The 236,333-nt window shown below is 39.8% G+C and overlaps 2 protein-coding genes across 20 annotated transcripts; one reads left to right on the plus strand and one right to left on the minus strand.

The window, feature by feature from the left end:
- Window positions 1-24,882: 24,882 nt before the first annotated feature.
- On the minus strand, window positions 24,883-228,275 carry LMO7 (LIM domain 7). Of its 19 annotated transcripts, none has more exons than XM_032864224.1 (35): window positions 228,169-228,270; window positions 227,945-228,015; window positions 152,764-152,834; window positions 137,827-137,896; window positions 118,410-118,516; window positions 84,042-84,072; window positions 83,128-83,241; window positions 79,171-79,369; window positions 75,556-75,808; window positions 74,938-75,222; window positions 74,348-74,626; window positions 73,864-74,067; window positions 72,269-72,988; window positions 71,258-71,287; window positions 63,993-64,110; window positions 61,761-61,903; window positions 60,040-60,472; window positions 58,069-58,377; window positions 48,460-48,574; window positions 47,254-47,415; window positions 46,282-46,388; window positions 45,318-45,378; window positions 43,565-43,621; window positions 43,372-43,413; window positions 41,600-41,625; window positions 41,213-41,317; window positions 40,511-40,603; window positions 39,807-40,144; window positions 38,932-38,997; window positions 36,664-36,716; window positions 34,226-34,439; window positions 30,193-30,474; window positions 28,244-28,352; window positions 27,029-27,131; window positions 24,883-25,659 (listed from the first exon to the last, which is right to left on the minus strand). In XM_032864224.1, exons 2-35 carry the CDS (start codon window positions 228,002-228,004, stop codon window positions 25,637-25,639), a joined length of 5,382 nt encoding a protein of 1,793 aa, XP_032720115.1. In that variant the 5' UTR covers window positions 228,005-228,015; window positions 228,169-228,270; the 3' UTR covers window positions 24,883-25,636. The 19 variants fall into 19 exon arrangements, with proteins under 19 accessions (XP_032720115.1, XP_032720112.1, XP_032720120.1 ...); XM_032864221.1 differs by having other exon boundaries at window positions 46,282-46,469; XM_032864229.1 differs by lacking the exon at window positions 74,938-75,222 and having other exon boundaries at window positions 46,282-46,469; window positions 228,169-228,275.
- LOC116871505 (RNA-binding protein FUS-like) lies at window positions 144,076-145,819 on the plus strand. The gene has a single exon (XM_032864241.1). It carries the CDS (start codon window positions 144,136-144,138, stop codon window positions 145,660-145,662), a length of 1,527 nt encoding a protein of 508 aa, XP_032720132.1. The 5' UTR covers window positions 144,076-144,135; the 3' UTR covers window positions 145,663-145,819.
- Window positions 228,276-236,333: the final 8,058 nt, after the last annotated feature.

The following is a 236,333-nucleotide window of genomic DNA, read 5'->3' on the forward strand; positions in this document are numbered from 1 at the left end:
AGAGGGATAGCAAGTGCAAAGGTCCTGGGGTCAGTAATAAGTCAGCATGTTGGAGAAACAAGAAGCCCAGTGTAACTAGATCAGAGAAGGAAACACTCTGGCTCCCTCTCCACTCTGGTGAAGAATTGACTGGAGAGTATCAAGGTAGAAACAGGGAGTCTGGGCAGGGGCTTAGACTACACGATATTTGCAGAAATGTTAAGTGTCTAGATTCAGTACATATTTTGAATGTAGAGCTGATAGGAATTGTTGATTAAATGGATATGGGTGTGAGGAGAAAAATAAATCAACAATGATTCTTGGTGTTTTCCACTGAGAAACCATATGTTAACCCTGGGAGGATCTAAAAATATAGCCTTACCATCCTCAAGGAAACAGTCTATTGGGCTACTTGCCTTTCTTCTGCACATGCCCCACCCTCAACATTTCCTCCCTCTCCAAATTCTTCCCAACTCTCCATTTAAATCATTGTGTCTTCCATCTTCACTTAACTATGAGCTGCATGGAAGTAGGGATTCTTATTTACCTTTTTTTGCCCCAGTCCACTTAGTGCAGTGATTTTGTGGAGAATAGGATTTATTTAAAAAATTTTGTGTTGATTTTCTTGAAAAAGATTTGAAACCTACAAACTCTCAGAAGCTGCCCCAATTCCTTGAAATCACATCACAGAGTGGCTTTAAGGTTTTCTTTTTTGGAAAGTCAATATGTGCATTTGTTTGCATGTGCTGATTTTGTTTTTCTTTTGGTGAGTTTCAGGGATATGCCAGGAATCAAAGATTGTAACAGAGGAAATCCTTTTATTCCTGCCATTTATTTCACAAAAGAATTGGAACTTCTTTTAACAAAGTACATTCACATATTAGGCAGATTTTAGGCAACTAAATGCTAAGCAAGCCAACCAAAGCCAACCCAATATCTTACACATGTTGGATATTAATTAACACAGCTAATTAAAGCAATTTAAAATCTCTCCTTCCTGATTCCATTAGCACTGGATTTTTCAACTAATAAAGAACCTTTCTTAAGTATTATGAATTGTTATGGAAATCACAAATTGCAGAGGCATTTATAAAGGAGAAATAATTTATTCATTAATTACTAAAATTCACTGACCATAAATTTGTCACTGAAATAAAACTGTGGCACTTATGCCCAGATGCACTCATAAATAACGAAATAATTAAACTCACAGCCTCAGAACAAAAGCCTCGCAATGGGCACAATGAAGTCCAAATAAGTATCTCACAGGACAAAAATAGAACATGTAATAAAAATTATGCTAATCTGCATGTGACCCCTTCAGAGCTCTCGTGCCAGCAGTTTCCAGAAATTGTACTTTGTTTGTCATAACTTATTTCCTGTTCCCTGTCCCTTAAGGGTGACAAAATATTTGGTGCATCCCAAGGCAGATATTGTCCCCGTCGACACCATACTGGTTGTGACGATGAGGACTGTGGTCTTTGAGCGCTCAAAACACATCCTCTCCTAACTCCTATCAGCATGGTCATAAGCCTCCTCCATGGGGCACAGAGGGGAAAGAAAGAGGGAGAGAGGAGAACCAGCATTTACCAAGGACCTATTATTCAGTAACTGGCTCCTAACACCTGCTTTAAATATATTTACTTAGTCCCCACAAGAATTTTTTCTCCATTTTCAAACAACAAAGTTGACACTGAGGATTTAATTCCTTTGTTCGAGGTCACTCAAGACAAGGTACTTTGATTCCAACTCTTTCTGACTCTAAAACCCATATTTTGGCACTTGAATTTGGCCTAAAGGTAGTATCTCACGTCTCTCATTTGTACTCATCCTCTGAAGCATCTCTTCCCAGACAGTCCTAGTAAGGTCTGAAGCTCTGTGTTGGGTCCACTCCGGACAGACCAGCCTGCTCAGAAGGCAGGAGCTCCCCCTTGGCATCAAGCTATGTTCCTCAGCAACTTCTTATCTTCTGAGAGAAAATCGATGTATTAGGAGCGACTCAGAGACCTCTGACATATCAGAAGCACATTAACTGTAGGGTATGATGCACGCACACCATGTTCTTTCAAATTGGGTGAAAAGATGGGGAAAGTGGCAGTCAGAATCAGAGAAGGAGCCCTTGGATGACGACTTAGATATAAGAAGAGTGAGTAAGCACCAAAACTATGAGCAATTTCTGCCTCTTTCTGCCCCACTTTATGAAAATAACTGGGCGTGGGTCCACAGAACTTCAAGTTCCTATATGTGCCCTCCCAGTTACTAGCTAAGTTATCTTTTTTTTTTTAACCTCACAGAGCTTCTGTCTCTTTATTTGCAAACTACTGTCAATAAAGTTAACTTCCAATACTTGTTAGAAGCTCCTATGAAAGTGTGTGTATCTGAAAAGAGGTCAACAGGGCAAATCTAGCCCATATATATGTTTCATTTGAACAACAGAGCAGAATTTTTTTAATGTGAACTTGAACTTAAGAAGGTAATTCATGTCCCAGGTGACCACGGTCCCCACCACTTCCGAAGGTCTTGTAACAACCAGCTCCACAAACTGACACAGTCTACCTGTCCGAGGCATTTGTTTGTATCTGATGTGTTTATATGTCTTCTGAGAACTGTAAGAAATTATAAAAATACTATAAATAGCATGTATTTCTTTAAGGACAAAAATCCTAACTTAATGTCGTGTCTTATGTCATGATAGTTTACAACAGAATGCCAAAAAGATATGGAGCTCTAAACAGAAGTTTCTGGAAATGGAATCATATGGGTGGTGTCGTGATAGAAGTTATGAGGAGAGTTCATCCTCGCAAACCTGATCAAACTGCAAAACCCTGATTTCCAGGGCCCACGACACTAACCAGCCTTCCCTGTGCTTTCCAGAAAACACTCAGACTGTTTTTAAAGAAAGAATCTTAATGTTTGGCTTGGATTGGAAACTTGTATTTGTATGCTGCAACCATGGTTCAGGTCATGGACGTTTTACAAGGAAACCAAATAAGTAAATCAATAGTACAGAAACAGTTTACCTCAGGGCCCATCTGCTACCCTGTGGTTCACTATAGTACTTAATATTGCCATGATTAGAGTTTCTCTCTTGTGAGTTCAAGGAATAAACAGTATTCTGAATGTATAAAAAATTATTATGTATTCATCTAAACAACTTCCAAAGAATCGTCTACACTGCACTGAGTACTGGGTGTGCATGGCACCGGAGGCGGGTGGGTGCCCGGGGCCAAGGCTCGGTCAGACGTGCAGCCAAAATTACAGACCAGGCTAGCTACGGGACAAGGAAAACAGGAAGAATAGCTCTTTCCGTCCTACTATTTCCAACTTTCTTTTGCAGCTGTGTGCCTTTATTTCTATCTACTAGCAAAAGAATAAAATGTAAGTAAGAAAATTGTATGTTCTAGACTTCTTACCATTAATTTACATAAGCGGAAAAAACTTACGAGTTTACATCAGCTCTACATCTTTATCCATAATTGGACAGTTTTCTCCAGTGGTTTAAATAATACCTTTCAACCAAAGCTTTCAGACTGTTGCTTATTAACTTTATTCCTCTTGGTCCTCTGTGAGCTGGGTTAATAACAGGGGCAACAGAATCTTCATGTTGTACATAAAAAGGGAGACTAAGTGATTAACCCCAGGTCCCAGTCCGGTACCAGCCACTGGACACTCTCCCCCGGTTCTCTTGTTGTAGTCCCGCATCGCCCTGTTGAATCACATACTAGAATCACTAAGGACTGCAGTCAGCAAGGTGGGCTTTCCAGATGCAGGCGGTGGTCAGCACAGACACAAGCAGGAGAGAACGCGCTTGAGCCAAGAAACTTCTGACAGTGTGCCTCAGGAAAAGCTTCATAAATCATCCACTATTCTTCTTTCCACTCTGTGAAATAGTGATGCCAGATATGCGGGCCAGGAATCACCCAGAAATTTGAAGAGTTAGTATAAAGAGGGTGGAAGAATCCATATTTTCAAAGCGCACATCCTCAAACATTGTCTGCAGCTTGCGCGTATTTTCTCACGCATAAAGCAGCTACTATTTTTAGGCATAAAAGGGAGCTCCTCAGAGACCTCTGACATAGCAGAAGCACATTAGCTATAGGGTAAGATGCACGCACACCACGTTCTTCCATGTTGTATGAAAATATGGGGAAGGTGGCAGTCAGAATCAGAGAAGGAGCCCTTGGATGACGACTTAGATATAAGAAGAGTGAGTAAGCACCAAAACTATTTTTTTAAAGATTTTTTTAAATTTATTTGACAGAAAGAGAGATCAGAAGTAAGCAGAGAGGCAGGCAGAGAGAGAGAGAGGCAAGCAGGTTCCCTGCGGAGCAGAGATACCGATGTGGGGCTTGATCCCAGGACCCTGAGAACATGACCTGAGCAGAAGGCAGAGACTTATCCCACTGAGCCACCCAGGTGCCCCAGCACCAAAACTATTTTTAATCATATATAGCTTATATGTACTGTTCTGGGTTATAAAATACCAATGTGTATGTGTGTGTGTATACACATACATATATGTATATGTTATTATACATATTATATATTATACATAAATATGTTATTATACATGATTTGAAATACTGTTAAATTAATCGTGGCCTTGTAAATATGCATCACCCCAACTGCTTTTATAAAAGTACAAATACTATTACACAGAGTGTATTGGGAAGAAATGAAGTTGTAAGCAACTGAACAGTCGGGATACACTATCCTAAACAATATGCTCAAGCTTATGTCACAAAATACAATTAGAGACAAGGAACTCAGTTTATTTTTGAGTAATGAATTCCCTGAAGCAAAATTTCATCCTTTCTACAGTTTATTATTTCCTTTTATGCCTTCCCATGCCCACTCTTTAAAAACTTTTATTGGGGCACCTGGGTGGCTCAGTGGGTTAAGAATCTGCCTTCGGCTCAGGTCATGGTCTTGGGATCCTGGGATCGAGCCCCGTATCGGGCTCTCTGCTTGGCGGGGGGCCTGCTTCTCCCTTTCTCTCTGCCTGCTGCTCTGCCTACTTGTGATCTCTCTGTCAAATAAATAAATAAAGTCTTTTAAAAAAATAATAAAAATAAAAAGTTTTGTTTCTTGGGGTGCCTGGTGGCTCAGTCAGTTGAGCATCAGACCCTTGATTTCAGCTCAGGTCACCATCTCAGGGTCATGAAACCAAGCCCTGCATCAGGCTCTGTGCTGGGAGCAGAGCCTGCTTCAGATGTTCTCTCTCCCTCTGCCTCTGGCCCTCTCCCACTTCTCTCTCACTCTTAAAAAAAAAAAAAAAAAAAAGTTTTCTTTCCTGAGAAACATCTGTTAAATAATTTATTAGTTGGTCTTTTCATAATAGACATATGCTTTTTTAATTAGAATTTTAAATTTTTTAATTAACAATCTCTTTTCCCCATTATTTATTTTAGAGAAAACTGATTGGGAATGGCAGCTTTGATCTGATTTTTTAATTTTTTGAGTTTATTTTTGCAGTGATCACAGAATCCCCAACACTGGTTTTCTGCTTTAGAGCTTCTGATAAACACAATGGATATCTAATCGTCTTATTTGTCTCTGTCAGTTTCTGACAACTGGGAACATTCTGCATCACTTGGTTTAGAAATAGTACTACAACCAGTGACACAGTCCTTTGTTTCAGAACTGGCTCCAACCCAGGTAAGTATTATTGATTCTTCTGCAGAAAGAGTTCTATTTCCCAGAGTTTATTGAGGTAATCCCCAAGCAAACTCATGGGCATAATTCTGATTTCAGTAGAGACTTCCCCCTGGCCAATCTATTGAGTCAAAGACTGCTGTCTTACAATAGAAAGACTGAGAAAAGGGCTGCTGTCATTAAGGGAATTGTGCTGGTCTTTTTCTGTTGTTGGAAGGTCTATGAGAGCTAAGAGTTTGGAAGAGAATAAATCATAAATCTCTTAACCTCAAAGGAAAAAAAAAAAAAACAAAACTGAGGCTGATTGTGGGATTAAGCAAAAGTTGGCCACCATGAACTTGGCAGAGATGCAGAGTTGACACTACTGGGATGGTTTACATGCATCATCATTTTTATTATAACATTACCATTTTACACATAATGAAACAAAGGCTTAAAATATCACATTCTTCTTGAGCTTAATTAGGAAGTCATTTCATATGCACACACACACACACACATTCACACAAGGATGGCATAAACCTTTCTGAATGTTCTATCCACTTCTCCCTTTGCTCACATAATTGACCTTTGCAATCAGGGAAACCATCCTGGATCTCTACCAGGAAAGAAAGAAATCTCAAGAAAAGTAAAGCACAATAATGGAATGTTCCCTCAACTATGTTATTCCTCAAACTGATTATCAAAATCACCTGGGGAATTTTTATTTTTTGAAGACAGCTTCTCCTCCCCCAGAGCTAAAAAAAAACATCCAGCAGGCCGTGGGCAGGGTCTAGCATTTGTATGTTTTTAACCATGGGATATCTCCAATAATCAGCCAGGTTTGGGTACCACCTACTTGCCCCTCTATTCTTGGAATACCACATATAATTTTATCACCCCCATATTTCCCTCAGCACCCACCAGAATTGCCAATGCAGCAACGAATCCATCTTCTGTGCCACCTGAAGTCCAGCCAAGAGCTGATTTTACCACCTTTTCCTTCTTTGCTAGCAGAGAAACAGGAGAGCACATGCTTGGACCAACCATATCCAATATTTAACTGATACTCTCTGCAAAATAATTAGATGATTATTATCTGATTATCAGTATCTAAGCAAGTCCAATGGTTCAATATTTTCAATATTAACACCAGTACTAGTCAATGAATAAGGGACTTGGGGACATTTTGAGAGCTGGCCCTCCTATTCTGTAGCAGCTACAACAGATTCAAAGAAGCTGATGGAAGGGTCAGGGAGAGACCACCAGCCTTTGCTTTTCCGCCTCTTGACTGCACTCCCAGTGCTAAGAGCTGTCCCCACAGTGACCATTGCAGCAGCAAGAGGACGAGGGGAAGGCTTGGGAAAATCATAAAAGCCTAGTGAACCTCAAATGGAGCCTTACTTTTATTTGACATTGAGCTGAGTCATTTAAGTTCAAAGTAATATTGGTGGTGGTGGTGGTGGTGGTTTTTTTGTTTTAGCGATTAGTGTCCAAAATAATAGCTTTTGTTCAGAATCAGCTGGGGTACCTACTCTTTTTAGAGATATGCACTCTTGGGGTGCCTGGGTGGCTCAGTGGGTTAGTCTCTGCATTCGGCTCAGGTCATGGTCCCGGGGTCCTGGGATCAAACCCTGCATTGGGCTCTCTGCTCAGCAGGAAACATGCTTCCCTTCCTCTCTCACTGCCTGCCTCTCGGTCTACTTGTGATCTCGGTCAAATAAATAGATAGATAGATAGATAGATAGATAGATAGATAGATAGATAGATATGCACTCTACCAAGATTTCTGCAGCTTCCAGAGCTACTTAGCCACTTCACAGAGTTTCTGCAAGAACTCTCGTCTCAGACATTTCATGACTTTAGTAGAATTATTCAAGATGTTGGGGTTTATAGGAAGACTCAGCATGTGGAGCAAGAAGACTTGCACCAGCTCCGCCACTCTACTTTTCCCATTATTGCCGTCATTATTCATGTCCTCTCTCCCACACCCCAGCTCTGAAACCTCGAGACCAAGCAGTACCAACATCCGGACATAAGGTAGAGTTCTGGAGTCAGACTTGTGCCCAATCAAATTCCACTCTAAGGCAGCACTACACCTCTGGACAAGACTACTGACCATTACATCTACCATCACATACATGGAAATCATAATGGTATCTACCTCACGCCGTTCCCCAGAGAATGACACCAGAGAATGTTGTAAAGCACAAAATACAGAACTGGGAACATTATAGGTGCTTATGAATGCCACCCAGGGGGCAAACTGACGTCCACTGAGCTACTGAAATGATGCTTCAGATCTGATCCCTCCTCATAAATAAGGACCAGAAATGGAATCCAGGTCAGTGAGAATGTATTATTATTAATACTCCATTAAATACTTGGAGAAATCAAATATCAGTGATTTCAAGGAACTTGCAGTCCAGTTAGGAACATATTATAAACACATGAAACAGGAGACCTGAGAAACAATACACACAGTAACAAAATTCATAAAATAAAAAATAAAATCCAAGCAAAGCCTCATTCTAAGTTGAGAAGTAATATTTAAGGAAGGCATTGTAGAGGAGACAAAGGAGAAGTAACAAGTGAGGGGTAAGGGAGAAGGATGTTTTAAAGGCTAGATAGTGTTAGGAAACATACATTGATTTACATGGTTGGGAATCATGCAAATTAGCAGGTACATGCAAAACCCTAGCTAAGGTGAGATGGGGGAGGGGAGGGTGGAGATGAGGAAGGGCCAGAAAGAAGCTTTTGTGATGAATCCTAGGGGTACTTGCAGCTTACATTCCCCTCTCCTTTGTGCACCATGTGGACACCCAACAGCAGAGGAGCTGGAGAAGGAGGGCCTCTGAGCAGCAGCAGCCTGCGTGGGAATGTAGGGGGTGGGCCTTGGAGCTGTGGGGGGGGCTGAATGGAGACAGAACAGGTGGATCCAATAATGTTCCAGAAATACTGTCATGATCTTTTACATACTAGCAATTTCTATGGTTTTCTGAAATCGCAATCATTCTTACAGAAAGGGAAGTGTTTCCATGGTGTCATCGGGCCTCGGGGTGACCACAGTGATGGAGTGGGCCATGTGCACACTCAGGAGCCTGTGAGAAGAGAGAACTATGGGAATAAAAACAGGGTCTGGCTTGGGGCAATCAGAGCTACATTGAATCCTAGCTTTGCCAGCTGCCAGCTGAGTGACCTTGGGCAAGTTCCCTAACCTCATTGAGCTTCAGGGTCCTTCTGGGAAAAGGACAGTTTGTTGTGCAGATCAAAGGCAACATGTACAGCAGGTGTCTTGCATACAGTAAGCACTCAATAAATGCTAGACACTATTGTGACCTACAATGTAGGCAACTCAACCCAAACAACCCTGAGTATAACCCAGAATTGAGAGTCCTCAAAGACCCTCTCAGAAAGCCCATATTTTATTAAAACTTGCTTAATTTATTTATATTTCTATTATTTGTATTAAAACTTTGCATGGTTTACGCTTGTGGCAGATACAAAGCCCCTCAGGGGTTGTGTTTGCCTGCCCCCTGGTGGTAACACACGCCCACTTCAGGCATGAGAGAAATAACCTAATTTTCTTGATGAGAAACCAGAGGCCCTGGGAGGTAAAACGACTTCCCCAAGGTCACGGTGTTTTAAAAGGCAGAATTAGAGTCCAAACTTTATCACTCCTCTTCATGTTTTGTTCTAACCAGATGGAGAGAGCTGAGGGAAGTTTAAACAGGACACTTAATGGATACAAAGTACGGATATCCATTTACTTCTCCTCTCTTAAGCAATAAAACCATTTTCCTTTGGGAATGAAGGTGGTTTAAATTGCTAGGCCCTCCACCACCTGGCTAACCTTCCATGGCACCAGATACTAATGGTTGTGGCAAAACAAAAGGAAGTCTCTAGATGCTTGTGACTAGACAGGCCTGGACTCCCCCACAGGTGGAAAAGGCCAAATCAAACCACGTTAAGAAAATCCTGATTTAGGAGTCACGAAGAACATTTTCTACCAGGAAAGTGGGCAAGGTGAGATAGAAGGGATAAAAGCCCTCTCACCCGGGGTCGTGGTGGGCTGGGGATGGAACCCTGGGTTTGTGGCTAGATAAACTGGTTGGAATCCCAGTTATGTCTCTCACTTGCTGTGATCTTAAACTAATCTTCAGAGACTCCATTTTGTCATCTTTAAAAGCCAAGTTTGAGAACAAATACTTAGGAAGACCAAAAAAAAATTCTTTTTGAGTCCCAAATATCAAAATTTTCAAAAGTCAAAGTATTTTGTGCATAGCAGAGTTTTATATAAATGCAACTTGTGCCCATTGCACAAGGAACTGGGGATAATGTCTACAGCGTTTTAAAGATGGCTTCCAAGTCATGATGGTTCTGCTGTGAACAAGGCTCTTAACGTCTCTGAGCCCCACTGGATTCATCTGAAAATATAAATATGCACTTCACTGGTTAATAATGAGAGTTTGTAGAGTGATGTCTAGATGTTCAAATGGTAGTTGAATTTAAGATGAAAAGAGCCAACCCTCGATTTTCTTCTTGTTATTGTCCACACTGAAACTGTCAAAGGCACCGGGCAGGAACCAGAGAAGAAACTCAGGTCAGTCCATCTAACAATTTGGTTAGAAGTTTGGTTGGCACCCAAGATTATGACTCTGTGGATTTCTGGAAGGATAAATTGCTCTTCAGTAAACCCGACTCCATTAACATGACAGAATGATTAGGCTCTATTTAGGAAAGTATCTGTCTTTTGAAATTTAGGAAAGGGAGTTTGCTGATTTTTAGGGTTACCGGACTGTCTTCTATGAAACCAGACTTGGGAGCATTCCCAGCATGCTGGAAGTAGAAGGGGGACAAATAGGTGGGCTTCTGGAACACCCCCCCCCATCTCTGGTTCAACCTGAGCAGCCACGTTTTACATGATTTTATTTGTAGCGAAAAGTTTCTGCTGTAAGACACTTGTTAACAATATGATGGGAATAGAGCTTGGCCCTACTGAGGCCTGGTGGTAAGTCCCACCCTGATTAGTTGGGCCTTCTGACATGTTACAGAAGTGGCACCATGAATGCCGAAAACTTGTCTCTCAGTGAGGACTGATAATAAGGCAAGAGGCTGAGTAGGAGTCACAGGGAGAGATCTTTCAAGAAGCTGACATGACAGGTCGCATACTTCCTTTGTGCCAAGCACTGACTCATGGCAAGGATTAATTCAGTTAATGCTCATAATAACTGCATGATGTATATGCTTTCGTGATCCCCATTTTACAGAGGAAACAGACATGGAATGGGTAAAGTACATGAAAGTGAGTGGTGGAATCCAAGGAAAAGCCCCATTTTGGCACCAAAATCTGCCCTATCAGCCTCTATGCTGTGTCGCGTGTCCGTACAAATGGGCTGTGTGAAGAACCATAACAACGAGGAAAACGATCAGCTCCAGTGTTGTGAGGAGTGTGGCACTGGTGGACATGAGATCATAGGCCATGACAGGTGAGAACCTCTAGTCAAAACACGCTTCTCTAAATCTCCTCCCGAGGAAGCCCTAACTGGGCAGAGGCTACAGCGATGTCCCTCACATGGGCCGCTACAAGGGAAAAATTCTTCTAGATTATTCTGACCTAAAAATTCACATGTAATCGCTATACTTTATAAATGGGATTTATATTTTAAAACTATTTCAATATTAAAATGGTTAACTAATCAGTGAAATTACCTCAGCACCACCATACCCAGTAAAATGACCTTTCCGTGTTTATCCCACAGTCTCATGTCCTCTTGGGGAAGCATAACTGTACAAGTTGGGAAACCTGTCCGCCACGCCTGTTGGGTACATTTTGGAACTCGGTTCTATTATTCTCCGAAACAAATCCCACACTCCTGGACCATCTACTTTCCCTATACTGACCTAACAGTGGGGCAGGGGTATCGTCTCATTGTGGAAGAGGGAGAGTTATCATGAAGTTAATAAAGTGTTAAGATTCAGGCCCCTTACTCATACAGTAATGTGTTGTCGTAGTCCTAAGATTCTGTAAAGGAAAATATTTTAAATCAGCTCAGACCTCTCTTTCCAATCCTGTTTCACCTCTGTTACTGGCCCTCCTCTTGTCAGGTCAGAAGACAGTGGAGTGGCCCCGGACATTTTGAGGATCTGCCTGAAGAGCATTTGATTCCAGGATGTGATCTGTGTAAGTGAGATACAGACACATGTATGTTGTTCACGATCCCGGCCCAGGAAGGACTCCGGGAGACGCCTGTTCTCCTCCGTGCTGACCCGCCCTGCAACGTCATGATGGGACAATGAGCACAAAACCAAATGACATATGGATGTGGTTCCACAACAGCCAGCTTTAGAGATGTTTGGTTGTGGGTTAAAAAAGCAAGGACAGAAATGAAGAACACCAAAAGCAACTCCATGGAAAATTGTTCCAAATCTCAGAGCTCATATTTGAAAGAAATCTTTGAAATTTCCCAATTTCAGGAACCCTGGAAATTCATAGAGCAGAAACAAAAAGAAGTGTGAAGCTGAAAGAAATGTATAAACGGTCAATACTATTTTGCTCAGCCAGGCTAAAAGAAAGACTAAATTATCTTTCCACTGTTGCTATAAAAATGTATTACACCATCAAAGTTGAATGAGGAAGTAATTGAAGAGTATATAGCCAAAACTTTAGGAAAAAATTATTTTCTAGGTGTGTCAGGCAGTTAATGAGTAAAATGCCCTGACTAGAATTTTATGCTTGTACAACTTGTTGGCTTTTTCAGTTTTGTAATTTCTTGGGGTACTCTTTTGTAAATATTTACTCTTGTATTTATTTTTGTATTCTATTTTTTATTTGGATTCTCTTTTAAGGAGGGTGATTAATTTTCATAAGCTTCGGGTCCCATCAATTTGTATCTGCCCCTCCTGCCTCCACACCTCACCCCCCCAATTTCCTCAGACCATGTGTATGGTCTGGTAAGGTCCCCCTTGCTAGTTATTAGCTGGCTGTATCCTTTTTTTTTTTTTTTTTTTTTTTTTTGCTGTATCCTTGCATGGTGGAAAAGACAAGGGATCTAACACCTCTATTATAAGAACATTAATCCCCTCCCATGACTTAATCACCTCCCCAAAATCCCATCTCCAACTACCATCACAATAGGCATTAGGATTTAACACATAAATGGGGAGGGGGTGACAACATTCAGACTTTAGCAATTTCAGGGGTCTGCTCAGACATCACCATTCTCAAGAATCCTTTCTTGGTCACTCTGTCTCAAATAGAATATCCTTCCTTTCCAATTACTACCCCTTTATACCACTTTGCTTCTGCACTTACCACCTGCCATAGTTGCGTGTCTCCCACCACAATATAAGCTCTGTAAGAGGGGTGACATAGCCTGTTTTGTTCACTGCTTTATCTGCACTATTGAGGTCGGTGAATGGCTCACAGTGGGCAGTCAAAAAATTATTTGTGGTTTGGGGGCACCTGGGTGGCTCAGTCAGTTAAGCCTCTGCCTTGGGCTCAGGTCATGATCTCAGGGTCCAGGGATCGAGCCCTGCATCAGGCTCTCTGCTCTGAAGAGAGTCTGAGGGAGTCTGCTTCACCCTCTCTCTCTGTTTGCCTCTCTACCTACTTGTGATCTGTGTGTGTATGTGTCAAATAAATAAAGTCTTTTTTAAAAAAGTATTTGTGGTTTGAATGAATAAAAAGTGGGAGAGAGAGAGAGATGGCCAAATCCATCAAAGAGGTAATATAATGAGAACTCGTTGGGTTCAATTAACACCGTGAACATGCATTTCAAAGAAGGAGCAGGAACAGTCCCCATATTCTTTTGGTCCCTATGCCTTTGCCCACTTGAGTCAGTTGCATTTTTCATTTTAACGGGCGGTAATTCCCCCAATCTACTCTTACCTTTCTTGGAGGATTCCCAGATAAAACAATCTAAAGTGAATCAAAATTGTATTTTGAAAAACTGACAGTTTTAAAAGTCAAGACCCAAGTGTCCTGGTAAATATCTGCCCGCCCCACAAAGAGAGTCAGCAAGAAATGTCTGCAGCTAAATCCCCACGGCAAAGTGTGGTCGGCTCCTTAGCGCAGGAAGCATAAGGATTCCTGAACACGGCAGCCTCTCAAAGCCGGGGCGTGCTCTGGGAGGGGCAAAGTCTCTCCAGGCCACCACTTAGAGCCCTTAGAGCGCGGAAGCCTTCCCTAATCCATTCCTGCACAGAAAAAAAAGGCCAAAGCTGGAGAGAGAAGTAAGGCCTTAGCTTCTCCAGCACTCAACAAGTCCATAGGAGACAATGATCATTTAAATTTCCTGTTATTCCTTTAGCCAGTCTCCTGTAGGATTCAGCTCTGGGCTGTGCTCAGACTACTAATACTGGACTGATTGGAGATTCAGAAGCTGGCTAGAAAGTTACAAATCTGGAAGGGGAAAGAAAAGAAAAGAAAACAAAAAACAAAACCCACACTCTGGGTTTTCCCATCTTGTGCCAATACTGCCACCTAGTGTTATAAATACAGAAAAGGAATTCTGCGCAGTAAAAATCCTCACAAGGAAGTCCAAAATTAGGAACACAGCTGCACTCTATGCTCTTTATCAATTTTCTAAGATTGTGTCAATCCGTTTTCATCTCAAAAGCCGATGGAAAGGTTTTAGAAAATAGCTTCTTTATTCTTTCTTCCAAAACTCCGCCATCACTATTCAGCCCAGAGTTACACATGGATTGTTTCTGTTTGCCAGCCACTTCTCTAAGAGCTTTACAGGAGTTGACTTGGTTCTTGGTCCCAGGAAGCTCATGAGATATAGGCTATTAGTAATCCCCCTAGTGGTTTTTTGTTTGTTTGTTTGTTTTTGTTTTTTCACACACACAAAAAAAATGATGAGAAGAGTGCATCACGGAGAGGAAGTCAGTCGGTCAAGGTCATACATCTAGTAGACCCCCCACCACAGATCCTGAGACTTTCGATATTCACTGTTGTCTAACCCTTGCACTGTCCTGACCTATACGTGGTGCTAATTGCCATTAAGGTGGTACAAAATAATTAGAAAACTTGGATCCAACCCTCAAGGAGTTGCAGGACAAAACAATACAGCTCTTTATGGAAAGAGCAAAACTCCGGGCAAGACCTTTTGCTGTATCTGCTCACCCATGGCTTTTCCCATGGAGATGAAGGTCTCTGGAAGTTCAAGTTCTTACCCCCAACTGTGTTATAACCAAACAATAGAGTGAGTCCCACTGCTAATGCTCCAATTCTCCAGCAGGTGTAAATCCTCTTCCCCTAGGGTAATAAAAACACATTAAAAGGATGTAAGATGGGAAAATGCACACAGGAAAAGACAGACCTCAATTCCAGTTCTGGTCTGAGACACCTTAATTCAATTTGCTCCTTTGGGTTTCAGTTGCCAGGACTGTAAACGTTTTTAAGTCCACCTTTGAAAATCATGCGGCCACCACAGTTTAGGAGAAAAAAAAATTTAAAGAAACAGATGCCCCCAATATTAGCATTTATGTGTAAATCATATGCAAGTATTAGAATAGGTTTTGTAGATTAAAATATGCTAAAAATGAAGGTAATGAGATTGATATAAAAAGCAGTTATTTTAAACCATTTACTGGTAATCAATTTTCTTCCCTCAAAATTTTTATTTTTTTAGATGTTTTTGTGAACACAAGGATGAATGACTAATCCCTAATTTTATAAAATACCTTGGTTTGTTGATTAAAGAAAAGATTAGAAGAAAAAATTGGAAGATTTGGATGTGAGCTAGCATATGGGCATTCTCAGTCTGCATGGGTGTTACAAATAGGCACGTGGAGAGTTTGTTCTTGGTTGCTCCTAAATCCTGACACTCATTGCTCAGTTCTACCATTTAGGCAGAAGTTTTGTTAAAAATGAGCTGGTAGGGGCACCTGTGTGGCTCAGTGGGTTAAAGCCTCTGCCTTTGGCTCAGGTCATGATCCCAGGGTCCTGGGATCGAGCCCCTGCATTGGGCTCTTTGCTCAGCAGGGAGCCTGCTTCCCCCTCTCTCTCTCTCTGCCTCTCTGCCTACTTGTGATCTCTGTCTGTCAAATAAATAAATAAATAAAATGAGCTGGTAAAAAATGAGCTGGAAAAAAAAAAGCTGGTAAACTGGAATTAAAATAAAAGCTTTTAAAAATGAGTTGATAAATTTTATCCCATTATAATCACTCATTAAATCTTGTTTGGGTATACTTAAATTACTTCAAACTCTAAAGTGTGTAATTTGAAAATATTTTTAAGCATATTAGTTTCCAGTGAGAACTGTTATGCATGAAATATTTACTTTTTTTTTTTTTTGGCAACAAAACCCTATAACAACAGGAACTGTCTAAACATGAATTTTCAAGGTATTCTATGGCCTATGCTTTTCCCAAAGGAGTTATTTTTTATTTATTTTTAAATTAGCACCTTTATTGTACAATAAGATTATGTTTTTGTACTTTAAATACCTGCTAGGAAAACCACAGATAGCCAAAGTAAAGGCACAGGTCAACAAATCTGGACCACTTTTCTTGCAAAGGAAAAAATGTATAACATCTTCAAGTTCAACTACTGCCAAATGGAGTAAAGAAAACAAGAACATCGAATGTTATTGCCATGAAGGATAGCAAAAATAAAAAATTTAAAAAAAAAACCACAAGATTTTCATGGTCATTCTCTATCTTATTACAAAGTGTTATTCTACTCTAGTAAAGATCTTGTTTTTAAAGAGTGGAAAAGCAGTTGCCAGGGTCTGGGCAGTGGGGGAAATAGGGTGAGCTTCCTAAAAGAGTATTAACTGTCAGTTACAAGATGAATTAGGTCTGAGGATCTAATGTATAAAATGGTGACCACAGTCGATAGCACAGTATGGTATAACTGAAACCTGCTGAGAGGAGAACTTAAATGTTTTTACCCAAAAAAAACGGAACAAATACGACAGTCTCCCCCTTATCCTCAGGGAATACTTTCCAAGACCTCCAGTGGATGCCTGAAACCATGGATACTATCGAATCCAACATATATGTTTTTTCCTAGCACACATACCTAAGATAATGCTTCATTTATGAATTAGGCACAGTAAGAGATTAACAGTGACTAATAACAAAATAGAATTATAATAATGTACTGTAATAAAAGCTATTTGAATGTGGTCTCTCAATTATCCTACCCTTTTTCTTGCATTGATGGGAGGGGATAAAATGCCTAGGTAATGAGATGAAGAGGTGAGCGATGGGGGCACCTTGAGGGAGCATTAGGCCACCATCATTTTCTGACCATACATCACAAGTTGAAAGGAGGATCATCTGCTTCCAGATCCTGGGGCGTGGAAGGGGCTGTTATCCGAAACCTCAGAATGCAAAAACCAGGATAAGGGAGCACCACGCCATGCGGGGTGATGGACAGAAAATCAACTGGGGGCCTCCTTTCACAATATATATGTGTATCAAATCGCCTAAAGGATCTTTATAAGATTAACATTTGTGAATTTCTGGCTACAATTTCAAGCTAAAACTTGGGGGGAAATAATGTAAAAATAGCTAAACAATAATAATAGAAAACTCTCTGTACCTATGTCCTATAATCTCCTTATTCCAAAATAGTTTCATCAATGTGTAAACATGCACAGTTTTACCATAAATAATTTGTAATACAAAAATAATTTACTGCTGCTTAGATCCGCTGGGGTATTTCCCTTTTGATGGCTCATAAAGAAATAGTTCTTCTTGTAGTCCATCACCGAGACAGACTTGAACATGAGACAGACTTGAACACGAGACAGACTTGAACAAATACCACACACTGAGCTATGGCGCAGATACTTTGCAAACTGTAGCAAACCTACAATGAATTGTTTGTTTTCATGCTTGTGTCTTCTTGACTTCAGCAATGTTTCCTCTGCCTCTCCACTTGTTGCCAAAGGAACACACGGGTGTGTCGGTTTCTATACTCTTGCCAGCCTTGCTGCTATTTAACCTCTGCAGGAAGAACAGGATTTGTCTCTCCACTGTCTGCAAAACACACCTGTAAACATGTACCAATGTGGTATGTTTATGTGGTATGTAAAGGACAGATTAAATCTTGACTTTAAACATCACTGACAAATTCGTAGAGGTTCTTCTTCATGCTCCGTTTTTTTCAGATCTTGTAAGGTGATGCCACGAGTAAATTGTAGTACATCAGGACATGCCAACTGGGGGCACCATCGTCAACCCCTGCACAGTGTGGAATTCCCAGTCAGCCCTCGGATACTCCATGATTTTTGTGCTATACGGGACTAACACACATCAAGACAGGCATGGATGTGCCAATCCTCTCTGAACTATTAGAGAAGCTTGAAATTTTTCTTTTGAAGTGTAAAACGTAAATGAATGTGATATATTCTTCCTACAACACAGTGGATCATCTTGCTTGCAGCTCACTGTGGAGACCACTCCCACAAGAAATGCTTCGAGATCTAGAAAAGCAGGCAATGTCCAAGTCACTGGAACCACCACCACCCCACTGAAAATTAAATCTACTGAGACTACAAATGCCACTTTATTAATCTTTTAGTGATGGGCACACATGTATAAATACAATTTGAGAAAAATATTTTGTCAGAATCATCCTAGTATACTCCCTTTAAAGAGTCACGAGGGGAGGATATTAACTCCTATGTGTAGCGGGTAAGTAGCAAAGTGGCTGGGAATGCTGAATGATGTCCCATCCTAATCTCTGGAACCTGTGATTGAGGACCAAGAGCGTAGAGATGACCTTCTGCTAAAAGAGCAGACAGGCTGATCAAGGGAGTGACATATTTGAAGAGAAGGGATGGATGCTCAAGCAGAATCCTGGATAGGTTGTACTGCATGGACCTCCATGCCATTGATCAGATGGGGAAGGGGACACCACAGGAGAGGCCACCATGTAGGGTTAACCAACTGGAAAGACCAGAGAGGACAAGAGGGCTGCAGTGAACTTTGGTCTAGAAACCAGGGGGAACAAAGTGATTCCACGGGCCCACGCCAGGGCCATGACTCTGCCCCTAGGTAAATAAGGCCAAAGATCAGATGCCATCCATGGAGAAGAAGAGGGGATACAGAAAATCCTGATTTGACTGGATTTACACCTGAAAAAGCTGCAGAGAAGAAATAGACTAGATTTTTCTGCCTTAGGATAGACTGGGGCTGTAAGTAAATATTAATTTCAATGACAAAATCTTGATTTTCATAGCTAAACTTCATCCTATGAAAACACTGCGTTTGCTCTCATGTCTCTAATAAACCTGGCAGGTAGTGAGTACTCTGTAAACACTTGTTAAGGTGAACTCAGGTAGTGGGAGAGGTTCTTTCCTGTCTTCTCTCCTGTCTGCTCCCATCTGGTCTCCTCCGCAGCTAGGAGCTAAATACCCCAGATGAGAACTTATACATAATCAGAATGGAGGCATCGTGGCCATCTAAAACCTCATTTTATATATATATATATATATATATATATATATATATATATATATATATGGTCTGAACTTGAAACTGCCACAAACTTGGCATTTTATGACTAAGGAATCATAGGGAGCTTGTCTCATTTGGAGGCAAGAAATGGATTTAAGGGCACAGACTTCCTCTGGCCATCTTTGACTGATGTTTTCCTGCTACCATAGAACAGGTCAGAAAGCTGAATGAGCTTTTGACAAATGTAAGAGGAATGCTCTATTTAGCCTGAAGTGGCAACAGGCATATCGATACCTCCCACGCAGTTCTGTGACACTGAAGTCATTACAGATCTAATAAGGCATTTTAGCTGGAAATAAACAAACAAACAAACAAAAACACACACACACAAAAACCCTAGCAACAAGTACCACACAAAATACATAAGCTAAAAACCTGAATTAACCTAGAAATTACTACTGCATCATTTTCCTGGTTTCTGCCAGGTCTCTCCTATGGAATGGTAAATAAATCCTATTTTTTTTCTCTAATCTAATTTTAATAGCAGGATGCTTTAATAATCTTCCACAGGATTGTGTTATGAAATGGGTGTTGAAAATACTTACTGTCCAGGAAGAGCTTTGAGGATCTTGAATAGAGAAAACTCTAAGGAGCTTCACACACAGTTGTCAAACAGAATCTTGAGGAGAGTTATAGAGTCAACTGAATGTGTTAAACAATATCATGGGATTATAGCATATAAAATCCATAATCTTAAAAAGCTTAAAATTTAATCATAAAAGATGAGTATTTAACCCATGATTTTCTTTCATGAATTTTTATCTAAGAAACCTGAAAAAGGGACTATTTTTGCACACTCCTATATAAACAAAGTATTCACAAATTATCCATTTTCCCAGTTTTTCACCTCATCACCACCATGAGCTGATCTTTTATATTTGCTTGAACAGTTTAAGTTTTCTATCAACTACTCCCTCAAATGGTCCTTGTTGAATATGATGAAAGGAAATACTCTCATCCCTTCCCCTGTCTCTTCTGTATTGTTAAGAAACACATTGACAAGGTTTTAATTATGAACTCAAGACAGGGTCTTGCACAATGCAAATACTCAATCTTCTAGAGAATTCATAAAAGCTAACTGTGGTACATGTTGTGGTTGGCTCCCCGACTTTACTCAATAATATGCCAATCGGCAATCGCATGATTTAGAAGTTGGGCCCTACTTAAGGGGGTCCTGATTACCAGAAGATGGGATTACCCTTGTTTCAGATACAGGCAAGTAACCTAAGTCCAGCCAAGGAGAGAGAGGTTTTTCTAAAGGCTTCTGGAAAAGTTCCCCTACGCACTTAAGAGCAATGAGGAGTCAGTCTCTCTTCCAGTGCATATGAACAAGGAAGCATGAATCCTGTCAACCATCTTGCAATCATGATAGTAACTACCCTTAGGATGAGGCCACCCTCATGGATGGCAAAACAGCCTCAGATGAATGGCCACGAATGGGTCTTTGACGACATTATTAAACTGCTGAATGAATCCACCTTCCTGACGTCCTCTCAGGTGAGGAACTAAACTTTAATTTGATCATGCAAATGAACAATGGACACCATTTTTTAAATCTAAATTCAGCTACCTTTAGAGACTTCTGTTCACATGTCAGCTTTACAGTGTGTCTAAAACAGAACTCATCCCAAGCTACAGCATCTGTCTCTAACCTACACAACGTTGAGGTCCCAGAGCTATTCTTTCACTACCATTTAGGTCTTGTCCCATTTCAGTCATAATCTCTCACCTTATTCCTTCTTGCCGTCTCTCCACCCTAGGCCAGACCCACAGAGCTTCATGCACACACTACCACACACAGACCATCAAGGGATCTTCCCATTCCTCTGCAAAAAGGGCCAAACGATGTGTATGGTTTTGATGGGAATGCAAACTTAAGGAAGCAAACTCCGGGAGTTGGACCTCCACTCAAATGGTATTTTGTTCCTTCTACATGATTTGCCAAGATTGTATCTGGTCTTGAAGATGCTGTTCAAATATCAACTCAGCTGGGAAGTTGCTTCTACTCCCTTAGCGTAAAGGCCTTATGGATTCTCACACACTGTAGTGCCCTGGCCTCTCACACCAGGTACTAGAATTTTTTTTTTTTAAGATTTAATTTATTTATTTGACAGAGATCACAAGCAGGCAGAGAGGCAGTCAGGGGAGGGGGAGGGGGAGGGAAGAGCAGGCTTCCCGCTGAGCAGAGAGCCTAATGCCGGGCTCGATCCCAGGACCCTGAGATCATGATCTGAGCTGAAGGCAGAGGCTTTAACCCACTGAGCCACCAAGGCACCCCCAGGGACTAGAATATCTAGAGTATGTGCTCCTCTTCTCCACTGGAGAATAAGGATTGCTTTGTATTCCTCAAATATACCCCCAGCATCTATGTGTTTTAGGACAAGAATCTCAAATCTGGTTTTTTTCCTGTCCCATACTTATGGATTTTAAAGACAAATTAGGGTTTTTTAAGGCCATTTTTACTGATATGACCTGGGACCTGTACTAACATCCATTTAATTCCTCTTCCCAGATTGCAGGGATGGATGTTAAAGAAGAATCCCAGCCTTGCCACATCCTAAGAGGTCCCTCAATTCTAACAGGCAGTGCTGACTAGTCCATGTGTGGTTTTTGGAATACAGATCGTATTTTTTTTTTTTTTTTTGGTGGTGTTCACCCTGTGATATAAATGAACATTAGGTAAAAAGCCATGAGTACATTCCTGAATAGAATAAACTTTCATGTTACTTTCTTTCTGCATCCAGCACTGCACCATTCCAGGCTTCTCAGGAATGCGTCCTTGGACATCTTCTCTAGTCAGAACCCAGGGCAGGTCCTCCCGATTCCTAGCTGAAGTTTTCTCTATCGACTGGCGGCCCTGTATTTGTCTCTCTGGCCTGACCCCCTGAACTCCAGACTCGCATAGCCAGCTGCTTCCTCGACACGGTCATTAATCATCTATAGACTGTTCAGCCTGACCACGTTTGAAGACCAAACTTCTGACCTCCCTGCCCCCACACAGCAAATGAGTCCCACCCACAACCTTATCCATTTCAGAAAATGAAGATTCTAATGTTCAGCTCCTCAAGACAACCCTTTAGACTCTACTCTTCCCTTTCTCTCACGAGTCCTCCAATCCGTCATCAAATTTGTCAGCTTCCCCTTCAAGACATATAAGCACACTATCCAATCTGCCCATTCCTCCTTACCTCCCCTGCCCCTACCCTGCTGAAGAAAACATCTTCTGCCTGCACAAATTCAATAGAGTCCTGACTTGTCTCCCTGCTTTTACCTTTGCCCTTCTGCTATCTGTTATTCACACAGTGGTCTGTAGTCCTTGTAAAATGTAATTCATTTCCCTCCTCTGCTCAACCCTCCAATGTCTCCCGATCTCATTCAAAATAGGAGCCAAAATCCCAGAATCGTCTGCTGACCTGGGCCCTCCCTCCCCACATCTCCTCCCATCCCCTCTCTCATTCCATTCCAACCCCATGGTTGGTTCTTGAACACACCAAATATGCTACCCTAAGACTTTTGCAGTTGTGGGTGTCTATGTCTGCAATGCTTTCCCTCAACGATCTGTAAGGTTTGCTCCCTCATCCCCTCAGGCTTCGGCTCAGAGGTCAAACAGGCAGCCTCTGACAATGCTTATAAAAGAGCATGGCCAGATTCCCATGGCCAGCATGCGAGGGTCCTCCTCATACCACCACCTATTCTTCATGATCCATATTGGAGGTTACCTTTTTGCAACTTTTTTTTGTCTTTCTCTCTCCCAACTAGAAATCTAAGCGCCATTAAAAGCAAGACTGAATTTACGTGTTGCTCTGTCTACCGTGCTGAAAATTGCCTGGGACATAAAGTATGAATAAAAAATGTTGGATGACAGCATCTTTCCTTGTTCTTAGATGAAGTGACACTCATGGAGTATACAGAGGTCCTGTAGAACCAGCGTCTTAGAAGAAAACCTCTGAAAAATGTCCTAATAATTTGCACTAAGAAAACTGTTATCACTGAGCAAGATAATGTGAGAAACGTGAGAAGAAAAAGGCCTAAAATCAACAGAACAGATTAAAAGTCAAGAGACTTAGATGAGAAGGACGAAAAGAAAGGATGTCGGATCAGAAAGCTAAAATCAACCATGTATGAACTAAAGCTTGCACTAGAGGCCTGAACAAGCAGAATTAACAGAACTGAAATTGAAGCAGGGGTTTATTTATTAATTTTCACAGCTACTACACATTGAGGGCTACTGAATGTCAGGGAGAAAACGAGGCAACAGAAATTGATTTTGGGGGGCACCTGGGTGGCTCAGTGGATAAAAGCCTCTGCCTTCAGCTCAGGTCATGATCCCAGGATCGAGCCCTGCATCGGGCTCTCAGCTCAGTGGAGAGTCTGCTTCCTTCTCTCTCTCTCTGCCTGCCTCTCTGCCTACTTGTGATCTCTGTCAAATAAATAAATAAAATCTTTACAAAAAAAAAAAAAAAGAAAAAGAAATTGATTTTGGCAAGCACACATGGAAATGGACAAGCCCATGTACTGCTTGTGGGATCTAAGCTGGTGGCATCTTTCTGGAAGCCACTTCAGCAATATGTATCATCACAGCTTTAAAAATGCATATTTTAACCTGAGCTTATAATCTGAGGCAATAATCTCATATCTATGACAATATAAAGAAATATGATGAGTCCATCACAGGATTTCAATTAGAAATATATTTATATGGATATAGCTAATCATATTATATATATTAAAATGTTCATTAGAAACAAATGAAATATACCCAGAATTATCAACTGAACATTAAAAGCACCAAACAATGGAGCACTATGCAACCATTAATAAATAGAAACAATTTTAAGAACACAGAAAAATTCACAATCCAATGCCAAGAATGCAGGGTAAATATATACAGAATGAGTTCAAATAGAGCGCTTGTCTTTGGAGTTTGGGAATTGGGTGTTATATTTATGTTTTGGGGCATTTGATCAATTTTCTTCAACAAGCACAATCTTTTTTTTTTTTTTTTTTTTAAGATTTTCTTTTTAAATAATCTCTACACCCAGCATGGGGCTTAAAGCTTAAAGCTATAACCCTAATCAGGAGTCATATGTTCCTATCTTCTGAGCCAGCCAGATGCCCCAATAAGCACATTCTTTACTTCAGATTATTAAAGTAATAAGTACTACAAAACAAAAGTAAACTAAATTTTTAATATTTTCCCATACTAGAGCTTATTTCTAACTGATTCCAAATACAGTTCTCATACCCTAGAATTACCCATCCTACTCTGACTGTAACAAAGGATTCATGCGAGTTGATACTTTTGCTCAAAACACGCTCAAGTTTTATATTCTTGTCTCACCATTCCAGATTTCTAAAACAAAGTACATTTGGGTTTTTTTTTCCCCCTCTATAGATTTTCTAAACTCATTGCTATTTTCATCACTGGGGAAGCAGAAGAATAAAAAATTTATCAAAAAGATCCAACAATTCACTATTCATTCTCCTCTTACCATAGAAGGGTATGGCATTCAGAAACAACCTTCCATCAGAAATAAAGTTCTTAGTGAAAGTTTTCCAGTAAAAACAATATGAAGATTATGGTGGTAATTTCATAGGTAATCACACATTTCCAACTTGTCATATTGTATGGTTTAAATATATGAATTTAGTTATATGTCACTTTTTATCTCAGTAAAGATGCTAAATAAAAAATATCAATAAAAGTTTAATACTGAAATGGGATTAAAAGGTCTGGGAGGTAGACAAACACATACACACACAGAAGAAAAAAAGAGAACCAGTCCTTAATGGTTCAGCAAGTTTATTTACAAATGCACTGGAACAGAAAGGCTTACTAGTTCCTGGAGAAAATTTCTGGTATACAAACCATGATGATTCTGTATTAATGAAAAGAAGCAGCTTTCTATTGGGCATTGCTTAGTGATCATTCTGGTGAAGAAAATAGAGATCCCCTCACCAAGCAAATAAAATGTCACATATGCTAAAAAAATTTTTTTTCAAAAGCACAGTATTACATAGATGAAAAGAAGGACACAGAAAGCAAATTTATGGGTAGATTTTAGTGAAATTTCTATACGGTTCCATTTTAATTTAGTATACATTAAAATAAACAGAGCAAATGCAATTATATATTTATATTAACTATTTCAAATAATGTTTCAGAACTTAAAAAAAAAACAATAAAATAACCCTCTTCGAAACACCACTAGAAAGTCAAACCTGATCATCAGCATCAAAAATATTTCATTCTTATTTTTCCCTTGTGCTTTTAAGATGTTGAATTCAAAAAGTAAATACTGTACTTTCCGTCCCCCCAACACACAGAATCACCTTCTTATAAATAAACAACAAAAATACAGGTGCTACCAAGACTATAATGCTCTGATGTAATCTAAAGAGGCAAAAAATTAAAAAAAAAAAAAAGTGTTATCCTTTTTTAAAAAAAGAGCAAAAAAGACATACAACACATATTTATAGATCTACATCAGCAGCAAACACCTCTTCTTCTATCTGCAACAGTGCTTTCGTATGGAGGCTTACATCACATGGCGGTTGGCCGTCCAGCTGATCAGGCAAGGAGAAAAAAAGAAAAATACTTAGGATAGAGAAATAGTTGGATATCGCCACCCGGGGTATAGCAGTCATCACTCAGAGAATGGCCCCGTGAGGTAGAAAGAGTGACCTTGTACTCACTTGGGATAAAGCTAGGCAAACAAATCACAGCCTCGGTTCTAAAATCCTTTCTTTGCAAAAATTAAGTTAAAATAAACTGCTGACATAGAAATAAGTTACACTCAACTCTCTATTATTTGTACTGGAGGAGAGCAAAGGCATGGGCAATTTCCCCCTGATTATTCCAAAAATCAATTCTATTTGGCCTGGGAATTTGATTCAAAAGAGAAAAGCGCACACACATACACACACTCCCACCGTTGGATGCCCAGCCTTGTCGCTCTCCAACCTCAGTGGTTGCATCCAGAAAAGAACTGGATGCCAGGGAGAGAAGGTTCCCATCCCGCTGACAGATAAAAGAGAGTTGACTGGGCTGAAACCGTTTTCAAAGCACTCTTCACATAAAGGGCCATATAAATACCTCAGAGTTCAAAAGCAAATGGTTTGCTGATACCACTTGTAACACCCTTTCACAATAAGGAAGAAACACATGTTACCACCATCAAGCTTCAAAGTATCAACAGCAGTAATGGTTGTCTTTACGTGGCTAAAACGATATGCAACACATTGGAGCTATCCTAGGTTTTATAACACACAAACGAAAACATGCTTAGACACAAATAAGCATGTCAAGTTTTTGAAAACTTGAGCATGTTTTGAGCAAAAGTGACACCGAAACACCATATAATCAGAATTTGTGTTCTCCTTTTAAAAATATTAATCATACTAACACAGGCTTATAGAGTAGCAAAGCACAAGCTGTTCCCCACTCCCTCTGTCAGACCACGGTGTTTCAAGTTGGTCATGTTCTAAATCACAGAAGCAAAGCCCACTGTGAAGCGACAGAAATCTGCTGATAATGAGGGACTGATTCCTAGCCACGAACCAGAGTACAGTCTACACAGAAGGGTCATTTTAAACTGTCTGTTTAAGTTTATTGATAGCCTCACATCATTAGAAATTTTTCCACACACACAGCAGATAGCAGAGGAGGCCGTCCTGACTCAGGCAGGTATCCCTCTCCAACCCCTCGGCCCCTCAAGCCTCCCGAGAGTGGCTGGAGTCTGGAGCCTTGACCCACTCACCATACCCACTTTGAAAGGGTGGGGGGGGGGGGTGCGGCGACACATGAAGCTTCCTAAAGCCTGGAATTCTAAGGTAGGGAGCCGGAGGGGGACACGGCTGCAGGCTCAGGGAAATGCATAGGAACCCGTGGCCTCCTTAAAAGACAAGAAATTTTCTCCCTGATTTGCTCTCTTACATTTGAATCTGAGATAGCAGTCGTTGCAGTAGAGCTGGTGGTTTCTGATTCGGACTTCAGCTCCTGAAGAGGAGCCTCCGAGGTCACGCGAACAGGCCACACACTGAGGGACAAGAAAGAAGCACCACAGTCAGTCAGTTCGAGAACTCCGGCAGCACTCCCAGCAGGGGGGAGAAATTGAGCAGAATGCAGCTTCTAAGCTCTTAGATATGTTTCAGCAAAGAAAAAAGAAAAAAAAAAAAAGAAAAGCCCCAAAGATAATTAGTAGATTAAAATCAAGCCTGCCAGAGAAGACATTAAAGAATTCATAAGTCTAATTTTAAGAGCCAAAATGATCATTCTAAATATACCGAAAGAGTAAAATTGATCTGCTGATTGGCTTGAAAGAATTGAGTCTTCATTTCTTGCGGCAGAATGTGAGAGGATAAGGCGTCACAGGGAAGAACTAGAGAATGAATGAGGATTGGGGTTCTGGCACTGTCCGCTGAGGTGGCAATGCCCGGTGGCCCGTTGCCCCCGCCAGGCGAGTGTTTGCACACGGCACCTGCACTTCCAGGCTGTGTATTTTGGTTGCACATGCTCAAACGCTGGTTATTTGGACTGGATCTGTTCTGCCCAGGAGCTGCTCAAGGCAGCGATACGCAAGCTTAAACAAGCTGTGCTCTGCGGGACTCCAGAGATAAGAACCAGGGTCTCTTTCTAGCCCAGTGCAAGTTCTAGAATCACATAGAGAGGTGTCTCTAAAGACAAAAGAAAGTAATTACAGGCTTAGTTCTTTTGTGCAAATCCCATAAGGTGTAAGCAGGCTTTGCAATCGTAAAAATGTTTGACGATGCCCTTCGTTACATACTCTCCCTATCAAAGCTACGGTTCCAGACACTCCCAATTGCATGTCCCCATGCCGTTAATAATGCTGGTAAATTATATTTCAAGCAGGCCTATGACAGCATGTTAAAGAAAAGATTTATAAGCTGTAAATTTTACTCACAGAATTTTAACAGACTGAAGACCAGGAGTGCATAGTGTTTCTGGATTTAATTTTTGTGACTAGGTTCAAGATTTGAGAACAGGCAATTTGCGATTCAAAGTGCAGCACAGACTGACAAAATGTAGCACCGAGTTTGTTAGTGAGACATTCACGCCCAGCGCGTCAAGAAGCCATGCGCTCTCCAAGCAAAGCTTTGCGGACCTGCAGGCTATTCATCTTGGTCTCACCTTAAAACAATGCAAATGATAACAAAGACCCAGGGACTCGATGATCATGGCAGCTCCTTTGCCCAGAATGTTATTACAGTAGGAGCACACGCGCTTCCCACTGACTGACCTAGACGCAGAACGAGAATGGAAGGGAGGCTTTCATCGGCGCGAGTCAAGGTTACTTAAAATCACACTCTGGCATTGACATTAATTAATAATTATTTAGGAAAGTATAGATCTGTGGGAGGAAAACTGTCACCAACCAATCAAAGCATGCTATGTTGTACCTCGAAAGAGCTCCGTGGTGGCTCAGAAACCCTTGACACCTACTCGTGTAAATTAACAATTTCAGTGTAATTAGTCCATTCCCTAACTCCTGACGTTATTCTCCTGAGATCACATCTGTATTCAGCATGAGTCTTTCCCTCCTCTAACCCAGCCAGTTCGCCAGCCAAAGCCCGGCCGCACTCCTGTCACACCCGTCAGGACGCTAGGAGAGCAGCCCCAGCTCCACCCAAAAGGCACTACATGCTTCTTCTACCATCCTAACCTTATTTTCTCATCCTCCTCCTCATTCACAGGCTCTTCTAGTGACACAGCAGGAACAGTGCTTTCCTGGGGGTGTCTCTGGCTTCCCGGACTGCCTCTGGGAGAAGATGACAAGTGGATGACAGCTATCATGGACACAAGTATGGAGGGTGTCTACTCTCCTTTGGATGCAAGTCTCTCCTGCAAGTCTTCCCAGGTGGGAAGGTAAAGGTCACTTAGTACCACTGCATCTCACAGTACTGGCACAGGTTAGTGACAGTGAAAGTACAGAACTGCCAAGTGCCTCACACAAGAGGGCAACCTCCAAGACAGAGACCTTCCCAGGGCAGAAAAGCCAACAGCCTGTGTCCCATCTGTCCTCCTATGGTGGAGCTCAGTAAGCAAATGCACACTCTCTCCTTGGCCTCCCTCCTACTTGGGAGCCTTCATCTCTGCCCAACATTTACCACACATTTGCGCCCCTTCTTAGTTCAAATCCCATGATACACATTTTAGAGATCCTGGTACAAGCAACATTATTTTAGATGGATATGTTTTCCTAACAAAATCCCTTGACAGCTAAAAAAAAATTCCAGTACTTATCACTGTGTTTTTACTTTTCAGTATTTCACTTGCAAAATCCCATAAGCCAATAGCACTCCCTTCGGACGAGAGCAGAAACACTGATGAATATGGCTTCACGAAGCACTGATGGTCTGTAGAGAAGCTACCCAAACTTCAAACTCCAACACATGTTGATATCTGGGCTTTACTCCACATCAAAAGACAAGTTGAGTCAAGACCTAGAGCTATATCTCTTCCCCAGTTCCTGCAGCATATAACCTATAGAATTCAGCAGACGTAGTCTGAGCAGAATGTTGGCAAACTAGATAAGAAGCCAGCAACAGTTTTGAAAATCAGAAACAAAACAAACAAACAAAAAGAGCAGTATCTAACTACTTAACATTTCTCTACCCAGCTTGTTAAAAGTTCCACAGACAATGGAGCTTGATTATAATGCTTTCCTTTTCAACTCAGTTCCTATAAAACGAGTTTATACTACAGCCACAATAAAAATCAAACATTTTACAATGCTGCTTTTATTCATAAATTGCAAATGCATTCACAAGCTACTGTGTATTTTTAAGCTTCCACACTGAGAATTATACGAGTATGTCTGCACTGACCACAAGCAAAAGCAAACGAGACAGTGGCAACAAGGTACATGTTTTAAAGGTCTCCATGACTTCAGGAGACACCTATAAATGCTCTTGGGGTAGCATGGAAAACCATTATGAAGGCTTTAATCGATTTTGGTAAAGGAGCACTGAATTTCATAGATTCCAAAAGGCTTGTTTTTGGTTTTCACTAGAAAATTTGGACAAGACTTTGGGGGAAATTTTAATGAAAAAAAATCTCCCTGAGACTAAGGTGCTCACCTGTTGCGTAGCTGGGAGCTCGGCTGCGATGCTGAAGGAGAATGGCTGCGTGGTGTAGGGGAAGGTGCAGTAGTGGTCTTCACAGACCCCGCTGAAGGAGGGGGGATGCTGGAGGATGGATTGCGCATGTAGGCCCGGTTTGAGGTGGACACCAGCTGAGGCGGGGGGCGACTGAAGTCTTGAACAGAGGAAGAAGCACGGACTCCTGAAGACTGATTGAGCCAAGGAGATGGTTTCCAAGAATTGGATCTTGGGGAATCCAGGTTATCTAGAGATTCACCTCTGAAACATGGAAAGAGTTAATTAAGATTATATAATACATTGAGCTAGAATCCATATATCACTATAGTCCCTAAAACATCCATTTTATGTTTTGTTAAGTAGGTATTAATCTAACAGTTACATATAAAATTACCTTCAATAACTAAAAAGTTTCTTTTCATCAGAATCACGATGTTTCAATTAATCTTCATTTATGTTTATTTTTTTCACTTGGTGCTTAAAAAAAAAAACACCAAACTGGAAAAGACAATACTAAAAAAAATATACTATAAAAAATACTAAATACTGGGGCGCCTGGGTGGCTCAGTGGGTTAAGCCTCTGCCTTTGGCTTAGGTCATGGTCTCAGGGTCCTGGGATCGAGCCCCACATCGGGCTCTCTGCTCAGCTGGAAGCCTGCTTCCTCCTCTCTCTCTGCCTGCCTCTCCGCCTACTTGCAGTCTCTGTCTTTTAAATAAATAAAAAATATTTAAAAAATTAAAAAAAAATCTTAAAAAAATACTAGATACTAAAAAATACTAAAAAAAAAACTTTTTTAAATAAATTGCTATAAAGACATACATCCCTTCTTTAAATCTTCAACAGATCAGACACATCAATCTTAATTTTTAAAACCCAACCAAAAAAAAAAACAAAAAAAACCCCACCACTGTAGACACTTACATATGTCAGGTATTAGACTAAACATGGTCACAAAATTTTTGACTCATTTAATCTTCACTACAGGCAGGTTTTTTTTGGGCGGGGGGCCTATCTCACAGAAGTTAACTTGCCCATACGAGAAAGAGTTAGTTAGTGGTAGAACTGGCTTTCAAACCAGTGTCTCCCTGATTTCAGAATAATCCAGACCATTCCTACAGTGCAGTCCTCACTCACCCCAAACCCTGAATTTAATCAACTGTCTAATGTACATCTCATAGAAGCATTCATCAACCTCTCCCCTTGAACTGAATATGCATTTAAAATAGAACTGGGGCACCTGGGTGGCTCAGTTAAGTGGATGACTCTGGATTTCTGCTTAGGTTATGATCTCAGGGTACTGGGATAGAGCCCCGCATCAGGCTCCACACTCAGTGCAGAGTCTGCTTGGGATTCTCTCTCCCTCTCCCTCTATTCTCTCTCCCTGCTTTCTTTCACCGTCTTTCTCTCTCTCTCTCTCTCTCTCTCAAATAAACAAATGAAAAAGATACCCAAAAATCATCAAAAAATAAAATAGAGTTTAGCTCAAAAACTGATTTAAATATAACTTTCAGAAAGTTCTATTTAATTGGGGACAATTTCAGATTTAAATATAACTTTCAGAAAATCTCTCTAAGTCACGTACTTACATCAATTCTGATCTACAGAGATTGACTCCAAATTATAAATGGTTTATTTCTAACAGGTCAATTTTGTTATTACATTTAAAACTTGATCTTTTATCCCAAGTTTGAAATATGTATTTTTTTCTTTTAAAATTACAGAAATACTAACTACCTTATCTTGATGAGAAAGACCCAAACAATATAGAAGGGTATCTGAGGGAAGAATAAAATTTCCCTCCACCCTCACTTATCACAATTTACCTGCCCTAGTTCCCGGAGGTGACCACGGTTAACTTCTGGACTTTTTCTGTTTACACAGAGATTTTCATAGAGAGACCAACTGACATGAGTAGAGCCATGTCTATATACATCTGTAATGTGTTCATGAGTTTAACACTCTTAAACAAATGGGATTACTCTACAATGCATACTCTGCATAACTCTCTTTCTTCCAGGTATGATGTTATCCTAGAGCTACCTTCATGTCAGTTCATGCGATGGATGGTAGGGAATCGTCCTCCTGGCATCCCTGCCACTGTGCGGTCCCCTCCCACTGATTCTCTCTTGGCCATGTGACATGTTAGGCCAATGGGACATTAGCAAACATGATACAGATGGAGGTTTGATAAACACTTGTCCATTAGGGCTTATTCTCCTGCAAGGTTTCCTCTTTGGATCCAGGTGCCAAGTCATGAGGCAGCCCAAGCAGCTGTGTGGAGAGGCCATGAGGAAGCAGAAGCTCCCAACCAACAGCCCCCGATGAGCTCTCAGGGCAGCATCAGCATCAGGGGTTCAGCAATTTATGGCTCACCATCAGGAGATGTATAAATCGTGAGCTAAGGGCATTTTTAATTTTCAAACGGTCATAAAAACAACAACAACAACAACAACAACAACAACAAAGAATATGTGATAGAGACTGACGTGGCCTATGAAGCCAAAATTATTTACTATCTGGTCCTTCATACCAAAAAAAAATTTGTCAACCCAGTTCAAAAGGACTATAACTGTCCAAGGGACCCACCAACATCATCCAAAGAGCTGTCCAGTCAATTTTGATACAAATTGTGATAAGGCAGAATACAAATACAACGATAAAAGAAAGAGGCATTGCCGTATCGTCTGCCACCTCAAAACTTAGTGGGTTGATCCATGTGCCACTATTTAGCAAGTGCTAAGTACTCTTATTAATAGATACTCTGCTTCTTTTCTTTTTTGCTATTGCCAATAATATTTAAGCACATATCCTTTGACATATCTCTGCATACTTATCCAAATCCATTCAGAATTTAAAGTGTCAGGAACTAAACTGCTCACAGGGTATGGACATAAAATCTTTTGCTTAGTAAATACCGAAAAACTTTCCACTCAACTGGGGACAAGAACTCCTGTTTCCTTATACCACTGTCAATACTGGATTGAGTTAGTCAATCATTTAAATCTACAAATCTCATAACGAGACATGGGATTGTTGTTTTAGGAGAAGTGCTGATTTTTTTTTTTTAAGATTTTATTTATTTATTTGACAGAGAGAGAGATTACAAGTAGGCAGAGAGAGGAGGAAGCAGGCTCTCCGTGGAGCAGAGAGCCTGATTCGGGGCTCAATCCCAGGACCCTGGGATCATGACCTGAGCCAAAGGCAGAGGCTTGAACCCACTGAGCCACCCAGGCGCCCCAGAAGTGCTGATCTTTTAAATGTTTACTGACTTAGTTTCTTTTTCTGTAAACTCTTCTGCTCATATCGCCTATCTATGTTTCTATAAAGTCATCACACTTTATTTACTGCTTTACAAAAGTTACTTGTACACTAGCCCTTTTGAACATGTTATAGATTTTCCTCAGTTTGTCACTTCTGAAAATACTAAATAAAAGTAGCTTCAGTATTCATTTACCCAAGCTACATCTTTTAGAATATTCGTCTTCTCATCTCTAATTAATTTATATCTATATATTTTTCTTGAAGTTACAAAAATTGGGTTTCGTACTTTATGAACACTATTATCTTGATTCCAATCAAACCATTATCTCATTATAAATAAAAAGAGGCTTAATTTAATTTTTCAAGGAAGGACATTCAAGTGCTTGAACCATACATCAGAGTTCCACATTCCACTCTGAAACCTATGGCCATGTGGTTTTGTCCAAGTGCATTCCAGACCTGAGCCATCATTTCTCCATATGGAAAAAGAGCATCACTACCCCTGCCTCCAAACATTGTCCCCAGAGCAAGTCAGATGACGGAGACAAGTAACAGGCATATCGTGGGGCACTTGATACGCACTGGATAACATATGCTTGATGGCATTCACTGTACTTTCCCCTCTCCACTCAACCTCAGATAAGACAAGAAATTATGACATCTCTCCTGTCCAGGGTAACCAGTGTGTATAGAAATTAAACATCTGCTTCAGAGCACAGAAGAGGAAATAAGTCCTAAAACGTCCCGCACCTTCTCATAATCCCAGGTAGACAAATGGGCTCTTTATTTACGCTGGAACTGCGCTGTCGGATCCAGCTGCTGTCATTGAGAAGAGATGTTCTCTTCCTCATTTCTTGAAGAATTTGTTGTCTCTCCAACTCTGCTTCCGATGGGACTTGTTCCTTCTTGGAACTCCTCTGTGATGAGCTAGTGCTCCCAATTTGGTCTACATATTTATTGCCTCCTAAATTAAAAACACATCAGAAGCTGTAGAATTAGCACATTATTAAAGGGGGGGAGGGAATGTGGTTAAATCTCCAAATACAATGTAGCAAAAGATGTGACATTGTACACATATGCTAACATCAGTTCTCAATGAGACTGCTGCATGGGAACATAAAAGTAAAGTCTGCTATTCCTGGAAATGCCAGTACCACACCCAGAGGCACACCACAGAGCATGCTCCGGAAGACTTAAGGAGGCTGCCCAAAAAGGAAACAATCAGCACTGACTTCAGCGCTATCAAGTTACAAAGTGCTCGTCTAGATATCGTTTCTCTTCCACTTGTCCCTTCCTTCCGAAATTAAATCAATCAGACACACACTCATCAAAAACTTGCTGTGACAATGTGTTCAAAAACTGACACACCCCTTGGAGAGAGCAAGACACCTATGCCTGCATCTCCTGCCAACTCACTCGAGTCTTCATGGTGTAAGTTCTAGAATAAGTAATGACCAAATTGTAGGAATGAGATCACACTCAATCACTGAAATAGCTTTTGTGAAACTGAAAAATATCCAAGTAACCCACATGTTAACCAAGGACTATTATCAAGCTTGTTTGTCCTTTCAGAACCTGACGAAGCTATAATTCGGATGTTGAATACATGCATGACAATTCAGTTAGGTTTTGTCCTGAAGGCTTTGTCTCATTGGATTTGCGATTAATTTCTGATTTGGGTAAGACTTCCATAATGTTGAAGTCTCTTCCCCTTCGATTTGGATTAGAGAATTCCACCTAAGGATTTGTTTCCTTTCACTCTCCAGATTTACCACTATTGCTCGTTTTTCAAAATTCACGGTGCATCTCTGCCTTAGTTCATCTTCCAGCAAGCAGTGAACAAGGCCAATGTTTTCTCACGCTCACCTATATTTACCTGAGTGGGTGCCCACAGCTTATCAATTTGGTCATATTTTAAATGAAATATTTTCTACTTTAAAAGTGACTTATTGCCATAACCAAGTTTTTCAATAACATATTTCTTAAGTTCACTGCCTTCTATTCAAGAGCTTAGGGTTAGTAGAGGGAAGAAAACACATACAGAGGATTATAGAACTTGAAAGTTTGCTTTTAATGGTGGCTAGAGGCAAATTCACAGGAAAAGAAACCCAGAAATTCAAACAAGAGAGACCAGAGCAACCAGATCCGAAAGCATCTCCATTGCCAACTGCAAAAGAGAAAGTTCTGGTTTTACCTAAGGGTCCCTAAAAGGAAAAAGAGCAGAAGAGCTGGAAATTTAAACTAGGACCAGATAATGGAAGCTCCTAAGAGTTAAAGAGGAGTGATCATAGAACCTACTAGAAACTAAATTCTACAAGCTTTAACTGGAGGTTACACACTAGCTGCCACCTGACCATTTAGGCCTGCAGATGTGTGTTTTGGCTCACAGAGGGCTTTAAATTTTATTTATCCTTGTCAGCACTTAAAAGATAACACGAAAATCCACATTGTTTTTAACTTCTTTTTGACCCCAGAAACACTGGACTTGCATTCTCCATATGGCAGGGGCAAGCTTGCATTCTCCCATGTGGCTCTCTGCTCCGTGGGCACGTCTACCCAATTCACCCCAATCCTCACCTGGACCTTCATTCATTTATATAACTGACCAGCAAGCACCCTGCTTTGCCCAAAACCTCATATGCAAACCCTACTTAAAATGATGCTTTTTGCTTTGTGGTTTTTTCCTCCTTAGTTACATAATTTCAGCTACATGCATTCCTAAAAATACACTTTATACTAACAATATCAGGTTCCAAACCATTTTTGCCAGGTTAGTGAAATCATTATCATTTTGGACTTTTGGACACCTTGACACTTAAATGTATAATTTCAAGTTTATAAGCAATTTTTAAGTCCCGTGGTATTCTGCAGAAAACTTTTCTATCCCATTTCCTTGGCTGCAAGATAAGATCTATACAAAAGTACCAATAACACTGAAAAATTGCCAAATGTTTCATTAGCTATTTAAAACCATTTTACTCTCCCAATACTCCCTCCATTATAAAGTAAAGCCAAAATAAGCATAAGATAGCTTTGTTTTTATACACAAATGTTAAAAAGACCTGGTATTTTAATTATATAATCTTAATGAATCTGAACTATATTGACTTTAAAAATACTGATCATAACCTGCGATAGCATAAGCAAACAACTATGCTGAAGAATTTGGAAAAAAAATTCACATTTACCATTTTTATTTGTAGGGTAATCATCCAGCTCAGTTGTGGATCTGGATTTGTTCCTACAATACAAAACACAACATATTATAGACATCTCCTTAAAAACATCTTTTTTTAACGATTTTATGTATTTATTTATTTGACAAGAGAGAGACACAGTGAGAGAGGGAACACAAGCAGGGAGTGTGGGAGAGGGAGAAGCAGGCTTCCCACCGAGCAGGGAGCCTGATGCGGGCTCCATCCCAGGATCCTGGGATCATGACCTGAGCCGAAGGCAGTCGCTTAATGACTGAGCCACCGGGTGCCCCAAGAACATATTTTTTACATGTATGATGTAAGAACACCAAAGAAATTACTTTAAAAAGCAGTTGATTTATTTCTTATATCTGTGGAAAGCTACATTTACCTTCTTAATAAGGAATTTTTCATGTTGTACAAGGTAGATGTCTCTAAATAAGAGAAGAGCATGGGAAGAACATGTGAAGACCCTCTCCAGTTTGTAGGATGATTAAGCCTATGATTTTTAACCAATTTGTATACTTTGATTCCCTTCCAGATCTCAATCACATAGGCTGTACCAAGGATCTGTCATCAGATCACCTAATATCATACTATCTCTTCCTTCATGGTGCCCAAAGCCCGAGAACTCAACTTTTTGGACACTTCTTCCTAAACAGCCACTGACCAAACACTACCCTGGCTATGCCAAGAGGCATGGGCAACCTCTAGAGATGCCGGGTTTTGTAATGACAACATTGAAGTTTCTGAATCAGTCTAGGCAGGTCTCATCCTCACTCTACTAAGCACCATAACTTCAAACAATAGTGGTGATAATGAATAATGTACATTATCATATCTATACATTACACACCTACATGCATACAACACATATGTACATACATACAACATATAGTAAGTATAATCCATAATAAGGTAATCACAATTGGTGGCAACTTTCATGAATGATTTCACTTGTATTAACACAGAAAATGATTTTTATTACAAAATGTCCAGCCATACCCCTTAACACCTTGAAGGCCTGTTCTACCACAACTGCCTAGCAGCATTCTATATTTTCCAGGATTTGTTACATTTTCCACTGCAGTGTAATTATTTTCTCCAGGTTATAAGCTAACATAAACAAAGACTATTTAAATATATATATAAATGCATATTTTTAACAAGGCAGATACACAGTTTTAATGATCCACAGCTACTCAGAAATCTTCAATATAAATAAGAGCATCCATCACTAAAATTTTTTTTAGCTTAATGTCAGCCCATTACTATCTATGTATTAATTTTCCCTACTAGGAGTCCCACTCAGTCAGCCTGATTGCCCATAGAGACGAGTCTTTCCATATCTCTAAGGTAAACTTCCTGGGGAAGAAATGTCAGCTCTGAAAACACAAATTAATGGTCATACACTGGGTATTTATAGACAGAGTCTGTTCCGAAGTCCTTAGTGATTTCAAAACAGCAAAGTATTTTAAAAATTACTTTAAAACATTAAATTTACGTCTCAGGAAATTTTAAGATATAGCTAACATGTACTGGAATTGACCAGTACTTCTCAACAGACTAAGAGAAGGCCACAATTCTCATTTCAGATGTCCACATGTAACTTCATTTGGGGCAAGCTGATGCCGTTGCTTACAACCTCTTTAAAATAAAAATTAAGGCAGTTGCACAAAATGAACACAATTATACCCTCTGTCCATTCCCCTTGCATTGTGGCTCCTCCCATAAAGAGGTAAAATTTTTCTCTGTTCTGTGAACTTGGGCTGGCCTGTGATTTTACTCTAGGTAACAGAATGTGACAGAAGCATGGTGGGCCAGTTCAGAATGTAGACTGCAAGGCGCCTTGCTTCCTCTCTTTAGTTCTGTCTTCTCTGCTCAGCCCCCATGTACATGAGACTGCCCTGGCTTGCTGGATCTTGAAAGCACGTGGCCTAATTGTTCTCACTGTTCCAGCTTACAGCCAACTCCCAAAGCAGAGCTGCCTAGTAAACTAGTAGGAGATGTGTGAGGGGCCCGATCAACTAGAAGAACTGCCAGTTAGAATCAGCCCAAAATACCCACAAAATCATGTGAAATCACTAAGTTGAGTGGTAGCTAGTTACACAGCAAAAGCTAGTCCATACAAAGGTCAACCAGCAAGATCTCTTTATATCCCACACAAGATCAAGAGCCGAAATAGTTCTAAAATACATCTAGGCGAGCCCTCAAATGTTCATCTATTATTCCAATGAAATTACAACAAAATGTCCCACATACCTGTCACTAGGAAGCAACCCTGAAGATTTTTCCTCTCTCTTTGGTATGTCATAGGAATCAACAGGTCTAAAAGAAAGAAAGAAGAGTTTATGGTCAACATATTGGCCTTTAACACTCTTCCTGAGTTAGAGAAATTGACATCAGAACAAGGTTATTCTAGTCTCTTCATGAGATGGTCTCTGGGTTGAAAACTAAATATACAAAAGCATTTTGATCAATCACTGCAGAAAGAAGACCCACTGATAGCAACAGACATTTGCAATTCAGTCATCCTACAAACGTAGAGGGAGTGCCTGCCGCTGTTCTAGGGCTGGGCTACAGAAGCAAACAAAACAAAGAGTATTAAATGTCATTCTTACATTTCAGGGTTCCAGACAAATATGGAACATAAAACATGGTAAGGCATGTGGGAGACGGTGTGGGGAAAGGGCACATGTTTTAGACGAGGTATCCTGGAAAGTCTGAGAAGGTGACATATGAACAGAGACTCAAAGAAGATGAGAAGATGAGGAAAGAGGTGAGGGAAGGCCTCTGCAAGGACAGGGACTAAAAACTGCCAGCGTTCAGGGGCAGAATGCATTGGACATTTTCAAGCAGGAAAAAGGAGACCCGTGTGGCTGGAACAGACGGAGGGAGGGGAAGAGCGGTGGGAAGCCAAGTAGACCACGGGGTCCAGATCCAGCTCGTGTGCGCCTCCGAGGTCACCGCGAGGACCCGGGCGGTACTCTAACGTGACAGAAAGCCGTCTGAACAGCTGTAAGGGGACAGGACCTGCTCTACAATGTAACGCTTGTGTAGCAAATGGATGGTAGAGACCAACCAGGAAGCGGAGCCAACGTGAACACATCGCAGTGTGCTCCGGCGGCAGCACAAACCTTCTGTACTGGTATATCTTGACTGAAGTCTCCCTCTCTCTCTCTGCCGGGCGGGTCTGCTCCTGGGCCGCTTCCTGTCGCCGCTTCTGCTCCTGCTCTTGCTGACACTGTTGTTCCCTCAGTTTCCTCTCTTCCTCAAGAGCCAGGCGCTCCTGCAGCTTCTTCCTTTGGTCCTCCTCTGCGTCGTCCTTGGGCGGCTCTCTCGTCTCCTCTTCCCCTGCTCGGGTTCCTTCCTGGTCGGACGACTTGGACCCCTCACCCCAGGAGGCTTCCCAGGCGGCCGCGGCGGGCTCCCGCGTGGGCAGAGAAATGCTGTTTGAGCTCAGGACCATCCGTTCCTGTGTGACCAGGGGGAAAGAGAAGCCCGTCCGAATCTGTGCATCCTCACAGTTTCATTTACCCGTGTTCTGTTTGAGTGTTGGCTGGGGTTTCCTTTAATCGCTACCAAAGCCACACGTGGGGGAAATACAAGTGCGAAGGAGAAAGACGCACTTAGGGGTCATTAATAGAACCATTTGATGATACAGTAGAGAAACTAAGAGAAAGGCTGAAACATCAGAGCAAAATTCCGACAAATCAGAGCTCGTTGTGTTTTTCAAAGAGCTTATGTAAGTAAATATGTGGCAAAAGCAGGTGAAACAGAGGATCTTCCATTCCCCAGATAATTTCACTGAGACAGAGAACACAGCATGTTCCAACACTACCTCATTCAAGTACTTGTAATTCTCTCTCTCAGCTTCCTGCTTAGCCCTTTGCCACTCTTCCCTGAGTTTCTCCTGCTCACGTTGATATTTTTCCTATAAGGAGAGATGGCATATTAGTTAATTAGTTAATTAACAGATTAATGATGTTACACGGAATCTTTTTCACCAGCATTTTTGCTAGCTCTACCCTTCACCTCAATCTTTAAAGATGGTGATATTATTTTCACCAATTGGACTTTCATCCCTAAAGTACGAAATAGCTTATATCGAATTAAATGGTGGTCTCGGGAAAGGGGAGACACTCATAATTGAACCTGTAGCCACTCTTTACCACAGTTGTATTTGAGTGAAGCCTCTGGCTAACTGCTAGGGGGACTGAATTTCCCTGCAGTGGAGTGAGCACACACACACAGCTTAGGGGGTGCAAGGCCTTACGATCCACACAGCTGTCACACATAAGAAAGTCCAGAAAACCATAGTGCCACATTCTAAAAAATACACCGGGTAAATAATTATTTTAAAAGGAGGACTCGGAAAGCTTCAAAATAGAAATGTAACGAATGCAAAATGTGCCGCCTCGCAAAAGATTTGTTAATTATGAGGTTATTAGCTTCTGATTTTTTAGTTTGCTTCCTGGTGCCGGTTGACACTGAGCAGGGAAAGCCAGCGGAACTCCTGCGGGCCCACACCACTCTGCTCTACCTGCAGCACGCGCTCCTGCTCTTTCTGCCACCTCTCCTGCCGCTTCCGCTCCTCCTCCTGATCCCACGCCCAGCGGCTCGGGGCACTGAGGGTCGGAACCGGGAGCTAGCCAGTTATAAGAGAAGACGTGCAAACAAAGGAAGAACATGTTACTTCATTCAGTCATCTACCGAAGCACTTCCGCTTTCATGAATGATTCATCCCACCCTTTGCCGAAGCGGTACCGGAGGAGGTTTGGCTTTCTGTTTCAAAGTGGGTCTTTTCAACCTGGAAAGACCACCCCTTGATAAATTGTTATGCAACCAAAAAGCAGCGAGGCTAGTATGTGCTAATTCAGTCCCGCCAAAGTCACCTTACTTGTTCTAAAAACAAATGAGTGCTACTTACATCAGGAACCACAGAATCCGAGCTTCCTGTGTTGCAGCATGTTGGAAAGGAAGAAAAAAAATACATAAGTCTTTTCATTTCTATGAAGTAATTTTTTACAGAGTCATATTAGCTGTTTCTATGCCAGGATACTAAGTGAGATCAGTGATTTTTTTTTTTTTTTCTTAAACTGCAGTAGAATCTCAGTTTTTCTCTTCAATTCCATCTGTTTGTTACTCATCTTCCAAAGTCAAAGTCATTTAAAACAAAGAGAGAGAAAGTATGGGTGCCAAAGATATCCCTTAGCCCTTGGTACTAGAGCTAGATGGCTGGTGTCTTCTGAAGAGGTTTCAGGGTTCTTTTATGAATACACCAGGTAGTATGTCACAGCTGAGCCCAACAGGGAGAGAAAAAAGATTTTCAAATGGTATATTACCTGCCAAATCCAAATTTTTACTTGCCACTACTTAAGGCTAACGTGCCAGCTCCGTATCAGATTTTCCAGGTCTCCCTGCTAATAAGCTACTTTTCTTAAATAAGATACCACAAAAACATGTTCAGGAAATCCTTCCCCTTCCTCTCCTATTACTTGCAGCACAAATATTCAAACTTCGTGTGTACACCTACGGGCCTAATATTCTTCTCTTTATTCTTAGGGGGTACTATAGGAATGTGTGTATGTAGTACAAAAAACAAAAGCAGAAACAAAACAAACAAAAAAACAACAAAACCAAAAACCAACTAAGCAAATTTCACGAAAGATGCTATCATACAGTATTTTTAATTTTCCTGAAACCTCAGCTGTCAAATAAATTGTTCACTTACACATTTTTTTTTTTTTTAAAGAAAACTGCTTTGAGACTTAGGAAAATATTCTTCCCTAAAATAGCCTGTTGAAGAGAAGTAAGTGAAAATTAGACTAGAGAAAGAAAGGAATTATCTTCTGTTAGCCAGTTTGAGCTAGGAGTATCATAGTGTTTCAACTAAATTACCGTAGAAAAATAGGAATTTAACAAAAATATCAAAAACACTATGGATACTGACACAAATAGACCTCATACATACACAGCTGGTGAGCTACTCCTATTTATGGTCAAAAAGAAACCTTAATTCCCCAAAGAAATACTTCTCGGTTTGTTTTTGTTTTTTTTTTTTTTTAAATCTATGAGTCCAGTAAATAGAAGGCAAGCGTGTAAAGGTTTTTGATCATCTTAAAAGTAAGAAACAATAACATTTAGACGCCTACAGCACACTCCTCTCTGTGCCATTGCATCTCAAATGTTGGATATTACTTTTAAGTTCTGACAGCACAGCACAGCTCAGACTGCATTCATGAGACAGGGCATCGACAGCCGTGAGAGGGGGAAGGAATGCCACATGCACAGCACAGAAGGCAGCACAGCACAGAAGGCAGCGCAGCCCAACTACACCAACACGGGGAGGCTCAAAACGCACGTGTTCAGAAGCACAACCAAAATTTACATTTAATTTACTTCAGGGTCAACAGGGCAGTCCTATGAACACTGCAAAGCCATCATTTCAATAGCAAGAAACAACTCTGCTCTTTTTAAAGAGCATTTTCCCCAGAAGTTAGAGTTTTCAGAAGTTCAACAATCAGGTGTTGGTGTAATCTAATATTACGCAATTGGTAGGAAGCAGTAAGGCGTAAGTGAGGTTCCTCATTTCTTACTGTCACCCAGTGGAAAGAAGCGTGTTTAACAGCATCTCAATCTTTTTTTAATTAGAAAAAAAAAAGTCCAGAGGTATACAAAAGACACGCAAAGACCCATTACCACAGAGGTAGACCCATGAACTGTAAGAAAAGCATGATGACCCTAGGAAAAGAATGGAAATGGGTTATGTTGCTTGGTCACAATGGCAGCCAAATTGAAAAGGCTTAGTGCCCAGCACCAAAGACTATAAGGACAGAGTGGAGAATGGGAACAATTCCATGAAAGTACATGAATTGTTATCTTGGTAGTTTACCTTGTTCAAAAAATTGTGATCGCCTTTTTAAGTTTTTCAAAGAAATAGGTTCAGATGCTAGTTGAAAAATACAAAAAAAAAAAAAAATCAATACCATGTCATTCATTTTAATCTCTCACCACTGGAAAACTAAATGGTATCTGACACACCTTTCTAGTCCACAGCATTAGTTGAAAAATGACAAAACTGATAGCCATAGAAGATATGGATTATTTCAATGTACAAAGACACATATTTTTAGTAGTCTATACTACATCTAAATTAGTAATGGAACTAATTATGTTATTAATAAATTCTAGCAGATAGCATCATAGTTTCATAGAAGCCAAAAAAAAATCTTCCATGCTAGATCACACAGCTTTAGGGAAATGGAAACTAAAATGTTTTGCTTAGGTTTATCAACCCAAAATCTAGAATTCCAAGGAGAATTGTTTGTAACTAAGAGTTTCTGCATTACTAAGTAAAAAATGAACTGAGAAATAGTGGGGAGTTAGACAAGAAAATAAATTAATTCCCAGGGAAAGATAAAATAAGAACAAATGTCCAAATTAAAATATTCTTCTATCTAAAGAAGTTTGCCTTAGTTTAACATCTTATAGCCACTAACTTTAAGCAAATGGAGCTCAGTCCAATTAAGAAAAAAAGAAAAGAAACATTCTGACTTCTACAGATCTGTTGCAAGGTTATGACAAACGATTCATATATTTCAGTTTATTCATAAGTTGTAAATGCAATTATTACTTGATACTGGTTGGTGCTTACTTGTGTAAAGCAAACCCTCCAATGACTAGCGTGCATACATAGTCACTAATGATGAGTCCGGTGTCTTAGCAGTTTGCTTTGCCTGAGTCACAGGCAGAATGGGACCTGGGTGTCTTGGATTTAACATGGGGAATCCAAAATAAATCATGTTTGCTTAAAAACTCTTTTGATAAAGAATGCACTATCTGTTAAGACGCAGTCACTTCTACCTATCAGAAATTAAATACCAAAATAAATCATCAATAAAGGGGAATTTAGAAACTTGGTTTGGCTGTGACCTAACATATTATGAACTGGTAAAGGCAGATGCAAAGCCATAAAACTGACCCAGACGGATGGGAGTCCAGTTTCCTGGTAGGAGGAGTCTGGTCTTCTTTGAGTCTCTTTCCCTGACTTTGTGAACCAGATCTTTCTTATTTATTTTGTATGCCTAAGGAGTAGTAGATAGTACGAGGCAACAATGATTTGTGGACAGACAGAAGGAGGAAGAGAGTGATAACTCCATGATACAAGATCTCCCCAGATATCACACCTGCTTTTTCATTACAAATGGATCCTTTGCCTAACAATGATTATTGCCATTCCTCTACTTGATATTAGCTGCCTGCAAACTTGTCCGTTTCACAATAAAAGGGGAAAGGAAACCTCATTCATTGTTTCAGATTTAACTAAGATTCCCTTTGCCAACATACCACAGCAAGAAGGCTAACGGCCTCAGGAAAACCAGTCTTTCTTATTTGACTTGGACACACCGGCCCTCAGAGCTCCTGGACAGGCTGCCAAAGCTTTGTCTTCAGTTCCTGAACTATTCAAACCCTGGAACTGAGCGCCCTTCCACCTGGCTGCAACAGGATCTCTGTGCTAACCTTTTAGTTTCAGCTTGCAGTGGGATCGGTTTTTCTTGGACTCACTTGTTATTAATTTTTATAATAGAAGAACTTGAATGCTGTGACTTCTATATTATAAACATAGTTAAAATGGTGATATTTACCTTTTGATTCAAAAGTAGTAGTTTCATCACGAATTCCATTCATTTCCTTGGATTCAGTACTCTGGAAGGATAAAAGGCCAGTTAACAATATTCTGTCCAGTTGGACTTTGGGTTCGAATAATGCATTTCCCATTAGTGAAAATATTTTAATAAGATGAGTTTTACAGGCTATTAGTGTATTTCTTACAGATTTTTACATTAAGTTCAATCAGTCCTTATTTTTCCAAGAAACACTATGTGCCAAATAATTAGTTCACTTAGCTTATATTTATGAGTAAGCAACACAAGCATAGAGAATTCTTCAGCATTTAAGCTTTCCCTACACAATATAGCAGTATCTCCTTATTAGATAAAAGAATATCTTAGGATAATAACATCTATATCTAGGGAGTCAAGACAAATATTTATTTGAAATTTAACTATTGCTTTGATACTTGGAAAAATTTCTACATTGTAATTATTTTTAATCAGTTAATGTAGTTAAGTATCTCTTAACCACACATTGAAGTCTACCCATCAAAGTCATCTACACAAGATCTAAAAATGTTTCATGTTTTAAAATAAGTATAGTAATTGTGTGTAATTTACCCACAAAGACTAAAGAAAGCATAGAAAAGTTACAGTACATAATTTTATATTACATGTAAAATTACAGTATATTACATTACCACTTCACATCCACAAAGATCTGAGAAATGGGTATAATGTTGAAGATTGGTAGGAAATACCTACAGAACACTACTACGGGATCTTTTGATTTTACAACGATATAACTATTACTTATCTATGAGGGCTGCCTTAGGATTATCAAAATCACATTTTACTCTCATTACTATAAATTACCTTATTCAACTACATGTTTTTGAAGTAGCATCAAAATTGTTCATATTCTTTCCCCCACACACACACACTTCCTACAGACACTTTGCTCTACACAAATACTCCTACTTCTCAAAATACTTACAGAATGCTGGAGGCTTTCTGAGAAATCAGTTGTTATTGACAGACTTGAAGATTTGTCTGAGTTGTAAATTCCAGAAGTTGTATCAATCCACTTTGTTTCAGGTGAACCTATAATTTTGGTAGCCATACTGGTGAGATTGAGAGTTTTATGCCGTGTAAATGGCAGGGAAGGTTGGTCTTTGCCCCAGTCTGATTGGCATATGATGATCAAGAAATGAGTACACATAAATGGTGACGTGGAAAGAACAAAGTTAGTGAATGCACATACACAAAATACACATACAGAAGACACACAAACAAATCAGGTAGTGTGTGAAAGAAGTAAAGAGTGCAGAGGTTTTGACCAACAGATCACCTTCTGAAAACACAAGGGTTAGATCATATTAATAAGGAAAAGACTAGCAAGTTTACTGACTCTTTCTGTAAACCAAAACTGAATATCGCATTTTGAGATCATAATTTGGGAGGTGGCAGGGAGTTTAATGCCCTTCCCCATCGAACCTCAACAACGAAGAAACACAGTAATAGAATTATACTGACAGTTCCTTGAGCATGAACAGCAGGAATATGACCTACCCTGTTCTCTCTAACGCCAGTTAGTTACGGTGCTGTCGAGAAAGTAAAGTCATAGTGTGATTCTTAATCCTCAGAACTGTTATGAGACTCCCAAATGCAGATGCAATTACAATAGCTTTCAGCTACTATCTGCATTCCGAGTCAGTATAGCATATCAATCAATCAATCAATCAATTATGTAGAATCCAGTAAACTTGCTAGAGAAAAGTTTGCAGACAGAATAGTCAAGGAGGGATTGTTCCAGATTTGTTTGGGCATAACCACAGAACATCTTGAAGCCAAAAAATAAAAAGTAAATAAAAAATGAGAAAAAAGTTATTGAAGCCAGCTGTTATAACCACTTGCCAAAGACCAGTTCCCCATTGAGAAAGACAGACAGTGGTAAAACCCAACTCACCAGACTTTCCATGGCGCCTGATATCCATTACTAGCTTTCCAGTTTCTTTAGCATTAGCCATGGTTGTCTCCCACTCTTTTGTGTCCTTATATGAAAACTTGGTGTTGTTAATAGCAATAATTTCATCATCTACCTGTAGCTGGGAAAATTCTGCTGGGCTACCTATAGAAAGCAAAATAAATTAAACAACCAATAACAACAAATTCCAAACAAAAAAATCTACATTCAGTTAGTCATTGCTTACTTAGAGAAAAAAATGACTTCTTAATCTCAACTAACCATTCTTAGATTTTTCAGGTAGAGCAGTCAGGAATTTTTTTTTAAGTTACCAAATATTTGAGTATCTACAACATACAAAGCACCAAATGCATTTTTTATGCAAGAGCATGTATCTTCATTAACATATAAAAGAATAAGCTCATCTGTTCCATAAAATTTCTTTATTACCTTCATAAGAACAAAGAAAATTTTAAATTATTTTTAAATTCAAAATGTAAAATATATTGTACTTTAATTGAGCTTCCAAATCCAAATGAACTCTGGAATAGACAAAAAAAAAAGCAAGGCCATTTAAAACTACTTACAATTACCACTTCCCGTTATCTAATTAAACAGTCTTTTTGAATTTTCAAAAAAAATAACCAGAGTTAGCATGCAATTTTATATAGCTAAAATATGTAAATGAGGAGCTCCTCTTAACTACAGTAGCTTAATTATAGGCTCTGTGGTAATATTTTACTCAGAGTTCCTGGGAGGGACTTGGTAGAACCCTGGATGGGGGAGGGGCTGCTTTTGTACAAATCCCAAAGCATCCTGAGGGCTCCACGAGCAACAGATACATTAGGATGCTCAGAAAACACCAAATTATTACACAGCACATACATAGCCACCCCAAACACAGCCAATCATGGACAGTTCTTTTGGAATTTCCAGTCAATTGTTGATTGGAAGCATTTCCAAATATTAAGTCTAAAATTTTGACAAATGAATTCTGTAAAGGTCAAAAGATAAGATTCTACAAAACTAAAATTAATGAGGCAAGCAGAAGAAATGCTATTAGTCTCTGGGAAGAGGCTACACTTACTACTGCCTTTTTCGCATGTGCTGTCTCCTCCTGTATCACATAAACTAATTTCTGGAGGGTTTTTTGAACAGCATAGGATAACAAGGGGAAGAAAGTTGAGTAGAACTAAATCTATGAATTACCTGCTTCAACTGATGCAACGAAGATCCCAGACAATGCCCATTTGACTGTAAACCCAAAGTCAAGACCGCTCCCGGGCATCTGGTTTATGCTGATTCTCATATCACTGAACTGATCCTGAAAACAAACACGAAACGGTGGGATCATGTGTCCCTGGCACCCACGTGGAGGAAAGTCTATCCATGAAAGAACGGAGGTTATATGCAAGGTACACTTGAGTTATTTCATGATAAACCAGAAGCAGCAATCTTTTTAACCTGGGTTTGGTAAAACCTTCATTTATACAGATCTCAATGAGTTTATTACTTTTCTGCTAAAACAAGGGAAATCTTCACATCAACAGATGTTTTTCTTCACATTAATATTTTTAATCAGCTGGGCATGAATAAAGCTTGGGCATTTGCCCCGTCTACAATTGGGTTTAATTTATAGACCATTTGTTATTACCCAGGAAAGGAGTGAGAAGGCATGCTGTGCATACTGTTTAGTGGTACAAACTTGCTATTAATAAATAAGCCCTAGAGATCTAAAGCACGGTGCAGTGAATATACACAGCACGGTATTCTAATCCAACTTGCTAACAGACCATAACTTAATTATTCCGACCACTAAAGAGAAAGGATGATTACGTAAGGTGATCAAGGTGCTAATTATCACTACAATGGCAATCCTATTACAATATAAAAATGTGTCAAATTAACATACGGTACACCTTAAATTTACACAATGTCAAATATCATTTATTTCAACATGATAGCATTTTTGGAAATGCAAAAAAAAAAAATTTAAATGCTTTTCTAAATGCCACCATACTTAATAAAAAGGCAACTCCGACATTTAACATATTTAGCTGAACAATGTCAATGGGTTCATTGACACACGACTCAGCTACGCGTAGAGCTCAGCTAAGACAGGGACCACCCCTTATTGGGAACCTGAAGTTTTGGCAAAGCACTGTTTGCCCTGTTGCCTCAGGAAGATCAAGGGGTGAGGACAGAGCCGCCACACGAGCTATACAATGAGAGCTACGTCATCTCTGGGGAACCAGGGTAGGTCAGATGCCAGGAGGGCCCCAACGGAGACATCCTAAGCAACAAGTCACAACTTCCTCCAAGTGACATCAGCCAACAAGCCCAAGAAACAACAGTCCCTTGGACAACAGACAGACCTCTGTTTCCACCTCCGTCACTACACCACACAGCAACAAATGCTCAGTTTCACAGAAGGGCAGCCATTTTCCAAAACAAATGTTTTAAGCTGTAAAATACACGACGTCTGTGAAAATTTCAATTGCCTTTCATAATGTATGTGTTTTGTTTTGGGTAAACAAACAGACATGAATTTTACTCGAAATTCCCAGCCTAGTTTCAGTCTTTGATTTAGAATAATTAAGAACTGAGACTTACTGTTTTGAAAGCAGAAGTTCTTCCTAAAGCCATTTATTTTCCAGAAAAAAAAAAAAGACCTATAAATTCTCCAGGTCAGTGTGGCAGTTAAAACTGAACCTAGGGCTAACTGGGCAATTCATAAAGCTTTATGCTGACGTTTTTCCACCTCTAAAACAAGTTTAAAATCCAAGTGACTCTATTCTACGAAAAACTGATATTACATAAGAATTAGAAACAAGGGGGGGCGCCTGGGTGGCTCAGTGAGTTAAAGCCTCTGCCTTCAGCTCGGAATCGAGCCCCGCATCGGGCTCTCTGCTCAGCAGGGAGCCTGCTTCCTCCTCTCTCTCTCTCTGCCTGCCTTTCAGCCTACTTGTGATCTCTGTCTGTCAAATAAATAAATAAAATCTTAAAAAAAAAAAATTAGAAACAAGGCAAGGAAGGCACCGAACCAAGAACTTACTATATTCTGTGGACACAGAAGTACTAAAACAATATGTGCGTATTCATCTGGTCAACATACACTTACTGTGCATCTATTTTGTATAAGACAACAGGGCTTAATACTTGGGAAATAAAGATGGATTAGGCATGGTCTTTGTTCTCAAAAAATAATCACTGACTCTTCCAGAGTTGAGTATGGAACTATTTTAAGAAAAATCTGTAGCTAATAATATAGAAAAGTTTTCATCGGAAAGCTTGTAAAGCAGTTTAATACAGAAACCCTGATGTAGGTAGCGAAAACACGTTAATAATCAGCCTGATGAACACCAATCTTCAGACTAAAACTCTGCTATGAATAGAAAAAATTAGTGGTTAACTCCTCTCCTTAACCGAAACTACCACACACTTAAATTAGACATGACTCAATGAAAATAAGTGGTCATCTTCGCTACACTTACCCTCCACAAAAAAAAAAAAATTAAAAAAAAAAAAAAAAGCCAAGTAAAGCACAGAATCTACTGCTATATGAGGACAGAGGACAAATGATGGGTTAGATATGCAAGATACTAATTGATGTTTTTTAACTTGAAGAATAAAAGATAGGATGGAGTTTTAATAAATAGTCTCAAACTACATAAAGAATACTTTGTGGGAGACAGCAAGTAAACATTATCCTTTTCTACCAAATATAGGATAAAAGAGAATGAGCTTAAGCCATAGATGAAAGAGTCTCACAATTTTATTAGACCAAAAGAATTGTCTCACAAAAGGATATTCTTTTTTTTTTTAAGATTTTTTATTTATTTATTTGACAGACAGAGATATTAAGTAGGCAGAGAGGCAGGTAGAGAGAGAGGAGGAAGCAGGCTCCCCACTGAGAAGAGAGCCTGATGAGGGGCTTGATCCCAGGACCCCGGGACCATGACCTGAGCCGAAGGCAGGGGCTTTAACCCACTGAACCACCCAGGCGCCCCACAAAAGGATATTCTTGCCTTGCAAATGAACCTCCACTTGACCATACCAAATAAGAGAAGAGATAACCAGGGTGCCTATGTGGCTCAGTGGGTTAAGCATCTGCCTTCGGCTCAGGTCATGATCTCAGGGTCCCGGGATCGAGCCCCGCATCGGGCTCCCTGCTCAGTGGGGAGTCTGCTTCTCCTCTCTGCCTGCTTCTCTGCCTACTTGTGATCTCTGTCTGTCAAATAAATAAATAAAATCTTAAAAAAAAAAAAAAAAGCACAGATAAGCAACTCTCTGAAACAGTTAACAGGGGGTTACACTGTGATGTCCAGCCACAGCCTCAGTGTGGCTACAGCCTGGCAGACTGTAGGTATGGGGGTCTTTAGAACTGTAGACAGGCCAAGGAGAAATTATAGGAGCAATTATAGGTCCATTTCTATCAATAACCAGGGGACCTCAGGCATGTTGCAGAGTCTGCCAGGGTCTTCTCTCTCATAATGACTTTGCAAGCTTTCTGTTTTGCAAAACCCTGTCTTCAAATGAAAGTTTTATGTAGACCACCTTCCTCCCAAACCAATACATAAAAGGGATTAGAGTGAATAGCTATAATTTCAATTACAAACTATAATTTCAATGGCGTGGCCTGCCCATGGTGGCAGGCCCTCAGGCATCTCTCTGGAATCCTAGGTCCTTGAATTAGATCAGCCCATAGACTCTGCAAGGGAACATATCTATAATTATAGTCAAGCACAAACTGTTCAACAGTGATTTCAGTTAGGATTTCTACTTCTTAATTTATCTCTCCAAGATACATGTCATGTGAGTATTCTACAAAAGATCCATGCCTCAGAAGACAATGATGGAGGAATTTCTGCTTAAACTGGATAGAACCAGGCATTTAAGTTCTTGGGGGAAAGCTAGATTCTTGATGACTGATAAAGCGGTTCCAGTTGCCTACGCCAGAAAAGATAATGTATGGTTATCAACATATCAACATTTAAAAATAATTTCCCTCAAATTAGATCCAATTTATGCAGAAGTATACACCAAAAGATGAGCCTTTTAGACAAAAACGAGATGATCTATTTAGAGTAGCAATGACAAGATTTAATTTTAGAACATCTGATGACTTAAGACTTTCCTATCACCAAAGATGAGAATTGATGAAAAACAGAGTCAGTCTTACACACTGAGAGGTCAGAAAGCTATTTTCTCCAAACTTTTCCATTTAGATAAATGTTGTTGACTTAAGGGAAGCCTACTGAAGTTGATAAAATTAAACAAAACATTAAACACAGACTTGGGCTCTACAGTCATAAATAACAGGAACTAGATCAACTTCGATTTTTGTACACATGATTCTTTTGCATCATTTCTTCAGGATGCAAGTGGGACATGAACAGAAGGGAATGACCCCCAAATCATGGTGCTGTTCTGGCCCTGGAGCCACTCTCCTTCACAAAATCCATGTCTGAACCTACTTCCTCCACTTCTCCATTCCTAGAGGCAGGCCGTATTTCCAGTCTCATCACTTAGCCCATTCCAAGTTGATCTCTTTCCTAACAAATCCATCTTCAGTCCTCCTCCCACGAGGCACTACCCCAACTATTATTACTTTCAGAAACCGTCATCTACATCACCCATTATCCTACTTTCTCTTGTCTTTTTCTCCATCTATCTGGCTACCTCTCAGGTTCATGAATGTGCTTCTCCTATTCTCATTTTTTTTTTTTTTTTTTGGTAGTTCCTGAGCCAGTCTCCCATCTTTTTGACTACAAGCTTTCCTGAATAACCTTCCCTATTGTATCTTCAGTTACTGGCTCAGCCCAATGTATCAAAAATTAAATTTAGGATCTTCCTCCCAAACCTACTCTTTTTCACCTCTTGTTTCTCAAGTATTAGATAGTTACATCATTACCTGACCAGATGCCCAATTTAGCAACACCGGGACTGCCTCTTCCTTCTTTTCCTACCCCATGCCTGCTGCATCCATGTATTTAATAAAGTGCTCTTGAGTCCTCCAACCATAAATCTATTCTGAGTTACCCCATCCTTTCACTGGTCTTCAGGTTACCATATTAGTTTAGAGGGGAGACCATGGCCCAAACTACTGTGGCCACCTCCCAATTGGTGCTCCTGCCCCCGCCCTTCTTTCCCTCCATCTTCTATACAGCTGCCAGAAGTGTAGTCACAGAACATGCCAATTATCATTACTGTACCCTGTTTTAACATTGCTGGTAGCTCCTTACTACCTATTGGGTAGATTTCCAACTCTGCATTTCAGAAATTCCACATTTCTGATTTGGTGCTGGTAAGTTTCAATAACTATGTAGCTTTCCTCAAAAACAATCTTAAGAATGATTTTATCTTCATGAAACAGAGGATATTTTGGTCCCTTTTGGCTCTAAGATTCTAGAGGTACAGCAAAATTAAGTCAACATTTGGAGACTTAACTACACATAGGCAGTTCTCAAATTGGAATTTGTCACATTTCCAAAAAAATAAGGTCAGAGAAATTACAGTTGTGGCCTAAGCACTTAACCAGCCCAGGGCAAGTTATGTAACTTTCAAATCTCAAGTATTTCATTTGAAAATGTGGGTATAATACTACCTACTGTGAAAGGTTACTGGGAGGATTAAGTGAAACACTTAAGAAGTGCCAAGGTACGCCCCGGCCACCACATAATTACTTTCTGTTCCGCGTGGAAACAATGCTACACATGACATATACGCTGGTTAAGCAGTTTCCAGGTCAACTCAAGAAAGTCCTATTTAACACTCACGTACCTAACTCTGCAGCCCTGAGAACACAGCATTCAAGACACACGCTCAGATCCAGGTACTGTGCTAACAGTCATGGGGACAGGCTTGCTTCCTGTCCTCCCGGAGAGGGGAATCTAGACAAGTTGGTTGGGGGAGGGGCGGGCTGTGACACAGTTAGCCCTGGGTGCTACTCAAAAGGGGCACCAGACCAGGGCAGGCTTGGTGATTGAGAAGTTGACATGTAAAAAGCTTCCTTCCTTCCATTTCTCTCATCTAGCTTCTGGGAAGCACTTTAAAAAAAAATCTGGGGCAGAGGTTCTGCAATGGGGATTTGAATGAAGTTTGAGAGAAGAGGGCTCTGACAAGACAGAAAAGGAAACAAAACCCTGTCGATGAGACCAATCAGGGGACTAATCATCAAAGCCACATCTATGAGGCAGATAGAGGAGGATGAAGAGCTCAGGGGTCACACTCTTCCCTTGCCTTGGGGTCACCTTCACGACTGCCCTGGCAGCCTGGATCAGAAAAAGAGGGAGGAAAAGAAGCAGTATCACAAGAGAAGTAGGGGAGAAAAGGGAATGGGAAGGACTGAAACCCCACCTGGGCAATGGAGATGGGAAAAATTTCTGTGGGCAGATTTTAAATGAGGTTGTATTAAGTTCCTTCCTTCATCAAGCCTTCCCTTCTTAATGGCATGAACCACCTTATGACCACAATTCTGTAAGAGGCTCCTAACCAGTTTCTGCCCCTCAGACTTTGTTTCCTTAAAATAATTCTACGAAACAGCAAAGCGCTTAAGTCGTAAAATACGCCTTACTCGTAACACTCCCACATTAATGAGCCTATGAGGACCTAAATTACCTGCCAGAAAAGTTCATACTTCAGTTTGGTGATCAAGGCCTTGAATACAATTCAAGTCAGTGAACAAAAGCGCCAACTATGTGTAAAGGCTATGGAGGGTACAAAGAATACCAGTGAAGGAGAAACAATCAACATTTGGAACAAGGAATCCAGCAAATGAAACTTTCACCAAGGGTGAAAAGTTCAATTCCAATGAGGAGAAGAAGAGGTCTTGATTCACGAAGAAAATGACCCTCCTGGGCTTTGAGAGAGCAGGACAACTTCACAAGACAAACATGGGTGAAATGAGCATTTTCCAATCTGGGAACATAAGAACAAGTCTCTGTGATGTGTTAAGAACGTGGACAAGGTGTTTAAGAAAAAGCAAGCAGTGACATGTTGCTCGATCACCTACTTTGAATTCTTTTTTCCATGACATAGTGAGGTACAGGCGACCTTGAGTCACAGTGCCTGGTTAAAAATCCTGACCACCACTCAGGACCCTGTATGGTCTTGGACAAGTGACATGACTGCTCATGTTTCAATTTCCACAACAGCAAAACAGGGACACAAGGGTCCCTGAGGACTAAGAAACGGCCTGAGAAGCCTGGTTGGCCCATGGCCGGAGCTTAGTAGGCAGTGGTTACAGCGCTCCAAAGGGACCTCGGTACCAGTGCGGAGGGGCCAGAGTGCTCCCCTGAGGGCTGTAAACTTACTGAACAGACCACAGAGTGCCACCAGAGGCCATGGAGCCCAGAAATGACCAAATGCAGCCTGACTTCATGCAAGTCAACCTAACACGGGCTTGCAGGGATCGCACAGACAGGTGACAATTTATAAAGTGTTCTCACTGCTGGGAAAGGACCCTGAGAATGAGGCTGGTGGAAGCAGGGACAGAAAAGAAGACTGCCGTGGGAGATTCTGGAGGAGGAAATGAAAGGATATTACTGGCAAAAGGATGAGATAAGAAGTAGAAGAAAGACCCTAAGAATACTTATCAAGCTCCCAAACATCTAGATGTTTGCCCACATACTACTTTTTATTCTTCTATTCTCTGAACACATAAATGATAGAGTGTGGCCAAACACTTGGAAGAGCGTTACAAACACGCTTGACTTATATGTGACGGGCTGTCTGTACACTTGCAGCCCTGTTCCCGAGGCAGTAAGCTCCTTCTCAGTGATAAGAGCAGGTGATGCTACCTGAGCAGCAGCGCTGTCCACAGGGGAGGAGGGGACACGCCAAGCCACAAAGAGTTGGGCAAGTCACCATGTGAGCTGTACGTATGTGCAAGAATTCCAACCGCTGGACTCGGCAAAGCCTAATTTTGCTTGGTAGGATGCCATGCCAGGTTTGGAGACAAAGGAGCATAAATCCATTAATGATGAAACCTGAAACCACGCCACGTTAATTCAGGTTCTCCCGAACTCCAGCAACCTGGAACACACCCAGCACCACACTTGCTTCTTCTTCTTAATCCGCGGATGTGGGTGTCAGCGCCAGCCTGAGGGTGTCCTACCACCGAATGCACAACAGGCTGTAAGGCTGTTTTGTTGGGTTTGCTATTTGAAAACATGAAGGCAAACACACAAGTCCATAAAAACAAAAGACACCTTGCTTCTGCTTTTATTACTCACTCACTGGTCGCTTATGCTCTCCAACTATACCATAGGCTACCGTTCTCATCCACTGAAATTCAGGGTGCTAATTACAGATTTCCAATTCTTTAAAAACGAAGCAAAAAAAATTACGCCTAATGATTCTAGCAAGCTGAAGAGATCACTTTTGGATAAATGTTTGTAAATATGCATGGGAACAACGAAGAAATATACCTCCATGTTAACAAAGGTCAACTCTAAAAGATGGGATTACCCGTCCTTTCTGTCATGCACCCTTTCCTGCATTCCCAAATTTTCTCAAGCACGAAGTACTTCACAATCAGAAATAAATTCTTAAGCTTGTAACGCTTTTCTGTAGCAAATATGCCATATCAACTTAGTGACATAGTTCTTTCATGAATATAATTTAGGCCAAGTTATATACTTGGTACTATGCCTTGGAAGACACACACACCTTGATGGTAAGGCAGCAGAGAATGCCCTACTAAGCCAGAGAACCAAAGGAGCTCCTCCATGCTACAGGGTTCATACAGCTACCAAACTGCTTAACAAAGGTGCTTGGGGGTTTGTGGTGGGGAAGGGGCTTTGGTTTTTGGTTTTTTTTTTAAGAAAAGCTTTCCGTTCTCTAGACAAGCAATGACTTTTAGCTTACATATAAAACATACTACATTCATTACCTAGCAATTCTCCTAAAAGTGATCTATGGTGATTTTAAGTAGGAAAAACTACAAACGCCTCCACCCCATCCCCATCATTCTTCTTCTGATAGTACATTTTGTTTAGACTCCAAACATTAAGGAATATAACTGTCATACTGTAACGAGGCCTCAATATTCCCATTAAGATACAAGAAAAGCCACAAAATTGTAGACTTTGTAAATCAGTATTAAAAGTCACGGAAAGGTTGTGGTGCCTGGGTGGCTCAGTCGGTTAAGCATTTAACTTCTTGGTTTCAGCTCAGGTCATGATCTCACGGGTCATGGGATCCAATCCTGTACAGGACTCCCTGCTTGGGTCGGGGTGGGGAGGGGGTGGTAGCTTACTTGAAAGATTCTCTCTCTCCCCTCCCCTTTGCCCCTCCCCCCACATGCTTGCTCATAGGCTCAAGCTCTCTCTCTCTCAAATAAACAAATAAAAGTCATGAGAAGGTTAATATGATGGGAAAGAAAGGTCACGTCCCTAGAGGCCAGCACCTAGCATGTGTACCCTTTTCCCCTTGTGGTCAGTTAAGCTCACTTACCTGTTAGACCTGAATCTGTAACCTCCCAAGTGATCCCAACACCTGAACCAGGGACCACTGACCACGAGGGCTGTAAGATAACAGTTGCTGAACTGAGGAATAGAGAGGAAAAAAACCAGCCAAACCCTGAAGAGATTGGTCCAAAAAGCCTCAATACACACACAACACAAGGGTAATCTGGACCTACAAACGGAGAGGTGGAAGAGGCCTACTTCTTCTAAGATATGCTAAAAACCAACGGCCACATCATTTTGGACACCATCAACCCAGATAATAATGCCCAGAGGTTAGAAGCACCATTTCCAGGTTTCAATACTGAAGTTTCTGAGCTTGGGGGACAAGCAGCCTTCCCAAACTCACCTGCAATCTTGAGTCCTCCATCTGTGGTGAGCTTCCCCCTTCTCCAAACTCAGACGTTAAATCGGGGCCAGATGTGGAAGACAGTGTGGCTCTGGAAGTGTCAGCCTGGTCCTGGGAAAGGGATGAGAAGGAGGGTATAGGGGACGGCAGCCCCGTCACACCTTCTCCCACCTCAGCTCTCTCTCTCTTGCTGGACTTGCTGGAAACGAGCTGGCTTAGGTCAGGTCTCTGCAGAGAGGTGCTGACCAGACTGTTCTGAGTTCTCTTAGCATCTTCTACATTTCCGTTATACTTCCAAGAGTCATCCATCTAAAAAGGAAAACACCGTTTCAAGGTTGGTATCATTAGATTTCTGTTTAAAAAACATGTATATTAAATACTTTAAAACTATGAAAGTAACATATCTCCCACAGCATCTATGACTAAAAGCTTGGAGCACATTTGTTCCTGCTCACAGATAGGCACATATGTAGTGAGAAGGGGATTAGTTTTTTACAAAGTGATGATATTATGAACATACTGCTGAAACTTGCTTTGCTCATTTAAATCACCCTGATAGGTCAATAGACAGATCTCTAGACTAGCCTTTTAATTGCTGAATGCTCCATGGTATGTATGTCTACAATTTATTCATTTGATATGCATTCAGTGTTATTTCAAGTGTTCTGTAACCACCAAAAACACTACAAGTACCCACATACTTTTATAATTGCAATATTTATTTTTATAGATTCCCAAACGTAAACTCACTGGACCAAAGGATATTTCAGATGTAATACATGTACTATTTTAAAAAGTAATATATAACTTTTATATATATTTATCTTCTCGAAAAAAAAACTGTAGCAATGCACTCCCAAAGGAATGTAGAAGAATGGCTATTTCTCTGCATCCTTGTCAACACTAGACATTTTCAGTATTTTGAGTGTTTGTCAATCTGATGTGTAAAAAGCTATACACCTCATTCTTGCTCTCATGACGCTGAACATGATTCAGTGTGTGCTATGTTATCAAACTTTTGAACTCTCTCTTCCTTAAATTGGCTACTCATTTCTATATCCATTATTCTACTCCTTATCTTTTTTCCTACCAATCTGTAGGGACATGTGAAATCCGAGTGATATTAAACTTACATCCAGAATTTATTTTACTATATTTTTCTGAGTCTGTAAGTTGTCTTTTGACTGTTTAACTAATGAGCCATATATATTTGATTATTTTTTATGCTGCCAAATATATCTCTATTTTATTTACTATAACAATTATGACTTCTCTGGCTAGTTTAGGGAGGTTTTCCTTACCTTGAATATTTTTCAAGTTTTTTCTTAGATTTTAGGATACTTTACTGGCAGGGGTAAAAATAAATCTGAACATTGACCTTAACACTCTCCTGCAATGCCCTCACCGTCAACTACATAATACTGCTTCATTCTCAGGGCAAATGTTTCCATTTTCTCTATTCTTAAAAATCCCAATATAAATAGAACCATGAGATACATTTTAATAACCACTTTCAAGCATATCAAGTTCTAATAAAGCAGGTAATCAGAGAAAAATAGAAAGTTGTACCTAAGGCACCTGAAAATATTTAGGTTAACCATGCGAAATTGCTGTTTTGTAGGTCAAAAAGAACTACTAGCATCTTCATATGGTTTAGCCTAATACCTTACAAAAGCTTTATTTGAGAAAACACAACACTGAAACATGCTCTGCCTTAGAAAGCAGCTTATTCGTTCTTTAAAATACATCAGGCCTTACTTTCATTAAATGTCAAATTTAACCAGTTCCACAGACTTGTTCTACTTTAAGCATTAAACATCTATTGAATCTAGATCAGCTGACACAAAATGGCCCTATACATAAGTTATGCATATTTTCTATATCAAGTAGAGGTAAATCAAACTTCTACACAAGTTCCCCAACATTTTGCTCTTGAGAACAGACTAAATAACCTAGGAACATATTTTTTACCGTGTAGGATCTCGGGAGTGATGAGATTCCCCTTGCCTGAGAGCCAAAAGGTCTCGGTGTGACCACAGATGTTAACCTGGCTGTATCAGTTTTCTGGTAACTTCTGGGGAGAGAGGCTGAAACTCGAGTCGACTCTCTTTGTGTCGTCAGTGAAGGCTGAGAGGACAAAGAGTCTGGGAGTTGTTCTTCAATGGGGCTTTTAGAAGGAAGGTGAACATCAGCGGCCGCAGCATCTTCTCTTTTTGCAAAAGTCGTGGAATCTTGTTTAGGAATTTCTGTAGAATATGCTGTTCCCTTCTCTTCTACTCTCTCACTCTGGTAATTTGCTTCTGACATGGTCAGTGTAGGGGAAAACATCTCTTCATGCAATATGTCATCAGAAGAATGCAACCTCCTCCTCAAGGTAACTGTGGACGTTTGATTTTGGGATTCCCTTAGCAAGAAGAAGCACACCACAACACCAAGTTACACATGTGACACACCGAGGTGGAGAGACAGAGGTCACTTGGGCAGTAACATATAACGGACTAAGAATAAAAAGGCTACTGACGTCACACAATAACCAACATGGTATTAACAGAATAGGAGTATAAGTACAGGTAATTTTTTCTTAGTGCCACACTAAAAGATTGTAGGAACTAGATTCTTTTATTTTTTTTTCTTAAACTGGCTCTCAAATACCTTGGCGGGATTTTTTAATTGTAAAGAGATGTTAATGAGAAAATGAGGATATTTGAATAAGGGAACATTCACAAAGTTTTACCTACAAGTTTATCTATCTTCCCAAATTAGCATACTATAAGTATAACTGATTGTCCGACAACCAGTTTGAACCTTCAAAAGATGTGGATTCCTTTATAGGGCTGGGAGCATTTTTTCCTGTATATGATTTTAAATAATTTAGTAAAACAAAAGACCACAGAAGACTTAGACTTCAGTTAAGATCAAGTTAGTAGATGATTTCATACAGCTTGATAGGACTTGCATGGACAATTATTACAAATTAAAGACACTACTCATATTTATAGAGAAGCCCGTGACACATCCAACCTCACAGCTACCTTTCACCAGGAAATACCTCCTAAGTAAATGAAACTGTGCTTACCATTTTCTTCTAAGGCACAAAGCAGCTTTGTTTAACTTCACCTGACAGCACATTTCCTCTTTGACATTATCCTTAAAGCATATTTGCCTTCCCCCTGACCTATAAATATTCCAAGGTTTCTCATAGTAACTGCTCTACAGGAAAGTTTACATTGGACCTTTATCCTGTTATGTCGGAATGCCAAAAATAAACCCCTTACGTTTGTGTTTATATCATCTTCCTTTAAAACAGAATTTTAATCACACCACTAAAACATGAAAAGGAACTTGATATTTTACACAATTTAAATGAGTGGGAGCTGGTTTTACGTGGCCATTCCATTCCTAAATTCATCTTAAAAGGAGAAAACGTAGTTTATTTTCTGCACCAAAGATGGCCAACACCACCCAATACTGCACTTGAATATACAACGTAAAAATCAAGAATGCACACCTATATCAAGCACCCATTTTTTTTTTGTTAATCCAAGTCACTATTTATTACAGCAATACTTCGCTTTCTCATTGCACAGCAAATCCTGTTTGCTTATGGTTTAATACTGGTATCCTACCCTTACATAAAATATGGATTTCTAACACTAGGAACTCCCACCATGAGATGTCCTCAGCTTTATTACCTGTCCTGTAGCATTTCCTTAAACGTCTTAGAGCTTCTCTCAGACTTCTCGAGTGCCTGCTTTTCGATTTCTTCCCTCTCTTCCTTTTTCTTCTGCAGATCTGAAGTGTAGCTTTTTCGACGATCTTTCCATTTTGCAAGGTCCTAGCAGAAGAAAATCACATCAACGCAGGCACACCTGAATTTCCACACACCCTCTCTGGCAGTGAGAGTGCGCCAGGGTGTCCCATTACATCGCTGAAACCGTTCACTCCAACTTGATGCCACAGTGGCCTAATTCTGCTTTTTATAGCTGGCATTTCTGTACCAACCTTCATCTCATGTGTCTGTCGAAAAAACTTGACCTAATAAGATAGACCCCATTACTGTTCTCCTGCCTCCCTGCCCATTTCACAATGCATGCTAAATGCCTGTGATTGGGTGTCCGGCCAGGAAGATCAGGAAGTGTTTCAACTTCATTTTTACCTTACTCCAATAACCTGGCTGCTGTGTGAAATGTCATATTTCACTAGTACAGGTGGAACAGAGATAGGATTGTAATGGTGAAGCGTAAACGCACACTCTATCTTTCATTTAACATACGCCGCACTGGATCCCTACTTTGAGGCAGAGGACCACAAACACGCAGACGCGTACAATGTGGGTTCCCTCAAGGAACTCTTGGTCTGGAAAGGAAAGGGACTTGTAAATAAAGGTTCAACAATGAGTGTGATGGGACAGCACAGGATCGTGGGGGTCTAAAGGAGAAACAGTGGACAACTCTACCTCTGGCAGGGGAGGGCAGAGTTTGAAAAAGGATTTCCTGGGGAGGTCAGGCTTGAGGATAAGATTTTAAAGCAGGTATACTCCACCTAACAACAGGGCAATAAGGAAGATCCCATAGGAAAAGTGGAGCTGTTTCCCATATTCCCAGGAAAAGTCTAACCTAGCTGGGTGACCCCAGGACAAGCAACCTGATTTTGCTTTTAAATGAGCCCTAGCAGCCTAAGCTGGTTGTGACACTCAAGGGTTTAAGACATTTTGGATGGTGCAGACTTTTCTAGGTCTCCAAAATGGAGAAATGCCATGCTAAGAACTGCTAGTGAGATTCCAATGCAAAGAGAGGCACATCCAGGATCTCAGACTAAACTAGTCCTGTTTCATACCCTTAAGGGTTGACAGAGCCATTCCTGCTTAAGAACATCCTGAAGCCAGTAAGAACCACTTCTTTTTGTTCCAAAAGGAACAAAAGCAGTGTGTGTTTAGTCCTACAGGATAATCAGCATGTATTTTCAACTGCATTAACAGATAACGCCTCAATATTTATTTTCACACCCAAACTGTCCCCATGTATCTGGGCAAAGTGACATTGAATTACTGTTTCTTGATCATTAACTCAAGTTCCCAACTAAAAGAGACACCGAAATTGAGAAATGCAGCCAAGGCAGGAGATTCTTCATTTCATAGACTTTAATCTCTCTGAAAATGAAGATTTACCATCCTTGGCCCTTTTGTTCATCCTAACACTCTACTCTTCCCATAAAGTTATCCTCAAACTCCTTCGGGTTTGCTCTGTATAATTTATCTATTGTGTTTCTAGACACTCCTTTGGTTTGTAACAATTAATTACCCCTTTCAAAAAAGGTCAAGCTTTTTCCCTGCAGGGACAAAGCTAAATATGAAGTCTGTGTCCATATAAACATCTGGATATAAATCAGCCCTATGAAAACATCTCATTTTGATTCATATCAGACAATTACTTTTCCAGCCAAAATATTACGCCTAGTTATATTTATTTCTCCCCAAATCTGTATTAACTCTAAGAACCCCCTTCATCTCTCCCTGCTAATGCCCAGACTGTTCTGGAACCCCTGCTCCTCTAAACTTTGAATTAAGTCTTTTCCCTTCATAAGCTTCAGTAACAGTCATACCCCCAAATTCAACCGACCACAGCACAGGAACAGATTAACCGCACTGTAAGGAAGCAGATTCACATTTTTGAGAACTCAGAAAATATGAGAAAATAAATATCCTACTATATTTTACACAGTGGCCTTTAAAATAGGCAACAGTGATAGGCCAGAAAGGGATACAAGCCTTTTCAAAGGAAGCTGATCGCGTTTTCTGTAGAACTGCATTCTGTAGGAAGGAAAATCATCTCAAGTATACTGATCTTCTTGTAAAAGAAGCAAGGAGGAGTCCAACAAGAAGACTCTCCCCCAGCCTTCCCTTCTCCCAGTAAAAAAGTACTCACATCTTGCCACTTCTGATCCTGTTCTTTTAATTGTGATTTTATTTTCTGCATCTCCTCGTAACGCAGCTGACGCAAGTTCTGAACATCCTCCGCGCTGACATCACTCATGGACTTACTCCTACGACAAAAATACCCATGGTAACCAAGGGTCACATGACCGGATTTAGGGTTAAACTGGAAGGCTGGGCTTTTGTTTGGAAATTCCATCTAAATTTCTGCTGTACTACCTAGACGTTTTCGTGATATTATCACAGAAATAGCACTACAGAGATAAATGGTGTTTTTCCAAAACGCAGAAACAAGAGCCTAGCACTCAAGTGTGAATTCTTTCACAAAATGGCTAAATGAGCCCTCCATGAGTCTGAAGGAAATAATTCAATGTTCATATTTGGAGTGGTCCATGCATGAAAGGCTTACTTCAGAAAGAAATATTTACTAGAATCATCTGTAGGTTTCTAGCTTCCCCAAAGATCATCTTTTAAGGTCTGGCTGCCTTTTCTGGGCACTTATTAAATAATTTAATGACTACCTGATAGTTTCTCCTCAAGTTCATTACCATGAATAAACGTGTTACTTCTTCTCAAGGATTCTCTAAAATCCAGCTACCACCACACTAGACATATTCTCAAAGCACCATGGGTAGTTTCTAATAGCCAGTTATAATGGAATGACCTCCACAGCCCTGTTTTATTAAGGCAGAGTGCATGTCACCTAATGTGTGATCCTGTCATGAATATGTACTGAGGATTAGCTCTCAGAGAGCTCAATCTAGAGTAGAACCAATGAACAGAGCGCAGCGTTAGACAAGAGGCACCCGGAAGGGATGGTCAATTGCACTGGAGATTAGAGTAGTAGGCATGGGGTAGTCCAATATGAATACTAGAGAGCAGGCACGAATGAAAGAGAGCTTTTCAAAGTGGAGTACCCAAAATGTGCTTTCCTATAGAACTTTCATAATGCACTGTGGATTTTATTTCATTGTAACAGACTCCACTTTTATTTAAGTAAGTTACTTAAGTAACTTTACATTTCCTTCTTGGACCTTTAAACTTCACCCTCCCAAGAGTTTGCTATCACCACGTTTCTTTTATGACACACTTGCCCTTAGCTAGCTCAGGAATTCAATGGGCCTCTATGCAAATGATTCCCAATCCACAGCCCCTGGCCAGGCCCTACCTTGACCCAATTCCAATTACTTGTTGAATAAATATCTGCATGGATATCCCCTAGGCACCTCAGTTGTAAAAGGACCAATTGAAATAATATCTAAGAAGGGTTTTGTAAACTATAACTCACTAAATACATGGTTATTGTTGATGTAGCCAAACTCAATCTTGTCCCCAAACCTGCTTTTCTGCCTGCGGCTGTTAATGGTGTAACCTGCTTCCAATCATCCACATTTGAAACCTAAGAGCCATTTTTCACCTTTGCCTCTCCCTTCTCCCTACTTTCAATTAGTTATCAAGTCCTCTTATTCAGTGTCTTTTTCTTTCCACTTCTTTTGCCAACACCCTAGATCAGAACACAGTCAACTCTTACCTAGACCTTTAAAGTAGCTTAAATTATCACCCAGGCTCCAGGTCTAGTGAACCTGTCTTCAACTGTTCCAATATGAAAGCCCTTCATCAGTATATATACCTTTTTAAATGTCACTCATTCCTCAGGATCCCAGATACATTAAACACTGGATGGGTATGTATAACTTTCTATTCATTCTCCACTTGAAAGTCTAACAGACCACTCGAACTTGACTTGTCATAGACCAAAAACATGATTATTCACCTATAACATACTCATCAATGAAATTCAACTCCATCCTCCAGATTACAGGCCAAAAATCTTGGAGTCATCCTAGATGCCTCTCTTTTTCTTATACATCATAACTGATCCCACCAGTAAACACTGTCAGTCTACCATCTAATTCTATCTAGGACACAACCACTTCTCACCACGTCTACCATTACCACCCTGATCCAAGCCATCGTATCTCCCACATGGATTATTACAATAATCAGTCTTCCTGCTTCTACCCCTTCCTGCTCAACAGTGTATGTTTAAAGCACAGCCAGAGGGATCTTCTCAAAACTGCACTCAGATCGTGACATCTCTGTACCATGCACCCACCAGTTTCTTTCCATTTCACACAAGTTAAAAGCAGATTCTTCCAAGACCTAGGACATTACCTGGATCCTGCTCACCTCTCTCAGCTCATCTCCCATCATGCTCCCCTTCACTCACACTGCTCCAGCCAACTGGTTTCCTTGCATGTGCCCAACCTCCTGCTCTTCTACTGACTCTTCAACCAATCATATGGCTTATCTCTTCCAGTCATTTGCTTGGACATTACCTCAGTGTTTCCCTCCAAGACCACCCTACACAAAAGAGCAAATGCCCCTCTCCTTTGGCCACCTTATCCCTCACCCTTTCTCTCCATAGCATTTATTGCCATTTGAAATGTTTATTGACACATCACCTGCCTCATCCTATAAGATTACAAAGCAGGAATTTTGTCTCCCGTATCACCTCAGCCTAGAAGAGTGCCCAGCCCATGGTAGGTGTTGATAAATGTGTTGATCTAGAGAATATTCTACCACTTTGATAATAATTCCTACCTCTTCTATGCCAAAAGTTGTCTGGTCTATCTCTCCACTCCTCTAATGCTTTAGCTATATCTTTCTCCTAGCATTATCATTCAGCATTACAGGATAGTGTGTGTGTTTGCGCACACGTGCACACACGCTTAGTTTAGCTCCCTCAGAAGTCCACACGTCATTTGGAGAAAAACCCATTAACACATAACAAGACATGTAGGATACATGCATTTAACACCTGTGGCAAGAATGAGGTATGTTTTTATCATACTTAATCAAGCAAAATAAACTCAAAGTGTTTCTTTTTGTGTGTGCAGGATAAATCAGGATTTCCTGCCCAATGTTTTGTAAGAAAAGCTTTGTAGGATTTATTGAAGAGTATTAAGGAATTACACATAAAATATATATTAAGTTATATACTGGATCTTTAAAAATATGTACCTAACTAGGTATGACTATATATAAACCTGACTTATGTGATTTTGAAAATATAAATTAAGCTATAACTGCAAAGAATGAGACTTTTTGTGCTCGGATTTTAACAGACTTCCTAAAAAGAGGGAAGAAAATATTTTTCAGGACCAAGGCATGAGAATAATCTGGATACCCAACACATAAGATTTCATAAGTACCAGGACAAACACGGAAATGCTAATATTTTAATAATCTTTTGGTAGGAGGTAAGGCTGATAGTCTCGGCTGGCCCAGACACATCCACGCACGCTCTATTAGCTCTCACCCTCCTGCACTATAAAACCTTAACACAGTCCTTTTCAGAGAACATGTTCACCATGAACAGAGGCTACATTGTCCTCCTGAGAGCTCAGAGCACAGAGCCGGGCTCCTAAGAGGAGATCCCCAGTGTGAACCAAGGGAGCCAAACACAGTCCAGAGCAGACTAATCCCTGCGTCAGGCAGGAATGGGAGTTCCGTTTGTTCCTGAGGGTGTAAAGTTACCTAAAGAAAGCCTGGGCACATTCCATTCAGGCTGAACCGAGCACTGGGGACCCTGCTGAGGCTTCCAAGCCTGGTAGTGGCACCAATCTGTATCCCAACCTAACATCACTTAGCTTCTCTGAGCCTCAGGTCCTAGTCTTCTAAGCAAGGAAGGGATTGTTGTAAGAAAAGGAGGAAGGTTACACCGCATGTATTTTAATAACCATCAGTGCTACACACCAACTATTCTTGTGAAGGCAAACATGACTGCATGGGATCTCTTGAACAAAACTCCCAAAACAGCTTCAGACTAGCGAGGCCACACCAGGCCACACTGATAAAATCTAGAACTTTCTGAGTACAGAAGTCTTTCAGCCAGATCATGAAGAATTCTTTCCTTCCTTATCAGAATTACCAGTATAACATTAAACTCCTGAGGGCTTACTGTGTGCCAGTCACACTGCCAACTGATCTACCTGGGTTAGCTCATTAAATGATGCCCTCATCCGGTTCTCCCACTCACTAGCTCTACGTCCTCGGGAAAGCTGCAATATCTGTGTCTCTTTCTTCAGGTACCTGCAATGCATCTAATACCTACTGTCTGCCTCACAGACTAGAGATAATCTAAGAAGTAAGGGATCAGAAAGGATCAACATGTAGAAAATGTCCTAAATATAAAATCACTGATTGCTTTAAAGAGCAGGTAGAAATTCCATGATACCAACTCTGGGGTCCCTGGAGTCCTGAACTTTCAGGGGAAGATAGGGATATACTTATTTATGCATTTTTGAATATATTTTCATTAGGTACTGTAGGAATTCTCTAAAGCATAATCAGTATTAAAACCTGGATAATAGGCTCTAGAGTGACTACAAACTACTATGATAATATAAGAAACTTTTCATTTATAGGTTTACGGTCTAAATCAGGTTTTCCCTATAGCAGCTCTATTGATATTTTGGGGGTAGAAAATTACTTATTGTAGGGGGCTGTCCTTTGTCTTGCAGGACAATTTAGTGGCATCCCAGGATACAAAAGCACCAGATCGCTAGTAGCAAACCCCCATCCCCAACCCACCCAGTGTAGCAATCAGAAATGTCTATGGATATTGCTGAATGTCCGCTAGGGACAAGACCCCCAGAAACTCACATCTACTTTATTTGCCCCCTCCTTTTTGTTATTTTAGGTGTCCTCACAGTTCTACAGAATTTTTTGGCCAAAACCCACACAGGAAATGTACATTTCTTAGTTGTCCCTGGTTACAACTTTACCTTCAATCAGTTTTCATTTCCTGTTGATCCTGGCAGAAGATTGAATGACTTAGTCCTATTACAAGGACTAAATTATAACGACATACCCTTCCAACAACTTTGTCATTCACAGCTTCTGCCAAGAGGCATCATAACCGTGTTTTCAACTGTCACGGAACCATACAGACAAATCCATGCAACACAAAAAGCACATGTGACAAAATACCACATATAAAGCATCATATTAAAAATAAACAGAGTGACAGATGTTAAAGGCCAGTAAAAAGCAAGCCCAAAATGAATAAGCTAAGACTTCAAGAGGTAATATGCGCTCCTCTTTCGCCTGGTCCTTAACCAAAAAGAAAGCATTCATGTCACAGGCAGTCATTTTTCAATCACAGGATGTTAAGCAATAAAGATTTTCCAGGTAAGTATTCTGAGCTTGAAAATGGACAGGATGTCCAAGAAATATCATTAAGAGATATCACTTGTTTCCTGCTATATGAACATGTCTAGATATAGGAAATAAGTTCTAGATGAAATGCCTATACTCAATCCAACTTTTTGTTTTCATTGCAGCAAATCGGTTTAAGAAAAACATTGCTAACTGATAGAACACTGAAAAAAAAAATGTCCACATAAAAGGTATTGATGACAAGTGGTATAAAACGCACTTTAGTTTTCTGAAGACATTTTCGCTTTACTCTCCATTATGACAAGTCATGCATTACTCCTCAGTCTCAATATACAGACAGCCTTGTTTTATTTGTGTTACCGTGGTGCTACACTAGAAGGGGGACCAGGCTTTAAAACAAATACTGTACTGCGCAAGCAACAATCTGGAAATAGTCTGCAGAAGGTATTTGCTGCTGCCAGCTAGAGCCAGAAAGCTCTCTAGCTTTCCGAACTTGGCATTTGGGTTCCTCTTCTGTCTTCTTAGCCCAGTCAGACGGGGCACATCCCTCCGGAGGAACACAAGGAGTCACAGAAATAGCTGTGCGTGCTCACGTTCCCAGATCCCATGCCTGTACTCGGTGTACTTCCATCCTCTTTCAGAAAAACAAGCTGCTGCCATTATCAGGTCTTATTAGCAATGAACATTCTGGAAGTTTTCATTCAAAATGCTCAAAGCTGCAAAGACTTTTCATTCGTTAAAACAGCTTTCCCGTGATGAATTGAAATGAGCAGATGCTTAAGCGTCATGCTGTTAAGCACCTCGGTTCACCCTCACCAAAGAGAAAGCTTTAAGCCCTGAGGAGCTGGAAAGGGAATAATGTGCCTTTGCATGGCACATTGAAAGCATGCTGGGAGACTGATTTTTTAAAATCAGTCGCTGAGAAGTACTTGCAATTAGTTGCCCGTGACTCAGTTACACCTTTGATACCTAGAATGGTTATACGGCTTCAAATAGTCATTTTAGTAAGTTCCAAGACTTCTGCACTTCAAAAATTATGCAATTCTATCAAAACTAAAGATTCTTAGAAATGACATAAATCCCAGTGGGGGAAGATACTTAGTTGCAAAGGCTTAGGCAGATTTAAATATTTGACATACTTAAATTTTCTTCTTGTTCAAAAACTATTAACAATTAGATTCACGAAGTCACAGACAGTCTGATGGAAAATATTAAAATGCATTCACCTGGTTATTCTGCACTAAGAATAAATGATTCTACGGTGTGCAGTAAAAAGTAAAAATACGGTAGCATTTGCTTTTAACTCTCTGTTACTTTAGAAATGGGAAACATTTCCAGAAAATTTTAAAAGATTTTAATTTTTGCAGTTTGGGGAAGCTGATTTTGGCTTTGTGACACAGCCATATTATAACTTTTTATTCTAATCAGGAATCATGAAAATGTTTCCAAACTCTACTAAGGAAAAATTAATGTTATTCCTCATCCCAGTTAATAAAGCTCCCCCAAAAATAGGAGTATATAGATAATGCCAACTGTATGAATTCCAACTTCAAAGTGAATGCTAGCATTCCTTTTCCATCATAGATTTTCTAAAATGTACTAAAATAACTTTATTTGGAAAAATAAGATAAAATAGAATAATAGAGCTTTATTTGGACTTCAACAGGCAGAAGTGACAATTTTGGTCTTTGTAGCAATCAAATACAAAATTAAATATACCCAATCTTAGGCAAGTAATTGTGTTACTTTTATTCAACTCCTTGAATTTAAAAAAAAAAAAAAAAAAAAAAAGGAAAAAGAAAAGAATGGGTGAAAAAAAAAAAAAAAAGACCTGAATTTTAAACTTCTAATAAAAAAACCTACCACAGTCACATAGCACTGCATGCACTGTGCGCTTGGGCACAGAAATATTACTGTTAGGTTGCAAAATTAAGAAAAAATTTCCCATTTTTTAAAATTACATGCAAAGCACACAGCGTCCCCATTTAGTAACATGCCAGAAGTGCAGTGACATTTTACACAAAGGACAAACAATACACAGATTTTTTTTTTACTGTGAACTAAAAAACTTACCCATTCTCACCATAAATCTTTTGAAAGAGTCTAAGAAATCAGAAAACCAAAAATTAAAAGTCACTTTTCAGTTTTGTTACTCTCTAAATGTTCAATATCTTTACGATTCTAACTAGAGATGGACAAATCTCAAAAGGTTTTATCACCTTCTTGATAATGTCTCAATTTCTAATTGATCTCATATCTCAAGGAATCAAATTAAGCGAGATAGAGAGTTTCCTAATTTACCTTGAACCAACAAATCCATAACAAGGAGCTTCCTGTTGCCAGGAATAGAAGTTAGATGTGGATCTACTGATTTTAATCAACCTTGTATTTGTCCATCCCAAAGTTCAACAAGCTAAACATCAAAATGGCAAGTTGCACAACACATAAATGCAGACACGTTATTATCAAAATGGCCATAATTGCATACAGGTAAAATGTAGTAGACAGCAAATAACATTCATGCATTTTAATAAGGTTTGTACTGAATTTTAAACTATAAATTTAAAAAGTCATATATCGATAGGCCAAGGAACCAAGGTCAAAACCAAAAATTGTAATTAAGTTAAATGAAATTTGCAATGCCATATTTTAAGGGAAATGTTTACACAGAAATCATACATTCCAAAATATGAGAAACACAGAAAACTAAACTACAACCAGACTGGTTCAGAAAAGCCTGGACATGAGAATATAAAGTCGGTAAACATGGCTGGAAAACAGTTTCCGGAAACATCATGTTGCAGATAGTATCATAGTCTTCCTTGAGGCCAAAGGCAAGGTTTGTTTGTGTCTACACGTTTTAAAACAGGCCTCAGATAGTTGAATTAGAGTTGTGCAAATATGGAATTGCACTTTTTCCAAGAAATCACTACAGGTTTCTCACAACAATATAAATTTTTACAGGATGCTTCAAAATGGCTCGTGACATGCAGAGTTGGGCGATACAATGCCACTTTCTCACACAGGAAAAGTTACACAAGACCATCCATGACAAGCAAAATCCTTTCAGAAACACACTCTGACCTCTCGACCATCAGCCGTTTCCTGTGCCTAAGTCTGCTGGCCTCCCGGATGGCCTCCCACTTCCGGAGGTCCGCCTCACTGCAGGGACCAGGGGTGAAACTGACAGGAGGCACAGTCGTCCCCAGTTGCCAAGACTGGATCTTGCGAGTCAACATGTCATCTTTCTTCTGCCTGTAGGAAGGCACTAATACTCTACAGCTCTTCCTTTTTTCTTTGGGTGGGCGCGTCCTTTCAAGTACACAGAGGAATTTTGCTTGAATTTCTGGAGGAAGAGTCCAGGGTTCGGGGAAAGGGACCGGTTGGTATCTATCTGGGGCCCCTGACAGAGGCACCTCTTTTTTCTGTGCTGGAATTCGGCGAACAATCATATCATCTTTTTCTAGATCTGGAAGTACAAGTTCACCTTCTCTACACTGCAGAATTATATCTCGCTCTACAGGATCATCTTGCTCGGAAAACCTTCTAAAGTCTTCAAAAGCCCGGAGAACATATGGATTTGCATGGAAAGCTCCAGTCTTTCTGACAAAGAAATCATCATTCTCTAAGTCAGGATCGAGGGTTGACATCTCAAGGTCATCTCTTTTATACCCCGGTGCAGAAGAGAGATTCTTTCTGCGTGTTATGAGCCTTGGGCCAGCAGTGGGATCAATTTTGATATTTGTTTCAGAAGATAAGATGTCATCAGAGTATGTTTGGAGTGCCTGAAGTAATAAAAACTGACTGAAGCACAGAAAAGAAAAAGGAAGGGAGAATCTTATTAAGTTTAGGTTGAAAAGGTAATTAGGCAGCAGAGCAACTAGCCCGTCACCATGGGTGAATTATTTTAGGGTACCATGGGAGAGATTCTTGCTTGGAAGAAAGACTAGCCTTTAACACCATCACCCGTGACCTTCTTGGATCCCATTTCAAGAAGCAAATGCAGAGTGTACTTCTTGGCAAAGGTGGACCAGCCAGGTCAACTGATGGGGCTAGAACGTAGACAGAGCGCACTTGCCTCTCTGTCATACATACATTTGCTTTCTCCCTTCCCTTATTCTGTTAGCCATGGTGATGTAGTCCCCATCCCAGAGAAGCAGCAACAATCTTGATGAGATCAAAGAGTTGGTCATCAAGCACTTTATGCAATCAGTGTAGTCAGCAGAATTTTAAAAAGAAAAGAAAAGAAAATGCTGTGAACCTTTCAAAAAGACCCTGATGAATCTTTTCTTTGCCTTTTCCCACCAGACTGGCAGGCCCTGGTGTTTATCTAAAAGTTATTTCCTTTCTCCACATCTCCACACAGAACACAACCATATACTAAGTTCAACTTCCGCAAAAGCTTTTTAGAAATAGTTTTCCAAAAGATTTGACTATGCCCCACATAACTATGTACTATCTTGTACATCATTGTGCTGAAGAATATTTGACTTTATAGACTTCCAAGCTTATGTGCTCCCACAGAAAGCAATGCGTCATACATTAGGCTTTTGTGCTAAATATTATGAATGAGGTGTCAGGATCCAGCGCGTCATGGTCAGAGATTAATGGAGCAGCAGCCCTGGCGCAGGGGTCCCAGGCCAGACTCAAGGCGGGCAGGCTCATGCACACAGATACACCTGGGCTCCTCAGAGGCACTGCTGCTTCTCCTGGCTGCATGGGTGTCCCGGGAGGTCCTGGCCCCTTTGGTAGCCAATTCCAGCAGGAGCGAACGTCTTTGGCAGCTGCTGTCTAGCCTATGTTTTGCTTTTTGGATTCTACTAAAAATGGAGGAACTTCTGTCCGAGCCCAAATCCTCATCCTCAGAATCTGAATTCCTCCTACTGTAGAACGATGCAGAGAAAGGAGGGAGGGAAGGAGAAAGAGTTGGAGAAAACTACAACTACTGAAAATCCTGTCATGCAGAAGGCTTTTTAAGATCCAGGTCCTAAGGTTTAAATTTAAACAGCATTTTTTTTTTTTTTTTTTGCAGTTACAGAGGTTCTATAGGTATTGAAGAGAAAAGTAACCTTTCTCTCTCTCTCCTAAGCAGCACACATAGAATGCACCTAGCCAGGGTGCCGAAGGAACACTAGGACAATAGAAACGTGCACAGAGACAAACCTGAATCCCTGAAATTCTTTATACCATGGTCTGTAAGTTTCTTTTTTTATTCTTTTCCAGTTCACATCTTCTGGGATCCAACATTTGGGAAGAAACTGATCAAAAGCATTCCCTGGGTTTGGCATGACTGGACTTAGCTTTCGCACATAAAGATCATCCTTGATGGTGTTGGGCAAGCTTGTCTTTTCTTCTTCCACTTCCGAGTAACAAGAGGACTTTGAAGCTTCTTGTACTCTTGGCCAGTTCTCCACATTTCTGCCCCAAGTTCTCCTCTCGTTACTGTTCAAAACATCCAACCGGTTAAGATACCAAATGACAATTTGTGACACAGAACAAAAAGGCATGCTTTTTGGCTCACAGAGTTTATGCCACTGGATGGGACAAATTAGTTGCCACTCTCATCATTATAGTTCCTAGAACAAAGTTAAGGTATTATAACGGCATCTCATTTTAATTAGAGAATAACTTGATACACAAGGGCCAAAGATAATTATGAGATGTGTTAAAAAGAGACAAACTGCAAACAACCTGGGGTGTTATGTATTAAAACCAACATCACAGACACTCTGATCTGGGAGAATTTTTCTGACCTCGTCAGTGCGTACGGCCCAGAGGCTAATGTGTCAGCAGGAGGAAACCTTGGTGAGTAAGAGCTAGGAGAGGTGGTTTTCGATGTGAAACACTCGGGCCTCTTTTTCACTCGGAATCTACGGTTGGCTAAGTCATCCAAAACTATGTCAGGCAACCTTCGTTCATCCTCGGAGTCCGAACCACTTTCAGAATCATACACTTCCTTCTGACCGCAAGTTGCACTTGACAAATCCCACTCTGCTCTGCTAATTTGATGGGAAATTAAAGGACTGTCTGTGTGTCCACTGAGATCAATCAAGACAGGGAAAAAAATGGAAGAAAATAACTGCTCACCATGAACAACAAAAGTCATCTAATCAGCTGAAAGATGTCATTAGGCTAAAGGCATGCATCTAAAATAGAACCGGCTCTTCCTAGGCTGACACTTTAAATGGAAGAAATATCATCAGGATATGCATGACTAGAGATATAGGTAAGAAAAAAAAATTTTCATTATTGAAATTTATTATCCATGAAATACATTTTAAGCACCATTCCTTTTCCCATATTTAAAATCCCAGCAAATTCACAAAGCATACTGAATTTTAAAACACCATCATCAGCTTGCATCCCAGTACCTTGGAAATGTTCCATCTGCTTCTGGATACACCGGGCTGGCCCAACTTCTTCTGTTATCCTCATTTTTGTCTGGCTTTTTCTTCCTCAATGGCGCCGGCACATAGGATGGCTGTCTACTTTTATTGGGCAAAAAACGATTGAACGGTAAAGCAGATTTTGGTTCAATGGCTGAAATCCTTCGATAGGACATATCATCTTTATTATAATCCTGCATTTTGGATGTAAATTCAGAATCTGTGTCACTTTCACAACCTATAAAAAAAGCAAGAGAATTTGCTTTATTCTCCAGATCATTTGTCTAACTGAACCCACACAGCAAGCCTGCTTTGTCCTTCCCTTGGAAACCCGGGGCTCTTCTGCTAACTCTGGGGAATATTTTTAGAAATTTGTCATGAAGTTGTGATAAGATCCATTAGGAGGAACTTGCTTTGCATACTGTAGGCGCATGCGCTACATTCTTTTACTGTTGTATAGTCTAAGCAGAAAACGTCCCCATTAACCACTGAATTCCTTCTCTTCCCAATATTCCTTGCCCCTGTGACTTTACATCAAATTTATTGGTGGGACGCAATAAATTTGTAGTAACACGTAGCGATCGAGTCAAAGATGCCTAAAATGAGATCAAAGAGTCATTCAAGGGAAAGTCCGTAATTTAAAATAAAGTATGCCGTTGTCTCAAATTTCTGTGAGGTGAGAGATAAGGGAGGACATAGAAAGAGAAGCAGAAAGCAAAATATCACAAAGGGGTTAGCCAGATCCTTGTGAGACCTCTAGAAGCAAAAGTCACACATCAGAGAGGAGGCTGGGACTTTAGAAATCAGTTGGTCCAAAGGAATATCAAGTCTCATTCCTAAACGAACACACACAACTCAAGGTTTTTTGAGGGTAGCCATGGAAATATTGGGAACCTTGTGTTTTGATCCCAAATCATTCAAACACAAATTCAAAACAATGTATTTTGACACACCTCAAGGTCAGACAGATACAAATACTGATCTGTTTTTATAAAATAAATAAGTCTGCTCTTTTTAAAGGAACAGGAAGAAAAGAGGCTACAAAATACTACTAGAGATCCAAGCTGAGTTGTCCCCCTTATCTGCCCTTTTCTTCCTGCTTCTGTGTATCTGTAAAGAAAGTTTGCAAATGTTTCTTGCTTCCCACCAGGGCTCCCTGGGAGCATGGCCTTGCTCCATGCCCACGGACCTGAGGACCTGAGAACTGTAGCCTCTCGGCACTAAGAACCCCTATAGGCTTAACCTGTGCTGGAGCCGGTCTGGTCTCCTCTCTCCTGCTCACCAGAAATCTATACTCAGTAACACTGAGAATAGCCTACAGGAAGTGACTGAGCACACCCCTGTGAGAGCAGGAGGCTGGAAGAGGGTAAGGGAGAAAAGGCAGAAAGGGAGGAAGCAGCAGCAGCTATGACCAGGAGGGTGAAGAGTCAGTGTGATGCTTCATTTTTACGACCTCCTAAATATGACATCTCTGGCAAAGAAGAAAGATCTTAAAGAGTTTTGCCAAAATGTGTACCTGTGAAATTTTAAACACACAGCGAGATTATTCTACGTTGGAATATTTAAACTTAAAATCTCTTTATTTTTGAGTCCAGTGGAGTTTCCTACAGAGTAGGCAAATATTCTCGATAGAATAAGGGGTTTTATATAAAACCAAGCACCTTGACTCTGCAATGCTGTTAACCTAAAAATATTATCCTAACGGCGGAGATCAGTTTGGGATTACAACCAGTATGTAGCAGAATTTCAGCACACTGATCACAAAAGTTCAATTATCTGTGTAGCCAGTAGGCTTTTCTTCTCTTTCTCAGTTGTAAGGACTTAGCCTTCCCTTCCGCCCTCTTCAAACAAGCTCTGCAACTCCCTCCCCACTATCAGGAAGCAGGGGGACAGTGGCCTTCTGCTTTCTGTCACATGTACCAGGCATCCACTCCAACAAGTATCTGAGGAGAGGACTTTCATTCCACACCATAGGCCCACTGTACAGGAAGCACTGGAAGTCTATTCCCACATGCCCTCAGTCTTTGTGGGCTGGATACATGTAAACGGTGAATGTGTTAGGTTATCCAGTCGGCACAAAGCAATATAGTGTGTTGAGAATTTCAGCCTCTGCTTTTACAGCTTTAATCACTCAGATGAATTATAAGCTCAGACTCATTTCCTTAAAACTGTGCTGGTCATCTGGGCTATGGAAATGTCAGAGAGCAGACGACGGACAGCAGGCAACCAACAGAGAGCAGACAACCAACAAACACAGCAGTAAATATAAAAGGTTAACTCTTAGATAGCTATTTACTTTTTTAATTTCAAAGGTCACTACTGCTCTAAAACCTAAGAATGTGGGGGTTGGTGATACTTAATTTGTTGATTAATTTTCTTTTTCAAAACCAAATCTATCATACATCACTTTTATGTAAAACTACATCAGAACAATAACAAAGGTTGTTGTTGATGACTGTGTGCTGAGTATTTAGGACAAGTATAAGGTACTCTGAGGTACCTCGGAAAAACAAGATGTATAAGTAATGTACAGAGAAAGGGGTAAATATGTGTAAAGCAAACACAGTACAATGTCATGGTAGAACTAGGTGGCCAGAACATGGGTCTTCAACTGTAAAATTCTTTCAACTTTGCTGAGGTTTTAAATGTTTTGTAATAAGAACCTTAGGAAAAACAACTAAAAATTTAAATGTGATGATCAATATAACTAGCAAAGTAAAATCCCTAACAATCTAGCACAAATTCATGACCAGAACTCTCAATGTTTTCATGTTGATGGTAGAAGCACAGAAATTTTACTGGTGGTTTCAATCTACCTAAATTTGAATTGTTAGAGGTACACATAAGAAATTTCTGACACCACCCAATGGCCACTGGAAGAAGACATACACTTAAATAACTGATCAGGATTTTGAAAAAAGCGTCCTCTCATAACAGAGTAACTTTCATTTGCATGTTCTTTCCTCACACCGTCCTGGATTTACTCTGGACTAGAGAAGCAAAAGAGGTTTTCTAATACCATGCTAGTACGGCTATTTAATTTATCAAAGTTTAGCATAATACTCCATCGTGATAGGTATCAATCTTTTTTGGGGAGAGAATTACGGAAATATTCTTCTTGCTTTTCCTTAAGAGAAGTTTTTTTTATCTTTTGGGGAGAAAATTATTCAGGAACTAGAACAGACTTTTATAGAATCTTTCTTTTTTATGTGTAAATGTATCAGTGAATAGGCCTCAGAGCACAGATTATTAAACTTGAATCTGGAGAAAAGAGAATGAGGATAGATTATCACTGACTCAACAGGTCTCAGTTAATAGTCTCCCCGCTTTCCTCTAAACATGGAAGGATTAAAAAAAAAAAAAGTGAAAACTATCACCATTCTAGTGGTGATACAGTGAGGAAGGAATGAGAAAGACAAAGAAAAAGAAAAAGAGAAAGAAACGGAAAAATAAAACCCTCAATATTCTAGTCTCTGTGAAAATCCACATTTTGGTAAAATGTTTGCCCCAATAGATTTTGCTCCACTTTTCTCCTACCATTTCCAAATTTCTCTTAACATGCAAACACATTAAAAGTAAACAGTCAAAAATGCAACTCACCCTCACGTCCACCTCTCAATGTGATATCAGAAGAGCAGCTTGTGAATGACCTAGACCCCAAGGAGTCCAAGCTTTCGAAGGAATCTTCTCGCTTATGGTTGCCTGGAGAAGTGGGAAATTCTCCACGTTCAGCACACCAGATATCCCCGTAACCACTGTCCCTGCCACTCCTTTTCAGGCAGCTGGAGTCTTCTAGAGCCTAAAGGAAAAGTTTTTAAAGAAGTTCTATAAACTTCCAAAAATGCAATCAGTCTTTACTTGTTTGCAGAGCTCAAGTTGTGCTATTTTTGATAGGGAAGGCATGAGATTTCTCTGTGAACCATAAAAAGAAAATCTGGCAAAATTCAGAGTATAAATCTGTAAATGTTTTCCCACAATACTTGGCACCTTTGTAACAATAAGGAGATATTTTTTAAAAAGGAGGCATTCAATATTATTTAATAAAAGACTATCATTTATTTAAAAATAATGGGAGAACATTTTAAGAGAAGAAAAGCTAATAATACATTCAAGTGCTAAAGTCAGTGATGATTTATCTGGCAATAAACATGAAAGGAGTCAAAGCAAAAAGCCAACCTTAATTTTGATATCCAAAAGGAGGTAAGTTCATAAGATTATAGTCAGCCTACCTCCAGGAAATATTTGGAGGTTTTATAATGAAGTCACTATAATTATTATGGTTTCTTAACAAAAACCTTTAAAAACAGAAAGAAGGGCAGGGGCAGCAAGCACACACCACAGAATTCACTCATCTTCATTGATTACAAAAAACCTAGATCCGCCAAGAAAGCAGACTTGTTTGTGGGTATTCAAAATTTACTTTCTCTGAATCCAAATAAGTATTTGTTTGGCTCATGTAAGACATATATATACACATGTAACAAACATGATTAGCCATAGGTTTGTATATTATACAGAACTTGATTTCAAAGCATAATTTGGGGGGAACCTGGCTCATTCAGTGAGGAAAGCGTGTGACTCTTGATTTTGGAGTTTTAAGTTTGACCTCTATGTTGGGTGCAGAGATTATTTAAAAGTAAAATCTTTAGAAGATCTGGTATTTAGATATTTTATATATGTTAGATATATTTAGAAGATATATGTGTGTGTGTATAGCATTATTTTTAATAAAATTTCTCTATGAAAATGTTAATAGCAAAATAAAACTATACTTTTTAAAATTAGAATTTCAATAAAATTATAAAGTCCTTAGCACTGTCCCAATATATAGTAATCAGAGAATATCTATGACTAACTTTTTCCTACAATGAAGGTGAATTTGTCATTAGCGGACAAATCAGAAATGCTAGCTGCAGATGAGCTAACTACAGAGAGTTTGAAGAATGCCGGAATTCGTAACACCTAGATATAATATGTGAATCTTGACTAAATCAGAATTCAGATAAAATAAGCCATCAATGAAAGTTGGGAGACAGTTGGCTAATTTTGAATATGGACTTGATATTAGATGGTAGGGAACATTTACTAATTTCCTTCAGTATAACAGACATTGTAGCTATACAGAGGAATACTTTTACTCCTAAGAGATGCTTGCTAAGTTTTCAGAGGTGAGAGATCTGTGATTTACCTTGAAATGATTAGGTAGAAACAAATGAATGGGTAGACAAGTAAAGCCCATATTTAGACAGGTAAAGCCCATAAAGGAAAGATTTTAATAGTTGAGTCGGATGACACATATCTAGGTATTTGTTGTACGATTCTTTCAACTTTCATTTGTGAACATTTTCAACATATGGATAAAGTTGAAAAAAGAATGTGCACAATGCATAATTAGCAGCTGTCCTGGGCACACTTTTGGCTGAGACTGGATCTGTCCATTCTTGGCTCAAGTCTCTGACCAATATATGAAGCACCCTTAAGGTCTAGTGGATTTATGTGAGATTTCATATACATTAGACACCAGATATCCTGGCATTAGAGTTGGCAACCTGCCATGAAAACGTGAGCACCTACAACTTGTATCTCATTTCCAAGGAGATGGGGAAGCTGGGCCTAGTGCTGATACCACCAAAATACTTCTCAAAATATAAAAAGATTTTTAAATTTCTGGGAAAATCTTTAGATCCATCAGTTTTCTTAGATACGTACTTGTTGAATCTCAGAGTCCTTGACACAGAGAGAGATGATTTTTGACCTCATAAAATGTTCAAGTTATTGATGATGAGCCACTTCAGTGATAAAAGAACCTGAGTCTGGCTCTGGGGTCTGGTTTTTACAAGAACTTCCCTCTGACCAGTCACCTAAAATGAGTCACCTCCAGTTTATAAGATGACTCAGGTACGACAGCTTACCAAGTGTGTTTTTTAACTGACACTCTGATTTGGCCATTAAGCATTATCTATTTCAGTGTGAAACACTTGAACACAGTGACTGTTAATAGAACAGATGCAAAACAGTGACCAGATAGATATATTGACACACTTCTTATGGCCATCCCCATTCCATGATAATGGACTAGAAACAGCTATAGTTTTATCTGTGAAAATGTTTTACCTACTCTTGTTTTGACACTAGTGACAGGAAACAGCTTTGAATAAAGAATTCCCCAGCACAAATGCTGTACTAGGATTGTTCAACCTGAGTCAGACTGCCATAAAAAGAACCAAAGGCTGGAAGAGAGCACTAATACAGGAGCCAAAGTCCCATACTATTTTTAACTAGAAGTTTTCTTAGCTGACATAACGGTAAGGCAAGGCTCTGCTCATGTCCCGAGCTACCTCCACCGTCATCCATCACAGCCTTATCCTCTCCCACTGTAGTGACCTATCTGTTCATCTGTCTCCCTCAGACAGTGGTGCTCTAGGAGGATGGCCTTTTGCGAGTGTTCTCCCAACATCTAGAACAACACTTGTGCAGGATAACTCTAATACCTGAATTAATCCTTTCAAAAAATTTGAGTGAAGTACTATCAACTCTCTCCAATTGAAAAACAATAAAAATCAAGAAGGAATACCTATAATCTCATCTTTCTGCAATGTATGTGGCTGGGCTCAGGCAGAAGTATTTGAAGATCAGAGTCAATGTAAGGCAAGGTGCTCATCTTCATCATAACATTTCTATCTTCCAATCATGGTAACTAACATTTATTACATCCTTACAGTGTGCCACAGACTAATGTTAAATACCTTCTCAGTACAGTGCCATTTAATCATCATAAAAATCCATGGAGCAACTGCTGTTAATTAGATGGTAGCATATTATTTTAGTTACCTATTTTCTTCTGAGCACTGCAAATTCCCCTGGATCAATATTTCCCTAGAAAACTTAATTTTCCCATTTGGATCTTACAAAAGAAAATTTGCTACAACTGTGGTCAGCCCTAGCACTGGACTCTCCTCAAACAATCCTTAAACATTCAAAAGCTGCAAGACGGACTCCAAGATATAAAGGACTAGAAACGTGTCTAGGACAAAGATTCTAATTTAAATCCCTTATCACATTCCATGTAACAGCATTTACTGCTCTCCAGGTAAAAGCAGCAATATGGCAGAATCATGAGGAAACTAGAGCATGGGCATTGAAGGTATAATGGCCCATGACAAGATATTAAGACAGAGAGACTGAGTAAATTCCACACCTGTAATAGTCCTAAAGCACCTCTCTACTACAGGTTGAGTTCCTAATATAGAAAGAGTTAAGTTATATCAAGGGCCTTAGAAAGGAAGCAAATGAGTAGGTCGTTGAATTACCTAAAACTAAGAAAGAAATACCTAGGCTCACTCACTCCTTGGTGGTAACGTATAAAACCGGTAACAACACTTTCTACCCAGCACTATCTAGAGTGGAACAAAGATAATAGGAGCTGCCTTATTTGTTAGAAGAGGGGAATAAGGAAGAGGAGAAGTGGAAGGAAAGGAATATAGGGAGGTGGGGGAAGGAGGAGGAAGTAGTAGTGTTGGGAACAGTAGTCGTCTCATCCAGATGTGGTTTCCTTACCTTAGTCAGAGCTTGTCCTAGAAGATTCTCAAATGCTTTCAAATTAAGATAGGGTCCATTATAGTACGGGTTACTTTGTGCTTTTCTTCCCAACCAGTACAATGTTATCAAAACCTTGAAAAATTCCACGAAAACAATAAGATTAGTCTATTTAGTAACTAACTGAAAGTCCAGATGCTGGTTAGCACTCTAGACGGAAGATAGCATATCTATGGAGGCTGAAAAGTAGAGTTTCTTTTAAATTATGTGAAGGAGAAGGATCATTAAAAACATTAATTATTCTTCGATTTCTGTCTCTGAGCATGTTCTCAGACCAAAAGCTCAGATCCCAACAGCTATTTGTATACTCTAGCAGTACATAAAGGGAGAACATTTATGAAGAAACCGAATTAAACTTTAAAAGCAATCAATTTTTCTGACAAACTTTTAGACTGAACCCTTAAAATCAGTAATCCTCAGCTTCTTTAATAGGGTACTCTTGTATTTTTTTAAATAAAACATTCACACCTTTAGAAATTCTTCTACTATGCAGAATGTTAGACATATAACCGCACTGAGCAATTACCCACAGTTCTTAAACATTCACTCTTTTTCCTTAAAGTCTGAACTGGTGGTTTGACATACTCCTCTAAAGATCCTGAAGTACATTCATTTGTTTTTCCCACCTTACTCACGTATAAGGACCCACCCCCCAGGTCCCACCCCCCAGGTCCCACCTCCCCTCTTACCCCCTGACATCAGAGAATATACAATTTAATATTAAATATACTTCGAGTTCCTCACTGCTTGGCTACTGGGAACAATTCCACTAGAAAAAGGATTCACAGTATATCGGATATTTTTAGATCCCACAGCCTTATTACAGAATACATAAGTAAAAAACCATTAATAATGTTCCCTTAAATATAGCTTACATTTTTCACTCTCCTATCAGTCTCTTCTTGCCTGTAAAGAAAAAAGAAAATGTCTATTAAGTAATATCTATGAGCTTTAAATTATTAAGTAGAAAAAACTCCTTTTTATTCTAATGTTCTATGAATATTATTACCACCTGGACATTCAAAAACCTTTGACTGCATATTATCCATCAGAGTTTTTCCATGTTCACTGATTTCATGAAATAGAATGGTCCATTTTCTATAAAAAGCAAGGCTGTCTTTTTCTCATTTTTTTCATTAGTCTGATTTTTTTTAACACACCATTTGCATTTTTTGTATTTTCATTTTAAGCAGTGTTTTAAACCCATCCAAAAGTGGGGCAGGTCAGTGTGCCTCATGGCACAAAAATGGAGAAAAGGCAAAAACCTTAAAGAGCAGGGCGGGGGTGAGGTGGGGTGCGGAGTTTCTCATGGAGTTTTCTTTTCCATCGTCCATGGGTTTTTCACCCAAATTCCTCAGAGCAAAATGCTCAGAGATCAAGGTCCTGCAGCTGTTGAGAATTACAGTTTTAAAAATGGCCATGAATCTCTGCCTGAAGAGATTTCACTCTGTCACAAGAATCATAAGTTTTCTCCCGCACCTATGAAAGGGCATGACATTTATGCGAGAAGGTAAAAGGAGGCAGATGTCACCTCAGTGTTGAGGAAGCAACATCAGTTAACTAACAAGAGGTCACCCTAAACTAATGTGCTTCCTGTCATGAGACAGACTGAAGCAGGATCATTGCTAATTCAGAGACTGGAGAAGCCAGAACTAGATAAACTTTCTGGCCTAAAAGTCTGTAAGTATTATATTTTCCACATAAAATATATATACATATATGTCATATGTACATAGGAGAGATATAAAATACATATCTAACATATAAGACCTGAACACAGAAAAGTAAAAGGGGAGAGAATGCGCACACAAACATTTAACTTAACTTTCAAAGAATCAGTGAGACGGCTACAGCCATTCCTTTCCAGAAAACAAACATGAAGTGAAATGGACCTTAGAACAACATGCACCCCCTATCTACCCCAAAACAGGACAAAAATAAAATCTATGGGTTCTTACACTACTGCGGAAATGTAAATTTATGCAATGACTTTAACCTTTAATCCACCTGGTAATAATTACAAAAGCTGAGTATATGCATATTCTACACACAGGAACTCCAATCCCTGGTATACACCTGGGATTATAATACAGCAGAAATGCTGGAATGCATGCCTGTACCTGGGATTCAGCAGAAATGCTCACATATATTCACCAAAAGTCATATATGAGAAGGTTGATGGAAGCACCCTTCATAATAGAATAAACTGGAAACTGCACGTAGGTCATTAACAATAGAATGGCTGGGGGTGCCAGGGTGGCTCAGTGGGTTAAAGCCTCTGCCTTCAGCTCAGGTCATGATCCCAGGGTCCTGGGATCAATCCCCGCCTTGGGCTCTCTGCTTAGCAGGAAGCCTGCTTTCCTCATTCTCTCTCTCTGCCTGCCTCTCTGCTACTTCTGGTGTCTGTCAAATAGATAAAATCTTTAAAAAAAAAAAAAAAAAAAAAAAAGAATGGCTCAATTGGGGAACACCCACAATGAAACATTATGTGGCCATAAGAATGAACAATCTGCAACTACACGTGACTATACGATTCAGTCTAGCAATGAGAAGCAAAAGCGGCCAGACACAAACAATACAGATTGTAATTTTCACTCCCAGGAAGTAAAAAACCAAAAACGGTGTTAGAAGAGCGGTTACCCTTGTGGGGAAGGATGGTGGAAGGATTAGAACAAATAAGAGGACACTGATCCTTCTCTTTTTGATCTAGATTTTGATCTAGATCTAGATCATTTTGATCTAGAAGCTGACTACCCACCTGCGTTCTGTCTCTGAAGTCTTTGAAGATTGATTGATTATTTATTTAATAGAGAGAGAGAGAGAGACAGAGATCACAAGTTGGCAGAGAGGCAGGCAGAGGGGGAGGGGGAAGCAGGCTCCCTGCTGAGCAGGGAGTCCAATGCGGGGCTCGATCTCAGGACCCTGAGACCATGACCTGAGCTGCAAAGGCAGAGGCTTTAACCCACTGAGCCACCCAGGTGCCCTGACCTCTGAAGTCTTTGAATAGTACACTTGTAATGTATAACTTTAATATGCGTATATTATACTCTAAAAAAAGTAAATTAAAAGAATAAACTGTACAGCTTAAGTGCTCAAATCATAGCTTATCTCCTAAGTAAAAGAAAATCACCTTGTAAAAATCAACATTTAATTTAGGAAGTAGTTAATGGAGGGGGAATCACTAAAAACTGACCATAAAAAATAGCACATAGAGTTGTAAAATAGCTTTTTAGAAGAATGATCAACATACACACCTCAGAAATTAAATTAGCCAAAGCACATAAGAACTGTTAATACTCAATTCAAAGGACAGACTTTGCTGAAAACTGCCATTCTGTTGAAAGTGGGACGATTTGAGTCAAATGTTATCGTAAGCACACTAAGGGCAAAAGAATAACAGAGGGCTCTTGAACCCCTGACCTCCTTTCCACATCCCTCCATAAAGGTTTCTATTCCAACACACTCCTTTACCACTTACTTTTTATTACAATAAAACAATCATTATAAATACATATGGTCTATTCTGTAATAAACAAAATAAGCAGTAACCTGGGCACTGCAACTTTTCACACACTTTACATTCCCTTCCAAGTATGAGCATTTATAATGTGTTCTTGAACACAATGACACATAAGCCAGCCAAATTCGTATCCTATCACTGAAATGCAATGCCAGAAATTCAAGTTGTCAATGATTGGCGGGAGTCAACAGAGGCCACTTTCCGACACAGAACAAACACATCCCGCTGGATGGAAGTCAGTAACCATGTGGCTTCTTTACCTACTGTGGCCATTGGGCACAACCCCAAACCCCAAAGCCTTTTAAATAGAACAGGTTTGTGGGGAAGCTCATGCTAACACAGACTTTCCATGAGCCAACCAAGTCACTGCCCAACACAAGAGAACCAAAAATAAGGCAGCCCAATCTACAGAGCTGGCTAATTCCTCCATAAACATTTCAAGAGTGAACATGCTGTCGGGCCATGTTTAAGAGAATGGGCTTCCGGTCAGATCTGGATCCTGCTAACTATGTTCATCTGAGCAATTTGACACTCAAAAACTTCCATTTCCTTCTGATGATACTGAGGAGAATGCTCCCCAGTTTAGTAGACTAGGAGGAAATGTCCACAGTACTTAAGAGAATCCCCAGCCTCATGGTAAGTGCTCATGAAGAAGCAGTCATCGCTAGACCAGAAGCCATGTGAGGGTAGGGCCCACTTACCATGCTGCACACAAATGCTTCCTTGTGAAGCCATGCTGAACCCAAATATTTAAAATTGCAACCAGGCTCTCGGATACTCCCTATCTCTCATCTCTGCTCTATTTTTGCACTTCTGTCTACTGCATGCATTCCTTATGACTCTCCTCCACCAGAATGTGCTTTTGTGTCCTGCCATGTCCCGGGTGTTCTAAGACAGGTCTACCACCTGGCAACCATGTAATATTTATTAACAATGCTTAGCACAGTGCATGGTACACATATGCTCTCAAATATTGACTGAATACATTTATTTAGCTTGCAGAAATGTAAGCAAGCAAGAGAAAACCTAAAATCATAAAAGCTCAGGTGATTCCTCATAAATATGCATGATGTCACAGAACAGTTAAATAGCACTACCTTGCTTAAAACATACCCAATGGACTCTAATTGTATTGGTACCCATAATGGGGTTACTTTCTTAAAAGACTACCTTTAAAATTGCAACAAAGGGGACTTCTTTATAACTGTACATCAATAAGTCAAAAAAAAAAAAAAAAAGGCAGAGATTCAAAAACAAAAAGACCAACTTCAGAGTGCTAAGGACAAAGATGAAGGGCTAGTCTCTGCAATGAAAAGCTTCCCAGCAGAGCTCTGAAAGACAAGAGCCAAGGAATCCAAACCTTCCTTGAAACCCAAATTTACCATAAAAAGAGATAGAGATGAAACATTAATAGTTTCCAAAAATGACTACATTGAATATGTTGCCAGCCTTCTCATACACTAATTTTTAATACTGCATTTATAATATTCAGAAAAATCACAAGTATAACATAGGTATAATCTTCCACTGTTAATAGTTCTGATCATTTCTTCGCAACCTGACAAAGGGCCAGAAAATATATACCCATACATACCTCTGAACCTTTTGCCAGAGATCAGGGAGAAAAGAGGCACAAACTTTCAAGTGAGCCCATCAGTGAACACCTTCATCTGTAATTACCTTATCCTAATAGGTTCTGGTATACTTCGCACCAGGAAGCTCTAGGTCTCATTCCACCTTTCCTTATCGGAAGCTATTTTAAAATACTAGTACAAATCATCAATCAAGAGGACCACCTTTAAGCAAAGGGAAATAAAATCCACGTCAATGTTCTAGCTCTCTTGCAGAGATCCCCAGGGCTGGGTTCTTTCACAAAGAGCCAACTTGGCTAAGGGGCCATGTTCTGGGGTCTCACTTCTGGGTACGAATTCTGACTCCACTATGACTAGTCCTGAGAACTCAGTCATGTACTGAAGTTTCCTAGTCTCACCTAGGAACAACATACCAGTCTTGCTGGGATTAAATGAGAAATTTAAGAGGCGCTTAACTGAAACAGATCACGTAATGGAGACATTTCAAAACTATCCTCCAATTATCCATCTCAAACAAACATTGTGGGGGAAGAGAAATGGCCAGAGGACAGTCCACACATAATATCTTTCCCTGGAAGAGACATTTCTGTGAAGCACAATCCAAGACACTCTCATGTTATGCTTTCTTTGCCCTCTTGCCATGGAAAGCTTTGAACGAGAAAGTATTTCTAGAATAAGGTCAAACAAAGGTCAAGACAAACTGCTGTGGTATTATCATCACTGGCCAAATATCCATATTGGCATCAAGCCAGCCCTCTTCATCCATCCTTTTTCTAACAAAAACTGCCTTGGCCAACCCTCAAATTCTCCAAATGCTAAAAATCACGGGGTGCAGGTGGGGTGGGGGTGGAAAGGTACCTACATGGCCAAAATCTATTCCCCTAATATCTGATAGCATAGTTTGGAAACAAAGGATCAGATTATAGTTTTATTATAGCTTGGGGTAGCCAGTTGTGTTCTAGGGTTTCATCAAAAGTATTTCCAAATACCTTCTGTTTATCGGAAGAGCTAACCACCACCCCCACCCACCCACAGGCATGGGCCCACCCACCACAGACTACCCCATCATCCCTGCTGCTAGACTGCAGAGCACTGAAGCGTGTCTGACTCATGGTCTTATCTGTGGAGTCAGCCACAGGCCTACACTCAATGCGTTTATGTAGAAGTTACTTAAAGGCACTCACAGAGCCAGTCCAGCAGATGAAGGACCAAGAGACAGGGAATTTTCCACCAAATCAGGTAAAATTTCGTAGTTTTAAACACCTACCCACTTCTCTATCTTCCTCTTCCATATCTCGACACACCTTTTCTTCAAGCTACCAACTTCCTCATTTACAACAGTGAAAGGTCCAATCTCCTCAGCTCTCCCACAATATCATAATCCCCAAAGAACTGAATATTCCATGCTCCAAAATCATCTTTCCTCCCCAAATCTCAGCACCCATCCTCTCCAAGCCTTCACCAACTGGTAAAGTTAAAATACAGTTGTCTTACTGAATCATCAAGGAACATGATTAAAAATTCATGCTGGAACGTCTTCAAGACTGGCAATATTTTTGCCTCAGGTACCACAGGGGGAGACCTCCCCACATCCTGATAGGAAGAATGAGAAGTGTGGTCCCACCTGCCACTCCTTCAAGCTTCTCTGGTAACAAGGAATCTGGAATTCTATATGGGGCTCAAGTACAGCTTCCTACCCCACCCATCTCTTCCCTGCCACACATACTCAACCTTCTTTAGACCCCTAATCCTACGGCCCCCTAGTCCTCCTTTCTTGGCCCAGAATCAACTTCCACCTTGTGCCTCAGAACAACTGCAACTCACTGGGTGATTCTTGTCCCCAGGCATCCGCTTCCTGAGGCCACTTCCCAGAATGAGTAAGACTGGGGGTTCCTGCTAGGGACCCAACCCTTCTAGAGTTAGTCTGGCCCCGCCCTCCACAGCACAGCTGACCTGAATGTTGCCTCTTTGGAAACCGGGCTGATGTTAGAGAAACTGGACTCACAAGATACTTGGTGGCTCTCCAAGCCACTAAGTGATCTCTGCCCTCCAGCTGTTGCTAATGAAGTCTGGCCACCTGTTCACAACCTTAAAAATATTTCAAGAAATGAGGCCCTGAGTCATGATTTCATAAACGGTCACAAGCAGAAGTGTGTGGACCGCATCTGCTTTCAATCTGTCAGATTGAAAGCGGGGAGGCACATGTGTGGCAGTGGGAGACGGCGGAGACAAGTTGCAGCAGATGTCTCTTCATGACAGCGGTGGCATCATTTTTATATCTGCAACAAGACGGTTGCCTCTACAAGGTAGCAAAGAGAGAACTCTGAGCAAAGCTAAAGGGTACTAAGTGAAAGTATTCAGAAACGTAACAAATAACTTCTAACACTACTGTCTGAGGAAATGGCTTGTTTTTTTTCCAAATGCAGGAATCAAAGAAACAACGTAGGAACTGATCAAATAATGGTTTTTTTCTACTAACAGAAGCTCTATTTTTCTATTAATGGAAGCTCACCCACTGCATTACTTAATATAGAGCAAATACCACCACCTTTCTCAAATGACCGCGTCAAGCAGGGGGAAGAGACCTGTGAATAACAAGTTCAAGAAGAATTCTTAGAATACTGCACTTATTCTTTCCTTCTCTTCAAGTAAGCTACATTTAAAAAAATGAAATTCTTCCTTTCCTCCCACCTTCATCCCTAAAAATGAAACTGCATTCCACTGGACAATCTTCCGGCAATGTTAGACAATCTACGTGACTCATAGATTTTCATCTCCCATAGTTGCAAAATGCAGGTCTACCTGAATGTGGAAACTGTACAAATGATTCTTGGGAAAACAGCATGAAACCTGGAGGTAATTAGTGAGCACAAAGAGATAAACTCGTGCTTTCTGAACTTACCTATGTGAGAAAAAAATCTTGGAAATTCAACAGTTTTCACCCTAGCAATATAAAATGCTTTTTTCCCCCAAACATGACAATCAAGTAAGTACCTCTTATTAAAAATAATTTATTAAATTTCACACACTCCTACACACTACTAAGAATAGCTAAGTTTCACTTAAAGGGAAAGGAAGAAAACTGCATGCCTCCAAAGACACTGACATTGCTTCAAAAATGACACTGAAGCTGAAAGGTGAGCTTTCTCTAACTCTCAAAACTGCAGATTCTTTGTAATTCTCTTCTACTTGATGGAATGTTTGCTATCACATGCAACTGATTTCACACTGGAAACTCACACATGTACATTCCCTGTTCTACTGCAACCCCAAAACAGGCAATTCTCAATGTGGGACTGAGTACCCATCATGTATGCTGTGTACTAAATGGAATTACATATTCAACTATATCAAATGTATTGGGGAGAGGCTAAAGAGGATGTCAACTTACAGACTGACCCATCGTTTTACTTCTGTAGGTAACAATGCTAGGTAGCAGCTGCAACAAAAATAGGGAGTTTTGGTTTCAGACATTAAGTTTGAGACACGTAACAAAGTAGAAATGGTAAGTAATTGGTAATTAGACACAGAAGTAAGATGTTCAAGCTAGGAATCTAGGTTGGAGATATAATCTGGGGAACTGTCAGCACAGAGAAGAAATGTAAGGTCATAATGCTAAAATAATATCACCTAGAAAATAAAGGTAGATGAGAAGATATCTAGGGACTGAGTATTGGAAAACCCAACACGTAAGGGTTAAGAAGTAGAGGAGAAACCAGCAAAGCAGACAGGCCCATCCCATGTGACAGGGACAGAGGCATGTCAGGGGTAAGGGAAGAAAGTAGAGGGGACAAAAAGGTCAAAAAATACTGTTGAGAGCAGAGCTAAGGGATTGCTACCAGATTATTCTTAAATCCTTATAGTATCTAACACATATGCACACAATGACTAAATTATTGGTTTGCTTCTCCTCAAAGGAGGGAAGAGAATGAACGTTCAACAAAAGTCTTGTCAAAACCACTGATGTCCCAAAGATACAATTTAGGAGAATACTGAACTACATATCTCAGGCGTCCTTCCAGATGCTCAAACCCATGCTCAACGTCAATATGAATATCAACTATAAGCATAAATCTTCTAGTATCATGATACTGGAATGTGCTAGGTGAGGTACTTTCAAAGTCAGTGTCTCTCAAACTGTGTACCATGAGAAGATGGTAAAATTTAATAGGATTTAAAGTGGAAAATTTTGCAAAGTATTGTGTATTTTCTTCTCAAGTATACACAATAACCAACCAATTAAAGTTCTGAGAAGACCTGCAACAAGAGAGCCGTTTCACTTAAAGTTTGAAATTTTTTTTCATATTTTTTGGCACGACTGTTACTGAAATATTAAGAGACACTGGTATTATGAAGTATTTTGCAATTGTGTTCTGTTTTAAGCTCACTTTATGCTCAATTACATAATGTATATTAAAATAATTGCCTTTATTAAGTCCTTCATATTATTCATTATATTGATTATTATACATTATCTCCTTTAATTCCCAGAACCATCTAATGATTAGTAAGTAGGAAATTGGGACTCCAAAGGCTTAATACTTTCCCAGAGTCATAAAACCATTAAGACTTGATATGATCCATACTTTTCAAAAATTAAAATCCATAGACCAAGACCATGTTTTAGTATTAGTGTAGTCACACTTTCCACCATTATGTATTTTTTAAATAATTCATTTCTTTCCTAATTCTGAAAAAATAATTGTCTCTATATTATCCTGAAATAGGTTTCTTGATATTCTCTCAAAGTGTTGGCTCAAAACCCACTTATGGCAATAACTATATTGAGTAAATCTGCCTTCCAGAGACAACATCAGAAGCTCCCCATTACCAAATTTTCGATAAGAGTTTAGCTATGTGTTCCACTGCCTTGAACATAAAACCCATTATGGGATTCCACACATGGAAAACTGCCAGAGCACTTTATAGAAGACTTCTAAGTAAATGAAATATATCACAATAATTCTCAGAGCAAGAGAATAACTGCCAAATATAGATTTCCTGTACTTTACCACTGCTAAGCCTTCATGAATAGTTTTTTGTAAGACAAGTACTCATCAACTATAAATAAGATTATAAATTAAGCACAAATGAGATGAAGTGAGAAAATCTTTTGTCTCCTAAAGGCAACTTTTCCTATATTAAGAAAAGCTGGATCTACCTTTAGGTTTTTAAAAATTAAGATATATGTATATGCCAGGTATAAGGAAAGAAGGTAGAGGTGACAAAAAGTATATATAGCATTTTTTTACTTTTTTGGTCAATATATATATATGTGTATATGTATACATATGTATATAATATAGTAATTTTTGACCTTTATAGGTCAAAAGTATATAGTATTTTTTAAAGTATATAGTATTTTTTTGACTTTTTGACCTGTATATAAAGATTTATTTATTCGAGAGAGATAGAAGCTGTATCTCCAATGAGCATGGAGCCCCAGTTAGAGGACTTAATCTCATGACTCTAAAACCATGACCTGAGCCGAAATCAAGAGTTGGATGCCTGAGCCACCCAGGTGCTTCAACGGAGATATATTTAAAGTGCCTAGCATGTAAAAACTTATTTCCTGGGGCGTCTGGGACGCTCAGTGGATTGAGGCCTTTGCCTTCGGCTCAGGTCATGGTCTCAGGGGCCTGGGATCGAGCCCCAAATCGGGCTCTCCACTCGGCGGGGAGCCTGCTTCCTCCTCTCTCTCTCTGCCTGCCTCTCTGCCTACTTGTGATCTGTCAAATAAATGAATAAAATCTTAAAAAAAAAAAAAAAAAAACTATTTCCTTTCTGATACACATGAACATTCCTGGCAGCAAAGCATGAGAGCATATAAATTATTAGTAAGCTATCACACTGCTAATTCCTCAACTGTAATTTATGCTAAAGGTGCTATGTGTGCGTATAGTACAATTCCATATTATCAAAGTAATACATACTACTTATTCAACCTACACATTCAAAAGTCTCCATATTGCTTAGAAGTAAATTATTCTTCCTTGCCTCTATCTAACACTTGTTTCAAAATTTTTAATTTCCATTTCCACTATGGGAAAAATTAGCACTACTTCCCCTCCCAAAAATCCCTATCCCAATTTTATCATTTTAGTCCTAAATTTTGCCTGTTTTAGATAAGCCCTTCTTTATCTAATGTTTACTGGAGCAATTCCAAGATAGAAAAAAAAACCTTAATTTTTCACAATTTTAATTAATCCAAAGGTTCATGGAAGCAATATAAATTTAGAGCAGGGAGAGTGTCTCAACCTTGGCAGCATTACCATTTTGAACTGGATAGTTCCTTATTGTGGGGGAATTATACTGTGCATGTAGGGTACTGAAGAGCATTCCTGGCCTTACCCACTTGATACCAGCAGCACTCCACTCACACCCACCATGACAATCAAAAATGTCTCCAGACATTGCCAAATGTCCCCTGGGGGGCAAAACCACCCATGGTTGAGTGAGAGCCTCTGTTTTGGAGGATCTAAGATTTCGAAAAAAGCACACTCAAGGTTCCCATGCGTTGAAAATTAGTGGAAAGTGTCATCTAATGACTGCTATCTAGAAAAAGATATCAAGTGTGATCGATGCAAACAGCCAAGCAATGACTAAACACCTGAGAAGTTCATGAAAAACATACTATGAGATCCAAGGGCAAGACCTAACTCGGTGCCTGCATAGTAACAGACACTTAGCAAATATATACCAAATTCTCAAAGAATTACGAACTAGTATAATCTAGGAGCTCAGAGTTCTCATTACCCTGGAAAAATCCATCCAAGCTTGCTTATCCTTCATATTTAAAGTGGTAAATAGTGCATCAGATCTTCACGTTCTCTATCACAGTCATATAAAACCATGTCCTACTAAGTCTGACCAATTTAGATGGCCCTCCAATTAAACCTTATTTAAGCCATTATTGAGTAATAAGTGAGGTCCCATTTTTCATACAACCCAGAATGGTTAGGTACATTCTTTTTTTTTTTTTTAAGATTTTATTTATTTATTTGACAGACAGAGATCACAAGTAGGCAGAGAAGCAGGCAGAGAGAGAGGAGGAAGCAGGCTCCCTGCTCAGCAGAGAGCCCGATGTGGGGCTCTGATCCCAGGACCCTGGGATCATGACCTAAGCCGAAGGCAGAGGCTTTAACCCACTGAGCCACCCAGGAGCCTCGATTAGGTACATTCTTTAAAATACATCTGTATATAAAATATATTGTGTATTGCTCTTTCATAGTGTACAAATTATAGATTTTCCTAGTTTAAACACAAATATTCCATCTCTAATTATTTTTTGTTCACAATATTGATAATTTGAGTACTACCACAGACTGAATAACCAACATCCCCTTCCCCCAAAATGTTCACATCCTAATCCCTTGAATCTGCAAATGTTACCTTACATGGCAAGAAGGATTTTGCAGGTTAAGGATTTTGAGATGAGGAGATATCCTGGATTGTCAAGTTGGCCCCTAAGGGTCAAGTATCCTGATGAGAGGAAGGCTTGACGACTACAGGAGAAGGGGATGGGACCACAGAGGCAGAGACTGCAATGAGGCAGCCAGCAGCCAAGGAATGCCTGATGTCTCTAGAAGTCAAGAGGTGAAGAACAGATTCTCCCTCTAGAGTCTCAAGAAGGAACCAGACAAGCTGGCACCTTGATTTTAGCCCCTGAAGACTAATTTTAAACATATGACCTCCAGAACCATAAAAGAATATACTTGTGTTGCTTTAAGTCACTAAACAGTGGCCATAGGACACTAACACAAGTCCTACATCAGCATCTCTCCACGCATTTCCTTCAGTAGAGCTCTATATTGTGCTGTCCCCAGTGCTATTCCCATTTGCCAGATAGGAGACCAAAGCTTAATGAGATTAAGTGACTTCCTAGAACTTTTCCTGTATAGCTATAATTCAAGCCCAAATCCATCTCACCTAAAAGCCAACTCAAAGCAGTAAGAGTATCATTTGGCTAAAAAAAAGGCAAGGACTCCTTATTGTCCATTTTAAACTTCATCCACAGCAACCACTGCCAACAGTGCTACCTGCACATAATCCGTGTCAACAAAACTCCATTCACAGCTGAGCTGTCACTACATTCATGTGAAAATCCACAAAGACTTCTGTCCCATGGCAAAACTACAAATACAGAAGTAGTACAGGTAACATTAGAAAAAGGAAGAAGATAATGGAGAATTTCTCTTTCTTCATGAATATATCTTCCAAATCTCCCAAGACAAATAAAACCAAAACCAATCTACCTCCTGAGTAGAAATAAATGTAGTCTGAGGAATTGGATGTCAAAAAAAAAAGGGGGGGGTAAAAGATTTTATTTATTTTACAGAGAGAAACAGCATGAGCAAGAGGGGGAGAGGGAGAAAGGCAGCCTCCACACTGAGCCTGGAGCCCAGTGGAGGGCTCGTTTCCAGGATCCTGAGATCATGACCTGAGCTGAAACTAAGAATCAGACACTTAACCAACTATGCCACCCAGGTGCCCCCCCCAAAAATCATTTTTAATTTAATATTTTATGGTTTATCTTCTTGCAGTTTGTATAAAGCCACCTGTCTTTTATTAGAAAGCCAACATCATGCATTATTTAAAACTTTTCCATGTACACATACCACCTGTGACAGCTTTTCTATTTCTTATTTAGCTTTCTACATAACACTTGAAATTTCAGAATATTATCAAAGTATCACCAATCATCCTTATATAAACCACTGAGAAAGCATGGACACGCTTCAGAGGAATAACATAATTGGCTTTCAAATTCAGATTAATATAACCCTGCATTTCAATTAACTTTCAAGGTCAATATACATTCAATCCAATATCCTTCAGACTACTTGGCATTTATTGCAATCAACTTCAATTTTCCCATTTTATTTGCAAATACCTTTTTGAAATTTCTGAGACTAAGGAACCTAACCAACTCTTTCTCCTTTCTCCTCCCCACCTTCACCATATTTAATCCAAACCAAATTCAACTAGTACTTCCCAACTTTTCTCAGATGTGCCCTTTATATTCCCACTAACATTATCCCAGCTCAGAATGTAAAATTCTTCAAGTTCTTCTCCAATGCATGTATCATCTAATCCCCAATCCTGTTCATGCTTCTATGTTTTCCCATCCAGTGAAGGGCTAAGTTTCAGAGCCAGAAAGCTAAGCCCTAATTAACCCAAACAACTTCCTCTCCTCCAAACTCACTTCCCTACCAACCAAATCCTATAATTCTAGCTCCTAAATATCTCTCGTAATCATTGCTTGTTTCTCAGACCTATTTCCTATCTTCGGTCTTTCCCCCTCCTTCTTCACAGAGGTGACTCAAGAATCTTCCTAAAATGGAATGCTCTCTATGTGTTCTTCCTTAACATTCTTATTTTTTAATGCTTTATTTCCTCTTGAGTAAAATCCAAACATGGCATTTGCATTCAGCTCTAGCTACTTTTAGCCACCTTATTTCTTGACCTGCCCCAGCACAAACCCAACATTCTTTCCATGAAACATCCTTAGAATTCTCTCAACATTCCTGATCTCTCCCATCTCTACCTGGGAGACAATAGGTTTTTTCTTTCTAGAAGTTTCCTGACTCTTCTTCCATTCTTTTGAGCTACTCATTCTCTCAGCTTAAGCTCACATTTCACCTACCTCTGAAGACTTCCTATATTCTCCTAGAGGCCTTCTCCATGTGATCCCATGTATACCCAATGCAGACTGCTTTTAGAACATTCCATTATACTATGATGTACCATGGATGCCTCCCCTGCAGTCTCTTGCACTAGACTGTGAATGCCATGAATTCAGAGATAGAATGTTGTTTGACTTTGGTTCAGTATTAGACACTCCCGCTTCTCTCTAAAAAACTATCCAAGTACCCAGAATTATTTTTAAGGGGACATTTGATTATGTCATTTACTTCCTTTCATCCCCATTAAAATACAGGGCTCTCTGGGCTTTAATCTCGAACTTAATTTTAGTTACATGCCCCATCTCCATCTTTCAGCCATTTTCTTGTTGTATCCCATACTTTGACTTCAATCAAGAAAGTCAGAACCTGTTAATTCTTACAAAGAGCCAAATATGCCATTCCTTCAGCCTAAAATGCCCAGAATCGATCACATATTTAATTCTTAAATGTCAATTTCCAGTGAAGTCCCACAGGACAATGCCATTACCTGAAAACACCATCAGTCTGGAGACTGAATAGTTCATATGGGCATATGGATAATAGCTACATGAAAATGAAGCCATACCATTATTCATCCACTTGCATACATTGCTAATGTTTATATACTTGTATACTTGTATCACCATCTCCGGAGGAACTCTGAGGACTAATCTTTTTCTTATTATAAACATTATTTACATAATAGCAGTTTTGTTAAGTATAAACTTAAATAAAAATATTCTTAGGATAACAATTTCACATACTTTCTCTTTGGAGTAGTTCTCATTGATTTATTCCCTACAACAGAAGTTCTCAAAGCATGGTCTCCAGACCAGCAGCATCTACAGCACCTTTGAACTTGTTGGGGAAAAAAAAAAAATCATCTCAAGTCCTACTCCATACCTATGGAATCAGCAACTGGGGTTGGGGTCCAGTAAGGTGGCTCACTGCGCCCTCCCAGTGATCCCGGTGCATGCCAATGACTAAGAGCCACTACCCTATAAATATGCAAAACTGAAAACGACATATTTAACTGAAACTACAGCTTCAACTAGTCTAGCTACTTCTCTGAAAGAGAAAGTTAAAATGAAACATAATTCCTCTAGACTCACCCAAGCAGAATTTAAAACAAAAAGCACAGAGAAACTCAAAATTAAGTGAAAAGCCTGGAACTCCTGCCAACGATTTTCAAGTGTGCACTGAATAAACCTCACATGCTTCCCTGTGCTTGGGCTTGCTTTAGAGGGCACCATAAAAATGCACTTGATTTGTTGCTTCCACAGCACACTAAGCTGGCTCTCAGGAGGTCTTGGTCCAGGGATCTGAAGGACGGGGAAAGTCATTGAGTTTATTACTTAACACTCCATAAGCACCAACAGTCCAAGGAATCCAGAAGAGAACACCTAAGCATAAAAACATGCTTCAGGTCCACAGAACAGAATGCTTCAAGAAGCGCAGAAGGGATTTTCTGAAAAGTCAACCAAAACAGTCAACTGGTTTTAAAGGAGTACGATTCAGGAGATTCTAGTGAGTTACTCTTTGTTGCATTCCTTATAATTTCCTCATGGCATTCATTCCTATTTTATAGCTGCAAAGAAGGGTGATCGGTAAAAAAAAAATTAAAAATAAAAATAATTAATTAAAAAGCCTAAACATATTTCTTATTGTCTAATCTCTAATTTGTTTAACCCAGTTAAGGAAGTCTGAATTAAATAATGCTGGAATAATTTTTCTGAACGTGGTAAAAGATTAAGTATGAATCCGAGGCCGCCTTGATAGAAAATCCTACACCAAAAGTTATAATATCAAAGTAGTTTTATAAAAATCATCTTGAGTAAAAAGAGTTATAAAGGCATCATATTTAAAACACAAAAACAGAACTCGTTGAGAAGAGATGCACAACATGGATGAAGAAAAATGTATGGTGCCATCTGCACCAAAAAATTAAATTGCCATTGGTAAATGTCCTTCTTTACATGGTAAAATGTGTAACCATGTGAACATATTCTGGTCTGCTGATGCAAGCAGGTAGTTTCCTTTGAAACTTCATTCTAGCTCTTATTTTATTCAGTTTACTAAATCTAAAATAGAGTAATAAATTAAAATGTAGATTTAGTGCCAATATGAACAGCCAATCATTGAAATAAATAAGGTTAACACCACGTAAACTGAAATATCACCCTCCTTCAAGTCATTTGCTGCTCTGGTTAAGTAGGGAGTGAGGTCCGTGGAAAGAACTACACCCAGACCAGGAGTGAGGGCTAAAGTCAGAACACCTGTCTTACCTCACTGGGTGGCCCCTTGCAAAAGCCACCTGACTTCTTCTGAGCCGCTTTCTCCTCTGTGAAAGAAGTGCATCACATGAGATTCTCTTTCGTACCTTCCAGCTAAGAAAATCTGATTTTTGCCTCTTACAAAGGAATACTCATTAACAGCACTTCTGAAATTAACAATTCTCCCTGCTAAAACTGATATGAAAGGCAAAATAGAGACTTACTGGTCTGGTAGAGGGGTCTTTCTGGTAAGTCCAAATAAGACAATGAGCACTTGTCAACTGGATGACATGACTAAGCGTTCCGAACTAATATAAACAGATGTCCTCCTACATTACATTGATTGTACTTGTGGGATAACGTGCTCCAGATTTGAAGGCTGACAACTCTGAATATTTATCTCCTTGAAAATCTACCTCAGTTCTTAGGTCTTATGAAATTAAAAATGACTTTGAAATCACAAAGTAACTGATAATTAGTAAGTTATCAAAGTCATTCCAGAAAAGCAATTTTCTGACACAAAAATAAACTTTCAAATGATGTGCCCCCAAATTTCTTCTTAACATTTCAATAGACCATAAGAAAGAAATCAAACACCAGATTGTCAAATTATTTGCTTGGGAGTGAAGGAAGAGAAAAAGAATCATGACCAATATTTTTGGGAGTGGAGGCTGAATATTTAAAAGTTCAAAAGTGTACCTAGATAGACCCTGGTTCCATAATTCTCATCATTTTATGAATGAATTGGTTTACAAACAAGACTTTAGACCCTTAGACAAGATGATTTACTACTAACTTCTTGATAAAATAATGTTCTTCCTATTTCTATACTTTAATACAACTGTCACTAAAATTAAGAGGACAAAGTATCTACATATAAGCAAGTCTTTAAAGAAATAGTAAAAACACTCATTCCTAGTAATACACTAGGTTAAAACAAGAGTAAATTATTAGTGGACTATTCAACAGTTCTAGGTACTTTATATTTAGGATGCAGAAACAAACATTTTTGCTTTTATCTTTTTCTTTCTCAGAACACTGTTGAATATTATTGGTTAAAATATTACTGGTTAAAATGAAGCCTGGGTTTACAACTGTTGTCACAGCAATCCAAATATCCAAGGGATATCAAGTGATCTGAGATATTCCTACATCTATAGCCTTCCATCCCTTAAGATTTAGATTTAATTGGCTTAGAGTTCTTAGTTTACTCTAAATATCAATTTTTTTTTAAAGTTTTTGTGTATAAGGGCAAGAGTATTTAGAGTGCCTTCCTCTCCCATTATAGTATGTTGCATAGACTTGAGTCTGTAGGAATATCTCCTGGGTCATACCATTCTCTCCAAACAAAGGGAACCACTTGAGTCCCTCTACTACACCTCTCCCTCCTCCACACATGCCAAGGTCTCTCTCCTGGAAGGGTTTCTCCCTCACCTTTCACCTCATACACACAGACGCCTTACTTTCCTCTCATGCTTATTCCTCATAGGATAAAATCAAGTTGCTTAGTTCATTTAAGAAATGCACCCTTTCAGTCTTTTCTTAAGACTCAGCCAACTATTAACCACAAAGCATTTCTGACCTGCATCTTTATTAAGAAACTAAAGGGAACCAAAGACTTGAGAATTTAACCTGAGGTGAACATACAAAATTAAGACTACTGTGAGACAGAATACTATTCCATTGCAGATATTATACAATTTCTTTATCCACTCATCCATCAGTAGACATTGGGGGTTGTTCCCATATTTTGACTCTTGGGAATTACGCTGCCATGAACTTGGGGAGTATAGTTAGCTCTTTGAGATTCTGATTTCAGTTCTTTGGGGTATATACCCACTAGTCAAAATCCTGCCATATTTGACAACATGGATGAAACTGCAGGACACTCTACTAAGTGAAATAAGCCAGTCACAAAAGGACAAACACTGCATGATTCCACCTATATGAAGTCTCTAAAATAGTCAAACTCATAGAAATAGGTAATGTAATGGTAGTTGCCACAGACTTGGGGAGGGGGAAAATGGTGTATTGCCGTTCAGGGATATTGCTATTGTATTGTTATACAGTTTCACTTATGCAAGATAAATAAGTTCTGGAGAGCTGGTGCACAACATTGCGCCTATAGTTAACACTGTACTGTGCACTGAAAAATTATGCAAGAGGGCAGATCGCATGCTAAGTATTCGTACAGCAATAAAGAATACCGCTATGAGTAAATTCATAAATTAAGCCATATCTAAGAGTCAAAGCAGAGCAGCAACTCAGTGATACTTTCTCTTGGCACCTTGGGTCCATCCCCTCCTCTCAGCCTTTCATGCAGCTGGATAAGATCCATCCTTAAGTATTCTTTGTGACTGCCAGTGTTCATACTCCTACCTACCCCATCATCATTCACCAAGTGTTTTTTAATTCCACCTAGCTCTAGATATACTAGAGTAGTACCTACCATACAAGTAAAAAAAAAAAAAAAAGAAAGATGTCATCACATAGATTGTACAAACCATGGGAGTCCAGAGAACAAAGAGCAGTCCAAGATTTTACCATAAAAAAGTACCAGGAGTCATTAATAATTAGATAGCTAACATAAAGTGAGTATTACATGTCAGGCATCTAAGTTCGTTACCCATAATAACTCATTGAATCCTCACAATGGTCCCTTTGCAGCAAGTTTTAGTGTTTTGTTCCATTTTCCAGGTAAAGAAATAAAAGGACAAAGAGGTACGGTAACTGCCAATGTCCACATAGGCCATATTGGCCGAACTGGGACTGGTAACCATCTGGCTTCTCCTAGTGAGGGTGGGCTTCGTGGATGAGGCAAGATGGAGCCTGGACTCCAAGAATGGTTGTCTAGAGGAAGCAAAAGAGGGAGCTGGCCTGACTGACACAGCTAATATGGAAGGGAAATAAATGCAGGTGGATAACCAAAAAGTGACCAGAAGGTAGAATGCCTTGAAAGTCTGTGGGTGAGCTTACAAGTGACATGGTAGACTAGCAGCCATGGTGAGTTCATAAGTGAATGCACAGTTCAAGTATACACACAAGATGTGAGACCACGGACAATACCAAATGGACAATACCAAACCTCTTTATGAAAATCCATAAGCATAATCCATATCATAAGCATCTAATCATCTGGTCAGAGCTAGCCAGTAGCTCACCAAGTTGGGAGTACAGGTGCTGAGGAGGAAAGGACTCATATATACACACAAATGGACCCCAAGTTTCAGAAATTAGTATGCCTTTCTGATTTAAAAAAAATGTATTCAAGTTCAGTTGATACAAGATATCACACTAGTTTTAGGCATACTGCTTTCTGATTCTAAAACACAATAAAGCTTCAGTTCAGTGAACTTTTCTTAAGAGATAATTATACCAAAACTATGATACTTTTCAAATAAAACATTAATTCCAGTCATATTGGTACTTCTAAATCTACTGCATGTAAAATTTTCTCTCAACATATGCTTAAAATATCCAAAAGAACCTTCCAGACATGCCCTCTCCTCTCTGTTTTTTCATAGTCCTATCACCATCTCACATTATCTTCTTTGTTCATTATCTGCCCTTTCTATGAGAATATATGCCTAAGAATGGCAGGGCCTTGTCTTTTCACCATGAAACTGAATCCCCAATACCTAGAACAGTGCTGGGCACATAGTAGGAGCTCAGTAAATGTTTGTTGAACTCATTCATTCATCAATACATACATTTATTACACAAATATTCTAGTGGCACATATGCCTTAAAGTAGTTTTGTATTCTTTTGTTTTTCAACCTTGGTAGATAGAAGTAGAAGTAGTTTTTGGTTATAAAATTGTCAGGCTAAATTGGATATCGTTTTGTCAACTTCGTGGGCTTATTTTCAGTGCTGTTGTTTGGGAGTAGGGTTTCCAAGGAGGGGAAACGGGAAGATAAATACATTTTGTTGTACGAATTTAAATGCAACGTGCCTGAAATAGTTCTGTTGGGAGTTGTACGTATTTTTTTTTTAATAGTCATGTGGGGGAAATACGGAGTTTGGATTTAAAGGAGGAGGACGGGAAAGAAAAGCAAGTAGGCAACAATTTTTGCTTTTTGTGTAGAAGAATCCACAGAGTAAATGAGTAGGGCTAAGTACAGCTGACAGGAGCCCATACAAATACTGAGAATCACAGTTCAAGGACCCCAAGGGCAGGACATACAGTGATATTGGATTCTCTAAGCCTGTCTGAACACCCAGCTGCGTGAAGAGGAGAGGCCCATGGTGCTTCTCTGGAAGGAATGGCACACCCACTGCCAGTTTTTCTGAAGCAAAGTAATTTCCAGGACAGGAAATGAGGCCTCACATTTCCAGAAGGTGGTTCAGAAAACAAAGATGAACTTTAACAAAATGAGGGAATTTTTATTTGAATTTAAATGAAGGAAAGAATGGTTAAAGCTACACATCTCCAGACCATGTGCAGTGTGGGCAGAAAATGAGGTAATCGGTCAATGGAACAGGTGAGTCGGAAATAGATGCACTTACACCTGACTGAGGGGGCAGAGAAGGAGAGGAGGAGGAGTTCTTAGCCAGCTGTTTTCCTCTTCACCCTCACTTCCTCAGAGCTGGGCTTTTCCCTCCCAATGCCTTTTTGCTCTTCACAAAAGACTCCTAAACCAACATAGCCAGCCATCATTTCTGAATGATACTTTGCCCTCTCCATCTCCATGTGGATGCTCTACTGTCCCGTCCGACACCATGTGTTCAAACTTCACTTCCATCTTCTATTCCTGTTTCTGCTAGCGGTTGCACAAGCTCAAGAGCGGGTTCTTCTAGCTCCTTCATACTAATCAGTCCCCATCATGTCTTATTAGAAACATCTTCGGTATTTCTCATTTACATATTCACGGCTTTCAGCAGTTGTCATCCTTATCGAAACACTATCCTTATCAAAACACCCAACAATTTCCTAACCCTTCTCCAAGCCTCCAGCCAGTCTACTTCATGCACTATTTCATTACCCCATCTTTCTCAATCTCTGCTTTTAACATTAGAACTTTCTGATTGAAAGCTTTTGGAAATAATCCCACTACCCAGGAGATAACACTTAAATTCCCTAGCCAGGATACTCAAGGTACCACCCAAACTGGGCCCAACTCATCCTTCATCCTGCCTCCAATCTGCTAGCCTGGAAATACATTCCTGTGCTTCCCACTCTCAGCTTCCCAAAAAATGAGGGCCTCAGAAGCAGAGATCTAGTTTAACTTTACTCATTCTTTACATTCCAAAGGCTCTGAAAAATGTTTGATTAGAATTCTGTGCCAACATGGCAATCCTCTTACTTTCCCTCCCACCTCTCACTCAAATCCTTCTCATCTCTTCAATCCACACTCGAGCCTTACATCTACCCCCAGCGCCTCTGTGAAATCTTCACTCCAGTGTGACCTCCAACATTGGAGGCTGAAATCCTTGTCACTCAGAATGTGGTCCTCATGGTCATGACCTGAGTGCTTGCTGGAGATACAGAATCCCAGCCTTGCCTGGACCTAATGAACCAGAATCCACATTTGAACCAGATCCTAAGGTGTTTTATACACACACTGAAGTTTGAGAAGCACTTGTTTACAGCACTGTGCCTCTAAAAAAGTCTGAGTAATTTCTTATCCACAGGATCTAAAAATGACAAATTCTTCCATATCTCCAAAACTTCCTTCCTACCCAACCAATTTCATGGAGGTCATCTCTGACAAAACACATATTAACACATTTTTTTCTTTAAAAATTCCTTTTTTCAATCTTTATTATCCTTCATTAGGGCGTACGTTAAAGGCAGAATGTTATAATGGAAAGAACACTGGGTTAGGAGTCCTAATGAGGGTCCCACTTGAACTAAGCATGTGACCTTGAACAAGCCACTGAACCTCTCAGTTTCCGTATCTGTAAAATCAGGCAACCACCCTATCTTACAAAATGATTATACAATTACACAAGGCATTAACTAAAACATTTAAATGTTATTTTCTTTCTACTCTCCTCCACCTCCTCTCTCACAAACAGTACTTTTCCTCTTTACGTATTACTGGCCTTAAAAATCAAGTGTTTCCTATTATTGCCTCAGACCCACTCCACCAGTTATTTAAAAGGAAAAATTTCCTTGTATTCTTCTCCTATATCCATATCTTGGGCTACTAGGAGTTTCATCTGTGTTTGGTAGTCTAAAACATCACATTCACAGAAAAGCAGTTTAATAAATATGTCTTCCTACTAATGAAAGGCAATTACTCCTGATGCTTTATGTTTAACAACTAGCAAAAAATAACTTCTAATGATTTGGTAGAAAAAGAAGTGATCACTCCATTTATCTTAAGTCTTGGTAAAGGAATTTTTAAAGTATTTCTGTGCCTGAGTCATTTCTTGGACTTTGCTTTTCTGAGTCACTATCTGATCCCCTACTCTTCTCTGCAATGAGAGAGGGGTTTCATCTTACTGGAATTAGACTGTGCTATTTATTGTTACATTTGATGCTCTGTGCTCACCACCTGTTTCTAACCCTCCAATGGCTACACTGATAGCAGGACATTCGGGCAATGTACTCAAGTAATCTTTCATTAATCCATTACACTAGGTTAACAGGACTATAATTCGTCTTTTGCTTATAATTTGGACCTTCAAATGAGACTTCGAATTATTTATAACTAGGGCTTTTTAGTGAGATTTACTATACAATGACCTAAACCATACTAAAAATATCCCACCTTATATATATATTTTCCATCATATATATACTTATTTATTCATTCATTGATTCATTTAAGAGAGATACAGAGACAGAGATGGAAAGAGAGAGCACAAGCAGGGGGAGAGGCAGAGAGAGAGGGAGAAGCAGAATCCCCATTGAGGTGGGAGCCCCATATGGGGCACAATCCCAGGGCCTGGAGATCATGACCTAAGCCGAAGACAGACGCTTACACCTTCTGAGCCACTCAGGTGCCCCTATCTTATATATTTTTAAGAAGCATTTATTCCCAGCTAAGAATATTTGGAGGAGGGAGTCAGAATTTAATTTGGTTTTAATAAGTAAAATAGAGCATCAAAAATTGGTAAGAAATTATTCTAAATAAATTATTTACCAGTTCTATTTTTAAAAGATACTTTCCATGACAGTGTTATAAAGGTCAAACTGTGGTAGCATGATCCTGAGCAATTTAGATTAGTAAGGTTTTACAATCCACAGCTTTAACAGGAATGTTCCATTATCATGGCAAACACAACTGAACATTCTTAAATGTCTTTGTGAAAGTCATAAACCTTATAAACTTAAGTACACATATCAGTAAAATCCAAAGACTCCAGTTTTTCAACTAACCAGTGTTAAGAACATACATGTAGCATATTTCTTCTAAGACAAACACATGGTTCATTTAGCACTCCTAAAATTAGGAGGTCTTATTACTGATCTGAAATTTGATAACATGTTGTAATATTAGATCCATTTGAAGTCACATGGCTCACAAACTAGGAAGGAAACTTCAAATCATAATAAAAAGACACTTGCCATGTACTAATCACAAACACAAATCCAGTTTGGATCTAGCTGGCCTGGTTAAAAAACAACTCAAGACCACTTCAGTCATACAGCACTAGAAATAATAGCAGCAAGTTGTTTTTTTTTTTTTTTTTAAGGTTGTTTAAGTTTGTTTTGACAATATAGTGGAAGGAGTCCAAGCTACGTAGTCTAAGACAGCCGCTGAATTTAAATTCTAGCTCTGTTATTTGCCCAAGGTCATATGGCAACACAAGTTACTGTTCTAACTCAATTCATTTCACCCATTGGAAGCAAAACAGAAGCAAAATGGTAATACCTGGCTGGGCTGTTACTGGGTTTGAGATAATTCATATAATGGCTGTGCCTGAGAGCTCTCATCCAGTTTGTCTAAAGCTAATTAAGTATTTGAAATACTCTGGACACTCTAGCACCAGGATTTCCTCACCTAGTTCATCCCTCTAAACCCAGCGTTCCCATAGAATCGCCAACTATAAATCATGCCAGGGCTCCCTGAGACACAAAAGCAAACATTAAGACTTCAGAATGCATTTCATCTTCTCCACTTTGGGTCTGAAGATCGAGGTAGAAAAGGAGGAGGACGTGTTTTACTTGTACCCACCCAGGATTCAGGATCTGTACACAGTGAACATTAAGTATGTGATGGATGTGTTTGAGGAGCCACGCTATAGGAGGACTACAGGTGAGAGGACTCAGTGCCCCCAGGCTAGGACTCACCCACCCAGTAAGGCTTCCAGCTCCCCTAGAGCAGGCATCTCTGGCTCCAACAGCCCAAGGCTTATATCCATGGAAGTCAAAGTCTTCAATAAAGGACTTTTTTCCCTGCCTCTTCCTTGCAAGTAGAATTAAAAGGAGAATGGAAAATATGAGAAAAGATGTGCAGTTCTAATTCTTAATCATCAGGGATCAGCATGTTGCAGACACTCATATGTAGTGGTCATACCACTGCTGTTTCTCCTCGAAGACAGAGAGGGACCAAGCCCCTCTGTAGAATGAATTCATCACCAAAATGAACAAAGATCTGGAGCACCTCAGGATCTAAAGACTCACTCTCTGAAGCCTTACATAAATTTTCACATATGTTCCTACTTAGTGTGCGTGTGTATGCACTACTGCACATGCTACAGGTGAAAACACCTCACTACGTACAAAACAGAGCACGAGATAACCATCTCGTAGATATTTTTCCTTCTCAATATTAAGCCAAAAGTAGCCTAGTAATATCTCAGACAAATTGTTTATACCCAGATACATTGATTCTTTTGAAGATTATTTCCATATCTCAGTTAACTAAAAGATACAGAACAGAAGCATTTTCAAAAAAATCTACCAGGCAATATTATTATAATGTAACAAAAGAGCAAGATGTATTAACAGTGATACTTGGTATTTATTTAAAGATTTCTCCCCCAAATTGATCAAAGCACACAGACAAAATCCTTGTTACATTGCTAGTGGCTAATACAGTTAATTCACAACAGCCGCCTCTTCCAGGCCGCCGAGATCCTCTACTTTTCCCCCTTCTCAGCTTAAGAAAAACTGGTTTACCTGAAGTGTGTTCCAATCGTGTTTTTAATCTGTTTTTTTTTAATGGAATTGTATTACACTATCATTTACATTCAATGTGATTTGTTTACATTTATATGGCAAGTATCTGCTGTCTCCCTAAAATTAAAGGCTTTTCAGTGACCCTTTTTGAACCATGTTTCTTTAGGTTTACTGGACATACTTGGTCAATGGTATCTGGAGCAACAGTACTAAGCTCTTAAGGAAAAGTTAGAACACATCACCCTGCCTCACAGTTTAGTTGGGATGGTTGGTCAGTTCAGTAGGGATACTCAAAATCGTGTCTAAGTTGACCAGCAGCCACTCTCACCAGGCAAGGCTGCTCAACATGACAAATTATACCTGGGCAATATCCCTAAAACATTTCTACTCCATCAACATAAACTCTTAAAAATAAACCAATACATGGTCAATATGTTACTTAATACCCAATCAATTTAATATTTTTGATAGCAAGGCTCTTTTTAAAAACAAAAAAAATCAAGTTATGTTATGGCAGAGTATTAACATAAAAGTATGCTTCCAGGTTTCTTCACTTTTCTCCCCTTGTGTACAAGTACATCTTGAAGTAAGCAGCAAGATCTTTGACCTTCCAAATAGTGACGATTGCTATTTATGATATATATATACATATACATACATACATACATATATATATACGTATGTATATATATATATATACACACATATATATATATATATATGCGTATATATATATATATATATATATATATGTTTAGTGTCCAGGGTAAAAACCACAAATATTTTAGATAATATAAACAAGACTTTATGCTGTTAGTATAGTAGCCTTTTGATGGACAAAACAGATAGGAGATGCCCAAAAGAAGCAGCTAAGTTTTCTGTCTGGTGTATAACATGGCTGGAGCGTGCATTAGAGTTCCCTAAAGTTTATGAACACCTTTCGGAAAAAATTCATAAGCCCTACAAAAGCATTTCAGAGAACAGTGTCTGATCTTGCCTACCCAAAGGATAACTTCCTCTCCTCATGGCCAAAAGGACAGACTTTTCATAGAAATGAAAGGGGGAAAATGGGATGATTAAAGTAAAACAATAAAGGTTTGGATTTGGATTTGTGTATAGACTAATTTTGGTTTTATGTCAGTTTTTATTTTGAAAATACAGGAGCAAAACTTTTTTAAAAGATGCAAATCAAACTAACATTTATAATTCAGGAAATGTACAAAAAGCTGAGTTCTCATAAAAAGTAATAGAATTGTTTTCCATCCCAGGGTGCCTGGGTGATTCAGTCGGTTAAGTGTCTGACTCTTGATTTCAGCTCAGGTGATGATCTCAGGGTCATGAGACTGAGCCCCATGAGGGTTATAAAGCCTGCTTAAGATTGTCTCCCTCCCCCACCCCCTGTCCCATGCCCCACATCAACCCACTCATGCTCTCTTTCTCCCAAAGGAAAAAAAAAAAAAAAAAAAGGAAAGAATTGTTTTTGGCCCCTCATATACAGGAGCAAGAGCAAATAACTTAGCTATCTGTTTCTCTGGTTTCCAGCTTTGCTAGTCTAACAAAATAAATTGTAAAAAGTTGACTATACATAAAGGTCAGAAAAATATACCTGTTTTAATATCGGCTCTCAATCAAAAGAAAGGAAGGATTAAGTCTAAAAAGGCCTAAATTCTCATTTAGAAACTAAAACCTATAGTTAATTGTCACAATTTAAGGATCCAGGGACCACATTTTTTTCATCCATGTTCTTCTGCAGAGGACATGTATCTGCAGAGGTCAAGAAGGGAGAGCCAAATTATGAAAATAATCACAATTATAATTCAACACCATTTATTGAGCACCAGTGTATGCCAAACACTTAGCACTTTACATGCCTGATTTTGTAATCATTACATCTTTGTGAGGTAGGGGTAGCCCCTAAATGGGGTTACTTGCTAAGCTCCAAGATAGCAGCCATGACATCCGTCTTGTTCAGCGAGAAGCAAAGTTATCCCAGCGAGGAAAAATGACCTAAGGTCATTCAGCTACCCAGTGACGGAATGGGATGGGATTAAACCCATGTCAGGGGACACCTAAATCCTTGCTCTCATCCTAGATGCTTATCTGTTCAGGACAACTGATGCACACTGACTGAACTTTTTGTTCCAACCTGAGGGAAAGTGAGAGAAATGCAGCCTGAAGAAATAGCTCAAATGAAATGTTAAGAAATTTTCCAGTTTCTGTATGCACATATTCTTTTTTTTTAAAGATTTTATTTATTTGACAGACAGAGATCACAAGTAGGCAGAGAGGCAGGCAGAGAGAGAGAAGAGGAAGCAGGCTCCCTGCGGAGCAGAGAGCGCGATGTGGGGCTCGATCCCAGGACCCTGGGATCATGACCTGAGCTGAAGGCAGAGAATTTAACCCACTGAGCTATCCAGGCGCCCCTGTGTGCACATATTCTTCACATGGTTATCTTGCCATCAGTCAAAGTGATGTCAAAGTCATAGGTAACCTGTGACTTTTTTCTTACTGACTTTGGTGTTTAATGCTAGGCAAAGGGAAGAGGTACTAAGGCAGGTAGCTTGACTTTGGAAGGAGTGAGGCTTTCTATGAACTTGTTAATAACATTTCGTGAAGTACTTTTAGGACTTTCTAAGAAGTACCTCCAATATTGATCCCTGCTTTTAAAAATTTTTATTTCTTGCCCTTGAACTTCTACAAACTATTCTAACTATCTATAGAACCAACTTATTTTCCACCCAAAAGTCTTAAGCATATATTTAGATCTATTTCACAAAATGAAGTGACTTGTGATCATGATATGAAAACATTAAAATTCTTCTAAAACTTCATATAAGCAAGCTCAGAACATCCTTCAAATGTCCATTAAACATTAGTGATTATCATTTGTACATTAGCATAAATATTAGGACTTCCATCAACTACTTTGAAAGGCACAAGGTCCAAAGTTTCCACTTTAGTGTACTACACACTGAGGTAAACAGACATTCTTCTTTTAAATTGTATCCATTTTACAGTATGTTGAAATATGCCACATATTGTTCTGGAATGATAAGGGAAAGGCAATTAAAAACCAGGAGATGAACAGCTGCTTTGCCAGATCTGCCTTGCAATTTTGGAAAGAGAAGAAAACTTGACAAAGAAAAAAAAATTGTTTCCATTTTCAAAACCTGGCTTTAAAATGTCCAGGAGGTCAAAATAATCAGGGGTATTAAGGAGAGACGTGTTAGGATGAGCACTGGGTGTTATATGCAACTGATGAATCATTGAACACTATAACAAAAACTTATGATGCAGTATATGCTGGATAACTGAAAAATTAAATAATTAATTTTCAAATAAATACTTAACACTTAGAGGTGTCAGAAACTAAGGAAAAAAGGGGATAATGTAACTGTTCCTGTCCTCAAATGGCCTCAAGTCTAGGCCAAAATTAGATGTTGATGAAAACAGAAGCGCTTTCAAAGCCCACATGAGAAATCAATGTCACCCCTCATTGGAAATGTTTTCCTGATTAAAAAGTTGAAAGGATTGTTCATCTCTATATACCCAGAGAAGCCTGTGCATTTATCTCAAAACAATGTACTCTGTGAATTTACGGGGACATTTCCTTAATTCTAAAGGAAACCCCACTAAGGGCAGGCTCCCCAGTATTTTGACTGGTAAGAGGGGCTTCTGGGAACCGCACATTTAGTTGTTACAGAGAAAATGCCCAATCAGGGCTTGTTTGTGTGACATACAAGCCAATGACTTCTGACACCAAAACTTCCCCTCACTGAATTAAGTGCCATTTTCTCCTCTGAAGCTCCAGAAATACACGGAAGCACACACACACTGCATACAAATGCTTAGGTAAATCCTACCAGTATATGGTAAGAAACTCAGAGCAAAGCAATGCTTAACACCTCTAGTTACTGGTGAAGCTTTCAGTTTCAAAAGTGACTAACAGGAGCTACCGATATTATAATGTGTGTCATGTTAAAAGTTTGATGGATTCAACATATGCAGCCCTACAGGTCATAATCTGAAAGACAGAAGAATCTCTTCAACAAATGTTTGTCTCTTTGGTTTCACCCTTTGAAGGACCTTGTTACAAAACAAATACCAGCGGGTCAAGGGAAGCAAATTCTATTATTCTCTCATGAACAAACTCATGTCAACCTCTACGCAGATGAGCTGCCCAGGGAGACTCTGGAGCAATGAACACAGAAGAGGTTCCTTTTGACTATAAAGACCCTGGGCCAGAAAAGCCTACCTCATCAAGCCTCATCCAGCAAGCCGAGACCCAATCAGGCCCCCACAGCCTTGGGGACTGAAGTGGGTGTAGTGCTGAGGATAGAGAGTTGGCTTTCAGAAACCTATTTCTCTATCCAAGAAGTTAGCTAAGAACTGGAGATGGAGAGAAACTAATCCTACATAAAACTTCTGTTATTTTATAACTTGTCTCAGCGTCAGACCTGCTTCCTATTCCACAACCTTTCTCTGCAACTATGCAGACTCTTCCATAATCTAACCCTGCAATTAAAGAACATTTGAAAACACATCCACACATTTTTGCTGCTGGCCTTAAACACAGTCTTGGCAACCCAAAAGAATGAATGCCCCCTTTCACGAACTCCCTAACACCAGAGAATCACTGAACAGGTTAGAGATGTGTGCAGTGCAAACTTCCTTTCTGTTTCATTCCCTTCTAATTGCTTGGTAGGAAGAGAACATTTTAAAATGGTAACATGAATTGACAGGTGGAAGTCACTGGGATCAAGTTACTGATCCAAGTTTAGATGTCATAAAAAAAAAAAAGATTAAGATGTTGAGAAACTCATTTCAAGGGCATGGAAAAATAAGTAAAAGCAGGTTTAAGTCAGAAAATGATGAAAATTACTTCAGAGTAGGTGTATTTTTACTTACATGAATTAAAATCTTAAATAAATACTCACATACACATTCATACCCCAAACTCAGTTTGGCAGGCGGTTCAAGTTGCCATCTGGGAACCAGATTCCTGAGAAATGACTTTACAGTATTGCCACAAAATCAAGCATCCTTTTGAAGCTCCAGAGAACAGTTAAATCCCTAAAATATCACTTTGAGCCTCCTTTATTTTCATGAGAGAAATATGTTAACACTAATTGTTTCCAACTACTGATCCTTTGTCAACTAGTATGCGTAAAAAAAAAAATCAATTTTTGTACCCTCCCTTTGAGAGACATCTTCTAAAAACCAAAACATTCAGCAGCCTAAAGGGAAGCATAATTCTATACTTGAAAATAATTTTTCTTCGCATAACTGCACTAGCGTGCTCAAGACCATGGCCATCCTACAATTGTATTATGAACAGAATGCATCTGAAGAAGTGCTAAAAACTGGCTCAGAATGATAAGGGGGTAGAAAGAAGAAACATGTTTACAATCTGTTCAAATTCTCAGCTTAAAAATTTCAATATATAATTCGTTAGAGCAATGGTTTAAATATGGGATGTTGTTTCAGAGCCAAGTTGCTAAAAATATAATTAAAACCTACAGTAGTCAACTCCGCCTTTCTGCCAACTTTGATTCCTCTAACACAGGACAACCTCTGAACCACTCTGTCAAGTGGACTTCTACGACAAGCAATTGCTCGGTGCCACTGAGTGACCAGATGCCACCCCAAAGAGCATGACATTTGCTATGGGACTCTCCAGTGTGCTGTGGCATGATGTTGGGGTCACAGTGCTTCCTCTGCTAAAGCCTTCTGTAGAAAGTGTGCAAAGACAGCTCCATAGGAGTCTCACCGCCTCTTCTCTGTGGATTGTGTTTCTGAGTTCAGGACGGATATTTAGGGAATGGTTAATAATAATGATGCCATTATTCACTGGTGCGGAAGCTAAATTTCACGGCCTCGGTAAGTGTCTTGACCAGGGCAAGTTCAACCTCAATCTACTGTAACTCATGAAGGCAAACTCACAGACTTGCTTTTCCTGTTGGAGGAAAGAACAGGTCAAGATGGATCCTACTCATTAAAGTCAGGAATGTCAAAATATAAGTATTAACGGATATTTGAGTACATGCAGTCCCAAAATAAATGAATAATTCAAACATGCTTGAAAGTGTTCAAACTACTTCCTACAAGAAGTAATAGTTAGAACATTTAGATCACATATTAATATGTATAATTATAGAAATATAAGGAATACCCTAGTTCTGTTTGACCAGTGGAAAAGTTTTTATTGCAAAGTAAATTGCAAATCTGTAGTTGCTGGAAAATAAGTTTTTATAGTTAGGGTCTGGATTTTTTAAATTAGTGAAGAGCAACAGCTCTCTAAATTGGTTGCCTCTGCTCCTGCCACTCATTCTTATCTCACAAAACTCTCCTGGGCTCTGTGTGCCATCGTGGTTTTTTTTTAGTCGCTGCCCTCTCACAAGAAATACCTCCCACTTGCCGGCATGGAGGCTTATTGACTGACCTCTCCTATTTGCTTTCAGCATGTCATGCAAACACGCATGTTAGATCACACTCACAGCACATCTACGAACTGTTCAGGAAGCCTTACCAGATGAGCTCTGATGGAGCATTTAAAATAATTGAGTACTTTGCCCCATTTTTGCTAGTTTTAATGTATACAGATGAGCAAAAAAACACATTACTCACACTCAAGAGATAATGAGCTTTCCTTTTTAAATGGTCAAACATACTAACACGGAAATACATAAATTATTATAACAGCATGAGCAAAAAGTTTCATTTTAGCAGAATATAATGTCAGTCAGTAGCCTTCATTTCCACATGATTAACTTGCAGGCAGAGTGGAAATAAGGAATTTAAAGTCTAAGTCAGGGTTTCTCAACCTCAGCACCACTGATACTTGGGGCTGAAAAATTCTTTGCTTGGGGGACTATCCTGTCCACTGATGGGTAGTTAGCAACATTCCTGCCCCACGAGATGCTGACAGCACTCCCAGCCCAACTGTAGTGACAAAACTATCTCTCAACCTTCCCAAACGTCCACTGGGGGAACAAAACTGTTCCCAGTTGAAAACCACTGGTCTAACCAACACCAAGTCCTTTAATCTACAATAATGATAGGACAGGGTCTGACCAACAGAACTCCCCGCATTATATTAAGAAAACTAAAAACTAAGAAATACATGGATATTTAGTAACCAATAATTTGTTTTCCCATAAACTTGCTTCCTTTTATAAAACTGCCATCTCCCAGCAGAAGAGCTACAGCCAACATTTTTGAATAAGCCACTTGTCAGCTTGCACAGGTCTCGTGAACGCGGGGGTGGGGGGCGCTCCCGGCTTCTGTTGCGGTAGACCCAGGGTCAAGCCCTGTCCTCTCTGGTCCAAGGAGACAGAATTATCAGGGGAAATGTTCCTAAGCAGAGCCCAGGCACTCAGGCATTCCTGCTAGTACTTCCTAGGCACACCTTCATGAACTTGTGGTTCCCACTGAGACAAGCTGTTCGGCATACTTCCTACTACAGCTCTAACTATGTGACCTCCCAGTTCCAGTTTGTCAGTGATTTAATTTCCTTCGAGACTGAACCCAGGTACTGATTTTTTTTTCCTAAACGCTTTAGACCCAACATCTCATGAAGCCAGCTGCAGCCAGGTTTTGTTCAGAGCGTTTTTGGAATTAGAAGCCAACAAACATGTTTTGCCTAATCAGTAGCCTACTCAAACATCTGCTATGGAGTTTCAAAACCTTCTATGATTTGGGTGGGGGTGTGGGGATGTTTTCCTTAAGTTGTCCCTGTTCATTAAGAATAAAGAACTTTCTAAATGAAAACTTTATTTGCCCATCAGATAAGTCTCTAGAGAAGGCTGATCAGGAAAAATAAATCAAAGTCATCCATGCGGTTATTTTCATGGATATCAAGCATGATCTCACAATACTGCATAAGTAAACATGCCATTTTGGTGATGAAACTTAGGAACAAACTATCTTCCAATTAATCAGAAAAGCAGACAGACCCATCCCTGCTATGCACTTACCAAGGCTGTGTAATTTAGAAATGCTAATTCAACAGAACTAGAAGCATATAAGTTCAAAATGGCTTGATCGTTTAAAAATATGTACTGTTAGGCTTTGAAAATATGAATTTTATCTGGACTTTTAGCTTTTACTACTAAAAGACCATGCGTACTATGATACTTATACACAGGGTTATTTTTCTTTAAGAAAAATCACTGGTCATTTTTAAGATTTTACCATCAATTCTTAAATAGCTTTTAAAGCTATTACAACAGGATATCAACCATATAAACTAAATCTTTGTCTAAAATAGTAGAAACTAATTTTTCCATTTCTATTATTTCTACGGCTATAATAAGGTGTTTATATTCTCTCCTTTTAAAAAATGTTAATTAGCTTTAAGGGCCATGATAAAGAGGTAGTCATTCCTACAAAATTAAATCATTTTCCTGTCACGATTATCTGGTAACACAAGTTTATTCTGACTCACTGAAAGCAAATTAGATTTATAGGGGGGAAAACAATCTCACAGGAGCTTAAAACCAGATTTCCTGAAACCATATACTCCTACATGACACCATTTTCCATCTAAAACACAACAGAAACACCTGCGCACGCTTTCACCCCCCACTTTCACTTTCTCATCTATACTATTAAAATAGTGAAAAACAGCTTATTTTTAGAAATCATCCACAATTCACAAGGTCATTAGCGCTCCACATTGGTGCCAGTCACCACTGCCTTCCAAATTACAAAAGAAAGTCTCTTTAACCACTGTCCCAGTCTCATTTTTGTTAGTGTTAATTCCAAATATATAAAGACCACATTTTTACTCTATAAACTGTAATATAACCTGTAAAGTCACTCTATAACGTGTACCCTCACCATTAGCCACCAAACACTACCATGCTGGACAAGCATTAAAATATAAACTACCATTTTAGTTAGTATAGAGATTTAAAATAACAACATGCCACGGTCTCAATTACAGACAGCTTCACATTCACAATCCCTAAGCTATTTTTTAAATAATCAGTTTTGGAATGAGAACAGAGGAAGACGGAGGAATGATTTTTCAGTAATCATAAAATCTCAGAAATTCTTTGCACTTCAGCCACAAGCCCTAAGCTGAAAAAAATGTGTAACAAACCAGTGAAACTTACCTGACAGTGACTCGGTTTGATAAATCCTGGAGATCCCCAGGATGGAAAAGCTGGGCTTCTTTCAATCCAATCTGTTCACAGGCTTTCAAAAAAACGTTTATATTATCCTGTGAAAAAAAGTGGAAAGTGATTGCTTAGCCGAGCTCTCTCTCAAACAAAGGGTACACATTTTTATGATAGAACTTCTAGGCTTCAAAATCCAATTATAGCCAGAAAAAAGGAGGCAGCAAGACCAATGCATACATTTTTTAATCACACGGGCATGTGTAGCCTTTCAGTCTTGCAGAGCATAAACGGTAGTGCTAGCTTATGCCTGGGCATACGCTGTTCTGTGATCTTTGTGACTGGCACGTTAAACATTACCTGTTACAGGACAAGTGCCTAGCCACTGAGCAGTAATCTACACTTTGATGTCAGCTCTGCTCTGCAAACAAACGCCCTCTTCCCAGCTTTGCACGACAAGCCTCACCTCTCCTCTTTAAAAATAACTCCAGCTACTGACATTCACCCACCCAGAAACTGTTGGCAGGGAAGAATTAAGAGGAGGAACATTCTGTTTCTATGATTACAAATTGCAGAACGACTGTGGAGTACCACACCTGGAATCTGGGTTCGGCTGCCGAGCCGGCTCTTGACAGACAGGGAAACCACACTATAGGACCCAGGAGGAGCCGAACGTTCATTGGCCGAGTCACATAGTTTAGGTGTGGTACATTATTCACGCCCTGCACCTGCCTCAGGGACGGCCTCCAGAAAGAATGAAAATCTAGGCTGTCCTCCTAGCTAATTTCAAAAACACAAATCCCCCTTTCACAAACCAGTGCTTTCCCTTCCTGCCAACGGCTGCCCGGACACTGGCTACCTCAGACACACATTTGGTGAACAAACTCCGCTTGAGCTGCCCTCTTCTCCTTTAGGAGGTTGAGCTTGTGAAGGTTGCATGGGGACCATTGACCTTCTCTTTGTGAGGACTCTCGGGGAAGAGAATGGCCTGCTAGCATGCCAACACGCATCCATGCACTGGCACACTGGCACCGCCACATCCTTGCCACATCCGTCGTGAGAGAGGGCCTCCCTGAGACCTCACCTCCCTAGCGGCTGGCCGTGAGGAGCCAGAAGACAGCTGCCCCTCGGGGAAAGACGATGACTCTTGTCCCATCAGGAGAAGCTCATCCCCATGAGAAGAGGCAGGGTGGCCCAGCGAAGTGGGAGGGAACGATAGAGGAGCAAGGATGAAGAAGCTAAATTCAACAGCACAGATTCTGGAGAGAGTGAGGGGGGTTAGGGAAAGGGTAAGCAAATGTATGGCAAGAGAAAAGCCATCCTGACTACTAGACACTAAGGGACCTTCAAAACAAAGTGTGTGTCAAGATGAGAGGTTATCCTAGTGTACTATCAGTTAAAGGCAGCGTGAACTACCCAGCTGAAAGTTGAAATCCACAATTGTTTGATTTTTTTCTCCCAAGATTTTATTTAAATTCATGTTTATTAGTATACAGTGTAGAACTGGTTTCAAGAGTAGAATTTAGTGATTCATCACTTATATACAACACCTATTGCTCATCCCAAGTGCCCTCCTTAATTCCCACCACACATTTAGCCCATCCCCCCACACACCTTCCCTCCAACAACCCTCAGTTTGTTCTGTATAGTTAAGAGTCTCTTACGGTTTACCTTCCTCTGTTTTTATCTTACTCTTCTTCCCCTTCCCATATGTTCACCTGTTTGTTTCTTCAGTTCCACATGAGTGAAATCATATGATATTTGTCCTTCTCTGACTCATTTGACTTAGCATAATACACTCTAGTTCCATCCCTGTCATTGCAAATGGCAAGATTTCATTCTTTTGAAGGCCAAGTAATATTCCATTGTGTCTACCTCATCTTTTTTAACCATTCATCAGTTGATGGACATTGGGGCTCTTCCCATAATTTGTCCATTGTGGAATCCATCATCATTTTAAGTAAGAGGTTGAAGACTAAAAGAATTTTTAAGTCAAAAGTTGAACAACTCAATAGAAGGTATTCAATCTTAGTAGAAAAAAAGGGGAATAACATATTGGCAAAATTCCAGAATCAGCAAAAGTGATCATTTTGTTAAGCTCACATAATTTTTAAAACCTATACTATCTCATTACTCAATCATTCAAATTAACAGCTCTAAAACTGGCCTTCAAAGAAGCAGACAAGAACAAACGGCTTGGTGTCCTAGTACCTCAAACCCTACAGGAAGAAAAGCACATTTCTAAAGAGGAAGAATAAACCATTAGAAATCGTCCCACCAAAAAAAAAAAAAAAAAAAAAAAAAAAAAAAGAAGGAAGGAAGGAAAAAAGAAAAAAAAAGAAGTCTTCCCACAAATTCAATTTGGTCTGAATGTTTAAAATGTTATAAAACATTATGCCAAAGTTAAACTGAAAGTAAACCTATTGAATGAACAGCCAGAATGGTTCTACATGTGTTTTCTAAAGACATAATAGCATGTATCCGGTTGACAAGTATGTACCTATTGATAAGAATAAATAAAGCCACAGATGCCTCAAAACCCATCCACCTATTTAGAAAGAAACCACTTCAAATCTGAAATGATTATAATTAGTTGGAGACAATAAAAATAGATTATGATTAATTTCTAGTATTAAATAAAGCCATTACATTAAAAAGCAATTTCTCTTAAAGAGCTCCATGATGATGAAAAGGAAGGGGGGAAAAACAGGAAAAAAAAGGAAAAAAGAGGACAAAAAAGAAAAGAGGGGGAAAAAAGACCCAAAAAAAGATAAAAAAGAGCTCATGGATGCTCAGGTTTACAACAGGCGAGCTTTACAAACACAGCCCCACATGGCCTAAGCAGCAAGAACAAGTTGTATTAAGATCAGAATTGCCACATAAATCCTGCTTTCTGGACTTGAGCCTATTGGTAATTTATTTTTGCAATTTCAAAAGACCTAGGCAGAGAGTCGCCTAAGGGGAGATACAAAATTATAAAATTTTAATGTCTGTTGGAACATCATAAGGCCACACCCCACTCAACATATTAAAAGGGAAGCATTTAGTTTCATTAATGGGATCATTTTCACTTGAAACTAGCCAAGATAAAGTAAAAACAAAGGACAAACAATGAACATCTTCTCATTGAACTGTTTGTCAGGACCCCAAGTTAGCTCTGCCACTAACCAACTGTGTGGCTTTGGAAACATTCATCAGCCTTTCTGGCCCCATTTTCCTCATATGTGAAATGAGTAGTTTCTGGATCTGCACCCCATTCCTTAGGGCACACAGCTCTGTGCAAGAGGAGGGAAGCCGGCCCCCCTTGACCCAACCCTCAAGACATCATGTCAAAAGCCTGCACCCAACTTCTGCACTTCCTACTCAGTGAGAACCACAAATGGCTTCACAAAAACAAAACAAAATGAGGGTCCCGGAAGATCTGCAATAGCTCCTTTCAGAGTCATTTATCTACGACATGAATAAAAGCAGACACTAGTTAAACCGACAAGGCAGGATGACTTAAGATTTTCAGTTTCCCCCAAACCCTCTCCAACCCTTGGCCTTGAATCATTTACAAAGTAATCATGACAGGTGGAGCAACAAGGGTGAATTAGAGATGAGTGAGTCAGGAACACTATTTGCTCCCAACTGAGGAAAGATGAGGAATCCACAAAAATTTACCAATATTCCTAGGATTCCATTAGTCCCCTAGGGTACCTCTATTGATTATCTACCACTACAGAACTTGCAGCTTAAAACCATAGACATTTATGATTTCACAGTCTTTGAAGATCAGGAATTCGGGAGTAACCCAAGTTGGATGGCTCCGGTGTGGAGGTCTCCAAGCAGCTGTAGACATTAGGCCAGACTGTAATCACCTAGGACCTTCCTGGGGCTTCAAGGAGCCATGTCCAAGGTGGTGCACACAGAGCTGGCAAGTTGGGGCTGGTTATGGGCAGGAAGCCTGCGTTCTTTACCAAACACACTTCTCTATGAGGCTGCCGGACAGAATAAATGATCCGAAAGCAAGTAAGATGGCAGCTGTAGTGTCTCATGGCCTATCTTTCCAAGTCCTACATCATTATTTCCTGAGTCTCCTGCTGGTGACATAGGGCAGCCCTATTCAATGTAGGGAGGACCACACAAGAACAGAAAGAGCAGGAGTGGGATCTCTGAGGACCAGGGACTCTGGTTCACTCTCTAGCCCCAATGATTTATGTCCCTCCCACATGCAAAATACATGAACCTTTCCCAAAGTCCTGGAAATGCTACCCCTTTGCAAGGTGAGCTCAAAGTTTGGAATCCCATCTGAACCAGATCCAGGTTTACACGCGGCTCCTCAAGTGCAGATCCTTGAGGATAGCCCTTGAACACAGCTCCTCTCAAGGTGAAAATCAGTGAACTAAAGTAACAAGTTACCCTTCCCCACACACCCAGATACAGTGGTGTAGGGTAACCTCTAGACATATGCTAGTTCAAAGTGTGGAGGAATTAAGGTACACAGGAGTCACTGATCCACAGAAACTCCGCAAGGCATAGACTGGAAGGTCCTTCATAGAATCCAAGGCCAGCAAACACCCCATAGATTTCCACTTCCCTCTCTGGACAAAATTCCCTCTCTGATTCCACCTCACAATCACCTTCTACTTCCTTTCGAAGTAGCTTGTGTTTGCAGGTATGTAGCTCTTCCAGTCTGCTTCCTGCCTGTGAAGGTTGGGGGAACTAAAGGTCTTTTCATTTGGTAATCCTCTGCCCTTTTCACTCTATTTTTATAGTATTTGCTCTGCAAATCCAATTCCCTCATTACTGTGATGAATCCTACTGCACTTAAACACTTTAGAGAAAAGCCACACCCACAAGTTCCCACCAGAGAAGCCTTCTCCATCTTGGTCTGCAGAGATGACGGACGGAAATCCGCTTTCTGCTCTTAGAAGCCCTACAGCTTGCCAGGACAGACTTCCAAGGTACTTCTTCGGATCTTTTCAAGATCTTAAAGGATTTCACAGCCTCACCCTCAGTTTTACCTTCAGACCTATTACAGAAGCCCTGAATAAGACCAAAATCCTAACCGATTCTGAAAAAGAGTAAAACGGAGCTCAGGGCTATAACCATAGAGGCAACAAGGGCCACACAGTCACCACCTTAAACCAACGGCGCCGGAATGACGTCACCTGGAAGTGGGCCCCATCGCTGAACCAAACGTTCCTCAGGTGCTCACTCTGGCCTATTACTCCTGGTAAGTTTCTATGCCTACTTCAAGCAAGAGTTTTTGATTAAAAAAGGGAGCACATCATCCAATTCCTCTGACCCTGGGCAAACATGGGGTGCAGATTAATTAAGTCAAAGGCCAAGAGGCTTGGTGACCTCAATTCCTTTTCTATTTAGAGTATAACACCAAAGCCCCTGTCTCCTGTCCCTAGAGTTAACAGTGACAAAAAGTTAGGAAGTATGTGCCAACAACCAAGAGGCTGTAACCACAGTTTGAGACAGAGAAACCGAACCTAAATCTCTATGTTAGAGTAGCAGTCCCCAGTGGGCCACATCGGAAGCAGCAGAGGGAGCACACAGTCACCCCGCAGGTGATGCTCACAACACAACTAGGAAAAGCTGGCCCGGCCTCTTGGTCCTTGACGTGGGATCCACACACCATCAGCATCACCTGGGAGCCGGTTAGAAATGCAGACTCGAGCTCTGCCCCGGACTAACTCAATCAGAATCCACATGCTAAGAAAATCCCAGGGGATTTGAATCTTCATAGACATCGTTTTGTGGCAAATAACAAAATAAGGAAAATATTTCCAACTAGGATTGATAGCAGTGTTTCTCCTTAGGAAGAGCAGCAGTCGCCTAGGGATCCTGGAGCTCATCATTAGGTCATCCCCAAAAGTACCCAAATTCCATTCCTGTGATATATTCATTGGGACCATTCAGAATTATTTTAAAGCAACCGCCAAGCATGGAGTGACTACGATACACCCAAATGTGCACTTCAATTAGGTAGTTTCTATGAAGGAAGTGGTGTGGTTGCAATTTTGATCGGTGGCACGAGTTTTATTATTAGAGACGTCATCTCCTTATGTGTGGCTTAGTGAATAAAGGGAAGCTGTGTTACTAACCCCTGCATGGGATAATTATAGTTTGTAGGAAAACACACAGACCCAACTTCAGTAGGTTATTTGTGAGATAAGGACACAGCACATTTTCCTGCTGATTCTTTGCTGCTTCTCTGCTGCTTCTCTGCAAAGAGCCTCAGTCATGTGCTGAGAGCAAAGAATTTGAGGACAAGGAGAGCAGTCAAGTTGCATCACATATGACAACAGGAGTAAGAACCCACTAGGAATGCTTAAAAGCAATTGTCAAGTGACACTGAGGGCCCAGGGGATTATACATGATAAATCACGGCATGCTTTTCTCCAGCACTGCTTGGCAGAGGAGGAGCAGGAACCATACCGAGAGGCAGAACCGAGCCCTGGCAAGTTAGGGCAGTGGAAGGTCAAAGGCAAGAGGGCCATGCTCTGCTGAAGGGCTAGTTACTGAAATGTTCATCAACGTGGGTTACAATTAACTTCACAGAAGCAGCAACAGCCTTTGTTGAACTGCAGCATGGATTAAGTAATGGTCTTCCATGGTGTTCGAATTAAACTTTATACATCAAAAATGAAGGAGTTCTAAAACCTGTCTACTCTGTTGGAAGGAAGGAAGGAAGGAAGGAAGAGGAAGGGAGGGAGGGGAAAGGGAAGGGAAGGGACACAAAATGCTGAAATAGAGGCTTAAGAAGTTCTGTCTGAGACCAGACTGGTGGTTGCCAAAAGTGGGTGGACAAAATGGGAATAAAAGAAAAAAAAAGTTTTGTCCTCAAATTATCCATGCTCTCTGTTCCAAAGTAAAACAAATACATAACTGCTTAAAGAAACATGTCATGATGATGCCAAAACACATTATACGAAGCAGTGAAGTACATTCAATGAAGGAGAACAAGATGGAGTATTAGCCTAGAGCGGGCTGGGAATCCGCACTCCGTTCAGCACGGCTGCTCCCACCTGCTTTCCGAGAGTCACTTCTACAGGTGACGTGTCTGGATCATCAGCCCTTCTTTTAGCTTTTCCAGCCCCAGGGACTCCTTGCTTTAAGAGGCTGACTCACTTTTCATCATTTCTATGTCAAAAAAAAGTCCAAAGATTCCCTCGCTGTAATTGTAAAACACTGATCCTAAGTCTGCCTACTGAATGCAAACTACATTCTCGTCTTTCTCCCACGGGAGCCCTTAGCCACTTAGAAAGCTCTCCTGCCTCATACACACCACACGTTGCCCCAGCCTCACATCTTCTCTTCAGATAGCCCCAGTTTCTCAACACCCCTTGACCCTCTGTGACACTTTTCAGTTCTCCTGTCGTCCCAACTGGCCCTCTGCTGAATAGCTGTTTTTCTCAAGTTCACATTCACGGAGTTCTTACTATATTCCAGGCAGCATGCTGAGACCCTTTATGCAAATTATCTCCAATTCACAGTAAAATATCATACGAAGTCTTTTTGTTCCCGTTTTACACATGAAGGATCTGAGGCCTAAGAGGTATGTGACGAACCTGAGGTCATTCAAACCAAGCAGTTCAATCCCTGCGTTTGTGCTCTTAACCCCTATGTTCGTTTTCACCACGAGGGAAACAAATCCCCACTAGTCGGTGGCTGAAAACAAGACCAGTTTATTGTCTTACAGTTCTGGAGGTCAGAAGTCCAAAATAAGTCTCCCCAGGTTAAAATCAAGGTGTTGCCAGGGCTCCATTTCCTCTGGAGGCTCTAGGAGAAAATCCATTTCTTTCATCTTTTCCATCTGCTAGAGGCTCCTTCCTCCACTCTCAAAGCCAGCAGCATAGGCCTGAGTCTGTCACACCACCACCCAACTAATTCTCGCTCTCTCTTCCACTTATGAGGACCATCGGGATTATAATGGGCCCACCTGGATAATCCTGATGCACTCCTCATCTCAAAGTCAACGGATCTACACCTCAGTTGTCCCTGGAACCCAATGTGCCGCCACCACAACACACTGGCTGGTTCGCGGATTAGAGCATAGACATTATTGGGAGCCATTCCTCCTAGGACAACTGCCACACTTCCTCGAAGACAGTTTCCTGTTTGTTAGGTCCTCCCTTCTCAAGATGAAACACCTGTAACTCAAAAGAGGACTCCAGATGTGGTTAACTGTCCAAGTCACTAACAATGACTTGGATCACCAACGACAGCCCTCTTGGCAAATGACAGTAACAGTGATTTTGAACGTTTACCGAGGAAATAGACATGTGATTGGCGGTTTCTAGGCTATAGCAAGTGGTCAGTAAATGGACCTTACTTCTTGTTACAGGCCACGGGTCCTTCACACTGTGGCATCCATCACACCTTTGGCTAACTGAGACATACAATAGCAACAACCAGTTCACAATGACATCACAGTTCACAGCAAGATGAATGGTGAGTTTTAATGGGCCAGGAGGCTAGTGAAATTTGGAATAAAATAAGGTGGATGTGAAGAATCTGAAATGAAAGTCATGTGATTCTATAAAGGAAGTTTCATGGATAAAGATATAAAACGTATGATTGAGTTTGCAGATAATATAAAACAGTTGGACCCTGGTGACTCTCGATCACTTTAAATTGCAGATTTTTATATGCAGTCCATTAACTATACCTTATTCTTCCAACGTCCACAAAGAGGACTACTTTTCCCATGTTTTTATTCCATCCTTTTTGTTTTAAACGAAAATAGTGCAAGTACAAAGTCCTAAGGCAAACTGCAGAAACTTCTCTCCATGTTTACATGGATTTCCATTTAGCTCCTTAAAATTGAGCATTTTTATTCAACTACTTAAGATTTCACCTACAGATATTACCTGGTCTATTTTTCTCTGTCTTGACTCTTACCAAGACCCCAACAGAAATTTTGCAGGAAAGGAGACATGTCTAAAAGGGAAAGGTTGGTAAAATGACTGAATAAACCATAAATGAAAAAAATGGGCATCACGTTGGGGAAATGACCAGAGAACAAGCAATGCAGAGACTCCCATCCTGTCCATGGGACGCCCCATCTAATGCTTGCTTTGTGGGAATGCAGGCTTGCTGTTGCCTGAGAAGCCAGAGATGAGGATTTTATCTGAAATCTAAGGGTATGCAAATTTTGGCTCAAGTTTTAGAAATAAAAAAACAGTGAAGTCAAACAAAATCCATCATGAGCCATTTTATGACCTCTAGCTGGTTGCCTGGTCTCTCCATGGGACCAGCCCAGGAATATGTCACTGTAAACATCTGTTTGCAGGGGACAAGGCTAGTTTCTAGTGTTTTCTTTCTTATAAATAATCACAAACCATCACTTTAATCATATTTTTCATGATGTTGTCAGGGAACAATATCTAAGATTGACACTGATCATTTTGACATTTATAAATCTTCAATCTTATGTAAACTGCCTCAATTTCCAGTTTTTCCCTTGATTTTTCCCTTCCCTTCACTGACCCTCTCGTTCCTTATTTATTATCTCAAGAAACTACTGATGCAAAGACCCTGGCTTCTCTGTCAACCCATGAGCAAGAGCTATATGGTCTTCCATCAGTTTCCTCCATTCCCAATATTGTCACCATCACCTCTTGCCTGAACTACTATATTAGTCAGAGTTCTCTAGACAACAGAACAACAAGATACATATATCTATAGAAAGAGATTATTTTCCAGGAACTGACTCATATGGTTATGGAGGCTGAGCAGTCCCATGATCTGCCCCTCTATAAGTTGGACACCCGGGAGAGCCGACGGTGTACTTTCAGTCCATGTCCAGAATCCTGAGAACCAGCAGAGTCAATGAAATGTTCCATTTGAAAGTAAGTTCCAGTTTCAAAGCTGGCAAGCTCAAGACCCAAGAAAAGCCAGTGTTTTAGTCCAAGTCCAAAGGCAGGAAAAGACCAATGTTCCAGTTCATGCACTCAGGCAGCAGCAGTTTCCTCTGACTCACAGGAATATTAGACTTTTTGTTTTAGTCAGCCCTTCAACTGATTATATGAGGCCCATCCACATTAGGGAGAACAATCTGCTTTCCCCAAGCTACAGATTCAAATGTTCACCTCATCCAAAGACACCCTCACAGACGGATGCAGAATAATGTAAGAATGTCTAACCAATATCTGGACACTCCATAGTCAGTCAAGCCAGACAAAAATTAGTCATTACACTACCAAAACTGTTCTTTAACTGGCCTTCCTGCTTCTCTTCTTGATTTCCTTCAGTCCATTGTTCACACAGCAGCTTGTGATTTTTTACCTTTACATTTTATTGGGGTATAATTCACATAGAAATCATAAGTTAAAGGGTACAATTCAATGATTTTTAGTATATTCACAGATACGTAAATCCTTTACCACAGGCATCCAGTGATCCTAACAACAAATTAAACCGCTCTCAAAAGTCCCCAGTGGATTCTCATCATGCTAGGAGTAAAATGTGATCTACTCACCAAAGCCTTTGAAGCCTATACAACCTTCCTGGCCCACCCCTATCTGCCTCACTTAGATCCAGACCCACAGTCTTTTCCTGAACCAGCCTGATCCTGCCTTGATCTTCCCTCTTTTCCTTCTGTCTCAAAAAGTCCCATGATCCCCATATTTTCCCCCTCCTTCACACTTCATTCAGGTCCCTCACCAAATGTCAGCTCCAGGAACAAGATATCACTGAGTCTTTTCTGAAACACTCCTCATACACTCACTCAATCACTCTCTACCCATTCACTTTATTTTTTCATTGTAATTATTGGCAACTGACAAGGTATTATATATTCTGCATGACAACTGTTAGTACCTTACAGGTTATTATTGGGACCTATTGATTATGGTCCATTAGGGAGGAACTCTCTGTGCCTTATTTGTGGCTGTGTTCCAAGTTCCTAGAATAGTACTTGGTACATAGTAATTGTTCAATAAATACTTTTAGGGAGGGAGAGAAAGTTGCGGGCCAAAGACCATCAAATGACAAATGTGCTCATACCAGTCTGACACCTGGGTTCTATTTCTTATTTAATCTCATTTGATGTTTCCAATGTCTACATTAACAAAAGGTCCCTAAAGAGAGATGTTCCAAGCATTTTAGTATCTTAATAAAACTATCATGTAAGATATAATCCTACTCTGAATCAATTTTTCTTTGACTCTACTAGTTAATCATGTTGCTGCGTTAGGAATTCTAATTCATTAATGTTTTTTTAAAAGGTTGCCCTCAAGGCTGACAGTTGGCATATGTTCAGCTTAGATTTAAAAACAAGTTTTGGAACTTTAGGGAAGTGCTCTTAAACTTGTGCCAATGCCATGACTAAGAAATTATGGCTCAAAATAAAACAGGAGTTTCCTGATGTATAGTGCTGCATCATTATGAGGGTACTGGAAACAACTTTACACGCTGACACCAAGATTTGGGGTTTCCATTCTTAGTGATATGTATCTTTACTGCGAGTTAGAGAGAAGTAAGGACACAAACAGACTCTTGAGAAAATCACCTAAAATTTCTTTGTAAATAACTCAGTCATCATTGACTTATTTATCTGTCATTTATATGGAGGTATTAAGGCATTTGGATATTTAATATCTACTATTTGTTACCTAGAAAACAGACAATGCATAATGCCCATTCAGTTTTTTTTCTCGACTTAATTATTGGTTAACACCAAAGTATTTCAAAATACTAATGGTGATCCACAGAAATTCCAATGCAATATATACTGGAAAAAAATTAAAGTACAACTGCAGAAAATATCATTTTTCAATGCATAAAGTGGCCTTATTTTTAGTAAATGGCTAGCTTTTATGCTATAATCTCTTCATAAGTGTAAAAATACATTAAATAATGGCAACACTAAAGTACTCTCCTGTTACTTCATTAAGAAGAAAAAGTACTCCACGTTTTTGTTATTGGTGTTCTGTTTTTAAAGAAAATAGATTGAGAAACTAGAAAAATAAAAAGTTTAAATTTTTTTGTTTGAGGCATAATTATACAACTTGTAATAGTGGTCTACCCTCCCTTTGAAATAAAAAGATTTCTTTAGTGCAGTTTTTATCCTGAAACCACAACTGAGCAATTTTCATCAAGTTTACTGATATCACTTAACCTCTCCCTGTCTCTATTAGGAAGTGGAAGAAGAAGAAAAAAATCATTTAACTCAAAAAAACACTAAAGTCTGATTTCACATCTACAAAACTGTTCCAATACAGTGATAGGGGAGAAATGAACAATCATTGAAAAACATCGTCATTTATAAACTACCTAGCCTTCATTAGTTATCAACTGTGAGGAAAACGAGAACATGAAGATTAAGGAAGAATGAAGGCAGAAGTAGTGTTATAGGAGGGGACCTCAATGTTGTCCCCCATCCGTTTGGAGATGGGGAGCATGGCAGCCAGAGTCAGCTCAGCATGAATGCTGTTCTCACTGGCTATGCACTCAAACAGCAACCATGAGTGAATCAGAAAGATTTCACTTGGTGGAAGCCTTTCCCACATGTGCTTGGTGGAGATCTAAACAAATCAGCAATAAAATACAAGAACAGAAAATAGACACTGTTGATCTTAGCATTAAATGGTTATTGTAAATGCACTCTACTATACCATCTTCCCATCTCTCTCCATGGTGTTGCTTTTTACCAGGTTATATATAGATCACCATCAAAATACATTCACAAATGTATCTTGTTTATTACCAACTAGAGAGATATTCCCTCTGAAACACACACTGAGTTTGATCTAGTACAGAACGATCCTTCATCACTATTCTTTTAAGCAAAGCATGTGTTGGTTGCCCATCCAAGTCACATTCTAATGCTCCCTGAATATTTTCGTTTCAACCATACAAAATTTATTCCTGCCTCCTAACCAGAAATGTGCCACCCTTGAATGAAAATAATAATTATATTCATTTTTCCTATATATTTCAACTTGGATAGGAAAATAGAGGAAAAAGAAGTGGGCTTTTTCCCTGAATTATTTTTCCCTGAAAACACACTTGTCTTGAGGTCTCACATTTGGTCTTACTTATAAAAGAGCTCACAAGCTCAGTGTCCCACAAGCCTCCCTTTTCCCAACCCCCTCGTTCCCCTTGTCCTGGGAAAAAGAGTAGGTTACATATAGTCACTGCCTGAAAGTGGGTTTTTAAAAGTACATGATAAAACCTGGATTCCTAGTGCACCTTCTATTACTGCTGGAAGGGAACAACTAGATGTTTCAATAGTGACCTTGGCACAGACTAGGTCACACTACTTTGCTGACACCCAAGTGCACAGGAGAGTAAAGATGAATCAGGAACAATTTTACACAGGCACAAGAACATTAACCACTAATAACCTTTTGAAAATGGCAGTAAGAATGGACCCATACACTTGGATTATTTCTTGAAGTAATTCTTGAAGTAACCATTATGAACACAAGAGAAACTAACGCATCCAACAGCTTAAGCTAGCTGGCATCTTTGCCCATTTCCTGCATTCTACAGCGTTCCTGAATGAGGAGACAACCTTCCCAGTCTCTACAGTCACGCCTTATGCATTCCAATCTCAAAAATAATCTGAAAGAGTAACCCTTTAGAGGAAAGAAGCTCAAATTCAGCTCATATTTTTGAAGAAAGTGTGGATATGCTGAGGAGAATGACAGACAGGGGCAGGCAGGTAGGTAGAGGGAGAGGGAGAGAGAATCTTAAGCAGACTCCACATGCAGCACAGAGCCAATACAGGGCCTGATCTCATCTCATGACCCTGAGATCATGACCTGAGCCGAAGTCAAGAGTCAGATGTTTAACTGACTGAGCCACCCAGGTGCACCAAGAAGATTTTTCTATTAAGCCTACTAAGAGACACAAACTTTCAAACAAAAAAATGATTCAAACCAAATTTTCTAGAACACCGTTGCTTTTCTAAGAGAAACTGCAATGGAAATGGCAGGCATAAGTAGATCTCTCAAATCTATACTCAGTAAGCAAACCAGCCCATGTGAAGGGGCAGTGATCACTTTCTTAACCCTTTAGCTCCATGGCTCCTAGCTAGGGATGATTTTACCCCATCAGGGTCCTTGGCAACATCAGAAGACATTTTTAACGGTCATAATTTCAGGGCAGGGAACATGGTGTTACTGGCATCTAGTGAGTAGAGTCCAGGGAAGCTACTAAACATTTTACAATGCACAAGAAAGACCCCCCAACAAGGAGTTATTGGGCCCAAAATGTTGATAGTCAGCGGTGCCACGGTTGAGTAATCTTGCTTTAGTAAATACAATTAAATCATCAGGGGTCCAAGACAACTATAAGTCTTAGGGTTAATAACTTCCTTGACGTTCTCTGCACATATTGTATTTCATGCACGTTAACACATCTGATGGTAAACATTATTCTGGTTCAATGGCTCTTTTCACCATCAGGATATCTTGCTTATTTCTCAGGGCTTTGTTCTGAGGTTGAGTTTTTGAATTCCCAAATCAACTTTTAGTTTTGAGTTTCAATAAACTGAACATACCCACACTTAACACTGGCTAATTTTTTGTAAAACTCGAACTCTTGAGTGAGATTTTTTTTTTTAGCATGGCTTTGTAAAGAATATAAAGAATAAAAAAAGAGAGAAAAATGTATTTCTTTAAACATTAAAACTTAGTCCAATGAGAAAAACTGTATCTCTATCTATGAGAACATGGTTAATATCTCCCCAAGACAAAACATTCATAAAATAATATGAATGTTCCAAGCAACGTATTCAGTGTGTTTCTAAATCAGCTAAACGCCTCTCTCCGGATTGTCATTGCTCAGAGGATATCCCATGCGCTTCACATAGGTCCTTCTACAAACAGTAAATCCAGTGCCTTGACCTCAAAGCTAAATACAGTAACTGACATGAAACGGATAAAAGTTATAGCAGAAGGAAAGAGAGTAAGAAGGGAGTGATGGAAAATAGGGCTTGGAGCATAGAAATTGTATAATTCTTACTACATTTAACTTAACGTTATCTACACCAGAGAAACCTCATCCACAGAACCCTCTTTAAACTACACACCTGAGGGCACCTGGGTGACTCAGTGGGTTAAAGCCTCTGAATTCGGCTCGGGTCATGATCTCAGAGCCTGGGATCGAGCCCCGCATCAGGCTCTCTGCTCAGCTGGCAGTCGGCTTCCTACCTTTCTCTCTGCCTGCCTCACTGCCTACTTGTGATCTCTGTCAAATAAATAAATAAAAATCTTTAAAAAAAAATAAAATATTGAATAAACTGCACACCTGAACTCAGGGACCCCAAGGCTACCTACACTCCTAACCACAGCCTGTTTTGCCAAGATGACACTCTTCTCAAGGAACGCATCCACCAGCTGGCCAGTGACCTGTGATATCCGTAGCCTGGAAAGACAAGGTAATTTGATCCATTCGGATTCTTCTCCTGGGAACCTCAACTGAGAGACACCATTTCCTGTTTGCATTGGGGCAGAAAGAAGTAATCATGTGGAATGTGACTGTCATATCTATGGCTGCACACCAAATTAATGACAGAGTCCTCTGAAAATCCTTAAAATAAAACACTTCATCTCACTTAGTCTGAAAGCATCTTTGCTCTTTGTTACTAAAGAAGCATTAACTGCATATAAAACGGGTGAATCAGATTAAGGTCTCTGGATGTACCCATGTCAATTTCCTGGTTTTAATATCGTATCACAGTTATGCAAAATGTTATCACGGGGGAAACTGGGTGACACAGGACCTCTCTGTACTGTTTTCCCCCACCCCTTCCTGTGAATCTCTATTTGTTTCAAAATAAAGTGTTTTTTAAAAAGCAAGTATTAAATTAAAAACAAATAAAAACACTTACCTATTTGTATTAGTTTCCTAGCACTACTATGACAAAGTCTCACAAACTAGGTAGCTTAAAACAACAGAGATTTATTGTCTCACAGGTCTGGAGGCTAAAAGTCCAAAATCAAGGTGTCCACAAAGCCACGATTCTATGAAAGTTGTAAGCAAACTTCCTTGCTTCTTCCAGCGTCTGGTGGCTTGCCAGCAATCTTTGGTTCTCTTTGCGTATACAGGCGTCACCCCAGCCCTCTGTTGTCTCGTGGCATTCTTCCTGGGTGTATCTGTCTTCACAGAGCCATCTTCTTCTAAGGATGTCATACTAGATTAGGGGCCCACCCTACTCCATTATGACCTCATCCTTCCTAAGTACATCATCTGCAACAACCTTATTCACAAATAAGGTCACATTCTGAGGTATTGGGGTTTAGGACTTCAAAATACTATGCTTGGGGGAAGGCACAATCCAACCTCTAACACTATCCCTTCAAATATTTAATTCTGGAGCTTACTATTGTTCACAATCGGAAACTTTTCCATTTATTCATTAAAAATATCTTTGAGGGGCATCTGGGTGGCTAGGTCGGTAAAGTGTCTGCCTTAGGCTAGGGTCATGATCTCAGAGTCCTGGGATGGAGCCCAGCATCAGTCTCTCTGCCTGGTGGGGAGTCTATCTCTCCCTCTCCTTCTGGGAGTATGCTCTTTCTCTCTCTCTCAAGTAAGTAAATAATGTCTTTTTAAAAAAAATCTTTGACCTCCAAATATATCAGTCATTGTGTTAGCTGCTGTAGACACAGAAATTACTCATATAAAGAGTCTAGCTCGGGGTTTTTTATCTTTATTCTACACACATCAAAAACAAAGGTTTCTGACATACTCCTTGAGGAATTCTTAGAGGTCAATCTTCATAGTCCAACTACAACTGCTCAGGTGTGTTCACCAAATGTCAGTCTATTATAATTCCCTGCAGCACATTTATATCTGGTGCTTTCTTGCTCATTTGCTAATTTATTTGTTAGATCCTGCTCCACCACTAAAATGTAAGCTTTTTGAGGACAAGGTCCTTATCAGTCTTTCTTCTTCCAATATATCCCAATAAGCTAGAAAAGTTCTTGACCTAATAGGCACTCAATTAATTGTTTGAAAATTAATGTGCAACAAAAGAACATTCATTGAGTATCTGTATGTCAGACTATCTATATAATCCCTTTCTATCAACATATGACAACCCTACCAAGTAGATCCTGGACCTCTAACATACACCTCAAATTGAGGCTTCAAGAAATTTTTTTTTAAGTTTTTATTTATTTATTTAATGGACAGAGATCACAAGAAGGCAGAGAGGCAGGCAGAGAGAGAGGAAGGGAAGCAGGCTCCCTGCTGAGCAGAGAGCCCGATGCAGGGCTCGATCCCAGGACCCTGAGATCATGACCTGAGCCGAAGGCAGAGGCTTTAACCCACTGAGCCACCCATGCACCCCTAGGCTTCAAGAAATTTTGACATAACCATCCTGACACACAAGTATGGGAAGAAGGAGTCAAATGAGGCATGATGACAACTTTAAACCAATTATAGCCCAATTCTGCAACTGTGGTTATTCTTATGCTCCTACATCCCATTGAGAATGCTCAGTGTCCTGTACTTGGGAAATCATCCCATTTAATATTCCGGAAATACATTTCAGTTTAGTGTCTAGAGATAAAATCCAAACCAGATAGAATCTCCATGCTTGAAATAGAAATCATTGGAGAGATGTTTGGATTTAAATATAAAATATATTTGGCTTTCATCTAATCATAAAATCAGAAGACTGAATAAAACCTCTAGTGGCCAGTAACAACAAACCACCACAGTTCAAGCATTCCAAATATGTGGGGTATTTGAAATCAAAGGCTAATTTCATTTCAAATGTGTGTAATTGATCCAAGAAATGGCAATTCAAAATCTAAGCATTAAAGTAAGAATAACTTGAGCCACTTGAAAAGACTTTCAATATGATTCAAACTTTTAATTTTCACAGATACTATTTCATAAAAGTAATTTTCATATAAGGCTTTATTTTTATTAAACTGAATGTTTCATCCTAGAAAGACTCAAAAACCAAATTTCTTAATGTTATTCTTGAAATAATACCTTCTGACTTGCTGTATTACTGGAAGTAAATCATACATGTATGTATATTGCTATACATTCATACACACACACACACACACACACACACACACACATATCTCTTCATATAATGATATATGCATACATGATGGGTTTTTTACCTAACCAAATTTGAGACCAATAAAAATATGTCATGACAGAAATGGGACAGAAATAACCTGGTAAGAAAGAAGGAATTTGAGCCTAACTGCTCTGGAAACTTTATACATATTCTATATTTCAAAAGAAAATTGTAATTGATCTTCCAAAGAAAAAAGAAAACTCTAAAACTCTTCTACCCCTTTCTCCTAAACAGATATTTTCCTATAATACAAAACCTGTGACCAACTTACTCCTGTCAAAATTTTAATAAGATGTTTATACCAGCTGCAAATCCAGAAATCTTGATACTGCTACCTTTCTACTGCTATCCTTCATGCCTCTGATATATGCAAACACATGGTTGATAAAACAGAAGGTTCTCAAATATAACCAGCTAGACTATTCCAAAGATATTACATATTACATATGTATGTGTGTATATGTATATACATACTATATATATACAAATATACATACTATACACACACATATGTATATATATATACACACACACATATTAAACTCCAGGTAGTAGCTGTGTTAAACTTCAGTGTTTTACAAATTTAATCTTTTTGACTGACTCCTGTCATAAGACTTGATTCTTTGGGATTGCTAACATTTTGAAAATAACCCATCATTTATACTTAATTATAAACTACTTTTTTTCAAAGATACAGCCCCACCTTGTTATTGGTCTTTCAATTATTATTGATCCACTAGAGTATATGATGACAGTGTGAAGTATTTTTCATACACAAAATCCAAATTTAAAGCGATAATGAATCTAGAGACTTATCCCACAGTCATCTCATAGGTAGTATTAGTGAGGCAAGGGAAGATAGCGACTTACCCAATACCACCTAGAACTCTGGTAGGAAATCTATGATACAAAGCAAACATTTGCAAATACACTCCAAAATCTGCAGGCTAAGTGAGGGTCATGCATAAGCATGAAGCAATAGAAATGTAACAACTGGGAAACATCTAGGTTTCCCTAAAGTGTGGCCACCTAGTAAACAAAGTAGGCAGGGGTGAGCTTCAGAGAGAAGGTGATCATAAACAAATGCAATTTGCAGAAGAAATAAGCTAAGAAAGGGGATATATAAGGTTTAAGGGCACAAAAACAAAACAAACAACAACAACAACAAAATAAAAGTCTCCCAGCAGAAGGGAAACAGAAAGAACTAAAGATATAAGAGGACATCACTAAAAACACTTCTCCTGAGCAAGAAATCCCAAACCCAATTTCGATGATAATTCCAGATAAGAGGACCAGTCTATGCCCATCTTTTTACATTTTGAAAACAAAGAAATCCAGTTTTGAAGAGAATTTTTTACTTACCAAACCTGCTATTGGTGTGGATAATCTATTGATCTTCTTAATGACACCAGGTTTAAGTTTATTAATCAAACTGAAAGTAAATAAAGAAATAACATATGCAATTACAAGAATGTCAGTATCATTTTAGTATTCTTTTTAACATTTTCAAAAATCATGTATACCACCAGTCCATCCCCCATATGTGATTCAGAGCCAAGAGCCCAACAAAAGGCAAACGACCGGGAAAACAAGTTAAGTAACAGAGTAAAAAGAACATCACTGGAGGCGCCTGGGTGGCTCAGTCATTAAGCATCTGCCTTCGGCTCAGGTCATGATCTTGGGTTCCTGGGATTGAACCCGGAATCAGGCTCTCTGTTCAGCAGGGAGCCTGCTTCCCCCTTCTCTCTCTGCCTGCCTCTCTGCTTACTTGTGATCTCTCTCTCTCTGTCAAATAAATAAATAAAATCTTTAAAAAAAAAAAAAAAGGGAACATCACCCCAAACAACAGTGAGTGTCCTCTAAGACCTTATAGAAACTGCTATACTCAAAGCCATGTCCCTAAAAATAGTTTCACATTTGTTAAATGTAGAATTTGATTCTGTTCCAAGAGCCAGTTTAAGAATCTCTTTCATTATAATCTAGTTCTCTTGTGCCTAATAATAATTTTTTCTATTAATCATTTTCATTAATTTTTTTCTCACACTGATCTGTATTTTAAAAGGTAACTTCAAACCACATTATTTTTCCAGACTTGTTTACTGAAGTATAGTTGACATATAATATTAGATTAGTTTCAGGTGTATAGCATAGTGGTTGGACATTTACATATGTTATGAAATGATCATTATAAATCTAGTTACCATCTGTCATCATACAAAGTTTAATATTATTGGCTATATTCCCTATGACTGTATAATATATGTGACTATATTCCTGTATTCCCTTTACATCTCCATGACTTACTTATTTTCTTACCAGAGTTTGTACGTCTTAATCCCACTTGACCCGTTCTGCCCACCCACTCCCCTCTGGCAACTACCAGGTTGTTCTCTGTATTTATGAGTCTATTTCTGTTTGTTTTGGTTTTTAGATCCTACATGTAAATGAAATCATATGGTATTTGCCTTTCTCCATCTGACTTATTTCAATTAGCATAATATTCCCTAGATCTATCTGTGGGTACAAAAGACAACTGTAATTTGCCAGATAGAAAGGAAGCAGTAGAACTCATCCCAACAGCCCGCTCGTTCCTACTGGTAACTCACACAAATACGTGACTGATCACTTTGTTACCCTAACGGAATGACTGCCTAAAAATTAAATGTACCAAAACTCCCCCCAAAGGGGCACTGAACACATTTAAGTTGCTGACGGATCTGCAAAGATATCTGTAAGTTCCTACATTCCTGAACACAAGAAAAGAAGCCACCTTTGAAGACTGTACCTTAGAGTACCATTCTTGGCTCTAAATCCAGTTATTGTGAACTCTGTGTTTTTTGTTGCTGTTCACTGAAACAGTGCTAAGCCTTGGAGACATTTAATACTATAGTAATGCTTTTCTACTAATGCTAGCGTGGTTAATTAATTATTAGTCCCTGTCAGAAAGCAGTAATTTAAAACAGTGATTTTCCTATTCAGTAAACTAGCTACAAAAAGCAATTCTTTATTCTGTAGACAGAGCTCCAAAAAGAAAGCAAATACAGGAGAGAGAACCAAACATTTTTAATTTACTGGTCTCCTCTTCACAATGGGCAACAGGAAAAAAAAAATCTGACACTTGTGGAATGTCACTCCTTCAACATTCCAGAGATTTATATACACACTTGAATGTGCTAAAAATAAAGAAGACAAAAGTCTCAATTTAATAGCCTTCAGAATGTTGTTCAGCAGGATTTCAAAATTACAAAATGATGGCTTACAAAGATTTAGTCTGGTGAACAAAAGATTTTTTTTCTGTTTTCATAGGTTTTTCACACAAAGATCTTTAGACAACTTAACATAAATAATAAAATTCCCCTCTCAACCAAGCATTTCCTAGAATTATTACTCTCTGATTCCTAATTTCTTATTTGTGCACTGAAAGCCAGGTGAGAAGGAAGACTTTCTCCCTTAATAGCTGAATTATTTTTCTTTAATGGCTCGCTGAGGAGCTAGAAAAAATTTGAGGTTTCTAAAAAATTACAGTTGCAAATTAATTCTAGTCGTTCTCTATTTACCACGTATGCAATGCTTCTAAATAATTAGAAGCACTAATAACTGGAACATTACTTAACAGCAACATTATTCTAGCATAGTATAAATCAAGAAATTCATGGAGTTGTTGACCACTAGCTTGGCAGTGACTTTCCTACTGTAACTTGGATCTTAAAATGTAATCTTCCAGGGCTCCTGGATGGCGTTAAGCGGTAAGCAGGGTAAGTGCCTGCCTTTGGCTCAGGTCATGATCCCAGGCTCCCTACTCTTTGGGGAGCCTGCTTCTCCCTCTCCCTCTGCCCCGCCCTGCTCTCACATGCACTCTCTCTGACCCTCACTCTCTCAAATAAATAAATAAAATGTTTTTAAAAAGTGTAATCTTTCAATGACATAAAAAGTTGGAGACTAAAATGAGCTGGGCCAACTTATCAAATGTGAGGAAAGTGTGGCATTGGTTGTCTTTACGGGAGGAAGAATGTCATAAATTCCTCCTCCACCCATTTGAGTCACTGATGACTTTGGCCAGATCACTCAATTTACCTGCTTACTTCACTTATCATTTTCTATTATAGTAATGGTAATACCAAGAGCATTAAAAAAAAAACACATACTTTCTGGAATGAATAATAACACAGCGTACACTCAATCGAGTCAGCAAAAGGAAGGGATTGAAGGAAGTAAAGGAACCAGCACAGATAAGTGATGTTTCCCCAAAAATGACTCGACTCCTCCCTCATCAGAATGTTCCACAATTATTACCTAGAAGCAACATACACACAGCGGATTGGCTTCCTTCTCGACTCTGGAGCCTCCTAGTCCATGTACAAACACAGAAATAACCACAAGGCAAAAACAACCCCCTGCATAACACACAAAACTATCCTGTAAAAGTTGTGTCACTAGAGGAAAATGTTGTTTTACTTTGTCAAATGTTTAAGTGGTAGCAGGTCTAAGCACTAGAGTGGGGAGAAAATGCCATATGGTTTTGGCAAATACTGAACATCCAATCAAATTATGAATCATGAATAATTATCTTCACATACAATTAAAGGAAATCTTTTTAGGGTATTTCTTCTAGAGAGGAAAATGATTTCATAAAATTTAAGCTTCTGTGAAATTTAAGGATATCTAAAAAAAAATAGGGGCACAGTCTTACACTGAATAAAACACAAGTGCGACACAAGGGAGATATTACTCTCTTTTATAAATAGAACTTCTTTGCATAATAAGGGTTCTTCAATTACATATGTGGAATTCGTAAAGGGAACACTCACTTGAGGTCACTGGCTCTATTCAAAAATCATATAACATGATAACCTTCCAGAAGCCTCTGTGCACAAGGAAGTGGAGGCAGTGAAGGGACCATTTTATCTGCCTGCAAACCCGCCATTCCTCTAATCCTATGTATAATTATACTTTGATTCCCCCAAGCCTTCCCTTAGGCCATGGCATAAACCTAGTTATGTGCTTTGTTAGCACATCAGAGGTTTGCTCTTTTGGTAAGATTAAAACCAAAACAGAAAACACCTAGTCATTTGCTCTCCCCGTGGTAGACCACACGGGCAAAAGCCTGCAAACCCTCTCCTTCAGCTCATTCGGGCATTCTTGTCTGCTTCCTTTTCTTCTTCTCTCCAAAACCTCCTGCCCACTTCCTCCAACGGAGCTGAGTTACATAACATGCTAGAAGGCTCCCTCTGTTCCAAAACCTTGTCACCAGTGAATGTGTCCTCACTTTAAATATAACTCAGAGGTGACACTCCAAGAAAACTGTACATGAAGTTTAGTGTAACATCTAGCTCAGTTATAAATGGTTTCAATGAGCTTTAGAATTTGGTGCTTAGTCTCCAGAAACGAGTTCCAAACGCCACACTTCATTTCCCCTTTATTGGAAAGCTCTTCAGCAGGAACACCTTTCAATTCCCTATTTCCAAAGATCTTTTCCAAATATCCTGGAGACCTGTGCTTCAAAGAGCACATCAGTACATGGAGAGTGAACTTTCTAACCTATGAATAATTTGGTCAGTCAGTCACACATACATATTTCTATTATCTTTCTGCTGACTACGTTTTCTAAATACATATCCTCACGTTAGTCAAATTTTCCTATTGGTAACCACATTCGTTAAAAACATAATGAAGACAATTTATATTTCCTTACACATTAAAGAACAATTACTTTGGTTTTATCTGTTATTTAGCACATCTTCATCTGTCTGGTTTTCTTCTAGATGAAACTGTCCATAAACATTTCAATGGTTACTGAAGACGGAGCACTGCACTAATCACACAGTGAAACTGCAAAGTACAAGGAAATTCTCTCATTCCAAACATCTCCTAGCACTTAGCAGTGTATCTGGTATTGAGTGTGTGCCTCAAATTATTTGCAAAACCTCGCCATCTGACTTGTAATACAGAAATTTTTCTGTGATTCAAAACCTCTATCTTCTTTATAGAAATAGATTTAGAAAAACGTTAGCTTTTGTCTCACTCAAATGTGAGAAATCACTTTTGGCTGTTCCCAACAAAGACATCTCCCCTCTGTTAGGTTTTCTGTTAAATCAAACCTTGATGTCATCTCTCCTAATTGGCAAGTGTTGACCAAGAGAATAAACTCTCTGTCAGGTATGTTAATTTGGACAAGTTATCTTAAGGAAATTCCTTACCAAGATTTTTCATTAATTACCTCCATTTAAACGCCTAGGCTACAATATCTCTAAAATAAAAACCACTGAGTAGTTAGTGATCACAGTTCCTTGGGTAAAGTAAGAAGTATATATAATCTAAAATTTTAAAGTTTGGGGCGCCTGGGTGGCTGAGTCAGGTATCCAGCTCTTGATATCAGCTCAGGTCATTATCTCAGGGTCGTGAGATGGAACCCCATCCCGCTCTGTGCTGGGTGTGGAGCCTGCTTACCATTTTCGCTTTCCCTCTCCCTCTGCCCCTCTCCCTTCCTAAAAAATGGTGGGGTTTTTTTGTCGTTGTTTTTTTTAATTTTTAAGTTTAAAAGGATTCAATATAAACATTTATATTCACCTTAATATTTTCAAATACTGGTAGTAACATGAACATTGACCTAAGCTGAATTTCTAGAATTCCTGTGGTTATTTTTAATCGTGCTGAGTTAGAACAGAATACAAATAGTTAATAATAAGCGCTAAGATGAGAAAGCGTGCAAGAGCAACCTGATAATTATGGTTCTATTATGATAGGACCCTCTTATTTAGCATCATTGTTAGGCCCGAAGCATCCTGAACCGAGCAAGCAAAGTCTGAGCGGTCTGAAGGCAGATGCCTCAGGGCATTTCCCAATACCACATCAGCAGTAAAACGCCTCTAGCATTTGCTGTCCTGCCTTGCCGTTTACTATTAAGTAACATCTCTAAAGTCCTCTCCACCCCTTCATGCAAATGAGAGTGATATGTTGTTCTCTTATAGGTGGACTTGGTTTCACTCCAATTTTCCACCACTGTGAAAAGGCTTCCGAGGCGGGTCTGTATGCGTATCTTCATCCCTGCTCCTTACAGTTTCCTATATACTGTTTCTAGAAATAAAATCATCAGCGTCAAGCTCTTGCTCCTTGTTTGGGAAGGAATTTGGCAAGGCGAATCCATTTACTTTTGCACCAGCAGGCAGCATTCGTGTGCCCGCCTCGCGGTGGGCTAGACCCGCAGCGCGGTCTCTGTGCGCCTGCGCCCCGCACTGCACGCTCTTCCCCAGAGCGGCCGCCTCCCTCAGCGCCGCTCTCCAGGGATGTACAAGATCTCACCGATTTTATCACATTAGAGATACTTAAGTTGTTTTTTATATTTTCCACTGTGAAGAAGCTTTATACATATTTCCCCATTTAATAGCCTTTTGTTAAAAATAGATTCCCAAAAGGGAAGATTATTGGGAAAAGTCCTATAATGTTTATGGTAAGTTAATATATGTTTATATTAATTAATTAACTAGCATACAATTACATGATAGGTATTGTCACACTGTTTTTCAGAGCTATACCAGTTTATATTCAATTGGTCATTTTGAGTCTATACCATTTTGCCATAATATGCCATCATGTGGGCTCAGTCCTCGAGGCGTCGGTGCTCTGTGGTGTTGGAATTTTGTTGCTTGTCGGCCTGTGCGCGCGTGCGCGGACATGGCCTCAAACGACTATACCCAACAAGCAACCCAAAGCTATGGGGCCTACCCCACCCAGCCTGGGCAGGGCTATTCCCAGCAGAGCAATCAGCCCTATGGACAGCAGAGTTACAGTGGTTACGGCCAGTCAGACACTTCAGGCTACGGCCAGAGCAGCTATGGTTCTTCTTATGGACAGACCCAGAACACAGGCTATGGCACTCAGTCAGCTCCCCAGGGATATGGCTCAACTGGTGGCTATGGCAGTAGCCAGAGTTCTCAGTCATCTTATGGGCAACAGTCCTCTTATCCTGGCTATGGCCAGCAGCCAGCTCCTAGCAGCACCTCGGGAAGTTATGGTAGTGGTTCTCAGAGCAGCGGCTACGGGCAGCCCCAGAGTGGGGGCTATGGCCAGCAGTCTGGCTATAGTGGACAGCAGCAAGGCTATGGACAGCAGCAAAGCTCCTATAATCCCCCTCAAGGCTATGGACAGCAGAACCAGTACAACAGTAGCAGTGGAGGTAACTATGGCCAAGATCAGTCCTCCATGAGTGGTGGCGGCGGCGGTTATGGCAATCAGGACCAGAGTGGTGGTGGCGGTGGCTACGGGGGAGGCCAGCAGGACCGTGGGGGCCGTGGCCGGGGCGGTGGCGGTGGTTACAACCGTAGCAGCGGTGGCTATGAACCCAGAGGTCGTGGAGGTGGCCGTGGAGGCAGAGGCGGCATGGGCGGAAGTGACCGTGGTGGCTTCAATAAATTTGGTGGCCCTCGGGACCAAGGATCACGTCATGACTCTGAACAGGATAATTCAGACAACAACACCATCTTCGTGCAGGGCTTGGGCGAAAATGTTACAATTGAGTCTGTGGCTGATTACTTCAAGCAGATTGGTATTATTAAGACAAATAAGAAAACAGGACAGCCCATGATTAATCTGTACACAGACAGGGAAACCGGCAAGCTGAAGGGAGAGGCAACAGTGTCGTTTGATGACCCACCATCTGCTAAAGCAGCTATTGACTGGTTTGATGGTAAAGAATTCTCTGGGAATCCTATCAAGGTCTCATTTGCTACTCGGCGAGCAGACTTCAATCGGGGCGGTGGCAATGGTCGTGGAGGCCGAGGGCGAGGAGGACCTATGGGCCGTGGAGGCTACGGAGGTGGTGGCAGTGGTGGCGGTGGCCGGGGAGGATTCCCTAGTGGAGGTGGTGGTGGCGGCGGCCAGCAGCGAGCTGGTGACTGGAAGTGTCCTAATCCTATATGTGAGAACATGAACTTCTCCTGGAGGAATGAATGCAACCAGTGTAAGGCCCCTAAACCAGATGGCCCAGGAGGGGGACCAGGAGGCTCTCATATGGGGGGTAACTATGGAGATGATCGTCGTGGTGGAAGAGGAGGCTATGATCGGGGCGGCTACCGAGGCCGAGGCGGGGACCGTGGGGGCTTCCGAGGGGGCTGGGGTGGTGGGGACAGAGGTGGCTTTGGCCCTGGCAAGATGGACTCCAGGGGTGAGCACAGACAGGATCGCAGGGAGAGGCCGTATTAGCTTGGCTCCTGAGGTTCTGCAACAGCTTTTCTTCTTGTACCCAGTGTTACCCTCATTATTTTGTAACCTTCCAACTCCTGATCACCCACGGGTTTTTTTGTGTCGGACTATGTAATTGTAACCGTACCTCTGGTTCCCATTAAAAACCATCGTTTTAGTTAAAAAAAAAAAAAAAAAAAAAAGCCATCATGTGGTAACATATCAAATTATTTACCACCTTCAATTAAAAAATAGTATCTGGATTTCTCATAATTATTTCTTGCTAAAGAAGGTGAAGATTTTACTGCTTATTTCCAGTAGTATTTCTTTATTTGCGAAGTCTTTGGTCATATCCTTTGCTCATTTGTCTCCTGAGGTTTTCAAATATGTATCTCAGAAGTTTATTTGTAACTAGATAATGTTCAAGTTATTTTGCTTAATGTATTTTTCTCAGAATGTTGTCGGAATATCTATTTATGTATAGATTTAAATCTTTCTTTTTTTCCTTCTCCTTCAAAGCTTAGAATTTTAAACTGCCTCCACAGATTTTAACTCCAAGTTTATTTTTTTTAGCTTTATATTATCTTAACCTAGGCTATTTGGTGGGCCTATAAATTCATTCTTAGCCAATTATTTATCCCAATACAATGAACTGAGTGATTTCTCTTTTCTGCATGTTTTCATATCTCCTTTATTACAAATTCCTACACCTAAGAATGTATTTTGGACCTTGTTCCTATATTTATATGTACATTAATAAAGCAGTCCATAATTTTTAATTACTGTACTTTGTCATGTTTGTCATGTGTTCTAATGTTGGGACAAGCTCATCTCATAGAAATTCTTATTTTTAGAATTTTTTTCTATTCTAACCGCTTATTCTTCCATATGAATGTTAAAATAATACTTATAAAGAGAAGCCTGTCTAGATTTAATATGAGTATTGGATTAAAATTATAAATTAATTGACCTCTATTACCCTATTAGAAATATAGCTTATAACTTCATTTCTTAAATTTTATAGCTTACCATTACATTTTTGACAAACAAAATAAGTCTCACACATTTCTCTAAAGAAAACAGTGTTTTAAACCTACAAAATAAGTCTCAGTCTCACACATTTCTCTAAAGAAAACAGTGTTTTAAACCTTGTCACTATGGCTTTTAATCCCTTGGATCTCATCTAATTTTCTGACTGTTGATTGTTAGTATATAAAAAATTCTAGAGATTAAATCTCTCATATAAGGCAATTGCTCTACTTTTAACCAATGTGATACCATTATGTATTTATTCTTTTTACAATATTCCTTTATTTAACTTACTTCTCAAGACACTGACTAGAATCACCATACTTTCACAGCCAACACAATGTTTTCCATGTACCTACCTGAACCCCTTCATTACACAGAAGCTGACTTCAGTAATAACTTCTTGCTGATCAACTTTAATAAAATTGCTCATATCTCATACATCTATTATACACATTACTTTCTTTTATTTTTAGAAGACTATCATTCTCATTTCTGTCTCAGAGGTCCTATCACTGAAATGCTATATGTTCTCTTCTTAGTGATTTATATTTAGGGCAGGAAAGCCCTGTAGATGGTACACGCAGGTTTATGAAACAGGACTGAAGCCACAATACAAAAAACCTTCTGCAAAATTTGCAATGAGTCTGTACAATGTGACTATTTAACAGAAGTGAACTTTTAAATTAATATTTGCTAAGCTAGTCTTCAATTTAATTAACTATTTTTAAATGATGTTTTATTATATGTAGTTATCAAATTACAAGAAAAAATGACTTTGAATCTTAAAAACAGAACGTACACTGGCAACCACAAAATGCTAACATGAAGAGAAACAAGTTTAAAATTTTAAAATTGCCCTTATGAACCTGAACACTTATCTTCCTTTGCCAACTACTGGGTTATCAGATAATATAGAAACTTCAAACTTTAATACTTTAAGTGAAGAAAAAATTTTCTTTTAAGATTTTATTTATTTATTTATTAGAGGGAGAGAGAGAGAGAGGGGAAGCAAGGGTAAGAGTAGAGGGAGGGAGAGAGAAGAAGGGAGAGAATCCCAGACAGACTCTGCTGAGCCTGGTGCCCAACACAGGGCTCTGTCTCACAACCATGAGATCATGACCTGAGTTGAAACCAAAAGTAGAATGCTCAACAGACTGAGCCACACAGGCATCCCAGAAATATCACTTTTGTTACTTATACTGCAAGTGGCTACAATACAGATGGGAGCAATTGATAGTGTTGGTGTGCTAGACAGACGTATGGAAATAAGTGCCCTCTTCAGGAAATTCTAAACCAGAAAGAACTCTAAGAAAAATGTCTTCATTAAAGAAGGTGCTCTGGGGAACACCTGAGTGGCTCAGTGGCTTAAGCATCTGCCTTCAGCTCAGGTCATAATCCCAGGGTCCTGGGATTAAGTCCTGCATCAGGCTCCCTGTTTAGTGGGGAGCCTGCTTCTCTCTCTGCCTGCTGCTCCCCTGCTTGTGTTCACACGTGCGCTCTCCCACTCACTCTCTCTCTGTGACAAATAAATAAATAAAATCTTAAAAAAAAAAAAAAAAAAAGAAGAAGAAGAAGAAGAAGAAGAAGAAGAAGGTGGCCCTCTGGGCTTCACATGGAACAAAGCAAAAAAGCCCAAGGGCCCACTGGTATCACTGCCATTCAATGTGTCAAAGTCTCCAACTCTAACAAGACTGATATCTCTTGCATGATTGAGAAATGACAAAGTTCTTTACTTTGTCCTATGTCTTAAAAAACTCACCTGAGGATCCCATAGAAAATTAACAGGAATTCTTTTTAGTAATTTTTCTCCTTCTATTGAATGCAACTTTAACCAAACATGTTTTGTTCATGTGGACCGTGTAGTGGTCACTGGCATAATAAATTGAAACAGGGTTTTTCAAACCAAACAGGTGATTCACTCTTGATTCACTCTTTCCAAGCTGTGAGCCATGGCGAAGAAATAACAGTGTGAGAAGAGTTTTCTCAATAATTTGGGCCAAGTTCAAAGAGAGAAACTTCTGAGATGTGGCTCACGTGCAAACTTCTGCGGCATGGCTGGCTGTCATGGGATAGAGCAAAGATTGGCAACATTCCAGGGTAGTACAGACTGACTAATCAGAGACACGCCCAATAAACTTAATCTTCAAAAGTATCTTCTTACTTCATAAGGTGAATAAAGAATGTTTTTGTTTAGTATTTCTAAGATTGTTATCATAAGATGAGTAACTGAAATTACTAACTCCTATCACTAGCTAGATAGATATGCCTCAACTAAATATGTTTAGAGAAGAGAAATTTGCTAGAACCACAGAGTGAGAGAGGCTTGGATATTTAGGTAGTGCGGCTAATCTCATTTTTTAAAAAAGTACATAGTGAGGCCCTCACGAACACTAACAAACACTGTAGACAGGGGACAGGGGACTGATTAATGAATACTATCAATGATTAACAAGGAGCTGAAGTCACCTTATACAGACTCTTGTCAGTCCTTTCACTAATTGAAAAAAAAAAAAAAAACAAATTAGATGTTGTTCCCATCTTTACTGTTTAGTAAAGCCAAGAGAGATTACCTAAGGTATAGAGTAAAAGAATTACTGTAACAGACTTCAGCCAGCGGAGTAATCTTTAGCCCTCAACTCAATTAGATCTCACAGTCAATCAAACTATGATACTAAAATGATTAACAGAAGATACTAACTTCAATAGTCAGTCAGATTAAAAGACAATTAAGGCCCATTATCCTCGTTGCACGGGTATGTATCTTGTCTAAAACCTCAGAGTGGAGTTTATACCCAATTTAGACTATCTGAAATGTCAGAACTCTGCCAGCTGGGTGGAAGCTATAATAAGCTCCCTTCCTCTAACTCTTGAGTTTGATATTTTGGAGAGGTCGCTCGTAAAGAATAAACTACGGCTCTGCTGAAATTAGATAAAATAATAAGAAAACTCTTTAATGATGATAATGAACCAGGATGCCTAGAGATTGTTAACAGGCAACAGCAGACTCTGTATTTCACAAGAATCCATTTCCCTGGCCATGAACCAAGCAGAAGTCAGCTTTTTCCTGTAAGAAAATGAATTCAGAGTTTTAAAATATCCTAATCATACTTCAGCTAAAACTTGAGACCTCTTATGGGTAAAATATTCTCAAAGACAGATGGCCTACTATATATCTACCATGAATTTAGGAGTCAGGACTTACTACCAGACTCTGAAGGGCGGATTGTGCTTTCCTCGGGGGCATTAGAACTTGGGCGGAGGGAGGGGACCAAACAGTGATGCCTGATTCATCGTTCACAGGCCACCCAGCTAGGCTTTCTTCACTACAGATTTATACAGAACAGAGTTACCTAGGCTTTTTTCCCTCAACATTACAACTTTTATTAATATGCTTTATTAACCATGGGGCGCCTGGGTGGCTCAGAGGGTTAAGCCTCTGCCTTCAGCTCAGGTCATGTCAGGGTCCTGGGATAGAGCCCCGCATCGGGCTCTCTGCTCGCCAGGGAGCCTACTTCCCCCTCTCTCTCTGCCTGCCTGCTGTGATCTCTCTCTCTCTGTGTCAAATAAACAGGTAGAATCTTAAAAAAAAAAAAAAAAAAAAAAAAAGCTTTATTGACCAGTGGCTGTACACAATGTGATTCACAATTAAGAGAAGGATTTTTTTTTTTAATACAAACATCACGGAGGGCTTTGATGCCCCTCAATAAACTACAATTGCCGATTACCACAGCTTAATACTTACTTACGCTACTTTGGGAAAACATTCATTTAAAGAATACTGGATACCAAACATATTGATTAGACTTAATCTGATAATGCACAAAACCCCCCACTGGTATTATTCAAGCTAGGAAACAATCTAAGAATGAATGAGCTTTGGGAAGTGGTCAATTAAAGTGACTTTTTTTTTAACCAATAGATCTCTCAACAGGCGTCCAAATCTTAGCTGAGAAGGTAGAACTTATGTACTTCATCTAACAGTATTGCTTGTGATCAAAATAGTTTTTCCTCAACTCTGAACATCCTCCCTGGTAACAATAAGCACCTCCTCTCCAGCTGGATATGATTTTTACAAATCACCTCAAGTCATTCAGAGACCAGGCTGGTGCAAAAATTGCATTTAAAAAAACCAAAAAACTAAGTAGTCACACAAATATGTTTAATGATCTTGTTATGGAGGCAATGACTCAAAAAGGGGGTCCTTAAAAATGATTTAAGTGGTAGCTCATCATTGGCAGTATGTACCCAGAAAGTGACTTCTCTGAAAAGATCTCCTGTTTGGGCTCTACGGTCTCACACGTCTACCAACAACTCAGTGCTTCACAGGCACACTTCCTAGCTAAGGCTTATCCTGACTTGTGGAGCTTACAGTGGAGAAAGTTATTTCACTGCAAACGTCTACATAGTCCATACGCATAGCTAAGGTAGCTCTCAGATCACATGCATCTTTCTACCCATCATTCCCCCTCCATCTTCTGAACACATTAGAACATATTTAAATCCCACAGTTTTCAAATTAATAAAAAGTAACTTCCTAACATTGACCAGTTAGACTGACCACATGGTCTACTAGAATTAGTTTAAAGATATTCGGCAATGGCACTTCTAAATATACATCAGGAGAGGACAAGAAATACCTCTTAAATTTTACTTGAGGCCCTTCTTCAGATGCCTGCTCTGCTATGTACTAGGTAAAACAACATGAAATTGACATTTCTGTAGGTCAGGGAGGGTTGAATATCAGTAACTTCATATGGTTCCATTTACTAACATTGCTCTAAGACAAAAAAGTTTGAATATCAACCAACAGATCTAGTGAGATAGAGGTTGTTATCTACATGGCCATCTTTCCAGCAACAGCTTACATTTATGCAAAGACTATATATATATGTATGTGTATATATATATATGTGTGTGTGTGTGTGTGTATATATACATACATACATATATACGTATGTATATGTGTGTGTGTGTGTGTGTGTGTGTGTGTGTGTGTATATACACATACATATATATATAAAATGGAATTTTGCAACCCGGTGAGTTAGGCAGACCAGATATGCTGATCTCCACTTCAGGGTTGAGAAAATAAGGGTCAGATGCTAAGTCAGTTGCTCAAATGTCCAAAAGTAATGGGGCAAAGAATCAAACCTAAGCCCTCTGACTCCACATCTTTGCTGAAACAACCTTCCTTTAAAAGGATAATCAAAACAATCTAAATCCAAGCACATATACTCCTAATGCTTACTTGTGGACAGATTCCATAAATACCTATGTGCTAAGTGTCTAAATTAGAGCACTTAAGCCCTTTCAAAATTGTGGGTGCATACTCATGGACATTCTTATAATTTATTTGCTCACTTCTGCAACCTACACCCTCACCCGGGATTTCATCTTTACATCCCACAGGCCAGCCTCCCCATCACCCAAAGGTCACATACCTGGCTAACTATACTTTGCCTCCCCTGGGGGACAAAACAGTGGGACTAGATGATGTAGGCTTCATACCATATCACTCATTCCACCAGCCTAGTTTACTTATGATAACCAAGCCCTGAGATATTATTTTCAGTAATATATTAATTGAATGAATGGCCCATAGGCCATTGACTCAAATTGATGGTAGCAGTGTAACGACTCCACCTAAAGCTTAAAAGAAAAATTTGTTACTGCCTAAATTTGTTTTATAAGCATCACGATTTACTGATGAAGGAAAAAGTTTTATATTAATTTCTAAACCAGGTAATTCCGTGTGTTAGAAGATTCAGAGTGGGAGCTGGTGCGAGGTAATAAGGCTTCCTCCTCAACCACCCACCCCTACTGGACCATCAAGCAATAACAGAATCTTTCTTGTTTACTAATTTAAAATAATATATGTTTCACCAATGCTATCTTTAGATGCAGAGACTGATAACCCCTTCCTACTGTCTGGTACTGTAGGGGTATCAATTTGCAGAGATCAAATCTCACTTGTTACCAAGAAAACAGATCAGTGACTATGATGGCCATGGAGGAGGAAGTGAAGACAACTCAGAACACACATACACATTTTTGCTTTTGAATTATTTTTTAACTACTTTAAATACTTACTCACACAACAGAACACCATTCTCTAGAGAAGCTCGAAAATCCTTTGTTTCAAAATTCTTCTCTGTTACTGCCTGAAAAACAAATTTAGGTGTTAATTTTCTTAGCCGGGGTTAATACACAAGTCAAATTTAGCATTAGATTAATTAATATGCAACTGTTATCCTTGAAGGACGTGCATATATCATCAAAAGTTGATTAAGGAAATTGATCTAGGAAATTACATGTGGTTCTATGTTACAGAGAGAGAGATTAACCATTTTAGTATGAACAAATATAAACAGGAAAAAAAGAACACGATGAGAGTTTTCCATAATGGAATCATTTTACGGGTAATCAACAAAAGCTAGAAACTCCATTTCCAACATGTTTTCCATAAAATCCTATAGGCAATCTAGCCTACCAAGAGTAAATAAAATCAGATTAAGATATAAATTTGAAATATCAATTATTCATGCCCATCATTAATTTCAATTCCATCCTCCAATTCCTGAAGTTTTATGACAAAGCTAAAAAGAAGCGGGCATGACTCTCCTTAAATGGATTCATAATATAGCCCTGATTTGCATAATGAGCCATATTTATTGAAACATCCTAGAGAGGGGGTTATGACATCCTGACACAGAGAGACAAAAGACAGACACAGAAGACCCTGTGTACTTCAAACAGACAATTCCCCACTGAAGGCTATGACATATGAACAGACCACCTATAGTTGTTACCACAACCAATGTTCCTTAGTGAAGCCACTGGAAACATATGTACAGATCCTGTCTCTCAAGAGGGGAGTAGCTGGGAGGAAAGAGGGTCTTAGAGAGGACAGATTACCAGAGAAAATGGAAGCCTCAGTAGGAAAAAGCTGTTCCAAGAACAACTCCTGCCACTTGCTCTACATGCCACTTTGGGAAGAAACACCATGTTAGAAATCTGGGGATTTGGGGGGAAGTCTCTGATCTTAACCCTAAGTAGCTACAAGTCTCCTGTTGTCATAACTCACCACGGCTAGGTTTTCAGCCCACCTACAATCCCTAGGTATGCCTTCCGCATCTTTTCCATCGTGCCCAATATCGCCCTAGCTAGGCATATTGTCTGTTAACTAACAAAACAGCAGTTATTTTGTAGAACAGAAGTTAGTTTCTCATTAGCTGGTTGTGAAATGTGGACAGAAGTCTGGACCAAGAGGTAACAAATTCAAACACAAGAAGTAGGAGATCCCTTCCTCTATACAGCATTAATCTAAAGACAGGCTACATTGCCCCATGAATTAAACATTGGCTGAGTGTCTCTGTTACAGGCACTTACCTGGATATTGGGTGGAGAGCTGAAGAAAAAAAATGCAGGAAGCTCTTTCCTCAAGGACCTCATAGCCACATAAGTAAGACACAAAGCTCGAAAATGCAATAAAATATATCCAGAGTGGTACATACCTTTGGGGAAAACCTTGAGTGGCTCATGGATTATCTCACATAACCAGATGCTCATGGTTTGTGCAGCACTAAACTCTCTTGAATTTTCCCCCAAATGGATCCAAAATAAACTCAAGATAAGCATTGTGTGGTGCCTGGGTGGCTGAGCCAGTTAAGCATCCAACTCTTGATTTCAGCTCAGATCATGATCTCAGAGTCCTGAAATTGAGCCCCATGTCAGGCTCTGCACTAAGTGGGGAGTCTGCCTGGGGATTCTCTCTCCTTCTGCCCACCCACCCCCACTCACATGGTCTCTCTCAAAAATAAATAAATGTTAAAAAAAAAAGCAAAACAACACATTGATCTCAACAAGTGAAAACACAGTAACTTCTCATTTATCTAAGAAGTCCTATCCAAAGCCAAAAAGGTATGAAAAATTCCCAGGAACATCCAAAACAGATGTCAAAGTCCATTCTCTCTAGTCATAGGACAGCCCCCTCAAAGCTTCCAATACTTAATTATCCACCACTGACACAATCTGGTGATTTAAGTTCCCACATAAACCTTGATTAGAAGCAGCAAGTTAGAAGAAAGAATGGTTGTACCTACTGACACATGGATAACAGTGAAGAGTGACAGTCCATGGCCCTAGATGGGGCCATCAAGAGGGCAGGGCAGCAAATGGCAAAATGGAAAGAGAAAGGGTTCATATCAGACAAAGTATATTCATATCCCACTTTCATTAGCTAAGAGCTGTGTGATCTTAAGCAAGTGAAATAATCTCTCTGAACCAGTCTACTCATCTGAAACAAGGGAAGTGTCACCTATTATTAGCTTGCAATTGCCAAGATGCTATGCAATCAAATACCTGAGGGTAGCTAACAGCTGTAAAGTTTAACCTCATTACAGGCACTGACCTTCAGGTTAGCACTATGACAACACACTCTGATAATTAATCTACAAAGGAACACTTCTGCACCATAGATAAAGCCAAGTTACATTCCAAATATTAAATAGAAATAATGAAATATACAGAGATATTCAGAAAACCCAAGTATCCAGAATGGTTTATTTCCCCAAAAAGACTATAGAAAGGCAAAAATCATGGTCCATGGATTTTGGACCACCCCCTTCCATATGTCAAAATATTAACATGCTCTTGTGTATGTATTATATATGTATTATATATATATACATATACCACTCTTGTATATAATACATATATGTTAATTATGTATTATATACAAGAGTATATTTTTTATTTAGATGTATTTAGATTTAGATTTTTTATTTAGATTTATTTAGATTTTGTATCATTTTAATTTTATCATTTAGATTAATATATATGTATTATATGTTAATTATATATTATATATTAATCTAAATAATGATAAAATTAAAATGATACAAAATCTAAATAAATCTAAATAATGATATAAAACCAGACTCCATCTATACTGTATTTATAAAGAAGACAGAATATACAAGCTAAACAAAGATTTTTAAATAATAGTACATATTTTAAGCACATGGGAATCTGGCAAACTGTACATTACTGAAGGTATTACAAAACAATAACATTTTCTAGAACGCAATTTGTGATATGTATTTAAAGTCTTAAATTTGCATACTCTGAAGCACACCAATGCAGATCCAGGAATTTATACTAATAAATTATACTAATTTATAGTAAGACAATAGGACAAGAATGCAACAAGACATGATGCCAGAATTGTCTCACAGCATTACGTGGAATAGCAACAATTATAAACATCCTGAATGCCCAACAAGAAACTGGTTAAATTATGATATAACCATAAAACAGAAAACTACATGAAATTTAAACTTAGATCATCAAAGTGTTTACTTGTAAAGAGTATTTAATTCAGGGGTGCCTGGGTGGCTCAGTCAGTTAAGTGTCTGTCTCTGGTTCAGGTCATGATCCCAGGGTCCTGGAATCAAGCCCCGCTTCAGGCTCCCGGCTCAGCGGAAAGCCTGCTTCTTCCTTTCCCTCTGCCACTTCCCCCTGCCGCTCCCCCTGCTTCTGCTCTCTCACTCTCTTGCTCTCTCCAATAAATAAATAAAACCTTTTTTAAAAAAAAAGAATAGTGTATTAATTATAAAGTAATTTATGGAATACATGAAGTATACCAATTATTATAACTCTATAGTAGGTGTTATATAAATAAATATGGAATATATTACCAGTAATTGTTTCTAAGTGGTGGAATTATACCTTACCTAAATATATTTTTGCTTATAATCTGTAACAACCACAAGTGTTTCTTGTGTAATAGATATACAAATTAATTAACATCTTAAAAAATTCAAAAAGGCCAGAAACCATTATATTTAAGTCAATTTCCTGTATCTCCCACATTTAAAGGATAAAGGAAACTTTCATGCTCATAATTTTTCTCATCTATGAAATCCACATAACCCTTGAATTTCATAATCCTTAATTGTCCCCTTTTGCTAGTGAGAGGATTGAGGCTCAAAAGGTTTAACTTTTCAGAAAGTTACAGAACCATCCATATGCAACCGACACCAAAAACCTACAACATTTTACAAGTACCCAGTAAGAGAGGGTCCTAACTGCATCACACACTAAATGTTCCTAAACTAAAAAAGTTAAGCTGTCTTCTATCTGTATGTAGATTTTTTAAAATCTAAATTAGTATATTAGACCATGCAGTGTGTCCTCCAAAATAATCCTCCACTGTTCTGGGTATAAAAAGTAACTTGGTAAATTAAAAATGTTCCATTAACTTTTTTACAATGTTCCTGGATAAAAAAAAAAAAAATCTGTGTCTTAATACATAGTGATTGTGCATGTGTGTGTGTGTGTGTGTGTGTGAGAGAGAGAGAAAGAGAAAGAGAGAGCGAATATGGCACTCTAAACATTAATAAAATGAAAAATTAACTGCACATTTTCCCTGGACATTTTCATACACAAAATACTCATACTGTATATGTTAGCTAACTCAATCTCCATAACTCAAAATATCTGATTATCATAAAGTAAAAATTTTTGATTAGCAAATTATATATCCATGTGACAGTAAACTCAACTAAGACCCATCCTAAGGAACTAAAACAACATTTTTCCTAGAATTTTAAATGAAAAAAAGGTAGCATAAATTAATCTATTTTAAAATATTTTATTTATTTATTTGAGAGAGAGAGGAAGAGCAAGTGGGGGGGTGGGGCAGGGAGAGAGAGAATCTCAAGCAGAGTCCACACTGAACACAGGGCCCAAGCCAGGGCTCCATCTCACGACCCTGAGAACAGGACCTGAACTAAACCAAGAGCCACCCAGGTGCCCCCTAGAAAGCATAAATTAATAGCAGAGATTTTTGGTCCACAGTGGCTACTTGGGCCATGTTCATCAAGAAACCTACAATAGGCATCTACTATTGCCAGGTAAGGCTAGGTCAGGCTCCCTGGCCCCTGCTAGCTCCTCCCTGTAACTCTGGAGAAGCCAGCTTAACTTTTTAGTGTTCTGATCTGTGCAAGGAGACATAAAGTCCCTATCTCACAGGGTTATTGAGAACTAAATGAGATAAAGTACATGAGGCACTCAACATTTGCCTGACTCAGGAGGGGAACTGACAAGTGTCAGCTAGCATAAGCAGTTGTTACTATCCATCTGCAGAATGTAGATAAAAAGTTTCATCTTATCAAACAAAAATCTGTTTTACCAGACATAACATCCTTTAATTAAAGGAAGAAACTAATTTACAACATTATAAAAAATCCACGAGACTACTTTCTGTATCCTGGAAAGTGTAAAAATTATAGAGATCTGTAAAGGACCTCCAAATAGAGTGAAGGCAGTTTGTGGGGAAAAAAAAAAATTAAATCATACTTTTTTTTTAATAAAGATTTTATTTATTTATTTGACAGAGACATAGGAAGAGAGAACACAAGTAGGCAGAGTGGCAGGCAGAGGGAGAGGGAGAAGCAGCTCTCCACTGAGCAGGGAGCTGACATGGGGCTCAACCCCAGGACCCTGGGATCACGACCTGAGCCGAAGTCAGCTGCTTAACTGACTGAGCCACCCAGGCACCCCAAATCATACTTTAAAATATAAACCCATCCTTAATGTAAGAAGAATTCAGTGTGCTGACATTCCAGAATCTTGAAAGAACAAACGGCCTAGGAGTTCTAACAATTACTATTGCGTTCAATAATTCTGAACCTTACTCATTAGCAAGTTATTTGAGGTGTGATACCTTTTACGTAACGAGGTGTGATTCATAGGCACTAAATACATAAAGACTATGTGTTCCCCTCGTAAGTTATCAGAAATCAACACAAACAAGAGCCATAATCACTGTGTAGTCAAACAGCCACACCTTGCCTTCTACAAAAACTTGGTTTTTCCCTCTCTCATGCCCCTTTTCATATTTCCTTAATGCAGTTAAAGAAAACCATTACCTGAACTAACCTCAGAGGGACATCAAACAAAAAAACCTGGGGTTGAATCCTGGACCCATCTCACTTGACGCACTTTTGACAAACCCCCGCTCAGTCCCCTAACTAAAAACAAAAAACAAAACAAAACAAAACAAAACAACTATTTGCCCTATCTACTTCACAGTACACAAATGATATGTAAAAATATTTGACTCCTCTAAAAAACAAACAAAAATCAACTGCATGCTAAAGGCAAAGCCAGTGCTTCTTCCAGCCCCGTGTCCTGGATACTGACTTGCTCTGCTATTGGAAAGAAGCTAACAAGAGACAGGACCCAACGTGAGGCTCCTGGGTGAGAAGCTTCCCCCGGAATTAATGACCCTCTCCGAGCATGTAAAGGGTGGGGCAGCAGGCCAACAGCATACTCCCCATGAAACTGCTGCCTAACCTGTCTTTCCACCTGCAGCCTTCAGAGAAGCCCATGATAGGAAGTTTTCCAAGAGCATACTGTGAGGAGGAAAATTATCAGCCAAGTATATAGGCAATAAATGCAAGTTCAAAAATTCCAAAAAGCCATCTCTTTTGCTATGAAATGTATTATTTTGATAAATAAATGGGAGTTACCTTCATACCCTCTATTGCTTTGTTTATGGTTTTATTTTAATCCTCTGGCTGGATGAGATTTCCCACCAATATAAGCAACACGTTTCCTTAACGCTGCATCTCTCCATTCCAATTCTGACCACATAATCCACATGACTTAAATCCCAAACATTCTGGGAACTTCTCAAAGACCACTTCATACCAGACTGGTTATCAGCAAAACACCCACTAGTGCAAGTCAGCAGACACTCATCTTGTTTAAAATTTTCAATTCCTTTTAAGTAGCCATGTCCAAAAAGCACTCTCGATCATATTTTTGTGTGAATCACAGTATAAAAACACAGTGCCCATTTGAGCTTGCTTTAAAAGACAGAAAGCGAAGTTTGCAACAAAAACTAGGCTGTGAGCCTCAACTGGTCTCACAACGGATTCCAAATTAAGTTACATTCAAACTGATCAACTACTTGGTCATATTTAAGATACATACATATGATCACTGTCATGCCAATCATTTCAACCTAAGTAATGCAAGAAAACCCAACAAAACCCAAGGAATATTTACCACCAGAAGCCACTGTGGAACACAGGACCCACATCACAAAACAATTCACAAAAGATGGTTCTGCCTTAATTTTTCCATTCCAGGAGATGATGGAGTGTTCACCTTCGAATGACAGGGTCCATACAGGGCGTTGTTTCCATAGCTGGAAGCCCTAGGCAGCACACATCAAGGAGCTTCCACGCTTTTCAGTTAATCTCTAAAGCTGTCAAAGAATTAAAAAATACCTCTCTCTCCTTTCTTCCATTTAAATACATTTTGGGGGGCGCCTGGGTGGCTCAGTGGGTTAAGCCTCTGCCTTTGGCTCGGGTCATGATCTCGGGGTCCTGGGATCGAGCCCTGCGTGGGGCTCTCTGCTCTGCGGGGAGCCTGCTTCCTCCTCTCTCTCTCTGTCTGCCTCTGCCTACTTGTGATCTCTGTCTGTCCAATAAATAAATAAAATCTTTAAAAATAAATTAATTAATAAAAAATAAATAAATATATTTTGGGGGCACCTGGGTGGGTTATTCAATTGATTTTGGCTCAGGTCATGATTTCAGGGTCTGAATTGAGATTCAGACCTGATTGAGACCTACATCAGGCTCCATGCTGGGTGTGGAGCCTACCTGGGATTCTTTTTCCCTCTCCCTCTGCCCCTCCTCCACTTTTTTCTCTCCCCTGCCCTCCCCCAATTTTTTTTTTTTTTTCATTTTTGAAGCAACCACTTTATGATCCCTGCAACTCCACAATACAGGTCCAATGTTTTACTCCATGAGTTGTCTCTATTATTATTTGTGATACAGTAACTTTGACAGATCTTATTGGTCACACATGCCAAAAACGTAAACACAAGGATAAAGCACACAGTCAAAAACATCAGGTGAAAACTAAACGTAATTTAAATAGAACAAACGTCTACTTCCTAGTTCCTTTCCTTGAGTAAAATTATTTAAAAGGTTATTCACAATGTTAGAGAAGCAGGTTCCCCCCAAAAGGATGGTCTCTGTTCTTTTTAAACTACCCTACTACTGCGTCCCAAATAAAAAGGAACTTGGAGACAGAGAAGCTAAGCTGGGCAGCTCATACTCCTTCCTTGTGTAACTAAGAGGAAGTCCCTGATTTTCTCCAGGCCTCGTCCTCTCCACTATGAATCAGGAACCCAGATTATGACTGCCAGCATTTATTCTGCTCACTTTGAGCACAGTCTCCCTTAATCCCACAGCGACCGTATGTGGTAGGGTCTCTTACCCCATTTTTACATGAGGAACCTGAGTTACAGTATAGTTGCTTGAGATGAGAGGTAGATCAGTACGTAGCTCCCTATCTAACAGGCAGTGAATATCAAGTGAGAGGGTCTATCATAGCATGGAGTGAACTCTAGAATGTCATCAGGAACCCATGTCCTGGCCATCCCAGTCTACACTGCATACTCTCAGGGACAAAATGGTCTTGCCCAACTTCTCAGTGGTTGAAATACTGCCTACACATACTATTCACTTATGCTAAATTTATTACTCTTCCCATGAATATTTATACTACGAATATTTTAAGCAAAGAAGAACAAGACCAAAACAAACAAACCAAAAAAACCTGATGGTTTTATTTCAGGAATATGGGGCAGGGGGCGATGGGGGGGTGTGCTTTAGAGGAAGAAACTGACTCAGGTCCTGAAATCACTTTATTCAAGTTGCCTTCTACTGCATAAGAATGAACCCACTGTAGTTTGGTCAATAGTTTAAGAACAAATACAAGTGTCCTTGGAAGCATGGCACTCTAATGATATACCCTTTCAAAAGGGAATATTCTTGGACAAAATGTTCAAAGTTGAGAGCCTGTTACCACTATGGATTTGCTACCTGAAATTTTTCCAGGCTAAACAATATCCTGGAATTTAACTTCCCAATTTAAATGACCTTTCTTAATTTTATCTAAGATACTAAGAAGTTACCCAGTTATTCATTCATTCAAAACTCATTAATGACAATTTCTATGCACGTACCTGACATAGTGCTTGGCACTAGGAATTTTAAAAGTAAGGTGAAGCAATTCTTGGAAATTCTTCTTTAAAAGCCTAACCCTGTTTTGCAATGTGTAGTCAAAATGGTATTTTAAGGCTGGGTATCTCTTTAAAATGTGGTTAACCCTCTAAATTACAGCATGTTCTTGGTTAAGTTATACTGTATAGTCAGCAAATAACATTGCTCCAAGCAACATAATTCCCAAGTCACTGGTCTCTGAAGATTTGGCATCATACAACATAATATCCTGGAGTAAACTAGGACTGTTTTTGCCAATGTTAATATCACTTGATAGCAATTTCAAAGCCAGCTCCCCATCTCCCAATAATAGTAGCAATCAGAATTGCCCAGATCCCTGAATGCTACATGGAATCCAAAAGTCTCATGATGGTCAAAAATCTAAACATTTTTTACTGCCCCCTTAAATTCACCTCCCACTTTGCCTCCTCTTGGCAAAGACTCCCAGGTCCTCACAAAGCTGGGAAGAGAAAGGAGCAAAATGTGAATCCCAGCTGAATACCCAGATAATTAAAAGCCAACTGTCTTTATAAACACTCAAAATTCTCACTCAATCATCATTAGGCCAAATGTCAGCAACACTCAGATTTAGGGGAGCCAAAAAAAAAGGAGTTTAAACATAACTTCTGCTCCAGAAGTGGTCACTTCCCTACACAGTTACCAATGTTCAGTATACAATCCCAAATTACTTTGGCTAAAACACACTCATTTATAAGCCAAAACTGAACAAAGAACTAAATAAAACCAAGGAAAGAGGAAGAATCGCTCCAGGGCTAACAATATCTGTGGCATGTTTCATCTAGATACGAAATCCAAGAACCTATCAGCAGGTAGTTATGTTCACCGAAAACACCACACACACAAATGTGCTCAGATTTTACAGACTGACTTTGTGTTCTGTTAACAATCACAAAAACTACTTCTACAGGGTAAAGTATAAGGTACCTTTTGTAAATACACGTTCATACTCCAATTTAGGCTGTTGGCAACAATAGGAAAAAATGTTCCAAGGGGGGAAAAAATCTACCAAGTCTACTGGATAAATTATTCTTTTTTTCTAGATCAAGGAGTTTTTTTTTTTATTTTTTTTGAAGATTTTATTTATTTATTTGACAGACAGAGATCACAAATAGGCAGAGAAGCAGGCAGAGAGAGAGGAGGAAGCAGGCTCCCTGCTGAGCAGAGAGCCCGATGTGGGGCTCGATCCCAGGACCCTGGGATCATGACCTGAGCCGAAGGCAGAGGCTTTAACCATCTGAGCCACCCAGGCGCCCCAAGGAGTTTTTAAATAACTAGCACATGACACACACATGGATGTGAACATCCATTATCAGGATATTTTAAGTATAGTTCAAGTGCTTAATATAATCATGGGTTCTCAAGAGTCAAGAGACAGCCTTTTTTGCAGAAATGTCTCACACACATTAGCAAGTCTCAACAATTATCTGCTTATCTTCCTGTGAATTAGTAGGAGAGTCATCTCTCTGTGGGAAACATTCATTTGGGGAAACAGTGTGTCTATGTTACAGGTGAGAATCACTACTTATTTTATATGGACTTCAAATTGACGGTTACACCCCCAGCACCAATGATAGGCTTTGTCTTCGGTGTATGTTTAGTATTAAGGAATGCAGCTGAGGTGACCACTAATGCAAAAGTTGCCTAAAGAATTCTTTTTTTTTTTTTAAAGATTTTATTTATTTACTTGACAGAGATCACAAGAGGCAGAGAGGCAGGCAGAGAGAGAGGAGGAAGCAGGCTCCCTGCTGAGCAGAGAGCCCGATGTGGGGCTCGATCCCAGGACCCTGGGATCATGACCAGAGCCAAAGGTGGAGGCTTAACCCATTGAGCCACCCAGGTGCCCCTGCCTAAAGAATTCTTAATGGAGTCCAGTTGCAAGCTAAGAACATAGTCCTTCTGGTACCCATTCGTCAGCCTTCCTTCCACTCAACAATGAATTTCTAGGAAGCCAAAAGAGAGTTACAATATATTCCTAATCACATACCCAAGAGAAATAAAAACATGCCCACACAAAAACTTGTATCTGAATGTTCACAGCAGTATGACTCAGATTAGCCAAAGCATGAAGACAACCCAAATGTCCATCAACTGATGAATGAATAAATAGAATATGGTAGAGCCATAAAAGGGAGACTCATTCAGCCATAAAACGGAATGAAATACTAATACATGATACAACATGGATGAACCTTGAAAATATATAGCTAAGGGAAGAGAGCCAGATACACGAAAATCCCATATTGTGTGATTCCAGTTATGTGAAAAGTCCAGAATAGGCAAATCCATAGAGACAGAAAGTAGAGTAGTGGTTGCCAGGGGTTAGGGGAAGAGAAGAATGGGGAGTGACTGCTAATGGGTATAAGGTTTCTTTTGGAATGACAAAAATGTTCTGAAATGAAACAGCAGTGAGGGTTGCACAACTCTGTGAATACGCCAAAAACCAATGAGTTGTATACTTTAAAAGTGTGCATTGTATGGTATACAGATTCTATTTCAATAAATGTGTTCTTAAAAAACTCAAATTGTACCCCTAGAAATTTGTGTTTTACGGAAATCTAATAAAGATGATTTTTTTCAAGAGACTTCCCAAAAACCTTAGATGGTATCCATACCCCAAACCCAAAAGATGTTCAATAGGCACTAAGCCAAAAAAGTAATTTCTTTACTCTACATGCCTACCTCCCTTAAAAAGTTGTACATAATTTCACAGGAATAGGACTAAGTTTCCAAAGTGGAATGTCCAGCCCCCCTACCTTACACACAGAAATGTTTGAATATTAAATCATGAGATTTCCTTTCATATTTTTGTATCTTTCCATTTTTTAATGTGTCACCTTTGCATTGTATCTAAACAATTCCACAACCCTATGTTTTCTTACATGGATTTGTGGTCTTTTTTGATAATTCATTTTACTTATATGGTTTCAAAGTGGAAAACACACTTAGGGCATAAGAACAAGGACCACAGCATATGGACTTACACACTGCCACAGTAACTCCTGCTGCAAGTTAATTACAGTCCCAACAACAGAATGGTGAGAAAATCAGTTTTCCTCAACTTGTAGGGGCAAAGTTTCCCTTACATTCTCTCCAAGGCTTTAACAGATCTCAACAAAGTTTCCAGTTTATTCATCTCAAAAGCAGATGTGCTGATGGCTCCACAACATACCAGTTATTAGTTTAAAACACCTTTAAGATTTTATTTATTTGAGAGAGAGCATGAGCATGAGTGGGGGGAGGGGCAGAGGGAGAGAGACAAGCAGACTCCCTACTGAGCATAGATCCTGACCTGGGGCTCAATCCCAGGACCCTGAGAAAATGACCTGAGCTGAGGTCAAATGCCTAACTGCCTAAGCCACCCAGGTGCCCCACTTTAAAACATCCTTGCCAAATTATAAAATTAAAAAAAAAAAAATCCTTGCCTGAGTAATAATTTTATTTCTCTGTATTTGAATCATTTGTTTCAAGGCTATAAAAATGGAAGCACTGAGAATATTTTTTAACACTATTCTCGTACACTGAGACATTAAAAGATTGGTATGTGTGTTCCCTCTTAGGGACACAAAGGGAAGACCCCGCCCAAAAGAATAAATGAGATTGTTTTACTCAAAAAAAAAAAAAAAAAAAAAATACCGGTGACCTTAAGAACTCCACTTCAAGAAAACAACTTGACCTCCCTCAAACAGCATTGATGGCTCCCTCTGCCCCCCGACTCCGCAACTTTCACTCATGTCTTCCCCTGCCTGCCTCCCCGCCTGCCATTCTCAGCACTGTATGGCAAATGTGTATTCACATTCATGGTTCCCCTACTGGCCTAAGTTCCTAAAGGTGGTATTTGCAGCCCACAGGCTGACTCCAACCTGTAGACATGTTTTGTTTGGTCCACACAACATGGAAACATGAACCAAAGTTCTAGAATGCTAACTTCTAGAAACCTAACTTCTAGAAACCGTCCGGGGCACCTGGGTGGCTCAGTGAGTTAAAGCCTCTGCCTTCAGCTCAGATCATGATCCCAGAGTCCTGGGATCGAGCCCCACATCAGGCTCTCTGCTCAGCAGGGAGCCTGCTTCCCTTCCTCTCTCTCTCTGCCTGCCTCTCTGCCTACTTGTGATCTCTGTCTGCCAAATAAATAAAGAAAATAAAGAAAAAAAAAAGGAAGAAACCATCTGACCACACTGGGCATGCATTACCTCACAGCCCCAACAAGATGCCCCTGAGTCAGTGACAGACCACTCTGGAGAGAACTCACTCTCCAGACAGTGAGAACTCTATGCTCCCATACTGGCCAACACCCAACCTTCCTCGTTCATGAACGCCACCTGGTTGGTCCCCACAGGCATGTCCCTTTGAAACCATGTGGGATTTTTTTTTTTTTTTTTTTCATTTTATCCTCAAGGCCTAACATAACTCCTGCCCTGTAGGAAGGACTCTTGCTTATGGACTCAGAATTTAATGTGTAGAAGAATCCCTAGTGGTGCTTGCAAACTAATCCAGGGCTTTCTGTAAGAGATCCTGATTCAAACAGCCTGGATTGACACCAGGAGGTCTACCTTTTTCAGAAGTACCCTTACTGAGTCTTGCTAAGAATGGTCTCTAATGGGGGTAGGAAAAGGATAAATGAAACAAGATGGGATTGGGAGGGAGAAAAACCGTAAGAGACTCTTAATCTCACAAAACAAACTGAGGGTTGCCGGGGGTAGGAGGGTAGGGAGATGGTGATGGGGGTATGGACACTGGGGAGGGTATGTGCTATGGTGAGTGCTTTGAACTGTGTAAACCTGGCAATTCACAGACCTGTATCTCTGGGGCTAATAATACATTATATGTTAATTAAAAATTTTTTTAAAAAAAGAATGGTCTCTAATAAACACGGTTTTAGTGTTAGGTATATAGGGCTCTCATGAGTCTTGATTTCCTTACAAGAAAAAGAATTGGGACTAAATCACCACATCTCCTCCCAGCTCTAAATGCTTTGGCTCTTTATTGGAAGTCTAAGGAAAGCAAGCAGGAAATTAGTTCCTGTTCTCTGCTACCCCCTGCTGACATGTTCTTGGTACTGCAAAGGTATAAACTTTAGCCCTGGATATACATCTATTTTTAACAGCTAGATCCAAGTACAGAAAAAAATACAAGTTTAAAAACACAAAAATAAGCTACCTTTGATGAAAAAGAAAAATAAATACCTTACAATTTTTTGTGTCAATTATACCTCAATAAAGCTTTTTTTTTTTTTTTTTTTTTAATGTTAATACCACAAGTCTGTCTCTCTACAAGAGCTTCTGAATGTGTTTCTAGAAAGCTGACTTTGGAACACACAAATAGATTTTGAGACTTTTAGTGGAAAAACTTGCACATTCAAGTATACAATCTGTGTAATGTAGATTTGGGACCTACAACATGGAACAGCTTTCTACCATAATAAAATTTCCAGAATGGAATGACCTGCATTTTAGGAAAAAGCAAACCTCTGATACAGAAAATGTTCTGGGCCAAACATATGTAATTCATCTTGATTGGGTGAGATTTCTAAGATTCCTTTCAATGGTCGGGGTAGCTTCTCTCTCATCTGATAGACCACCAGGGAGCTCATGATTCTGGGTCCCGTGAGATTTCTGGATTTAGTTCATAAATGGAGTCTCCTCTCCAAGCCCAGAACTATAATCCAGAAGGGAGATAAAATGGGCTGACAGCCAATCGTAATGAACTGAAGATCCCTGCCTAGATCTTCAGGCAAAAACCATAAGGACCCACAGCAGAGAGCAGCTGGGTGTGACAGGATGTGTGGGAGGCAGGCAAGCATGGGTTAATCTGGAAGCTTTCTCATGATTACTTCACCCTCCTCGAAACTGTGAAGCCTGATCTGCCAACCACTCCCTCCTTCAAATTCTTCGTCAGCTCACCTGCTCAGAGCTTTCTCCACCTTCTAAACCTTATTCATTCCAGGATAAACTCCAAGCAGATCATCCTACACTGACAACTCTAGTCCTTCCCTGGGACGTTCCCTTCGTGGCTCCCAGTGGAGCATTTCCTCTTGAGCCTTATAGCACCCTTATAGCACCAGAAAACCAGCATGTAAAATCAACCTCACCCTCTCACCAAAGATGGAACTGCCACACCTCACTTCACCACCGAAATCACAATGCCAACATTCTCCAGGATGACCAGACCCAAAACAACAGACTGCGCCTTCCTTGTCACTACAAGTCCACGTACTTCTTTATGTGCACCAACATCTAGCCTTCTCTTCCTGCAAATGTTAACACTCTAGTACCACCTGCTGAGTGCTCTGCCTTAATCTCCTCCATATCTCCTCTACTTGGATGCCTGCCTATTGCTCCTTAAAAATCAAAAAAGCTTTTGTCACAAAAAATACCACTGCTCAAAATCTTCCAAAGGTCCATTTGGTCTGTAGAGGAAGGCCTTCCTATCTGCCCTCAGGCCTTTCTTCCCTGGATTCTCACACATAAATCCCAGATTCTGCCTAAACACAAGAACTCAATGTCCTCCAATACCTTCATCCATCTTAACAACTCAAATGTCTTCCTCAAACACTACTGCTCCAAAAAGATTCCTTCTCCCTCAAATCTTTGTGACTCTGATTTTGAGCCACTAATTCAGTAGTTGGGCTGTTCTGCCTTTTGTCACCATGATTTAGTCATCTTCTCTTCTGTACCAGACAGAAAATTTATTGAAGTCAGGAACCTCCATCAAGGTTTTACACATCTTCTCCCTCCCTCCCCACGGAGTAACATGCACAAGTACTTGGAAGTAGTAAGAAATTATTAACCTCCTCTAAAGGCAAAAGGCTGAAAGAAATGAGAAACTGCTGCTTGAGGCATTATAGAAAAGGAAGAACACGGCTCAGGAAAAACACTTTGACTTTCGGAAAACAAACAAACATAGGTGTGAGGAGACAGGTAACCGCCTACCATCCACAGAATGCAGCCATGGAGAAGCTGGGCGAGCAAACCAGTCTCACTGTCTCTCAATCCACAGTTCAGAGACAAGACTCCCAGATCAGATAAAATGTTACCTACGATGTGGAAAAACACTCTCAGTACTTCTGACAGCCCATGAGAAACCTAAACAATGTCTTGAGGGGAAAGAGAGAAGCCCAAAACCAGCGTCAATGAACATTTTTTCCCTAACAGAGGAGAACAGTAGCCCTATATGCTGGAACAGAGAACAGAGTCAGGAGATGGAAAAGCTGGAGAAGGAAAACAGATTCAGGTAAGGTAGGGAGGGGGACTGGCAGTGCCCCATGAAAGAATGATCACCCCCATCAAAAGCAGAGCCAGATGGCAGCCGCAGACAATGGGGACCCACACAAGAGATATAAAATTTTGATGAATTCCTTAATGGCCGCACAATGAAAGCCTATATTCCACAAACAGGCTAATAATGGAACAAATGTCAGTACTACACAAAAAGACTTAAAACTGCCTTCATTATTTACTCAGCTGTATTTGTACGTTTTTCAAAATGTGGTTGTTTAATAAGTGCTTTTATTGGTGAGAAGGATCACGGTCTACGTCATGAAAACTACCGTTACTTTTCTGAAGCCTAAGCTGACACTGCAGGCCCCTGGATTCACTGTACTACCACAGAGGGCTAGTTACCACAGAGGGCTAGTTACCACAGAGGGCTAGGTGATTCAGCTACCCACATAGCTCTGGTCATGAGTGAGGGAGACCCGTACATACCACTTCGCAGTGTATCAACATGAGACATCAAGAAAACTTACAGCTTCTATAACCACATACCCTTAGCCCTTAGGAGGAGCAGACCAGGTTGCGCAAGAATGTGTGTCGTGCCTTATTAACGCTGGCTTATCTAGGAGAAACACTCTGAACTACTTCCCATATCCTCTTTCGTCATCTAATCAAAGTCTAAAGTCAAAATGAGACTGAAGGTCATCAGTGCTATCTGCCTTCTATAAAACCCTGACAAAAAGGAGTCTGGTCTCTTAAATAAGAGACACTAAGTGGACTAATGGCCCCGAAATTAGCTGGTGTCTGTTGGCTCATGACCCACTCAACAGACCAAGGGTCCAGGAGGGCTACAGCTAGTGCTGACCAAGTAACCTGAGCAGACTATCAAAGGCTGGCTATTCCCCGAGAGATGGGAGAAGACCAGAGAGCACGTTTGAAGTCAGCGTCAAGAAAATGACGTATTAGACTGCACAGACCGTACTCAGCCAGGGAGGGAGGGAAAGACCGGAGGCTGGTAAGAAGGAAGAAAGTGAAGAGGTTTTTGGCTGAAGCTGCGAGGTAAGATGCTGAGCAGGCAGCAATGGGAGACGATGGGATTTAACAATGAAAAACTGAAGTCCCCCGTGAACTGACGACATCCAGGATCAGGACGTCCAAGAAAGCGGCTGGAGTAGCAGTGGAGTCATGGCTTCGTGGGGAGAGGACTTGATGGCCCCTCCCGCTCACCGTAGTCTCCCAGACGATGGCAGGGTTAGTTAGGGGGTGAGGAAAACAGGGAGGCAGGTGCACCAGGCTGCTCTGAATAAAGAGGAACAACAGGGAGGTCAGCACAGAACTGAGGAGGACGTTGCTGGATAGGTAAGCCCCATGGTATAAGGGGTTGGTAGCATTGTTATTTCTGTGTAAACTTCCCAGTGTGTCTTGAAGTGGCCACTGCCTCCAGCCCAGAGGTATACAGGGTGTGGGAATGGGCAAACTCCACTGGGGAAGGCTATAGGAGAAAAAGAGGACTAGGTTTCTCATATGGGAAAGAGACAAAGGGAAGGCTTAGAAAGGGGTAGAAGTTGAAACCACAAAATCATTCCAAAGGGCAGAGTGAAAAGATCTGGGAGGAAGTGGGGCACCAGGCCAGGAGGCTACGTTTTGAGCACTATGACCAAAACTCCTCCATCTTGGGTAGTTAAAAAGGCTGACAGGAAGGACACAGAGGTGAGCTGGTGGCAAAGATGACCTCTCCATGATATTAAAGATTTCCATTACGTTTAGCAGTAAGTCAGGACAAGACTATACAAATCCTGCATTTTTTCTTATGATAAAACATTTTGTATTTTCAAACTAAACCAAACAAATATCCTCTACCCAACACACACCCAGGAGATTAATGGGATGAATAATACTTCAAACATTAGGTCAATGGTCTAACAACAGTGAGATATTTTGGCTTTATTCACATTACCTGAAGCAAACCTAATTTTTTAAAGCTCTCTGGAAACACTCTTCTCAGTCACATTAGCTTAGAAAAACCTTCCTGTCTGGGGGCACCTGAGTGGCTCAATCCATTAAGGATCTGCCTTCAGCTCGGGTCATGATCTCGGGATCCTGGGATCAAGTCCAGCGTCAGGCTCCCTGCTCAGTGAGGAGTCTGCTTCTCCCTCTCCCTCTGGCCCTGCACTTTGCTCAGCTCATGCTCTCTCACTCTAATAAATCAATAAAAACCTAAAAAACAAAAAAAGAAAAAGAAAAGAAAAACCTTCTAGTTTTGCTTAAAGAGTACACTTCAAATGGACTTCTCCAAATTTTTCATTTACTAAAACTAAACCTCCAGTTTTAACTTAAATTCAAATTAAATTTAATTAAATTCCTTTAACCAAAAATAATCTAAAATACTTACAAATACAACATACAAATGATCCCTTACATATTCTATGAAAACTTCCATGAAATATTATCAGAAAAAGTAATTATAATTATTATTCAGTCATTAGAAACAATTGTTTAGCCATCCATTCAACAAAATCATTGTACTTTATATGTATTTTCTTAGTCCTATATTAAAGCAATATAGGAGAAAAATAACTTATAAACCTAATTTTATGGAAAAATACATCTTAAATGAGAGATGGGCAAACTACAGCCTTGGAGCCAAACACAGACCTGCCATTCTGTTTTTCAAAGTTTTACTGAAACACAGATTTCATCCAACTGTAATGAAGTTTCTCATTACAACGGGCAGAGAGAATGGAATAATCCTAACAGAGACATATGGCCCATAAAACCTAAAATATTTATTATGTGGCCCCTTGCAGAAAAAGTTTGCCAACCATCATTACTGAAAAATTATCAAGGTTTTTCATTTATTCATTCAAATACATTAGTTCCAAATGTTGAGAAGATACAAGCGTACATAAAACACAGCATGCCCCCAGAGGATCTTTCAAATACAGGACAAAATAAACAATACAACATGGGCTTGGGCTACATGTGACAGTTCCAGAGGGCCTGCCCAGAGGCCCAGTGTGGGCAGAATGGGTCAGGGAAGACCCCAGGCAGGCCCACACTGTCCTCAGAAAGAGCAACTCAGCAACTTCCCAGGTCTTTGGTGGGAAAGGGTTTCTCTATCCCAGCCCAACCCAAGTGAGAAGGGTAAGGATGCTCCCCGCTAGGAAAATGGGCATGTTTACAATCATTGTATTCTGAGAAACACCTACAAATCAAGGAAATGTCAATAGGCTAGAAATCTTATCTGGGACCTGAGCATTTTGTCCTGTCCCTGGAGGAAACTCTTCCCACAGCAGAACTTATGGGAAGCTCTGCCCTAACAGTCACAGACTTCTGGGTATAGAGCCAGGCAGGGAAAGTGTGCCTTTCTAAAGCTATCCTCCTGAAGACCTAACTGAAGAGAAGATGTGGAATGGGCTGCTTCCTCTTGGCCCGTGTGAATTGTTGTTGCACTGAACTCTGAAAATGAAGCCAGAACTCAGAGGACGAGAAAGACGACATAATTAGAAAAACAAACCTCCCCTGGGGGGAAAAAAAATATGTTTATAAAAAATAAAATTAAAAAAAATATTAAAAAAAAAAAGAAAAAAAAGAAATAGAATCCCCAGCACCCCAAACATTGCCTTTCTGGGCATTGCCCTTTACCCTTCTCCCCAAAGGAGAGGGTGCAATTTCTGAATCATTTAGCTATTGCCACAAAAATGCCCATAACAAACCATCCCAGAATTCAATGACTCTTTAAGACAGAAATCGCTATTGCCACGGATGTGTGACTTTGCTAATTTCATCTGAATTCATTTACATGTCTGTGGATCAGCTGATCAAGATTGGGCTTAGCTGGGCCATTGTCCTGACATCTAACATCATAGTCAAGTTTTACTTTTTTTTAGTACTTTACGTAGATAGACTCTTACAATAGGCATTCTTTTATGTCTAGCAGATTTCATTCAATATTATTTTTTGAAGTTTGTCTAGCAGCATGTCTCTTAACAGCTTACAAGAGCTGATTGTTAAATTTTTAGGAATTTTGGAAACCAGGTGTCAAACATAACATAAAAAGTACATGATAAAAACTCATAATTAAACTAATTACATTAAAAACAAAGGTAATAAATACTCAAAGCTCATTGCTTCCTAATTATTCAACTACCTTTTTCTTTTATCTATGCTCATGAGGTTATGTAAATTAATTACAACCGCACGGAATAAACATTATTGAAAGGAAAAAAAAAAAGAAAAACCTCAGATTTCTTTACAGGCAGACCAAAAACTGAAATGGAGGACAACATAAATGCATCGGAAGCCTGCTTTTCTGGAATTTCCTTAAATATGTGGAATCTATTTCAAGAATTGCATAAAAAAAATTCCAAATGTAAAACCCCAACCTCAAGATGGTGGGGCGAGGTGGGCAGAAAAGACAAGCTGAAGAATGAAAGGGAATCCTCATACGGAACAACCTCTAAGCCAGTGGGAGAAACATACTTGATATTTTGGAGTCAGTGATAGATTTGAAGAAAAAGAAAAAAAAAAATTGGTAAGTCAGGCCTTCAAGAGTATAGACTAGGCTGTGGACGAGTAGAACCTGGAGAAGACTGAGGAACTCAGCAACCAGCTAGTTACCAGAGAGCTTGGTATAAAAACTGTCTGAGCTGTTGCTAGCTCCACGACTGTGTAAAAGCCAAAAGGGATGCTGAAAATGCACCAGTTGTTTGAGAAGAGAATAAATGTCTCTGGGGATTTGAAGCAAAGAATAGATAGGAAACCAAAACAATATTGGATAGTGATATTCTTCAATCCATCTGTGGGCTCTAAGCACTGGATTTACTGAAGAGATTTTCCTGCTTATATTAAGTGTGTCAGGAAATGGACAGAAGTAGAAAAAAAAAAAAAGCATAAAATTTGGGAGTTAATTATGGAAACTTTCCAATCCTTTTCTAAGGAGTTTCTCTTAGTGAAATGAATGAAATAGAGCTTTCTGTTATTTGTACAAGCATACATTAGGATTTTTAAACTTACATAGTATAAAATTCATTTCCATTTTCATCCACTTGGTATAGCATAGCCAATGAGTTTCCAATACTTTAATTCAGCCTAACAGTACTAAACTGGAATTTTGTTTTTAAGATTGCTATTTGTTTCATGATGCATCAGCCTTAAGTGCCAAGAGGGTCTCAATTGATACTGTTTTTACAAATACCGTAATTATTTTAATGTTACAAAAGTAACTATTAAATCTTTATTGGGAGGCAGTGAAGTTAATATTTCACAGTCACATGGTAAAAGCAATTAAGCTTTATGTTCCTTCAAATATATTATAATAAAAAAAGAAAAGAAAATATAATGAGTGCCACAGACACATATGTACTAAAAACTGGGGAATAACTCTGCTTGGGGAGAAAGAAAAAGTTTGAGAGAAAAAAATGAAATTTTGTTGGAGTTAGGCAGGTTGAGAAAAGGGGGAAAGAGTATAAAACCAATACAAAGCTGTCTTCACTCAGGAGGCAATGCTCCTTTCCCACAGTTCTCGGTGGTATACCGAAACCTGGCGTTCAACAATTATTTGTTAAATGAATACTGCCCTCTGGTGGCTGAGAAGCACTGTCCCCCCACAAGGGCTTTCTCCCAAATCAAACTGTTCTAGAATTTTCCCAAATCTTTTTCCTTCAAAACTTACCCCTTTTTTATTCCAGTCACTTAAGACTGATAATGACAATATGACCGAATATTTCTAAAAAAAAAAGATCCTAACACAGTCAAGTTTTAGCCCTCCCATAAAACCGGCAGTAACTTTATACAAATATATATATAGAGAGAGAGAGAGAGAGAGTGTGTGTGTGTGTGTGTGTGTGGACTAATAATAAATCCAGAATGGGGAATAATACCTTTCATGGTGGCAGAACCTCTAGTGCGTCCCTCATTCCCCCATAGGTAACGAATTGCACATGTCCTGCCTTCTCCTAAATGTTCTTCCAGTTCTAAAGATTTGTTTTTTGATATTGTTTCCACAGACTTTGCTTAGACCCCTCTGTACACATGCTATTAGTCTGTCATATCTAAACCCCCCTCACACAAAGCCAATTTCAATATATTTTACCCCTTGGGGTGGGGGTCAAGAGAAGCTGAGACATGAGAAATCTTGATTTGAGGAAGGCTCATTTCCCAGTGAAATGACAGAACTGCACAGGCATTTCTCATCCTATTTTTCGCCGCTCATATCCTATAGGTAATTATGGCTGATAGGGGAACCTGGGTGGCTCAGGCAGTTAAACGTCTGACTGTTGATTTTGAGGGTCTGTGATGAGCCTGGAGCCTGCTTGAGATTCTCTCTCTCCCTCTGCCTCGCCTGTTGCCCCTCTCCCACCTCACCCCACACCTGGGCGTGTGCTTTAAAAAAAAGGGGGGGGGGGTGGCTAAGTTAACTGCTCGCTACATCAGGACCCACAAAATGGAGGCCACCCCAGCGGCCCTGCCCTGTCACAAATCTAAGTCTAAGATACCCTGCTCTTTCAGGAAACACTGGTCAAGGAAACCTAACATACACCAGTCACAATCCTCTAACTCAGTTCTAGCTAGTTCACTTCATCCTAGAAAACACAGGTCTTTGTTTTCCTACCAGGAAATCCTTGCCCCCCAAGCCAATCATGCCCTCTTTCCATGTTGCTGCTTCTAATGCCCTGTAAAACTTAACTTCTGCACCAAACCCCTCAGGAATGGTGCTCCCCACTGCTGGTTAGGCACTGTATCCTCCCAATCCATGAACTGTTTTCCCTTGAATAAAAGACAAACTCATTACTAAATCGTATTTTTTTTTCTTTTTTTTTGGCCAGTTGACATGAGCCACCAATATTTCCTCTACATTCAGGCTGTTAAAGAGCTTCCTCCATCCTTTCTGTTTCTTAAATGCTTGGATCTATCAGCCACTGCTGCAGGTCTCGCAGAGCTATACATTCGAAGGTAAGTCCGAAAACATGGCTTTCATTTCAACATGTTCTTCATGAGTCATTTTGGTAGAAACCATGAACAGCTGAGTACTGAGTTTCCATAAGACAAGTCCAAGTAAATATTCCACAAGCTCTTCTGCTTCCTCTCCTTGACAGGGCCTGGAGGCTACCCCGGGCAGGCAGATGAGAAGATTAAAATGCATTGCCGGGCTTTCATCTTTTAATTGGTTTCTCTACGGCATTCTTTCGGAAGACAGTAGTGTGGGATGAGGCTTCAGTTTCCTCCCACTTTGCACAAACATGAGTCAACTCTAGCCAGAAGGGGTAAAGACACTCAAATATGTGGTGCGGTAACCTCATCCCCAGGGGCCAGCAGGGCTCACAGAAACTGCAAACCCAGGTTACTCCAAGATCATATCCGCCTTTTACAGGATATTTACTAAGTCTACGCAAAATGAAAATAAAGGCAAATTCCATGGAAAATCTACACCAAAGGATCCTCAGAGGCAAAACATTCTCTCCTTATCTAACAAATTCTGGGGAAATTACCTGCAGGATAAAGGACTGGAAAGTTATGGAAAACATGCTTAAAATTTCCACTATTGCTGCTGTTACACAATAATTTACAAACAGCTGAAGATAGGTGGAATTTACCAGAGTTAATCTAATAAGTCCCAACGTCATAGAAGATCAACTCTTGAAGATTACCTAATAACTGACATCCAAAACTCTTTGTAAACTGTAAATGACTCTATATAAGATAAGAAATTGAAGACTTTTCACTGAAAGAGGTTAGTGAAGAAAAGACAGCATATGGTAGTGAGCACAAGCCTCAGGTTCGACTCACCTGCTGTCTGCCTCAGGCTCTGCCACCCTCTAGCTACATTAGAGAATTTCTTTTTTTTTTTTTTAATTTATTTATTTGACAGAGAGAGAGAGATCATAAGTAGGCAGAGAGGCAGGCAGAGAGAGAGGGGGAAGCAGGCTCCCTGCCGAGCAGAGAGTCCGATGTGGGGCTCGATCCCAGGACGCTGAGATCATGACCTGAGCCGAAGGCAGAGGCCCAACCACTGAGCCACCCAGGTGCCCCTACATTAGAGAATTTCTAATCTCTTCTTTTCTCTGTCTTGAACCACCTTTTCATAAGAAGATTAGCTAATTTTATGTTCTTCCCATGAGACTTCCTGCCTTTGATGGTAAAAATTTTATTTTTTTATTTTTTTTAAGATTTTATTAATTTATTTGAGAGAGAGAGCAAGCTGGAGCAGGGAGAAAGGCAGAGGCAGAGGGAGATGCAGGCTCCCCACTGAGCAGGGAGCCCAACTGAGCCAAAGGCAGACACTTACCCAACTGAGCCAGCTGGGTGCAACCTCCATGGAAAAAAATTTTAAAAGGAAAAAAAAAAATGACTAAGAATTTCAGAGTGCTAAAGTTGGGATATGCAAAGTATTCTTTTCCACTACTCCATACTGCCACTGGATATTGCCCATGGGTTTGAAAGTATTGGAGAAGAATAACTGAAAAGGAATCTGTTAAGAAATATAAATTTATGTGATTGCATTGAATGACGGTTAGTACTGGGACACAACTTCTACTTTTTGAAAGACCCTGTTAAGAGAGTTAAAAAAAAAAAAAATCAAGCCACTGAAATTTTTTGCAAAACATAACTGATAAAGGACTTACTTCTAGAGTATACAACTCTAGAAAACAAACAATCCAACTTAAAAGATGGGCAAAATCTCAAAAGTTCACTGGAGAAGACATATGGGTGACAAGCACATGAAAAGGTGCTCAACATCGTCAGGCAGTAAAGAGAAAGACTGGTTTTGGCGTTTGATTTCTGCAGCTTTCAACCCCCCAGCCCTCCTCTTTCTCTTCACCCCACATCTCAAAAATGTGATAAGAAAACCCCCATGAACCATCTGTCCATTGGCACTAATGGAAATTTCAAACCTTGCTAAGAAAATAGGAGCCTGCCTGAAAAAAGGGGCTCATCCAGGCTCCACCCCTTAAACATAGTAAAAATCCCATCCCTTCCTTACCATGCTTCACTCTCAACAAAACTTAAGCTCTTCTCCTTAGCAAATCCTCTTACTATTTACTATATGAATGATAAGCTTGATTCTACATCCATTGGTAGCTGTGTGTCCTTTGTCCTGACATCCATAAATTCCTGGGGGAGAAGGGATTTACTTCCCAGTGTCCAATATAGCATGCTAGGTACTCAAATAAAACTATCGGTTATTAGGAAAATGCAGATTAAAACTAATATAAGGTATGATGCATGCCTACAAACATACTACTATTACATTGTAGAATGGCTAAAATTTTAAGAGCTCAGATTAACAGGGATTGATAAGGGTGTGAAAGAAATGGAACTCTCCCACAGTGCTGGTGGGAATGCAAAAATGGTTTGTTAGTGTTTGACAAAGTTAAACATATACTTATGATAAGACCTATCAATCCCACTTCTCAGCATTTACTCAAGTGAAATAAAAAGCCTGTCATGAATATTCATAGTGACTTGATAATTGCCAAAAATCAGAAACAACCCAAATGTCCTTTAAATGGAAATCAATAAACTGCGGTATTCCAGGAATACTACTCAGCTATAAATAGGAATCAAGTACTGATACAAACAATATTGATGAGTCTTTTTTTTTTTTTAAGATTTTATTTATTTATTTGACAGAGATCACAAGTAGGCAAAGAGGCAGGCAGACAGAGAGAGGAGGAAGCAGGCTCCCCGTCAAGCAGAGAGCCCAATGTGGGACTCGATCTCAGGATCCTGAGATCATGACCTGAGTGGAAGGCAGAGGCTTAACCCACTGAGCCACCCAGGTGCCCCAATATTGATGAGTCTTAAATGTGTTAAGTAGGAAAAAACTAGACTCAAAAGACTACAAATAGGAAAATTCCATTTATAGGACATTGTCGAAATGACAAAACCACAACAACCAACAAGGACAGAAACCTAATCTGCCAGGGCCAGCGGATGAGGAGGGAAGGGACTGAAAGAGGTACACAAGGAAATTTGGGGGGTGATGAAATGCTGAATCTTGACTGACAAGGCAGTCACACAACTAAATACATTTATCAGAACTCAGTACCTAAAAAGGGTGAATTTCATTGTCAATTATACCTCAGTTAAAAAAAAGAGAGAGAGACAACAATGTGAAACAGCTATCAGAAATGTTGCTATTATCCAAGTGGATATACAATGATTCATAACTTGTCCTGAGAATTAGGAATGACCAGGACTGCTACCTAATACTTCAGATTCCCACCTCTGCCTCTGTTCTTGAGTGGGTGGGTAGAAAACGGAAATCTGCAGCATTAACAAACTAGTTCTAGATTACTTTGATGCAGGTAGTCCAAAGACTACACTTTGAGGTGCTGACACAGCATTATCATACCAAAAGTTGATACAAATACCCTCCATCATTTCTTGATCTGAACAAGCCTGTTGCTGCCAACTCCAGCTGTCAACTCGTCAACTCCAGCTGTTCCGCATGACTCAGGATGTTACAAAGACAGAACAGCTATAAATAGAGGGAACAAGGGCTTTCTCACTGGAGGGAGTGGGCACAATAAACATGATTAAATACCAGATGCTGTATAAGGTCTTTTCCAAACTTCCAATTCTCAAAGAGCTATGGATTTCAGATAATCACCTGTTTAGTGTCCTTGAACAGTTTTACCAGTTGGAAAGACAAGAAAGAAATGAAATTCACATACTAACATGGAATATGACCACAAAGGCTAATCCCAAGAACATCTAAGCCATCAATTTGTCTGTTTAAGGCAAACTTCAAATGGAGAAAATAATTCTCCATTTTCTAACACTCATTTACTTCATTCATAACCTAAAGTGGAGCATTCATTTTTAGAGAAATAGCATGCTGAATTCCCCTGTGTAAACTGATAGGAGTAGAGCTGGTCTCATAAAGTGGGGAGGGGAGTGTAGGGGTATTGTATGGGAGAAGATTCTGAGCATGACTGAAAAGCCATATACACGGTAAATCCCATCCCCACACATCATGTCCCAAAAGTCACCACGCAGAGCTCTGCTCTGTGGAACCACGTTAGACAACATCCTCAAAAAGTAAGGTTGCAGGAATAAATGCACAGTCTTTTCATTAGGACACAGAAGAAATCTAGCTAATTTCCACCAAAAGATTTTCAGCAAACTGAGTAAACTTGGCTGAACAATGGAATAAACTTAACACTTATTATTCTATATGTTTGTCCGGTTTCTTCACTAATATACCCAAGACATCTAGAAAAGTCCCTGACTCACAGTAGGTACTCAAATTATTTTGAATGAATATCTAAGCATAAAGTAGCTCTTAAACATCAATAGAACTTATCCCCCATACATTCAATATATGATCACATATACTGGTAAGAATTGAATGACAATGATTTAATCTCCCAGATTAGAATAATTGCAATTTTTAAAAACCATTAAGTGAATGAATCTCTAATTAGTCAAAGGTATTAGAGTAGATTTTTGTAGAGAGGACTTTCCATGGTCTGTATCTTCCACCTGTGGCCATGTCGTCACTCCGACTGTGTCTTCATTACTGTTTGGTGTACATATTCTTAGCTATGCTTCTTCTGAATTAAACAAAATCTTGAAAAACAAATCCAGGAAAAAAAATATACCTGGGCTCATTCTATACCATAAATAAGGTCTTAAAAGGTTTTTTTCTAAGAAAGAAAGTTAAGTTATTCTTATCTCAGGCAAAAAATAAAAAGTTGTACTACCAGAATTTGATCCAGAAGCAAAACTTCACCACTTTTATATTAAAAGCTTTAATTACAGACTTAAAGTTATATGCCTAAGCTACAATTTTAAACGTATAGTAAGTAAAAAGCCTTTTAAGAAAGACTTCTACATAACCATCAAAGAACTGCCACATTACAGGAAGGTACTACTGCTGAATAGTTGTTTTCTTTGAAAAACAATGGGGGGGAGGGGGGTATCCCCAGCTTATTTACCTAGCACCCCTCTAAGTGACTAAAAGCTTTAATAATGCAAAGCTTTCTCATCTTTGTTAGCTAATGAAACAAGGTTTGAGTTTCACATTCAGTGGGTAGCTCTGTGGAATGCATTAAATAAGGAATATTTTATCCAGAGCAGGACAAACCTAATCTTCAGGTGTGGATTGATACAAAGAGAGGAACATTCACAAAACTCCAAAGAGAATCAACACCTAACAAATTCTTGCTCCCCAACCTGGGTGTTGCATTACCTGCTACATTTCCTCCAGCTTCATTTCCCTCTGTAGTCAAACACACTTAGAAGGTATTCATATGAATGCAAAGCTTCAGCCAAGACTGGAATGCTTGGTCTCTTTGTATATAATTTAGATACAAAAGAACAAGATTTAAAAAAAAAAATTTTTTTTTTTTTTAACTATCATCACAGTAACAAAGATCAAAGAGTAGCAATAGTCACTATTTCATGAAGTCAGTCAAATATTCAATCTGGAGAAAGTCACATACTTAAAAATGCTACACTTGACAGCAAAATTGGATTCATCCATTCCACCATTTACTAATCATTTACCTTGGCAGGATGCCAAGGACACTTTAACAGGAATGTGACTTTATCGATCAGTGCCTATCTGTCAGGAGCCTGATTCCGTACATGCAATCTTTCACCAACGTGTGCAGTCTCAGGGAAAATTTTGTAAATTTTCCCATGTATTTTAATTATGACTTTGCTGCTTCCAAGAAACACCATAAATGATACCCATCTGTGTGCGTGTCTATGTGTGTGCATGTGTGCGTGTTTTACAGGGAGACATTTACGAGTGGGGAAGGCAACTTATAAAATGCTCTTCAGTTTTGTGTGCTACAAGCATCCTGTCTCATTGAACCACCTTCTTCCACTCAGTTAATAACTCATTCTTTGTCTGTTGAAAGAATAGCATTCCAGCAATGAATGGCAGGGTAACATTTCCATACAGAGCTCTCTCTCAGGGAGCTCACCCGCCACCTCAGAGCGAGCCTCTAACCACAAAGATGTCTCCAGATTCATCTTGCTGGTTCAGGTTTCAAAAGCCAGAAGAGAGAACATCCTCCAAAAGAGACTGTTTAGCTTATTTTTGGAATGAAGAGAAAATGCTAACGGTAGGGTGGGTGAGAAGTTGGGGGGCGGTTAGAAAAGGTGTGTCAATCTGAAAAAATAAAGCCCAATTTCCTAAATGAGTTATTTCATAAAAGTATCTATTTTACAATCATGGACCTAACTTCAATTTGGCTTACAAAACATTTTACACTGCAAGGAAATACCGGGTACAAATATGTTTGAACATAGTTCCATTACCATTTAACATGAAGATAAAATTATAAGTACAAGGAAAAGGAGTTGAAATCAACTCAGAAACCATCTACTCACTCTGAGCTTTACGGAAGCTGGCAGATTTAATCCAGTAGTGTCAATGAATTATTACTTATATTTTCTTCACAATAAAATCTCTATTCTTTAAAGATCACATACTACTTAGTCCACTAATCAAGATATTGGCCAAACAAACAAACAAAACAAAAAAAACAAAATAAATAAATAAATAAATAAATAAATATATCACTCTTAGGCTGAAACCAAGTGGATTATTTCCTTTGAACAGGTTTTCTCTGTCTTTCAAAAACCTAGGCTAAAACCCAGTGAGAAAACCAACATTCTTGGTCTGAGATGTCATCATATCTCAGAGTAGATTTTGTATGCCCCAATTCTCAGGTTGACTTTGGGGAAGGCCAGCATACTGGAAATAAAAACTAAGAATGCAGCCCTTCCTTCCGTGTAGTGCCTTTCTCCCACGGCTCTCAGCCCTGGCTCTAGGCCCTCTGCTTTGAGCTTGCCAACATGTATATGCACAGAATCATTCTGACCTCTGCTGCCAGGGACAGGAACTTTCTCCACAAGGGCTTTTACTTCCATTGCATTTTTCTGTGATGTTCACAGCATCGATAGGATTGTTTCTCAAAGTGTAATTCGTAGGGATTTCCCTCATGGCCCACAAATGCTGGGCATCTGCCCTTTATACTTTCATTCAAACAGGCAAAGAGGGAAAGGGTGAGACCAGAGGGTGAGGCCGGCAGTCTGTCCCTCTTTGCCAACGAGGAAATAACTCTCCTGGAAGCTCTGCCACATCGTTCTCGGGGACACAAGGCCACCCTCAGCACAAAGATACCCAACAGGAGCAAATCTTTTCATCAGGGTTTACTGCCATTTCACAAACCGTTCAGACTGTGAAGAGAGAGGAATGGATATCAGTAGATAATGGAAATGTCTGCCTTAGGTAGAGGTTTTAAAAAAAGTGAAATCACCTGGGAAGCCATTATAAGGAAAAATAGTTAGATGCGTAGCTCCTGTCTTTCATGGAAGTTAATTCCAGGTAAATCAGTGATTTTAAAGCATACAAAATGAACACACAAAATAACCTAAATAGAACTGGGAGAATTTTTATACTCCAGAAATAAGAAAGGTCTCTATGATACAAAACCCAGGAACCATAAAAGAAATGATTAATAAATTCAATTACATGTAAATAAGTTTTTTCATAGAAAACCAAAATACAATCAAAACACAACCACCACCACCCCCACCAACACACACACACACACACACACACAAACATTTGCAGCTCACACACTAGACAAAGAGCCACATTCCTTAATAAGCAAAAGAGCTCCAACAAAAAGGAGGAAGGGGATTTCAGGAGTTAGTAGAAAAGATACAAATTGCTCTTAAACACATTAAGAGATGATCTGCCTCAGTTATCAGATAAATACAAAATGAAAACTAAAAGATACCATCTTCATCTTTCTTATCAGATAAACATCTTTCTTATCAGATAAATACAAAATCAAAACTGAAAGATACCATCTTCATCTTTCTAGCAAAGAGTAACAATAGATTTACAGACCCTCTCGTTCATGGTTGGACGCAGCATAAACCTGTAGACCCTCCAGAAAGGAAACCCATACATATTCAACAGCTGGGAACAATCCTATAATTATGCAAAATGATCTATGGCCAATTTTATTCACTGAAGCATTGCTTATTACTACAAATATAAAAATTTTTAAAAAGTATCAAAAGAGGACAGGCTAAATAAGTTCTAGTTTATCTACTGAGTGAAATACAGTAATTACACATACTAGGGTTTTGCAACTATAAAGAATTTTTTAACCTTGTTGTGTTTCAATGCATAAGTGTAGTCAAGCCATACTGTTAAGTAGCAAAACCAATGAATAGAACAGCGTCTAGATCACGTTTGCATTCATACTCTTCAAAGTTAAGTAGTATATGAAATAGGGAGGCTTCCTAAAGCACTTTTTTGGGGGGTTGGGGTGCAAAATGGTGGTTTATTAAAGCATGGGGACGGGACCACTGAGCAGAAATAGCTGCTTCTGGGGGTGTTGGGGGGGTGGCTGATTATATACTATGGGGTTGGGGGAGGTAGGAAAAAGAGAGGGTTTGAAAGAACTTTCACATGCTGAAGAGGACCTACAAGATACCGGAGGCCTTGCCATTGTCAGGTTAAGGTTGTTTTTTCCCCTCTAGCACACTCATTCCCCACCCCTGAGCTGCATTTCCCCCACCCAACAGTGGCAACTGAAGGTGACACAGGGCCTTCAGAGAGGTGAGAGAGGAGGCTGGCTATGGAACGGGAATGCCAAATCTGATTTGATACATTTTACTCCTTAGTAATGATGAGGGAGCAGGAGGCTGGCTGAGGACAAAGCAAAAGTTGGCACCCTGAGCCCCCTCTCCATCAGCTCTCCTCGGTAATACCATAAAGGAGAAACAAATAGTTAACTTGCAGAGATCACAATCCTGCAAGACAGGAATCTCCCAACTATCTTGATGTTAATGGCTTCCTAAAAGACAACAGTGGTCTCCTGGCACCTTGTAGGCCCTCTTTAGCATATGAAAACTCCGTTGAAACCTTCCCCCAATCACAGGGTACATAACCTGCCATCCCTCACAACCCGGGGCAGCAGCTCTTCCTGCCCATGGGTCCTGTCCCCGTGCTTTAATAAACCACCAGTTTGCACCAAAGGTGTCTCAAGAATTCTTTCTTGGTCATTGGCTCCAGACCTCAGCCCACCGAACCTCACCTAGGTTCTAGAACTTCATCAGTAATGCACCTAAAAAGCGTGAGGTCTAAAATGTCTTTACATTTACAAATGGAGCCAACTGCAGATTTTTTTTTAAGATTTTATTTATTTAAGAAAGAGAGAAAGAGAGAGGGCAAACAGAGGGAGGAGAGAGAGGCAGACTCCCAACTGAGCAGGGAGCCTGATGTGGGGCTTGATCCCAGGACCCTGGCTGGGATCATGACCTGAACTGAAGGCAGACGCTCAACCCACTGAGCCACCCAGGCGCCCCTGCAGATTTATTTCTTTAACAATTTTCTACTATAATTGAAGGGTGGTGGGGGAGTCACCTTCATTTAACCTTTGATGAAATATGTTTATCCTTATTTGATAGAAACACAAAGACACCTGAGAGCGTCACTAGAGCTAGAAGGAACAAGAACTCGTCATGCACTGGGTGAGGATGGGACACTGGGGAGCAGCATCGTGGCAGAAGATGAAAGAAGCAATAGAAATGAGCTCCATAGCTCCTTTACAATCTGTCTTTTAACTTAAGGACATCAGGGTGAGTTCAGAAAGCTACAAAATCTCCATTGCCCTACTTCAGGCTACCTTTCCAATTTCCTTATTAGTTCAGCCAAGTGTCTCCCCATCTAATCACACTTCTCTCCTATTAAGAAATGAGGCCCAAAAAGGGGTGGAGGGTGTGGATATTCCATATCTCCCTACTTCTCCTGCTCAAAGTTCTAAGGCCTTTCCCTGTCCTGAGGGCCTCGGAAGAGTCAACCTTCGGAAGCCAAGCTGACATCGTGTAAAGCAGCCTGCGGTCCCTCCAGGGACCCAGGAACATCCAGGCCCAGCTGCAAGGGAAACCCTGCACCAGAGACGTTTTCTTCACCCTTGGCACAGACGCCTGTTTCCACCAGCTCGTGGCCCTATCCCACAGCCGGAGACCTCTGCCGGTGAGCCACGGTAAGCCTTTACTCTCAGCAGAGTACAGGAGAAAGTGCTATAGGGAATGAACACGGAAAATACGGGTGGCGGGGGGGATGTCCTTGTTGTCACGGAGCTCATAACGTCTCTAGGACCCAAAGCAGTGAACGCATTCTTGCCGGCCCACACAAGCAGCCCCTGGCTTTGCACAGCACAGCAGCTTTCACAAACTAGAAGACTCAGTGTACAGGCACAAAAGGGCTAGTATGGCCTGTGACGGATGAGGCCAGGCAGGGCAAGGCTATGCTTTTCTTAATCTTACTCCCCTCTATCGAGCAATCTCTCCTCGCCTTATCATCCAGACTTCTGAAAGCAACTCTACACTCCCTATCACTACCTCTGCATCTCGGATTTACTTTGCAGGGAACTCCCAAATGGTTTCCCACTTTCGCTCTGAAATTGCTCTAATGAAGCCACTAGTGGCTCTCATTCATTTTTCTGAAATTTGATACTGTTCAACATTTAACTCTTTGTGGGTCACAGACCTTTTTGGAAAGTTGATGAATCCTATGAGCCTGCTCCCCAGAAAACTCATACACACACATACCCTGTAGAGAATCCAGAAACCTCCTGCAACTGAATCCTAAACCCACTGGGTCGGCAGATCCCAGGTTAAGAACTGCTGAACACTTGCTTAGTTTCTGTAACAACTTTTCTTGATAAATTATTCCACTTACATTTTTAATCTCCTTCCTGGGCTCCTCTTCCTACGCCTACCTCTTAAGCATGGTTATGAATTCAGGGTTAGGACTTCAGGTCAATCCTCTCATTCAAAACACTCTTCCCTTGCTCATCCGTTCCCCCTGACCTCAGTCAGCATCGGCATGCTTACAAGTTCTAAATCTGTATCTGCAGCCCAAACTTCACCTCTAGGGGTCCACTTCCATAACCACCACTTGGTGGAGAACTCCACATTGACTAACCTCATACCCAACATGGCCAAAATTAAATCCGGTGAATTACGTTGTCTTTCTAGAATCTCTCTCTTTCTGTCTCAGTTAATAATGTCAACACAATATGATTCCACTTCTGGGATAGCCAAGTAGCTCCTATCGGACCAACTCTCCCACAGATAAGAACTATAAGTTCAGGGGTTCCTGACTGGCTCAGTTAAATAAATGTCTGCCTTCAGCTCAGGTCGTGATCTCAGGGTCCTGGGATGGAACCCTGGGTTGGGCTCTCCACTCAGCAGGGAGTCTTCTTCTCCCTCTCACTTTCCCCCTATGCTCTCTCGCTTTCTCAAATACATAAGTTAAATAATTAAAAAAAAAATAAACTATAAACTCAGGATTAACATATTAAAAAAAAAACAAAAAAACACCACAGTATTCTGAAGGCACTCAAGAGTAGATAAAAGCCTGCAGTCACTGGAGGGGAGTTGATTTGTGGGAGAAGGAAATGCGCTAGGTGAGTTTTCAGTTTGTAGCGCTCATAGCCTGATGAAAGGCCCCCATCTGAACCAGGCACATGAGGAAAATTCTGGTACAAAGCCCATAATCTCATCGGGTTTCAGAACTAAAGAACAGGGCCCAGGGCCACCAGAGTAACTGGGAAATGAAAGCAGAATGCCAGGCAAGAGAGAGGATAGATTCAAAACTCCTCCCAAATCTCTACATGGCCCTGAACCACAGGTGTACACGCAGGCTCCAAGCACCGCAGCCAAGGCAAGACCAGCTGAGGTGAGACCCAAGCTGCCTTTACTGCAGGCAAAACAGAATTTGTAGCCAAATTAACTGTCTGGCTTAACAAAAAACAAACAAACAAACAAAAAATTTTTTGGCAAAATGTAACAAATTGCGAGTTCCCACAGCTTATTTATAATGTCCAGGCTACGATCCAAATTACTTGACATAAAAGAACCATGAAACAGGGCCTTACTCACAAGGGAAAAGACAATGAAGGGAGACTCCAAATGTTCCAGATGTTCTAATTAGCAAGCATTCTGAAGCAGCTCTCATTCTAATACTCCAGTATCGAAAGCAAAAATGCTCATAAGACTGAAAGAAAATCTCAGCAGAGAAATATAAACTATGAACCTGAATAACACTAGCATTAAATGAGCCAAATGAAAATGCAGGAACTGAAAAATAAGGTATCAGAAGTAAAAATTTCACTGGGTGGGATTCACAGCGGAATGGAGATGACAAAGACAAGTCTGAACTCGCTGAAGATGTTGAAGATGTATTAAAGATGGGTCAATGTCAATCATTCAGTCTAAAGAACAGAAAGATGAAAGATTGCAAAGTGAATTCTAGGCACCTGGGGAATATTAAAATGTCTAACATAATTGGGTAACGATTGCCACAGATGTCCCAGATAAAACGAGAGGGAGAATGGAGCAGAAAAAACACTTAGCCAAATACTGGCCAAAATTCCTCAAAATTTGGGAAAGGTGTTTGGTGACTGTTGAAGAGCATCATCAAAAAGATGTGACTGCCAAGTGCCCCCTAAGCTGGACCCAGGCACTGGGAGGCTCCTCACCCCCTCCCTGTCCTTGCAATGCAGCCTCTGCTTTGCCTTTCCTGCTCCAGAGACTGCTCCAAGGACACAGACTTGAGACTGTGATGTGCCTGAACAGGATACATGACTGAACCCAGTTAAGGCCTCTTTATAAACTTCTAAGATTTGGCGGGTGGGTACAGGGATCTACTCATCTTGCTGCCGTCCAATACAAGACTCGTATGTAAGTTTCCTTTGCTTATTAAAGCTGCCACCTGCCCAGCTGCAGTGGCTTGCTTCTTTGGTCTCTCCTTGCCCTCTGAGTACAGGGGCCAAATTCAGGTCATATCAAGGAAGCTTCGAGGAGGGTTACAAACCAGGAAGGAGTCAAGAAGACAAGCAAATCATACTAAGCAGGTACATACAAAGACCATGACGCATGGGCACATTGGAGACAAACTGCTAAAAACTAACTAGAACCAGAAAATCTTGAAAGGAGACAAAAATAACACATTACATGAAGGCGTGCACTGATTTGAATACAAGTTACTTCTCATCAGGGCAATGAAAGCCACAAAACAGTGGAACATTCATTCATTCATTCATTCATTTATCCATCTTTGCTGGGTGGGAGGGGTGGACAGACACACATACATTATGTTTAAAATGCTGAAAGAAAATAATACTCTACTCAGCTTATAATAGCACTGGCCTCCAGAACCCCACATCAGAAACCTGGGAGTGAGCTGGACATCCTCCTCCATTTCAAGCCCTCCCAGGACAAGTGAATCTACCTCCTTTAGCTGTATAGGCACCAACACATCTATCTCAACAAAAAGCAGCTTGAGCCCTCACATCTCTTCTGAATTACAGAAATCGCTGTTTAACTGGTCTCTCTGCCCCCATACACTTAGTGTCTCACATCACAAGCCATGCTAGGAATACTAATTATGTCAACCTCTTGCAAAAGTCATCCCATGACCCCCTACCTCACTCAAGATAAAATCCAAACTCTTTAGAAAACCATTCTTAGAGTTTTGGGTCTCAGGACCCTTTTCTACTCTTAATTATCAAAGGCCCCAAAAAGCTCTTGTTTATATGGGCTGCCTTTCAGTATTTGCCATTTTAGAAATTTAAAGTGAGGGACCCCTGGCTGGCTCAGTCAATGAAGTGTGTGGCTCTTGATCTTGGGATTATGAGGTCAAGCTGCATGTTGGGTGTAGAGATTGCTTAAAAAATAAAGTTTTTTCATTTTATGAGGCCAGCATTATCTTGATCCCAAAAACAGACAAAGACCACATCAAAAAAGAGAATTACAGACCACTATCCTTGATGAACACAGATGTGAAAATTCTTACCAAAATACAAACCAATAGGATCCAACAGTATATTAAAAGGATTATTCACCATGGCCAAGTGGGATTTATTCCAGGGCTGCAAGGTTGGTTCAATATCCACGAATCAATCAATGTGATACAACACATTAATAAAAGAAAGAACAAGAACCATATGATACTCTCAATGGATGCTGAAAAAGCATTTGACAAAGTACAGCATCTTTTCTTGGTCAAAACTCTTCAAAATGTAGGGAGAGAGGGTACATACCTCAATATCATCAAAGCCATCTATGAAAAACCTACAGCGAATATCATTCTCAATGGATAGAAACTGAGAGCTTTTCCACTAAGGTCAGGAATATGGCAGGGATGTCCATTATCACCACTGCTATTGAACATAGTACTAGAAGTCCTAGCCTCAGCAATCAGACAACAAAAAGAAATTAAAGGAATCCAAATCGGCAAAGAAGAAGTCAAACTATCACTCTTCGCAGATGATATGATACTATATGTGGAAAACCCAAAAGACTCCACTCCAAATCTGCTAGAACTTGTACAGGAATTCAGTAAAGTGTCAGGATATAAAATCAATGCACAGAAATCAATTGCATTTCTCTACACCAACAACAAGACAGAAGAAAGAGAAATTACGGAGTCCATCCCATTTACAATTGCACCCAAAACCATAAGATACCTAGGAATAAACCCAAGAGGAAAAGAATCTGTACTCAGAAAACTATAAAGTACTCATGAAAGAAATTGAGGAAGACACAAAGAAATGGAAAAATGTTCCATGCTCATGGACTGGAAGAACAAATATTGTGAATATGTCTCTGCTACCTAAGCAATCTACATGTTTAATGCAATCCCTATCAAAATAACATCAATTTTTTTCAAAGAAATGGAACAATCCTAAAATTTGTATGCAACCAGAAAAGACCTTGAACAGCCAGAGGAATGTTAAAAAAGAAAGCCAAAGTTGGTGACATCACAATTCCAGACTTCAAGCTCTATTACAAAGCTGTCATCATCAAGACAGTATGGTAATGGCACAAAAACAGACATATAGATCAATGGAACAGAATAGAGAGCCCTCTATGGTCAACTAATCTTTGACAAAGCAGGAAAGAATGTCCACTGGAAAAAAGACAGTCTCTTCAACAAATGGTGTTGGGAAAATTGGGCAGCCACATGCGGAACAATGAAACTGGACCATTTCCTTACACCACACATAAAAATAGACTCAAAATGGATGAAAGACCTCAATGTGAGAAAGGAATCTATCAAAATTCTTGAGGAGAACACAGGCAGCAACCTCTTCGACCTGAGCCGCAGCAACTTCTTCCTAGAAACATCGCCAAACGCAAGGGAAACAAGGGCAAAAATGAACTATTGGGACTTCAGCAAGATCAAAAGCTTTTGCACAGCAAAGGAAAGAGTCAACAAAACCAAAAGACAAATGACAGAATGGGAGAAGATATTTGCAAACAACATATCAGATAAAGGGCTAGTATCCAAAATCTATAAAGAACGTATCAAACACAACACCCAAAGAACAAATAATCCAATCAAGAAATGGACAGAGGACATGAACAGACATTTCTGCAAAGACATCCAGATGGCCAACAAACACATGAGAAAGTGCTCCACATCACTCAGCATCAGGGAAATACAAATCAAAAACACAATGAGATATCACCTCACACCAGTCAGAATGGATAAAATTAACAAGTCAGAAAAGACAGATGCTTGTGAAGATGCAGAGAAAGGGGAAACCTTCTACACTGTTGGTGGGAATGCAAGCTGGTGCAGTCACTCTGGAAAATGGCATGGAGTTTCCTCAAAAAGTTGAAAATAGAACTACCCTATGACCCAGCAATCACACTACTGGGTATTTACCCTAAAGATACAAATGTAGTGATCCAAAGGGACAAGTGAACCTGAATATTTATAGCAGCAATGTCCACAATAGCCAAACTATGCAAAGAACCTAGATGTCCATCAACAGATGAATGGATAAAGAAGAGGTGGTATATCTATACAATGGAACACTATGCAGCCATCAAAATAAGTGAAATCCTGCCATTTGCAACAACGTTGATGGAACTAGAGGGTATCATGCTGAGCGAAATAAGTCAATCAGAGAAAAACAATTATCATATGATCTCCCTGATATGAGGAAGTTAAGAGGCAAAGTAGGGGGTTTGGGGGGTAGGGAAGGAAAAAATGAAACAAGATGGGATTGGGAGGGAGACAAACCATAAGAGACTCTTAATCTCACAAAGCAAACAGGGTTGCCAGGGGGAGGTTGGTAGGGAGAGGGTGTTTGTGTTATGGACATTGGGGAGGGTATGTATATACTATGGTGAGTGCTGTGAAGTGTGTAAGCCTAATGATTCACAGACTTATACCCCTGGGGCAAATAATACATTATATGTTAATTTAAAAATATTTTAATTAAAAAATAATAAAGTCTTAAAAAACCTTTTGGTGGTGGGTATTAAGGAGGACACATATTGCATCGAGCACTGGCTGTGGTGCATAAACAATGAATCTTAGAACACTGAAAAAATTAAATTAAATTAAAAAATAATAATAAAGTGAGACAAATAAATGCATATCCCATTAAACATGAAAGCAATGATGTCATCACAGATCATGTAGCCTCTGGAAAATTCTCCACATACACTTGAGAGAATGAAGAGGAAAAGGCCAGCAAAATCTTGGTATTGGTTTAAAAATGGTTTTGAACTTGTAGATCCCCCAAAAAGGGGTCTCAGAGCCCACATCTGCTTACCCCTGTAAGGTTCAGCTATTCCAAACTTGGGGGAATTCCCTGAGCACACCACTCTCTCTGTGCTCTGAACCTCTCCTTAAAAGAAAAGCGTTTCAGTTCCAGATTTCCCAGCTAGCACCTACTCATTCCCAAGAATCTGAGTATTGCTTCCTCAGAAAGCATTTCCTACTCTGCCTGGTACAGTCTGATTTTGCTGTCCCTTATCTCCTTTCCCATAATTCCCTCTGCCTCTCTGCCTCATGGCATTTGTCAGACAACTGAACTAAGAAATACAATGTGGGTTATTCATCTCTGATCCCCAAAATAAGATCCAGAATTCCATTCATTCATTAAACACACACACACATAATCCTTACTGGACACGGATCTAATGAAGAAATAGTCGGTCATTCCCCCAAATTGTAAATACAGAAGTTAACAACCTGGTCTCTTAGGCTATGAGCAAGGTATTCGACTTATTTCTTGAGATCAAATTATTTGGGTCTCCTTTATTTTATTTTATTTTATTTTATTTTATTTTATTTTATTTTTCCTAAAGACTGTATTTGTTTATTTGACAGAGAGAGCAAACACAGGCAGGGGGAATGGTAGGCAGAGGGAGAGGGAGAAGCAGGCTCCTCACTGAGCAGGAAGCCTGATGCGGGGCTTGAGTCCAGTACCGTGGGATCACGTCCTGAGCCAAAGGCAAATGCCCAACCAACTGAGCCACCCAGGCATCCAGGAGGGTCACCTTTAAAATAGAATTTCAGTTCCTTAAGAATGAGTACTTTGGACCTCTTGGGGTTCACATAAAGTAGAGAAAAGGAATTTGAGGATGAAAGTGCTGAGTGACAAATCATTTCTGATGGTGAAGAAACAGCTACCAAAATACCTACTAACCATGTTGGGTCACCAGGAACAGATTCTAGGATGGTATGTGAAGAGCTAAGATGGCCTAATTGCCACTAGACAGTTAAGAAGTGCTCCAATTAGCTGTTTTTCATGTAAGGTACAAAATAACAAAAAATACTTAAGTGGGAAGAAAATTCAAGAAATCTGCAGCAGTGGGGCACCTGGGTGGCTCAGTGCGTTAAGCCTCTGCATTCGGCTCAGGTCATGATCTCAGGGTCCCGGGATCGAACCCTGAATTGGGCTCTTTGCTCAGCGGGGAGCCTGCTTCTCCCTCCCTCTCTGCCTACTTGTGAGCTCTCTCTCTCTCTCTGTCAAATAAATAAAATAAAATCTTTAAAAAAAAAAAGAAAGAAAGAAATTTGCAGCAGCCTGATAAATGTCATACACTTGATCGTGAGGAGAACAGCTACAGAAAGGTACAGTCCCCAGGTGTGGGAAGTAAAATATCCTACTACATGCATGTCCTCTCTTAACAACTTCAGACTGTTCAATGAGTGAGTAGGAAGAAAGGAGAATAAACCAAGTGAACTTCCTTTCTATCACTGTGGGGATGTTGCAAAGGCCACAGCGATATAGTAAGGCCAGGGCAACATCTACAACTTTAACAACACCAGCTTAGGTCATCAAGAATATCAACTGCCTTAGGGTGCCTGGGTGGCTCAGTGGGTTAAAGCCTCTGCCTTCGGCTCAGGTCATGATCCCAGGGTCCTGGGATCGAACCCCACATGGGGCTGTCTGCTCAGCAGGGAGCCTGCTTCCTCTTCTCTCTCTCTCTGCCTGCCTCTCTGCCTACTTGTGATCTCTGTCTGTCAAATAAATAAATAAAATCTTTAAAAAAATAAAAAAGAATATCAACTGCCTCATTCTAGAATTAAGAGCAGAAATGAGAAACTTCAGGAAGGTTTCTACTTTTTGAAGTGCCTGAATCCTGACATATAAAAAAATTTAGACATTGAGGAAATCTCATTTTGAAAAATAAAAATTACAAGTTATGCATAGTAATATCCAACTTCCAAATATAAACCAGTCTGTTATCAGGTTTTAAAATGTATTTCATTGCAAATTGTTAATCATGCTCTACGTCAATAACCAAAAAATGACCAACTTCAAGAAAAGTCTTAAATTTTGACTCCAAATTAAGACAGAAACACATTAGAATATACTTATAACAAACACTGGGGGAAAAAATCCTAAGACTTTATGTTTTTTTAATCTAAATATCCTCTAACACTTTTCATTACCTAGAAAGTAGAATCTTAAATCAAAATTATATATTTAGTTGAGTAACAATCAACACTTGTAGAAATCCTTACCAGACGGATTTCTGGTTTCTAGCTTCCAACACTGAACAGCTATAGAACATATAAAATACAGGCCATTTAATACAGTCAGAATAAATGTCATTTAGGTCATTTAATACATTCAGAATAAAACTGTTTTTAATCAAGTAATAAAAATAAAGTAAATAAAACTAATTTATAAAACAACAATCCAAAAGTAAATCTGATCATAAAGAATTTACAAACATCTAAATGACTACTTGCAAATATCCAAAATATAAACTTTTTAAAAAAGATTTTATGTATTTATTTGAGAGAGAGAAAACACAAGTAAGGCAGGAGAAGCCAAAGGGAGAGGGAGAAGCAAATGCCCCACTGAGCAGGGAGCCAGATGCAGGGCTCAATCCCAGGGCCCTGGTGTCATGACCTGAGCTGACAGCAGATGCTTAACTAACCAAGCCATGCAGGCATCCCACAAACATCCAAAATATATAAGGAAAAATTACAAAACTATGGAAAAGAAATCATAGTCTTTAAACAGGAAAAGAAACTCTCAGAACAGATTTCTTTCTGAACTTTAACTAGTTCTAAAATTTATACTAAAAAAATTGAGGGGCACCTGGGTGGCTCAGTCGGTAAAGCATCCAACTCTTGATTTCGGCTCAAGTTACCATCTCAGGATTGTCAGATCAAGCCCCATGTGGGGCTCTCTGCAAAGCACAGGGTCTGCTTGATACTCTCTCTCTCCCTCTGCCTCTGTCCCTCCCTCCCACTCTCTCTCGCTCTCCCTCAAAAGAAATAAAATCTTTAAAAAAATTTTTTTTGAGAATTTTCAAAAAGTTTTAAATTTCTAAAGAAATTACCAAAAAACCTACCAGTATATTCTGCCCAAGAATAAGAGCATAAAAACAAAGTTAAAACTATGAAGCATTTATTATAATTCATAATAGCCTATTTCTTCAAAAACAACATTTAAAAATTTTCACATATCTGACCCTTCATATCATTATGCTAATTTAAATGGGGGTAATACCAGCTCTGGGGCCCCTCAGGTATGATCATATCAGTAAGGCTTGGGGCACCTGGGTGGCTCAGTTGGTTAAGCCACCAGCTCTTGGTTTCAGCTCAGGTCTTGATCTCAGGGTCTTGGAATCAAGCCCCGCCATGGGCTCCAAGCTCAGCAGGGAGTCTGCTTGAGGATTCCCTCTCTCCCTCTCTCTGTGCCCCTCTCCCCACTCACACACGCATGTGCTTCTCTTGCTCTCTCTCTGAAATATATAGATCTTAAAAAAATAGGGGCACCTGGATGGCTCAGTGGGTTAAGCCTCTGCCTTCAGCTCAGGTCATGATCTCAGGGTCCTGGGATCAAGCCCCGCATCGGGTTCTCTGCTCAGCAAGGAATCTGCTTCCCTCTCTCTCTCTCTGCCTACTTGTGATCTCTCTCTCTCCATGCCAAATTAAAAAAAAAAATGTTTTAAATAAAATAAGGCTTGCCAAGTTGGCTACAGAAAAATCTTATACTAATTTTGTACTATGAACACATAATATATAAAAGATGGGGATTAGGTATCAATAAGTATATAATCCACTCTAAATGTTAAACTATATTAAGGTGCATTTGAAGGACTAGAAAACATTTCTTTGTAATTCCTTAGCAAGCAAGAAGCCCATCATGATGAGAAGTCACATTCTTATGTTCTCTTAGCCAGTCTGGATAGTAAAATTAAAATCAAGGCAACATTTTAGATTAAAAAACATTTAAGAATTCACTGACAGACTCCTTACATTCATCTTTCCCACCCCCAAATCCCATTTACCAAACAGAAAAATCAACAAGTAATCTGAGGTACCACTGGAAAGAACAAGTACCACAGAAAACAGCGCTAGAATAAGAATATTGGTAGAGGGATGAGTATTGGGAGTTTCTGAAAAGAATCTAGCTGAAAAAAGGTCTAGGAAATAGTCAATCCTGAAAAACATATTTTCAAAGTGGATAAACTTATTTTACTCTAGCACTGCATCTAATTTGGAGTATTTATTTTAGACATCATACTGAATTCAATAAGAATTAAAAGTCATAAACACTTTTAAATTTTCATAGTCACTAAACATCAATGAGACATGTAAGTTTTTTTTCTAGTTGGAAATATTTTTCAGCTATCAATTTCAACCACGAAACAAATTTTTCCCAAAAACCTAGGAGCAGAAACACATATAATATACCTATTGTTGCCTTATGAAGATATTTAGAAAGATCCTTTCAAGGACCAGAAGTTATCTAAATTAAAATCAATTTTGTTATTGGATTCTAAAGGTATCATGCCGAGTTAGTTAAAAAAAAAAATCATTTGGCATATATTAACTTCTAGATGTGCATACGCAGGGACAAAGATATTCATTTTTCCTTAGTCATTATGCTACTTACTTAGTTTACATAAAAAAAAACTTTAGTCGTTGTGTAACTTGACTTAGTTTATATTAAGAAAGTCGTGCAAATTTTTCTAATTTTGGTAACAAGTGATACAGACATGTTTTAGATCTTAAAAATGTGACATAAAGATCAGAAACGGCTCCCAAACTAAAATATACCATTAATCATCAGTGTTGATGCTTCACAAGATTTTGAAACATTAAAGGCTTTTCTACATAAATATTTAGAAGTCCTGTTTTGTTTTGTTTTCTGTTAAGATTTTATTATTTTTTTATTTGACACAGAGAGAGAGAGAGAGTGAGAGAGAGAAAGCACAAGAAGGAGCAGGGCCAGAGGGAGAAGCAGACTCTCCATTGAGTGGGGAGCCCAGTGCAAGACTGGATCCTGGGACTCCTAAGCTGAAGGCAGAGGCTTAATGGAATGAGCCATCCAGAGGCCCAGTCCTCTTTTGTTTCTTCAAGAAAAATCAAGCAGTAATTAAATTTATAATACAATAAATTTTGTCACTTTTTTTCATCACACCTCAGGAAGAATTTTTGTTATTGCTGCAGTTAATCCTGTTGCTGTTTTTAACAGTATGCAGTATCCTTATCTTGTTTCCCTCTGTGTGACATTTTGTAAATGATTAGCATAAAGACAATTAAAGGTAAATCTAAATCCATTTAATCTTACAATTAGCATTTGGCTGATATTCAAAACATATTAAAGCTCCAAAATTTAATTCCAAAACTGTACTTTAAGTTATATTCAAGAAGCATGTAACATAAAAATCAATCAAAATTATGCCTGAAACAGCGCCTGGGTGGCTCAGTGGGTTAAAGCCTCTGCCTTCGGCTCAGGTCATGATCCCAGGGTCTTGGGATTGAGACCTGCATCGGGCTCTCTGCTCAGTGGGAGCTCTGCTCCCTCTCTGCTCTGCCCAGTGGGAGCCTGCTTCCCTCTCTCTCTGCCTGCCTATCTGCCTACTTCTGATCTCTCTCTGTCAAATAAAATAAAATAAATAAAATCTTTAAAAAAAAATTATGCCTGAACTCTGACTAAACATTTTACAAATCTGAATTTAAAATATAGCTATTTCCAAATAAACAAATAAATAAAGTAATACACAGATATCAGAGAGAAAATCTTCAATAGCTAAGTCTTATATTTAGCAATGAAAAGAAAAGTATTACCTTCCCTAGGATCAAGTAAACCATACACACAGTCATGAAAGATATCTCAAAAGCTCCTTAGTAATAATCAATATACTTGTCCCCTCCATAATGTAGATCATCTATCTCAGTTACTATGAACATCAACAGCAAATGGGAAACTTGGCACACGAATCACTTTAAAGGCACTGTTTGACTCCAGGATGCTACCAATACTCCTTTAAACTCTCAAAATTAATCAAAATCAGAAAACTTCCAGAAGGGGAAAAATAAAAGGGTTGGGGGTAATTAAAGAGAATTAATAAGAGGTTCCACTCCTTTACCAGCAGGGTCAGGACTTACTTTTATTCCCAAAAACCAGCTGGTTTCCTCACAACGATAATTTCTTTCTTCTAGGCACATACCAGAAAAATCAGTAAATACTTAGAGAGTTAAATTTGACAATTAAAAAACTTTACATCTCATTTTGACTTGAAGTTTTTAAGAACATTATACAAGGGATTTATTTGTCATGTATTGAATTGCTAGATCATCAAAAGTAATTCAAGGATTGCTTAAGAGTTTGAATATCTAATATAAACTTTAAATTTGCCATATAGTTTTTATTCCAAATGTGTTGATAAACTGGATATTTCTCAACTGTACCTAATTTTTATAAAATTTAAAAAAACATTAAACTGGGGCACCTGGGTGGCTCAGTGGGTTAAAACCTCTGCCTTTGGGCTCAGGTCATGATCCCAGGGTCCTGGGATCAAGCCCCGCATCGGGCTCTCTGCTTGGTGGGGAGCCTGCTTCCCCCTCTCTCTCTGCCTGCCTCTCTGCCTACTTGTGATCTCTCTGTGTCAAATAAATGGAATCTTAAAAATAAAAAAAAAAGACATTAAACCAATAGAAGCCAAAAAATCTAATTAAAGCTATTTTCTGGTAAAAACAAAAACAAACAAAAAAAACTTTATTTCTTCTTTTAATTAAGAACTAGAACAACAACATAAGAAAATATACTCAATCGATAAATTACATTAGGATTAAAATCGGAGCCCCTCGAATCCACCATTTGGGAGCTATATAGAAGTCCCTTAAGTGGGTTTCAGTTTTCTTATCTGTAAAATGGGAACTTTATCTGCCAATCGCAGGGGAGAGGAGCTCTGGAAGGACCAGATGAGAACACACAGAAAGCCCAAAAGTATGAACAGCAACATAAGAGATGTGAACTTGGGATGCTTAAATCAACTTTGTTCACCCAGTCCTCTTCCAAGCATTAATCATCTCGTCGCTAGCCTTCACAGGTAACTGTGAAAATGATCTACTACTTCAAGAATGTAAAGGTAAATAAGAATGCAAGGAAACAGCTGAAAATTACATAGTGCTTGTTACATGATCAGTTTCTAAAGAATCCCATGAGTGCCACACAAAAGAACTTTTGGAACTTTGAAAAATTTAGTTCAACACATGGTTAAGGGTGAGTAAAGATGAGTCATGAGTAACCATTCAGTTAAACTGTGTCACTTTTACAAACTGGTGGTTAGCGGGGCGGGGTGGGGGGGTGAGTGGGAATGGGAGAAATGGGTGAAAGGGAGTGGGAGATAAAGGCTTCATAAAGTTATGAAACGAATCAGTTGTGGGAATGAAAGTTACCCCATAAGGAATATAGCCAATGGTATTGTAACAGCATTGTATGATGATAGATGGTGAGCCCAGCATAACATATAGACTTGTCAAATCACTATGTTGGACACCTGAAATAAATGTAACTTTAAAACCTAAAAAAAGCAAAACAAAACAAACAAACAAAAAACTGCCATTTTTTAACTTAACATTAAAATGGCAAGTAGAAAAGAATTTTATTGTTTTTTGAAAAGAATTTTAAAAACAAAAGAAAATTTAAAATGGTAGGAGAATAAGAATCTGAAGTTATAAATTCCATATAAAAAATATTTATAATTCACAATTTCCAGAGGCAGAAGAGCACACCCACTTAAAAAAAGATAAGACTATTCACCTCTAAAAGTAACCCTAGTCAGGGTGCCTGGTGGGTTAAAGCCTCTGCCTTCAGCTCGGGTCATGATCTTGGGGTCCTGGAATTGAGCCCGCATCTCATCGGGCTCTCTGCTTGGCAGGGAACTTGCTTCCCCCTCTCTCTCTGCCTGCCTCTTTGCCTACTTGTGATCTCTGTTTGTCAAATAAATAAATAAAATCTTAAAAAAAAAAAAAATTAACCCTATGTTTTTACAACAGTATTTTCGGGGGGGTATTAAGAATCTTCGATAAAGCACAGGATTTTATGGGACATAAATTATACTCAACAAAGTTGTTAAAACATAAAATAAAAATGAAGTATGGAAAGAGATGGGAATCTGGGCCCCAGATGGCTCAGTTGGTTAAATGTCCCACTCTTGGTTTCAGCTCAGGTCAAGATCTCTGGGTCCTGAGATCCATCCCCTCATTGGCTCTGAGCTCAGCGGAGAGTCTGCTTGAGATTCCTTCTCTCTCCTTCTCCCTCCCTCTCTGCTCCTCCCCCAGGCCCTGTGCTCCCAGGCACACCTCATGCTTTTTGTCTCTTTCTCTCTCTCTCTCAAATGGAAAGAAGGAAGGAAGGGAGGGAGGGAGAAGTGAGGAAGGAATCATGGGCTTGAGTGCAGGTGCATTCCAAATGTGACAGTCCTGGCAGAGGGAATTTTCCCTGTCTCCTGGATTGGCCAGCAGAGGAGGTGGCAGTGGCTGGAAGGTGGAAGGTGGGTCTAGTTGTTAGGCAACCTTTGGGCACTCCCAAGGTGTTACCTTTTCTGGAACCTCACCCTTTCCCGTGCCTCTGGTGTCCACAGCTTCTGCATTCCTCTATTGCTCCAATTGAAACAGCATCTTACATGGCTTATCTCATCCTCTGAACACCATAAAAAGGCTTTACAAGCATTTTACGAGAAAACTAAAATACAGAGAACTTCAGTAACTTGCTCATGGTCATATTTGGTAGTTTACAAAGCAGTTTCATATATATATATATGAATTTTATTCTTGGCTGTCCAATGTCTAGAAGCCACCTTTTCTACAATTAACATTTGACAAAATTTAGTTTAATAAATCTCAACTTTTTTTTTTTTTTTTTTACACCTGCTATGTATATACAGTACTATGGGAAACACAAAGACGAAAAAGCCAGGGTCTTGGCCCTTTAAGTATTTCTGCATGTGGATAGGAAATTGCTAAGCAAAAATCACTATTTTAAAAGAGATGGGTTTACACAGTAGAGGTAAAAATAAAGCAGAAAAGGGGTGCCTGGATGGCTCAGTTATTAAGTATCTGCCTTTGGCTCAGGTCATGATCCCAGGGTCCTGGGATCGAGCCCCACATCAGGCTCCTTGCTTGGAGGGAAGCCTGCTTCTCCCTCTCCCACTCCCCCTGCTTGTGTTCCCTCTCTCACTGTGTCTCTCTCTCCTTCAAATAAATAAAATCTTTAGGAAAAATAAAAGCAGAATAATACATAGAAGAACTGTTGCTAGAGAGAATAATCAAAACTTCTTAGAATAAGGGATTTAGAGCACACAGTGAGAAGACTAAATGTGAGAACTCAAGTCTGTAAAAATGGCCATAGTTTCATTAACTAACTCTCCTCAGGGGGACTCCATATTCTGACATTCTAAATTCTACTGGCAAAGTGCCTGCAATCAGCGAGCCCTACACTCCACCTGAAACCCCTGACAGGGATAAGGCATCTCTCGTCTACTACTCAGGAGGAAGACTCAGAAATAAAATCTCAAAAACTCCCCCGAATGCATTTCTAAAGGCAGAAGCCATGACAAGCTCACAAAGTGATATTTCGGAAGGAAGGCACTTTCTACTCGTGGCACAGCACAGGACCTACTCTCCCGTGTCCGGAGGCCAGGGTGCTCCTAACCCCACTGGGGAGCAGGCATCTGAAGAAACCAAGCATAGCTAAAGAAAAGACACAGAGAGGAGAGAAAGGGCAAGATGCAGTGAGTTACTCCCCGGGCAGTAACTTAAACACTGTACCCATCAGCTAACTATTTAAGTGGTTGGAAAATAAGAGTCAAGACCAAGAATCAAAAGGTAAGATTGATATTAAAGGAAGGGCAGAAACAATGAAGTGACTATATGCACATGAGAAAAAGAAGTGAACAAAACCAAAACTCGTTCCTGAAATGATCAATAACATCCACACACCCCTGGATAACGTGGTGAGATTTTGAAGGAAGCACTACAATGAGTAACAGACAGACTGAAATGGGACAATAAACAAAGATCTAATAATGTCATCTCATTTGCAAAGTGTAAGTCCCATGAGGCTAGGACTTCTATCTACTCCTTTGTTGCAGTGTCCTCACCAACTGTACTATCTAGTTATAGTAAGTGTTCCATAACACTCAATAAACATTTTTTTCAGGGAATACATAAAGTTCTTTTTAAAAGAATATTATAAACCATCAACCACAATTTGAGAATCTAAAAGGAATGCGTAGATTTCTGAAATCTCATGAAATACCAAAACAAATGCAAGAAGAAATGGATTTTTAACCTGTCCTTCCCTGAAATAAGCCACACTAAATGTTTTTTACACATGACAGAATAAAAGAAGCAGCCACACAATTCATTTTTATGAAGCTAATGAAATCTTGATTCCAAATCTTAAGCTCAAAAAAGAAAAATACAGAGCTGATTCCTTAGGAACATAAATGAGAAAGACCTTATAAAAATATCAAGTGAAATAGTTAACAGAGTATTTTTAAAATCATCGTCACAAAGCGTTTACTCCAAAAAAGCAAGGGTAGCTTAAGACTAGAATATCTGTCAGTATATTTCACCACATAAATGAATTATAGGGGGAAAAAAAACCCACATAAGTCTAAAAGATGCCAAAATGAATGTGATGAAGTTTCACTTTGGATTATGATAAATACTCTCAAAGCCAGAAATAGAAGAAAGTGCTGAACTGATTTTCGAGGCTACATACCCCAAATTGGAGCATGAAGGATAGTAGAAAAGAGGAATCTTATGCATTTCTATGAAGATAGGAGCAAGTCAAAGATACCACCTCATGCTGTGCGTCCTGACAAATGTAAATACATATATATAAATAAAATGCTATCTATACAATAATATAAATATATATTATTAAATATTAAATAAATATAATATACTATAAAATAAATATAAATTATTGACTAAATATAATAAACTATTTTAAATATAATAATATATAATATAATATACATGTATCTGGAAGACTGGAGGGAAAGAGAGAAAGTTGTCATTATTTGGAGATGACCTGATTATCTGCAGAGAAAAATCAATCAACTCTAAAAACTAATGAGAGAATTGAGTTCGCAAGTTGAAGATAAACTTCTCAGTCACATCTGTCAACACTAATTTCATGTCAACACTAAATTAGAAGACATCATTGAATCAAATATCGCGCAGAGAAGCAACAAACTAAATTTAACCTGATATGTAAGAACTGTAATTCATAATTTATATGTAAATTACAAAAACTGTGAATTATAATATTTTATTATTTATTATAATAAAAACTGTAATTTATAATAATTTTAAGACATATTAAAGGACTATGTTTTTTTTAAAAACTTGAAAAATAAAGAAATAAACCCATTCACAGATGCGATAAAACTATTTAGTTGCCAATTCTCCCACACACTGATCTAGAAATTCGGAAAATTACAATTAAATCCTACCTGGATTACTTGGAGGACTCTCTAATTCCAAAGTTTGTATGAAAAAATATAAGTTGACAAATAAGCTAAATCAACTTTGAAATACTGCAGAAAGAAGAGATTCACACTACCTAATAACTGACATAGCTCAAAGTCAACTAAAAAAACCCCAAAAACCACACAGTGATATTGACACAACAACAGACAAGACACAACAGACTACTTGTGTATATATGGACCTTGATACCTGTTCAAGCAAGCAGCAAAAACAAAGGACTAGATGATCCCACATATGGTACTAGGAAAACTGGAAGAAAAAAAACCAACGCTGGGAAAGTTTGACTACTACCTCATACCATATTATGTCCTCAAGCATAAAATCCACATGGATTAACTACCCAAGTGTGAATGTAAAATCATAAAGGTATCAGAAGAGTACCTATATGGTTTAAGGAATTACAAAATACTTAAACATAAAATAAGAATGGATGAATATGACATCAAAGTAAAAACTGTCTTTTCAAGAAAAGACATCATAGAACAGAAGTAATAGACAGGTGAAGGTCCTTGAGAATATATTTGAAACCCAAACAGGTATATGAAGAGATGCTCAATCTTACTTTTAATTCTAAAAATGTATATTAAAACAATCTGAGAGAGTTTTTGAGGGTTACTATGCCACCTTTGGAAGAGAGTATGATTCACTGCGTGGGTTAGTATTCTCCCTCTCTTCTACTCTGTAGGATCTCATTTTCTTTAAAGACTGCAGTCAAGGACTTTCAGAAATATGCTTCAGGTGTTTCTTTCCTGGATCATCATCTTGTCTGCTGGTGTCACCAAAACACACATATGCACTTTATACCAGTGAGACTGGCAAAAATTACAAAATTGGATGATATCAGTGATGAGGAGTGTCTTCATCTGCTAGGGCTGCTATACCAAACTACCACAAATTGAGCAGCTTAGAAAAGAGAAATTTATTGTTTCACACTTCTAAAGTGTTAAAGTCAGAAATCAAGGTGTTGGCAGGGCCATGCTCCTTCTGCAACCTGTAAGGGAAGGATTCTTTCTTGCGTCTTCCTGTTTCTGATCGTTTGCTGGCAATCTTTGGTGTCCTTAGCTCGCAGGCACATCATTCCAATCTTCTATCTTCACACCTTCCCTCTCCGGGTGTCTGTCTCTTACACGTTCAAACTTCCCATTCTTCTAAAGACAGCAATCATACTGGATTAGGGCTCAACCTAAGACCACATTTTAACTTGTTTACCACTGTAAAGACTCAATTTCTAGGGATGCCTAAGTGGCTCAGTGGGTTAAGCATCTGCCTTTGGCTCAGGTCAAGATCCCAGCGTCCTGAGATCGCATCCAGCTCCCTGCTCAGAGGGGAGCCTGCTTCTCCCTCTATCTGGGGCTCTTCCTGCTTGTGCGCACTCACACTCGCTCTGTCAAACGAATACATAAAATCTTAAAAAAAAAAAAAAAGACTCAATTTCTAAACAAGGTCACATTCTGGAATATGAAGGGTTAAAACCTCAACATATATATATATATATTTTTAAGATTTTATTTATTTATTTATTTGACAGAGAGAGAGAGATCACACTTAGGCAGAGACAGGCAGAGGGGCGGGGGGGTGGGAGGGTAGCAGGCTCCCTGCTGAGACCAGACCTGAGCCAAAGGCAGAGGCTTTAACCCACTGAGCCACCCAGGTGCCCCTCAACGTATCTTTTTTGGAGGGACACAAATCACCCTCAACAGTGAGGAGGGGAAGCAAGAAGAGAAACACTTGTTCAGTGCTGCAAGTGTGTAGTTGTGGGAGCTTCCTGGAAGGCAATCTGGCAAGTCGTTAATGGTGAAAACAAAGGTGTGTCTATCTTATGGTACAGCAGTTTCACTCCAAAGTATGTAGCATGGGACAGGTGGACGAGTTTGAGGATGTTTATCTCAACACCATTTGTGAACATGGTTCAGTCTTCACAAAGCTTGGTAAATAAATACATACATACACACATAAAATGGGATCTAAAATACGTGAATTTATAAGACAGTCATACACAGGCACACAGAAAACAGTACCTATTTTGTAAGAACACAAAACTCTACAGACCAAGCAAACATATTGTTTGCCTTGAATGGTCGTCTATGTGGGAAAAGGACTGGGAGTAAAAAGGATTCTAGTGTACCCTGATCACAAACCCTGAACTAAAGTACAAAGTTTCATTAATTTAACTCTCTAGACCTGAAGTCTGAAATAGAAGGACAGGAAAATGCACTAAAAGAGCAAAATAAAAATGATAATGAAAAGATTAAGACAAAGCTGAAGCTCACTAAAGCTTATTTTTAAGTGATATTTAATAGTCAAGTTTACTGGTGAATAACAAAAAACTTCGTAATAATTTCCATCCCCAGGAATGATCTTCTGTGGATTGGATATCATTTTTACTTTTTGCTATATAAAATTACATTTACCTACCAGAACTATTGAAATGATCAGGACACAAGTCTTTCTTTTTTTTTTTTTTTTATTTTAAGATTTTATTTATTTATTTAACAGACAGAGATCACAAGTAGGCAGAGAGGCAGTCAGAGAGAGAGGAAGGGAAGCAGACTCCCTGACAAACGGAGAACCTGATGTGGGGCTCGATCCCAGGACCCTGGGATCATGACCTGAGCCGAAGGCAGAGGCTTTAACCCACTGAGCCAACCAGGCGCCCCAGGACAATAGTCTTAACAAGTTTGTTTTTCTCAAATAAAGGGAATAGGGGAGTGATTTGAAACAATCACATCAGGGGGCCTGGGTGGTTCAGTGGTTAAAGCCTCTGCCTTCGGCTCAGGTCATGATCCCAGGGTCCTGGGATCGAGCCTCACATCAGGCTCTCTCCTCGGCGGGAAGCCTGCTTCCTCCTCTCTCTCTCTCTGCCTGCCTCTCTGCCTACTTGTGATCTGTCTGTCAAATAAATAAAAATCTTTATTAAAAAAAATCACATCAAATCTCCCTATTTGATGTAATATGTATATCATCAATTCATGAGTTTCCCTGCCCTGATAACGTGTACTAACCTGCCCAGGAGAACTGCTGGGTGATCAATAACAACATGGGCTTATTCAGGAGGAGGTAGCTAAGGAATCAAGGAGGGTTCCAAATGTGACACAGTGTCATTCTTTGACTCTTGGAGACTATTTAGAGATGGTTTACTATTTTAAACTGTATTTTATCTTTCAGATTCATGGCATGGCCTCATTTCATTAATCAGTCCTTGAAAGCGGTCTGTACTCTCTTCATTATATTCCCCTAGCAGCATCCAGAAAATCATGCTGCTCAGTGACCCGTAGGTGCTGCCCAGTTTTCTATAATGTCCAGACGTACAGCACTCCACAGGAAAAGAAATAAGCAAAACAACAGTCAAGTATAACTTTTCAAGTACTAAGTGTAATTCTATTTTTAAAAATTACATTATGCCAAAAAATATTTGGGGGAAAAGTCTAGACTCAAGAACAGGATTGCTCAATTTCTCCACTACTGGCATTTGGGCCAGATAAATCTCTGATACATGGGCCAACCTGTGGCCTGTAGGATGGCTCACAAAATCCCTGATCGCTGTCCACTAGGACTCAGTAGCGCCCCCTACCACAGCTGTGACCATCAAAAATGTCTCTAGATATTCCTAAACATCACCTGGGGGACAAAATCACCCCCCAGATGAGAACCAACACTCCAGAAGAATAAGACTATCATTTCGGCCCAAAATTCATATAATGTAATATTACCTTATATGGATTACCATATATAATTAAATTAATTATACTAATCATTATTTATTTGTTATTAATAATTATTAATAAAGTTAATGGACATTAATTATATGTAATTATATAGTACAAATTCACATAATATAACATTAAAGAGTGATGTTGGGCTCACAGGTAGGCTGTTGACTCAAGAAGGGAAGAGAAAGGAGGATCCCCAAGTCTATTCTTCACAGCCAGGTCCTCCCACGGCCAGTTTGCCCATACTGAACTAAGCTTTTTCATAGCCAACACAACTGTTACAACCTTTCCAAGAATCCATATTTTACAACCTAATAAAACTTGTTGGCTAGGGTTTTTCCCCACTGGCTCTAATTATAAGTGTTCTATAGTCTACCAACCACAGGCTAAACATGGCATTTCAGAAACCATAACTGGGACATTCCCTTCATATACAAAAAATGCCTACATTTATTCCAAAGTCATAATTTAAGATAAAATGGTACAGTCTAGGTTTTGAAATATAAAAACATCTTCAGGCATTAAAAAATCCCAAAATTAAAAAAAAAAAATAAACACATTTCAAAGGCGAAGAATCATTCTGAATTGGATAGGTGGTTAAAAACATAAATATTAATAGTGCACCTAGAGAAAGCCTAAAACATATTTACATACACCAGGAGGTGGTAATATATTAAATACTGCCTTCCTTTCTCTCCCAACTTAAAGTCCAAGCCATATGTCCCCCATGAATTCAGTTCTATGCAAGGTATCTGGCCCCAGAGGGCAATAAGAGAGCTGTTGTAGAATTATTTTCTTTCAGCACAAGAGAACTACAGGACCAACAGCAGAAGAGCCCCAGGTAAGCCCATGACCACAGTGACTTTGAGGGAGAAGTGACATAGAAACAGACCCGGATCCCCACTGGAACAAGAATTATCAGCTTCCATGGCCCCAGAATTAGAGCAAGTTGGGGTGTATGCCCTCTATACCAGGGTCTAAGAGCCTGAAGAAACCTAGGAGCAAAGAAGTGTCCTGCTGGTGTCTCAGGATAGAACAAGAACCTGCCTGCCACATGGACAGAAACCACGGAGCCTCCCCCGCATGAGGCAGCCCAGAAGCTGGACCTGAGCTGCAACAAGGAGACAAAGAAAAATAACCACATGCCTGCAGGCATCCAGCAGCCAAAGAAAGAACAAACAAACAAAATCTTCCCAACTCTTCGTGAATTAGACCTACCGGAGGACACAGGTGACAACCTGAGCAAAAATGAGCACTTCAGGATATTGAGTCAATATTAAAAAATCCTTCATTGCAACTATATGTGTGTGTGTATATATATATATAATACATATAATATATGGAAATAGAAATACTATATGTTACATATAGAATATGTATTATATACATGGAATATATGTTATATATATGGAATATATGTTATATATATGGAATACGTGTTATATATGTGGAATATATATATAATATTTTTGGGAAAATATATGGGAGATATATATATATTCCATGAACTTAAAAAAATCAGCACATGAACTGAGGCATCAGCACTACCAAGTTTCAAGGCCTCAAAAAAATAACCACAGAGCAAAACTACAAAGGGACAGAAAACATGAAAAGATTTTGGGAAGAGCTGTGGGAAACCTAAATGCAAACAAAAGGAGTTACAAAAGAAGATGGGAGATGATCATTCAACCGAATTAAGATCGCTGTATATTAAGTGATTAGCGCAATCTCACCTAACGTTATAGCTGAGTAACAAACACTTCATATTCCTAGTGTCAGGTGGTGAAATATCCGTTGACTAACAATGCCAGAATTACAGGTCTACAGTCACGAGAATAACAGAAAATGATTTATTGGGATCTGTCATCAGAGATGTGGACTATGATCCCTGCAGCCAAAAAATTCCAGAGCCATTACAGACTGCTCCCAGTTGTCCTGACGGCTTCCTTGTCTTGCTCAGCATCTCCTCCCTCCAGAAGAGACACATCTAAGTCACTAAGGCTCAGTTCTCATTCCACAAGAACTTACAGTGCATGGAAAGCCCTGAGTTCATTGGACATTTTTTCTTTTGAGAAATTTCTCCTGAGGGTGCCTGGGTGGCTCTGTGGGTTGAGCCACTGCCTTCGGCTCAGGTCATGATCTCAGGATCCTGGGATCGAGTTCCGCATCGGGCTCTCTGCTCAGCAGTGAGCCTGCTTCCCTCTCTCTCTCTCTATCTGCCTGCCTCTCCGTCTACTTGTGATCTCTCTCTGTCAAATAAATAAATAAAATCTTTAAAAAAAAAAAAAAAAAAAAGAAAGAAAGAAATTTCTCCTGAGCCATCATCACAAGCTTCAGGCACGGTCTGGGTGGTTGGCCGGTCTTCTCAAGAAGCCTGTAGCATGAGGTGTAGCATAAGGATAGAGTTCATGAGAACTATAGTTGACACAACATATTGTGTGTTTGACGGCAAAGAGAATAGATCTTAAAAGTTCTCATCCCAAGAAAAAGAAAAGGCGTGTTTAACTACGTGTGGTGGCGGATGTTAACTAAACACCATGATCACCATTTCACAGAATGTATGCATATTGTATTATACACTGTCAGCTAATAAAGTTATATGTCGATTATATCTCAAAACTGGGAAAAAGTAAAATATTAAAGTTTCATTAACTAAGGAAAAAGTAAAAAAAAAGAAGCTTGTAGCAAAGACAAACAACTAATTACAACAAGTGAAGCTCTCTTCTCATTTAGGGAAACATTCACAGAAGAAGCATCACTGGAAGCAATTCTGATGTGGGAGAAATGACACGAGGACCAAAGCCAGGGTCTCGCTGTGCAGCTTATCTTTCCTGGAGCAGGTTATTAATGTTACCTGATCTTCACTTTTCGTTTCTGTCGAATGTATTGTTTGAAGTGACCAGCACATAGGTACCCAATATATGTCAACTTCCTTTTTTTCTTTGAAAGACAAATTTTTCAGAGGTTTAAGAAAGAAACTCTTATTGAATAGCTATTACATGCCAGTCCCTATTCCTTCTCTGCATCTCCCCCTCACCATACTCTGAGCTCCAGGTAAATGAGAGGCCCAGCAGCCAGGCTGTGAAAGGCAGGGGTGAAGCCAGGGCTCTGTCCCTAAGCTGACTGTGCTAGCGCAGAATTTACCACAGGGGACAGAAATTCTAACTCCTCTATGGCTTTAGTTTATCTTCCTTATGCTCATTTTTTGCTTGTAGTGCATTCACCATCCCTTTGTGATTTAAATTTTGCCTCATTACAGTGTGTGAGCCCTCTCACTTCAAATTTACCGTAAGGTAGGATTTTTCTAATTTAAATAAGCTAGCATTTAATTGTATGACATTTGTCTCAGCAATAATTGTAATCTTTATGTCTTTCTACTCTTCTTTTTCTATGGTTCCCTTGAAATACACACACACACGGGACTTCTGTCTGGTTAAGCACAATCAACAAACTGGTAACACATTTCTTTTTGTTGCCTCCCACAGCACGGAAATTTGAGGTTATTAACTCAGAAGGACAAAAGGAATCTGAAAAGTAGAAGAAAACTTTGAACAAACTTTTGGAAGAAAGAAAGTAGATGCGGGAGAGGTAGCTGACTGAGCAGAACAGAGGAAATTTCAACTTCAGGAGATGTGAAGAGATGGGACAGATAGCAGAATAGTCCAGTTCCCCCAGGAAAGAATCAGGACCTGGAGGCAACCAGATCTTCAGGTAGGGAGGGGCAGTGAGGAACGCCACTTGATATACAGAAACTGGTAGACAATGATCATCAGAAGCTTAAAAGAAAATTACAGCTTAAAAGAGACCAAAACCAAAAAAAAAAGAAAACAGAAAAGGAACTTTGAAGAGACCGAGACAATGCAGGAAGTAAGGAAAAAAACTGTAATATGGTATCTTCCAAAAGCCAGCCATTTGATTGCCATCATAGGAAAGCAAAGTCCTGTAGAAAAGCAAATACATACAGCAGAGAATCCACTGTCAATCCAACATTGTCAGCCTGTTCTCCCTTAGTAACAGGAACCCCACATTGGTAGAGGCAGTGATGTATCCAGCTAAAAATATTTTCCAGACTCTCTTGCAGATTATGGTGACCAATGAAAAGTCAGCAGAAATATTTAGCTGGGCTTCCAAAAAAGTTCTCCTTCATGCAACTAGCAGAACTTCCTTATGGGGCCTCACCTTGATCTCCTTATAGCCTGGATTTGCTAGCCATAAGCAGAGATGCTTGACACTTCTTAGTCCCAGATTATGCCAAATACTGAGTCACTGGTTACATCACAAGCTTGTGCCGCAAAATGACTCACCCCAAAAAGCAATGTCCCCTCCATAGTATTTCAGTTTTGCAAAGGATTTTAACATCACATTGGCCATTACAAGCACAGAGAGGGCTGCTGTTAACTGAATAATGAAACCTGAATTTTAAATGACTTGGTAATAATCAAGGAGCCAGAAACTCATCTGGAATTTATTAAGCCAAGTAGATTCATTTCCTTACACAAAAAAAGATTACTGTAAATTGCAGTGTGGCTGTCAACCACATTCTTTTTACCAGAACTTAGGCCAAATTTCAAAAGTATCAGCTATTTGGCAAGTTACACCTTTTAGAACTTATATTTTCCAAGTCTAAAAATGCTTGCAAATTGGCTTAAAACCAGGCATATAAACTTTATCCTTTGAATAAAACACCTAAGAATGTATTTCCTTTATTCATGGAAACCATAAAAGCTTCTCTTTCTAAAATAGCTCATTAGGTTTGTTTTTAATAAGACATCACAAAAGGTCCTTCTTGGAAATATCTTACAGTTGCTTCTTCCAAATTGAATACAGCAGAAAAACTAAATAAGATGAATCAAAGACACACAAAATACGAAAAGTAAAAAGATAAAGAATAATTGAGATAACAGAAGCATAAAGGAACTTGAAAAAAATTTATATGAGAAAAAGAAACTCAATGCACAGAATCTATACACCGCACTCTGTAATCTGGAACTTCAAATAGAAGCTGAGTGGAGAGGAGCCATGAGTACAAGAACATATGGCAGGGTTTTCAACAATACAATACATGTGGGATTCTTCAACTGGCAAAGTCTCAGGCAAGCTGACTAGCCTAAGATTTATAAAAATCCACTGACAGAGTCAATAGGAAAGAAGTGTTAAAATGCACCTGGGAATTCCTAGAGAGAAGACAATGACAGAAGTACCATAAAGAAACACAATTCATTACTCTTAAGGTAATGAATTGGTTGTTCATTCCAACCTCAAGGTCTCATAAGGGATTTTTATCACAGTTTAAGAACAATATAAAAAGGACTCAATAAACACCCATATTCACAAATCAGAGGTTAGAGGTCCTTTTTTTCTAAACCTATCAACACCCTACAGTCCTCATTTTATGGTTATGGGAATGTAGGCTTAGACAAGCTTAGGTTTTGTCCACGGTGACACATTTTCTCCAGCATCTGCCCTGTGCTAGCTACACCTATCCAGTGTTACCCCAAACCTTGCCACTCTTACCACTACACCATGCTGGAACACAAAAAAGAAACAAAGACACAGCATTTTGAAAATGTACTTTTTCATGGTAACTATTTTGTACCTCTATTTAAAGTTAGAAGCGTTGGGGCACTTGGGTGGCTCAGTGGGCTAAAGCCTCTGTCTTTGGCTTGGGTCATGATCTCAGGGTCCTGGGATTGAGCCCCACATCAGGCTCTCTGATGAGCAGGGAGCCTGCTTCCTCCTCTCTCTCTCTCTCTCTGCCTGCCTCTCCGCCCACTTGTGATCTGTCAAATAAATAAATAAATGAAATCTTTTTTAAAAAAGAGAGAAAAGTGTTTTCCTTTCTCATTACTGTTTTCATATTAACATGACTTTTTTATTTTTTTAGAGATTTTATTTATTTATTTGACAGACAGAGATCACAAGTAGGTGGAGAGGCAGGCAGAGAGAGAGAGAGAAGGAAGCAGGCTCCTTGCTGAGCAGAAAGCCTGATGTGGGACTTGATCCCAGGACCCTGAGATCATGACCGGAGCCAAAGGCAGAGGTTTAACCCTCTGAGCCACCCAGGTGCCCTTAACATGACTTTAATTTTCTTAGAGTCATTAAATCAAAACTATTAAGATATCTTTTGCTGAATGTTAAAAACAAAATATCTTCATCAAATTATTGTCAGCTAAAAACCCTCAGGATAGGAGAGGCATTTTACCAGTTTAGGAGAGAGGAAATTAAATCCAGAAGATTAAAGGAAATTAAATTCAGAAGATTAAACTCTGAGATGATGTTTAATATACTAAGAGAACTTTACACAGCAGACCACGAGGATTCCCTCAGAGCCGCGGTCCTAGAGCACACCTCCCCTAACCACGAAGGGTTTGCATCACTAACACATCCAATAACAAACTGGAGTTAGGAGATGGTTTTGCTAACACAAATAAATTGCTTTTTTGAAAGAATATTGGTTTCTTGGTAGCTCTTTCTACCTCTTCTCTCATGGCCCGCTTGCCCCTAAGCTAAGACTATGCTAAGCCTTTAGGATTTTCTGAAGCTTAATTTGGCTCCCACACTACCACTTTGCGGCTATACTTTCAACAAGTGAGAAATTACTGTCCTGTCAGATTCACTGGCCTTGCTCCCACTTTCTTTTCCCATGTTCACTTCTAATCCTGAACACAGTTGGTACTCCTTCCTTTCCATCTTTCATGAAACCAATGCTACCTTAAGACTTCTAACACATGCCAGGTTTTCTGCCTCACTTTCTGAACCTGACCTCCCTTTCCTCTTCCGGTCTTCTTAATAGAAGACCTACCCCAAGGCTCAGTCTGTGATCCTTGGTGTGCTGTGGTCTTTCCCCTCCACTGACCCATTCCGTCCCTGGAGTTCCAACATCACTTGACATGTTATTTCAAGGAAAAATTCTAATTCCATATCCACAATTTAATCTTGTAACTCTCCCTACCTTCAAATAAGTACATTCCACAAGTAGATTATGAGCTTCGTTGTCTTATCCGTAAGACTACCCAATGGACCCATGCTTGTGCCAGCACCACTCCACCTAACTCAACTGTCGTCCACATTAATTTCCACCACCATCTTTTCGGTCAAACTCAGGAAGGACTTTGTCTATTAGCTTCCAAGTGCTTTTCTGATCCCCAAAGTCCCTGCAGATTTGGTGTCTAATGGGCACATTAGTTCCCACACTGTCTTGTGATTGTGTCCTCTCTGTCAGGACAAGCCCCAGAAAGAACCACTGTAGTAAGTGCCCTCTCCATTCCCTCCTCTCCACATCCTCACTCTAAACCCATCACATTCCAATAGCAGGAAGTTGTGCAGATCTTCGTGTGAATTTACACATTTTATATTAAATCTGAAAACTTTCCTATGCTTTTTAACTTAACTCCAATCTTAAAATTAAAAAGCGAGGGAGAGAAAGAGTCCAACAAAGAGCAGAGCAGACACATGGAACAGCTATAGCACAAAAGGGTGTGTATGTGTAGAAACCACAGGCACAACCATAACAGAAGGAGAGAAACAGAAAAGGTGAACAAAGTGAGTTTGGCTTTTTCCGTTAGAAAAATCTAACTTCAAATACTGGTTCTACTAATATCGGCTGTGTGGTCTTGGGAAAGAAACGTAAGTTTTCTGAGCCACTCTTTTCTCATCTGTTAAAAAAAAAAATACGTTTATAAAAAGAATACTCTCCGTTAATTCATAGGACATCATCTTGGTGAGGATTTTTTCTTTTTTTTTGGAGGAGTGATTTTTTTAAAAGTGTATTTAAACAAAGTCGGTTTGCATCAAAACAGACAGTGAGTTTCAGCTTTCCCTTTTCCCCTCATTTCTTCAAAAAAGCTCTTTGGAAAGTTTCCACTTCTCAATTTTATGTGCCATTTCAGAATTCCAACAACAGAAAAGAAAGAGTACAGCACTTTGCAACTATGAGGGAGGCCTCTGATGTTTGAGTGGGGCAGAGAAAGAAATGTTCCTGTTCTCGAATTTTTTGAATGATTTTCATTTATTTCCAAACAAGGTAAAGTTGTAGCCTGCTTCTTTGTCCCCAGTTAGTACCAGGGTTCCTACTCAGGCTGGAGGACACTGAGCAATGAGCGGCGAGACCTTTTTCATGACTAACACCCCTAAGTTGCCTGACGAAATACTGTCCCCCATGCAGGGTATTCAGCTAAGGCAGCTCATCCTCAAACGTTCTGGATTGTCTATTATCTCATGATACTTGCTTACCTTTAGGCATCTTTACAATTGGTTGAACAAAGTCAATTTCTCATGCTTCAAACTTGTTTTTCTAAAAACTTCCTTTGAACTTGCTCAATACAGAACTGAAGTTGAAGAAAAGCAGACAAGTAAAAAACCTGGTATAACAAAACCAGCTTGTCTTGTTCGGGGAAGTACAGCCAGAGAGGCAGTCAAATCACAGCGTTAACAAGGTATCAGGTATAAAGAATTCAAAGACATTTGTTCATTCATCCATTCATTTGTCCAACAAATATTTATTGAGTGTCTACTAACTACCTGGCACTATTTGAGGCTTAAAAACAAAGTTTAAGTGCTTACACATAAGACACTTATCTATTATGTGAGAGTAAGAGCCAAACCAAAACCTATATCCTATAAAACTGTTACACGCTATGAAATATAAGAGTATGGTGTGACCAGAAATGTTATTTTACAGGGAGGGAGGGAGGGAGGGAGGGAGGGTGGAGAGAAGAAGGGGTATCATTTGAACTGAGATCTGAAAAAGTGAAAGATATTCATGCAGAAGGAACAGCAACACCAGGTCCCTAAAATACAAATCTTTGCACATCCAGGGAACAGCAGGAAGCCAGTATGACTAGAGCTTGGTAAGAGAGTGAGAGCAGATAAGACAGCAAGGGGGGAATCGCCCATGCATGACTCTATGGACCACAGCTTAAAAACTCAGATTTTACTCAAAATAGTCATTGTGGGGTGGGGGGAGCAGAGTTTGAAATACAATCTCTAATTTACTTTTTTTTAAATTGAATTATAATTAACAGTGTTTTTTAGCTTCAGGGGTACAATGTAATGTTTCAACAACTCTATGCATTACTCAGTACTCATCACAGTAAGTGTACTCTCGACTCCCTTCACCTGTTTCACCCATCTGCTACCTCCCTCCCCTCTGGCAACTGCCTGTGTGTTCTCTGAGGGGTTTTTGTCTATTTTTTTATTTTTTTAATTATTTTTTTTGTTTATTAATTTTGGGGGGGTTGTTTATTAATTTTTTTGTTTATTAAATTCCATATGAGTGAAATCATATCGTATTTGTCTTTCTCTGGTTTATTTCACTTAGTATTATACCTTCTAGGATCATACATGTTGTTGCAAATGATAAGATCTCGTTCTTTTTATGGCTGTATAATATTCCATTGTCTATATGCCACATTTTCTTTATCCATTCATCTACTGATGGATACTTGGGCTGCCTCCATAGTTTGGGGATTGTAAATAATGCTAAAATATATGCAGGGGTACATACATCTTTTTCAAATTATTTTTCTCTGGGTAAATAGTAGTGGAATTACTGGATCATATGGTAATTCTATTTTTAATTTTTTGAGGAGCCTCCCTATTGTTTTTCACAGTGTCCAGCAACAGTGCATTCCCAGCAATGTGCTTTTTTCTCCACATCCTCAGCAACTCGTTATTTCTTGTCTTTTTGATTCTAGACATTTTGACTTGTATAAGGTGATATCTCATTGTGGTTTTGATTTGCATGTCCCTAATGACTACTGATGTTGAGCATCTTTTCATGAGTCAGTTGGCCATTCTTATGTCTTCTTTCTGGTTTACACTTTTAAAGGGGAATCTGGCTGTTACACTGGAACCAGGAAGGATGGTGGAAATGGCAAGAAGTGGTCAGATTCCAGATATATCTGAAGATATGGCCAACTGAATTTCTTGACAGACTAGATGTGGAGTGAGATAAAAACAAGAGTCAATAATGACTTCTAAGGTAGAGACCTGAGAAAGTGGGTTAACAGTGGTGCCATTTACAAGATGGGAAACACTGGAGGGATGAGGAGGTAGGTGATGGGGAGGGGGAGGAACTCAGAGTTTTGTTGTAAACTAAGTGGAATGGGCCTATTTGACCTACAGCTGGAAATCTTGAGTGTGTGTGTGTGTCTATATATGTGTCTATATATGTGTGTATGGGAACACACACACACAGGGTTCAGAGGAAGGGAGGAGGGAGGGAAGGGAGATTAAAAACATCATCAGGACCAAGAATATAAATAAGGAAGTTATCAGCACACAGACAGCATATAAACTACGGAGTTGATAATGTCTACAGGGAGAGACTATAGACAAATGAGGGAAGACAGGGCAAGAAGAACCCAGGGATACTCTAATATTTACTGATCAAATAATTGGGAAGATTCAGCAAAGGAAAATCAGAAATATCAAGTAAAATTGGAGAAAAGTCCAAAGGATGGTTGAAGGAAGTATTTCAAGAAGGAAGGTATTACTGTGTCTGATGCTTTTGACTGACAATATTTTCTTTGGACAATATGGTAAGTTCCAAATTGATTACATACTACTCAAGAAATAAAGGCAAAACGTTTGCTTATTTTCTTCCTCAGGTAGAATGAAAGACTTTAAACTCTAATGAGAGAGAATTCCAGAATCCAGGTTTATAATAAGTTTGGCAATGAATGCTCTTTCTTGAATATTATGAAATGGTGGTATAACAAAAGAAGATACTTCCTTCCCAGCCCAGACATCTAGATCAAATTTCAACCTAGTCAAGAAGAGGAAATCTTTGATTGTGGTCTTGGCTTCAGCCGTACTTACACATATGAAACACTAACTAGAATGTGTCCTCATTGAAAACACCACATGTATTCTGAAGCACTGCACAATAACAGTCTGTACAAGTTCTGGTATGTCCTGGGCTACTGAAATGTAGGTCAGTAAGAAATTGATACTTCTGCAACTAGTCATATAGAAGAAACTAATTGGATATAATTTATCGCCTCTTCTAGCTCAAACTACATCTCAGTGTCATCACATAAAGATGCTTCCCTTTTATAACACTTTAAATGGTTTGCTGAGCGTCAATATATTCACTTGGATATAGCAGAACATAGAAATCTAAAATCTGCAATTGGTCAAGAATGTCTATCCGCAATTCTATAGTTTATAGAATGTTTTCAGTTATCAAGTGCTTTCCAGGCACTGACATCACAAGATAGAGGCTATTCTAGTATGCAGGACTTGCCATAAACAGAAAATAGCAAATCTTATAGCTTCAGATGGAATGAGGACTGACAGCCCATTCCTTCTCTTCTGATGTACAAATCCTTTACCATGATTTACTGACCAGCGTCGCTCTGAGACAGTAGAGTATAGTGATTAAGAGAGCAGGCTGTGGAGTCAAATTACCGGGGTTCAAAGCCCCACCACCACTTACTAGTTTTAGGGTTTCCCTGAGCAAATGATGTGACCTCTCGCCACTCTTTTCCCTCAAAGAAAACACCCTTGGGTAAAAACAGTCCTTCATTATAAGGGCAATACACTTGCCGCCTATCTTGCACTTGTAGAACAAAGTACTAGCCCCCCTAATTGTCAGTTACTCACCTTCTCTTGCAGAACCTTCATAGCAGGTAACTCACTCTCCGTGTCAGCTTATGCTGGCATAGGACAGAACTTTGTTTATAGCAACACCTTAAAAAACTTGATGCAAGCAGAGAAAGACAATTTTCATACAGTTTCACTCATATGTGGAACATAAGGAATAGCACGGAGGACCATAGGGGAAGGGAGGGAAAACTGAAGGGGGAGAAATCGGAGAGGGAGATGAACCATAAGAGACTATGGACCTGGGAAACAAACTGAGGGTTTCAGAGCAGAGGAAGGTGGGGGCAGGGGTAACCGGGTGATGGGTATTGAGGAGCGCACGTGTTGGGATGAGCACTGGGTGTTATACGCAACTAATGATGGTTGAACACTACAGCAAGAGCTAATGATGTACCATACAATGGCTAACTGAACATAATAATAATAAAAAAATAAAGAAATAATAAAAATAGATTAAAACAAAATACTTGATGCCAAAGTCTCATTGTGCCTGATCAATTATTACTAGTGTTGCCCTTTGAACCCATATAGAATTTCTCTCTCTCCTAGGACAATGCCCACTGTACCAAAGGACAGACATAATGCGTGGTGCTCTGCACCATCGTCTCGATGAACTCAAACACCACACCGATCATCGTATAAATTTAAATTTTTTTTTAATTTTTTTTTTAAAGATTTTATTTATTTGACAGTCAGAAATCACAAGTAGGCAGAGAGGCAGGCAGAGAGAGAGGGAGAAGCAGGCTCCCCGCTGAGCAGACAGCCCCATGCGGGGCTTGATCCCAGGACCCTGGGATCGTGACCCGAACCGAAGGCAGAGGCTTTAACCCACTGAGCCACCCAGGTGCCCCCAGTCATCGTATACACAGAAATGAGAACCAGTCCTCGAGCACCCTGTCAGGGCAGATTTTGCAGTTTTTGGAAAGGCTGTTTATGGGACAGTTTCTGTGTTGCGAGTCACCTGCAGAATGCACTAATGCCTACCTACTTAGAGCAACGTGGCAGATTGAGCACGTTAAACCTGGGTTCGCGAAGTTGTGCACAGATGACAGCTCTTGTCCTTATTAAGAGCTTTGAGTACATCAAAAGTGCTTTTCAAAAAAGCACACCCAGTAATTACCTTCAGAAACTGAAGAGTAAGCACGAGTACACATATTTATCATTTCCTCAGGCTCTAATACACTTTTGACAGTTAACAGGCTTACGGAGATGGGCAAGCATTAATTAAAGAAGCCAATCTCTTGACAGGATACAAAACATTCACCACTTCAACAAGCATTTAAGAACTTTCTGCCAGGAACTAGAGGATACAGAACAACAGAAGCAATTCAGTCTGCAGATGCTAAGGGATGAAATTGTTTTCCTACAACATGTATTTTCTCTAAACTGAAAGGGTTGGACAAATTTATTAATGGTGTTTTTTCTTTTTTTAAGATTTTATTTATTATCTGAGAGAGAGAGAATGAGCAGGGGGGAGAGGCAGAGACAGAGAGAGAAGCCCGATGGGGGACTCCATCTCAGGACCCTGAGATCATGACCTGAGCAGAAGGCAGACACCTAACCAACTGAGCCACCCAGGCACCCCTGATGCTTTGTTTTTCTTAACTAACATTCTCGAAACTAGTACTTGTCTTTGGCTGAAATACTATTATGCTGACAAGCAGTTTAAAAACAAAGGAGGAGGGGTGCCTGGGTGGCTCAGTGGGTTGAAGCCTCTGCCTTCGGCTCAGGTCATGGTCTCAGGGTCCTGGGATCAAGCCCCGCATCGGGCTTTCTGCTCGGCGGGGAACCTGCTTTCTCCTCTCTCTCTGCCTGCCTCTCTGCCTACTTGTGATCTCTGTCTATCAAATAAATAAATAAAATCTTAAAAAAAAAAAAAAAGGAGGATGTAAAAGGAGAAAGTTAGTCTTAACAGGAGTCCCTTGCTAGCCAAAGCACTGGCAGCATCCAGACGGCAAGCATGCTAAAGCACCGCCTAGAAGGCCACGAACCAAATGAATTGAATGAAGCAACACTCTCCCTGCCACATACCCAGCATGCTTTTCCTAGAGCGAAGAGATGCTTTAAGGACTTCTGTGCTTTATAAATGGCTGAAGAAACATCCTCAAAATGGCCAGTTGTTCTACTCCTCATCTCATAATTCTGTTGAGAGGGTCTATCTCCAAACAACACAGAAGAAAAACAAAAACTCAGGAGACACTTCCTTAATGGTCCTACCACACCCATGACCTTGGGGATGCACTTTACCAGGCCAGGGGCCCTCTGAGCATTTTCGTGAGCTCATAGTGAGGAGACAGAACCTCCTTGTTTCAGCTTCATCCTTTCTCACTGGGAAGAAGCCCAATGAGTCATCTGTTAGATAAATTGTTTAACATCACTAGGGATCTGAGAAGAGGGAGAACAACATGCATCGTTCACCTGTTTACTTAGAGAAAAAACATAAATGACAGTTTCCAATTCTGGACAGAACATGGAGAAGCTGGGGCCCTCAGCCTCTACGTGAGGGTTGCAAACCAGCAACTCTCTCTTTCAGAGAGTAACTTGGCAATAGGTCAAGGACCAAATAAACCATTTGATCCCTTTGACCCAGTGAGTCGATTTCTCTAACTGGTTCAAGGACACTCCATTTTATTGAAGGCACAGGCTTTGTATTTCCCCCCATTTTAAGAAGAGGCCCATTTCTAGCTTTCAGTGCCTGAGTACATTGAAAGATCCAGAAGAGAACTATCCTGGAATCCTCCCAGCTGCCCAGGAAGTATCTTGACATGTGTGCTTATACCTTCTGGAGTCAGGCTATTCTAATGGCATTCCCACCCTGGTTCCTATTTGTGTGAATCAGTTCCTTCTCAAGAGGACTCTGTGAGTACAATCATCTCTTGCCAGGCTTCCTGTCCTGTTTTCCAAATAAAGACATTGTGTTCAAGTAATAGTAAAATGCTGCATAAAGTAAAAAGGAATGAACTGACAATCAGGATACTTCTTGGTTGTTCAAAACTACACTAAGAAATCTAAGATGCTGGAAAGGAAAAGGGTGATTGCCTACAAGAGGTAGAGTCTCATGTGCCCTTCTGGAAGGGAAGTTTGCTGAATTAAAAATGTTCTACATGTCGATTCAATTGCTGGTTACATGGGTATAAACATTTGATAGAATTCCTATAACCGTACACTTCAAATCTGTGCATTTCTCTGCCTGTAAGCATTACCTGAGTAAAAATAAACTACTCCCAGCAACTCCTAAGAGTTGTGCTGTATACAACTTCAAGCTCTTACAACAAGTGATAAACCCAAGGTGGGCAAATGTGTTAGCCCCACTGAAGCCTGATGGTAATACTGCCTCGCTGTGAGCTCAGTCGACTCCCCCAGCAGACTGGGGCTGCCTCCTAAATGCTGTCACCCCGCCCTGTGCAAATTTCCCTGACGACAATCATTGGACAGAGCTGCTAAGTGTGTCTGCGTGTCTGTTCCTTGTGGGGCATGCCTCTGTCTGGAGGTCCAGCAAAGCTGTTGAGAATGTGGCATTTGGATCAATAAGCCTGGCAAGTGGCTGAGACAGAGTAAGTATATAGCAGGCATTTTTCTGAATAACAAAATGACTGAATGCAAGTCCCCATGAGGGCAAGCCCTAATCAGAAGGCAGGAAGAGAGTGACAGGGTTCTGGAGCAAGGCTGGAGCAGGATAGAAAATGCTAGGTAAAGAGGCAAGTACACATCGGCACCCAGAGGAAGGCATATCTTGCAGACAAAAGCACCCCCAAGCAATGAACTCAGCTTTAGACACTGAAGCAAGTGTCCCCTGGGAGAAGAAATAAGCTGTGGTCCTTAAAACCCTATTTTTAAATTTTGTTTAAGCTGTAGCCTTCAGATTATACTCTTAAATTCAATAAGCATTTACCAGGCACCACACCAAATCCTTGAAATAAAGATCCTGTCCCTGCCCTCGGTTAGCTCATAGTCTAATATGGAAAAATGGATAGAATTATACCACAGAGCAGAAAAAGAGAGCTCTAGACGAGCAAGAGAGGAGAGGAAGCAATGGATGGAGTGGAGGTGTGTTGGTTCAGAAAAGGCCCCACAGGATTTTAGTCCAAGCAGGGAGGACGGAAGAGAAGTAATGTGTGTTAGGTAAACAGAGAAGACACCAACTGGCCCCTCCTTCCTTTCTAAACAAGGAATAACTGAATTCCATGCACAGTAGCCTGGAGGTGAGAAAACAGCTCCCTGGGCGGTGGGAAAACACAAGCAAGGATTAGGAAGCATTAATTGCTTTGCAGTCCGTAGGTCACTAAACAGGCACAACCAGCATGCAAGCGAGGTTCAAGGAAGAAAACAAAGCCGGGGACTTGAAGCATCGTTTGTTCCCAAACCTGAGAGCCTTTTTTCCTTTTTTTTTTTCACCCCAATTTCAATGAGATGAAACTGACACCTGGTTCTGTAGAATAAAGTGTACCACACAATCACACAATGATGTCACATACACTGCAAAATGCTTGCCACAAAAAGTTAACACCCATCTCCTCATATAGTTACAAAAAGCATTTCTTTTCCTCGCGATGAGAAATTTCAAGATGTGCTCTCTTAGCAATTTTCAAATGTACCATACAGCACCATTAACTACAGGCATCATGAATTGGATGAAGTAGTCAAAAGGTACAAAATGCCAATTATAAGACAAAGAAGTACTGGATATGTGATGTACAAAACAGTGCTCTTAATCTCTATGCTATCTGGCAGCTAGGCAAATAGTTACAGAGAACAGATAAAAAATAAAAATAAAAATAGATTGATAGGCAGAGATGAGATTTTAAGAAACCGTCAACACTATGGTATGCTTCATGGCACAATGTCAATAAAGACTGTGGACTTTAAAATCTTTTCATGACTCTCAGAAAAAAAGGAATTAACAAAATCAGGATTTTATTTTGCAAAAATAATTTCAGCTACAATAGCTAGTATAAGAATTGCTTCCTAACATTTAAATGTTTAAATAAATTTTTACAATCATAGTATTTCCCAGTTTAATTTCTGCTCATTGAAATTATACATAATTACCAAAAATGCGTTTATGAATTCAATGTTCCATCATTCTACATACATTTGAAAAGCAACAGCACAAGTCCATAAAACCTTCATTTAGTCCACAGACAATGCTTGTGGGCACTGAGGACTCCTATTTCCCAGGCAAACCCTTTCAAACCAGAACACAGGTTGGAAACCACTAGCAGAAAGGGTGCAGTTTACAGAGAAAAAGGGAAACCACTTAGAAAGATTTAGGGATGGGTGGAGAAACAGATTAATTGGAAGTAACTGAGTAAGGAGTTATATTCGGGTGCCAGTTTTGGCAATGAGCTCAACTTGGCGTCCTTAGGTCTTTCCCCAGGATGACAGTGATACAGAAAGAATCAAACTCAGAGATAACAGGAAGCACAGGTGAGCAAGGGGGTGGGGAATGAAGTTAGCCTGTTCTGCTCCAACCATACTGTATTTACTACTATATTTAAACTTCAATCCAGACAGCAACATTAACCCACAGATTGGAAACTGGTGACCAGCCAATGAGTGATAGATCCAGTTTTCCATCTCATTGGTATTTTGTCTGTTCACTACAAAGATTTTTTAGTGCCCCAAAACAGAGACAGAGGCAACTGTTAGGTGTAGAAAATTAGAAGGTGCTGCAGAAATTCTAAAATTAGAGGGTCAGGCTGGCAATTTCTGCTCCATCACCTACTCCGTGACCTTGCTGGAATCGGGCTTCCTCCCCACCTCTCCCTTTAAACTATTACATTATTTGGTCTTAAAACTGTGCTTAATCATAAACCAGCTCTGCTACATTATTAATGTTCCAAACAGGATTTCCAACCAGATAATAATCCAAAAGCATTGTATTGAATTACATTAAAGGGTGACATTCCTACATTTGCTTTAAATTGAAATATTAAACTACCGTGAAGTATACATACACTACTAACCATTTATGCAAAATTTAAAATAGTCATAAAATTTTAACTGGTAGAACAACAACCACTAGCCCTTGCCTCGTACTTTCTCCTTCTCCCGAAATAAAATAAATAAAACTTTAACTTTGGTTGTGGGAATAATACATTAGCTATTTAAAATCATAGAGAATAGAAATGACATACTAACAAGGACACTGGCCATCATTCAAAATTTTACGAGGTTATTGGTGTTTATTGACCTCGGGATAGTCAAAACTGCAGCTAAGAATAAAAACAGCAAAGTATAGTATGTTATATAAGTTTATATATATGAATGACCTGATTATGCCTCAATATATGGAGAGAAAACTATGATAGGGAAAATGGAGCAAGTAGAGCAAGTAGTATTAGCAAGTAGAAGAAAGACTTATACCGTAATCTTCCCCACTTTCCAAAATATGTTATAAAATACACTTCAAAATCAATATTTTATCTTTAAATTAGGGGTTCTCAGAGTTAAGAGGCAATTGTGACAACAAGGGAGTCATCCATTCTGCTACTTTTGGCAAGAACGATATGTTAAAATATGTGCTTTAGTTGTAAAGGCAAAGGAGACAAATCAATCTGGACACTATTGGGGAGATAAAAAAACCTAACACTGCTGTCACTTTGAATGTCCAGAGCATGTGGAAAGTGTACATGAATATGTAAATTATTTACATATCCTCAGTGAACTCACTGCCTTGGTCCCAGTGGCAGTAGGGAAAAAATGATTTGAATTTTAATCTCATTAACTATAATATAATGATATTGCAAAGTCTTTAGAAAACTTGTCTATCTGCAAAAGAGGAACAAAACATGTGTAGATGGGATGGATGAGAGTGGGAAGATGAGCACGTGTACATGCATTATGGTATCTTTTATTGCAACACACTTCCCTCGAGTTTATTAGATGCAAACTTCTCCCAGAAAGTCCACACAATCATGAGCAGGCTACAACAAACAAGGAATTTTTAGATTTCAAAAATCTGTATACTAAAAAAGAAAAGTGTGAAATCATCCATATTTATAGATTTCCTGAAGCAAATACACAGCATGCAGATAGAAACTCCACAAAGGAGCCATGTGTGACCCAAAAATGTCCTCATATTTCTTTCCTTCTTTCTCTCTTTATCCCCAACACTCAAAAGCAAAGGACAAGTTTAATCTCTTTTCTAAAATTATGCAGAACAAATACTACAAATGGAAAATTACCTTTGGACGCCCTGGCTTTTCAAAGTTTATGAATGAGGGAAGTCATTTCTCTTAACTGCATTGCTGGAATTTTTCCACTCTCATTTCAATTCAAAATACAGTGTTTATTCTTCTCTGGCGTCCCCGTGCCCTCCCCTCACATCTCTCCCCCCACCCCCATACCTTTCTAAATCACCTTCAGACTAGTTCAAAGTTCAGTCCAGAAAGGTCACCAATAGCGAACTTCTTGGCCGCCCCCCGCCCCGCCACTGTCTAGTGGGTAACGCTACTCACATTTCACATTCCTTTATTTACTGTTAGAAATGCAACACTGAAAGTTTATTCTCCTTTTCCCCACATATATACATTTAAGGACAAATGAATTATATTTAAACACTGGGTGCTTTGGGATTCTTAAATATATTGTTTTTCTGATGGAATAATCTTTAAACCTAATTTGCATTTTTAAGTGCGCTGAACAAGCCAGCACGCGGCATCAATAACCCCTAAGTAACGGCCAGGCTGGTGGAGGCAACAATTTTCTAACAAGCCGTCGTTCCTGATTCACATCTGCTCTGAAGAACTCCCCTAGCATCATTTAAAAAGTCATCTTTTCCATCCAGTAGAATAACGGAAAGAAGTCCTGGTGTTAACTTTTTACAGATAAATGTAACCTTAAAGCGTAGAGGAAGAAACGGCCAAGAGACCATCTCCATTTCGGTGGAAATGGAAGATCGCCTCTCTAAGGCACAGCTGGGAAAGTAACAGCCCTTCAGTGAGTGATCCCAGGAGATCTTAGACTCATCAGGGCCCACTCTGAATAAGTAAAAACCTTGACTCGCATCCCTCCCCCCACCCCCGGGCTCCAAAGGCTGCGCGGGAGGAAACATCTCTCCAGGTGCGCCTCAAGTGCCTAACCTCCACCTGCCCAACCTCCACCTGCCCTCCCACTCAACGCGCGCTTAATCCACTGCCCGTGCAGGGAAGAGTCGGGCGTTCCCACTGTAACACCCCCAAAGCACAGCTCGCGAGGCACTGGGCCGCCTCGGACCCGGTGCTGACGTGGTCTGGCGCACGAGGACGTGTGGTCCCCAAACCCAAGTGGGCGAGCGCCGGCCTCTGCCCTGGCAGAGGAGCTCTGGGGAAGCCAGCGAGCCCGTCGTAGGGAGGGCAGCACTCGGCTTAGCTGGACATTAAAAGATAGGAGAAGCAGGACTTGCCAAGTCCCCCACACAGCAAAGCAACCGGCTGCCACGCGCCGGCGCGGGTCCCGAGAGGAGGTGAAGCGCCCGGCGGCGGGAGCGGCCTCGAGGCCTCAAACTCGTGCGGAAAAAGTAAAGGCACTCACCTCCACCCATCTCTGGGCCTCGGCGAAAGCTACGGCGCAGTCGGCCCCGGCCTCCTCCATCCTTTCCAGGTCTAGGGTAAGAGGGAGAGAGAGAAAGACGCGATGACTGCGCGGAGGGGCGGGCGGGGGGGGGGGTGGTGCCGGCCCGCGTCTGGCCCGGCCGCCGGGGCTCCCTTTCCTTTTGTTGCGCTCTGCAGTTTGGAAAGTTTCGAACCCACAAGTACCTGAAGACGTGGCTTCCTCTCAACTCCCGAAAACGACCCCGGGGCCCCGGGGGTCCGGGCAGCGCGCGGGAGGTGGACCGGAGACGAGAGGCGGTGCGTCGCACCCGCCCCGCCACTGTTAGGACTTCAAAAGTCGCAGCGCTGCGGCCGCCGCCCTCCCCGGAATGGCCCCGCCCCAGCCCACCCCGGGCCGCAGAGCCGCCGCTTCCGTCCGCCCCCCTGCGGCTCCCGGGGTCTCCCGGCCGCAGTCGCCTTTGTGGGCAGACTGTCTGGGCCAGGAGATGCCACCGACCGCCAGGAGACCGAGGCCAAGACCACGCTCCCGCGCTGCCCGCCCCGACCGCGGCTCCGCCCCGAGGGACTGCGCCCCCGCGCCCGCATCCTTCCCGTCTCTGCCCTCCTGGCCGCCTTCCTTCTCCCGGGGACCCGGGCAAGAGGCGCCCCTCGGCTTGCGGCCGGCGGACCCGCCTGACATACCAGGAATAGCTGCACACAATTGCACCTTTCCGGGCCAAGAAACTTCCCCCTTAGAGGAGCGCGGCCCGCCGTGACGCGCAGCCGCCCGGCCCGCCGCCCTCACCTGCGGCCTGAGCCCGGCGCGCGCGTCTCCGTGGAGCCCGCTGTCCCGCTGCCCAGCTGCGCGCGGCCCCGCCGCCAGGTGCGTGGCCTTCCCCACCCCAAGCTCTCCGCCCCCCGCAGCAGCCCGAGCCCTCCTGGCGGCAGGTGAGGGAAGCGGCCTGAGCGTGTGCCGCCCTTCTCCCCTCACTCTAGGCCGGCCCCTCTCCACCCCGCCTCCAGGTGCGAGAGCTGGAACGTACCTGCCATTCCAGCCCGGTCTCCGCAAAGGGTGGGAGCGGAGGGGAGCCTGGCATTTCTCTCGCCCTCACCCTGAGCGTCGGACAGTAAGGTGACAGGTTATTCAGCGTCCCCAGCGGTCCTGGGTAGGTGCGCAGGGGGCTGGAGGGTTGCGGCTCCTGGTTTGGCTTATGCGAGTTCTTTTCACTCAAAAATTAAATCTTCGGAAAGGAACGTGTTCGTTGGTCCGGTCCCCCTTGGACCTCCTGTGATGCTCCTGAAGCCCTATTCAGGCCACATGTTGATGGCGGCACCTTTGGAGAAAGGTAAAGATCGGTTCTTACTCTCCTAAAGGAAAGAAACCCTTATTTTCTTTTTTCCGGTTGATTGACGTCGTTTTTCATTACAAGGAGTAAACAAGCATAGAGCAGGAGACTAGTATAAGAATAGCTAAAACCTAGCGTCTGTATTTAACAATGGTTTGTATTTTACCCTATTTACTTAATCACCTTCATTTCCTGCTTAAAGATAGATAATACATTTCACCCCTCGATATTACAATACACATCTCTGTTTCTAAGGGACACTTTTCTACATAATATTTCCATTTTCACACCTAACCAAAGCTAATTGAAGCTAAGGAATTATGAAGTATCAGTTTATATCCCATCCAGACTCAAATTCCTCAACTGATACCAAAATGTCTTTTACAGCTGTCTTACTCAGACCAAAATCCAAACAATGACCACACGATTGCATTTGGTTAGGTCATTTTTTAGCCTCAAATAGCCTTCTCCTTCAACCGTTTCCCAACCCCCACCCCCACACACTGCTTTTTTTTTTTTTTATCGTATTTTATTTTTTATTACTAAAATATTTTTGGGGGTGCCTGGGTGGCTCACTGGGTTAAGCCTCTGCCTTCTGCTCAGGTCATGATCTCGGGGTCCTGGGATCCAACCCTGCATCGGGCTCTCTGCTTGGCAGGGAGCCTGCTTCCTCCTCTCTTTCTGCCTGCCTCTCTGCCTTGTGATCTCTCTCTGTCAAACAAATAAAATCTTTTAAAAAGATATTTTTTTAATTTTAAGTTTTTATTTTAATATCAGTACAGTTAACATACAGTGTTATATTAGTTTCAGGTGTACAGTATAGTGAATTCGACACTTCTATACATCACCCTGTGCTCATCAGGACAACTGCTCTCTCCTTAAACTCCATCACCTATTTCACCCATTCTCACCCCACCCCTCTCATAACCAAATAGAGAACTATAGCTAAGAGTCTGTTTCTTGATTTGCCTCTCTCTTATTTTTTTTTCTCTTGTTTTGTTTCCTGAATTCATGCTTTTTTTTAGACTAGCATTGTCTTGTTAGATACTGACTCCCATATACTTCTAGTCCAGGAGAAGGACAGACATTCCCCAAGCTTCATGACGGTTACTGTTATTACAGTTACTATGTACATATACTATACCGTTTAAAGCCGGCTGCTATGTAACTGGGCTAAAAGCTTAGGGGGTAACAGCCCAAGATGGTAACAAGCACAAAGATGGAAATCTGAATGACTAAGGTTACCAAGTAACCAGACATACTGACCTTAAATTACCTCATCTGAAAAATGTGATGATAATAACTACTTCGGAGGGAAGTCGTGAGAATTAAGTAGGATGGTATATGTGGAAGCCTAGGGCATCGCTTGACAGAGAGTAGGCACTTAATGAATGATGGTTATTTCTCATTAGTCTCTCTCTAACAGCAGTGTGTCAAATATGAATTTTTCCTTATAAATGGGAGTTTCGTTTATATGCTCAAATTCTCACATGGAAAGAGCTGTAGGGGATTGTGAACTCTGTTTCAAGCCGGCTCAGACATCAGCCATTTCGACCTCTTTAATGATGCAATTTGCAACTCAGAAGCCCAAATCCAAATGGTTCCCTTCTACTATCAGTCATTAGAGTGTTTTATCTTTCCGGAAAGATTTATGCAGCTCTATAGAGAAAAGTAACCTACTGCAGGAGTTTAAAGTTAAATTCACAACAATAAATCATCAAGAATACTATTCATTTTCCCAAAGAATTTGAAGTACCTTCCGATATTTAAAAACAGTACAATTGTCATGTGTTTATACATTAGCAATGAACTGTCGGTGGGAGAAAGTGGTACAATCTTACTTGAAGGTAATTTGACAAATATTTTAAAAATTTTAACTACTCATACTCTGTTGCAGCAATTCCATTTCTGGGCATTCATCCTAAGAATATGAAGAAAGATCTGTGCGCGAAATGAGCCGCTGTGGTGGACACAGATACGCTAGCCAAACCTTCCTTTGGAGAAAGTGTGTGGTCAGCAGACAGCTGCCAGCTGCCAGCGCTTTTGAGGTCTGCCTGAGCTGCTGAGTGCAGCCTCCTCTAAGCTCATGGTCCTTCCAGAGCTGCTCTCATCCGGTGACTGAGTGACTGTACATTAGAAAAGTCCAGTCATTTCTATCCAGAGTACGGTTGATGGGTCCTTTCCATAAACATGAAGCCTGGATCACAGTTCAACTTCTCCCTTGCTTTTTTTTTTTTTATTTTTTTTTTAATTTACTTGACAGAGAGAGATAACGAGAGCGGGAACACAAGGAGGGGGAGTGGGAGAGGGAGAAGCAGGCTTCCCATTGAGCAGGGAGCCCAATGTGGGACATGATCTCAGCACCCTGGGATTACGACCCGAGCCGAAGGCAGAAGCCCAATGACTGAGCCACCCAAGCACCCCTCTACCTTGCTCTTTCCAGTTCTTCCCTCTTTGTTTCACAGGGGTCAATCCTTAATAAGTATCTTGCTCTTCAAACTCCATTTCTTTCAGCTTCTGGAGGACTAAACTTGTGATGACATGAAGCATTGTTAAAAATGAAAATCCCAGGGGCTCCTGGGTGGTTCAGTGGGTTAAAGCCTCTGCCTTCAGCTCAGGTCATGATCTCAGGGTCCTGGGATCAAGTCCCGCATCGGGCTCTCTGCTCAGGGAGCCTGCTTACCCCTCTCTGTCTGCCTGTCTCTCTGCCTACTTGTGATCTCTGTCAAAGTCCATTTAAGCATCTGCCTTCAGCTCAGGTCATGATCCTGGGGTCCTCAGATTGAGCCCTGAATTGGGCTCCCTCCTCAGCGGGGAACCTGTTTCTCCCCCCGCCACAAATAAATAAATACAATCTTAAAAAAAAAATGAAAATCCCAAAGCAATCTAAAGTGACAACAGGTACAGTGGAGTAAATTATGTTTCTTCCATAGAGTGGTTATCACTCAGTCATTAAAAAAGTAAAGGGCAACTCAAGACCTAGGGAGATGTTTAAAAATATATACTGGAATGGATAAAAAGCAATGTATAAAGCACCCTAATATGTGATTGCATTTTTTAAATGTGTATTTTGCCACATAAAACAAATGAGAAAAAATTTTCCAAATTTTAATGCCAACTATTTCCAAATGGAGATATTGTGCTTCTCTTTTATAAGTTTTTAACAAAAGATATATTACTTTCATAAATGAGAAAATATATATGACACAAAGATATGGCCAAATATCTTTTTTGGCTATCTCATCCCACAAACTTCAACCTCCTCCAGTCCTCCCTGACTTGGCAAATGGTACTGTGACTAAAATTTGGTCTTGTCTTTCACTCGTGTCTACCCCATTCCCAGTCCTGTCCATCTATTTCTGTAGTAAATCTCCAGTTGGCCCTCTTCTCCATCTCCATTTCTATTATCTTAGGTCAGACCTTCATTTGCTCTCAGCTGGATTTCAGAAATCATATGACCTTTCTAAAATGTAAATATTATCATGAAGCCAAAATATCCCACCTTCCATTACTCCTCAGTGACTCCCAATTGCCTTTTTTTTTTTTTAAGATTTATTTATTTTGAGGGAGGAGGGCCAGAAGAGGAGAAAGAGTCTTAAGCAGACTCCACACTGACCAAGGAGCCCAACATGGGGCTCAGTCTCAGGTCCCTAAGATCACAACCTGAACTGAAACCAAGAGTTTCATGCTCAACTGACTACACCACCCAGACACCTGTCAGTTGTTTTTAAGGGTCATTTAATGGTTTCCAGGATTTGGTCCTGCCCACACCTCTAACCACATGCCTTACCCGTGTTTCTCCCTTTGTGAGAAACGTGCTTCCCTCTCTCCTTGCCCGGCTTTCTCCTACTTATTCTTCCAGGCTCAGTTCAGGTCTCTTGCTTCTCAGTATCCTTCAAAACATCTTTGCAGATCATCCTAGGATAGGTTAGATATCTCTTCTTTATGTCATCATAGCACCTTTCATGAGGTATTGTATTTATTTTTCTCATTCAGTCATGAGCAATTTAGGAATATCTGGTATTTAACAACTGTTTATTGATGGGAGTATATGTGGGCATAAAAATATATATATATATATATATATATATACACACACACACACACACACACACACACACATATAACAACTCTTAATGCACAGAACTAGTAAAACATTGATAGTAGCAGAGTAGAAAATACTGTTGATTACGGCAGCTAATACAAGAATTTCTTTACAGCAGAGTTCCTAAACAGAAGTACAATTAATAACCCAGGCTAGATAATTCTTTGTTAGGGGAATTGTCTTGTGCATTGTAGGAGGTATAGCAGCATCCCCAGTCTCTAACCACTAGGTACTAGCAGCACCCTGAAAATTCAGCAACCAAAAATGTCTCCAGGTATTGCCAAATGTCTCCTGGGGGGACGGGCAAATCACCCTAGTTGAGAACCACTGCTCTTTAGGAAGAGATTGGCTTTGTTGGTTAATGCTTTGGCACCCTAGAAGCATAACCCAAGCCCATGTTTCTTGCAACACATGGGGGGGTAGAGAAGAGTTGGGGTGAATTAGAAGACAAAGGCTATTCTAAGTTATAAAGAGGAAGGGGCAAGGAAGAACTGGACTGAATAAGGTCTGGGCAAAGATTGTAAGAGGAAAAGGATCTGATGACTGAAAACGTCTGCAAGAAGAGACAGGCACAGTGGAAATTCTTCTAATAAAAGAACTGAATTTATACTGTGGTTGGTTATGGTTCAAAATGTACCAATCCTTATTAGTTCAAAGATAGCCAACATCTGGATTGTATATATATTTCTCATGCTTGTGTAATACTTTTATTAATGGGGAGATTCACTACTGGAGGGTAGATAAAAAATATATATTAAATATAATAAAAATTGTTTGCAGATATGATCTTATATAGAGAAAAGTCTAAAGACTTCACCAAAAAATTAATAAATGACTTCAGTAAAATTGCCACAGAATACAGAAATAGTTGCTTTTCTGTACACTAACAACAAACTATCTGAAAAAGAAAGAACAATACCATTTGTAATATCTTCAAAAAATAAGATATCTAATAAATTTAACCAAGAAGGTGAAAGATCTGTACTCTGAAAATTATAAGACTAATGAAAGAAATCAAAGACACAAGTAAGTGGAAAGATATTCGTGTTCATAGATTGGAAGACTTAATATTGTTAAAATGTCCATAGTACCCAAAGCCATCTGTGCGTTCAGTGCAGTCCCTATCAAGACTATACATTGGGAAAGGATATTCTCTTCAATAATTGGCATTAGAAGAACTGGATAGTCATGCACAAAAGAATGAAATTGGACCCCTATTTTTCATCATTTACAAAAGTTAAGCAGAAATGGATTAATTATAATAACTGTAAAAGTACTAAATGAAAACATGGGGGGAAAACTCCTTGACATTAGTCTTGGCAATAATTTTTTGAATATGACACCAAAAGCACAAGCAACAAAAACAAATAAAGATGTGGAACTACATCAAATTAAAAAGCTCTGTACTACAAAAGAATCAACAAAATGAGAAGGCAAACTACATAATATTTGCAACCATCTATCTGATAAGGGGTTAATACCCAATATATATAAGGAATCCATATAACTCAATAGCAAAAAAGAAAAATGAAAAAAAAATATGATTTGAAAATGAGTATAGGGCCTGAAAAAATACTTTTCCAAAAAAGACATACAAATGGCCAACAGGTACATGAAAAGATGCTCAACACTGTCGGAGAAATGCAGATCAAAACCACGATGAGATTTCACCTCATACCTGTCAGAATGGCTAGAAAACAAAAGGACCAAAAGTAACAAGTATTTGCAAGGATGTGGGGAAAGGGGAATACTTATACACTGTGGGGGGAAGGCAAGTTGATGCAGCCATTGTGAAAATTAGTATGGAGTTTCCTCAGAAAATTAAAAAATAAAACTATCATATGCTCCAGCAATTCCACTTCTGGGTATACATCTAAAGGAAACAAAATCACTATCTCAGAGATATCTGCAACCCCATGTTCATTCAGAGATATCAGCATTATTCCACAGTAGCCAAAACATGGAAACAACCTAAGTATACATTGACAGATGAAGAAATTATACATACATGTACACACACTTGTACACACACATACACGTACATACAAAATGGAATATTCAGCCATTAAAAAAAAAAGGAAATCCTGCCTTTTGGGACGACATGGATGGAACTTGAAGTGTTTATGCTAAGTGAAATAAGTCAGAGAAAGACAGCTACTGTATATTCTTACCTATATGTGGAATCTAAAAAAGCCAAACTCAGAGAATAGAATGGTGGTTGCCAAGGGCTGGGGGTGGGGATGGGTGGGAAGTAAGGCATAAAATTAGCAGATATTGGTTAAAAGGTACAAACTTCCAGGTATAAAATGAATAAGTTCTAGGGTTTTAATGTACAGTATTGTGACTCTAGTTAATGATATTGTATTATACACTTGAAAGTTACTAAGAGAGTAAATCTTAAGTGTTATCACCCAGAATAAAAAGAAAAAATGTGAGGTGATGGAGGTGTTAACTAATCTTATTGTGGCAATCATTTCACAACTATATGTGTATTAAATCATCATGTTGTACACTTTAAACTTACATAATGTGGGGCAAATATATCTCAATAAAGCTGGAAAAAAATAAAATTCAGGTAAACAAAAAATACATACATATATAATGATAAAGTCATAATTATCCCATCTTTATCCACAAAAATGTATCTAATAGTGTTAGTAATTAAAGGATTATGATGTTGCCAGTACTTACATGAATGACATTCAGGCAAGCAGATTCAACTCAATAGAAGCCAGAGAGGAAAAGAAGCTAACATGTTACAGATTAAGAAATGAAGATAAGACAGAGGGACATAGAAGGGAGAAAATCTAGGTGAATCCATATTTTATCACTCCCCCAAAACACAGACAAACCTTGGGAGGCTTTTAGAACAGCCTTAGGATAGTGATGAGTGTTTTGCCCAGTGGATGAAGACAAGGGTCCTAAATTTGTCTTCGGAA

The sequence above is a fragment of the Lontra canadensis genome, unplaced genomic scaffold (genome assembly GCF_010015895.1).
Source record: "Lontra canadensis isolate GAN:19392208 unplaced genomic scaffold, GSC_riverotter_1.0 scaffold26, whole genome shotgun sequence".
Taxonomy (NCBI): Eukaryota; Metazoa; Chordata; class Mammalia; order Carnivora; family Mustelidae; genus Lontra; species Lontra canadensis.

Excerpts from the sequence above, each read along its gene's own strand:
- LMO7 (XM_032864221.1), bottom strand. The coding sequence starts at position 228,004 with ATGGAGGAGGCCGGGGCCGACTGCGCCGTAGCTTTCGCCGAGGCCCAG. Across the intron at positions 74,068-74,347 it reads AAAGAATTTCAGGGATTCAG|TAGGAGGAATTCAGATTCTG; the intron begins GTTTGTCTCTGT and ends ATCGTTCTACAG. Across the intron at positions 48,575-58,068 it reads TGGAGGACTCAAGATTGCAG|GATCAGTTCAGTGATATGAG; the intron begins GTGAGTTTGGGA and ends GTTTGTTTTCAG.
- LOC116871505 (XM_032864241.1), top strand. The coding sequence starts at position 144,136 with ATGGCCTCAAACGACTATACCCAACAAGCAACCCAAAGCTATGGGGCC.